This window comes from Mustela nivalis (genome assembly GCF_964662115.1).
Source record: "Mustela nivalis genome assembly, chromosome: 10".
In the NCBI taxonomy this organism is placed as follows: domain Eukaryota; kingdom Metazoa; phylum Chordata; class Mammalia; order Carnivora; family Mustelidae; genus Mustela; species Mustela nivalis.
Window position 1 is genome coordinate 87,433,194 of NC_139029.1, and position 288,358 is coordinate 87,721,551.

Sequence of the window (288,358 nt, forward strand, 5' to 3'; positions counted from 1 at the left end):
AAGGATAATTCTGACAAACATAACATAGGATGAAAAAAATGAAAACCACAGAAGAATACACACTGTTTTATTCAATTAATATACTGTTCAAAAATGTACTAAATTAAACAGGTTATGTTTAGGGATATATCCATTTGTGATGAACTATAAATGGAATTTAGGAAGAGATAAAGAGAACATTAAAGTTATTTCACGTGTTAAAAAAGGGTAATGCAATAAAGAAGGAGGCCACAGAGGGCTCTACATTTATTAGCTACGTATGCTTCTTAAGCTGGGTGGATTGTTCATAAGAGGACATTTTATAGTTCTTATACATAATTTATTTGGTGAGCTCCAAAACAAATTTGACAACATAGAACCCTAGATTTCTAAAGAGAAGACAAGATATTTGTAACAGGAAATTGTAGATCATTTGGGAAAAAAATAGGTGGCATGACCATGGGATGTCATGTGACCATGTTCTTATGTTAGGTTATTGTATACCTCTGAGGTCATAAGGTTGAAAAGTCCCAAAAGCTATGCATCATGAGTTATGAAGGTATGAAGTTATATATCCAAAATTAGACATGAATGTATCCAGGGGACAAAAATAAACTTGATGAACGTGTGTCGATTTTAACATCATCATTGATTTCATCATTTGATTTCCACATTGAATTCCACAGATTTCCACAGTGATTCACTTGTGCTTCTCCCTAAGTTTTTATTCATGGTCACATGAGGGGTTGTTTAAGACCAACGTATGTAAGAGAAAAAGTGCCAAGTTGGATTCACAGAAGGGTCAACTATGTGTGTGGGTCCAAGCTGAAGACACACTTCCGTACTACATACAGCCTCACACCAAGGTTTCTGAAAGGAACATTCTCTATTTGAGCAGCACTTCAAACACTTCATTTAGGCGTAAACTGAAAAAAGAAATAGCCCAAAGTAGATTCTTCTTGGTGCCAAATAGTTTAGCCAACCAGTTAGCTAGTTGGAAGGGAGTTAACTAGTTGGTGCCAACTAGTTAGCCACATAGTTGGAAGGAAGAAAATGGGAAGTTTGGGGATATGAAGATTTGAGGAAGAAGCATGGAAATGCAGATACATAAACATTTTGTATCCAAATTGTAAAAATCTTTATATTACATATTTGTGTCACCAAGAGAAGTTACATTTTCTTTTTTCCTAAAATAACTATTTACTACTGTAAATATCCTTCTAAATACTGTTTCAGCTGTGTCCCATTAATTATATATATATTTTCTTCTCATTCACTTACATATGTTTGTTTTTAATTTCCCTTGATAAATTTCATTTGACACTAGGGATATTTAAAAGTGGGTTGTTTAATTTCCATATATTTGTAAATCTTCCAGCTATCTTTCTCTTATTGATTTCTACATTGATGCCATTATGGTCTGAGAAGATATAAGATTTCTATTCTTTTAGCTCAAAATATTGTCTCTTTTGGAAGAATAGATTTGCATACTTGAAAAGGGTATGTGCTCTGCTTTTGTTGAATGCAGTGTTCTGTAAATGTTTATTAGATCTAGTTGGCTGGTAGTCTACATTTTTATTAATTTGCTATATATTGTCTATGTGTTGTTGAGAGAGGTATGGATTTTTTTTAGCTCTAATTTTGGATATATTTTGGTTTATCAGTTTTTGTCCCATATATTTTGGAGCTTTATTGTTAGTAACATACACATTTAGGATTGTTGTGTCTTCTTAGGATTATTAACCTATTTTTCATTATATAATAAAATGGGACATCACATAATATACTACTGTATTCTTAATACTCTGCTTGTTCAGAAGTCCATTAGTCATATATTACTATAACTACTTCAGTTTTCTTTTGGTTATTGGTTGCTTGGTATAGTTTAATCCATATTTTTATTTAACCTGTGTCTTTATATTTAAAGTGAATTTACCATACACACTGTACTCATGTATTTCTTTTACATTCTGTTTGACTGGTTCTGTCCTTTCATTGGTGAGTTTAGATCATTTATATTTTAAGTGATTATAAATTTATTAAAATCTACTCTCTTTCTAGATATTTTCTATTCCATTTTTATTTTTTCTTTGTTTCTTTTTTCTTCCTCTTCCATCTTCTCTTGTATGAAGGATTCTTTATGATATTTAATCTTCTCTATTGAGTTATTATTTTTATCTTTTTTAGTGATTACAAGGGTTTAAAATATACATCTTTAAGTTACCAAGGTCCAAATTCAAATGATATTGTTTCATTTTACATAGAGAGTAGTAACTTTACAACATTGTATTCCTAATTACTCCCCTCATCCTTCATGCTGTTGTTCTCATTGTGTCTAATGTATATTTCATTTATATATAATATATAATATACATGTATGTGTAATATATACAGGACATACATTGTTATTATGCATGTATGTAATATGTTGCTCTTACATTTGCTTTGAATAGTTTTCCTTTAGAATAGTTAAAATGAGACAATTAACTTAATTTTACCTTCTTTTACATTTAGTTTCAGCACCATTCACCCCCACCCCCTTTTTTTTTTTTGTAAACCCATTTCAGTCTGGTATCATATTCTCTCTACCAGAAGAGTTTTCTTTAACATTAATTACTGTAGTAGGTCAACTGGCATGGATGTTTTATAATTTCTTTATTTCTTTTCTTCATATGTATAATAAATGTCATTGGGCATGTTACTGTAAGTGGATTTTTTTAAAAAGAACTTTTAAGAGGTCATACCTTTGTTTTCTGGCTTGCATGACTTTTGCCAAGGTGTTTAATAAATTTTATCTTCATTTCTCTCTATTATAACCTTTTTTTAAATATTGGTGCCTTTTTTGTTTGTTTGTTTGTTTGTTTTTTGGAATTTCAGTAGAACATACCTCAATGTAAGCCTCTTGTTTGTTTATTCTTTATAGTTATCCTTCTTGGTGTTTTGTTTTGTTTTGTTTTTTGAGCTTCTTGTATCTGTGTTTTCATGTCTTACATTTATCTGGAATTCAGCTGAGCTGGAGACAGAGCTAATTTTCCTAGTGTTAGAGTAACTGATTAAAGCAGCAAGATAAAATGGAAATAACAACTAAGCCTGTAATCACTTACTCTGATAGTATACCCTGTTCTATTTTCCCCAGTAGAATAGTATACCATTGAGGGTCAGGTGGATCAGTGCAGATATAGGTTCTCATTGTTGAGGGAGCTCTGAAATAAAATGAATCCTCCAGTTTTCTGGACCCAGGCAGCAGTGGGAGGAATAGGGGAATGAGCACGAGTGGAAAAATGTACTGAGTACTAAGTCATAGTGGAGGAAAATATTATCAAGTTTCCCTGATAAGACCCCTCAGTAAAGGTCCCTTGGCTAGGAACACATACACATACAAGCATGGTCAGCCAGAGAAGCTCATGAATCCTGACTTCAGCTCCTTGCAGAGACTGTATGCATTGCTTCTGCATCAAATCTGGTGTGGGGAGAGTAGCTTTACCCTGTGACGTCTGCTGGGTAAAGTCTTTGTAAGGTCAGGCCTGAAAAATCACATACATTAGACAGAAGCTAGACTCAACATGAAGTTTTGAAAATTTGCAGCCATTATTTTTTCAAATATTTCTTCTCTCCCTTTATATCTGTCTCCTCCTGCAGTTGCAATTACACATGTTAGAACATTTGATACAGTTCCATAGCTATTTGATGTCCTGGTTTTTCTCACTATACTGACATTATTCTGTTTCAGCTTGGGTAATTCCTACTGAGAAATCATTAATTTCACTGTTTTTTTTCCCCTTGGCTGTGTTGATTATGCTGATGCGCCTGTTGAATGCTTTATTTCCATTATGTGTCTTTAATTTCTACAATTTTCCTTTAGTTCTGGTACAATTTCCATCTCTCTACTAAAATTACCCATGTGATCATGTATGTTATCCTGTTCCATTAGAGCTTTGAATTTATTAATCATGGTTATCTTAAATTCTTTTTTTTTTTAAAGATTTCATTATTTATTTGACAGAGAAAGATAAAGAGAGGGAGAGCACAAGCAAGGAAACAAGGAGAGCAGGAGAGAGAGAAGCAGACTCCCCACTAAGCAGGGAGCCCTATGTGGGCTCGATTCTGCGACCCTGGAATCATGACCTGAGCTGAAGATATATGCCCAACCAACTGAGCCACCCAGGCACCCCTCTTAAATTCTTTATTAGTCAAATCTAGCATCTGTCTTACATCTAAATCTGGTTATCATGATTACTCTTTCTCTTGAAAGTATTTTCATTTTGTTTTGTTTTGTTCCTTTTTCATTTTTTTAAGTGTCTTATGATTTTTGTTGTTGTTGAAAACCAGATATGTTACATAGAGCAGTCAACCCTGAGGTAATGGTTTTATGCCTCAGAATAGTCACAAGTTTCCTTCTGCTAGGCTCTTGGTTCAGGAGATTTTATTAGTCCAGTTTAAGAGTTGGGCTGCATTTGAGATTTGTTCTTCTATAGATTCCCTTAATGCAACATAATCTGATTTACAGAGACCTTGTTTCTAGGGTGTTTGGTGCTTTAACAGAGCAAAATTTGCTTGATTTTGAATTTTAGATTTCCCTGTCTGCTATGACTCTGACACAGCATTTTTATATGTTGTTCTGTACTCTAAGTAGCATGCCGTTGTCATTCGAGTTAACCACCTGACTTGGTGGTGGTGTGGGGGAAAGTGGTTCTTCATTTTAAGATTTTTGTCTCAGGCATGCTCTGTGCCCCTGGCTACTGGGGGTATGGCTTTCTTGGAACTCCTTTTCCTTCCTTGCCTGGAGTTTTGAGCTCAGTGCTTGATTTTACTCCTCCCCAACAGGGAGTTTTATCCCTCCCTTTTCCTTGCTGTCCCTTAGCTGAAATAAATGTTCACTGACTAAAGCCAGAAGCATTGGTCTTTCATGCACATACTGTGCTTTGTGTGCAGCTAGAGAGGGGAAGGATCAGTAGGAGTGACTTGTCCCTACTGTGTGACTTCCATTCCCCTCCTCAGGTCTGCACCATGATCAGCCCAGCTCAGAGCCTTTGTTGATCTTTTTGGTGAACTTCTGGCAAGTTTTATGGAGAATTAACACACAAGGGTACAGACTCTCCCCAATTTCTGCATCCCCTAAGGGTTTTGCACTTTTCAGCAGGTTCTTGCTGGTGCCTGATTACATCTACTTTAGTTGGGTGAGTTTTAGCAGCTTCTCTTCTCCTGTAGGCAGTATCTCTCCTTAGATTTTGGGTCAGTTTACTGATTTCTGAGGAGTCCAAAAAAGTCATGAATTTGAAGTTAGTTCACTCTTTTTCATTGTAAGAGTGATAGTTCCTTCCAGCTTCTTACATTCTGAGGAGGAAACAGAAGTACAGTGACTAATTTTAGCTCAATATTTATTTTGTTCCAATGGGTATATAGTATATTACATACATTACAGAATGAATTTGAATTAAGGTACTGGAACCATTCACTAAGATAATCATAAATGGTCATCACTTACTTTCTTTTGAGAAAGAGCAATTCTTGAAGCATCATTTACACGACCAAAAAATAATTGACAATTAAATAATTAAGAATTTAGAAAAATCACATCAGTGGTTTTCTGTCAACAATTAAAAGGGCTGTATCTGTGTTCTGGGGCTATTATGAAGTAATTTGTGATATGTTATTTGATCCAGTATGTGATCAATGTTAATTACTTAGAAATAGCCATGTAAATTTGATCAATAATATTCTAATTTTGAGATTTCCCTCCCTTTAATGATTATAACTCTGATTGTCATTAGTAAATGGAACCTTGTTATATAAATTGCAGGATAATGATAATTAACTCAAAATGGTTAATCTGTATTGCAAGATAATGATATTTTGCTCAAAAAAGGTTCAAATGCATTAACCCCAGCATTCAAGTAATATTAACCCATGTCAGGTGGAAATAGCAGGTGTCACAGAGAATTTCTTTCTAAAGCTCTGAATAAATCAGAGCATTATTCCATCTTGGAAGCTCTCTTCCTTATTCCTAATTATTTTAGCACATTTTACTTAATTTCAAAGAGCTCCTATAAAAACAATAAGCACATATACTTCAATTCTCTTAATAATAGATATTTTGTATCATACATCTCAATTTATAGCACTACTTTTGTGTTGACTATAAATAATTCTGTAACTGATTTATTCTTTTGCAGAAGTTAAGCCTCTTTAAACTTCAGCCTGAAATATCAAATCATATGACTAGATAGGTGAATAATGCATCATTTCTGAGATCAAGGAACTAATTAATAGGAGAAACGGGGGATAAAATAGGATTCAGTGGATTAATGCCATAATAGAGGCATAGCCAATATAATTTAGATATGCCCAAAAAGGATTATTTAGCTCTGCCCTATAATGGCCAGAGAAGGACAAGATAGAGAGGTAAAAGAGTAAGATCGAATAATACCCACAGTTTTTAAGGAAATGTCAAATGTTAAGAGAGGTCCTTGATTTAGGGGACAGAGACGGATACAAGTGTTTGGGAAAATACAGACCACTGCTTTAAACAAATAGCAATCCAGTCACATGAAGTGTTCAAGGAGGGGTTCTATGTGCAACACAACAAAACAGTGCTAGGAAGTGAGTTATGTTCTTGACATCCAAAATTGGGTTATTCATGGAATTGCTTTGTTATTTTTCACAAATATATTCATCAGGCTAAAAATATATATTGTTATGTAATTATTGAACCATGAGAAGCACTTGATTAATACTGCTGTGGATGCAGAATAATGAATCCAACAAAACTGTGTCCTGATCCCTGGAAACTTGAATCTATTAAGTTACATGGCAAAGGAAAATTAAGTTAGCAGTTGAAGATAAAGTTTTATTAAAATGAATTTAAAATAAGGAGATTCTCTTGGATTATCCATGTGGGACCCATCAATGTAAATGCAGGTGTGTTGGGAGAAAGAGTGAGAAGAGGAGTCAGAATAAAACAAGGAGGTGTAATGATGAAGATAAGTTTAAAGTGATACAATTTTGCTGGCTTTAAAGATGGAGGATGAGGGTCGTGAGACAAGGTACAGGCCAGTCTGTGGATATATTAAAAAAAGGGGCGAGGAAACAGATCCTCCCCTAGAACCTCCAGAAGGAAACACAGCCCCACAGATATCTTGATTTTTATCATGGTGATATCCATCTCAGATCTCTGAACTACAGAACTATAAGATAATAAATTTGCAATATTATAAGCCACTGAGTTTGTGGTTATTAGTTTTATAGAACAAAATGTATACAACTGGTTTTGAAAACCAATAGAATCATTTAACATGTTAGGAATAAACTAACATAATCCCACTTAATAACAGATTCTCCTGAGGGGAGATAATATCGTGGAAATAGTCTCTTAGTGTGGAAGGATCCCATGGGAATGGAAGGCAACAAAAGCAACATAACCGAGAGGGAAATTGGTTGACTAACATGATAAACAGAATTATCTAATGCCCACACCTTTTAATTAATCATGGAATTCTTGGGATGGGAAGTAATAAATACATCTTAACTAGAAGTCCAAAAAACAAGTCATTCTTGTTCTTGTACTTGGATTATTTCTCACCTCAGAACCCAATGAAGTGAATGAAGGTTAGTGCTCTTAAGTAGATGCTCTGCAGTATTTACTATGAATCTTTAATTTAGCTCTCCTCAAAGAGATCTGTGACCAAATATTAGAGTAACTGTGCACTAGGTGGGGGGTGGGGACTACCCAGACTTTGTGAGAATTATTCAACAGCAGCTCTGTGTTAAAACTTCCTTATGAAAATGGTATTTTACATTGACTCACCATTCAGAGTGTCAGTTTTAGAGATTATAGTCAAATCTCTTTGACTATAGTCCCTACATCATATGTCTATTATTTTTCCTATTTCCCAGCATATTGTTGAAATATATATCTTCAGCATTGAAAGAAACTTTACATTTTCCTCTTGAGCAAATGTTGTTATGGTAAGAAATATCAAAGGGAAGTTCCTGGTGTTTGATTACCAAAATAATAAGTGAAAAGAAATGCCATATTCCTCAGGATATTTCATATATTAACCTCACCATGAAAACCTTAAAAAATGTAGGAGTGATCTCACCTTAACCCTCTAGTTGGACACTGTTACAGACAGGTAGGTTCAGTAAGAAAGCAATGGATTACCACACACTGGAAATAAAATTTCTTACCAAAATAAATAAATACATCTCTTAGCACTTTTTGTGTACTTATCATTATGCTGAGTGCTGCTCATCTCCATATATGTAAAAAGAAACACACCTCTGTCACTTGGCGCTAAAGTTTCAGTGGATCCAGTCCAGTGCTCGGAATAGGTACAGTAGATTTATATAATTCCTGGAATTTGTGCTAGCCCCCCTTGGGAGATTTGCTGCAGTGGTGCCTAGGCGTTTTTAAGTATTGCCATGCTCTCTTCAGAAAGTAAAATTTGGAGAAGAAGCTCCAGTTATATTGCTTAAGACCTACAGAGACTGAATGCATGGCCATAAGACACTAGTTGACAGTGAAACCTATGCTGCCCCTCAGCTAACTTATCCCTAGCCATGTATTAAACATGCTCATCGAAATGTTACTGTCTAATAGCAGTGATCTCTGTAAGTGCATGTTTAGCACATGCTGAAGGCCAGTGTAAGTTGTGTTAAGTATGTCATCTACCTTACTGGTATACTTCCTGCTGCTGCACTAACATCCTTCTCTCAAGCTGCAGGTATGGCCTCATGGATATTTCTTTACTCTTAGTTGTGTGAGAAGAATGGACATAAATTCTAGATGCCTCTGAGTCTTTTGCTGTTGCTGGCGAGAATCAGAATGCTTGAGTGTAATAGTGCCAGTAGGGAGAAACGTGGAAAGACAATAAATCCTTCAGTATTCTGCCCTGAACAACTGCATTGAAATCTACCTGTAGGAATAGGTATGCAGAAAATTAGGGGCTGTGGGTTTGGGGAGAGGGAAATAGGTTTTCTGAGTCGATTGCAAAGTAATTTTCTTAGATGAAGGAGTTATAGCAATCTCAGACAAGACAGGAGTATCTGCTCTTATTCTCCAGGCATACTCCATGGGGCTTGTTTTTAATGCTGTATTTTTGAATCTATGTTACAGGTCTTTGGTTCCCCTTCTTCTTTACTCTTCCTAAACTTAGAAATAGAAAATACCAATTTAATGATACTTTAATTCAGTGATTAACATAAAACAGCTTTGGGCTTGGCTGTCAACTACTTCAGGCTTGCAGACATTAGAAATAAAAATTATTTTACCACATGTTTAGAAATCCTTGTCTGTCAGTCCATGCTTTGAACCAAAAAATTGAGATTTGAACTTGTCGCACTATTTTAAAGGACTGTCGGGTCTTAGAAATGGTCACTTCATCCCCTGACAAGATATATAATTGGTCAAAGAAGAAAACTAAACAAAAAATTAACATATTTCACAAAACATAAAATATGAATGCCAGTAAAGTGTGAAAATACTAATTTTCATTAGGAATCAGGAAAATCCAAATTAAAACTATGGCATTATTTCCCTTCTGTAAAGTTCTCCAAATCGAACCAAGGCTGACCTATGTGACTAATATAATATAGCAGAAGAGATCTATGTCTTCTGAGATTAGGTTTTAAAGCATATTGAAGTTTCCACTTTGCTGTCTTGGATTGTTCATTCTGGCCACCATGCCATTCCCAGGACATTCAAAAGGCCCACATGGAACTGAGGCACCAGGCTAGCATCCAGTACCCATTTGCTTGCCATGTGACCAAACTACTTTGGAAATGAATCTTTTCATCTGTGGCAATCTTTCATGAGATTCCAGTTCCAGATGACATTTGATTTTAACCTAATGAGAATCTCTGAGCCAGCTATCCAGCTACTTAATATTTGACCCACAGAAAATGTGAGAGTTGATAAATTATTATTGTGATTTTAATTCATCAAGTTTTAAAGAAATTTATATACAACAACCAATAACCAATAGGTAGAGCAATGACAATTTCCATATATCTGTGTTGAAAATGTCAGTTGGTGCAGATACTTTGGGAAAAAAGCTGCTGAGTATTATCTAATAAAACTGAAAATATGCATACTACATTGTTTAACAAACCCACTTATACCATATACCCTGGTGTCATGTGATAAAAATATTTATAGCAGCCTTTTTCATAACAACAAAACTGGATATAACCTATATGTCTAATAATGATAGACAAATTCATAAGTAAATAAGAGTATAATCATAGAATACTATATGGCAATGAAAATAACAAAATGCAACTGAGATGAAATTTCCAGAGCTAAGCGAGAGTCTAAATAGAAGGATTCAAAATGATTTGGTTTTATATAAATTTCAGGAAAGGGGAAAGTTGACCATAATTTTGAGGGAAGCATATATAAATAGCAGAGATATAAAGGAAAGCAAGAAATTGATTATGAAGGCATAATAATAGATACTTGACTATTTTTCAAGGAATTATTCAAAGAAGAGGGAAGAGTTTTTCATTGAGAAAATGCATGGTAAGAGTGAGGGCTGTGTTTCTGGGGTCCTGACAGTGTTCTAGCTACTAGCTTTATCTACATAGTTACATAGATCTTTGCTTTATAATTATTTATTTAATTTTTATGGCAACACTATTTTTTTTAGCCCCATTTTACAGATTATGAAGTTGAGACACAGAGAACTTAAGTAAATGTTCAAAGTCATACCATTTGTAAGTAACAGTAAGGATTCAGAGCAGTGTGTTTGGGAACTAGACTGACTTTGGTTGGTTGGTTGGTTGTCTTAAGTTTAATTCTTTCATTGGTTAGTTTTTGTTGATTCCTTTGATTTGGTTTATATAGATGACAGCAGAGAAGGATATTCTTGTCTTTGTGTAAGAACTTAACTGTGTCATTTAAACATGTCATTAAACATGTGCCACATGTTTCTGTGGCAAAATGAAGGGTTTGAACTAAATAAGTAATTTCAAAACAAGCCTGGATTGCGGGAAGACTGGTAGAAAGACAAAGAAAGATGTGAATGGATGGGAGTACACAATTTGAAGAACAGCGCCACTTTCATCTCTTTTGTATATGGTTCCTCTGTGTAAAATAATGCATATATAAAGTATGTTAATGCTTTAATATATTGGAAAATTCAGGCTTTCCTTAGATTTCTTCCTAACTCTGACATACAGTGACAGAGATCTCCATTTTGCTGTTGCCCAGAGATCTTTCCTAAATATCCATCCACATTGTTTTTATCACATAATATCTTCAAGCTCCGGTAACTCCTGATACAGTTGGTAATTTAATCCCAATAAAGCACATCTAGACCCTGGCCTGTGTCCCTAAAACTTGAAGGCATGAATTTTTAGAGAATAAGATCTTCATCTTACCAGAGTGATCTTTGTGCTAAGATATGACAAGGCAAGAATATCAGTATATCTCAAGGAAAGTTTCAGAGCTTTTGAAAGCCACAAGAAGTAGTAGCAGATATGAGAATATAAATATAGATGGAGATGTCTTTATTTTAGAGAAACAGACTTTTTTGTTTAGACATAACATTTTAATTCATGGACAGTTCAGGAATAAGTAAAATTATGACTTGTTAGAACAACACACAGCTTAATACTAATCAGCTATGCTGAGTGATTCATGTTTCATATAAATTTAATTATAAAATAAATAAGAAATATTCAGTTTCTACCACTAAGAAACAAAGAACAAGTAAATAAAAGGGATTTAAGTGGAAATCTCTGAGAGCCTGGTGGGGTGGGGTGGGGGGGACAAAACAAACAAACAAAAAACATTTCATGTTACAAATGGAAAAATGATATATGAATAAAATCACTTTGTGATTCAGTTGTAGAGAAATATAGAATCGAGAAGTTCTGAGGATTGATAGAAAAACAACAAAAAATAATATTACAGCTTTCATAAACCTTTCTTATTGCCAAATTTAAACAGTTTTTTCTTCTGCTGAATTGTTCTAATCCAACTAGAGACAAGACTGGGAGGCTCAAGGGAAGGAAAGTAGCAAATGAAAATTTTTATATGAAATAAGGAAATAAAGGACTGATTTAGTTCTTTTGACAACATATCTGTTTTCAGCATAAATGAGAACTATTCATATTTTAGTGGAGGCTATTCATATAGAAAAAAATTGTTAGAATTCATATAGCAGAAAAGTGCCTTTCAATCTCTTTTTATTGTAAATAGACACACTGCTTAGTTTGTATTTGTGTAGCGACCCTGCCATCTTTCTAGCCAGACACACAAATTTGTCAGGAGAACAAAAGTATGCTTCTAGTTGGCTTCAACAAAGTTGTGCAGAAATTTTATCATGATATGCCTTTCTAATTAATATGCTGGACAGAGGATTTTTAGAAGAAGGGAATTATTGACAGTTGCCTGCCCCAAAATTCATACAAATATGGGCATATCTTGTCTTCCATTGATATAATTGGAGATTATTTATGTCTATAAATCTATAAGCTCTAGATAGTAATGATGAATTACATTTGGACTGGAGTATATATCATTTGAAATCAATAGCAGTTTTCTCAATGATAATAGACATTTCCATTAAAGTCATTGACTTGCACTTTTTGAAATATTTCTTCACAGAAGGGGTGACTGATAATATTGCTATTGTGTAAATCTGTGTGAAGTTATTGTGAATTTATAAAACTGGTGAGTCTATAAATCACTGTATGGTAGGGTCACTCTGGATAAATTAAATCTGCAAAATACTAAGAGAAAATAGATCATAATATTAGAATTATAAATGGAATGCAGTAGATTTCTGAGTTTCACAAATAAAAATAACTAGGAGGTTTATACCTTACACTTAATCAGTTGCTTTAAGCATTTTAATGTATGTATAAAAGATATTATTGATTTTTCTATTTTGAATCAAGCAGCTTTTACTTTAATAGAATAAATCTCTGTCTTAGGTAAAAGAAGTACATACATAGATATAAATTCAAGAATTGGCTATAGAATTCACTGATTGATTTAAAATGCTTATTTTACAGATGTTTATTTTATACCTATTTAGTTTGGGCACTTGGCATAAAATGGTAAATAGAGCATTTGAGAATATTAATCATTGCTCATACCACTATCTTTATATTCATTCTTCTGACCTTTAAGAGTATTAGATGTTTTCTTATGGGCCATAGACTGGGGAAATAAAATAGTATATATTGTTATACAATACAATTGTTATACAATCTAGTCATGGTAGATGAATATAAAAAGTGTGTTTTTCAAGGACACCCAGGTAGCTTGGTTGGTTAAGCATCCGACTCTTGATTTTGGCTCAGATCATGGTCTCTGGTCCATGGGATTGAGCCCCACATAGAGCTCTACACTTAGTGAGGAGTCTGCTTGAAGATTCTCTCCCTCCCTTACCCTCTGCACATCTCCCCTGTGCATGCTCTAAAATAAATAAATATATCTTTTTTTAAAATGTGTTTTTAAGGTGTAGAAAATCATCAGCTGACTAATGACGGTCTTAGGAGAGTAAAACATATCTATAGAAATTATTATTATTGAATACTAATATATTATTAATAATATATCATTAACAATATTAATATATTGTTATTATTAAGCTTTGTATCTTTAAAGGCTGTGCTCTTCAGAGCATCAGTGTGATCCTCTCTTTCCACTGGAATCACAAGGGTGGTGTGAAAGAAATTGGAGTTTATTCCAGGAGTTAAGACTTGAGAATTAATTTACCAGAAAAACCCTGAAAACCTATATAAAAGCACTGGTGGAATTTCTTTGTATTTTGTTTGTTAGATTTTTATTTAACAAAACACATCACCTGTTCATTCACTCATCTCTTTATGCAAAAGAATAATTGGTAATTCACTATGTACCTGGTATCTTACTAGGTACTAGGGTAATATCCTATTCCAGGACTCTTCCTGCTTCTACGAAGTTTATGAACCAATGAGAGAAACCAACATTTGACAAATAAATAGAGAGCTGCTGGCTGCTACAGGTTAGGGAAGTGGATGGGGGGAAGCCTTGTCCCATGTAATAATATTTATGGTCACATCTGAAATACACATAAGGTAGTAGCCAGGGAAAGAAGGAAGTTATGAAAGAGGAAAGAGTTCTAAACTGAAAAAGTATCTTGGGCTATTTTCCTAAGGTGGGGTAAAAAATGCCATATGAAGAATGAAAAAGTGACTCAGCTGCCTGGGAGAAGAGAGTGAAAGCAAGAGTGGCTGTTGCTAAGCCTTTGGGAGTAAATAGGGTATAATTATGTGTGGTCTTAGAGAAATATTAAGGATTTTTCTCTTTTCTCTGAATAATAAGCCAACAAAGGCCTTGAAACAATATCTTGACATGTTCTAGCTTGCATTTAATAAGATCATTGGATTGCTTTATTACAAATGGAGGGGCATAGAAATTAATCTAAAAGACATGAATGATTTGCCCCACCTCCATGAACTCTGAACTCATCCTTATTCTTCTCCTAAATTACCCCATAACAGCCACGCTGATCTCCAGAAATTTCTTCTAGCTTTCTTAGCCTCCCACCTCAGAGCCTGTGCACTAGATTTTCTCCTTCCCTAAAATACTTCTTAGAATATCCACATGTCTTAACATGTGCGTACTATATCATTTTGGTTACTATATCAGAGTGGCTTTTTCTTACGTCAAAAATAACACCCCCACACTCCACCAACCTGATATTTACTTATCTTCATTAACCTGCTTTATCTTTCATTGTAGTACTTCTCACCATCATGCATGCTACTTATTTATCTCTTATTCTATGTAGTACTGAGCTTCATCAGTCAGGACCTTCGTCTGCTCTATCTTGTTGCTATTCTCCTAACACTAAGAGATTATGCCTAGTAAATAGATATTCAATAAATTATCAGCGAATGAATGAATAAATACTAAGAGCCTCTTTTAGGCACTGGGAAGCCAGTGATAAACAAGACAGTCATTACCTTCAAAACCTTTATATTTTTTTACATGGAGACATGATGCTCAAATAACTACATAGACATATATTAGGATGTAACCAGATTTTCTCCACCACAGGCCCTTATTTCTGCACTGCTTAAATGATTTATTTCAGTAGTCTAATTCAATCATTTATTTATTCAGACAATGTTTATTTACTGAATTTTTATATTCTTCAAATTCAGAAGACACAAATGTGATGATTCCAACTCTTGTAGTAAATGCTATTGAATGGTAAAAGCATTCATATAAACAATTTTAGTAGTATATAATAAAAGAAACATGTGAAAAAGATTCCATAATAGAACAGAAGAGTAAAATAGTACTCTGTCTGAAGAGTTAGAGGAAAATTCCCAGAAAGTGCTCTTAATAGTAAGAGACAGAGGAGTAAGATTTTACTGGGAGACACAGTGAGAAAGATGTTTCAGTAGGGGAAAGAAAATTGAACAAATGCAAAAATAAAAGTAGGAAGAATTAGGCCTCATAGATTTATAGAAATTTGCTGTTTATTTGTGGGAGTTAAGTCTGAAAAGTTGTTAGGTCTGATAATAAAGGCCCTTATAGTTAAAAAACAAAAACAAAAACAATTTGAAGGTTTGCCTTTTTTCAAGTAAGGCATCACAACAATATCGCCTTTGCTCTGACAACTTGAATACATGTTCATTTTAAGAAGATAGATCTGGCGGCATATTAAATTTGGATTAATAGAGTTAAGAAACAAAGCCTGAAAGATGTTAAGTCCTTCAATAAAAGATTATGAAATTTTATGTCTGATGTTATAACGGTGAACAGAAAGGTGTGAAATAAAATCATTGAAGAAAAATGTAATAATATGGGAATGGGATGGAGATGGAGAAAGTCAAAAAGTATCTAGTTTTCTCCTGGGTGACTCCTCAGTGACTAGGGAAATGGTGATTATCTAGTAGATCTGAAAAATAAGGACTGAAGAACCCATTCAGCTAAAAGATGAGTTTTGGTTTGAATAGATTAATTTTGTTGTATCTGTAGGACTCCTAGGTGGCAAAACTTCAGGAATACAAAACTTGAGGAAAGGTTAAAAAACAATACATGTTTTAAAATCATTGGCATGTTTGTCATGTGCTAATGTGATTCAATGTATGATTTCATCAAAGGAAAATAAGTAATTGAAAAAGAGATGAAACCACTTTGGAACCCTGAGGAACGTCAAAACCTGATGATTGAAAAGAGTGGGTTGATTTTTTACACCTTTATTCATAATTGCCAAAACTTTGAAGCAAAATGTACTGCAGTAAGTGAATGGGTGAACAAACTGTGTTACATCCTACAATAAAATATTACTGAGAGATAGAAATCTGTATCTGAATTAAATCATAAAAGAATTAAGTCATAAAGGAGACATATAGGAAACTATAATGCATATTGTAAGTGAAAGAAGCCATTCTGAAAGGGGTCAATGTTTCATGATTCCAACTATCTGACATTCTGGAAAGGGCAAAACTATGGAAATAGTGAAAGATCAGTGATTTCTAGAAGTTAGTGGGGAGGAATGGAGGAGTAAATGGAACCCAGGGATTTTTAGGGCAATGAAACTCTTCTGCCTGATATGTAACGATAGATGCAGATCATTTTGTGTTTGTCAAAATCTATAAAATATACAACTTAAAAAATGACACTTAATGTAAACTATGGACTTAATAATAATATATCAAATATTGGCTTATTGAGAGTTATAAGAAATGCATCACATTAATCCAAGTTGTTAATAGTAGGAGAAACTTTGTACTTCCCACTCAATATTTTTGTAAATCAAAACTTCTCCATCCAGCTTGTATTCCCACCAACAGTGTAGGAGGGTTCCCCTTTCTCCGCATCCTCGCCAGCATCTGCCATTTCCTGACTTGTGTATTTTAGCCATTCTGACTGGTGTGAGGTGATATCTCATAGGTTCCTCAAAATGTTGAAAATAGAACTGCCCTATGACCCAGCAATTGCACTATTGGGTATTTACCCTAAAGATACAAACATAGTGATCCAAAGGGGCACGTGCACCCGAATGTTTATAGCAGCAATGTCCACAATAGCCAAACTATGGAAAGAACCTAGATGTCCATCAACAGATGAATGGATCAAGAAGATGTGGTATATATACACAATGGAATACTATGCAGCCATCAAAAGAAATGATATCTTGCCATTTGAGACAACATGGATGGAACTAGAGCGTATCATGCTTAGCGAAATAAGTCAAGCGGAGAAAGACAACTATCATATGATCTCCCTGATATGAGGAAGTGGTGATGCAACATGGGGGCTTAAGTGGGAAGGAGAAGAATAAATGAAACAAGATGGGATTGGGAGGGAGACAAACCATAAGTGACTCTTAATCTCACAAAACAAACTGAGGGTTGCTGGGGGGAGAGGTTTGGGAGAAGGGGGTGGGATTATGGACATTGGGGAGGGTATGCGCTTTGGTGAGTGTTGTGAAGTGTGTAAACCTGGTGATTCACAGACCTGTACCCCTGGGGATAAAAATATATGTTTATAAAAAATAAAAAATTAAAAAAAAAACTTCTCTAAAAAACAAAGCCTACTGGGGCACCTGGGTGGCTCAGTGGGTTAAAGCCTCTGCCTTCGGCTCAGGTCATGATCCCAGGGTCCTGGGATCGAGCCCCACATCAGGTTCTTTGCTCAGTGGGAGCCTGCTTCCTCTCTCTCTGCCTGCCTCTCCACCTACTTGTGATTTCTGTCTGTAAAATAAATAAATAAAATCTTTAAAAAAAAGAAAAGAAAAGAAAGCCTACTAATTAAAAAATAAATACATCAAGTGCTGGCAAAGATATAGAACAACTTGGGAGTGTAGATTAAAAAGAACTAGAAAATGAAACATAAAATAGCTACGATCAAATGAATATTGGGAGAAGAAAAAATCACATGGAAAACAAATGCTATGCTATTATCAGATAGGATAAAACTGAAGAAGTGAACTTCATTTTGCTACTAAGAACTCAATAATAATCTTCAGAATAAATTCCATAGGAAGAGAATTAAAACTAGAATTCTGATTAAAAACTAGAATTCTTAGGAACTGAATTAGAACTAGTACCTAAAGATTTAATTTTTGCTGCAGTTTCTTCTTTTAATTCAACTTCCTCATTGGAGTTAGTGCAAACTTTCTAAAGCATATCTTCTACTTATCATCCATCAGTGAATATTTACTGTCTATACAATGAAGCCCAATTTTTAAATGTATTAAGGTGCCTGCCTTAAATATATACTTAAATCTTTCTCCAAGGGCTTGCATAATATGCAAATTGTTTATTTTTAGTAAATGAATAAGAAGAGATATATTTTAATTGAAGTTCTTCCTACATACATAGGTTCAGAACACTATCATCTTTAAAATGTTGGACCAATTCCAATGCCTTGAGAAATAAATGGATAAGAATACATATTGAGATGATCAATGATGGTAATGTGTTTTGCTTGGTCTTGTCAGAGAAAGCAGGGCCTTGATGTGTCATCAGACAATATGTGAAAAGGTTTTAAGATTCCAAATAATTATTTTTGACCCCGGGTATTTGAGTATAATAATTTCTGTAGTGCCTAGGTACAGAAACCTAAGCCTGTCATGAACTGAGGAAATGCCAATGCAAATCAAGTATTTTCTTGTGTGTTCTGAAGCTTAACCTGGTGAAATGTTAGCAAGATCTACAGGCGTTGAGTCTAGGCCAGGGTTTGACATTGTTACATGTTTTAGCTATAGGGGAACTTTTCTGTTTAGAGAGGGCAGCAGTTCTTGATGGAACCCAACTTTCTCCTCTAATTGGGGCTATGGAGGTCAGTCACTGCCCCACATCTCCCAGGACATTATCTACTACTGATTGCACTGTTGCACCATTAGCTGGACACCATCCTCTCCCTTTTGGGTAGCTTCACATATTCATGTTCTGATCCACTTTGTGATGAACTCACGATTTATCTCCCTGTGAAAAATAGAACTGAGATTAATTTCAAGTCTCTGAAAGTGGCTCTAATTCTATAGTCTTATACCACACAGAAAGAGATCTGATGGCTAGAAAGCTTTTCCCTGCTTAAGTCAACCTAAGTGAATAGCCTAATAATTTTAAGAGAATTAGTGAGTATCACATATAACTGAATGAGTATCAGTATTGCTTTTGAATTTAGTTTTTTAAGGAAACTTTTTCCTCATTGATGATTATCTTAGCTGAACTTGAAAACACTTAGAACTGAGGCTGTCAAATAATGCATACAACTTACTATTCATGCCTTATTTTAAATACACCACTTCCCCCCAACAATTTTAAGGAAGCAAACAATGTGCAATTTTGTAAATAATAGTTCGAGTTTTGTTTTAGCTGTTTAGCTCATCTATGTCAAACACCTCTTAATTTTAAAATACACGGCTGCATCCTTAACTTGGATACTATCTCAGCACATCTGGGAGTATATAGTAGGTCTAAGGAAGTTGATATTACCCAGAAAATATCTTGTACCCAATGGCTACAGAAGTGTACAAGTTTTACGTTTTCCAAAATCAGTATTGAACAGTATTCACCTTGTTACTTACAAAATCAAAGGCAGCACATGCACCAGATATAGATATCTCATCTTGAACAAACAGATAATCCTCAGAAATCCTTATATTTGCTAAGTTATCACACTGAATTTTAGAACAACTGAAGATGTTATGATAGACATAGATTTCACAGAAATTAAACCATGAGCAACTGAATTCATTATTGATATTCTTAGTTTCTTCATTTGATTTAATGTCCTTATAAACACATAATTGAACAAAACTGGTTCTGTCTGTTTCCCTGCCTTCACCTCTACACTGGCAGTAATGAGGCCAAAACCAAGTGACTATTAGAAATTCTGTGCACAATATCTTTGTCTGTAGGGTAAGTTTTACAACGCAGGAAAATCAGTCCTATCAACTAAATAATATTTTCCACAATTTGAATCTGTGAAAAATATTAACAGTGTATACTCACTGTCTATCCAACACTATAAGGGGAAATTTTATTTACTTAGCATTGCCACAGTTTTTTGCTTCAGTCTTTCAGTTATTTGCTAGTACAAACCCCTTTTCATAGTTGGTTTTCATTCCAATTTAGTTTGAAGCTAAATATGCCATATTTTTATGTAATGAAACTAACTAAAAATCCTACTTTCTTTTGACAAAGTGTAAATATTTAGAAATTAAAATGACATTGTCCACTTTTTCCTTCTCATACAGTGACAGCACACAATCTTTGCTAGCAATGCCTGCGTGTTTATTTTGTGTCAGGTGCTCTTTTAAGTGAGCTGCGGGTATTAGCTAATGCAGTTCTCACAACCATTATAAGAAGTAAATGGCATCCTCTTCCCTAGTGTTATACATATAGAAGCTGTGGCACAACTTAAAATCATAAAACTCCTAGGAAGAAAACATAGGTGGTAAGCTCCTTGACATAGGTCTTTGGAATAATTTTTTTATATTTTACACCAAAAGCAAAGGTAAAGCAAAACTAAACAACTGGGACTACATCAAACTAAGAAGCTTCTGCACAAAAACAAAAACCATCAACAGAATGAAAAGGCGATTTTTGGGTGGGAGAAAATGTTTGTAAGTCGTGTTTCTGATAAAGGGCTAATATCCAAAATATTAGGAACATAAGGAATTTTCACAACTTGAGAGCAAAAATAATGATAATAAATAATAATCCAATAAAAGTGAGCAGAGGAACTGAATAGACATTTTCCCAAAGAAAACTGTCCAGAAGACGGCCAGTACTTACATGAAAAGATCACAGCATAATTAATCATCAGAAAATATGAGCCAAAACCACAATGAGATATCAGCTCATACTTGTTAGAATGGATCTTTTCAAAAAGACAGGAGATAACAGAAATTGGTGAGGATGTGGAGGAAAGAAAACCCTGTGCACTGTTGGTGGGAATGTAAAGTTGTACAGCCAATTGGAAAGCTATGCAGGTTTCTCAAAAAACTAAAAATAGAATTGCCATACATTTTAGCACTCTCACTTCTGGGTGTATAGCCAAAGGAAATGAAAACAAGATATCCAAGAGATGTATGCTCTTGCAGCATTATTCACAATAGCCAGAATTTGGAAATAATCCATGTGTCCAACAAGAGATGAATGGATAAAAAAATATTGGTATGTATATATGCAATGGAATATTATTCCACCTCAAGAAAGAAAGAAATCCCACTATTTGTAAAAACACAGAGGGACCTTGAAGTCATTATGCCAAGTGGCAAGTGGAATAAGCCAGACAGAAAAAGACTAATACTTCATGGCATTATTTATAAGTGGAACCTAACAACAAAAAATCATAGACACAGGGTAGAAAAATAATTGCCACCAGAAGGGGAAATAGGGAAAGGTTGGTGAAAGGGAGAAAACTTTCAGCTCTAAAATGAAGGAAGTCTGTGTAAAACATGGTGATCACAGTGACTGTACTGTACAACTGAAATTTGCTAAGAGAATAGAACTTAGATGTTCTTGCCAAAAAAAGAAAAAAAGATACATTAATTAAGTAGATGAGGGGAATGCTTTCACAATGGAAACGTTTATCAAACCACCATGATGTATACTTTAAATATCTTAAAATTTTATTTGTCAACTATAGCCCAATAAAGCTGAAATAAAAAAATAAATTCTGGCACCGAAAAATTGGATACTTAAATATGATCTCGGAATTAGTAAGTGACAGAACAAGATACTAAAACAGGTAAAATATAGAGACACAGTTCATTATATTTTTAACTACTTTGTTATCCTAAAATTTAGCTTTATTATAATTAAACCAATTTCATACATTTGGAAGAAATCAGTTGTATGGGTTTAAATATGTATTTTGATAAAGTAGCAAACAGTAACAATAAAGTTTTATTAAATGGCAATGCTGATCCGAGTTGTGTTTTGATGACTAAAAGGAAAGATCCCCTTAGTTAAGTAGTACCATTTGAGTAGTTGCAAACTGGAATTACAAAAATATAGAAAGGCCTATTTGGGTATGTGTGTTTAACTAATACAACAGCCCAGATGGATTCATAGAATGTAATGTGTATTTATAGACTGTGATATAAATACTCCTCTGGCATCCTCAGATGTACTTGGAACTATGGAGTCCTGTGGACTGCTGTATGGAATTCAGATTTTTTTTTTCAGTTTACATAAAAATATTCATCTTTTACTCCAATATTAAATAGAAAGACTCCCAAAGTCTGGAAAATGTAAAAACTTGTAGACCCCCCCCCAAAAAAATCATGTAGTTATTATGTGTAAAGTGCCTAAATATGTTTTCTTAAAAGTTTTTAAAAATAATTGAGGGCAGTCATTTAAACAATTAAAAGGAAGGAGGAAAAGTAAAAGTTTAAAAAAATGATAGTTTTTAAATTACAAATTAGAGATGATTTAAAATTATGGAAGGTGAAAGATGAAAATCAGTAAAATAAAACATTAATGACATAAAAATAAAACTTTGAAAGAAAAAGATCTAAAATTAATTTGAACAGTTTAAAGTATACAAATGTATGTAAATAAGAGTCCATGAAATGAAGAGTCCAAATTAGAAGGAAATAATGAAAAATGAAAAGCATGGATATTGCAAATTAAATCTAAAACAGCACAAATAGTAGATGTATTCAATTGTTACATATAGATAGAACATAAAATTGTTTTAAATTATGTATATAATATATAAACCATAGCAATAACAAAAGTTTGCTGAAATCTAGTTCATGGATGAGAACATAATTGATCTTGATAGATTCTATAACTTAGTGACACCTATAAAACACAAAGGAAGAAAATAGGAAACACCTTCCAATTATATCCAATTGTATCTATATTTCAGCTTGACTTGTAATTAAGAGGTTCAGAATTCTGGATATAGACCACCATGCATGATCATAAATTCAGATATGCTGTATTTGGAATGCAAATTCAACAGATTCGTTCACAACAGATGTGATATTTGTTTTTGAAAGAAACAGATGTAGAAGGGACCATGGATGTGAAAGTTTAAGGATCCTGGGACTTCTCATAGACAGAGTTGAAGTAAGTGCAGGAGTCTCATCAATCCAGTGATTGACTAATGATTAATACATTTTTGAGAATCAGAAGTAAGATTTGAATGGAATGTGGCAAAGTCACACAGGGCTTGGACCTGACCAGTGTGTTCATCTTGTACTATAATGGCATTGGCATCTAGGATGATGGCTTAGAAAACTTTCTTATTGAATTCATAGATGATTATCAAGGCTGTAGAAGACAATTGTTACATTAGGAAAGTGAATCTAATCTTATTTATAAAGACCTTGGCAATATTTTGGTATAAAGAAAAACTTTATAGACAGAATTTAATAGTGATAAATATAAAGTAATAATACCTGATGTTTTTAAAACAGTTGTACAATGAAGACATAAAATGATGTATGTTAGGAATTAATGTAAAAAAAAAATCTGCCCTCAATTGATCATCCAAATGATAGCTAACATACATCTTATTCTTTTTTAAGATTTTTATTTATTTGACAGACAGATAACAAGCAGGCAGAGAGGCAGGCAGAGAGAGAGAGGAGGAGGAAGCAGGCTCCCAGCTGAGCAGAGAGCCCGATGTGAGGCTCGATCCCAGGACCCTGGGATCATGACCTGAGCCGAAGGCAGAGGCCTTAACCACTGAGCCACCCAGGCACACCAGCTAACATATATCTTGTTATAGATGTATGTTAGAGGCACCTGGGTGGCTCAGTCAGTTAAGCTTCTGTCTTAGATTTGAGTCATGATCCCAGGATGCTGGGATCAAGCCCCACATCAACTCCCTGCTGAGCAGGGAGCCTGCTTGTCCCTCTCCTCCCTGCTCATGCTCTCTTGCTATCTCTGTCTCTATCTCAAATAAATAAATAAAATATTTTTAAAAATAAATTTAAAAATAAAAATTATAAAATAAAGTGACTTTAGTATTAAAACTAAAGAGATGTTAGAATTACATTTATTTATTATCTCAAATAATAATTTAGTGATTCATCCGCTATGGCCAATGGTTTGGCTGGATTGTCAGGGACTTGGTAGGTACATGACTAGAAAATTGTTGACAAAGAAATTTGAGAAAGAGGAATGTTAGCAGACCTCTGAAATGGCAAGAAATATAAAGATAATTGTGTCCTGTGTATATGTTCACCAAAGGGTGACTTAAAGAGGATAATTTTAACAATTAAGTCAATAGTGATGCCTTTTATGGAAATCAGTCAGCCTTGTTTCCTAACCATCATCAGTCAGTAAGCTGACAAAGTGTCCATTGTGGAAGGTCATGCATGGGTTTAACTTCTACTCACCAAACTCAGTGTGGATATAACCACTGCTGAGTGCCCGATCTGCCAGGAGCCAAGATCAACACTGAATCCTCCAGATGGCACCATTCTTTAGAGTGATCAGCCAGCTACCTGGTAACAGTTTGAGTATATTGGACTGCTTCTGTCATGAAAGAGGGATAGTTTTGTTCTCACTGAGTTTGACATTTATTTTGTTTACAGATTAGCCTTCCTTGCACATAATGCTTGAATTGGATACTGGGGGTGGGGGGGTTGTTTTGTTTTGTTTTGTTTTGCCTTCAGACTCAAAACATTAGTTGTTCCTATGTCTTCAGCCTGTTGGCCTTTGGACTGTAACTATACCATCAGCTTTTCTGGTTTTTGAGATTGTCCGTTGCAGGTTTTAGGATTTGTCTGCTTTTAAAATCACATAAGCCAGTTCTTTATACTTTTTTTTTCTTTCTCTCTCCCCACACACACACACACACACACATCCTTTAGGTTCAGTTTCTCTAGAGAATCCTGACTAGTATAAGCATCATCTTAGAATTCCACTTCTCTACATTATATGTATTATTTTCCACAATAACTGTCATCCCTGGTTTTGCACAAAAATAACTACACAGTTGGGTGGATTTAGGATTGGAGTTTTCACAACAGGGCATGGGGGCAAGGGAAATGATGGAAGACAGTTGAGTAGAGACGAAACAAGTAGAGATGAGCTAATAAAAGTGATTCCTCACTAGTACAGCTGCATTCAGAGACAGGTAACATTCTCCTTGATTCTTTTTCACCTTGTTATCATCTACTCTCAGCCCTAACATTCTTTTTAATTTCCCTATAAAAGACATGTGCATTTATGATCCGTATGTTTTCACCATCTCTCATGTGCACAGTCTACTGGGACAATGCACTTAGGTCTTACTTAAGAGCTGTCAAATCCAGTGAACAAAGATCAATCCTCTTCCTATTTGTATTCCAGACCACTCAAGAACACCACCTTCTGGGAAACTCAGGCTTTACTTTTGGTGAACCACCTTTCTTAATTCTACTCTTAGTCTGAAATGTAGTTTTTAAAAATATGTGTATTATTTAAATATATGTTACCTGAATGGTATTTTTTTGTTTGTTTCAAGTTTTAAATTCTAGTTAGTTAACATATAGTGTAATGTTGGTTTCGGGAGTAGAATTTAGTGATTCATCCCTTAAATGCAACACTCGCTGCTCATTACAAGTGCCCTCTTTAATACCCATCACCCACTTAGTCCAGCTCCCCTCCAGCAACCCTCAGTTTGTTCTCGATCAGTAAGAGTCTCTTATGGTTTGCCTCCCTCTTTCTCTCTCCCTTTTCCTCCTCTTCCCCTAAGTTTATCTGTTTAAATGGTACTGAATTCATCTTTATGAATTCAGCTGGAGTCTCAGTCTATCTAATTTGGAAAGGAAGTTCCTATTTCTAGAAATAACCTCAGAATAACTCTTATATCGACCAATAAATCTTCACTGGATCTAAGCGCAAGTAATACTATAATTTTGAGACTTCTTACCCATATGATTATAATAAAAAATAATGTGAAATTCTGATTTCCATAGCCAGAACCATCACCTAGACTAAGTGAGGTGTGTCAGACCTCCACTGTTGCCCAATAAATTCTGGGATAGTTTAGCTACTTCTTTTAATAAAGGAAAGAGAACAATACCTATTCTTGGCTACCATAATCTAGTACTTGGATTCCTAATTCTATACTGAGTCCATTTGTAAATCCTGGTATTTTTTTTGCCTGGTGCATACCTTTACCAAAATAACATGGGAAAAGATAAGTTACATGATTGCTTCCATACTGTAATTTAGAATTACCAACCCATTTGGATCCTAAATCCTTTGCCATGTCTAAATATCATTAATAGACTTGTTTTTTTAGATGAAGACATATATTCTGAGAGTTGTATTGACCTTCCCTGAAATCTAACTTCTTTGGTTGCTGTGTGTTCCCCTCCCTGACAAGTGTTTGACATTTCTGTAAATATCTGAATCTATACCATTAGAGAGGATTATGCTAACATCAATAATGATCAGTGTTTATCTATAAGTATTTTCAGATAATGGCATTTCTAACTGTATTCTCTCACAACTCCTGCCCTGCATGAAATCATAAATAATAGAATTAGCAGAAGACATAGAGTTATTAGTTACTTATTTAATATCAATGCAGTTTCCAGGAGAAAAGGACATTTTAAAGGTCAACCAAAGGAGGGGGAAAGAGCCAAAGATTAGTTTACATAAAATAGAAAAATTAGGTTTAGGAAATAATTACACTCAAAGGCAACAAGGAATTGGAGTGAATATCTGGAGACTGCTGAGTAGATAATGGTGTAGATTTTTACTGTGTATTTCACATAAATAGAAATAAAGAGAAAAATGAGAAGGTTTATATCACCGGTATATAAAGATACAAAAATTAAAATAGTGATTTTACAGAAAGACAAAATTTCAGCAATGTAGCAAGATTTGTGTGCATATATTTTTGACTAATTTCCAGTGCCTAGAAGAAAATATACAATGCTCCTGGGGATAAAAACTGAAGTTACATTTTAAGGGACAATTTAGCATATGTGTCAAACAGCTTCCAATGAATTATTCTAAGAAAATGATTGAAAACCTGTCCCCAAATTTACATATATATATATATATATATATATATATGTATGTTTGTGATATATATATATATATGTTTGTGTGTTTGTGTATGTGTATATATAAATATACATATCTATATACATATATTATTACAAGGTATATAGAAACCAAGAAGAATAAAATTTTCTAATATAAAGGGATTGATTACATAAATTGTAATATGGAATAGACTTTGAAGGTGATTTTTAAAATATAGTTAAAATATATAAAATTTGGAAATGAATATTTTAGAGCAAGTTTCTAATCAGTTAAAATGCAATCACAAGTTTGAAGAATGAAAAACATCTTACTTAAAAAAACTGAAAGTTCAAACATCAAAACGTTACAACATAATACATTTGGTGCTGGGAATTCAAGATGCTTGTATGCTTGTGTGTATGTGTGTGTATGTGTAGAAAGAAAGGTGGATAGTAGATAGATAGATAGCGGGTAGGTGTGTTTAGTAATTTTGATAAAAAGTAACTTATATGTAAGGGTGCTTTGCTAAAAAATGCAGGTCAAAATTTTGGCCTACATTTTATAAAACCTGTATAACTGCAAATATAAACAAACAAACGATACAGGAATACATAAAGCTTTTAAAACTTTGAAGAATTCAGAGAAGAGTTTAAAATTATCTTTCTATACTTGCGAATTTGCATAGGTGTGAGAATTATGTACAGACACTCTCACAAACATTTCCCTATGATTATTCAAAGGAAAGGTCATGTAAATCCAATCATTTTATTTCTCACTTTTAGATTTCTTTTTGAGTTATTCTGATTGCATTAATATGCTCATATTAATAACTGGCCAGTATTCTCTGTAGTTCAAGATTTGTTTCTTGAGAATAGTGAAAACTTCCTATTGCAGTAATTTCAGTACCTGCGAATGTCCTGAGGAGAACATGAACTGTAAAATTTTTAAGATTGTCATGAAGGATGGAAAATAAATACCATGCAGAGGTTCTCACCTCAGGTATTCATCATGTGGCTCAAAGCATGAGTCAGTTTGGTTTTGTGCTCCAGTCACCACTGTGGAAAGAGCTCTGCCCGCCAACCCCCGCCACCTACTTCGGTCTCATTTGATGTTCTGGGAACTGATTGAACACAGTAGCATATTACTCAAGCTTCAAGTATAATGCTGTATCTCCCTTTAGAAAATTCAGTGTTCATCTCTTACCCTGTTTTCATGAAGACAGAGAAGAACAAAACTGTTATTTAGTGATTATGCCGTGTTAAAACATGGAACTTAGTGAAATGACCTGAGGAAATTAGTGGGCACTTGTTAAATACTGATCTTTAGAAGCTATGTTGTTTGGGAAAAAGTGCCTTCCTGAAAAGTCACTTAATTTTGTTTCCTCTATGCAAGGTCAGTCTTATGTGTAGGCACAGAAGACTGCTGCCTGTGGTGTGAAATAAGAAAGACCATGAAAAACGATTCTGTTCCCAGTGCCCTTGATTTGTAGACCTTTGGAAAAACTTACACAGCACATATATTTGGGATGAATATTGATTACTAGTAAAATGCAAATATGATGTAAAGAATTATTAGCTCATTTAGCTTTATAAATTATAAGTGCCTAAATTTAAGTAAGCTAAGAACTAACCTAAAGAAATGTAATTCCAAGGAAGTGAGATTATATACATACACACACACACACACACACACAAGTATATATTATATTTATGTAGTACTATATAATATAGTTAATATTTTAATTTTAATAATATATATATTTGAAATTGGGAAAGTGAAACAGAGAACACTTAGGATGAAATATTCCTAATGCTCTACAGTTGCTCTTACTCTTACTTCTTCTCCTCTGACTCATTCTTTCACTTCCTTGTATTCTCATCTTTCTTCTGTCTACACTTTGTAATGCTGTTTCATTCTTTAAGAATTCCCTGCAATCCTCATTTTACCCTTGAATGACTCTTCAAAAAGTTTCCAGAATCCTGGTCATTTTGAGGATACCATTTCTTTTCAAACTAAATGGAAGCCATTTGTTTTTCCTATAACCCATAACTTAAGGTCAGAAAATTAATCTTCTCTCTCTCTCTCTTTTTTTTTTTGGTCTAATACTGGAGTATGTAATGATGATCACCCAAGGATTTTTTTTTTTTTTTTAATTCAGATTCGAGGGTGCTTTTCAGAGAGTTTGATTTGGAGGTCAGGGATTCTGAGTTTTGACAAGTATCTTATTTGATTCTGATGCAAGGGGTTTCCAGGCTCTACTGAGAAAAAGTTGCCTGGAGAAAGAAGCCTGGGAGGCTGCAGTACAATGTATTTTAGATTTCAGTAACTGAAGTAGCTTGGGATATAATGGAGAAAAGATAGTATCCCTTTCGCTTTTGAAGAGTTTATAATTCATAGGAAAAATGGACATTAAAAAATGATAATAAAATGTAATTAAAGTCATGAGGGAAAATATATAAATCTTTGAACACAGAGCAAAATAGTTTTAATAATCAAGGAAGAATGCTTTTAGGAGAGGATATTAATACATTTATTAAAGAATGGAGGCAGTCAATAGGCACTTTCATATTAGAAGAGGAAAGGGAGGAGTGAGCCTTAATGGTAATAATATACACTGTATTTAAAAAGTGTGGGTGGCTCGGTGGGTTAAAGCCTCTGCCTTCGGCTCAGGTCATGATCCCAGGGTCCTGAGATCAAGCCCCACATGGGGCTCTCTGCTCAGCATGGAGCCTGCTTCCTCCTCTCTCTCTGCCTGCCTCTCTGTCTACTTGTGATCTCTGTCTGTCAAATAAATAAATAAAATCTTTAAAAAAAAAAAAAAAAGTGCTGAGGGGTGCCTGGATGGCTCAGTTGGTTCAGCGTCTGCCTTGGACTCAGGTCATGATCCCAGGGTTCTGGAATTGAGCCCCATCTCAGGCTTCCTGCTTGGCAGGGAGCCTGCTTCTCTCTCTACCTCTGCCAGCTGCTCCCCGCTGCTGGTGCTCTCTCTCTCTCACTGTCAAATAATTAAATAAATAAAATGTTAAAAAAATAAAAAGTGCTGAAAATATTTATTGCACCTAATGCATAGTGTGCAAAAGGGAGGGGACAAGAGTTAAGGCTAGAGATGTCAGAAAGACAGATCTTGCCGGACCTTGTTTAACATGCCTAAGGGTTTATAACTTCATTTTAAGAAAAATAGGGAATGAATCAATCCTGAAAAAGGGGAGACCTATTAGATTTGCATTATTGGAAGTCCACTTTAATTGCCTTGTGGGTAACAGTTTGAAAGTGAGTTAGCCTAATGACAAAAAGCGTGCAGCTGTGGCAATTTTCTGAGTAAAACTAATTGTAACCCAGATGAAGATGGTGGGAGATGAATTTCAGAAATATATATGACATTGCATTAAAACTATTTAGTTATTTATTGAATGAAGGGATATGGAAGAGGTAACTAGCTTGCTCTGTGACAGCATTTCCAGGGAAGTGGGATCCATGGGATCCTTTGCTGATTGGGAACTATAAGTGAGGACATAAAAGCTAAAAGTTTAGCAACTATCTTTTAAAAGTTTGACTCTGCACAATTGGAGAGAAGGGAATTCCTGGCCATACTCATTTTTTTTTTCTTCCAAGTTTTTATTTAAATTACAGTTAGTTAACCTACAGTGTAGTATCAGTTTCATGTGTGGGATCTGCTGATTCTTCAGTTACATTCAACACCCAGTGCTCATCACAAAAAGTGCCTGCCTTCACCCATTTAGCCAAACCCCCGCCTACCTCCTCTTAAGCAGCCATGTTTGTTCTCTTTAGTTAAGTTTGTTTTATAATTTGCCTTTCTCTTTTTGCCCCTATGTTTTTGTATCTTAAATTTCACATGAATGAAATCATATGGTATCTTTCTCTGACCGACCTCTTAGCATAATACTGTCTGGCTCCATCCATGTCATTGCAATTGGCAAGATTTTGTTCTTTTTTATGGCTGAGTAATACTCAGTTGTGTCTGTGTGTGTGCGCGTGTACCGCATCTTCTTTATCCATTCATCAGTCATTGGCCATTTGGGCTCTTTGAATTATTTCACTGTTGATAATGCTGCTATAAACATCGGGGTGCATGTATTTCTTCTGATCAGTATTTTTATATCCTTTTGGTAAATACTTAGTAGTGCAATGCTGAATCATAGAGTAGTTCTATTTTTAATTTTTATTTTTGATTTATAATTATTTTAATCCTTTTGGTAAATACTTAGTAGTGCAATTACTGAATCATAGAGTAGTTCTATTTTTAATTTTTTTAGGAGCCACAGTACTGTTTTGCAGAGTGGCTGCACCAGTTTGTATTACCACCAACAGTGCAAGAGGGTTCCCCTTTCTCTGCATCCTTGCCAACATCTGTTGTTTCTTTTGTTGTTAAATTTAGCTATTCGGACATTTAAAGATAAGAATTACTAAATTACTTTAATACTGATTCAACAAAGTGACTAAAATTGGAGAATGAGATGAAGGTGGAATGCACATACAAACATACACACACACACACACACACACGTTTTGCATTCAGGTTCCTTGAAAAAGTGAAGAGATAGGGACTTCAGACTGTGGGCAAAAAAGAGGCTCTAAACAAAGGGATAATTAACTCTTCTATTGGCAGAAGGAGTATAGGAGGAAAGCATGTGATAGATACAAATAAGTTACTTAGAAGTTAAAGGTATTCTGATGGCTTTGATTGTTTTCTGTAAAATAAAAGGTGGGTCCATCTTCTCAGGAGTGGTAATTACAGGTTGTAAGTTTGAAATGGTGGTGAATACTTGAAGTAGTAAATGTGGGCAATGGAAAAGAAAATTGATGAAGTATATATAAATGGATGTCTAAGTGGTTTTAAGTGCTCACTTTTGATTAATAACTTTCAGTGTGAAGCGATGAGAATAGTCGAGTAGCACAGTTTCTCTGGTGACTTTACATTGAGTAGCTCCTAAACTGGCAGCCATTTCCCTATCATAGAGTCTGTAAAGCAAAAGCAGGTCAGTAGAAGAAAATCCTTAATATTCTTCCACATAAACCTTAAACTGGAAAGAAGTAGACTGAGAGAATGAAGAGCCAACATGGAGAAAATTCAATCTAAAATTCTTGAGAATAAACATTCCAGTTTATTATCACTTGCATTACTGGATTTAGCAGAGCAGGGGAAAAGCATGTTAGCTTACAATGGGTTAGTGCTCAAAACAAATTGGGTAATTATCTGAAGGCTGAGGTCACCCTGGCACCAGAACAGAACATACCACCCACTTTGGGAATATACCCTGATATGAATAATAAACAAAAGCTCTGAAAAAAATAACAGAGCCTGGATTTTATGAAAAAGGTTGAATACAACGCCACCAGAAGTTTCTTCTTCCTCCTGACTAGTTAGCCCTAGCTGCTATAAAAGAAATGGGACTCATAAAGCACAGATCTCAAGCTGTAGCCCAGTAGAGGACAGTAACAGCCCTCAGATGTGGCAGAAAGAGAGACAAGAAGATCCTCAACACTTGGTCAAAGCATATAAAGTGCTTGGACCCAAACTTTCAAGTTTTAAATATAAACAAAATGCCAAAAACAAGAATACTGTTAGCAGTAGCACAGAATATCAAATAGGCAAATATATAAAATGAAAAAAGAGAATAAAATGATTAAGAATCTGCTAAGGAATAAAACCTAATTCTAAAAGAAAAACTTATCCAAGAACATTTCATACTTTAAAGAATATAATAAACACAATGATTTAAAAAAAATAAGAGCACAGAATAAGCTAAAAATATAATAAAATGAGATTTTTAGAGCCAGATTAGGGACAAAAAAATCAAAATGTAATTTATAATGAATGTAGAAGAAAAAGATTTTAAAATTACAGAATTTAAAGAAAACTAGTTAACCTTGTTCCAGATGGAGAAAATGTAAGTGAAATAAAAACTATGTTCAGATATATAATCCTGACTTCTGGTAAATATGGCTGTCTAGGCTAATGACTTAGATTATAAAATAAATCTAGGTATATCTGTATATAAGAGAGCTACTAGGAAATTAATGACACTGAGTGCCAGAGGACTGGCACTTTTTACTTGTTATATTTTTATGCTGTTACTTATACACAGTTTTATGTATTTATATTTTTATTTATACTTAAATGTCATTTTAAAGTATGTATAGAAGCATCCAAAAATGCTAAAAATCAGAAATCACCAGGTGACTAGGCATGAAACCAAGAGAGGAGTGCAGCAGCATCAGTTAAGTGTTACTTGCTCCTTTCCAACATTTTCTACCATATTCTAGAGAAGAAGGGGACACAGGATACAGAAGTAGGGAAGAAAGCATGTTACTTTCACTTGGGTTCAGTGGGTATGTTGGGAGGTAGATTAGCTTAAACCATCAATTCCTCATTCTCAAGGAAAATACAGTGTCTCAGAAGAAACTAAGCACAGTCAGGTTAAAATCAAATTTTACAAAATTTTAGCTTTCTGGAAAAATCACCTGCCTTGTTCAGATTTGATGGGCCAACTAAGATAAATGTCAAAAATCCCTTTATCTTGTCGCCTCACTCCAGGAAGGTGTTTTAAAGCCAAAATAGCAAACAGAAAAACTGTATTCTAGAATCAAGTACTATACCCGTAGTTCAACCCTTAATGTGACCATTTCTTACTATCCTGGGAACTCTATCCTATGTGTGTTCCCTAGTGATGGATTTTAACTCCCAGATTTAACTTGATATTTCTCTTTCCTCTGAAAAAAAATTTTTTTAATCTCTCTTCTAGATTCCAATTCTAGTTAATATATTTGAATTTCTTTCCCACCTCTCCCACCTCTCCCACCCTGTGTTGCCATTTGCCTTGACAAATGGCAACACAGCCCTCCAGTCTACTTGTACTAACACATAATTTCTCTGCCTTTCCCGTGTGTAGACCCCAACCTTGACCTACCTAGAAAAACTCCGAATTTGGCTTGTGTCTTAAGTTATATTGAGCACCCAAAACTTCTAACTTAATGATTCAAGGTGGCATACTTGGCCCTGGGCTCACAACTTGTCATTTTGTCAACCCAAATACCCATTTCATTCACAGCAAGTGTGAAAGGGAGAATTTTCTTTTCTCTGTAGAGAAGATACTTCCGTTATCTGCTTAACTTGCAGTAAGTTTTTCTCTACCTTTACTCTATATGCCAGCATCTCCAAGATGTATCTTGAATGTTTAATAGGTATATTCTGGTTTATAAGTATATTTGTTCCCTCTCAACTGTCTTTGGCTATACACACATATATACATACTGAATTAACAAATATATTTCCTCAGATTTTTTCTTAATCTATGCTATTTTTTACAACTGATTTGAAAGGTGGGTTTTATATTAGAAACCTTACTAAGATCTAGCTTTCAGTAGCCCTTCTTGGCTACTGTAAAATCACCAACAACTTAATAGCAGTACTGATTTATTATAATGTTGAGTATCAGTGCTGATTTGATTTAATTTACTTTTTAAAAATGATGCAACATCCATCTACACTAAAATGGATAAATATAGTAAAATATGGAATTCATGATAATTCACTCAATTGAATACAGCAATGAGAATATGAAGTCTTCAGTTATAGGCAATAAATATGGTGACTCTCATAAACAATGTTGAACAAGAGAAAACACATAATTACTATACAACACTTTTTAACAATTTGTTTTTAACACACAAAAAGTCAGATGAAACTAGTCCATTCTTCTAAAAGTTAGTATAATTAGGTTATTCTGAGGATGATGGAGGGTGGGATATTGAAAGAGGGCATGAGCAGGACTTTTGGGTTGCAACTAATGTCTTGATCAGGATGCTGAATCCAAAGGCATATTTAGTTTTCAAAACAATATGTATTTAGCTATGCAGTTATGATTTATGTAATTTTTCTTTGTGTATATTATGTTTAAGTAAAAGCCTTTAAGTGAGAACAATAGATATTCTTACTGAATAAAATAAAATTTCAGTGATTGTCTACTGAGGAGAAAAATCATATACCTTCTTCAAGTCCCAACCTATAAACAAGTTGAATGTGATTAATCAGTTTATCATAGAATTGCATTCCCCCCATTTTGGTCCGTGACACAATAACAGCCAATATAGATTGGATCCATACATCAACTGTCTTTTGTTAAGCTATTATCAGATAAACCAACCTGTGAGCAGTAATCCCTTTCTTAATAAGTTTCATAAGCTATTTATACTCCTTTCCTGACATACAATACAGCCAGAATATTTAAATGTGCAGTTGTATGCAATATTTGCAGAACAGTTGTAAAGTATATATAACAAAATTTAAGTTTAAATAAATTGCACATGTACTGAGAAAATATTAGCTCTAAATGGTTTGTACCTTCTTTATTTACTTTGAAATAATTTTTCTAAAGACTTATTTTTAGAAATAGACAAGAGCATAAAATACATGAGATGGGTTACTTAGTTGGCTTCTTAGCTTTTTTCTTCTTTTTACTGTAAACGTGAAGCATTTTAAAGTATTTTTATTACTTTGAAACTCAGAGCAGTGTCAGTTTTATCTTAATCTTTTGAAGAAATCTATGGCATACCTCTTATAACCCTGTACTTCCTGGCCAAACTTTGGAATGAGAATTGAAATCGAGTTGGTTTTTCTAGCAGTGCTGTTAGTTAGAGCTGTTCAGCATTACTGATGTTTCCTTCATAATTGCTACTTTATCTAGAAATCATCAGAAAAAGATGATTTCAGCTTTGTGTATCCAGGCTAGCTGGGTTGTAATTATGGGACTTTATTTATGATTCCCTAAACTCCACTAAAAAAATATTTGAGGGACGCCTGGGTGGCTCAGTTGGTTAAGCAGCTGCCTTCGGCTCAGGTCATGATCCCAGCGTCCTGGGATCGAGTCCCACATCGGGCTTCTTGCTCCACAGGGAGCCTGCTTCTCCCTCTGACTCTGCCTTCCACTCTGTCTGCCTGTGCTCGCTCTCGCTCGCTCTCTCTCTGACAAATAAATAAATAAAATCTTAAAAAAAAAAAAAAAAAGAAAATATTTGAGATGGTCTCGTTCAGCATTCAAACCTTTGCAACGACTTGGGCAAGCACTTGTGTGAGTTGCTTATATGAAAAAAAGAAAAAGGGAAAAAAAAAGGAAAGGGAAGGAAAAGAAAAAGAAAAAATGTGTATCTTGGAATATATACCTTGTTCATTATCATTTCACTACTTTAAATGACTTTGTTCTGGAGATGCATTTGAATGGTAGAAGTAGCTTAGAAAAACAAAAAACTAAAAAACAAGAAAATAAGCATTAAATGCTGATGCTCTGTTCCCAGTGTTTAATTTTTCATTTAATTTATTAAATATTCTTTTTAAAATACCCCCACATGATTTAATATGACGTCAAGACTAGAAACCACTACTCAAAGACTTGGGCTTGCAAACTACAAATATACCTTATAGTAGCTTATGGAGGACTGTGAGATGAATACCAGAGATACCAAGGATACCAGGATACCAAGATTCAGAAGGTAAATCCTAGAGCAAATGAGTTGAGACTGTTCTACCACTATTTAAAACTAATCAGTTCTGTACTTTTTCTGTCGAGAAATTATGCTTTAAAAAAGCTTGAGTTTTAAAAACATGTTGAAATTGTGCAGTTCAGTTATTGTGCCTGATTCTCTAGAGCTGTGGTTAGATCAGTAGTTGCCATATTTAATTTGAGATCCACATATATATATACATATGCACATAAATATTTAAGTCTTGATAGGAATTGAGTGGTTTAGCAAACAGCTGTTTTGCCATATTTTCTGTGACTGACATGCATATCCACAAAGAAACTGTTCCTCCTCCACCCCAAAATATTTTTACAGAGTCCACATGGACTACTGAAATACATTTCTTTTCATATATTAAATTCATATGGTGAGTTTTGTATAAAATTATTACTGGAAATCAAGGAACAAAGGTCATAGGAATGCAGGCAGAGGATTGAAAAGATCAACAAAGGCACAGTATTTTGGAGCTACTTTGTGATTGCTCTTTCTGCCTTTTTGAGGAAGAAAGAGACATCATGGGTAGTAGATTAGATTTGCTCTGCTGGGGTTTTTGAGGGTTGAATTGAGCTGTGAATATTTTCTACTATACTTTAAAAAACAGAAACTATGTGCAAATTTGGGCAAAGAAACCCTGAGAGGAAAGATAAAGGGAAACAGAAATGGTTAACCTCTTCTAAAGTCAAGTGTTAAAATAAAAGGCCACAAAGATTGCTCATACATAACACAAAACAATTATTCTCAATGCAGGTTGAAAAACAGCTGAGAAGTTATAAGATAAATCATTGCTCTGACTCCATTCAAAGGGATTCTGATGTAATTGACCTCTGGTATAGCCTGGCAATCTGTGGCTTGTTTTGCTTATCTGATTGATTGATTGATTGATTAAAGCTCCTAGACAGTTTTAACTTTCAGAGAGAGCTAAGGACTACTAGAGGATTGTTGGATGCAATGATAGTCCTCCCAGGAAACAATCTGTAATGACCAGCCCCATACAGATATTTAAAGGCAAGAAATCAAGGACTGCTCAAGCAATTGCACACAATGGTGAACCCAAAATGAGAGCATCTCTCTCTCTTGGAAGGAGCTGGCTAGAGGCATAAAGAATGTTCTCTGTCAATAGGGGAGAAAAGTGCTAAAGTTGAATGTTGACATTACATCATCTCTTAGCAGTTGATGATGTGAATCCCTTTGGCACAGGAGATAAGAAGCAGGTTCCATTTTACCATATATATATATTTATTTTCAAACTTTTAGTGGTCCTAGTCTGTGATTGCTAATATTTGACTTTTATTTTTAAATTTTAAATATATATATTTATATTTTAAAAATACATACATACACACACACACATTTACTTCATAAACTTACATGTACTGTTCATATGGTTTAACATATTAACATACTTTCATCATTGTCTTTTGTGTCAGAACTGATGTATTGGCATTTACAATCTGTCATTCACTTGTAGTAGTAGATGCCATTTGTTGACAACTTACTACATGCCAAATCCTGTGCTACATCTGTAAGATACGTTATCTTACTTAATCCTAACAGTATCTGAGTTAGAATTTAGTATTTCTATTTTGCATGGGAGAACCTAAGGCTTAGAAAATTAGGTTTATTGCTTGGGGACTTAAAATCCTGGAATTGAAAACAGTGTCTCTGGTTCCAAAATCTGGGCTGTTAAACTCAAATAATTTTTATTTGGTTTTATTTATTTTATTGTTGTTGCTTTAAATCCTTATTTTTAATAAAATTATTAAATTATGTTCCTTATTTTTATATATTTTTAAGTTACCAATGCTCTTGGTCTCAAAAAATACTGTCTCTTAGTGCTAATATTTAGCTTTTCTTTCAGATTTTAAGTTTATTCTTATACTCATTATATTTTACTATATTTTACATATTTTATTCATTCTATATTGAATATTAGATTCATCATATGTATCAAATTTTTTATAATTCAATTGTGAACTTTCTCTACAGTATACTATTTTACATTTGCCTTTTATTTTTTATTACTCAAGTTTTTATTTTTTCTGATGATAGGCAAAAAGCATGTCTGAAAGGATCTTAGGATGGAAAGCCTATATTATAGTTGGGCATTCTAGATTATATTCTTTATTCTTGGAAGCATTCAATGCCTACAATAAGAAAGTATCAGTGAACAAACAGAAAAGACAATCCTTTTGCAGATGGAAGAACCAATACATGATATATTAGGTTAGAAAGTTGCGTATTTATATATTCTATCGAAACAATAGAGACATTTTTAAGTAGGATAGCAGCATAGACCTATTGCAAAGGGTGCATTTGGGCAAGGATATCTATAAGTGATTTTAAGGACACAGGTGTGCTAGGAGAAGAGAAAGTGAAGAGGGGAGCTGTGAAATAAAATGTAAAAGAGGTCATGGAGAATTAGATCTATAACTTACTTAATAGGCCTGCCTTATAGGCCATTATAAATAATGTTAACTTTCACACTAAATGAATTGTGTGTTTATTGGAAGAAAGTGATATCTAGCTTGGAATTTTAAAATAAGTCAACCTGCTATGCTAATCCAGAGACTGAGGTAAGGGCAAAAGCAGGGAGATAATTTGTAAAACTATAGATCCAAGTGGTTGGAATCTGCTTATATTTAATATGAGACCAAAAGAATTTTCTAATGGATTCAGCAAGTATATGGGAATAAGTTAAGAGTTAAGTATGCCATAAAGTTTTTCACCTATTTTCATCCCCCTGTTCGAACTGCCCTTCATTTTTCCTTTTTACAGAGTATTTCCCATGAAGCAATAGAATTCTTTTTGAGTACCTTGAGTCAATTGTGGTTTAAGTAAATGTGTGTATATATATATCAATATATATATAAAAAATATACTCTACACTATATATACAAATACACTATATACATATATACTATATACATAATATACATAAATATTTATATATACTAAGTAAATAAATATATACTTGCAAATATTTACTTGAATAAATACTTAGTATGTATATTTAGTATATATACTAAATAAATATTTATATGAATATAGACTTTGAAATTTAGTATAACTCAACGTAGTTTATTTCTCTAATTTACTTCACTATACCCTTCACAACTATGTTCAACACACCTCTCCTTATTTCAGTTAATCAGGAGATATATTATTTAATTATTTCATGTTACACTTCTTGCCAGGCCATAGAACTCTTGATTAAATGATTTGATCTCTTAACATCCTACAATGACCAATCATTGTAGTAGAAGAAGTGCATTTTAAAAATAATATAGCTGGAAATATTACAGATATGGTAAAAAAATATAAATGTAGAGACTCAAGAAGGCCAAAATTCAAGCAAAGAGAAATATTAAGAAAAGGTAATGACCCAAGATCTGTGATAAATAGAAATTAAAAGCATCCAAAGACAAAAACACGAAGAAACAAAGATAGAGATGATAACAAATTTTTCAGTGGAAGCTATGCAAGCAAAGAAGAGGAGAACAACCTCTTTAAAGTTTGTTTATACTTTATAGTATTTATACCAATACTTTTATTTATACTAAGACTTAATAGTATTTATACCAATAGTTTAAAGTATTGGGGGAACAAACTATCAAGTAGCATTTTGTACTGAGAAAAATATCTTTCAAAAAGGAGGTAAAACAATGATTTGTTAAAAAGCCATTCAAAAGATGGAGCAATACATCATGATCAAATCCATACCCTAAGATCTTAAAGAAATTCTCTCACGAACATGCAAATGTATTAAATATATATTTTTTCTTACTATTTAAATATCTTCAAAAGATAATCAACTATTTAAACACAGTAATAACAATATATTGTGTGAATTGTATGACAGGACCACAAAGATTGGGTGGGGAGTTATGGAAGTATGCCAGTATAAGTTTATTTAAGTATGAGTTATTAAGCTATAGTGTTAAGATATCCCTTGAAAGTGGATTATAGATAAAGATGTATAGTATAAATCATAAATCAATCACTACTGTAACAACACAAAAAGTTATAGTTGGTAAGCCAGCAAAGGAAATAAAACAATTGCAGTTGACTGTTGAATAACACAAGCTTGAACATATAGGTCCACTTATAAGTGGATTCTTTTAAATAAATACAGTACATTACTGTAAGTTTATTTTCTCTTCCTTAAAATTTTCTTAACATTTAATTTTCTCTGGCTATTCTGAGAATACAGTACATAATGACTATACAAAATATGTGTTAATAAACTATGTTATTGGTAAGGATTCCAATCAACAGTAGGCTATTAGTAATTAAGCTTTTGGGGAATCAAAGGTTATACACAGATTTTCATCTGTGCATAGTGTCAGCCTCCCAACCTGTGCCTTGTTCAAAGGTTAACTACATACAACTTATACGATTAATCCTCTAAAAAAGGAAGGAAGTAAAAGGAAAAAGAAAGAAAGAGTGAGGATAAACAGAAACAGACAGTAAGATGATAGAATTATACCTAATCTTATCAATAATCACATTAAATATAAATTACCTAAATACTCCTATTAAAAGGCAGAGATTGTGCTATTGGATATTCTTATGCCAATTATGAAATAAATAAACTTTGTTCTATGCCTCCAACAATATAAAAATTATTAATTCAAAATGGAGCATGGGAATTAATGAAAATCTAAATTTCTAGACTTTAAAACTTTTGTAGGTACATAGGAGTGACCTTTGTGACCACAGATTGAATTAGTCAAATAAAAAGTTAAAATATTATACTTCATCAAAATTAACATTCTTTTCTTGTGCAGATGCTGTTAAGGGAATGAAACATAAGCCACAGAGTATAAATCAAAACAAAACAAAAACAAACAAGAAAACTAAAGTGCCATTATATATCTAGTAAAAAACTTATATCCAGAGTATAGAAAGAACCCTCAAAACTCAATAATAAAAAAGTAAATGGTGCTGGAAAAATTGGACAGCTATGTGTAGAAGAATGAAACTGAAACATTCTCTTACATCATGCACAAAGATAAACTCGAAATGGATAAAAGACCTCAACATGAGGCAGGAATCTATAAAATCCTAGAAGTAACATGGCAGTAACCTCTTCGACATCAGCCATAGTGACTTCTTTCAATATATATCTCCAAAGGCAAAGGAAACAAAAGTGAAAATGAACTTTCAAAAGCTACCACACAGTAAAGGAAATAGTCAACAAAACAAAGAGGCAACTCAAGGAATGGGAAAAGATATTCACAGTGACACTACAGAAAAAGGGCTGCTCTCCAAGATCTATAAAGAACTCCTCAAACTCAACACATACAAAACAGATAATCACATCAAAAAATCGGCAGAAGACATGAGCAGACATTTCTCCAAAGAAGACATGCAAATGGCTAACAGACACGTGAAAAAATGTTCATCATCATTAGCCATCAGGGTGATTCAAATCAAAACCACATTAAGATACCACCTTACACCAATTAGAATGGCCAAAATAAGAAGACAGGAAACAACAAGTGTTGGAGAGGATGTGGAGAAAGGGGAATCCTCTTACACTGTTGAAGGGAATGCAAGTTGGCACAGCCACTTTGGAAAACAGTGTGGAAATTCCTCAAAAACTTAAAAATAGAGCTACCCTATGACCCTGCAATTGCACTACTGGATATTTACCCCAAAGATACAGATGCAGTGAAAAGAAAGGCCATCTGTACCCCAATGTTCATAGCAGCAATGGCAGCAGTCACCAACTGTGGAAAGAATCAAGAGGCCCTTCAACAGATGAATGGATAAAGATATGGTCCATATATACAGTGGGATATTATGCCTCCTTCAGAAAGGATGAATATCCAACTTTGTATAAACATGGACAGGACTGGAGGAGATTATGCTGAGTGAAATAAGTCAAGCAGAGAGAGTCAATTATCACATGGTTTCACTTACTTGTGGAGCATAAGGAATAACATGGAAGACATTGGGAGATGGAAAGGAGAAGTGAGTTGGGGGACACGGGAGGGGGAGACAAACCATGAGAGACTGTGGACTCTGAGAAACAAACTGAGGGTTTTGGAGGGAGAGAGGTGAGGGGTTGGGTGAGTCTGGAGATGGGTATTATGGAGGGCACATATTCCATGGAGCACTGGGTATACTGCATAAACAATGAATTTTGGAACCCTGAAAAAAAAAGAATTTAAAAAAAGATAATAATCCAACTTAAAAATTGGTAAATTATTTGAAGATATTTCACTAAAGAAGATATGACAAATAAGCACTTATTTATTATGACAAATAATATGACAAATAAGCATTTGAAAAGAGGCTTGGCAACACTAGTTATTAGGGAAATACAAGTTAAAACCACATTGAGATACTGGAATATACTTACTTGAATGACTAAAATTTAAAAGTAACTATAATAGTTGTTGGAGAGGCGAGAGTCAAACACTGCTATTGAGTATGTGAAATGTAAACCTGTTTAAATGGTGGTATCCAGACCAAAAACTACATACTGTATACTTTCATTTATATAAAATTCCAGGAGATGCAAACTGTTTTATAGTGATAGAAAAAGGGATTGTGTCCAGGGCTGGGGTGGTAGGGATGGAGATATGATGGGGTTACACAGGGCATGAGGCAACATGGGGAATGATGTATATGTTCAGGATGTTGGTATCATGGATGCGTACAGATGCCATAACATCAAATGGCACATTTGAAATGTATGCAGTTTATTACATATCAGTTATCCCACAGCACTGCTGACTAGAACAAAAATTAAAAACTATATAAAGTAATTCACATTATTTTACTTACTTATTTAGGTAAAGCCATTCTTCTGCCTCCCTTCTCAATGAGGCAAAATAATTTAAAGAAATATTTTACTTTTCTGATTTTTATTAAGGACATGTTTCCAATTGGATGTTTTTGTGTAATTCCCCATTCTCTGGCTTTGCATGTCATAAAGGTTTATACGACTGTTAATTTTTATTGTGTATTTATCCTTTTTCTTTTTTTAATTTAGGCACTACTAAAGCATGCATATTAATTCAGTCATTCTCAAGAAAGTCATATTTGTTACCATCAGACATTAAATATTAGTTATTTCATGATATCTAGTTGTTTCTGTTAATTCCAAATAAATTGGTATGTCCTAGTGTATCTAAATGTGGTGATATTAGCAAAGGATTAAGATATTAAATATTAAAATCTGGAAGGGTTAAGGTTTCTAAATGTCTTTATGATAAAACTCACAAATTATTAGGCCCTCTTGTCAACTAGTGTTACTCATTTTCATTTTAAAGCCTAGCCTTGTGATTTTTGTAGGGGGTGAGGGTAAGGCTTTAAAATGTAATCATGCAATCTAAAACAGCATATGCCAGCATCTACCTAAGGAACTCATTTACTGAGCTCTGCCATTTGAACAGCAGGGAGCTAAGTTCCCTGAAGTGTCTCTAAGCATTTCAGGCTCAATGAGTCAAGACTAAATAAAACTCAGCTACTGTGAAAACAAACACCTGCCAGATAAACCTACTAATGTGTGGTTAACTATTAGCAATCCTGCTCCATCTCCGGGATACTAGCAGATTGTACCATTTAAATATCAATTGTAGCAAGCTGGAGTAGGATGTAGAACCTCAAAGAATAGGATTTCCCTTGATCATTTCCTGTTATTGTATGAGAAGAGAAGTAAGGGAATCCAATCAGAATACCAATGGAAGGAATGAAGGAAAGTTGCTGAAAGAGGAAATTATATTCTGATAAATCTACAATTCTTCTCAAAAATACACAGGAGAACCAGTACTGTCATTTTACCTCAACACTAGACTACTATTCAAAGTAATAAATTACTTTCACTAAGTATTAATTGAACCATTCGACTTTATTATAGTTCTTTTCCTACACATGAGAATAAAATGCAAAATAGGAATTCATTGAACATTAAAAAAAAAAAAAAGTTTTTGTTCTTTAACCAAGGTCTAGTGCTGTGTGGGGAATGAGAAGGTTCTCCCAGTAGATGATTTTATATCCAAAGAAAAGTGAAGATCTGCTAACTTTTCCTGTCTAGGTGGAATTCAGTGATAGGCAGTATTTATATACACACCACATGTGTATGGATGGGAAATGAGAAGAAAATAAGAGGAGAGAGCGAGCAGAGGGTGTGGCTAGATAGAAGAGGGCATGTTGCAGTCTTCAGTTGTCCCCAAATTCTTTTATGTCCTCAAATTTCATGATGCAGGTTACTAAGATTCTTTGGCCCTGAAGTCACAGAAGTTACATGGCAGTGGGTCTGTCTGTTTGCCAGACTGTCACAGCATGGGACAAAGAAATGAGGCAATCAAAGGAATGACAGCATGACCCTGCCGAACAGAACAGTGTCAGATAGAAAGTGCAGCTGAATCTCCCAGGGGTATCCTCAATATAGAGGGATTTCGGTCAAACATGAGCTATTTCAGATAATCTGTAGGTTTTTAACAAATAATTCGAGGCCTTCCCCAAGAGAAAAGGCAGCAAGATAAGTCAGTGAGGTTAATCATCAGAGGAGCACAGTGCAAATGCACACTGACCCTTTACTTACAATAACCTTGGCTATGGCTTCCTTTGACCCAGGGTAAAGGAGACAGGGGAGCACCTTTAAGAGGTGAGATCATCTCACGTGAAGATGGAATTTGAAATGACTAAGTTATGAACTAGATTTCAAATTTTAATGCCTGAGATTTTTAAGAAACAATACCAAAGATGGGGGGAAGGTACAGAATTCAACTTTTGATGTCAGAATGGGATAGAACAAACTCAAAAATATTGAGGAGTAGAAAACAAACTTACTTTTTTTTTTTCCATTCTAGGGAAAATACAGTTTTCAGAAATTTTACATCCTAAATATCCCCTTTGTTTGCTCACTGTTTGTATTCTCAGAAATAGATGCGTTGGTACAGACTTCTTAAACTTTTCTGTCAAGTCATAAATGCCTATACTTTAATATCAGTTCTCTCCTCTCTACTGTTTACTTGGGGTTTAGAATTTATCTTGTGGGAAATGAAGACCTATAAGTGAAATATTTTTATTTTTTGCCTTCTTTTATGAAAAGCTCATGATTAGCTTTCCATTCTTTTATATAATGAATGCCATTAAGAAATTTACTGAAAATAAAAGTACAGATGGAAAATTATCAGGTATATTTATCTGTATTTCATGTCAAATGCAACTGAATTTGTCCATTTGTAGAAAAAACATTAATTGCATCCACCCCTGATTTGGAGTTCTTTGAAAATTTGAGACACCAGGATAAAGTTTACACCGATATGCAGAATGTTTTTGCCAAGCAAAGTCAAATTCCACATTTATTTAATGATGAGGGAGCAGGAGGCTGGCTGAGGACAAAGAGAAAGCTGGCACCTTGGATCCCCCTTTCCACCTGCTCCCCTAGGTAATGTGTGTGACATTCCTCAGGCACCCTTGACTGCCATAAGTGAGAAACAAATAGTTAACTTGCAGAAATCACAATCCTACAAGACAGGAGTCTCCCTTGGTTTACAAATGTCCTAGAGATCTACAAACAAAGAAGTTACCTTATCAATAGCACAATTTCAAGAGGCAAATAACTCAGTTCCTAAAACCCTAATGTCACCCTCTCCTCCATAAACAAAACTGAAGGAGGCTGAGGTAGAAGGAAATGTAAATATAGTTAATTCTCTTCTGAACCTAAATGTTGATAGCAGGATTGTGACATCCCACCAGGAATCTCCCAATTATCTTGATGTTAATGGCTGGCTAGAAGACAACATTGATCAAGCCACAAGGCACCTTGTAAGACCTCTTTAGCATATGAAAGCTTCGTTGAAACCTCCCTCCCCCTCCCCTTCCCCCAACCACAAGGTACAGAACCTGCCATTTCTCACACCAGGGGCAGCAGCTCTTCCTGCCCACGGGTCCTTTCCCCGTGCCTTTTTTTTTTTTTTTAAGATTTTTATTTATTTATTTTGAGAGAGAGAGAGAGCATGAGAGGGGAGGTCAGAGGGTGAAGCAGACTCCCCATGGAGCTGGGAGCCCTTTGTGGGACTTGATCCAGGACTCTGGGACCATGACCTGAGCCGAAGTCAGTTGCTTAGCCAACTGAGCCACCCAGGTGCGCCCCCCGCCCCCCATGCTTTAATAAACCACTGTTTTGCACCAAAGATGTCTCAAGAATTCTTTCTTGGTCATCGGCTCTGGACCTCAGCCCACCGAACCTCACCTAGGTTCTAGAACTTCATCAGCTATAGTGCACTGAGATTTAAGAAAAAAAAAAAAAAAAACTGTTCATAGAGGTATACAACTGCAAATTATCATACATACTTATGCTGTGTTTTAATTCATTTTAACTTTTAATTTTGAAGTAGTTTCAAATCTATTGAAAAGTTGCAAAATTACTGCAAAGAATTCCCATATGTCCTTTACTCAGCTCCCCCAAAAGTTAACATCTGATTGAACAAGAGTGCAGTGATAAAAACCAGGAAGATAGCAAGGATAAACTATTAAGTAATTCATACATCATATGCAGATTTTTTTCATTTGTCTTCCTACAGTCTTTTCACTATGTCTAAAGGCTCTTAATTGGCTATCTTAGTTTCCTTTATACTGGAACATTTGTCAGTCCTTTTTTCTTTTATGACCTGGGCACTTCTGAATAGCATTGACCAATTACTTGCCTCTGTTTTTATCTGATGTTTCCACGTGATTAAACTACGGTTATACAGTTTGATGCTATTTATTTTAAAGCATTTTATAATGTATTCTTTTCCATGATTTTATAGCTAATCTACCTTTAAGCTGTAGGGCAGGATAAACCCACTCCCTGTACCTTCCTAGGTTCCCTGACTAGGCCCTGTGAATTAAACTGACAAAAGACAGATTAACAAAAGAAAAACAAACACTTGGGGCTCCTGGGTGGCTCCGTGGGTTAAAGCCTCTGAGCTGAAGGCAGAGGCCCAGGGATTGAGCCCCGCATCAGGCTCTCTGCTTAGCAGGGAGCCTGCTTCCCTTCTGATCTCTCTGCCTGCCTGTCTTATTATTTATTTACTTGCTTATTATTATTATTTATTTACTATTTATTTATTATTATTTATTTACTTGCTGATTACTTATTATTTATTACTTGCGATCTCTGTCAAATAATAAATAAAATCTTAAAAAAGAAAAACAAACACAACTTTATTAACACATACGATGTGCTTGGATGTGGCAGAAACTCATATACTCAAAAGGGTTGTTAGAACTCGGGGCTTACAGAACATCTTAACAAAAAGCAATAATTTTGTAGGGAAGTGACAAGACAAAGGAAAAGGATTTTGAGCTGCTAGGGTAGCAAATATATGAGGATAACAGCTTGAATTAGTAAGGTTTGTGTGGACTTTCTGGATGCCATCTAATTTCTGGGATAAGGCTGTCAAACCTTCCTGGTACTGAAGTTGGAGGAAGGGGCTAAACATCCCTAAGGGGAATTAATTTACTTTCTGCTTTCAGCCAGACATGGACGGCCAGAGCAATTATCCTGGAGCTCTTTTCTCAGTTGTCGTAGGCTCAAAATAACCCTATGCCAGAGTGGTATATTTTGGAGTGCATGCTATGAATCCCTTCAAAGCTAACCAAAACAGTAATAATTTATTCTATTTTGCTATTTCCTTTAAACATGATTGAGTAAAAAAAAAAAAAAAAAAAAGAAATACAGCTACCATAAAGAATAATTTTAGAGACATGTTAATGGGGAAAAAAATTGTCCAGTTGAGACAAACAGTTTGTAGAACTCACATTTATATATATTAAAAATAATACTAGTGACTGGAATTTTAAGGGCATTCCATGTATTTGGGTTTTATTTTGTTTGTTTTTAATGTCCGTGCTTTTTTTAAATCAAGTTTTCTAGCCTATGGAAAATAAAAGCTATATTTCTGTTTTCTCTACTTTACCAGTATTTCTGAATTGCATTTTATTTTTTGCTATTGTAGATTTGAAGCAGAACCTCAATGTTATTATAAAACAAAGGAATGTCGAGCTAATCTGATTGTCCATTGATAAATTTTTCTTGATCTTACATGCTAAAACAGAAGATTTGTAAAACCAAACTATTTATTGTAATTGAATTCATGGAGAATTTTAAATGGATTTTTAAACTAATGAAATATATTTCAAGGAAAATAGTTCAGTTTTTCAAAATATATTTTCTTTATTGAGGGACACCTGGGTGGCTCAGTTGGTTAAGCTGCTGCCTTTGGCTCAGGTCGTGATCCCAGAGTTCTGGAATCAAGTCCCACATCGGGCTCCTTGCTTAGCAGGGAGTGTGCTTCTCTCTCTGACTCTGACTGCTTGTGCCCTCTCTCTCTTTCTCTCTCTCTCACAAATAAATAAATAAATAAAATCTTTGGGACACCTGGGTGGTTCAGTGGGTTGAAGCCTCTGCCTTTGGCTCCAGTCATAATCCCAGGGTCCTGGGATCAAGCCCCACATTGGGCTCTCTGCTCCTCAGGGAGCCTGCTTCCTCCTCTTTGCCTGCCTCTCTGCCTGCCTCTCTGCCTACTTGTGATCTCTGTCAAATAAATAAATAAGATATTAATATATATATATATATATATATATTTGCTTTACTTGTTTATTTATTTATTTTTTGTCCAGTGAAAGGGGAGGTACCAGATGTGGGAAAAGAAGAAGCCATAAAGCCCCCATTTTTCCCCTATAAAGTCTTAATTAGAAAAAAGAGGCCACCACACCTCATAGGTAGCGGTGAGCAAACCAGACTGAATTGGGAGCCTGTAACAACCAGAAACACAGAACGCAGCACAATCATTTTCAAGGCAGGCAGAGCAGCAGTGGGACAACTCCGTGTCCTCAGCAAGGCTGTAGCAGCAAATAGGGCAGATATTCTAGAGTCAGCACCTATGGTGGTGGCATTTCCGTCTCTGGGCAGAGGTGGTGTGTGTTCACTGGATCCCGATTATTACTGCCCTTTTTTCTGCACTGTTGTCCATGCCAACTTTTGTAGCTTTCTCTGCATTTCTGCATTGTTATACATATCTTTTAATGCTTAAATAAGTCTGATTTCTAGGGTGTTTAGCCATGAATGCTGGCTTTTTACTTTATGTCTTTTAGTTTCATATGGGTCCTTACCTCAGGAAGACAAAGAAAAAAGAAAAAATCTGGCTCCTCCAGTATTGCTGAGTAATTTCATTCATGGCTTTAGCATCTATTACACTGTTCATTCTTGGAAGTCATTGAGTATTTATTTATTTATTTATTTTTTAAAATATTTTATTTATTTATTTGACAGAGAGAGATCACAGGTAGGTAGAAAGGCAGGCAGAGAGAGAGAGAGAGAGGGAAGCAGGCTCCCCGTGGAGCAGAGAGCCCGATGTGGGACTCGATCCCAGGACCCTGAGATCACGACCTGAGCCGAAGGCAGCAGCTTAACCCACTGAGCCACCCAGGCGCCCGGAAGTCATTGAGTATTTAAAACTGTATTTTATTTTACTTCCACTATGAAAATCATTTATGGATGACCTAGAGCAAATTTTTAGTTTAAAAAAAAAAAAAAGGACTTTATTTTTTCCCCACCAATGACCAGGTAAATTTTTATCACTTATTCCTCTCCTTGTAGTATTTGCAATCTTACATCAAAGAATGTTTCCAGCTGTGCTAAGTGACACTTTATTGTATCTAAATCTGAGTAAGACTTATTCTCTGCCCTTATTTGTTATTCTTACCTGACCTTTTCCATTTTAGTTTGCAGTTGCATTATTACCACCATGCTGACAGCTCCAATTTGTTTCTTTAGCTGTCATTTTCCCAACAACATTCCATTAGTTCTTCAGATTGCCTGGTGTTTCCACCAAATCATCCTAGTATTTTACTGAACAGTCTCTATAAAGGGTGCTTGAATATAAATATTAGAGTTATCAAAACAAAACAATAAATATTTCTAATTTAACAATGGAAATACTAGTATCAGATTTAAGTAATGTCATCACACAAATGTACCTTTACCTACTCAGATATTCCAGCAAATTAAATTTTAGGCTACTGAAAATTTTGAGAGAAGTTTTTTTAAGTAATTTGAAGATATTTGCTAACAAAAACTTTGAGTTTTTATTATCAAAGAAAAGAGTTTGTGTCTTCCATACCATATCAGTAAATCGCACATATTTAAATGTGTTGAACATTTTCTGAACTTTTCATATCTTGAAAGTTGTGTTATTTATAATGCATTTATTTGTCATTATTTTTTTTAAGGTTTTATTTATTTATTTGAGAAAATGAGAGAGAGAAAGCACAAGTAGGGAAGGGACAGAGAGAGAGGAAAAAAAGCCAACTGCCCACTGAGCCTGATGTGGGGCTCCATTCCAGCACCCTGGGATCATGACCTGAGCCAAAGACAGATGCTTAACTGACTTGAGAAAGAGAAAGAGAAAATTTCTTTGTACCGTTCAGTCTTTCAATTATTCTAATATTTATGCCAAAGAATTTGATTTATTTTCAGAAAAAGCCATTCTTTATGGATGTTTCTTGGAGCATTTCACTATCAATTTGCCTTTAAATTTTAACTACAAGTATCATAATAATCAAAGATTTTATATATAGAAAGAGTTTTATAGCATGCTTAGTTTTTTTTTTTTTTAAGATTTTATTTATTAGAGAGAGAATGCGTATGTGTGCATGCATATGGCTGGCAGTGAAGGGGAGGGAGAGGGAAAGAAGCAGACACCTACTGGGCAGGTAGCCTCACATAAGTCTAGATCCCAGACCCTGAGATCATGACCTGAGCTGAAGGCAGACGCTTAACCGACTGAGCCAACCGGGTGCCCCTAGCATGCTTACATTTTTCTCAATATATTTACCTACCACCTAACATACATAGTTATTACTACTTGATTATAGGAATCAGAATCACCATATTTCATGTTATAAGATTAAGAATTACTGATCATATAGCAGGTATAAATTTTACTATAATGTATGTCTTATATGCACATACATAATTATATACCTCATATAATTATTCTTCACATATAATATATATATTACATAATTTATATGCAGATACATAACGTACACACATATGCATGAATAGATAAATACAGATGTTGAGAATTGATAATCTTGTTTGTTCTTAGAGTATAGCATTCAGTTCTTCATCATTATGTGAAATGACCACTATAAATTTCTCAAATATGGCCTTTGTTTTATTTAGAGTATTCTAAATAAAATTAAAAGAGCATTTAGAGCCCTTTTACTCCTACTTTGCACATATTTTTGATCAGGAATGGGTGTTGGATTTTGTTCAATTATTTTTTTAAGTCTTTTAAGTTGATTTTGTGCCAGATCCTTAAGCATTTCATATTTTGAGCCTATTTAAATGGCATTTTTCTTAAATTTCAATTTCCAGATGTTTGTTGCTAGTACATATAGAAATAAAAATAATTTTTTATAAACTAACTTTGTATCCTACAACACTGCTAAACATAATTTTTAGTTGTAGCTTTTTTGTACATTCCATTGGCTTTTCTACATAGACAGTCATATGTGTACATAAATATAGTTTAATGTTTTTCAGATTCTATGTCTGTTGTTCTCATTTCCTTGCCGTATCACATTGGCCAGAATACCACTACAATGACAAATAGAAGTGGTAAGAGCAGGCATCTTTCTTGTAATGTGATCTTAGGAGAAAAGCGTTTTGTCATTCATCACTTTGTATGATCTTAACTCAGAGATGTCCTTTATCTTATAATCAAAGTCCCTTCAGGCTCTACTGTACTAAGATCTTTTATCAGGAATGAATGTTGGATTTAAGTTATCTGTCTTTATATTTAAAATGTAAGTCTTGTAGGTTGCTTTCAGATTTGTATCTGCCTCTATATGTAAAGTGTATATGTTACGGGTTGCATTTTGTGAAGTACTTTTCTATATATTTTGAGAGGATCAAATAATTTTTCTTATTTTCAGTTTGGTGAATTGCATTTATTGGTTTTTTAATATTAAACAACTATCCCATTCATTTGAGAAACCCCAGTTGGTCCTAGTTTTTTTTGTTTTTATTTTTGGTATATACATTGTTGGATTCAAAATGTTAAAAATTGTTTGGAATTTTTACATCAGTCTTATGAAGGTTATTGGTCTGTGTTTACTTCTCTTACAATAGTTTTGTATGCATTGGATAGCTAGGTAATACTATCATTTTAGAGTAACTTGAGAAGCCTCCCTTCCTTTTCACATTTCTGGAAAAGTTTGCATGGATTTCATATTATTTCTTCCTTAAATGCTTGTCAGTGTCAACTAGTGGACAACATCTGTAACTGGAGTTTCCCTTATTTTTAGGGAACAAAAGATTGAGTAAGAATTTCAGTTTGTTTCGTATGATAGATATGAAGCTATCCAGGAGATATATCTATAGATATCTCTATAGAGATATCTATCTATCTATCTATCTATCTATCTATTTTTTTTTTAGTAAGTTTAGGTTGTTTGAGTCCTTCATAAAAATTTTCCATTTCAAAAAAAAAAAAAATTCCATTTCTTCTCAGTAGTAGAATATATTACCTTAAAGTTTTTCACAACATTCTCTTATTATCCTTTTAATGAATGTAAGATCTGTAATGTTTCTTATTCATATACTGGTAATTTATGTTTTGTTTCTTTCTTTTTGTCTATATGGCCAAAAGTTTATCACATTTTATTGATTTTCAATGAGCTTTTGGTTTTATTGAATTTCCCTATTGTATTTTATTTGTTTTATATTTAATTTATTTCTGCTTTTTTCTTATACTTACTTTATATTTGATAAGCTCATCTTCTAGTTTCCTAAAACTAGGAAGGAATCTTCCTTTTTTTTTTTTGAATCTTCCATTTTTAAAACTAAAATGGAAGATATGGCTGTTGACTTGAGTCCTTTGCTAATATTGAGTATTCTTTGCTAGTATTCACCTTTGCTAAGTACTGCTTTAGTTTCATTTTGCAAGATTTGACATGTTGTGTTTCACTTTTATTCAGTCCAAATAATTTTTAATTTCTTTTTTGATTTGTTGTTTGACCCATAGATATATAAAAGCATATTATTTCTTTTTAAATATTTCTAATTTAATTTTATGTGGCTAGAAAACATCCTTTATATCACTTGAATCCTTTAAAACTTACTGACTGTGTTTTATGGTCCAAAATGTGATCTGCTTTGGTAAATATTCTGTGTGTTCTGGAAAACAAAAAGGATATTTTCGAGTAGTGGAGTAGACATTTATTCTATAAATTTCAGTTACTTCAAGTTGATTGATAGTGTCATACATATTTTCAGTGCCATTACTAATTTTCTGTCTGCTTGTTTTGTCAATTACTGAGAGGAGAATTGAAATCTCCAACTATACTGTGGTTTTGTCTACTTCTACTTAGAAACCTGTCTTTGTTTTATGCTTTTTGAAAATCTCTTATTTAGTAAGTAGAGTTTAAGATTATTATGTACTTTGATAAATTGACTCTATTATTAGGAAATAATCTATATCTCTATCAATATTCCTTGCTTTGAAATTATTTTTTTTCAAAATCAATATGACAACACCAGCTTTGTTTTACTCAGATAGGACGACATTTTTTTGAGATTTTATTTATTTATTATGAAAGAGAACACAAGCAGTGGGAGTGGCGGGCAGAGAGAGAAGCAGGCTCCCCACTGAGAAAGGAGCCTGATGTAGGACTCCATCTCAGAACTCTGGAATCATAACCTGAGCCAAAGATAGATGTTTAACTAACAGAGTCACCCAGGCCTTCCTTTTTTAATTTTTATTTTATTTACTTATTTATTTTTTTAGATTTTATTTATTTATTTGAGAGAGAGAGAGAGAGCATGAGAGGGGAGGTCAGAGGGAGAAGCAGACCCCCCATGGAGCTCAAAACCTGATGTGGGACTCCATCCCAGGACTCTGGGATTATGACCTGAGCCGAAGGCAGTCACTTAACCAACTGAGCCACCCAGGAGACCCTCCCTTTTTTATTTTTATAAAACTTTAAATTTATCATTCTTTATACTTAAGATATATTTATTACAAATTACATTAGTAGTGTCTTTTTTATTCAGTTTGCAAGCTCTGCCTTTAAATTTAAACTACTGATATTTATTGCGATTTTTGATATGGCTGATTGTAAATCTATTATAGTGCTCTTTGTTGTTATTTGTCCCATTTATTTTGTGTTCTTATTTTATCTCTTAACAAGCCCTCTTTTCAATTAATTGTGTATTTTTATGATTGCATTTTATCTACTTTGGATACTTGTTTGCTATTATTCTTTGATTATTTTTTAATGATTGCTTTAAGATATATAGCATATATCTTTTAACTTCCTTCAAGTGATATATCACATTAAGCAGTCAGGGACTCTCACAGTACGATACTTTCATTTTTCCCCTCCCAAATTCTGTGCTATTGTTTCCTATAGTTTTCTTTTACAAATATTATAAATCCCACACTACATTATAGTTTTTGTTTGTACAGCCAATGATTTTTAAGATATTTAAATAACAAGAAATTGATATCCTATTCCTTCTCTCTGAAGAAATGTCTTAAGGCTACTTGTACTGTAGATCTTCTAGCAATGAAGTCTTTCAGCTTTTTATATGTCTCAGAAAGTCTTGCTTTACATTACTTTAGAAACATATTCTGTGGTTATAGAATTCTAGGCAGACAGATTTTTCTTTTATTACCTTCAATAACTTTCTTCTTACTTGCATCATCTCTAATGAGAAATCTGTCATCTTCATCCTTGTTTCTCTGTAACATTTTATATCTGAATACTTGGAAGATTTTATTTTTAATCCAACTATATGTGCTTCTGGAAAAGGCAAAATTATGGAGACTATTAAAAATATCAGTCATCGCCAGCAGTTACTGGGGAGGGAGAAATTAAGAAGCTAAGCACAGAGCATTTATAGACCAGTATGGTGGTATAATTTGGAATACATGTCATTATAAATTTGCGTAAACTCCTACAATGTGCAATGCCAGGAGTGAACTCTAATGTAAACTGGGGACTTTTGGTGATGGTACTGTGTCTATGGGGCTCATCTGTTGTAACAAATAACCACTCTGGTGGAAGATGTTGATAACAGAGACTCCGTCTGTATGAGGTCAGATGGTATATGGGAATCTCTGTACTTTCCTCAGTTTTGCAGTGATCCTAAAACTGCTCTAAAAAGAAAAAAAATGAAGTTTTAAAATGCAGGGAAAAAAATCTCAAAAAAAGAAGAAAAGAAGGTCCTGTATAGTTGGAATCATACAGTATGCAGTCTTTTCCGATTGGCTTCTTTCACTTGCTAATATGCATTTGTTTCCTCCGAGTCTTTCATGGCTTGATAACTCAGTTCTTTTTAGCTCTGAATAACTTTTTCCATCGTTGAGAGGTACCAGAGATTATTTATCCATTTACCTAACGAAGGGCATCTTTGTTATTCCCAAGTTTTGGCAATTTTGAATATAGCTGCTATAAATATTCATATACAGGTTTTAATTGGACAGAAAATTTCAACTCCTTTAGGTAAATACTAAGAAGCATTATTACTAGATTATGTGGTAGCAGTATGTTTAGTTTGTTAAGAAGCCTTCAAATTGTCTTCCAAAGTAGCTGGACCATTTTGCATTCTTACCAGTAATGAATTAGAGTTCCTATTGCTTCACTTCCTCATCAGTATTGTCACATTTCGACCATTCTAATAAGAGTGTAGTGGTATTTTACTCTTGTTTTAATTTGCATTTCCCTTGTGACATGTGATGTTGAACATCTTTTCATATGCTTATTTGCCATCTGTATATTTTATTTAGTGAGGTATCTGTTAACGTCTTTCACCCACTTTTAATCAGGTTTTCTTATTGTTGGAAAAGATTTGCTTAATTATTTAAAGGTTAAGTTATTTTAAAATTAAGAAAATCGTATGCTTCAAAATCACCATAAACGGACAAATTGACAATGGATTAATATCCAGAATATACAAAAAGTTCCTATAAATCAAAATTTAGAGAGCAAAAAATAAAATGAGCTAAGCATATTAGCGGTCATTTCACAAATTAGAAAATATGAATGTAAAATATGGTAAAAAAATGTTTAACTTTGGTAGGAACCATGAAAATAAAAATTAGTATAAACTGATTAACATTAAAAGGAGTTATGGTGTTAATTCTATTAAGTTGACAAAAAGTAATACATTCATTAAACCAAATGTTGGTGAAAATATGGATTTCCATAAATTTTGTACATTGTTGATAGAAATACAAATTGGTGCACACACTTGGGTATACAATATGGTTTCATAAATAACAGTGTCACTGTTAGGTTTATGATTAAGAGAAATTCTTGCTCATGTGCTCTACAAAACATATAATGTTCATAAAATTATTTATAACAGCAAAAAATATAAGCATAAAATATAAAATATTTTGGTATTTGAAGTATTCTTTGCAGGGAATTGGTTTGGAATCTTGACAAAAGAATTTTCATGCTGGAGCATGGATCTTAAGTTATGGGTTAAATGCAAAGTTTATGATCTCAGCCAAGTACTTTAAGAGATAACACAGTGGGAGTTGTTTTCATTAGGTCTTCCTAAATTTTTAGTGTCTCACATTAAATATGGATTAGTACATATGTTATTAGTCTGAAACAAACATAATGATATTTTAAATTGACAAGATAATATCTGGATGAACTAAACAATTTTTTAGACATCAGGAAAAAAATAATAAAAATTCAGTCAGTGGAGACACATTTTACATGCCCTCTGTGTAAAATATGCAGTTTACATTATTCTGCTCTTTTCACTATCCCTGATTAGAAATATACAAATAAAGATTTTCAATTTGAAAGCATATATACAATTTGAAAAGAGTATTCAGTGCCTAATAATTATTAAACAGAAATTAGTAATAATAATTGTTTTCATATAGGATTAGCAATGTATTTCATGAAATTAGCTTAAACATATATATTTTCTTTTCTTTTTCCTTAAATTTCCTTTCCTCTTTCATTTTTTCTTTGAACATTTAATTGTCTTACACTATATCAGATACTATGAAAATAGAAGAGTTGTGAGTTGTAAATTAAAATTTTTATTATCCAGTCATTTTATAATTTTGATTATTATTACACTTTTTATATCAAACTAAGAAACAGTGGCATAATTTTTATCTTTGTTTTGTACAGATTCTGTAAAACAGTATAATTAAAATCACATTTATTAAAGCACTCATGAGAGAATGACTCTGTCTTAAAAGGTGGAAGATGAATGAGTTTGGGTTTGGTCTTGCTTCAGCTTCTTTCCCCTTATCCATCTCCTTCAGCCAGTGACAAAGAAAACTTTCAGTAGTAGATTATCAGTGTCAAGTACCCTAGAAGAATTGTGTGCTGAGGGATTTGAAAGTAGTAAAATATATTGGTGTGCCAAGCAAATAATTGACCTAGGAAATATAAACTAGTAGTTGTGATAGAAAGAAAAGTGAGTTATCAAAAAAAAAAAAAAGAAAAAATATTTCTAGTTATTTTGACTGCTTGGTGGGGAGCAGCAACTTTTCTAACATGCACACTATAAGCAAATATTATGGCTGCAAATAACCTCTGAACTTTCTCTTGTATGCTATTTAATGTATCATATTCAAGAGGATAAAAATTGAATATTAGAATATGTTTATTTGCTGTTCTTAAAATAAATATTGACTTGATTTGATTAAACTCTACATTAAAAATATAGGTCTCCAGTAAATTTTAAAAAATTAAATTTCAATCAGTGACTATTAAAAGTAAAATAAAGTTTACATTTCAGTAGCAATAAAAATAACAACAATGCAATACATTTATGTAGTGGAATTTCTCACTTCTCTAAACCATGAATGGCATAAACATTGTGTTGTTTATAACCAAGTTTCTAATTGGTGAATTAGAATCAGCAGTGAATCAGCAGGGTGAGGATCCCTATGTCCTCAATATCCTTCCAAATATATCACAGGTTTTTACTTCAATAGCATAAATAGGGGAGCCGAAATAATTCAGTTTCACCCTACCTTTTAGTAACAAATGAATAAATGTACTTCATAGAATTAATAGTTTCTATAATTAGGAATAATATAAAATTTATTGTAGAAATATAATATTTGAAGACATTTACAAAGCAAGAAAATTATTTTAATAAACATAGTGAAAGTTTTCACATGCAATAGATTTTAAATACATAATTTTATCTTGTATTAAAGTGATTATTAAAAATAAAGCTGTCTTTCTGATAATTTTATCTTTTAAGACTATGTGAACACCTATTTGGTTAGCGCTCTAGTATTTTATATAGCAGTAGGTATTAAGGACTAACTAAGTGCAGATTCTGAGAAATAAATAGATGAGTAGGACATATTTGTTACTGTTAATTTACAATATAACATTTAATAACAAATAGTTAAATTTAAGAGAAAGAATTGAGATACGGTATTTTTTCTGTCTGTGCTGATGAAATAAAAATTCATTTAATCTGTTTGGTTTGTTTGGGGAACTGTTTGTTTTTGGCCTTGAAAGACAATAAAGATAGCATCATGAGATAAATGTAGGAAAGGACAGTGGGTAAACTATAGCCTAACTGCAGTGTCTTTCTTATATAGTGATTGAATAAGGGCCATCTCATCATAGATAGAATGAGAGGTTAAAGAAAAGTTGGGACAAGTTCTTTTTTTTTGTCTTTTTTTCCTTTTTTTTTTTTTTTTTTCTTAGGTGAGTTAACTGAAGATAGATTAAGCAGCTTGGATATCTATAAAAACATGTTTCCAAATATTGAAAACAAGTTAAAGAGCAGAATAACTGAAATGTATTTCTTGTTTAAATACTAATTAAGAAAGAACCCTTATTCTAGCAGAAGTTTACATGTACATCATTTAGTAAACAGAACAAAAGACAATTGTTTTATTTATGCATGCATTTTCTTTTGTTTAGTCCATCCATAATATAGCAAAAGTTTATTGAGGATACCAAGCAATGAAAAAAAATAAATAAAACTCATCAGATAAAATAAATATAACAAAGGCAATTTCTGAATGAATAAAATTAATAATTTCTTCTGCTTCTTTGTGTATTTACACAAGACCTAAAATTTGAGTTTGAATTTATAATTCACATTCTATCCACTTAAAGAATTCTTTAAGCTGATTCAGTTTTCTGTAGTACCAAATATACGCTTCAATACCTCATTTTTATTAGTTAACATGTTCTTAATCTAAAAGTAATATTTCTTGTTTTTGCATAGCAAACTAATAATAAATTCTTTTTTCTTTCCTTCTTTTATTTATTTAAAGATATTTTTCTACATATAGTATAAGAACATGCTAAGGATATAGCTCTCCCTTAGAAGGGGTGGGGGGTGGGAGGTTGGGGTACTAGGTGGTGGGTATTATAAAGGGCACGAATTGCATGGAGCACTGGGTGTGGTGAAAAATAATGAATACTGTTATGCTGAAAATAAAAAATAAATTTAAAAAAAAAAAAAAAAAAAAAAAAAAAGAAGTATACATATACTAAAAGATTAAAAATATTTGGATACAGTAAGTAGCAAAGAGAGAAAAGTGATATAATTTCAAAGATAATGGCTGATAAGAAGGTCAGCAATAGTTACAGCAGTTAGATGTGCCGGGTGGGAAGGTGACAACAGTGAATCAGCATGATGTCTGGCATAACCCTTAAGGCCAGTATTGCCCAGTGGGCCTTTTGGCAATGATGAAAATGTTCAATATATGCACTGTCTAATATGGAAGCCATTAGTCACATGTGTCAATTGAATTAGAAATATGACTATTTGAGAATTAAATTTTAATTATCTTTAATTTAAACTCAAATTGTCACATGTGACTGGTGTCTACTGTATTGAAACTGTAAGGGCCCTATTTAGCCAGAGCGATTCTAACGAGTTAAACAGTGATTTTGTTGTTTATATGGTAAAACTTAAACTGACCCTGCCTCCCCAACTCCAGCCCAGGGGACTTCCTTAAAAGCAAACCAGTCCCAGGTAACAAAGCCCAAATACAAGGGAGGGTCAGGCCAGGTGGAGACATCTAATCAGTGGGGCACGCATACTGTCTCCCTAGCTACCAAGGAGTATGGGCCCCGCCTTTTGGGTGCCAATTCTGACCAAGGTGATAGGCTAGTTCAAATATCTACTATAGGGTAAATTGTAATTCAATTGGTCACTTGTGTGTGACCTAGCATGACTGGGCAGCTTTCTCTGTGTGTTGCAATCTCATTGGCCACCTGTATTATGACCAGGCTCAACCACATGGCCTTTGCCCTTTCAAAGCTAGTCAGCAGGGCGGGGAGGGGTCACCCTCTCTGAAAGAGGCTCCCCGACTGGTTGTTTTGATTCTCAATGCTTGGCATGAAATAAAGCTTTGCTTGATCTTCTTTTGAATCAGTCTCACTCCTTTGATTACGGACCCAACAGAAACAATGCAGCTGTAGTTCACAGAAACAGTAACTCTCCAAATGAGAATTTATATTAAAATATGAACAAGTACTGTGGCTCCTGTCACTAGGAGAATGTCAGTAACAGAATTAAACAATGGTTGAAATATAGAGAGAGTCTTTCAATCATTGTCTACACACAGTCAGTCTACACACAATCATTGTGTGTAGAAGGGTGGGTGCTATTTGTTTCTCATTGATTTGTAAACAAAACAAGCTCTTTCCTGTCAGAAGTATTTTTGATAATACAGCATATAAAATTATAAATGTTATATGTGTTTACATTTGTCTGTATATATAAAATCATATATATGTATGTCATATATATGTATCACTTAATATATCCACATCATTTTTTTAAGAATTATTTATTTCGTTAGAGAGAGAGAGTGAGAGTGGGAGCACAAGCAGGGAGAGCAGCAGGCAGAGGAAGAAGCAAGTTCCCTGCTGAGCAAGAAGCCCGATGCAGGACTTGATCCCAGGACTCCCCGATCATGACCTGAGCTGAAGGCAGACACTTAACTGACTGAGCCACCCAGGTATCCCTCCACATCATTTATTTTTTTGATAAAAATTGTTTAAGATAGAATTTATAAGAATTTTAGAATTTTTGTTTGTAAAAGGCACAAAACTACAGCAGTGATAGAAACAATGGATATGTCTTTATGTGAAATAATGGTGTGTGCATACAACTATCAAAAATTTAAAAAGAGTATTCAAATAACCATACTAGAGGTAGAAATGCATTGTCTTTCTATAACCTCTGTAGAAGTATTACAAAGTTCTTGTCATAAGAATTTACAAAAGTGTATGTTTCTGAAAATATAGGAAAGAAAATATAGAAGTATGTAAAGCAGTTGAAATTTTTAAAAAACTAATGTTATTTTTTCTGGGGTACCTGGGTGGCTCAGTTGGTTAAGCATCTGCCTTTGGCTCAGGTCATGATCCTGGGATCTTGGGATCGAGTCCTGCATCAGGCTCCCTCCTCAGCGGGGAGCCTGCTTCTCCCTCTCCTTCTGCTCCTTCCCCCTTTGTCTCTCTCTCTCTCAAATAAATAAATAAAATCCATAAAAAAAATAAAAGTAACCTTGTTTTTCTATACTTTTTGATGACTATTGTATTTGTTAGCTTTTGAAAGTTATAATTTGTGATTTTTTTCTCATTCTATATAATTTACTTTCAATTTAAATTTGCATTAAGTTAAAAAATACTTTTGTATTTTTCTTAATAAGGATGTCCCAATTTATATATATGCTTTAGTTCCCATGAAACCTGCATCCAGACATCAAAAAAAAAGATACTTTAATTAGGACTGAAGAAACAGTCTGTATCATAGTCTTGGCTGCAAGGAAAGACACCTAGAAAAATCCTCAGGAATGACCCAAATGAAATATAGTTGCTACATGTGCTACAGTGGATTGTGTACATAACCAGAAAGCTTCTACTGTAACTGTCATCTTTAAGAACACCCTGTCATGGCTGTAATCTAGGGATCCAGGAAGCTGCTGCTTCCATCCCTGCCACTGCCTCTCTAGCCCCCTGATGCTTATGCCCTGACCCTGGAACACTGCTGCAGAAAAACCTTGTCCCCAGGATCAGGCTGGATAGAAAGTGTCTGCAACAGCATGAGGATGACCTCTGCCTCCTCTGGTTTCCAAATAACCCAGCCAGAACCTAATTCCCACATAGAATAGTCTGCAAGATAGGCTGGGGAATGGTGTGTATAGCTTTCTAGCTTCCGTGATACAGAACGGTGCAGTAGAAATCCATACAGATGATCAGCCCCATAGTCACCTACTTCTGGAACATAGATCCAACAAAAATGCTTGTGTTTCCATTAAAAAATAATTGCAATCCTTTGACATCATGGTGTCCTCCTACCATAATCCCATTACCCAAGTGTATTTTACAGAAAAGGGCTTTGAAATAATTTTCCAGACTCTCTCATTGTATTTCTACATGTTCCTCACTTAATTTAAAATATTTTTGCAGAAAGCTAATCAACTTTCATGTTACAAATTTAGTGTCAGTCTGTTCTGATGTTACTCAGTCTTCATAACATTTCATATAGTTAAGTATGCCCTTTTCAAAAGTGATCATACATTTTGCTATGATAAACATTTCCTTAGTTTTTCTCCTACTGTACTTTTTTCCATGGTATGCATGTGCACACACACACACACACACACACACACACACACACATTCTGCTTTTTTGGTGCTAAATCGTTTTCATTGAATATATTTTTCTCATTTATTAGGTTTGTTTTCCCTTGAATATTTTCATTTAATTAATGCTCATCATTTCTCTTTCTTTAAGGTTTTATTTATTTATATGAAAGTTGAGAGCATGAGCTGGGGGTGGTGGTGGTGCAGAGGGAGAGGGAGAAGCAGACTCCTTGTTGAGCGGGAGCCCGATGTGGGACTCCATCCCAGGACCCCGAGATCATGACCTGAACCAAAGGCAGATGCTTAAGTGAGCCACACAGACACCCCGAATGTTCATCACTTCTAAGCAGGCTTATTAGTCTGCTTGGGCTGCCTTGACAAAATATCACCGACTTAATAGCTTAAACAAAACAAATGCCTTAAATTCTGGATCAAGAAGTCCAGGATCAAGGTGTCAGAAAATGTGGTTTCTAGTGAGACCAATATTCCTGGATTGCCTCAAGTTTATGTCCTCACATTGCTTTTTGCCGTGCATGCATGGAGAGAGGAGGAAAAAGAGAGATCTGGTCTCCTCCTGTTATAAGGACACAGTCTTGGGGGACCTCATTTAAACCTTATAGTCTTTATTTCCAAATATGCTCACATTGTGGGTTAGGGCTTCAAAAGATGAATTTTGGGGGGATACAGTTCAGTCCATAACTGCTATATTTGTTTAATATCAGTTTTATAGGGAGAGATAATGTGGATTTCCACATGCATTGCTTTAGTTCTTGACAGACGAAAAATGTTGAGTATTTATATTTCTTTTATTTTTTATTTTCTATAGTAAAAGTTCATTAGATGTGAAGATAAAGGCAGGGAATTTTATACCTGTGGAAAACTATGGTTTTGCTGTTTTTGTAGCTAGTAAGTCTTAGCCGGCCCCCTGCCCTAACACTTCTCTACTTTGCAGGAGTGCCTTCAAAGACCAGGGTGACATACAGTGCTTTCCCTTTCGTTGAGATGCTCATACTAAATTTACCTTGAAGTGCACTGGCATTCTGCATCCCCAAATTCATTCGGAATTATCTCCCTCTCTACTACCTTAAAATTTATCCTGTACTCTTTAGCCATCTCAGGATGCTCTGTGTCTTGATAAATGATTCCAATAACCTATGACAAATGAAAAATGATATAGTAACAAGGAAAATGAGGGTGTTAACTACCATCTTAGAGATTTCCTTTTCTGTATCTGTTGTATAATCAGATATAGGTAGGCTACAAACCCTTTTCTCTAACTAGCATAACTATCTTTTATTGGAGATTTCAGTGGCAATAACCTGCTTTACTCTATTTTTTATACATGCTGACTGGAGACTAGGATTGAATGAGTATGTCTTAGACCCTGTGTGTCCATCTCTTAGACATTGAAGTTCTTCCAGAAGTGATCAATAATTGAAAGTTTGCCTTATCTTCACAAATTGTCCTCCAGGTTCCCTTACTTACAGCCTCTGCCTTTGAAATAATTAGTTTGCTTGTGATTTTTCTGGGAGCCTAACAAGTCACTTATGAGTTATTTTCTTCATATACATAAGTGCTGAACTTTTTGATCTTCATTGGAAACTTGTTTTATCGTACTTAAGAAAACCCCAATGCATCAAAGATTCTAACCTATGGATCTATGATATACTGTTTATTTTTATATTTGTCTAAAATCAATTAAAATATTCCTGTATAGGTGCCTGGGTGGCTCAGTGGGTTAAAGCCTCTGCCTTTGGCTCAGGTCATGATCTCAGGGTCCTGGGACTGAGTCCCAAATCGGGCTCTCTGCTCAGCAGGGAGCCTGCTTCTTCCTCTCTCTCTGCCTGCCTGTCTGCCTACTTGTGATCTCTGTCTGTCAAATAAATAAGTAAAATCTTTAAAAAAATAAAAATCTTTCTGTATCTTTTATTCCTTCTGTCATACCAATGTGCATTTCCAAAGGGAGGAGAAATAAATATATGTCCTTGAACTGCCATTTTGAACCAAGATCATAAACATCATGCATAATGACTGCATAGGATATATTTTGGGAGTTGATTTATAATTAAAATTTATACCCAGTCTGCCAAATTTTAGCAAAAAATGATACCTAACTAATTACGAGGTTGAAGGACAAATCAAAGACAACTACAAGGTGCCTTGGTGGCTCAGTTGGTTAAGCCACTGCCTTCAGTTCAGGTCATGATCCTGGAGTCCTGGGATCAAGTCCCACATTGGGCTCCCCGGCTAGGCAGGGAATCTGCTTCTCTTGCTGATCTCTCCCCTTTCATTCTCTCTATCAGATAAATAAATAAAATCTTCTAAAAAAAGAAAAGATAACTACAGCAAAATTGTACCATGAATAATCACAGGGATCAACTGAAGGGGAAGTGTCTGTAACAGGGGAAGACGTCCCTAAATTATACATAAGGTTCATTATTTTTGTGTTCATTATACACTGTGGGCCCTCATTACTGTACTGTTCACAAGTATATATTCAATTTAGCAATCTTAGGTAGAATCTTCTGTTTGTAATGGCTGTCATGGTATGGCATTTTTTACAATGGGTCTGGGAAAGATTTAGCTTGTAATCAAGAGAAAGAGATGTGACATATGCATTAACATCAATGTCCTGAGAATCCTGAGTGGCTTATATTTTTTAGTGCTTTTTTTTGTCCATGTAGGCCATGCAGTAATTAAAGTTGGACTAACATACTTTTACGTATCTCCTGACAATCTCAAGGAGACCTCATACAAGAGGAAATCTATTAAAGAGTTTTCCTCCCCCTTACTACCTTCCAATAGTAATATTTTACCTCAAATGAGAAAGTCTATTATATTTTCTTAACAAAATGGTCTTCACTTCATCAAGGAATATGTTTTTTCACACCAAAATAAGATAATTTTTCTTTCCTCAACCCAGGGAAGAATATAATGTTTACTTTCTTGAAACCACACAAACTATTAAAAGGATTTCTCTATCCATATCAAATACAGAAGCAATGTGGACCTCTGAAAGAAAAGAACATTCAGAGGTATCTTTATGTTTTTGCCAGGTATGCATTAAATTTAAATTTGGGAGATAATAAAACATGTTATTAAAACTACAATGTTTTTTTAAAGGGTAATTATATTTTTCTAGATGAAATGATCCAATTTTTACTTTTTATTAGTGTCACTAAAGAGCTAATACTAGCAACTACAATTAGTGACTAAATTCTATTAATTATAATTTTAGTATCACTTCCTAAAAGTGATCCTACTTTCCACTTAACTATGTTATCTTTGCATGCCTAAATGATTATTTCACAGTTTTTATAAAGGCACTGTGTAATTCCTGTATAGGCTAAATTCTCTTCTAGCATAGCTTCCATTCTTCAAAAACCATTCCCTTTCCATCTTGCAATTCATTTCTCATACTTCCGAAAGGTCAATATTCCTAAAATGAACCTTCTATCATATCATGACCCTTCTCAGAAATGTTGTTATTTCCTATTGCCTGCAGGATAAATTGCCCTCTTAACCTGACATTCAGGGATTTCAAAAATGAAGACTAAATTATCTTTTCAGAGCCCCTAAACTAAAATAAATACTGTACACTTAGGCTAAAATGTTTGAACCATTTTATCTGAACACACTGCCTTTAACATAGTCACAGTGACCTCCACACCCCTCTCCACTCCCTCTCAACCAATGCAAATCTTAGTAGCCAAGCTGTCCTGTCACATGGTGAAGGGTTCTTTGCCTTCTCTGATAGTCTAAAGTAATTAATTTCCATAAATTTTCTACCAAGTGATAGCATTTTAAATAACCTTCAAAATTTCTTATTTTTAAGTTATTTTATGTATATAAATCTCATCCCTCCAACGCTTGTAATAAATACTTTATAGGTCCTCAGGTATTCTAAAATATCTATTTGTCTGCAGTGCCTTCTGAGACATTGCGACTATTTTACTACAGAGAACCAAATTCATACAGCCATGCTATAATGCACAAAAATGAGATACTTATATGATTATACTTTAGTAATCACAGAATGAATGTTTATTCAGTTTATAAGAAATTTTCAACAGAACTCTATCACTTTGTCTGATGATCAGGTTGAAGGTTATCACTGGCTTAGATTCAACCTCTGATTGTCAAAAGACCAGTTTTCTCTTAATACTTTAGGCTGATTATATTTCTTGGTGAAGCTAGATTCTTTCTTTCCAATAACAAATATTGGAATATTTCTTCCAATGAGGAATTAGAATTTTTCATTCCTTCCAGCTCCTATATCTCTGCCTCAAGTATTAGGCAATCAAGAAAGCCAAACTCTGCAATATTTTGTTTTTCTACCTCCTCACCTTGTAAAATGCAAGCCATAGCTCAGGGAAGAAAGAAAGATTTTGGCTATAGCTACAATTCATCCTTAATCAGACACCTGTATTAACCAGGGCCATTTAGCTATCTACCTACCCCCGAAATATCTAGAAGAAAAGCCCTTGCAAATATACGTTATTGATTTTCTTATTGTTAATATTTTTTCATAAATCATTAATTACCTCGATAAGTGGGGCTGCATCATGCAAAGGATATTTGTTTGTTTTTAATGCTTGAACCAGAAGCAGTTCTTACCCTTTCCCTAGAATATACCTAAAAGTTTTAGAGGAAGTTGGAATTTACTCCCAAGCCCTGGAGTTGAATTACTGTAAATAATCTACTCAGCTTCTTTTACCAGCTTCTCTATTTCACAGGTAGATCTTGTGAGATAAAGAGCGTAGAGATAGGCAACTCCTACTGAAACTTAAGTTGTTAGCTGCCCAACTAGACATGGTGAAAACTATCCTCAAGCACCAAGACACAAATAATGTCCATAGACTTGTCATTTTACCAATTTCATCTTTATCTATTTATAATGTCTCATTACTTAGAATCCTGAGCTTGTCCCTTGCATCTTAATAAAATTATTCAGATATTATTGAATATCCACTACACATCACACTTAAGATAGATTTTTTTCAGGACACAGAAGTAAATAACACTGAAGTTAATTCCTTATTCTAAGTATAGGAAAAACTTATACAACATTTATCATAGAATTTTTAATGTTAGCTACCATTACTGTAAATAAAATACTGTGATAAAGAGAAATATGAAAGCCCAGATAAATGGATGAGTAATCTTCTTGTGGTAGAGGAATATTTGCTATCATCATCACCATCCACATCATCATCATTTAATAATAATATAATGATATTAATCATAGGTTATATCAATAAATAATAATTACAGAAAATCAAATTGAGGAATTCTTTTTAGTAGATAGTACTGGGAAATAATGAAAAATAAACTCTAGAAGGAAAAGAAGGAGAAAATGGTATAATATAATAGAAAAAGAAATTAAAAATTCCAAATACAAGAAAATACTTAAATGGCTTAATGTCTGATAATAACAAACAAAACTTAATGTAATCATCCTGACACATAGTGATTAAATTTTAGAGTACTGAGAGTATAAAAAATATACTTTAAAAAGTCTCTATCCAAAGAAAAAGAAAATGAGAAGACTGAGAATTCAATTCATTTCTATTCACTTGACAATAGACTCAGAATTTGAGACAACTAATTTTATTCCAGAATTTGACATTCAATCAAAGCCATCTTTCATTTTTGGAATCATGGAATCATTTTGGAATCACGAATTTTTGGCATAATGGAATGCCCAAACCATTAATTTTATAATGAAAAGATCAGGCTGATAACACTAAACCTATAAATCGATCTTAGTTTTATTAAATGTATGTCTTCAGACATGTTTTTTGTGATGTGATGCAAACGGAAGTACACCAAAGGAAATGAAAGAGAAAGAGAACAGCGGTGACATTATACTAAAAAGAATGTAAATTTTCCAAAGGACAAATGATCTAGTTTTTTCAGCAAATAAATAGAACAAAAAAGGAATGAGGATTATTAGACAATGGAATGAATGAAGCAACAGAAAACTGAAGGGTAATGTTTTAGATCATTTTGTATTTTAATTCTAAAAGTCATGTGTCAAAGGACGCTTCTAAGGCAGGTTGGAAAATTTGAATATTAACTGCATAAAACAAAATATTAAGTAGTCATTGTAATTTTATTAGATGTGAAAATGGCCAGGTGATTATATTTAAATATATTCTTATCAATTAGAATAGATAATGACAGCTGACATAATGTGATATGCAGGATTTACATTACATTACTCTGGGCAATTAAAAAGTATAAATTTGTGTGGAGGTTGCGGTGGGGTCAGCAAGAAATTGGTGAATAAAAAAGATTACTAAGATAATAATTATCCAAATTGGGTAATGAGTACTTGGATGTTCATCACACTATATCTTTCTGTATTTTTTTTCCTCTGTATGTTTTAAAAGTTCCAGTAATACATGTTACATATATCTTTTATAGATCATACATAATAGATATAGATATGTATTTCAAATAAAAGAGCAAAAACAATCTCCAGCAACTATAACTTTTCAAACATTCAGGAAATTGTTGAAATTTTACCACCCATGGAACTCCTCTGAAATAGAATTGAACAAAATTAGGCTTTGTAGTTTAAAAAGTGGAGCAGTGTGACTTGCATTAAATAAAGGGAAAAAAATGCCCTTCACCATTTTAAAATTTCTGTAGGAATGACAATTAGGGTCAGAGAAATACTGAATTAAAATGGAAATGTGATGATCAAAGAAATAAATAGAAGTATAATTCACAACTTTCAAATGAATAGAAGTCTCCCCACTATCTCCACTCACATCTTCTCCACATTACAATTTTTTAGATAAATTTTCATTTGGGACTCCTGGGTGGCTCAGTCAGTTAAGCGTCTGCCTTCTGCTCGGTCATGATGCCCATGGTCCCACATCGGGCTCCTTGCTCAGTGGGGAAGCCTGCTTCTCTCTCTGCCTGCTCTGTCTGTTCTGCCTGCAGTTCTCTGTGCTTCTGCTCTCTCACTGACAAATAAAATCTTTTAATTTTTTTTTCTCGCATGTTAATTTTAATTTTCAAGGTTTAAATAATCTTTACCCTTCTCCCTTTTCCCCTCTCCTGCTCTCTCATTTCTTATCATCACCAGATAGCTACAAAATAGGTATCATAAACCCAATTTATAGAGAAAAACAACAATAGCAATAAACCAGTGACCCTATAATTTGATCCAAATCACGTGGCATTATTATTATTTTTTTTTACAGTGTACTTTCCCTCACTATCTTCCTCTCTCCTTCCTCCTATGATTTTCTTTGTGGAAGTGGTTCTGCAAGGATAATATAAAGACAATTATTTTTCAAGTGAGCAGATCTTCTGCTCTTTTCATTTGACATATTGGTTCAACTTGGCAAATTGTGGCACATAATAAAGGCTGACCCAAGTTTTTTGAAATCATAGGGCGCTTTTCTGTACATAAGCTAATCCAACAGTTTCCTCCTTGCCAGTAGAAATTTTCTGCAGAAATTCTTTAAATGTAATACCCAACTACATTCTAGAATAAAAAATTACATCATACATTTCCTTCATATCTATTCCTTTGTCAAGGTATACACTTAGGAAATAATGAGGCTGAGCATGAGTCTTTTTTTTTTTTAAGATTTAATTTATTTATTTATTTATTTATTTTTAAAATTTTTTAAGATTTTATTTATTTATTTGACAGAGAGAGATCACAAGTAGGCAGAGAGGCAGGTAGAGAGAGAAAGAGGAGGAAGCAGGCTCCTGCTGAGCAGAGAGCCCAATGCGGGACTCAATCCCAGGACCCTGAGATCGTGACCTGAGCCGAAGGCAGCGGCTTAACCCACTGAGCCACCCAGGCGCCCCAAGTTCTGTATCTTTTTTAAAAAAATTAATCATTTCCTTTTCTATTCTTGATTTCTCCTTTAATACTTTAATTAATTTAAATGCCATTTGCTCATCAGATGTATTTTAATATACATAAAGCCCGCCTCTTTTCTTTAATATAGAACAAATTAGAAATATGATAAACCATTTTTTTTAATTTTTAATTTTTTATAAACATATATTTTTATCCCCAGGGGTACAGGTCTGTGAATCACCAGGTTTACACTCTTCACAACACTCACCAAAGCACATACCCTCCCCAATGTCCATAATCCCACCCCCTTCTCCCAACCCCCCTCCCCCCAGCAACCCTCAGTTTGTTCTGTGAGATTAAGAGTCACTTATGGTTTGTCTCCCTCCCAATTCCATCATGTTTCATTGTGATAAACCATTCTTAAGAAGAGGTCTCAGTTTATTTGAAACCTTCTATCGCTAACATTACCCCAAATTTAAAAATTAATATTCATATATCTAAGTTTCATTGCTTTAATTATTATAGCTAATACTTATTAGAAACATGCCAGCCACTTTGCAAAACACTTTACATATATTAATCTAATTTGATCTTCATACTAATCCTGGTGATTATTGTCCTTTTTTTAAAATATGAGGAAATTGAACAGACAAGTTAACTAATTTGCTTGAGGCTACCTAGTCATAAAAGTGGTGGAGGCAAGCTTTGAATTCGGGCAGTCAGAATCAGATTATACTACATTTTAAGGTTTATATTATCTTATTGAAATAAATCAGCAGGGGCATCTGGGTGGCTCAGTCTTTCGGTGCCTGCCTTCTGCTCAGGTCATGATCCCAGGGTCCTGGGATCTAGCCCAGCTTTGCTTCCTGCTCCCTGCTCCACAGGAGGCATGAAGCCTGCTTTTCCCTCCCCCACTTCCCCTACTTGTATTCCCTCTCTTGCTGTCTCTCTCTGTCAAATAAATAAATAAAATCTTTAAAATATAATAGTAAAATAAAATAAATTGGCAGACCACTTTGTTTATATATCATTATTCTCTGCTAGGAAGACTATTCTTAAAGTTAATTCATATATGATTTTTGGAGATATTTTTACCATAATAAAGGAATAGAATCATGAATGTGCATTTAAATATTAAATATTAAATTAAAAGATATTTCTGAGACTAATGCTCTTTGGAATAATTGTGTTATTTTTTAGTTAAAAATTCTAATTATAAAACTGAGATGTCTAATACGATAGTGAATAAGCTAGAAATTTTTAAAAAAGCAATTACTTTGAAAATTTAAATATACAGAATGAACATTATAGAAATTATTTTTGCACCAAGACAAGAAGAAAATTGATTCCATGATGCTCCACAGAATCTAAACAAATTATTTCAGCTTGTTTCAGTTCATATAGCTTAAGGTGAAACCTTGTCTTTTTTTCAAGAGTTCAATTTAGAATTTAGTCATAAAGCACAAGAAAGCATTATTCAGTTGCAGTGCAATTTAATAAGCTTTTGTTCCCCCTGAAGATAATTTTTTTTTTATGTAAAATTTCTAAGATGCTAGCAAACTGAGTATTATATAGTGGAGTCAGGGAGAGTTATAACTTTAGTTAACCTAGAAATAAACTCTTACCCTAGAAATACGTATATGAAACTATCTGTTTAGTACTTGCAAAAATGTGTCAAGAAAGGAAGTAACAGATAATTATGAGATCAAAATCTACATTAATATGTGAAATTTAAACACTAAGTTGGCATTTTAAAATAAACTTAAAATTCCAAAATCAAAAGGTACAAATTTGATAGGTCAAAAGATTGCACTCGCCATTTGTACTAAATAGAAAAACCAAAATTGACCATTATCTAGGAAGATAGTGGGCACATAATATAATACTTGTGTTCCCCTTGCTTATACAATAATCAATGGATGATTAAGTTTGCATAGTTTAAAAATTTAGGAGGGATATTAAGTTTCATAACACTTAAAATCAGAAAATTATGCAAGCTGTATTTTTATCATTTCAATGTCATTTTTCATATTAGAAGTTAATTAAATTTGCTGTTCCAAATCATTAAGTATAATATCAATAATATTCTTGGAAGTTTCTGTCTTTTGGTTTCCAGAAGCATAATTTTGAAAGCCTAGAATATGGGGGGGAAAAAGACAATAATCTTTGTCAAAAGCAGAGAGCATATATATTTGCCACTGGCATCTATATATTTGTACTTCAAAACTTTACCAAAAGAGGGCAAACCAAGTCTATAGACTATTGAAATTAATTTCTACTGAATTATTTTCACCTCACCAAAGAAACAACTCTTTGTTCAGAGGTAATGCATAATATATAATTGCAATGACTGTAGTGAAGAAAATGGATTATAAGTCTTCTCTAACTTTTTATGCTAGATCTACTTGAAATATTTGCAAATAAATATACAAAATTATTTGTCTTCATAATATCAAATATACTGAGTTTGAAAATATTCATAAGGTTTTACATTTTACTAATTTAAAATGTGATTAAGTATCAGTTTGAGCACTAAATTGGGAAAAATCCTGGTTTGGTCTTTCTAAATGCATGGTCATATTGCTGGTTTGCTCCTTGTTTTTGTTTACTGTTTACTATTCCTTAAATATATTAAAATATTTTAAAAGACACATATTGTTTTCACTTTACATTTCCCACAGATAAAGTAAATGGATATGCATAATTTATTTTATTTTAGTATCCCTTTTTGCATTATGGCTGTATGTGGCTGTAATAAATTAACCACAAAATGAATTAATGAATACCAACTTTTTTGTCCAGATACATAAATGAAGTCAAGTTCTTTGACAAATAGATTTTGGGAATGAGAGCCAAGGCAATAACTTTTAAATAGAATAGCAACTAGGAAGTTAGGTTTTGAGAATGGCATCTTTGGAAAAAAACAGCATTTAGTTTATCAAACAAGAAGAATTTCTTAGCTTGATGTATTCCATTAGGAACATATTCTGAATTCAAAAGAGAATATTTTTTAAAATAGTTTTATTTAGATAGAATTCATATACCATCCAATGCACCTATTTAAAGTGTGCAGTTCAATGCTTCTCGGTACATTCACAAACATTACCCACAATTTTAGAATACTTTGGTCACCTCAGAAGGAATCTATTACCCCTTACCTATAATGCCTCTGAAACCTCAACACCTCTAAGCAACACCTTAAAGCAACCACTAATCTACTTTATATCTCTCTAGATTTCCTTCTTCTGGACTCTTATATGAATAAAACTGTATAGTGTCCACTTTGTGATTAGTTTCTTTCACTTAACATACTGTTTTCAAGGTTTATGATTGATATGTCATCGTGTGTCAGTACTTCATTTTTTTTTTTAGGTGAGTAATGTACAGTTGTATGAATAGACCACATTTTGTGAACCCATTATTGAGTTGATGGACATCTGGGTTGTTAACAGATTTTGGCTGTTACAAATAATGCAGTGGTAAATATCGACATAAATTTTTTTTTTTTTGATGTATGCATTTGTTTCTCATTTACTTATTTCAGGAACTGCCATGCTGTTGTTCACATTGGCTGTACCATTTTGCTTTCCCACCAGCAGTATATAAGGTTCTAATATCTCCACATGCTCACTGACAGTTTTGTTATCCCATTTTCTGATTTTAGCCATTTTAGTGTGCATTTAGTGGTGTCTCATGTCTTTGATTTGCATTTCCTTGATGATTAATGACATTGAGCATATTTTCATTTATTTGCCATTTGTGTTTCTCTCTTGGAGAAATCCCTGTTCAGAACCTTTGTTCACATTTTATTTTCTATTTTAATTTTTTTTAAAGATTTTATTTATTTTTTGACAGAGAGACACAGTGAGAGAGGGAACACAAGCAGGGGGAGTGGGAGAGAGGGAAGCAGACTTCCCACTGAGCAGGGAGTTGGATGTAGGGCTCAATCCCAGGACCTTGGGATCATGACCAGACCTGAAGGCAGATGCTTAATGACTGAGCGACCAGGTGCCCTTTGCTCACATTTTAATTGCATTATTTATCTCTCTATTATTGAGTTATAAATGTTCCTTATATATCCTAGTTACAAGCCCTTTGTCAGATATATGATTTGCAAATGTTTTCTTCCATTTTGTGAGTTGGCTTTTCACTTCCTGAAAATTTTCACAAAAATTTTAATTTTTTATGAAATTTAACTTATTTTTGTTGTTTTGATTGTTGCTCATGCTTTTGTTGTTGTCCATTATACTTTTGGTGTCTTATCTAAGAATTCATTTCAAATTTATGGTTGTGAAAATTTATTTCATCTTTTCTTCTAAGAGTTTTAGACTTTTAGTTCTTACATTTTGTTTTATTCATCCCTTTTAAGTTAATTTTCATGTATGGAATAACATAAATTCCCAGCTTCATTTTGCAAGTGACTATCCAGTTGTCCCAACACCATTTGTTAAAAAACAATACAAAACAAAACTATTCTGTCTTCCATTGAAGTGTTCTGGCACTCTTTTTGAAAATTAGATGTATATACGTGTGTGTGTGTGTGTTTCTGGACTCTCATTTCTAGTTATTCATCTATATGTCTATTCTTTTGCCAGTGTTACAGTGATTTCATTTGCAGTAAGTATCGCAGTAAAATTTGCATTAAGTTGCTTTTCAGTAAGGTTTTTTTTTTTAAAGATTATTTATTTATTTGACAGACAGAGATCACAAGTAGGCAGAAAGGCAGGCGGGTCAGGGTGGCGGGGGGTGGGGTGGGATGGCTCCCTGCTGAGCAGAGAGCCCAATGCTGGGATCAATGCCAGACCTTGGGATCATGACCTGAGCCAAAGGCAGAGGCTTTAACCCACTGAGCCACCCAGGTGCCCCAAACACTCAGCCCTCAGTAAGTTTTGAAACTGGCAATTATGAGGTCTTCTACTTGTTCTTTTCTGGAGGATTGTTTTGGCTATTCTGGGTGCCTTGCAATTCCATATAAATTTAGAACCAGCTTGCCAATTTCAACAAAGAAAACAACTTTATAGAATGGTGTTGAATCTGTAAATAGTTTTGGGGGATATTGTTTTCTTAACAATTTTAAGTTTTCCAATTCTTGAACATGGAATATATTTCCATTTATTTAAATATTTTAAAAATTTGTTTCAACAGTGTTTTATGGTTCTCAGGCATAAGTTTTGGACTTATTTGGTTAGATTTACTCATAAGTATTTTACTCTTTTGATGCTATTTTGAATTAATTGTTTTCTTAATCTAATTTTGGATTATTCTTTGTGCATATATAGAAATATAATTGATCCATGTATTGCTCTTATATCTTGCAGTCTTGCTGAAATTATTAGTTCGAATTTTTTTAGAGAACTACAAGGATTTTCTATATAAAGGATTATGTCATCTATGAAGAGAGATAGTTTTACTTCTTTTCCAGCCTGGGTGTCTTTTATTTCTTTTTCTTGCCTAATTACCTAGGCTAGAACTTCTAGTCAATATTAAATAGAAGCAGTAAGGGTGAACATTCTTATCTTTCTCCTGATCTTAGGGGGAAACCATCTAGTCTCTCACCATTCAGTATGATGTTAGCTGTGGGATTTTTTGATAAATACTCTTTATCAGGTTGAAAAACTTCCCTTCTATTCCTGGTTTGTTGAACATATTTTTCTTGAATGGGTACTGGATACAGTCAGATGTTTTTTCCTGAATCACATGGAATAATGATGCGATTCTTGTTTTTTTACCTGTTGATGTAAAGTATTATATTAATATATAAATCCCACTTGGTATAAAAGTTCATTTGGTATAAAATGCTTTTTATAATTGTTAGAATTCATTTATTAGTATTTTGTTGAAAAATTTGAAAGAGTCAGTGTTTTTACTTCTTTTTTTTTTTTTTTTTTTAGTGTTTTTACTTCTTAAAAGAATTCCTGGTCATCTCTTGTGAAGCAGAAGTGTTAATTATCTCTCTCTTTGAGAACATTGAAATAATCCATCTAATCTCCTTACCTACACTTTTCTGCATATGTTTTCTTATTAAAAAATTAAGACCAGATTTCTAGATTATTTCAAATTTTAAAGGAACAAATTTTGTTCATGTTACATAAACTCTCCCAAAATATAGTCGAAGGATAATTTCCCAAATGATTAGTGAAATTGAAGTATTTTAAAGTGCACACCTGTCAAACAAAGTTCCTCTAAAATCAGATCTAGTCTCACTAATGAATAAAAGGCTATCTGAATCCAAATAAGATAATATATTGAATACTGAATCATATTAAAAGTGAGCCAGGAGTGTATAGTCCAGATAGGAATGTGTGGTTGAGTATCATCTTTGGCCTCTAAGGGGAGCTCAGACACCTTTCCAACCTCACCCCATCTGTAAGCGGCAGGAGCAAGAGTGCTATAAAGTGACTAATCAAATACAAGGCCCTATTTTTTTTTTTTTTTTTATGATGGTACTAGAACAAAAACCAAAAACCAAACAAAACACATGGGATACTTTTGAAAAATACAGCTACCCAAGCCCTGCTTGTGTGAATATCAGTTCATTAAGTCTGGCAAAAGGACAAGTTATGTACATTTTTAATAAGGAACCTAGGCAATTTTAATGAAGATTCACTGTGTTCTATAGATATGTTCGTTAGTAAGACGAAGACAGATAAAGATGAAGAAAGATAAAATCCCTAAAAAGTGTCCTTTTCTCTCTTTTTCTCTCTGGCAGTATGGTAGAACTTATTAAAAAACAGGGGAGAATGGTAGGAGTATTACATAGAAGATAAATGGTACCACCTAGATTTATATCGAACAACGTCTGAATGAAGCTTTCACAGACCCGATTTCATAAGAAGAAAGGAAAAAGAAAGAGAGAGAGCGTTACTAAAAATGATTCAAAGGCTCGGACTTGAGAAGTCAAGAGTCTTTAATGGCAGAGGGAACATTATGGTCAGTAGGCTAGAAACCTTCAGAGTTTGGTCCTGGAAAAAAATATTACTGAGGTTAGAAAAGATGATTTCAGAAATTCTGGGAACAATGATATCAGCTTAGAGTCCGATTTTTTTATCTTTCAGTCAAAAGCTGTAAAAGACTGTGTTAGGTCTACATATGGTAGGGGAGAAAAAATACATCAAAGTTTTGAAAATTCAACTTGACCTGCTGGAAAGGAAAGAAGAAAAGCATAGAGAAATAAAAATAAAATATTCAGGGAAATAGGGTCAGGGCCACCTACAGCAGAGAAAGAATTGCGTGAAAGAAATGTTTCAGCTGTCATCTGTGTTCTAAAGGTTGTTCAATGCCAGAATTAAACAAATTAAAAGACAAAGTTTTATGGTGGGTAATACAGAAAATAATTATATAATTTCCAATTACCTCCCAGGATCCAAGACTTAGTGAGTAAGGGAAATAGGATTTTTGTTTTGGGAATCTATTAAGAGTTTCTCCATCAGGAATAGGTAGTAACAGTTCACCTGCTGGATCCTAAGCAACTTTGGAACAAACACGGTGGTATACAGGATATTTGGAGTAGAGAAATACAGAGCAAAGTAGGAGACTGAGAAAGTAGGACATTAACAGGACATGAATCTCCGAGAGTTATCTGTTATAAATTGAGATTAGCATGCTCATGAGAGCATGCTCATTCCATTAGACATCGATGGTCTTTAAGCATAGCTGATTGACATCATAAAGCCCAGATGAAACAAACAAAACACATATAAATACTGATGATTTGTAAGTACACCACTATAAATTTCTAAATTTTATAGAAGAGAAGTTTGACAGAATTGGAGAACTCCATTCAGATTCCCTTACAAGGGAAGATTCACTGTCCAATTTTGAGATGTATGGTACCTGACAAGCCTCCAGCTGTTAGTATCTTGTAATTTGCCTCAGCATTCAAGCCAAGGTCACATTATTCTGAGAGTATCCCTTAGCTAGTGACTAAGCAAGATGGTAATGCTCAGGTTGAGCCATTTCTGCCCAAATTGGGACTCCTCTGATGATATTTGTTCAAGTCCCAACATGTGATGTGATGACTCTTTTAATGTTGAGGTGTCTCTTTTTATTTCACAGATATTACTCCCCACTAAACCTATTGCACTGTTAACTTCATCTCAGCATCAGCTTCCTGGAGAACCCAACCCAGGACAAGAGATAGCAGATGGAACTGGAATAAAGGTTTGTTGTTGTTGTTTTTGTTTTAATTAAAAGTGTTCTGTGTTTTGTTTTGTTTTGTTTGCAAACTTAGCATACCACTCCAGAAAATAAGAAATGCTGTACTAGTTAAATTAGGTAAAATAAGGTTCTTATTTCTAAGGCTGCCACTGGAACTATGGTGGCCTGTCTTAGAGTGATAGCACAGCCACAGCAGAGCCCAAACAAAGACTGGAGTATGGATACCTGGAAAGACTGGTTTCTATATATGACTTTATAATCCAGGAATCATAGAGTCATATAAAGAAACCATATAAAGAAACCAGAGCTACTTTCCTAGTTTTTTGAAAAACAGAAAGCTGGTTAGCAGACAGTGGAGTATGATACAGAAAAATGGCAACTTTCCTTAAGCAGCAGCACAAGGCAACCACAGGAAGTTAGCATTCATCTTATATCCACTTTCCAAATCTGTAGCAACGATTTAATTAGATTAACCTAAATAAAAATATCCAAACTTATCTTGAAAGAGCTGTGTGATTATAATCCTTCTAATTTCTGCTATATTGAGAGAGGGATAACATTAGAAGAGGTAAAGTGAATGAGAATGGAAAGGGATGTTAGTTGACAGTAGACTATATGCAGAAAATCTAACATCCCTTAGTTCCTCCCATCACATGCTGGTTGTAGTTGGTCAATATTTTCATGGAAGCCAAGGATTTCCTGCAAATCTCTAAAATACTCACTAGTTAGTGATACTAACCACTGTTGAACAACACTGATTTCCAGTGTAATCTGCTATAGTTTGTGTATGAGATTTGCTTGAGTTTTCTTAGTATTACATACATGAGGCTGGTGATATACTTTGCATTCTTGGTACTCAGGACAGCAAAACTGGGGCACATGAGAGTTTTGAATTTGGGAGAAATGAAACTCCCAATGTGCTAAAGAAAGTAAATCATATTATGATTCATGTTTCAGCTGGTGAAAATGAAATTGGGACCACAAATAGGAATCTCAGTGGTTCCTGGCTCAAAATGAGCAAAATAAGGATAACCTTGTGGAGAACAAAATTATTGTGATTATTTTAAGAACTCTACATTCTCCTAAGAAAAATGAAAGGAAGAAAGAGTATTCAGTCTTCTAAGATTTCATTGGTGCAATAAAGGGAATTCTTGATTGTCCAAAAAGATTCATATTGTTATGTCAAAGCATAATGTCTTATTTGGTCTTTGAATATTAGCTAAAACTTGAAAGTTTTAGCTGTTATACATTAAAGAAATGAGATATTCTTTCTCTTCCTTCTTCTTATGATAATATTTGCAACAACTGAAGTTGGTTGAGTTGCCAGAATCCCATGGAGAGGAACTGTCACATGAGAAACTGGTGCAGATGGGAAAAGTGAAAGTGAGTAAAGAGACAGCCTACCCCACTCATATTGCCAAGAGTAGTTGCCAGGAGACACACTACATTTTTTTGTGTGTCTTTTTAAAGGTGAATTTACAGTGTTCTAGCAACAAATGTGCAGAAGAAAGAGTTTTCAAGTCAACTGGCTTTGAATTTTTGGCAATTTAATAAAGTCACATTTTTTTTTACAGTAGTAATGTAAAGTATCTTTTTTTCCAAATCCAATGATCACTCCTCTGCAAATGGCTCTTTGGCTAGCTCTCTATTTTCAGAATTATTTGATGTAAATACTCACTTAATGATTTGCTTTTTGACCTCCTAATATGTTTAATATTTAATACTTACATAATTTATTTTAGAAATTTGAATTGACATGTCTTTGAATTTAAATGAAGGGCTATTATGAGGCTGTCCTCTAGCCCGATGCATCTATAGGAAAATAAGTAGAAGCAAACAAACATAAAAAAATTAAATGTCTTGCCAAAGGACATAGAACGTAGTTGTGATGGAATCAAGACTAGAATTTTTAAGTCCATTATTCTCCATTTATATTTGTAAAGTACATTTCAACCATTTGTCCAAATATTAAAACCTAGAATCTTTCTGCTTGTGACACTAGCTTATTAATTCTCGAATATTTTTCCAGTGAGGATAGATTTATCACCTCTTTTTTCAGTATTTGTTTTATTGTGAATTTTATTTTATTTTGCCTTATTTACTTACTTTTATCTTATTTTTAATTTCCAAATGAAGTTAGTTGATGCTCAATGTTGCATTAATTTCAGGTATACAACATAGTGATTCAACAATATATGTGATGCTATACTGACCACAGGTGTAGTTACCATCTGTCACCATATAATACTCTTACAATACTACTGACTATATATCCTCTATGTTGTAACTTTTTTTATGCTGTAACTTTTATCCTCATGACTTACTCCTTCCATAGCTGGATACAGGACTTTTTTGATCAGCATGTATAAAAAGTAATGTTATATATATTTACAAATATTAACATTTTTATAAACATGAAAACAACTTAAAAATAAAATTCTTCTGAAGTTCTAGTTCTTTATATAAAAGGTGATAATATCATTTTTATTCAACTTTTAAAAATCAAAATGTCAATATTTTATCAAAATAGAACTTAATTGAAGTAATATAAACTAACTCTGACTAAGTAAATAGAAAATGGCTTTCCTAAAGGATATTGGATGACACATAGCATCTTGCCAAGAAGACTAAAGCACCAGAATTAGAGGCTACACAGTCACAAAAAATTATCCAAAGTCACATGACAAAATTGGTCCACAAAGACCTGGTTGCTGCTCTAAGATACATTGTTGTCATTGATGTCATTGTTGACATCACTAATGCTTACTAAAAACTCTATTGCTAAAAATGCAACTTCTGAAAACGATGCAACAGTCTTTGCTGCCATAATTGATCAAGTCTGTTACGTGCAGTCATTGAATCTAATTCCCAATACTAGCCCAGATATACTGCAGCTCATAGGAGTCAAGGTGACATACCTGAAACTTCCCTGCAAAAGAACCTAAGAAATTACGAACATTACCTATATTCTGAAATATGAAGAACAACAGGGAAGTTCTGAGTCTTTGAATGTAGGTGTGTCTTTACCATGGAAATGGTAGTTTGAAACAGAGATGGCGGTTTATCTTTTACTAGTGATGGGATGAAGAAGCCATGTGGGTATAGTTGTCTGACAAAGCCTGACTTGTATAGAACATTTTAGAGAGGGAACAAAATGCACAATGCGCTCTTGTGAGAGGCTGCTGAAAACCTGTCACTCAGATCTCATGATAAGTTCAGAAACGGAGTGGAGGCTTCTAAATAACAGAATATCTTGGAGGTAAAAAAACAAAAACCTTACATATTATTGGTATACCTGAGTTACATTGTTAATATAAGAAGCCAGACCCATGTGAAAAACATATTACAGATTCCATAATCTGTTGATCTGCATGATAGTAATAGGAATGACAGAGAGAAATGGAACATTACATAAAGGTGCAATTTTTGTGATCCTTCTTCCATTGTTAGAGAGATGTCCAAAAGAGACAGAAAAGGGAACGCCAAAGAGGTAGCCAGAGTGGGGAAGCCCCCACTACTCCCATCTAGTCATAAAAAAAGAAACCATACAGAAAAGCCCAATGACATTTCTGCCAATGAATAGCTATATCTACCCCTCATGCTAATATAGATTCCTAAGAAAATGGAGCCTACATTTGAATTTGATCTCAAAATTGAACTTTGGGAAGGACAGCAGTGGATAGGAAAGGAGAAATAGATGTGTTATCTTGATAAATCTTAAGCAAAAAATACATATATAAGATGTGCATAAACTAAGGTAATTTAATGAGGATCTCTCAAGAAGAGTACAAATTCCATGCCTTTCCTTTTAGTTACTGCTCAATGCACATTTTAAATAATTATGCTCATAGAGGTATGTTAAAAGTTTTTATAGTTTTAAGATGCCTGAAAAAAGTAACTAATTTACATTTCTTATGTCTAATGAAATTGTAATATTTGTTGAAACAAAGTAAATACCTATTAAAATATGATATTTGCTCAATTTGTAGTCACTACTAAAAAATCTTATCTGATTGTAGAATGGACATTTGTAATGCAATTAAAACTAATTGGCTAAAGAATAATTTTGGAAGCAGATATGAATTTGAATTTGGGTAGAAATTTGAATCAATGATGTCACACTTCTGGAGACAATTAACTATGAAAGAAATCTGAAAATTGAATATAAATAAATGTAAGAAAGTTATCTATGGCAGTAAAAGCGTAGTTTGCAAAAGGGAAAAAATGGAAAAGAAAAGATGTGTTAATGTCATTTTAGACTTTGTACTTGAGCCAGAAATAAAGTAATAAAGCACAATATTAGAAGCTTTTCTTCTCTAATTTTCATAGGTAGTCTTGTATCACCAAGGAGAAGTAAAAACCATGCAGATATCTCTTTACTCAAAAGACTCAAAATAGCTTCAATAATCTAAACAAAATATCTCCTCAATATTCATAATAAAGGTATTCAGTGAGCTTTTAATTCTATTTTAGCAAAATTTATGTAGGATGAAAAAGCAAGGTCACATTATTGTAGAAGAGACAGTGACATCATTCACAAAGGAAAAACAGGAGGTCAAAAGTATACCAAGAAAATGGATTGTAATGGGCTGAGAAAATTCGGGTAAGAAAAGAGTGTTTATATTTAGTCAGAACACTATTGGAGTATAAAATAAACAACACAGATGAGGCCTTTTGTGTTTTCATTTTGTGAAACTTGATAAAAGTGAAGTACTGAGAAAAACAGAAGAATAAGAAATGATCTGAAGCAAATCTTTGAAGGTGAAAATGGATGGTTCTCTATTAATTAATATTAACCAAAGAAAGGACAAACAAATATATTGAAAAAATGAATATGGAGTATAATAGAGTCAGTTCACAGGCAATAATATGAGCTGCCAACAAAAGTATGAAAATATTTATCAACTTAAAATTTATCAAGGTCATGCAAATTAAACCAACATTAAAATGTAACTACTTGAGAGGCAAGATATCTGGTGAAAGAAGTATATCTAATTAGAGCCCTTTGGGAGGGCAATTTGTCAGCATTATCAGAATATAAAAGGCATGTACATACTCTTAAATATAGAAATTCTGGTAATTATCCCCTTTCTTATTGAAGTCATTTAATAATTATGTTTTACCCAGAAAGTTTTATTTCTTTACAATTTATATAGCAAAAGATAAAAATTAAGGGATCTCAGGCCTGGGTGGGTCAGTGGGTTAAAGCCTCTGCCTTCGGCTCAGGTCATGATCCCAGGGTCCTGGAATCGAACCCCACATCGGGCTCTCTGCTTAGCGGGGAGCCTGTTTCCCTTCCTCTCTCTCTGCCTGCCTCTCTGCCTACTTGTGATCTCTGTCTGTCAAATAAATAAATAAAAATATTTACAAAAAAGAAAATAAAGGGATCTCTTCCTGAGTTTAAACCTCACTGGATTTAAAAAAAAAAAAAAACAGTATTTCACTGCTAAAAAAAAAATCACCTTTTATAAAGGGGAGTATATTCTCAGCTATCACCATTTTCAGTTTAATATGGTTTTGTTTTCAGTGTCTGTGGTTACTTGCTCTAGTATCATCTTCATATATTTTTATACAAGAGTGTTCTAAAATAGTTAAATCCAAAAATAAATTCAGTGGCACACAGATGTTTGATGGGCCTACATTTTAAAAATTAAACAAAAGTGAAATTGAACATTGAAATTTAGAATAATGATTAGCAAACAAATAAAAGTTAAATGTCAAAATGTTACATGTAATGGTTAGTTAGAATATAACCCTTAATTAACATCTGACATTATAATAATATTGAAAAAATATTAAATCCTATTTAAAAATTAAGGAGTTGTAAAGTGGCATTCTGGGGATTACATACATAATTTCTTGGCATTGCCTTTGTGTTATGGGAAATTTGAGGAAAAATGAAATGGGAGATTCACATGATTTAACAGAAACGTTTTTTGATCTGCTCTTGTTTTGTGGCTTTCCACCGATTGACAACAACAGTTGTGTTCAGTTAACTAAGTTAAACTAAGGTGAGTTTATTAACTGTATGTCAAAAATGTAAAATTTAGAAAAAATCGTTTTTGAATGTCAAATGGTCTTTTATTTCTCCACCTTGAGATTTATATTTATGTCTCTGTTCTTTCTCTGTATTTCATGTCTACTTGTTCTTTCAACTCCCTTGGAGTGGAACCAGACACTGCAGTCTACAGTGTGAATATGCCTGCTATATTCCTGTTTGATCTTCTTCCCTTTATGTGTCAGCTTCTTTGTGAGCTGCCTACTTGTCAAATCATTTCTATTCTTCAAAACTTTATACATAATTTTTAAATAAGCTGTGCAGATCTCAGGGCACTTGATGAATTTTTCACAAGTTAATCACACTTACATAGCATAAACACTGCGGCTTATGTGTTTAACACTGTAAGGACAAACATATATTTACTCAACTGCAACCAATTAGATGCAAAATACTCAAATTATAGGTTAAGGAAAGCTGTGCTTCCCTTTGAATTAGTAAAATAAGTAGAGTTAAGAAGCTAACTCAACAAAATGCGGCTAGCATGTGTAAGCATCAAAATGGAAGGTGTATTTTAAGAGTGTTTAGCTATAAAAGCAAAAAGCAAATCAATACATATTATTTAGTGGATTATTGCACTAAGATATAAAAATCTTAGTTCTCATGTTATCTGACAGTTACATAGTTGTGATTCTTTTTCACCTAGGAGAAAATGCATGCCTTATTTAAATCTCTTCTTATTAAAAGGAAGCTGTTCTATAGTCAGAGACATTTTATAAAACCTGGAACTAGTCAGGTGGGGAAGAAAAAATAAAAACATGTCTTTTAGTTCCATGCCTCATACTACCAGAGGCATGAAATAATAGTCAGGAAATGCAATACCTATTGTCATGGAGCTTAAATCATTCGCCTCTGTAAGTTCTAATGAAAATATACTAATCTATTGGAAGAAATACGTTTTTAAAAGTGTAGTAAAGAGATTATTGGTAATGTTACATTGAGAAATTATATGGAGGATGACAAGGCCACCCTAGTATTAAAAAAAATCTACAAGGTGGATGAAAAAAATCTATCTTAACCAAACCTAGTAAAGGTCAGGTAGAAGAGAATTTAAGTAAACTGTACACTTTTATAAGCTTTTGTTAAGGTCAACTCAAGTTAATATTTTTTTTTAGTCCTAGAGAAGTAATAGAAAGGGCAGGCATGTTCGGGAAAGTTAAAGAAAAATATTTTTATCATGAACTAGGAAGTATTTTACTTTTATTCTCAGATATATTTACATTGAAAGTCCATGCCTACTTTTCCAGAAATTTTAGGTTATTAAAATTATACCAAACCAACAAGAATAATGAGTAACAGACTTGCAAATTAACTTCTGAGACTATGAGAGATTTGTAACCACAAACGAATACTCATGAGGAAGGGCTGTCAACGTTACTGAAGATCTAACTGAAGTGTGTGAAGATTCTGAGGGAAGACACACGCAACTGCAGTTCTTGGAACCAGTTAGCACAAGGTCATTGTCTAAAGTGATGACACTTCATGAAGAGCAAAGCCATAAGTCAACCATGTCCTGTCTGCAACAATGAGAGTGGCACCTGAGGCTGGTAGCGACAGTTAACTCTGAATTCTGTAAAAGAAAAGATCTGGTTTTTAACATATTACAGCATGCAGAAGGCTTTCCAGGAGGTTGCTATTCAGAGAGGAAGCCTGGAAAGTGGTATTAAATTATGGGCAGACCCCAAACCACTAATGGCTATCATTTAGAAGTAAGTAAATATTAAAACAACTGCTTGTACCCACACACAGAGTCCACAGTCCCTTAAATTCACACACACACCAGAAATATATGGAACTTTATGGACAATTGGTAGAAATTTTCTTTGGCTCCAGAGGTTGCTGTCTCCACTCTTGGAAATAAATAGTTAAGGGTTATTTCTCCTTTTTAATATGTACCCAGTTGTTACATGATCTTATCCAGTCATATACTTTTTAACACCATCTATATTCAGAGGATTCCAATTTGTATTTCTAGACCTTATCTCTCTGGAACTAGATTTTTATATCAAATGTATGGTTCACTCCTGGAAGTCTGAAATGTATCTCACATTTATGTTTGTAAAACCAAGCTCTTTATTCCCCCACTATAAAACTTTGTTCTCAACACCCTTTCTCATAACAGTAAATGACAATTCTTTTTTTCCTGTTAACCTGGAACAAAAACTTCGGAACCATCCTTAACTTCTCTCTTTTCCTCACCTTCATTTCATCATAAAAGCCTGGAAGCACTACCTTAATATAGTATCTAGAATTCAGTTTCTTCTTACTGCTTACAGCATAACCACCTCAGTCCAGGAAACCTTCATAACTAACATGAAATTTTAGTGTTAATGTTTATATATTTCATTTGCTTCTGAAAGTATTTTCCTCCACATATCCTGAAAGGCTTTTGGAAATATAAATATAAATTAAATCATGCCATTCCTTAAAACTCTCTGATGACTTTCCTTTTAATTAATGATAAAATTTGTAGTTTTTACATTGGTTTATAAGTCCCTATATAGTCTTTCTCACTGTTAACTATATGCTTTCATCTTCCAATATACACACATTTGCTAAAAGTAACTTCAGCTAAAGTTGTTTCCGTATTATTCTCAAACTGTTACCTCTGTTCCATTAATGTACTTTTTTCATGTAAGTTTTCTCTTCTGCAATATCTTTCTTATAGATAAGCACAGGGACTTACATTCTTTTGAAAATAAACATGAGTACTCTCCAAATAGCTTAGAAGATTTTTTTTTTCTAAGAACATTTTTTTAAGATTATTTATTTGAGAATGAGAGCACAAGGGAGTTAGGGGGAGGAGAGGATAAGAGAATCTTAAGCAGACTCCATGCCCAGCACAGAGCCCAACACCAGGCTCAATCTTACAATCCTGAGATTGTGACCCTGAGCTGAAACCAAGACTCGAATGCTTAAGTGAATGTGCTACTCGGGTGACCCTTCTAAAAACATTTCTTAAAATATCAATACCCTTCCTCCTCTACTTCTTCAGTGTGCTTTGTTTTCTTTTATAGAACCAACACATCTCACATATGCATATGCTTATGTTTTTAGTGCCTTTTTCCTCCCACTAAAGTATATTTTCTTCTTTTTTTTTTTTTAATTTATTTTTTATTTTCAGCATAACAGTATTCATTATTTTTCACCACACCCAGTGCTCCATGCAATTCGTGCCCTTTATAATACCCACCACCTAGTACCCCAACCTCCCACCCCCCACCCCTTCAAAACCCTCAGATTGTTTTTCAGAGTCCATAGTCTCTCATGGTTCACCTCCCCTTCCAATTTCCCCCAACTCCCTTCTCCTCTCTAACTCCCCATGTCCTCCATGCTATTTGTTATGCTCCACAAATAAGTGAAACCATATGATAATTGACTCTCTCTGCTTGACTTATTTCACTCAGCATAATAATCTCTTCCAGTCCCGTCCATGTTGCTACAAAAGTTGGGTATTGGTCCTTTCTTTTTTTTTTTTTTTTTTATAAACATATATTTTTATCCCCAGGGGTACAGGTCTGTGAATCGCCAGGTTTACACACTTCACAGCACTCACCAAAGCACATACCCTCCGCAATGTCCATAATCCCACCCCCTTCTCCCAAACCCCCTCCCCCCAGCAACCCTCAGTTTGTTTTGTGAGATTAAGAGTCACTTATGGTTTGTCTCCCTCCCAATCCCATCTTGTTTCATTTATTCTTCTCCTACCCACTTAAGCCTCCATGTTGCATCACCACTTCCTCATATCAGGGAGATCATATGATAGTTGTCTTTCTCTGCTTGACTTATTTCGCTAAGCATGATACGCTCTAGTTCCATCCATGTTGTCGCAAATGGCAAGATTTCATTTCTTTTGATGGCTGCATAGTATTCCATTGTGTATATATACCACATCTTCTTGATCCATTCATCTGTGGATGGACATCTAGGTTCTTTCCATAGTTTGGCTATTGTGGACATTGCTGCTATAAACATTCGGGTGCATGTGCCCCTTTGGATCACTACATTTGTATCTTTAGGGTAAATACCCAATAGTGCAATTGCTGGGTCATAGGGCAGTTCTATTTTCAACATTCTGAAGAACCTCCATGCTGTTTTCCAGAGTGGCTGCACCAGCTTGCATTCCCACCAACAGTGTAGGAGGGTTCCCCTTTCTCCACATCCTCGCCAGCATCTGTCATTTCCTGACTTGTTGATTTTAGCCATTCTGACTGGTGTGAGGTGATATCTCATTGTGGTTTTGATTTGTATTTCCCTGATGCCGAGTGATATGGAGCACTTTTTCATGTGTCTGTTGGCCATCTGGATGTCTTCTTTGCAGAAATGTCTGTTCATGTCCTCTGCCCATTTCTTGATTGGATTATTTGTTCTTTGGGTGTTGAGTTTGCTAAGTTCTTTATAGATTCTGGACACTAGTCCTTTATCTGATATGTCGTTTGCAAATATCTTCTCCCATTCTGTCAGTTGTCTTTTGATTTTGTTAACTGTTTCCTTTGCTGTGCAAAAGCTTTTGATCTTGATGAAATCCCAATAGTTCATTTTTTCCCTTGCTTCCCTTGCCTTTTGCGTTGTTCCTAGGAAGATGTTGCTGCGGCAGAGGTCGAAGAGGTTGCTGCCTGTGTTCTCCTCAAGGATTTTGATGGATTCCTTTCGCACATTGAGGTCCTTCATCCATTTTGAGTCTATTTTTGTGTGTGGTGTAAGGAAATGGTCCAATTTCATTTTTCTGCATGTGGCTGTCCAATTTTCCCAGCACCATTTATTGAAGAGGGTGTCTTTTTTCCATTGGACATTCTTTCCTGCTTTGTCGAAGATGAGTTGACCATAGATTTGAGGGTCTATTTCTGGGCTCTCTATTCTGTTCCATTGATCTATGTGTCTGTTTTTGTGCCAGTACCATGCTGTCTTGATGATGACAGCTTTGTAATAGAGCTTGAAGTCCGGAATTGTGATGCCACCAACGTTGGCTTTCTTTTTCAATATCCCTTTGGCTATTCGAGGTCTTTTCTGGTTCCATATAAATTTTAGCATTATTTGTTCCATTTCTTTGAAAAAGATGGATGGTACTTTGATAGGAATTGCATTAAATGTGTAGATTGCTTTAGGTAGCATAGACATTTTCACAATATTTATTCTTCCAATCCAGGAGCATGGAACATTTTTCCATTTCTTTGTGTCTTCCTCAATTTCTTTCATGAGTACTTTATAGTTTTCTGAGTATAGATTCTGTGTCTCTTTGGTTAGGTTTATTCCTAGGTATCTTATGGTTTTGGATGCAATTGTAAATGGGATTGACTCCTTAATTTCTCTTTCTTCTGTCTTGCTGTTGGTGTAGAGAAATGCAACTGATTTCTGTGCATTGATTTTATATCCTGACACTTTACTGAATTCCTGTATAAGTTCTAGCAGTTTTGGAGTGGAGTCTTTTGGGTTTTCCACATAGAGTATCATATCATCTGCGAAGAGTGATAATTTGACTTCTTCTTTGCCGATTTGGATGCCTTTAATTTCCTTTTGTTGTCTGATTGCTGAGGCTAGGACCTCTAGTACTATGTTGAATAGCAGTGGTGATAATGGACATCCCTGCCGTGTTCCTGACCTTAGTGGAAAAGCTTTCAGTTTTTCTCCATTGAGAATGATATTTGCGGTGGGTTTTTCATAGATGGTTTTGATGATATTGAGGTATGTGCCCTCTATCCCTACACTTTGAAGAGTTTTGATCAGGAAGGGATGCTGTACTTTGTCAAATGCTTTTTCAGCATCTATTGAGAGTATCATATGGTTCTTGTTCTTTCTTTTATTGATGTGTTGTATCACATTGACTGATTTGCGGATGTTGAACCAACCTTGCAGCCCTGGAATAAATCCCACTTGGTCGTGGTGAATAATCTTTTTAATGTACTGTTGAATCCTATTGGCTAGTATTTTGTTGAGTATTTTCGCATCTGTGTTCATCAAGGATATCGGTCTATAGCTCTCTTTTTTGGTGGGATCCTTGTCTGGTTTTGGGATCAAGGTGATGCTGGCCTCATAAAATGAGTTTGGAAGTTTTCCTTCCATTTCTATTTTTTGGAACAGTTTCAGGAGAATAGGAATTAGTTCTTCTTTAAATGTTTGGTAGAATTCCCCCGGGAAGCCATCTGGCCCTGGGCTTTTGTTTGTTTGGAGATTTTTAATGACTGTTTCAATCTCCTTACTGGTTATGGGTCTGTTCAGGCTTTCTATTTCTTCCTGGTTCAGTTGTGGTAGTTTATATGTTTCTAGGAATGCATCCATTTCTTCCAGATTGTCAAATTTATTGCCGTAGAGTTGCTCATAGTATGTTCTTATAATAGTTTGTATTTCTTTGGTGTTAGTTGTGATCTCTCCTCTTTCATTCATGATTTTATTTATTTGGGTCCTTTCTCTTTTCTTTTTGATAAGTCGGGCCAGGGGTTTATCAATTTTATTAATTCTTTCAAAGAACCAGCTCCTACTTTCGTTGATTTGTTCTATTGTTTTTTTGGTTTCTATTTCATTGATTTCTGCTCTGATCTTTATGATTTCTCTTCTCCTGCTGGGCTTAGGGTTTCTTTCTTGTTCTTTCTCCAGCTCCTTTAGGTGTAGGGTTAGGTTGTGTACCTGAGACCTTTCTTGTTTCTTGAGAAAGGCTTGTACCGCTATATATTTTCCTCTCAGGACTGCCTTTATTGTGTCCCACAGATTTTGAACTGTTGTATTTTCATTATCATTTGTTTCCATGATTTTTTTCAATTCTTCTTTAATTTCCCGGTTGACCCATTCATTCTTTAGAAGGATACTGTTTAGTCTCCATGTATTTGGGTTCTTTCCAAACTTCCTTTTGTGGTTGAGTTCTAGCTTTAGAGCATTGTGGTCTGAAAATATGCAGGGAATGATCCCAATCTTTTGATACCGGTTGAGTCCTGATTTAGGACCAAGGATGTGATCTATTCTGGAGAATGTTCCATGTGCACTAGAGAAGAATGTGTATTCTGTTGCTTTGGGATGAAATATTCTGAATATATCTGTGATGTCCATCTGGTCCAGTGTGTCGTTTAAGGCCTTTATTTCCTTGCTGATCTTTTGCTTGGATGACCTGTCCATTTCACTGAGGGGAGTGTTAAAGTCCCCTACTATTATTGTATTGTTGTTGATGTGTTTCTTTGATTTTGTTATTAATTGGTTTATATAGTTGGCTGCTCCCACGTTGGGGGCATAGATATTTAAAATTGTTAAATTTTCTTGTTGGACAGACCCTTTGAGTATGATATAGTGTCCTTCCTCATCTCTTATTATAGTCTTTGGCTTAAAATCTAATTGATCTGATATAAGGATTGCCACTCCTGCTTTCTTCTGATGTCCATTAGCATGGTAAATTCTTTTCCACCCCCTCACTTTAAATCTGGAGGTGTCTTCGGGTTTAAAATGAGTTTCTTGGAGGCAACATATAGATGGGTTTTGTTTTTTTATCCATTCTGATACCCTGTGTCTTTTGACAGGGGCATTTAGCCCATTCACATTCAGGGTAACTATTGAGAGATATGAATTTAGTGCCATTGTATTGCCTGTAAGGTGACTGTTATTGTATATGGTCTCTGATCCTTTCTGATCTACCACTTGTAGGCTCTCTCTTTGCTTAGAGGACCCCTTTCAATATTTCCTGTAGAGCTGGTTTGGTATTTGCAAATTCTTTCAGTTGTTGTTTGTCCTGGAAGCTTTTAATCTCTCCTTCTATTTTCAATGATAGCCTAGCTGGATATAGTATTCTGGGCTGCATGTTTTTCTCGTTTAGTGCTCTAAAAATATCATGCCAGCTCTTTCTGGCCTGCCAGGTCTCTGTGGATAAGTCAGCTGCCAATCTAATATTTTTACCATTGTATGTTACAGACTTCTTTTCCCGGGCTGCTTTCAGGATTTTCTCTTTGTCACTGAGACTTGTAAATTTTACTATTAGGTGACGGGGTGTGGGCCTATTCTTATTGATTTTGGGGGGCGTTCTCTGAACCTCCTGAATTTTGATGCTCGTTCCCTTTGCCATATTGGGGAAATTCTCCCCAATAATTCTCTCCAGTATACCTTCTGCTCCCCTCTCTCTTTCTTCTTCTTCTGGAATCCCAATTATTCTAATGTTGTTTTGTCTTATGGTGTCACTTAATTCTCGAATTCTCCCCTCGTGGTCCAGTAGCTGTTTGTCCCTCTTTTGCTCAGCTTCTTTATTCTCTGTCATTTGGTCTTCTATATCACTAATTCTTTCTTCTGCCTCATTTATCCTAGCAGTGAGAGCCTCCATTTTTGATTGCACCTCATTAATAGCTTTTTTGATTTCAACTTGGTTAGATTTTAGTTCTTTTATTTCTCCAGAAAGGGCTTTTATATCTCTCGAGAGGGTTTCTCTAATATCTTCCATGCCTTTTTCGAGCCCGGCTAGAACCTTGAGAATTGTCATTCTGAACTCTAGATCTGACATATTACCGATGTCTGTATTGATTAGGTCCCTAGCCTTTGGTACTGCCTCTTGTTCTTTTTTTTGCGTTGAATTTTTACGTCTTGTCATTTTGGCCAGATAAGAGTAAATGAAGGGGCAAGTAAAATACTAAAAGGGTGGCAACAACCCCAGGAAAATATGCTTTAACTAAATTAGAAGAGATCCAAAATCGTGAGTGGGGAGAAAGGGGATAAAAAGAGGTTCAAAAAGGAAGAAAGAAAAAAAAAAGAAAAGAAAAAAAAATTTTTTTAAAAAAAGAAAACACCTGAGAAAAATGTAAAAAAGAAAAAATATATATATTAGATAAACTAGTAAAAAATCGTTAAAAAAGAAAAAGGTAACAGTTAAAAAAAAAAAAAATTTTACCCGAAGGCGAGAAGAAAAAGAAAAAAAGAAAAAAAAATGAAAAAGAAAAAATTAAATTAACTGCAAGACTAAAAAAAAAATCACAGGAAAAAAGCCATGAGTTCCGTGCTTGGCTTTCTCCTCCTCTGGAATTCTGCTGCTCTCCTTGGTATTGAAACCGCACTCCTTGGTAGGTGAACTTGGTCTCAGCTGGATTTCTTGTTGATCTTCTGGGGGAGGGGCCTGTTGTAGTGATTCTCAAGTGTCTTTGCCCCAGGCGGAATTACACCGCCCTTACCCGGGGCCGGGGTGAGTAATCCGCTCGGGTTTGCTTTCAGGAGCTTTTGTTCCCTGAGCGCTTTCCGTAGAGTTCCGGAGGACGGGAACACAAATGGCGGCCTCCTGGTCTCCGGCCCGGAGGAGCCGAGAGCCCAGGGCCCCACTCCTCAGTGCGCCCTCAGAGAACAGCGCCCAGTTACTCCCGTCTGCCTGACCTCTGGCCGCGCTCCGAGCTCACCGAGCCTGCGATCGGTTCAAGGTAACACCGTGCTGTGAGCTTACTGTCGGCTCTGTTTCTGTAGCCGGCTTTCCCGTTCCAATACCCGCAAGCTCTGCGACACTCAGACACCCCCGATCCTTCTGTGACCCTGCGGGACCTGAGGCCACGCTGACCCCGCGTGGGCTTCGCCCCGGTTTAGCCTCTGGACTGATGTCCCTCAGCGGAACAGACTTTTAAAAGTCCTGATTTTGTGCGCGGTTGCTCCGCCGCTTGCCGGGAGCCGGCCCCTCCCCCCGGGGTCTATCTTCCCGTCGCTTTGGATTCACTTCTCCACCGGTCCTACCTTTCAGAAAGTGGTTGTTTTTCTGTTTCCAGAATTGCTGTTCTTCTTCTCTTCGGTCTGCCGATGGATTTTCAGGTGTTTGCAATCTTTAGATAAGCTATCTAGCTGATCTCCGGCTAGCTGAAGCAGTCTCAGCTTGCTACTTCTCCGCCATCTTGACTCCTCCCTCAGTATATTTTCTTCTTTGTTTTTTCTTATTATGTATCTTTTGTTTTTACAGTAATACATAGTTAAGTGTCCCTCTCGCTCGCTCTCAGCAGAATACTGATCAGTTTCCTGTGAGGAAAACATCTCAGAATGAGGAAGGAATCACCATAAAAGATTAGGGGAAACACAGAATAATTACAGATTACACAGATATTATGTGGCCTCTAAGAATAAAAAATGTGTATACAAAATATTGGGTGTGTGTATATGTAGACAGTATATTTATTGTGTATGTCTCTGTGTATATGTATATGATGTTGGTTTCATGTGTATGTTTGACCAAACTTTAGAAAAATTGTACAGTTTTAATTCATGCAATCAGTTATACCTTAATAAAGCTGTTTTTAAAAATCTAGAGTTGTGGCTGCCTGGTTGGCTCTCTCAGATAAGCATCCACCTCAGCTCAGGTCATGACTGGGATTGAGACTAGCACCGTGGTTCCCTGCTCAATGTGGATCCTACTTTTCCTTCTCCTGCTTCCCCTGTTCTCTCTCTCTGTCTCCTGCTCTTTCTCTTTCTCTGTCAAATAAATAAATAAAATCCTTTAAAAATTTTAAAATTAAAATCTAGAGTTGTAAGTTTAATGCCAAAGGAAGTGTGTTAGAACCACCTACAATTCCAAAAGTAATATCCAATCATGAATATCTGTGCACAAATATATAATCACAATTATAAATCATAAGCTACAAGCCATTAACAGAGCAATGTAAATCAAAAGAATAATTTAATTTGTGTCTCTCACCTAGTGAAAATGTACACCAATGTATATAAAAATACAGAATGACTAAATCACAAAATTCATAAGATATAATTTTAGGTATATCAGACTCTATATTTCAGAAATCAAAAACTAATTCTCAAAATTGACTATATATTAAGCCATAAAGAATACCTTCAGAAATTCTGAAAACTTTAAATTGTATAGAAGACATTCTTTGACCTACTTTTAATTAAATTTGCAAATTATTAATAGAAGTATAAAATAAATAATGCAATATCAGATATTAAAACATTGTTACATAAGTGTTGTCTTCAGGAGAAGATTGAATCTAAATACTGTTTTATTTAAAAGCAGTAAAAACCTATGGGATACAGTTAAGACAAAGTTCAGAGTAAAAGATACACTACTAAACAGTAATACTATAAAACAGACAATACTATAATAAATGCAACCCCCAACTTAAGTTAGTAATTAAACTAGAAAACAAACCTAATTGGGAAAAAGCAGTTAGTGAAACAAAGTAGAATATGGTGGAGCATATAAATCTAAGAGCTGTTACTTTGAAAATAAAGAGAAAATTTTGTCATGCAGCCTTAACTGAATGAGGAGAAATAGACACAAAATAGAAATAACAAGATAAATTACCCACAAGAGAATTAAAATGAAAAGAACCCAGATAATATATAAAATATATATAAATTTATATAGTAAGATGTAGCTAATTATTAGGAAATTATAAATTACAAACATAGAACAATAGAAGAAATAAAATTACCATAAAAAGTAAAGTTGTTGCACAACTATTTTTTTTATCCCTTAAGCCAGTAATGTGCTATTTTCCAACACTCATGAAGGAGAAATCTGTCAAGCTTGTAAAGAACTAATAGTGCAAATGAAATCATATCCCCCTAGGACATAGAAAAAGAAACTAAGGTTCTAAATAATTTTTATGGAACAGTTATAAGGTTGATATAGAAAATATACATTTTTGATAATAATATTGAATAACAATGTTTTCCAGTGTGTTTCCAATTAAGATTCTTGACGTGTTCAATATTGTTAGAGAAATATAAAAATGACCATTTAATGATCTGCCTATTTCCTGAAAAGGAATATTTGTATGCTTTTGTATGCACATGTACATATACACATATATGTATACATATATCTTTGTTTCTGTGTGTGTAAAGTTATATATGTATACACAATCTTTAAAACTTAAAAACAGTAGTAACAAAATTATAAAATTAAAAAACTTAAAATTAAATGCACATTTTTTTAATAAAGTGACAAAAACAATATTGCCTGGCATGAAAGTACCTTGATAATTTTTTGTAGAATGAATGAGTAAATGAAAACCCCAAATAAACACATAAATATTAAGGAATTAGTTTTTGATAAATGCAATATTGCAAATCAGTGGGAAACAGTTGTATTAATAAATACAGTTGAGAAAGTACAGTAGCAATCTGGCATACGTAAAAATAAAAATAGCATTCTAACCCTCCTCAAAAAAAGATCCATATCTCAGGTGTTAAATCAAAGTAAATGACTGGGGCACCTGGGTGGCTCAGTGGAGTAAAACCTCTGCCTTTGGCTCAGGTCATGATTCCAGGGTCCTGGGATTGAGTCCTGCATCAGGCTCTCTGCTCCGCAGGGAGCCTGCTTCCTCCTCTCTCTCTTTCTGCCTCTCTGCCTACTTGTGATCTCTGTCAAATAAATAAATAAAATCTTAAAAACAAACAAAAACAAAGTAAATGACTAATAATTCCAAGATTTAAGCAGAAATAATATAACCACAATAGTATAAGAAAATATTAAGTGATTCTTTCTGGGTGCCTGGGTGGCTCAGTTGTTAAGCGTCTGCCTTTGGCTCAGGTCATGATCTCCGAGTTCTGGAATCAGACGGGCATTGCATTGGGCTCCCTGCTCAGGGGCAAGCCTGCTTCTCCCTCTCCCACTCCACATGCTTGTATTCCCTCTCTCTCTGTGTCTCTGCCCAATAAATAAATAAAAATCTTAAAAAAAAAAGAAATGATTATTTATTTCATAATCACAAATTATTGAAAGACTTTCTTAATATGACTCAAAGCCTCAAGAGTACAAAAAGACCAATGTTTGTGAAAAAATAAATGTTAAATTTTGGAGAGTATCTTGAGAAACATACACATAATAAACTAGAAATATATACAAAAGGATAATTATTGATAAACTAATTACCTTTATATATAAATAGCACCCATGAATCATTAAGAAAAATCTTAAAAACTTGGGGCACCTGGGTGGCTCAGTCATTAAGCTTCTGCCTTTGGCTCAGGTCCTGAGCCGAGTGTCCTGGGATCTAGCCCCAATCAGGCTCACTGTTCTGTAGGAAACCTGCTTCTCCCCCTCCCACTCTCCCTGCCTGCTTTCCTCTCTAGATATCTCATTCTCTTTGTCAAATGAATAAATAAAATATTTTTAAAATCTTAAAAACCAAAAAAAAAAAAATCTTAAAAACCTAATAAAAATGAGTTAAGATATGAAAAAGTTTGATAAGTTAAGTGTAATAGTTATTAATTGCTATTAAACATTAAAGGATGCGTTCAATATGAAAGAAGTGCAAAAATAAAACCATAATTACCTATTTTTGCTAATTATGAAGGTCAAAAAGTTGGATAAATTTTTGTATTGATAAGGATATGTATGTAGGCAAAGGTAAATTGCTATCACCTAGAGAAAAATTTGGCAAGCTTATTAAAATTTAGAGTGTACACTTTGATCCAGTAATTCTACCCCTAGGACTCTATTATATAAGATTTATTCACAAAATTACAAATATGTATGATTATGTATGCATATATGCATATTTACACTTTAATATACATGTCCATATGGATGCAGATGTCTTTTACATTGTACTTACATAAGATATCACTGAACTATAAGTAAGAAACTGGTTATTTTGTTTGTGAGAGGAATTGCATGGCTAGAGGACCAAGAAGTGTTGGTTTTGCTGTACATTGTCCTTGTCTGCTTTTTTTTTTTTAAAGATTTTATTTATTTATTTGACAGAGAGAGATCACAAGTAGGCAGAGAGGCAGGCAGAGAGAGAGAGGAGGCAGCAGGCTCCCTGCTGAGCAGAGAGACCGATGTGGGACTCGATCCCAGGACCCTGAGATCATGACCTGAACCGAAGGCAGCGGCTTAACCCACTGAGCCACCCAGGTGCCCCCTTGTCTGCTTTTTGAATTCTGTACCAAGTTTGATCAGGTAAAGTACTCTATATTATATACATATTTGTATATGTATATATATGTTTTTGTGTGCATATGTGTGTGTATATCCCTGGGTATATTTATTCTATATTTATTCTATTTATTCTATTCCATTATTCTATATTTATTCCATATTTCTATATATTTAACAAAACTGGCACTGTATGCTCATAATGTACCCAAAACTTTCAATGATGGAGCAGGGATAAAATATTTATTTATTTGACAGAGAGAGAGATCACAAGTAAGCAGAGAGGCAGGCAGAGAGAGAGGAGAAGCAGGCTCCCCACTGAGCAGAGACCCTGATGTGGGGCTTGATCCCAAGACCCTGAGACCATGACCTGAGCTGAAGGCAGAGGCTTAACCCTCTGAGCCACCCAGGCGCCCCAATAGGGATAAAATTTTTGAAGACCAAGTATCTTTAAATACTTTTACAATGAATTTGCAAAATTGGTCTAAGTATATAATGTATACTGAAGGTTATCATAGTATTTTTCTAGGAAGTAAAAATGATATTTACCCCCAAATAAGAGGAACTTAGTATATTATTTTCAAGAATATTTCAGTTCTTTCAAGTACGTATTTCAGTTCAACTGTATAAAGCAAAAGGAAACTCATTCTAGGTTTATTGATATGGCTTAACCTATTTCCTCTTTTGTTTAATTTGAGCAGCAACATACATAAAGTAGTATTGGATTTTAACCACAATTTTAGAATAAATATCTTTAAGCCCACACTGATACAAATGATTGAATAGTTAAGTACATGAAGAAGCAATAAATCTACCATCAAAAAGAATTCTAAGTAATTTATGTAGAAATCCTCTGTTAAGGAGGGGAAGCAGAACTCCTAGTTAAGTTTTGGCTGTATAGAGTGACTACTTTTCAAGGAATATAAAATGGAAAAGGGTGAAGAGAGTAACCTAAATAATAAAAATCAAGATGTTATAAATTTCCAGAAGCAGTTGATGATAACTCAACTCTCTCTGGCTCTGGAAACTTTTTTACAATGTGTTTCCATTATATCCTCCTTTTCTCTTTAATTGTGATGTTGTTTCTATTTAAAAATTTGGACAGAAGTCTACCTACTCTATAAAATGGAATAATTTGGCAGGAAAAAACATAGGAAATATTCCTGAGTCTCCCAGAAAACAACACTGATCAAACTTAAACATTCGAGGAAGTAAAATATATATTGTGATTATCCCTGGAAAAACTCAAGAACTATAAGCATAAATATACTGAAAAGGAATTATTTTGACTGACTCATACATAATAATTTAATTATCATATGCAATATTCTGAACAGAAGAGGAAATATGTTAAGCAGAGGAGCCAGCTTTGAGAACATTAAGATCTCTTTTGGGACTTTGGCCATTGAGAAATCTTTTAGTTGGCTCCTGTGCCAACAAGGATTTTCTTATTTATTTGATTTTTTTGTTTATATGAGCATGCCCTTACTTTCTTTTCCTTTTAAAATTTAAATTCAATTAGCCAACATGTAAGTAGTACATCATTAGTTTTTGTTGTAGTGTTCAGTGATTCACTAGTTGATGTCCTTACTTTCCGACACCAAAAGAGCTCCAGGGTCATCTTATTTATTTCCTGGTCCAATCCTAGAATCAACCATTTCTCCAAGGAGGACTGGTTTCTTTCATTGAAGATCACATTAGGAACCAAGCCTGAGTACCAGGTGTACTTACTGATATATAATATCTTTGTTTTTAGACCCTCTCAGCTGCCAGAGCAAGGAATGCATGTGTGTTTACTAACAGTGTGTATACTAACTAAATATTTCTACATGCAACTATCTGTATCTCTAGTAAAGTAAACCTGAGTGCCTACTAATGTCTCCAACTCTAATGCTTTACTATCATTTAAGACTTCTGGACATGTGTGTCAGTAAATTTCCACTCCAACAGTAAGAAGAGCCATTCATTTACATATTAGTTCAATTCCAGAATCTTTTACAACAACATCAGGATTCTTAACCTTTTTGCCCACTGAACATAACTTTAAGTAGAGCACAATACTTAATGTGCAGTTGATTTTGCCTTTAGTCTTACGGATTTCACACATTTCCAAAGTTACTTAGGTTAGCACCTTCCCTCTCCCCTTTCAGTGAGGTTTTTTCATAACTTATAATATATTGTTGACCCTTGAGCTACAATAGTTTGAGTCTCATATGTCCACTTACATGCAGAATTTTTTCAATAAACTAAAATAATGTAAATGTATTTTCTTTTAGCAGTTTTCTTAATACCTCTTTTTTTCTCCTCTAGCTTAACTTTATTGTAAGACTATAGTATAGGTAAAGTGTGAAATATGTGTAATCAATTATGTTATCAGGAAGGTTCTGGTCAATAGTAGACTATTAGTGAAGCTTTGGGGAGTCAAGTTAGATGCAGATTTCTGACTGCCCGGGGGATTGGCACCCCTAACCCTTGCCATCATTGAAGGCCCCCTGTAGTTAGATTGCCGTCACTTTCTACATGACTTCCTGGTACATGCCCACCTCCTAAAATGGCTTGTTAAAATTTGAAGACAATTAGAATCATTTTTTTTCTATAAAATTCTGTGGGTTTTGACAAATGCGTAGTGTTATGTATCCACCATTACATTATCATAAGGAACAGTTTCATGGTCCTAAAAAGTCGCCTGTGTCTCACTGTTCAACCCTCCCATACACAATTGTCATTGACTGGTCATTTTTACTATCTTCATGGCTTTCCCTTTTCTAGAATATTGTACAATTGAAATCATGCAGTGCATAGCCTTTTAAAGTTGCTTCTTTTAGGTAGTATTTCACATTTTTAAAGGTTCATCAATACTTTTGCATTGCTTGATAGATTATTTCTTTTTTACTGCTGAATATTTCTTTGTACAGAGGTATCCCAGTTTGCGCATTCATCTACTACAAATTGCACGCTTCCTTTTTTCCAATTATGAATAAAGTTGTTATAAACATCATGGGCAAGTTTTTGTGTGGAAACAAAATTTCAGATCAGCTGAGTATCTCCTGAGAAAGCAGTTGATGTGTAACATGGGAAAACTATGTTTAGCTTTTTAAGAAACTGCTGAACTGTCTTCCAAAATGTCAGTATCATTTTGTATTCCTTCCAGCGATTAATTTCCATTGTCTGCATCCTCACAATCCTTTGGTCTTCTCAACTTTTGTTTTTGTTGTTGTTGTTGTTTTAAAACAATTCAAATACGTATATGGTGCTATCTTGTTTTAATTTACACTTCCATAATGATTAATGATGTTAAGACTTTTTTAATATGCTTATTTTTCTTCTGTATATCTTATTTGGTAAGGTATCTGTTCAAATATTTTGCTTATTTTTATTTTTTTAAAGATTTTATTTATTGATTTGACAGAGATCACAAGTAGGCAGAGAGGCAGGCAGGGGTTAGGGTTGGGGGTGGGGGAAGCAGGCTCCCTGCTGAGCAGAGTGCAGAATGCAGGGCTAGATCCCAGGACCCTGAGATCATGACCTGAGCTGAAGGGAGAGGCTTAACCCACTGAGCCACACAGGTGCCCCTTTGCTTATTTAAAAAAAAAAAAAAAAGTTTTAATTTTTGAGTTCCAAGAGATATTTGTATGTTTTGGTTTAAAGTCTTTTATAAATACTTTCTCCTTGTTACCTGCTTACCTTCCATTCTCTTAACAGTATCTTTATATAGAGCAGAAGATTTTTCATTTTAGTAACTCCAACTTCTCAATGTTTTCTTTCATGAATTATGCTCTTTGTATTTGTATCTAAAAAGTCATCACCAAACCCAAGGTCATCCAGATTTTCTTCTTTGTTTTCTTCTAGAAGTTTTATAGCTTTGAGTTTTATAGTTAGTTCTGTGATCCGTTTTGAGGTTTCTTTCAGAAAGTTGCGAAGTTTGTGTCTAGATATAAATATAGATATAATTATGTTTTTCTTCTGGAAGTCAAATTGTTCCAGCATTATTTGTTGAAAAGAACATCTTTGAGTGAATTGTCTTTGCTCCTTTGTCAAAGATCAGTTGATGATATTTGTGTGGGTCTATTTCTGGGCTCTCTATTTCATTCTTTCATCTTCTTGTTTATTCTTTTACCAATACCTCACTCTCTTGTTTATTATAGCTTTATAGTAAGTCTTGAAGTCAGATACTACTCCAACTTTGTTCTTCTTCAGTACTGTATTGAATATTATAGGTCTTTTGCCTTTCCATATAAACACTAACATTATTTTGTCAATAGTTTTTCTGTCTAGTAATGCCTTTATATAGTTTTGGTATTAGGAAAATACTGACCTGATAAAAAGAATGATGAGGTGTTCCTATGCTTCTGTTGCTTGATAAAGATTACAGAAAATTGGTATTTCTCCCTTATGCTTCCTTCTTTCATTGCTTCCCGATGCTTTCTTTTTTGGAAAGTTTTTATTCAATCTTGTTAATATAGATGGACCCAATAAGATTATCTATTTCTCCTTATTTGACTTTTATAAGTTTGCGTCTTTCAGATAATTTGTATATTTTATCTAAGTTCAAGTTTGTGGGCATAAAGTTGTTCATAGTATCCCTTTGCCTTAGTTGATTTGGGTTGCTATAGCAAAGTGCCATAGACTAGGTGACTTCAAGACATTTATTTCTCCTGGAAGCTGGGAAGAACAAAATGAAAGTGCTCGCAGATATTGGTGTATGATGAGAACCCTCTTCTGGGTTGTTGACTGCTACCTTCATGCTGTACCTGATAGAGGAAAAGAACAAGCTCTCTTATCTCTTCTTATAAGGGCACTAATCCTATCATGAAGACCCCAACCTCTGATCTTATCTAAGCTTAGCTAGCTCCCAAAGGGCCCATCTTCTAATATCATCATGCTGGGGATTAGAGCTTCAATATATGAATTTTTTGCAGGGGACCCTTACAGTTCATAATCCCCTTTGTTAAGCTTTTAATATCCAGAGGATTATTAATGGGTTTGTGTCTTTTTTTTTCTTTTTTAGATTTTATTTATTTTTTTGACAGAGAGAAATCACAAGTAGGCAGAGAGGCAGGCAGAGAGAGAGAGAGAGGAGGAAGCAGGCTCCCTGCTGAGCAGAGATCCCTATGTGGGACTCGATCCCAGGACCCTGAGATCATGACCTGAGCCAAAGGCAGCGGCTTAACCACTGAGCCACCCAGGCGCCCCGAGGGTTTTTGTGTCTTTTTTTCCTCCTTTTTATTTGGTTAGCCTGGCTAGAGGTTTAATATTTCAATGAATCATCTTCTGTTTGTTTTTTTCTGTTATTTTCCTCATTTCGAGTTAATGGATTTCTGCTATAAATTTTATAATTTTCTTTTGTTTACTTTGAACCTAAATATCTACTGTTTCTCCAGTTTTCTGAGATAGAAGTTTAGATTATTTGAGGGCTTTCTTCTTTTTTTTTTTTTTTTTAAAGATTTTATTTATTTATTTGACAGAGAGAAACCACAAGTAGGCAGAGAGGCAGGCAGAGAGAGAGAGAGAGGAGGAAGCAGGCTCCCTGCTGAGCAGAGAGCCCGATGCGGGACTCGATCCCAGGACCCTGAGATCATGACCTGAGCCGAAGGCAGCGGCTTAACCACTGAGCCACCCAGGCGCCCAAGGCTTTCTTCTTTATTAAAATACTCACTTAGCTCTGTAATTTTCCATCTAATCACTGTTTTCACTGTACACCACAAATTTAGATTTCTCATTTTCATTTTCCTTTATTTCAAAGATTGTTTAAATTCTCCTGAGAACAATTTTTTAGTTAAGCCTTTGTTTATTTGACACTGTTTTGTTTAATGTCCAAACATATGGTGATTTTTCTGGTTTCTCCTATTGATGTTTATTTTAATTCTATTATGCTCTGAAATTATTTTTTATGTTATTTGTATTGCATTTTATGACCCAGAATTGTATTCTATTTTAGTGAATTTTCCATTTGAACTTAAGAAGAATATGTATTATGCTTTTTTTGGGTGAAATGTTCTGTAAATGTCAGTAGGTCAAATAGATTAAAAATCTATTCAGGGGTGCCAGGGTGGCTCAGTTAGTTAAGTATCTAACTCTTGATTTTGGCTCGGGTCATGATCTGAGGGTCTTGGGATAGAATCCCACATTGGGTTCCACACTCAGTGAAGGGTCTGCTTGTAGCTTTCCCTCTGCTTCTCCCCCTGCTTGTGCTCTCTCGGTCTCTCTTTTTATTAAATAAATAAATAAAATCTTAAAAGGAAAAAAAAAAACAAAACACAACTCTGTTCATGTCAGTTACACTGCTGATCTGTATCCCCCTGATGGACCAGTTACCAAAAGAAGGGTGAGTGTTCAGCTACAATAGTGGATTTGTGTACCTCTCCTTCAGCTACAATAGTGGATTTGTGTACCTCTCCTTCCAGTTCTGCCAGTCTTTGCTTCACATATTTTGGCTGTCTGTTGTTTTGTGTAAGGTGCGTGTTAAATATTATTATCCTTTCTAGGAGAATTTACCCCTTTATCACTATGCACTGCCTATTTTTATGACTAGTGATTTTCCCTCATCTGAAGTCTGTTGTCTATTTTCTTACTACTATTAGCATGGCATTTCTTTCTCCATACCTTTACTTTTAATCTCTATCTTCATGTTTAAAATGTGTTTCTTTTGGAGAACATATAGTTGTGTTTATGTTTTTATTAGCTCTGACAATATTTTTTCATTAGTATATTTAGAATTTCACACTTAAAGTGATTGTTAATATAAACATCTATTATGTTGTAATTGTTTTCCTATTCATTGCCCTTACTCTTTTTTGTTTTATTTTCCTCTTTCTGCAATCTTTGTTTTTTTTTTCTTTTCTATTTCTTCTTCTTTTTTTTGAGAGAGGGCAATTGAGAGTACAAATGGGGGAATGAGAGGAAGAGGGAGAATGAGAATCTTTTTTTTTTTTTTTAAGATTTTATTTATTTACTTGTCAAAGAGAGAGAGAGCACAAGCAGGGGGAGTGGCAGGCAGAGGGAGAAGTAGGCTCCCCGCTGAGCAGGGAACCTGATGTGGGACTCAATCTCAGGACCACCTGGGCCAAAAGCAGCCATTTAACCAACCGAGTCACCCAGGCATCCCGAGAATGAGAATCTTAAGCAGACTCCATGCCCAGTTTTGATCCTGACACAGGGTTCGATCTCTCCACCCTGAGTTCATGACCGGAGCCCAGATCAAGAGTCAGATGCTTAACCGACTGAACCACCCAGAAGCCCCTGCGATATCTGTTTGTTGTTTGTTTGTTTTAAAGATTTTATTTCTTTATTTGAGAGAAAGAGAGAGAACTCAAGTCGGGGTGGAGAGAGGGGACAAAGGGAGAGGGAGAAGCAAACTCCCTGTTGAGCTGAGAGCCTGATGCGGGGCTAGATCTCAGGACCCTAAGATAACCTGTCATCTTGACCTCATGACCTGAGCTAAAGGCAGACAGTTAACTGAATGACTTACCCAGGTGCCCCAACAATCTCTGGTTTCAATTGAGCATTTTGTATGATTTTTTTTTTTCTCTTAGCATATCAATCACCCTTCTTTAAAAAAAAAAAATGTTCAGTGATTGTCCCAGAGCTTGCAATATGCATTTATAGTCTAAGGCCACTTTGAAAAAACACCTTACCACTTCATGGGTAGTGCAGATATTTTATGACAGAATATTCCCAGTTCTTTTATCTTGTCCTTTAGAATATTGCCTTCATTTATCTACATGTTATAATCCAATATATTTTACTATTACTATGTCAAAAACAAAGTTACTTTTAGGTCAATAAAACAAAACAAAACTAATGGTTTTATTTTACATTCATTTATTTCTTCTATGACACATTTCCTTTGTGAATTGAGTTTCTGACTTATATTATTTTCCTTCTCCTTGAAGAACTTTTTTTTTTTTTAACATTTCTTGAAAGTTTGATCTGATGGCAGTGAATTCCCTCACTTTTTGTCAGTTTGAAGAAAGTTGTATTATTTTTAAAGGATAAATTCAGGCATATGGAATTCTAGATTGATTGATTTTTCCTTTCAACACTGTATTACTTCTTGTTTGCATGGCTTCTGATAAGAAATCCTTTGTGATTATTATCCTAGTTCCTCAATAAGGAAGGTGTTTTTCTGCCTTCTGATTTCTTCAAAATTTTCTTCTGTCTTTGGTTTTCTGCAGTTTAAATGTGATATGCCTCATTATTTATTATTTGATATTTATGCTGCTTAGTGTTATTTGAGCTATCTTTTTTTGTGGTTTGATGCCTGTCATTAAATTTGGAAAATTTTAGGCCATCGTTAATTCAAACATTCCTTCTGCTGTGGCCTTCTTTTCTTTCAGTTATCATAATTATGCATGTTAGTTACATATTATGAATCTGTCCCACAGTTTTCAGATTTTTTTTTCATTTTTTCTTTTCATTTTTTCTTTTTCTTTTTTATTGACATATCTTCAGACTTACTTATTCTTTCGTTGGCCATATGCAGTCTATTAAAGAGTCCTCAAAAGCATTCTTAAAGTCTGTTACTGTATTTTGATTTGTTGTGACATTTTTTGTCTATTTCTTCAGACTTCCATATCTCTGCCAATATTACCTATCTCATATGTGTTTTGTCTTTTTCTGTTAGAATGTTTAACATAGCTATTATAATCACTTTAAATTTTAAAATATTTCCTGTATGATCATTCTGGTCATCTGTGTCGTATCTGAGTCTGGTTCTGATGCTACTTTGTCATTCCAAGCTGTGTTTTCTCTTGCCATTTAGCATGTCTTGTTATTTTTTTATTGAAATTCAGATATTATGTATTGTAAAACGAGGTATTAAGACAGAAAACATTCACCATGAAGTTTTTTTGCTTGTACAGCTTGTATTTGGACTTCCCTTAATGTTGTAGTTATTGGTGCCAGGGGCTTCAAATTCCTGTAGTGTCTTTGTTTTTGTCTTTTGATTTTGTCTCCCTGTTAACTTTGGGTTTCCTTAAGAACTACTCCTTATATGTAGTCTGTATTTTACAGTAATTTCATCTGTAATCTGTACTTACTACCCTAGCATCTTGTGTGGTGAGGTGAGGGGAGAAGTGTCCTATAATCTTATTATTAAATCTTAATCTTTCAGTGGGCCTGTTTTCCTGGGCTGTGACCCTCACAACTGTCTCTTAGGATTTTTCGTTCTGGAAGTGAGAGAGAGAGGAGTGGAGTTTGGTGAAAACCCTTTCTCCTTTGTGGGATAAGACTCTGACAGTCCATTTCCCTGGTGAATGACTCTTTGTTATTCAGAATGAAACCATTAATTGGGAGGGAGACAAACCCTAAATGACTCTTAATCTCACAAAACAAACTGAGGGTTGCTGGGGGGGGGGTGGTTGGGAGAAGGGGGTGGGATTATGGACATTGGGGAGGGTATGTGCTTTGGTGAGTGCTGTGAAGTGTGTAAACCTGGTGATTCACAGACCTGTACCCCTGGGGATAAAAATATATGTTTATAAAAAATAAAAAATTTAAAAAAAAAAAAAAAAGGGGGCTATTTTTCCCCTCAACGTGCCAGATCGTGATGGGATTTTTCTTGGATTGTGATGAATTAAGAATGGGTGAAGTTCCAGAAAGTAAAGCCCACAGAAGTGTGGAGCCTCCTAAGATTGACTGCCAGGAGTTTCTTAATCTCATGCTAATTCACATTTAACCTTCAAAAATTTGTCAAAATTGCTGTTTACATGTTTCTCTAGATAATGGTTCCACTGTCTTCTGTTCCAAATAATCAAACATCAGCTGTGGTTCTTTGTATTTGCTAGTCTCTACAGATTTTAGGATGTTGCTTTTCTTTGTAAGGTCAGTTCTTTGATGGGTCCAAGGGGAACATTGATTTTCTTATTGTCAACTCTTTTCCTGTTGTAAGGATGGGATTTACAACTTCAAGAGCTCTTTTTTGTTGTTGTTTGTCTTTTTCGCTTTTTAAAAGATTTTATTTATTTATTTGACAGAGAGATCACAAGTAGGCAGAGAGGCAGGCAGAGAGAGAGGAGGAAGCAGGCTCCCTGCTGAGCAGAGAGCCTGATGCCGGGCTCCATCCCAGGACCCTGAGATCATGACCTGAGCTGAAAGCAGAGACTTAACCCACTGAGCCACCTAGACACCCCAACTTCAAGATCTGTTAATGTCAGAGGTAAAACTGGAGGTCAATAATTTTTAATAAATAAAATATATTAAATAATAGCAATCCATTTTAAATGTTTTTCTGTATTCCTTTCACTGTTTTCTATCATTGATTCCTTCCAACAAAATTAAGGCAGGTAGTATTAAATTTCTTTTCTGCCATACTAGGCTTCAAGTTTATTATTACTTGCATAAAATAAAAAATATTTCCATTCAAAAAATTTCCAATGAAAGTATGTTTTAAAATGTTGTCATTTTTATAAACATATGTTTATAAAAAATTTTTTTAAAAATACCAGAAAAAATAATAATATTTATTAACATACCCTTAAGTCTTCTTTCTTTTGTTTAATCACCTGCTGTTTGAGTTGTCAGATGAAGATAACGTTCTTTAACTATCAGCTGCTACTGATGTGACAATCCACATTCTTCCTCCAACATTTTATTTGTATTATTTCTTGTTGTTTTCAGGTTTTTTTTTTTTAAGACATAACCATATTACTCTTACAACCTTGTTCCTGCCTTTCATTTATTCTTAGATCTACAGATCTACAATTAAGTATGTTGATTGCTGCCATGAACCATTTCCTGAAGTTTCCCAGTTACCATTTTATGCGATGTAACTCATCTTTTAATAGATTCCTTGAGAAAAGTTCATTTAAAGTATTTCCTGAGGTATTCCATATGTAAGAATTATTTTACGCCCTTGCTATTTAAGAGACAATTGGATGGATATGACAGATTTAGCTCACAGATTTGCTTTTATTGAGCTTCTTAGAAATGATACTATATTGCATGTTGCTTTTTCAGTGAACGGATTTATGTATTTATTTATTTATATTTATTGGTAAGTGTCTTGTTTTTAATTCCTGGAGAACTGGAGATTTTTTTTTCCATTTTTAAAACCCAAAAGCTTTATCATGATATTTCTTGAGTTGAATGTTCTAGATCAATAATTCCATGATGCATAATGAAGACCAATTCCCACTAGAATTGGGTCTCTTTATTTCCTGGGAAATATTATTGAGTTATTTTTAATATTAATTTTATTCTTATTTGTGTGTGTGTGTGTGCTTTACATGGGCTTCAGTTATGTGTGTGTGTGTGGGTATGAAGGCCTTTTTTTTCCTATAAAGATCATTTGTCCTATAAATTTTATTTCATGCAATTCCTTTATCGCACATACTAAATTTTATTTTAAATGCCTTTCCTTTTGGTAATATGTTAATTAATCTTTATTCCTCAGATTTTGTAACCTTTTTGTCAATAACTTTTCTGAATTTGCTCAACTCATTTGACATACTTTTTAAAATGTGATTCCTCGGTTTGGAATTTATGAGTCAGGATTTTGTTGTTGCTTTTTAAAATGTATATAAATATTGGTTTAATGTTAACTTGAATTAACAGGTATGTTTTTACTGGTTTTCTGCTTGATATGGTTTTGGAAGGACCATTTCAACTATTATTTTGTATGTTCTTTCATATGTTGATTAGATTTACTAGTTCAGAGTACCTCTCCTTTTGAGATAATAAACTGCTGTTTTGTTTTGTTTTTCCAAGCAGTGATTATCATTCTTTTTTTTGGTAGAGAAGTATCTGTAATTTTATGATTTTCTTTTATCTCTGATATACCTTTTTTTTTTTTTCAACATTTAAGTTGTTCCCATATCTTGGCTATTATGAATAGTGTTGCACTGAACATGGTAATGCAGAGATTTCTTCAAGATCTTTATTTCATTTCCTTTGGATATATACCCAGAAGTGAGATTGCTGGGTCATATGATATATCTGTTAATTTTTTGAGGGATTCCTTAGGGCTATAACAATTCCCACCAGTAGTGTACAAGTATTCCCTTTTCTCCACATCTTTGTTAACACTTATTATCTATTGTCTTTTTTTTTCTTTTAAAGTTTTTACTTAAATTCTAGTTAGTTAGCACACAGTGTAATATTAGTCTTAGGTGTACAATATAGTGATTCAACACTTCCATACAGTACCCGGTGCTCATCACAAAAAGCACACTCCTTGATCCCCATCACCTATTTTATCCATCCCTCCACCCACCTCCCTTTTGGTATCCAACAGTTTATTCTCTATAGTTAAGAGTCTATTTCTTAGTTTGTCTCTCTCTCTCTTTTTTCCTATTTGCTCATTTATTCTGTTTCTTGAATTCCACATATGAGTGAAATTATGTGGTAATTATCTTTTTTCTGATTAACTTTATTTTGCTTAGTATAATACTCTCTAGTACATCTGTGTTGTTGCAAATGGCAAGATTTCATTCTTATAGCTGAGTAATATTCATATATATATATATATATATACATATACATATATACACACATTCATATATTTCATATATATATATATATTCCTGTAAACACATACAGACACACACACACACCAGTTCTTCTTTATCCATTCATCAGTTAATGGTTACTTGGGCTATTTCCATGATTTGACTGTTGTAGATAATGCTGCTATAAATATTAGTGAGCATGTATCCCTTTAAATTAGCATTTGAGGATTCTTTGGGTAAATACCTAATAGTGAAATTACTGAACTGTAGGCTAGTTCTATTTTTAACTTTCTGAGGAACCTCCATACAGTTTTCCAGAGTGACTGTGTTAGTTTGCATTCCCAATAGTGAAAAAGGGTTACCCTTTCTCCACATCCTCACCAACACCTATTGTTTCTTGTGTTGTTGATTTTAGCCATTCTAATAGGTGTGAAGTGATACCTCATTAAAGTTTTGATTTGTATTTCCCTGTTAATGAGGGATATTGAGCATCTTTTCATGTGTCTGTTTACTATCTGGGTGTCTTGTTTGGAAAAATGTACGCTCATATCCTCCGCCCATTTTTAAACTGGATTATTCATTTTGGGGGTGTTAAGTTTTATAAGTCCTTTATATATTTTGGATAGTAACCCTTTATCACATATGTCATTTGAAAATATCTTCTCTCATTTTGTAGGTTGCCTTTTAGTTTTGTTAATTGTTTCCTTCACTGTGCAGAAGCTTTTTATCTTGATGAAGTCCCAACAGTTTATTTTGCTTTTGTTTCCCTTTTCTCAGAAGATGTGTCTTGAAAACAGTTGCTATGGATGATGTCAAAGAAGTTACTGCCTGTGTTCTTCTCTAGGATTTTTATACTTTCAAGTCTCACATTTAGGCCTTAAATCCATTCTGAATTAATTTTTATGTATGATATAAGCATGTGGTCCAGTCTCATTATTTTACATGTTGCTGTTCAGTTTTCTAGCACCATTTGTTGAAGAGACTTCCCATTGGATAGTCTTCCCTGCTTTATTGAAGATTAATTGACCATATAGTTCTGAGTTCATTTCTGGGTTTTCTATTCTGTTCTATTGATATATATGTCTATTTTTGTGCATTTACCATACTATTTTGATCACTACTGCTTTGTAATGTAACTTGAAGTCCAAAATTGTGATGCGTCTAGCTTTGCTTTTCTTTTTCAGAGTTACTTTGGCTATTCGGTGTGTTTTGTGGTTCAATGCAGATTTGGAAAAAACACAACTACATAGAGGCTAAACCACAATCTGTTAAACAGTGAATGGGTCAATCAGGACATCAAAGAAAAAAAGTATATAGAAACAAATAAAAATGAAAACACATGGTCCAAAACCTTTGGGACGCAGCAAAAGCAGTCTTATACCTCAAAATGCAAGAAAAATTTCAAATTAACAACCTAACCTTACACCAAAGGAAATGAGAAAAAAACAAAAACAAAAACAAAAACAAGTGAAGCCTAAAGTCAGCAGAAGGAAGGAAATAATAAGAAGAATGGAAATAAATGATATGGATGCTAAAAAAACAATAGATTGAATCAAGGAAACCAGGAGCTGTTTTTTTGAAAAAATTAAATTAATAAAATTGATAAACCTCTAGCCAGAAGACTTGTCAAAAAGAAAACCAAAAGGATCCAAATAAATGACAATGAAAGGGGAAAAATAACAACAACACGTCAGAAAGTAAGAGAATATTATGAAAAACTGTACAACAATTAATTGGACAACATAGAAGAAAAAGATAAATTTCTAGAAACATATAAATGGCCAAAACTGAAACAGGAAGAAATAGGAAACATGAGGAGACTAATAACTGACAAAGAAATTGAATCAGTAATCAAAAAACTCCTCACAAACAGAAGTCCAGGGCCAGAAGTCGTCACAGGTGAATTCTACTGAATATTTAAGAATTAATACCCACTCTTCTCAAACTATTACAACAAATAGAAATGGAAGGAAAACTTCCAAATCCATTCTATGAGGCCACATTACTTTGATACCAAAACCAGATAAAGACTCCACTAAAAAGGAAAACTACAAGTCAATATCCCTGATGAACATGGATTCAAAAATTCTTAATAAACTTCTAGCAAATTGAATTCAACAATACATTAAAAAAAAATCATTCACCATGACCGAGTGGTATTTATTGCTGGGCTACAAGGGTGGTTCAATATTTACCAATCAATTGATGTGATATACCACATTAATAAAAGAAATGATAAGAACCGTATGATCAATTCAATAGATAGAAAAAAAAATCATTTCACAAAGTACAATATCCATTCATGATAAAACCCTCAACAAAGTAGGAATAGAGGGAATATACTTCAACATAATAAAGGCCTTATATGAAAAAACCACAAAAGCCAATATCATCCTCAGTGGGGGAAAAACAGAGCTTTTCCTCTATGGAGAGGGACATCCACTCTCACCACTGTTATTTAACATAGTCCTAGAAGTCCTAGGCACAGCAATCAGACAAAAATCAATCACTTAATCAATCAATAAAAGGCATCCAAATCGGCAAGAAGTTACAATTTCATTATTTAAGATGACATGATATTCTATGTAGAAAACCCAAAGACTCTACCAAAAAACTGATAGAACTGATACACAAATTCAGTAAAGTTGCAGGATACAAAATCAATGCACAGAAATCTGTTGCATTTCTATACACCAATAAAGAAGCAAGAGAAAGAGAAATTAAGGAATTAGTCCCAATTACAATTGCACCAAAAACAGAAAGCTACCTAGGAATAAACCTAAGGAAAGAGGTAAAAGACTGTACTCTAAAAACTATAAAACATTGATAAAGGAAATTGAAGACGATACAAATAAATGGAAAAACATCCCATGCTCATGAATTGTAAGAACAAATGTTAAAATATATATACTACCCAAAACAATCTAAACATTTAATGCAATCCCTATCATAGTACCAACAATATTTTTCCCAGAACCCTTAATTTTTCTCTTGCAAATTCTTGGTTCTTTTCACCACTGGATCTCTAAATTATCCCTACATCTTCTTCCTTAGAATTAGTACCTTCCCAAGATCTATGTCTTGAGCCCAGCCCACCTTTTTAAATTTTCAGTTGTCTATGGTCTGATGTTCCAATTATCCATATTTTCTCATTAAAAGCAGGTCTTTCTTTTTATGAAAGTGACATTGTTTGTGTTCTCTCATTAGGATCCTGACACCCTATCTAAATCTCCAGTCTCTGACTCCCCACATTTCATGGGTTTCACAGGTAGGTCTCTTGGAATTTAATATTCATTTTCTGACTTAGAGTCATTTGGCATTTTTAGTACTCTTTGCTACTATTTTTATACAACAACCTCAATGTTCTGAAATATATTTTATAGAATTTACATATTTTATATAATCAATCTTAGGAACCGTAATATTAAAATTGAGTATCTTGATCTTCAAAAAAATACATGATTATTTACAAAAGTTAGCATTTTAGCAGCTAATACAGGTCTCTTAATGACATGATTTCTTTGACTATTATATAACTGCTTGATATTTAATATATTTTATATAAATATAATATATTTTATATTTATAATTTATATAAATATATAAATTTTATATAAATGATATTTAAATTTATTAAAATATAATGATAATTTGATGGTTACATATTCATTGATGGGTATCGTGTTTATTACTATATAATGATAATATTTAGTTTATTTAATGATTTTTCCACTTAGTTCAGATTTACCTGATATTAACACTAGTGTTCATGATTTCATTTTGCCTTCACTAGAACATTAATACATTTAACACATAATGCAATAACCATGAGTTAAAATTGATAATAACTCATATCATAGAGTGATGGCTATAACAGAAAAGGTTTTGCCATTATGAAGCTTAAGCTCCATGGAAAATTTTGCCTATCCATTTACTTTTAATGTATCTGATTTTTATTTAAAAATTTTCTCCTCTAAATGGTACACAGATGGCTCAACTGGTATGTTTTAACACAATATTGAAGTATTTAGCTTAAATAAGGAAATCTAACCCAGTTAATGGTTTTAAAATATTTTATAGCTAATTCTTTTTTTTTAAATTAACATATGATGTATTATTAACCCCAGGGGTACAGGTGTGTGAATAGCCAGATTTACACACTTCACAGCACTCACCATAGCACATACCCTCCCCAATGTCCATAACCTCACCACCCTCTCCCTACTCACCGTCCTCCCTACTCACCCTCTCCCTACTCACTGGCAACCCTAAGTTTGTTTTGAGAGATTAAGAGTCTCTTATGGTTTGTCTCCCTCCTGATCCCATCGTGTTTCATTTATTCTTTTCCTATCCCCCAAACCCCCCATATTGCATCTCCCCTTCCTCATATAGGGAGATCATATGATAGTTGTCTTTCTCCGATTGACTTATTTCTCTAAGCATAATACCCTCTAGTTCCATCCACATCGTCACAAATGGCAAGATTTCATTTCTTTTGATGGCTGCATAGTATTCCATTGTGTATATATACTACTCTTCTTTATCCATTCATCTGTTGATGGACATCTAGGTACTTTTCATAGTTTGGCTATTGTGGACATTGCTGCTATAAACATTTGGGTGCACATGCCCCTTCAAATCACTACATTTGTATCTTTAGGGTGAATACCCAATAGTGCAATTGCTGGGTCATAGGGTACCTCTATTTTCAACTTTTTGAGGACCTTCCATGCTGTTTTCCAAAGTGGTTGCACCAGCTTGCATTCCCACCAACAGTGTAGGAGGGTTCCCTTTTCTCCACATCCTCTGTCATTTCCTGACTTGTTATTTTTAGCCATTCTGACTGGTGTGAGGTGGTATCTCATTGTGGTTTTGATTTGTATTTCCCTGATGCCGAGTGATATGGAGCACTTTTTCATGTGTCTGTTGGCCGTTTGGATGTCTTTTTTGCAGAAATGTCTGTTCTTGTCCTCTGCCCATTTCTTGATTGGATTCTTTGTTCTTTGGGTGTTGAGTTTGGTAAGTTCTTTATAGATTTTGGATAGTAACCCTTTATCTGATATGTCGTTTGCAAAAATCTTCTCTCGTTCTATCAAGTTGTCTTTAGGTTTTGTTAACTGTTTCCTTTGCTGTGTGAAAGCTTTTGATCTTGATGAAGTCCCAATAGTTCATTTTGGCTCTTGCTTCCCTTGCCTTTGGCAATGTTCCTAGGAAGAAGTTTCTGTGGCTGAGATCGAAGAGGTTGCTCCCTGCGTTCTCCTCAAGGATTTTGATGGATTCCTTTCTCACATTGAGGTCCTTCATCCATTTTGAGTCTATATTCATGTGTGATGTAAGGAAATGGTCCAGTTTCATTTGTTTTGCTTGTGGCTGTCCAATTTTCCCACGCCATTTGTTGAAGAGACTGCCTTTATTTCATTGGACATTCTTTCCTGCTTTGTTGAAGATTAGTTGACCATACAGTTGAGGGTCAATTTCTGGGCTTTCTGTTCTGTTCCATTGATCCATGTGTCTGTTTTTGTGCCAGTACCATACTGTCTTGATGATGACAGCTTTGTAATAGAGCTTGAAATCTAGAATTGTGATGCCAGCAACTCTGGCTTTCTTTTTCAGTATTCCTCTGGCTATTCGAGGACTTTTCTGGTTCCATTATAAATTTTAGGATTATTTGTTCCATTTCTTTGAAAAAAAAAAAAAAAAAGGATGGGATTTTGATAAGGATTGCATTTAATGTGTTGATTGCTTTAGGTAGCATAGACATTTTCACAATATTTGTTCTTCCAATCCATGAGCATGGGACATTTTTCCATTTCTTTGTGTCTTCCTCAATTTCTTTCAAGAGTACTTTATAGTTTTCTAAATACAGATTCTTTGCCTCTTTGGTTAGGTTTATTTCTAGGTATCTAATGGTTTTTGGTGTAATTGTAAATGGGATTGACTCCTTAATTTCTCTTTCTTCTGTCTTGTTGGTGTAAAGAAATTCAACTGATTTCTGTGCATTGATTTTATATCCTGACACTTTACTGAATTCCTGTACAAGTTCTAGCAGATTTGGAGTAGAGTCTTTTGGGTTTTCCAAGTATCATATCATCTGCAAAGAGTTATAGTTTGACTTCTTCTTTGCTGATTTGGATGACTTTAATTTCTTTTAGTTGTCTAATTGCTGAGGCTAGGACTTCTAGTACTATGTTGAATAGCAGTGGTGATAATGGACACCCCTGCTGTGTTCCTGACCTTAGTGGAAAAACTCTCAGTTTTTCTCCATTGAGAATGATATTTATTGTGGGTTTTATATAAATGGCTTTGATGCTTTTGAAGTTTGTATCCTCTATCCCTACACTTTCAAGAGTTTTGATCAGGAAAGGAAGCTTTACTTTGTCAAATGCTTTTTCAACATCTATTGAGAGTATCATATGGTTTTGTTCTTTCTTTTAATAATGTATCACATTGATTGATTTGCGGATGTTGAACCAAACTTGCAGCCCTGGAATAAATCCCACTTTGTCGTAGTGAATAATCCTTTTAATGTACTGTTGGATCTTATTGGCTAGTATTTTGGTGAGAATTTACGCATCTGTGTTCATTAAGGATATTGGTCTGTAATTCTCTTTTTTGACAGGATCCTTGTTCGGTTTTGGGATCAAGGTAATACTGGCCTCATAAAATGAGCTTGGAATTTTTTCTTCCATTTGTATTTGTAGAATTCCCCTGGGAAGCCATCTGGCCATGGGCTCTTGTTTGTTGGGAGATTTTTGATGACTGCTCCAATCTCCTTATTGGTTATGGGTTTATTAAGTTTTTCTGTTTCTTCCTGGTTCAGTTGTGGTAGTTATATGTCTCTAGGAATGCTCCCATTTCTTGCAGATTGTCACATTAGCTGGCATATAGTTGCTCATAATATGTTCTTATAATTGTTTGTTTATCTTTGGTGTTGGTTGTGATCTCTCCTCTTTCATTCATGATTGTATTTATTTGGGTCCTTTCTCTTTTCTTTTTGATAAGTCTGGCCAGGGGTTTATCAATCTTATTAATTCTTTCAAAGAACCAGTTTCTAGGTTCATTGATTTGTTCTATTCTATTTTTGTTTGTTTCTATTCATTGATTTCTGCTCTGATCTTTATTATTTCTCTTCTCCTGCTGGGCTTAGGGTTTTTTTCTTGTTCTTTCTCCAGCTCCTTTAGGTGTAGGGTTAGGTTGTGTATTTGAGACCTTTCTTGTTTTTTGAGAAAGTCTTGTACCATTCTATATTTTCCTCTCAGGACTGCCTTTGCTGTGTCCCATAGATTTTGAACCATTGTGTTTTCTTTATCATTTGTTTCCATGAATTTTTTCAATTCTTCTTTAATTTCCTGATTGACCCATTCATTCTATAGAAGGATGCTCTTTAGTCTCCATGTATTTAGATTCTTTCCAAATTTCCTCTTGTAATTGAGTTTTAGCTTCAGAGCATTGTGGTCTGAAAATATGGAGGGAATGATCCCAATCTTTTGATAATGGTTGAGACCTGATTTATGACCTAGGATGTGATCTATTCTAGAGAATGTTCCATGTGCACTAAAGAAGAATGTGTATTATGTTGCTTTGGGATGGAATGTTCTAAATATATCTGTGATGTCCATCTGGTCCAGTGTGTCATTTATGGCCTTTATTTCCTTGTTGATCTTTTGCTTGGATGATCTGTCCATTTCAGTGAGGGGAGTGTTAAAATCCCCTACTATTATTGTATTATTGTCTATGTGTTTCTTTGATTTTGTTATTAATAGGTTTATATAGTTGGCTGATCCCATGTTAGGGGCATAGATATTTAAAATTGTTAAATATTCTTGTTGGACAGACCCTTTGAGTATGATATAGTGTTCTTCCTCATGTCTTATAGTCTTTGGCTTAAAATCTAATAGATCTGATATAAGGATTGCCACACCAGCTTTCTTTTGATGTCCATTAGCATGATAAATTGTCTTCTGCCCCCTCACTTTAAATATGGAGGTGTCTTTGGGTCTAAAATGAGTTTCTTGTAGAAAGCATATAGATGGGTTTTTTTTTTTATCCATTCTGATACCCTGTGTCTTTTGATTGGGGCATTTAGCCCATTTACATTCGGGGTAACTATTGAGAGATATGAATTTAGTGCCATTGGATTACCTGTAAGGTGACTGTTACTGTATATTGTCTCTGTTCCTTTCTGATCTACTACTTTTAGGCTCTCTCTTTGCTTAGAGAACCCCTTTCAATAATTCCTGTCTAGCTGGTTTGGCGTTTACAAATTCTTTTAGTTTTGTTTGTCCTGGAAGCTTGTTATCTCTCCTTCTATTTTCATGATATCCTAGCTGGATATAGTATTCTTGTCTGCATGTTTTTCTTGTTTAGTGCTCTGAATATATCATGCCAGCTCTTTCTGGCCTGCCAGGTCTCTGTGGATAAGTCTGTTGCCAATCTAATATTTTTACCATTGTATTTTACAGACTTCTTGTCCCGGGCTCCTTTCAGGATTTTCACTTTGTTGCTAAGACTTGTAAATTTTACTATTAGATGACGTGGTGTGGACCTATTCTTATTGATTTTGAGGGGGATTCTGTGTACCTCCTTGGATTCTGATGCTTGTCCCCTTTGCCTTATTAGGGAAATTCTCTACAATAATTCTCTCCAATATACCTTTTGCTCTCCTCCCTCTTTTTTCTTCTTCTGGAATCCCAATTATTCTAATGTTGTTTCTTTTTATGGTATCACTTATCTCTCGATCTCTCCTCTTGTGGTCCAGTAGTTGTTTGTCTCTCTTTTGCTCAGCTTCATTATTCTGTCATTTGGTCTTCAGTATCAATAATTCTCTCTTGTGCCTTATTTATCCTAGCAGTAAGATATTCCATTTTTTTATTGCACCTCATTAATAGCTTTTTTTGTTTCAACTTGGTTAGATTTTAGTTCTTTTATTTCTCCGGAAAGGGCTTTTATCTTCCAGAAAGGGTTTCTCTAGTATCTTTCATGCCTTTTTTGAGTCCAGCTAGCACCTTAAGAATTGTCATTCTGAACTCTAGATATGACATATTACCAATGTTTGTATTAATTAGGTCCCTGGCCTTCAGTACTGCCTCTTGTTCTTTTTGTGTGTGTGTGTGTTGAGTTTCTCCATTTTGTTATTTTATCCAGATAAGAATATATGAAGGAGCAAATAAAATACTAAAAGGTTGGCAAAGACCCCAGGAAAATGTGCTTTATTCAAATCAGAAGAGACCTCAAATCATGGAGGAAAGAAAGGGGGCAAAAAGAAGTTCAGAAAAAAAAAAAAAGAAAAAGAAGTAAAGAAAAGAAAATATATATATATATATATATTAGACTGGTGAATAGAACAGGGTCACCCACTTAATTTTGGGAGTATTTTGGTCTCTTATAAGAAACTACCTCCCAAAATTTTAAAGAATGAAAAACATATATAAGGGTAGACACAATAAAGGGATGGAATATGACTATAAAGATGAAAAAAAAATTTTAATTCCTAAAAAAGGAGTTGATAAGTTGGTTGGGAGAATAAAGAATAAGAAAATGGAGAGAATTTTCTCAGGCTGGAGACTAGAACAAAGCTCTGTTTTAGATTTAGGGTATATTTTGATCTGTTAGAAGAAGTTGTATCGCCAATATTTTTAGAAGAAAAAACCCAATGGGTGTAAAAAATTTTTTTTCAAAAGGTATTGTTAAGATAAACTAATTAAAAACATTAAAATAGGAAAGGGTAAATGTTCAAAAAAGTTTAGCAGAAGAAAAAAATAAAATTAAAAAAATTAATTAACTTTGCAAGACTAAAGAATCATGGGGAGAAAGCCATGAATTCCATGCTTTGCTTTCTCCTCCTCTGGAATTCCACTCTTCTCCTTGGTAAGTGAACTTGGTCATGGCTGGATTTCTTGCTGTTGTTCTTGGGGAGGGGCCAATGCAGTGATTTTCAAGTGTCTTTCCCCGAGGTGGAATTGCACCTCCCTTACCAGGGGCCAGGCTAAGTAATCCACTCAGGTTAGCTTTCAGGAGCTTTTGTTCCCTGAATGCTTTCCCTAGAGTTCTGGAGGATGGGAATGAAAATGGCAGCCTCCCAATCTCCAGCCCGGAGGACCTGAGAGCTCAGGGCCCCACTTCTCAGTGCGCCCTTGGAGAAAAAACCACTCAATAACTCCCGTCTCCCTGACCTCAGGCTGCTCTCTAAGCTCACCCAGCCTGTGGCCAAGTGTCTCTGTTACTGGCACACAGCCCTGCCTGGTGTCTCTGAATACTTCAGATCCTTGCGCTCTTCCAGGGGGGTCTCCCCAGATCTTTTGGGGTCCCCATTCACAGAGCAGTGGCTTGTGTCATGGATCACAATTTAAGGTAACCCCAAGTTGAGAGCTCACTCTTTGGCTCCCTCTCTGTAGCCAGCTCTAATACCTGTGAGCTCTGTGACACTCAGACATCCCTGATCCTCCTGTGACTCTGTGGGACCAGAGACCATGCTGTCCCCGCATGGGCTTCACCCTGGTTTAACTTCTGGAGCAATGTCCCTCAGTGGAGCAGACTTTTAAAGTTCTGATTTTGTGCTCCATTGCTCAGCCACTTGCCAGGAGCTGACCCCTTCCCCCGCGGTATATCTTCCCATCGCTTTGGAGTCACTTCTCTGCTGGTCCTACCTTTCAGAAAGTGGTCGATTTTCTGTTTCTAGAATTGCTGTTCTTCTCTTTGATCTCCTGTTGGTTTTGTAGGTGTTCAGAATAGTTTGATAAGCAACCTACCTGATCTCCTGCTACCGGATGTCATCTCAGCCTGCACTTCTCTGACATCTTGACTCCTCCCTTTAGCTAATTCTTATTTAGGTTTGCAGAGTTTTTTTCCTGGTTTGCCATTTCCTCCTGAATTTTTGTTCTTATTTAAAAAATGTTTTCTTCACTCCAAATGCATTGATTACTAATTTAAGTTGCAAACAACACAGATGGGCCATGGCTAATTTAAGAAGAAAGTAAATTAATTAGAAACTTTACTTGTGATAAAAAGACTTGAAGGAAAACACTATGAGCCAGGATTGCAAACAGGCAGGAACTTAGGATGAGCAGGCATCAAAAAAACTAAGCAAAAGTAATATCATAGGGATATTCTGTTTAGAATGATCCTGTTGGCTCTATCATCAACAGGAATTTGACGCTACTTTTTGAGTCAAAAGTAATTTCTCAACTCACCTCACATCTTTCACCTACTTCCTGAAAGCTTAAAATCTTGGACAAGTGCATGATTTTAGCAAAGTGTACATCATGAATTAGGGATTGGACTATTAGGACAATGGAGACCTAACTGGTACTTTGGGTTTTGTGGTTGAGGGAAGTTCCCGAGTCTTTCCTAGACTCACAGTTGGGAATTTCCACAAAATAGAAGTATTTAGATTGCAATTATACAAAGATTGATAAATGACCATTATACTGAAAAAATGATAGGACTACTAATTTTTTAAAATTTATGTGGCATAGAAAATGCTTAAAATATATGATAGATCAAAATAACAGTATGGGAAAAACTCTTTTTACTACTATAATCAAAATTTTATTTGGAATAATAAAAAGATATTTGGAAACTAGAAAAGGGGCAGGGGAATGCAATATTAATGATAATATATAATTTTAGAACTTGGTTATGTGACTATGAATAATTTGTACTGTCGTCTGACTCATTCATGAGTCAGTTTTTAGTGAATACTACTATAACTATTATAGGTATCAATTTAATACATTTTAAGATTTTACAATTTTAAAGAATTTAATAAATTCTTTATTAAATTTATTAATTTTAATTTTAATTAATTTATTCTTTTTAAAGAATTAATCAATTCTTTAAAAAAACACTGTTGAGTGGTTGGAAGTATAGACTCTGTGATGGGTTTCCAGAATGACACACTCAGAACAAAACTTACCGCAGTCAAGAAGCTAAGGAATTAGAAAGTTACCATCCCAAATGTTATATCTAATAGTATACCTTCCTCTTCACAATCTGAGTTTAGGAAGCTGCTGATTTGCTTCTTGTTATACATGTATTATGTGATCAATAAATGGTTGCTAATTATTGGCAACACTGATTATATTAATTCTGAATATCAAAATAAATGCTAATCTTCTAAGCATTTCACATTACATTATCTTAATAAGTGGATGCCATCCTGGACAGATGAATAGTTGAGATTACTGTTCACTTTATCTGCATATTTAGAGTATTGAATACATGACTGCTTTTGGTCAGTCATTTTAGAGAAATGGTTCTAATGGCTCAATTAAGCAGTATTTAGGCTATTCATTGTTTTGTATTATTATCAGCCTATTGGTGGGTATCATGTTTAATTTTGAGACACTTAAAGATTAAGTCTATAAATAAACATTTCTAGAGGAAAAATACATACTCACTATTTAAAATTTTGCCCTCCACTGATTGAATTATCATATTTCACTCATATGTGGAATTTAAGAAACAAAACAGAGGATCATAGGGGAAGGGAGGGAAAAATAAAATAAAATGAAATCAGGGAGGGAGATAAACCATAAGGCACTCTTAACTATAGGGAACAAACTGAGGGTTGCTGGAGGGGAGGAAGGAGGGGGATGGGATCATTGGGTTGTGGGAATTAAGGAGGGCATGTGAGTTAATGAGCACTGGGTGTTATATACAACTGATGAATCACTCAACTATTTGTGAAACTAGTAATACACTGTATGGTAATTGAATTTAAATGAAAGGAAATGAAATTTAAAAATTTTTTTTTTCAAATTTATTTATTTATTTGACAGACAGAGAGCACAAGTAGAAAAGAGGCAGGCAGAGAGAGAGAGAGAGAGACGAAGAAGCAGGTTCCCTGCTGAGCAGAGAGCCCGATGCAGGGCCCGATCCCAGGACCCTGGGATCATGACCTGAGCCAAAGGCAGAGGCTTCAACCCACTGAGCCATCCAGGTGCCCCAAAATTAAATTAATTGTTGAAAAAGAAAAAAATATTAAAAAAATTTTAAAGTAAAACAAAACATAAATAAATAAATAAAATTTCCCCTCCAACTTGGAAGCATTGGTTCTTCATTACGATCAAAACTTCTATTTCAGACTAGAATATTACAAAACTGGTAAAAGTAATTCCAGCAATGAGATACCAATTAAGTGGTTTGTTAAGGAGTGCACTTTAACTTGGCCATGTTTTTGTCATAATTTTGCAATCAGCCATGATCTAGTAAGGTACCTATTGGCCTAGGACAAATATGACAGCAAAACTCTCATGAGATTACAGAATAGGACAACATTCAAAGTAAGCATTCAGCTGGTGTAACTTCTCATCAAGAATCATCTGATAAGCCAAGAGCCTGAGAAAAGTACAAACCTTCCTCTCCTTGTGGACTCAAATAGGGGGTTGTGAAGCTGACAGTGGAGTGGGAGAAGGGCAAATGAGACAGGAGTATGTGATGCCTTAAGGGAAGAAAGCATTGGAGTTACATGGCCTGGAGTGGTTCTCCCCTCTAAAAGGAAACTTTTCTTCGCAAAACTGCTATCTAATTACATTTTATTTTCATTCCCCAGTGATTTCCAGTGAGTTGTTATGTTGATTATATGACTTAAAGCAGAGCATATAGCTGAGACATTGAAAGTACTGACTCAATGTGAATTTGACATCATCAGTCTTTGTTCATTTTTTTAAACATTTAAACTGTTAGTGAGGCCCTTGAACTACTTACTTTACTATAGGAAAGCTCCCAGGTGGAAATTTTAGAGGGATACCAGTCATTCTAGAGGAAGTTCTGAAGGATATTTTTCTCACTAGAAAGCACCAAAATTTGTATTCACTAGATCATGATAGAACAATATAGAAAACTGGTTTTTGTTTTCTTAAACTAATACCAATTAATACCAATTAAATACCAAAAAAAATAATACCAATTAATGCTATTTCTAAAACTAATACCAATGATAGAGAAAAATGTAATGACAATATGTAACAATAAGAACAAATACTGTTCTTTTTAATGTAAAGAACAGTATTAATGTAATGACAGTCTTAATGTAATGACAATATGTAACAGTCTTAATGTAATGACAATATGTAACAATAAGAACAAATACTGTTCCTTTTACTAAAAACAATTTTTTTGGACTGAAGTTCTCACAAAATATATATACTCTGAATTACTATTTCTAAAATTGGATCTATTGTACCATACTGATAGCTACTATTATGGGATTGAATCTAAAGGTATATGGAGGAAGCAGAAATGGGAATAAGATACTTTCCACCCAGGATATATTTGATAAGCAAAAGGATCAGTGTTGTGGATTACAGAGGCCCGTCAGTAACAGCTGTATATGGAGCTACTATGGAGCTTGCTAAAAATATCATGGGAATTTCTCCTGGAGGACATTTATTTTTAGGAAGATCCCATTAATGGTTCTACTATGCCTTAGTTTAGGGAACTAATGGGAAGCATTATAGAATCTGGGGTCAGATATAAATTTAATTCATGATGATTACATATTAGGTTTACATCTTTCAATCACAGTTTCTACCCCATATAAACTTGCATTGAAGATTCTCCAAGCCAACGCATGCAAATTCCTTCACTGAATGTTCTATAAATGTGATTTCCTTTCTTATTCAAAGTAGAAAATCTACTTGATATTGTTACTTAGTTCATATCACAAAATTTATGCAAAATAATGGTATGATTGCTGATTAATTGCAATAGTTCTATAGTTCTGAATTGTATTAAATAACACATATTTGCTCCCAAAGAATTCATTTTATGACTGGCATTTTGTAAAAAACAAAAACAAAATCCTTGCTTATTTTCCCCCCTGAGGTACACACACTACACACACAGACACACACACAGACACACACACACACACACACACACACACTCACACACAGGTCTTTGTTCCTGATATGGAACTTCAGAAACCCTATATTTCCCAAGTGTTAAGAGGATATTTGTTATCCTAAGGAGGTCACTCCTTGTGGAGCTCCTGGCTTCAGGATAGGAGATGGTCTCTGGAAAAACTAACCACATGACTTGGAGGTTGAACTACCTTCTTAAACCTCTAGGAGAGGGAGATTGAGTTCCTCACTTGGCCAATGATCTAATCAACCATGCCTATGTAATGAAACCATGAGAAAAACTCAGAACCACAAGGCTTAGAGTACTTCCTGGCTGTTAAACATATTTATGTGTTGGGAGGGTGGCTTACCCTGACTCCACAGGAAAGAAGCTCTGCCCTTCTCCCCAACCCCTCAAACTTTAATCTTATTTGTCTCTTCTGAGTTGTATCCTTTGTAATGAAACTATACATATTGTTCTGTTAATCTTTCTAGCTTATTATCAAAAGTCAACAGGGGTCATGGGAACCTCTGAATTTGTAGCTCAGTCAGGAGGAAGTGTGGGTAACCTGAGGATCCCACTTAGGTCTTGTGTCTGAAGTAAGGGAAATCTTGTTGGGGACTGTGGGATCTGTTGCCGTGGGCAGATGGTGTCAGAATTTAAGGACTTGCTTTTAACTCTGAATTGGATGCTAGCTCTGGGTAGTTAGTGATTTCAATTGAACTGAAGTGAATTGAACTGTAAGACATCCAGCTATTGTCAGAAAATTAGTATTGGAACATAACACCCATGTTATGTAACTCCTCAGTATTTTTGTGATCATATGGTAACTTGCTATACTAACTTCATTCAGTTTTATGTTCTTAATTCAGAGCTTTAACTTTGCCTTCTTGCTCACATTCTTTGTCATCACATCAGTGTCCTCTGTTCACTTTTGAATGGCTCCTCTGTATGAGTGCATGATCCTCCATTAGCCCTTGATTCTCAGTTTTGTAATGTTCTCATTGCTACATCTACCTTAGCTACTTAATCCTGTGTAAACTTCTTACTATTTTTTATAATTAAAAATTATACCACAATCTATATCAGATTTTGAATGTCTGGTACCATGACTAAAATCCTATAAATCCTTCACTGTACTTGGTCAAGTGCCTAACATATAACTATCATTTACTCTCATGAAAAGTGCCAATTCAGTGAGACCCTCACCTCTACATTCATTGTTTTTTCACTTCTCTTCATTATTACCTGACAGTTGTGCACTAACATTAAAATACTTTCTTGTAAATATACATAAAACATCCAGCTCCAGTCTCGTTCTAACATACTCTCATAACACACCCCAGCCATGGATAGATAAATTTTTCCAGCAATTTTTCCACTCTGGATCTAAATATTGCTGGAAAAAAATCACACTTGTGGATGTGTCAGTTCATGACAGAAATTTATGATTATAAATTACAAATTCATGATTACTATTTTCTTTTGGTCACTAATAACTGCCCAGTAATATAATTACATATTACTGCCCACCTGTGCCTGCTCTTCTGTCTGATGACTATTCCCCATGTTGTATACTATCCTCTAATGGTCTTTTTCTTTCTTCCCCAAACACAACTAAAAATAGCTGAATAAAATTGCCTCATGATGTACTGAGTTAATAGAGGCCTTACCATTCACAAATGAGCAAACCTGTTTTATATTTGCACCCATCTTCTCCTTTTTGTTACCAAAAAAGAAAAAGTTTTGTCCTTCAAAGGTCAAACACTCCACTTGTATTTTAAATCACATCCCCTTTTACCCATCTTAGGGAAATTTCCCCATTGTTTATTGCCATACTCTCCTGATTGTTCAGTCATTAAAATTTTTAACATCATTGTAATTAGCAGCCAGATTTGAACAGGTAACTTCCATTTTAAAAGCCAACAAACAAAATAGCAAGGAAAACAAAAAAGCAACATTCATCTGAATTTAAATGAACTGTTTGCTGTATTTTCAAAATACTCAGTGCATCAACTTTTTACTTTTCCTTCAAGCTTATCAACTTTTCTACAACACACTGACTCCATATTGCAAGGATAGTAAACTTTTCAAACAACTGCGGGCTTCCCTGCCATTAAGCAAATATGTATTTTAATTTTAAACTTCTTAAGGTTCTTAATGATGTTTAAATTAATTGAAAAAAAATGTATTGTTTTAGAACATTCTATCTCTTGGCTTTTATTGTATTACATTACATCTCACTAACAATTTTTATCTCACCAACGAAATTTTCAGTTTCCTTCTGTTCTACTTATGCTTGGACATTTTCTCTTGTGAGCTCAGTTTTCTCAATTTCAATAGCATATGTTCCTACAGATGTACCTATATGTTAGCAACTGCCGGGTATATATCTCATAGATCTTGCTTTTGAACTTCAGACAAATACCCAATGACTACTTTGGATGATCTTCCCTAGGTACTTGGAAGCATTCACACATCAGAGATTATAATTTGGTTAGGTCACTGAAGCTGTTTATGATCCAGTTTTCCCAAAGTTGGTGACACCTTCCATCCACCAAGATGCTCAAGCCAGAAAACTGAAGGCTATCTTGGATATTTTTCTCTTCCAACTCCTACATCAAATCCATCAATACAATCTGTCATTTCTACCTCCTAAATATATATCTATTCTGTCCATTTCTCAGGATCTCTGCATCATGTCAGCCACTCTCTTTTCTCTCCAAACTGTAGCTGCACTGGGCTTCTTTCATTTCTATGCACTAGTCAAGCTCTATAATAACTCTCTGAGGGTACTTTGGGGACAAGTAAATCAAATTGATTCCATCAAAAGTCTCACAGTTTGAGGTAAAATCAGGTGAATTTATTTCTCCTAGGTGGAGAAATACATGCAGAGAAAAAAATACAAGTTTATTCATAAAAATTATCCTACTAATCTACTGCTCTATCAGAGGAAAAAAAATATCTAGAGGAATGATTGATTTAAATTTTTTTAGAGATATGGTTTTGGAAAAATTTTCAAATATAATGTATATAAATACTGTCTCATAAATGTAGTTCAAAAACTCTAGCATGAGCATCTCTTTATAATAGTCTAGTTTATTGAAAAGATAAACCAACTGAGTTTTTCTATATATATGAGGCAGGCCTTTTTGCCTATTAATTATTACCACACCTCCAAATTTCTTTTTTTTTTTTTAAGATTTTATTTATTTATTTGACAGACAGAGGTCACAAGTAAGCAGAGAGGCAGGCAGAGAGAGAGGAAGGGAAGCAGGCTTCCCACTGAGCAGGGAAGCAGAGAACCTAATGCGGGGCTCAATCCCAGGACCCCAGGATCATGACCCGAGCTGAAGGCAGAGGCTTTAACCCAATGAGCCACTCAGGTACCCCACCCTTCAAATTTCTTAAAAGTATATACATGTATATAACATTTTTTCTTCTATATAACTATTTTTAGTGGTAAGTTCTCAAATGATTTTCTTTAAGTGGTTAATGTTGTTGGGAATCTTAATTTATGATTTTTTCTTGCCTGATAAGAACAAAACAGGAAAATTTCTCTATTAGACTTTAACAAATACACACATATACTTTCACTGTTTATAGATCTTACTCAGAGTGCTGAACATAGAAAATATTCAATCTACAAAAGGTCTAAAATAGCCAAAAAAGTAGGTCACATTCCTCTAGTCTAGTACTCTATTGCAATAAGGACTGCATTTAACTCCACAGGATTCTGTCCTAGGCCCCCTTCTTATGTTATGGATGCACTCTAGTTGTCATCTTTCCACTTCACTACCTTCTACTCTCACTGATAACTCTCTGATGACTCCCTAATAATTCTTGCTGGTAAATCGCAAGTTCATCTCTGAAGTCCATATTTCTCTTCTGACTTCTGGATCTACACATCTAACTTTCTATCAGACATCTCTATTTTAATGCACTAACACCACTTTAACCATTCCTACCTTCACTACCTCTCACGAACAGACCAGTCTTTACTCCTGTGATACAGAGTTCAGTGAATGGCAGCACAGTGTGTTCTGTGTTTTGTTAGATGCTTTATTTATCAATTTGGCATCCTTTCATTACAGGACCAATTGCATGAACTATATGTTCTTTCTTTCTTTTCTCTTTTTTTTGGTGGCCAGAGATAATTTACAGGGTGTATGTGAGACTTGGCCTTAAAAATATATATATATTAAAGTCAGCTAATTAACATATAGTGTATTATTAGTTTCAGAGGTAGAGCTTAGTGATTCATCAGTTGCATATAACATTCAGTGCTCGTTACATGAAGTTCCCTCCTTAATGTCCATATGCCCATTACCCAGTTACCCCAGCCCCTATTCACCTCCCCTCCAGCAACCCTCAGTTTCTTTCCCATAGTTAAGAGTCACTTATGGTTTGTCTTCCTCTTTGAATTCATCTTGTTTTATTTCTCCCTCCCTTCCCCTATGCTTATCTCTTCTGTTTCTTAAATTCCATTATGAGTGAAATCATATGATAATTGACTTTCTCTGATTGACTTATTTCAGTTAGTAAAATAACCTTCAATTCCATTCATGTCATTGCAAATGGTAAGATTTCTTTTTTTTTTGATGGCTGAGTAATATTCCAAATATGTATATCACATCTTCTTTATCCATTCATCTGTTGCTGGACATCTGGGCTCTTTTCATGTCTTTGCTTTTGTGGACATTGCTGCTATAAACATTGGTGTACCTGTGCCTCTTCAGATCACTGTTTATATCCTTTGGATAAATACCTAATAGTGCAATTGCTGGATCCTAGGGTAGTTCTATTTTTAACTTTTTGAGGAACCTCCATACTGTTTTCCAGAGTGGCTATATCAGTTTGCATTCCCACCAACAGTGTAAGAAGGTTCCCCTCTCTTAGATCCTTGCCAAGATCTTTTTTTTTTTTAAGTTGTTAATTTTAGCCATTCTGAGAGGTGTGAGGTGGTATCTTATTATGGTTTTCATTTGTATTTCCCTGATGCCGAGTGATGTTGAAGATTTTTTCACGTGTCTGTTGGAAGCCCAGATTCTTTACTGTATTCTTGAAGCTATAGCATTTGAGTGCCTTACAGACCCTGGATGAGATTGCCTTCCCAGAGCACACTAATTCCTAAAGATAATAACAGTTTATCTATAAACACATTTTTTATATGCAAACCAACAAACCCTGAGTCATCCCAATCATGATCTGATCTAAGCCTCACACACCAAACGAATATTTCCCCTGCCCTAAATTATCCCAGGGATAGGTACCAGGTCATTAGAGACCATTCCTATGGCCCTAAGCCGGCTGGGATTATTCAAACTAGCCAGCCCTACATTGTTCACTCTGCCTAGCCCTGCATTTCTATGGACCCCTTAACAAAGGCTCTAGCCCAGGCTTTCTTTTTCCTTCTGCTCCTGCCCTGAACAAAATCTGCTTCCTTCCCATGTGGCTGTGCATGGTATGGTGAGAACCCTCCTCTCAGGAAATGTAATAAAAATCTTCTTTCAATGGCAATAAATGTCTTCTTGTTGTCAAATAGCCATCTCCATAAATTAAAATCAGGTGGGTACAAATGAGACAGCATCTATCAAATGATCCATTGTAGAAACATCCTTCATACTTGTTCTTGTCTTCTTGGTTACCACTTTCTCCATGCTCACTGCAGCTACCTTATCTCAGGCCACCATCATCTCTTGAAAGAAGTATAATAACAATCACTTGTTGATATTTTTCCATTGTCCCTTTCCAGTCCATCCTTCAGACTGAAGGGAAAGTAATACCATTAGAACCAAAAATACCACAATGTCGTTAATTTTTTCAATAACTCCCCATTTCCCTAAAGATAAAACTCAAACTCATAAACATAGCTAACAAAAACCTCTCATTATCTTGATTTTTTACATCTCCAACCTCACCAATGGGCAGACACCCACATTTACTCTCACAACTATACTAGGAATCAGGCAATGTTCTGGAAGCACTGTGTTCTCTTCACTTTCCAGCCTTTTATGTATGTTTATCCTCTCCCTGAAATAATCTCCCTGTACCACCGAGCCAACTTTTGGTGTTCCTAAGACCTCAGAAGGCTTTTCTGACTCCTAAAAATGTTGGTTGGTTCTATAACTCCTTGTAACTACTTCTGTCCTAGCACTTAGGTTTCTTTATTGAAATAACCTCTTTTCTTTTCTATATTCTTTATTAGGCAGTAAGTGGTTTGTGGTCAAGCATTGTGTCTTAACATTGAACACTAATGAATAACTAACGTAGTGCTTGGCATATATTTGACATTCCAAAATGGTCCAGAGAATTCATTTATTTAATATCCACTTCTTGAATTTGAACAATCTTATACTTAAACACTTTTCTATAGAAATATATTGCTCCCTTTTATAAAAAGTGCTATCATGTATCTAAGACTATATAAGCCCATTTTTGTTTGTTCAAACAAAATGTGGGTGGAGTTGGGTTGGTTGTGATAAATAATGATGATTTTTTCTCCATTGTTTGCTAATAGCCAATATAATCCCAGTACAAATTGCTTTTTCTAAGTATTCTTTTCTGCTTGAGGGACTTGTGAAAGTATTTAGTATCTCAATTCTGATTAAACATAACAAATGTTACATTTGTTTACATATTAACAGTTGCTTCTTAACTGATCTGTCATACTTCTTAATCTTTGATTTCTATTTACTCCTCTAGTTTTCATATTTTTGAGAGAGAAGGCTCAATTTCTGTTTAAATAATTCAAGAAGCTCATTTACATTGTATTTGCAGATAGTTGGCTTTTTAAAGCATGGGTTAACTTTGTCCAAATGATTCACTTTTAAAAAACAAAGAATCAATATGTATTTTAAATGCCATTTTCTCGAATTTAAATTTTAATGAAAATGGAGATTTACTTTCATTTGTAGTGCATGGATTGTTTATCATGAGAATCTATATAAAATTTAGAAATTTTCCAAGCTTATACTACTTGAATTAAGCCTGCATTCATTTCAAAAATATTTTGCCTTTTGGACTCCACCCAAACAGGATAGAGGGGGAAGGTTCTGGTTGCCAGGATAACCAACTATGGGATTAGAGGAGAAGGGGATTAGATTAGAAGGACTAGAGGTTGAATCAGCCAATGGCTAGTGACTTATTCAATCATGACTATGCAGTGAAACCTCAGTGGAAATTCAGAAGACTGGGGTCAGAGAGATCCAAGAAGATGAAGGGAGAGTCATGCTCTTGAAGAGGGAATGGTGATTCTGTACCCTTTCCTCATACCTTGCCCTATGCATCCCTCCATTTGACGATTGATTTGTATCCTTTATCATTTCCTTTGATCTTTTAAATGTAAGTGTTTCCCTGAGTTCTGTGAGCTACTTTAGCAAATTAAAAGAACATAAGGAAGGAGTCTTCGGAATCTATAGTTTGTAGCTGGTTGGTCAGAAGCACAGGAGACAGCCTCGAGCTTATGACTGGTGTCTGAAGGTGGGTGGAGGACAGTTTTGTAGGGCTTAACCCTTGACCTGTGGAATCTGATACTATCTCTGGGTAGTGTCAGGATTGAGTTGAATTCTCAGACACCTTGTGTAGTGCCCAAGAATTGCTTGGGCATCTCCCTCCCACATTGGATCCAGGAACCCCAAAAGAGGTAGTGTCATTAGAAATATTTCGTAAATTCAGTAAGAACAAGAGAAGACACAAGGTAGAAAATACATTCACTTAACTTTCAAAAGATATTTATCAATTCTCTCTCATTTTTTTGGAATATTACAGTGTGAATATGAAAACTAAAGCATTTATTCATTTTAAAATGCATTGTGTTAAGTTTTATTTTTTAAAAAATGCATTTCTGAAACTGGATTTTACTATACTGGTGGCATTTACTAAAGTCCTTTTATGTCAGTCTTCTGTTAGACAATGCATTTTAGAAGCAATATTCAGTAAAGATCACATTATTTTGCATTTTCCAAGATGAAGAATGCTGCTGAATACTTGAGTGCATCTATAAATATCATAGTGTGCCTATTTGTTTCAGAGTTTTCTGTTTACCTATGTGCACTATCGGGACTCAGATGTTGACAAATAGGATCTGAGAACACAGAACTTCACTTAAAGTGCTTTAACTAAGTTTGAAGAGTTAATTAATCTAGAAAGGTTAGGGACCTAGATCTATGGAGGTACATTAGCAGTCCTGGGTATAAAATCAACAAAAACAGTAAATCCTTGGTAATTTTTTAAGTGTATGGGAAAATAGATACAATATTTCTAGAGCATTGCTTTTAATCTGCTCAACTACAGTACTTTTTTTTTTCCTGTATCAAAAAACCCCCAAGTATCATCTAGCGATAGAAATAGTTGAATGACGAATATTTTGGCATAGTAAGGGAATTTAAAGTCTTCAAGCATGTTTTGCATGTTGCCAAAAAAGCTCTGTACTCTAGTACAGACCAGTATATTGTTTTACATTATATCTGAAATATTATGACATTGTAACATTATATGATAATCACTGTGCCCTTCATTTTTAGAAGAAATAATTATACTTCATTAGCAAATTATTTTTATCTGCAACTATGCAGCTTTAGTGTCAATAACTATAACATTTCAAGAAAAAAAAAACTATAACATTTCTATTAATTTTTTTGTTACTGTAATTTTTGAACTCTTAGTTGAAAATGCTTTATTTGGGGGTGCCTGGGTGGCTTAGTCAGTTAAGCATCTGCTTTCAGCTCAGGTCATGATCCCGGGGTCCTGGGATTGAGCCCCACATTGGGCTCCCTGCTCAGCCAGGAGTCTGCTTCTCCCTCTGTCTCCCATGCTGTCTCTCTCTCCCTCAAATAAGTTAAATCTTAAAAAAAAATAAAATGCTTTAATTGAAATATATTATTATATCTTTTAATTTTCCCTTATCCAAACATAATGTTGATGCTTTTTAAAAAATACTTCTTTTTATTTTGCCAAATCTGATATTTTCTTTCAGTTTTATGTTAAAAGAATAATGCCTGAAAATAGTTTCTCATGGTAACAAAAATGACAAATTAGATCAGACTCTGTATGTGTGTGTGTGTGTGTGTATCAACAATCATATTTTTGCTCTTTTATTCAATGACCTAGAGGAGTAGATTATAATGAATTATCTCTAAAGATGCAGACAAGAGCTATTTCATATATTTCTACTTACTAGATTCCCTCATATAAAGATACTCATAGAATATAATGAAGACAGAGTTTTTCTTGGTAAGAGGATAACTCTGTTTTTATGATTTAAGAATGCCTGTACAAAAAAATTTAAAATTAATTTAAATAATCATTTTAAATTTATAGGTTGAATTGTATCCACATCTCCAAATTTGTATTTTGAAATCCATCCCCCAGGACCTTAGAATGTAACCTCATTTGGAAATATGGTCTTTAAGTTAAAATGGTCTCATTAGGGTAGGTTCTAATCTAAGATGACTGGTGGTCACCTGGAAAGGGGAATTTAGAGTCATACAGACACATGGAGAGTTTGCCATGTGAAAAGACACAGGGAGAGACAGCCATCCACAAGCCAAAGAAAGAGATCGAGAACGGATCTTTCCCTCAGGAAGAACCGACCTTGCAGATAGATACCTTGATTTTGGATTTCTAGCCCCTAGAAGTATGAGACAATAGATTTCTGTTGTTTAAGCAATCTAGTTTATGTTACTTTGTTTTGGCAGCTCTGCCAAATGGATACCACCCCTAAAATGCATATATGTTTTAAAAAATGAAAGTGCTGTTACTGCTTTGGGGAAGTAGTAATACACAAAATCATCCTTTCAGGATTTGCAGCCCCAGATGTCAGCGGAAATAAAATTCGTTTGAGAGGAATTTAATGGAACCCTGTTTTATTTTAAAGTCCCATGAAATCAATCACTTCAAAAATATAATCAGGACCATAATTTTCAAAATTTAATTTTCAATCAATCATCATGTTTCTTTAAGAAACCAGGTGCTTGAAGAGTGGAAATTAATGCCTGCTTTCTCTAGATTCTCAAAAGGATTGTTTCAGAAGGCATATGGTGAGTTAGCCTGACCCATGGGTTTCAGCTATTTAGTTTCACAACTTACGGAGAAAGCAGGGCTATTTTAGTAGCAGAAGTTATCAGAAAGCTGCTTTTATAAACTTTTTCTCAGCATTATGCATGCGAGAATGAAGAAATCCACTTTAATCAGATATTAAACACCAGTAAAATGAAGCACATGCTATACAATATTTAATGTTAGAAACAAAATATGCATTAATAATTTGTATTGTTTAGAGTACAGTAAGAGGTTTATTTTTATGGATGTGTCTCCTGTATCAATGCAAAACTCCATTTTTTCTGATCTGATAAAAGCCTATTTCACATTTGGAATGCCTTGAGGAATGCTAGTAGAGATGAAGAAGCGAGAAAAATTTAGTTGACTATTTAATAGTTTGTGATGATTTTTAGTTAAATGTTACATCTGCCCTGATATTTTGGGCTGATGGGTGAAGGGGAAACAGCTGTTTGAGAATGACTGGCTCCCATGTTTCTGTTTCTTATCTGTGGTAACTGACAGATCTATCAATTACTTTCCAAATTAAGGATAAAAAACAGTGACCCTGACTAAACTGATCTTATGTTCAAAGTGTGGAAGTGGGTGAAACTAGTACTTTTGTGTGTGTGTATTTAATGAAACATTATAAGAATCATACTTAAAATCGTCTATATTTGAAATACTAATTCAAAGATATTAAAATTATTTATTGCAATGCTTATAATCTAGTAAACTTAAAATTCTAAACATTCATCCTCTAAATATTAAACTTAAATGATTTAGAACATGGAATAAATCATATCACAGACAAAACACAAAAGAATATAGGTATAAACAAAAACACTTTCGTGTTTATATGAAAATCATATAAACAATGGGGACATTAGTTCTTTGTTTCCCTCTGTAAAAGATATTGTGATTAAAATGCTTTAAACAGGATTGTTTTTGGTTATTCTAAATGTTAAATTTATAGAATTCTGCTTTATATCATATGTAATCAACTCTCTAAAAATATTTATAAGCCTGAGATTATTTTTTCTAATTCTAGGCAATATGTTATCTCTATATCTTATCAAACAGGCCCTTTAAATGATTTTTTAAGATACTTTCTTGAGAAAGACGATTCTGGGAAGATGATAGAGTAGGAAGCACCAGAAAAGTCTGCTCACCTGGAAAACAATCTGGCACAATCTGTTAAATGTCACCATTGGAACTCTGAAGTGATATCTAGATAGATAGATGGATAGATAGATCCATTTTCATTAAAAAGCTATTTTTTCATTAATTTTAGATTGTCCTCAAAATAAATGCATGTACATGATAACAGAGTCAAACTATTCATCAAGATCTAGTTTCTTAATTTTTGTCTCTGTCACAATGTCACCACAAACTTGGTGGGTTAAAACAAAGGACTTTTATCGGCTCATGGTTTCTGTGGCTCAAGAGTCAGGCCACACCTTATCTGGGTCCTCTGCTTAAGAGTCTCACGTGTAGCAGTGAAGGTATTGGTTGGGGTCGGGATTCTGGTCTCATCCAAAGACTGAACTGAGCATGATCCTCTAACAATCTTACTTAAATGATTGTTGGCAGCATTCACTTTGGGTACTTTTCCTGAAGGCTTCCCTGCCTCCTTAGCTGTTGTCAGGGAATGCCCTCAGCTCCTTGCCACATGGCCTATCCAACATGACCACTTTTTTTCTCAAAGCTGACAAGGAAGAGAGTACCTCCTACCAAGACAGGTTTCATCTTAAGAATATTATCATGAAAGTGTCATTCTATCACCTTTGCTATATTAGTTATAAGCAAGTCCTAGTGCTTGCTTACACTCAGGGGAAAATTATTCAAGGCCTGAATGCAAGAAGATGGGACACTCTGGAGTAGGACTGCACGCTCGGTATGAAAACAACCCTCTGGTCCCTGCATCGCTCCATTTTTGATGCCTCAGAGTCCGTCACTTTCCACTTCTTTATTGTCATTGTCTGTTTCTTTTTCTGTTTTTACCTCCGTATATCTAAAGAAAAGTGTGTTTAGATTCTTCTTAAAATAATAGTTTTAGAAATATTTTCATTTCCTCCTATTGAAGAAAAGCATTTATCTGTCCAACATATTTCACTGTATCACCAAATCCATCCCATACTCATATAGTATCCATAGTTTATTGGTTGAAAATAGTTAGCCTTCTTATATCCTTTTATATCAATCATTGTTTACATTATTAAGACTACATAAATGTCATTTGCAAACTAACCTCATAGTATTCAATTCCAGTTATCTAGTTCAATTATCTTTTCTTTCTTCAGCAATTTGTTTTCCCCAAAATTCTTTTCTTATTTTGCATTTACTTAGTCTTTTATGTATTGATCATAAATTCAACTACAAAGACTTGGTCCATCAAATTATCTAAATCTCCTTGCAATATCTTGAAATACAAAAGTTCCTTAGTGTAGTGTGCAATTGCTGAGATGAGCACTAGGTGTGCTCTATGAAGTGTTGAATCACTGTATTGTATCCTGAAACTAATATTACACTGTACGTTAACTAATTGGAATTTCTATAAAAATGTTTAAGAAAGAAAGGAAGAAAGAAAGAAAGAAAGAAAAAAAGAAAGAAAGAAAGAAAGAAAAGAAGGAAAAAGAAATGACAAACTGAGCAGTAGTAGGTAAGGATGAAAATTATTTGAAAATGGTAGCTAGTTTTCTGTAGCTTCTGTAACAAATCACCACAAACTAGGTGGCTCAAAGCAACAGAAATGTATTCTCTCTCTCTCTGTTCTGGAGGCCAGAATTCCAAAATCAAGATGTTGGCAGGACTGTGCTCCCTCCAGAGACTCAGAGGGAAGAATCTGTTCCATGCCTCACTTGGCTTCTGGTGACCAGTGGCAGTCTTTGGCCCCCTCTTAGCTTTTGGCTGCATCGCTTCAGTCCCTGCTTCCATTCGTACGTTGTCTTCTCTGTGTCTGTGTGTTTTCTCCTTTTCTGTCTGTTTGCAATTCTTTCTTTAAAATAAGCTAACATTCATAGATTCCAGGGATTAGTGTGAGAACATATCTTTGGGTAAGGCCACTGTTCAACCTACCATATCTTCTGTTGAAAATAAGGTATTTTTCCTCCAATTTTGTTATTTTTTAAATAAAGAACACAAAATTGGATGCTCTTTTAAAATAATATGCTTATTGTATCTATCATATAAAATTTTATCTAACATTTATAAATTTCAGTTGTAAAAAAGATAAACAAAAATGGATATACCAAACAAAACTGAATTAACTATTTACTAATGCATAACAAAGAGTTTACTAGATCAAACATTTTAGGATAGATGGTATTCATTGTGTGTGCAGTGTAGCAAACCATAATACAATGGACAGAGCTGACACAGTGCTATTCTTATCAAAAATGGTTCACAGAACACATACTACTAAGACTTGACATCATATCTAAAATAAGCAGAAACTTATTCCTCTGAAAATATGAAAAATAAGCTCAAGCACTATGTGATTTGTTGATTAAATAATTTCAGTTCCTGTTATACCACTAGAAAATAATTTGGTTTCACCAGCAACTGTGTAACTTTGCTTTAAAAGAAAAGAGACAAGCCACAGTAAAACAGTAAATGGAAAACTTTAGACTGTTGTAATATAGAGAGGATCATGAGTAAATAACATTATACGGGGATTTCAGACTTTGAATAACCTAAAGGAGGTATTGTTAGCTTTTATTTTAAACTTGGCTCTCAAAAATCTTTCATTTCTTTCCACATTATCAATGTATTCTAACATTATGCAGTATATTGGGTATTTTACATAAGAATATAATGTTTTTTAAAGTTAGACATAAAACTCAACATATATGTGACAAATTTAAAATGTTAATATTTCTTTATGGCAGCTAAGATTTGCTGATTCAAAAAGCAATTACAATTTTAATTAAATTTATTGCCATACTATTCTAGCAGTAAAATCCATTTTCTTATAATACTGACATTTATATTGACGTCTGACTGTCGGTTTAATTACAATTAAGCTGTTAATAGAGCATCAACTCTGCCTTGTCTTTCTAGATCACTTAACTTGTCCAGGTTTGTATAGTTTGTCAATTCAACTGGTTGAACACTGTGTGCCACCAGTAAGTAAGATTGCTGAATGGATAATCTAATTCAGTCATTAAAATGAAACCATCCTGCAGTCAGCATAGATCTTTTCCTTATATAACGACCAAGTCAGCTTTACTTTGATGAACGGTATTGGTTAGGAATTTGTCCTAAAGCTATTAAGAAAAATCTAATAAAATGACAGCTTAAATAGAGTTATTTTGCTTTCAAATAAAAGAAGTTCAGATGTAGGCAGCCTAGAGACTACATAGTGAGTCCCTCAGCTTTCTCTTCTGCAGCACTTTTTTTTTTTTAACTTAACATATAATGTATTATTTGTTTCAGGGGTACAGGTCTGTGATTCATCAGTCTTACACAATTCACAGCACTTGTATACGTGATCTCAGGGTGCTTGCCAGAAGTTTACCTTATGTTCATCATGTTTCAAGCAGCAGAATGCTGCAGGATCAAGCAAAAGGTCCATGAACTTCAGTCTGTTTTCCCATTAAAAAACTTTCACAGAAGCGTTGCATAGTAACTCTGATGTTCTGTTGACTAAAAACATACCTCATGAATGACCCATCTTGCAAGGCTGCCTAGAGACAGAATAATGGCTCCTGCTCCCCAAGAAAATTCCTGTCTCAATCCCACGAACCTGTGAATTTGTTACTTTATCTGACAGAAGATTCTTAGCAGAAGTGATTAAGGTAAAAGATCTTGAGATAAGATTAAACTCAATCCCAATCTAATCATACATTTTTAAAATTGAGAACCCTACCCAGCTGGGTAAGAGACAGAAATGTGACATGAGAAAAACTCAACTTCCAGTTGCTGGCTTAAAGAATGGAGGAAGGTTGTCAAGGCATGTAGGTGATACCTAGAAACTGGACAACTCAAGGAAATAAATTTTGCCCTAGAGCATCCAGAGAGAAATGCAGGGTACCGCCACTTTGAGTTTAACCTTTTAAAACCTAGGCCAAACTTCAACCTAAAAAACTGTAAGATAATGGATATGCACTGTTTTAAGGTGGCAAGTTTGTGATAATTTGTTTCTGCAGAGATAGTAAACAGAGATTTTTTTTTTTAAGTGTGGAGAAACTGTGCTTCCAACAAATAGGATTTCCTTTGATGAAGAAGTAGAGAAGGGGTATTAGATAGGCAGTATTTTAATATTATCAACCACTTATAAATGTTTCTTCCCTCAACTTACCTCCATTGAAAACAAAATAAAGAATAAACTAGTATCTCAACAGTTTAGGATATTATTAATTTAGTAGATTAAAAAAGTTCAACTCTTGATAACTTTAATAATATTCAATATTCTAAGGTTTTAAATATTTATTTCTTACTGCTGTGAAAAAATAAATGTGTTAAAATTACTGGGAGACTGTTGTGATTTCAGATTTTTAGGATTGGTACTTCTTTCCAAGGGACCTTTTATGTCTTTCATAGCTCAAATATTTTCTTTTCCAAGAAGCCTCCTTTGACCACTTTGAATGAGGTAACTACCATGCCCCCTCTCATTTATCTCTTGATAACCTGACTCTCTATTATTGCCATCACAGCATTAGTACTTCTTAACTTCTGAAGTTATCTTGTTCATTGAACTTTTTACTTGCACCTTTGCTAACTGCCCTGTAAGAATGAGTTTTATCTTGTGCACTCCTGTACCTCAGACACCTGGTACATGATGTGCACTAAGATTTCTTTGAATTAATAAGAGCCCAAAGCACTTTAAACTCACATAATGAATGAATTTTAATTACTTAATGTACATGGAAATCATACAGTTGACGTATTAGTCAACAAAAATATATGAAGTGCTGCAATGGAAGTATGAGCTAAAAATATCGTAAGAATCAGGCAACATTTATAATGATGTATTTTGCGTTGCATCTAAAAATTGACAGAAATGAAATGGGCTAAGCCCATTCTAGGCAGAGGGAACATGCACAAAAAGCAAAAAATCCTGAACTGTTCTGAAAGAGCAGTCAAGTTTCCGTATTCATGTGGATCACATGAAGCATTTCTTAAAATGATATGTCTGATGCCTAATCACAGAGGTTAAAAAAAAAAAAAGATCCCACGAGCAACTTATCTAACAAGTAAAAAGTTAAAAAAAAAAAGGATAAGCAATAACTTAAAAGCCAATAATAGGCTTATAAATATATGGAGTTTTTACCTAAAGGAAAGATTTGTTTCAAAAACTATTGCACTGAAAAATATAAAATTGCAGAGTTCTGAAACATTTCTGAGATACAGTCAACAGTATTGATGGCTAATTGAATGGAAGAGACATGCATAATTTGAGGCAAGTGCCAAGTTTCCCAAAGAGAAAAAGCACTGCAGGTGGTTGGAAAGGAAGGGCAAAATTTACTTTTTAAAATAATCTTGGTTATTTGTAGATACCTTAAAATTATTTTTGGCATGTTCCCTCCCATTCCAGGAAACTACATCTTTATGACCTTGTGTAATAACCTCCAATATTAAATTTGGGTTGGTTCACATGAATTGCTTTGGATAATGGGATATTAACAAACTTGATGCAAGTGAAGACTTGAGAAGCACTTTCATACAGGGGCTTGTTCTCTTGGCATGTATTCTGGATTCTCCCTCTTTGAATTCAGCTACCATGCTGTGAAAAACCTAACACAGCCATAGGAAAAAGCTGCATGGAGGAGAATCAAGACTTTGATCCAAGACTGAGCTTCTAGACAATTGTGAACCCTCTTACCAAACAACAACTGAGCCATCTTGGAATCGTATTACCCAGCAGAATCCATGAGCAGATAAGTGAACCTTGCTGTTTCAAGCCTCTAAGTTTTAGAGTGGTTTGTTATGCAGAAGTAGATTGGTGTCTAGAAGTTGGATGGTGCTGAAAACAAAACAAAACCTATGATGTTGGTACTGGGACATAGAAGGAGGGGGGGTGGTATGGATATAAGATATAAAGACATTGGTGAAAGCTGGAAATTCAGTAAAGACTTTTTATTACACACTGGAGAAAATGCAGCTTGTGGTAGATAGTGGTAGAAAGTATAACTGTCATCTGCAGTGATGTGAAAGACAGTAAATGTACATAGCAAACTGGCATATCTGGCTAAGAAGATTAGCAGGAAAAGTTTTGAATGGCTTCCTTTACCAAGTAGATAAAAGCAAGTTTAGAGAGATAAAGAAGAAATTGCTCAGTTTTCAAGCAGAATCTGGAGGAACATTTTTCAAACCAGAACTTTCTGGGCTGGGGGATAAGAATGTTGTTCATTCCCTTCTTCTGCAGCTAATAAAAGATTCTCAAAGGGTCTGAGGATCTCAAAGATCAAACCTAGGATGCTACCAGTAAAAATGAAATCAGTCAAGATCAAGTCCAATATATAGATAAGGTCCTTTGTTAACATCTCAGAAAGATCTAAGGGCATTGTTCTATAGCACCTGACTCACAGCCTGAAGAGGAAGGGGACTTATCTCCAAGAGATTTTTGGGTATAAATTTCTAATAGAGTTAACCCCAAAATGCTTAAAAGGAAATTCCAAATGTTTTCAAAATACAAAATCTTCATAGCATGAATAGAAAAGGCTGGGAACAGTTGAAAAACAAATCAAACTTACATCCCAGTGAGCCCCGGTATGTTACAAAGAGGAGGGAGATTGAGGAAGCCACTCACCCACAAACATGGACTGTTTCTTATGGAAAAAGAAGTATGACTCAGAAGATGAGGTTAGAAATCCAGAGGATAGAACCAAGTACCAAGGAAATCCACTCTCAGGAAGAAAACGTGGTCTTGAGTTTATAACTCACTTGAATTCACAGACCGAAGTAATCTCATTTACTTTGAATTGTTGTAGGAAAAAAGAGAAATACGTATTTATAAAATTATTTGATACCATGTGACTTTGGTCAGGCAGGTTAATCCTTCTATATTATTTTATACATTGGACATGACTATTTTTTATACAAAACAAAATATTTCAGAATGTTAATCTTTTTTGTGGCTAAGGCAACATTATAAGCCATATTACTTTTCACTCATTCTTTAAATTTCATTTTCTTTTAAATAAAAGCAAAACTTTGGCATTGGTTCGAAAAAATTTTTTTCAAGTAATCAAATCTGGTTAGAACATTTTTAATGTCCTCATATAAAAATAGTCATTTACTTAAGGTCTACATGTTCTTTGTATTTAAAAACAAATTTAAAAAAAGACAAAAGATGACAGAACATTTTAATAAGTTTTATTAATTTATCCAGAAGTATTTGAAGAAAAATACAGAAAATAAAATATTACATTATATCTAGTTATTTTCCCTCAAATTTATGTTAGAAGAACAAATCTCTAATATTGTTACCAATTAATATATTCTAAATAGAAAGATATCCAACTATAGATTAAGAAAGCCAAAATATATGTATTTCTTCTAGTGAAATCTTACTAATTTACATGTATTAAGCAGAAGAAGTTCAAAACAATTTGTTCTAGATTTTAATTCAGTAAAGCAGAATTGTGCTACAGGGAGAAAAAGGTATTGATTACTTTGCCAGAAATAACATAAATGTCACATTTGCTATAAAAAAGTAAGTAGCAAGAAGCTAATCAATGTAAACTGGAATCTAAACCAGTAGGAAAAATACCAAGAAATATATGTGTGTGTGCATGCGTGTGTGTGTGTGTGTGTGCATAAAACTTGAATGAATCTGTATCCATCCCCCTAATTTTGGTCTGCTTCTTCAAGCCTTGATCTTTACATTCTCAAAACTTTTTTGGGGGGGCGGTAAGCAAAATCTCAGACACCCAAATTATTATCTTAGAAATGAAAAGAAAGAAATTATTTTGAAAGGTAAAGATGGAACTTTGGTATTATTCTGTCTTTGCATTTCTGCATTAATAATGCAGATTGTGGAAGCAAAAACTTGTTTTGATTAATAAGGGGAAAGATAAGGAAGTTGGAAAAGAAAACATTTGTTAATATCTTGTATTTTTTTTTTCCCATTATACTTTCTTCGTGTTGTATCTGAGCACTGTTGGGGAAACCATGTGTTCTCTTTTCCCTTTGTGAAATTTTCTCTCCTTTTTGTCGTCTTCCCGTTTCCTCCTCTTTCTCTTCTTCCTTCTACTTTCACTTCTCTCTTTTCTCCCCTTCTCCTGACTTTTACACTTACTGCCATATAGCCACCTGGTCAACTAAAACTCTTAGTTTACAACTAGGTCTAGGTGAATCATAATTTATTTTGGGGCATATTACAGTTCTAGACATTGATCTAATGGCAAATTTGCGCAGGGACTTGTAAAGGTACAAACACATAAAGTAATAGTTTTATACAAATCAAAACTTCAATCAACACTTTTTTTGAAAGACTTCTATTAAAGATGAGGGAGTCCTAGACCTTCTAAATCTTTAAAGCATGTACTACATACTTGTATAAATATAGGTAATTTAAAATTGGCTTGAATACAATGTAGTCAGAAGTTGGTAAAATATGATTAAGTTAATAACGGTGTCCTTTAGGCCCATAGTTATTGACTGTAAATACCCATGTCATAAAAGTATATGCATATACATGTGTGTATGTGTACTTTTGCAACAATATTCTCTCTGTATAACTATATTAATATAGACTATGATAAATGTATGCATTTCTATAAAGTACAAAATAGAGCTATAGAATCTACACTTACTATACGAATCAATTTTGTTCCTGAGTTTTGGATAGCAAATAGCAGAAATTGGGGCAGCAGCTGAAAATATATTTATTTTCTATTTATCTAAAAAATTTTATACCAGTTTACTACATATTTGAAGTTAAGGAACAAGAATTCAGATAGAGGGGTGCCTATGTCTTGAATGGGTCATAAATGAAGGGGTTTTTGGCTGATTGATGGGATTAGGCAACTCTGCCCCCTTGTGGTACTGAGTAGACTCATAACAAACCAATAATGCAGATCATAACAAGTTTGGAAATAAGTCGTAGGTGTCCTTGACCTTGCCTAAGGATTAAAATCAAATACCCAGAAAATATCTTGATTTTTTCTTAATGGTTCCCAGGAGTGTTGGGTGGAGAAATATATATCATTTCTGATTAGGATAGAGAACTGCTGAAACAAACAAATTCTCAGTGGCTTTCCACATAATCTCTCACTCAGTGTGGCTCTTTGGCTAAATAGCCTTCCTTAAGGGAGGCAGCGACTCGGGCTTTTCTATCTTGTGCTTGTGCCAGCTTCTAGGTCCCTTGAATTCTCTGGTAGATGCCTAATCCGGTGCCTTTTCCTCTAATTCCTCTAAAGAAAATAGAGTCTTGTGTAGGAGGCTTTTTAAGTCCCAGACTTCTGCATGGTATATTGTATTTCCACCCACATTCCACTGTCAAAACTCTAGACACGTATATAGCCATCTGCAATGGTGAATGAAAATCAAGTTTTGGCCCAAGAGAAAGGGAAATGAGTTTGGTCAACAACTAGCCAGCCTCTTTCTAAAATTAGGTCTCAGATATGTACACATCCTACTCATTTATTCATGACCATAAAAGAAAGTACACTGGAGGTAAAAACAATGTGTCCCTTTAGAGAAAGTTACCATCAGTGATGTAAAAGGCCAGCAGAATAGGCAAGACTAAAAAACACTATGGAGATATTAGAAATAGCAATGATATGCTCTTACCGAACATAGTCCCCTTCCTCAGGTTATGCATCCCTGCCTCCTTCCCCCAAAACTCATTATTCTGAGAAGGAGGCAAATCACCCAACTCCCAAGATCTCTCAGTTACGAATGCCTCAGAAGATCTGGTGAAATGAGTAGAAAGTGCTGGGGAGTCAAATATTGAAGTGCTATATTTTCCGTAAAATGTGGAGAAAAATAAGACGTTCCATCTGAGAAAAGTCAGACTTGCTCTAAAAACAAAAGCAGAAGTGTAAGGGTGAATTGGTCAGTTTCACACCCAATCTGTTGTGTACAAAAATAGTCTATCACTGAGTAAAACCCTCACTCATTAACTGAGAAGCTCAAAACCAAAACCCTTCAAAGTACCACTCCTATTAGACCAATGATTAAACTTTCTGCTTCTGCATCCTGAAGGAATTTACTGGGCATCATGTGGGTTCCTCAAGACCATTAGTATCTTTTCTAGTACTGGGACAGAGGAGAGAAAGAGGGAAAACACCCTTTCTTCTAGCATTACCCATTGTGATTGCTATCCACTCTTTGCTTGGTTTATCTTAAGCCCTCTCTGTGAACAGCATCATATACTTGGGATGTTCTTGCTTCTCGTTGGTGTTTGCTTTTGTTTCTAACCATATGGCCTATTATTTTCCTCCATGTGGCATGCATCTGAATGCTGACTTTCTTGTGAGTGCCATATTTTCCATAATTCTCTATTTTGAGGGATTTGCATCAGGCTTAACTTCTTTTTTCTCCACTTCTCTATGGTTTATGCCACAGTCTCACGCATCTGGAGTCCCGATCTCCAGAAATCTTTTTCTTGAGCTGAAATTGTGGGAAGCAGAGGAAGACAGCTTATATCCCAGTCATCTTTAGCAGTGACTTTCAGGAAACTCCTGCAAAGTTGTCACATTAACCACCCAAATGTAAGTATGCCCTCACTCCTGCTCCCATCCATATGACCTCTTTCAGGTCTGTTATGTTTATTCCATTTCCTTAATGCCTCAGCTCTCTGGTTTCAGAGGATGAACACATGTCAAAGGATTATTTGGAGAGGAGAGATTTGTTTACCTCCCAAACATTATAGAAAATGAGGTAAACTGGGGCGCCTGGGTGGCTCAGTGGGTTAAAGCCTCTGCCTTTGGCTCAGGTCATGATCCCAGGCTCTCTGCTCAGCAGGGAGCCTGCTTCCTCCTCTCTCTCTGCCTGCTTCTCTGCCTACTTGTGATCTCTGTCTGTCAAATAAATAAATAAAATCTTTAAAAAAAAAAAAGAAAAAGAAAATGAGGTAAAGTGTTCATATCAAATTCTTTACCATCATCCTCCTCCTCTTATTCCACTCTATTCCTAAAGAAGATCTCTGCAGAGTCTGTTTATATAAATTGCACATTCATGGGCCAAGTTTCTTTCTATGAGAGTATACTATGATTTATTTTATTTTATTTTATTTTATTTTATTTTATTTTATTTTATTTTATTTATTTGACAGAGAACACAAGTAGCAGAGAGGCAGGCAGAGAGAGAGGGGAAGAGGAAGCAGGCTCCCCGCTAAGCAGAGAGCCCGATGCGGGGCTCGATCCCAGGATCCTGGGATCATGACCTGGGCCGAAGGCAGAGGCCTTAACCCGCTGAGCCACCCAGGCGCCCCGAGAGTATACTATGATTTAATAGGCTTGTGATCAGCCCTATGACCGTAATAGTACAACAGTTGCCGCTCCAAAATAATCATGGAAAATAGGAGGTGAAGTTTCACAAAGGAAGTGCTCCTACCGGAAGAAAGAGAAATACTGTAAAGATAAATAAATACCTGATAGAACTAAGACTCGTAGTTAGTACTTATTTCACATCTTTTCCTGGTTCTGCTGTCAATTCATTTTATGGCCTTAGAAAAATCTTATTCCCTTCTATGATCATTTCTCTCTCCCAAAAATCAAGGTTTGGACTAGATCAGAAATCAAATTCAATTGCCTATAGGTGCCAAGAATATAACAAGATATATGACATTGGCAAGTTGCTGCTCTCTATGTAGCCTCTCTTAATTTGCATATGGAACAAAAGAAAAGAAAAGAAAAATGTTCTCACTAGTTTTCTTGAACTCTGCAGCCCTCCAGGTGCATATTCCGTTTTATAAATTTGGAGGGTTTGACAAAGACAAGTTCTATATCCAGTGAATACTCTTACTCTCTCTCACATACTATAGAATTGAAGGAGCTACCAAGTGGGGACTTCAGTTCCCAGCCTTCCTTGCATCTAGGTGGCATGTAGGTCTTGTTATTACCAAAGTGTCAGGAGAAATGGTGTGCATCACTTCCAGGTCATGGAATCACATAGTTTCAGATTATGAAATGCATATACTAGGCACATCCTTTCTTTTCCCTTCACTAAGTGCTCACAGATATTAAGTCTCAGGGATCTAAAAGTCGTAAGATGAAAAGAGAACAAGTTCCCAAATCCCACCCTTTAGAACACATACACTGAACAGTAACATAAAAGAGAAATCAGGGGCCCTTGGGTGGCTCATGGGTTAAGCCTTGACTCTTGATTTTGGCTCAGGTCATAATCTCAGGGTCGTGAGATGGAGCCCTGTGTTGGGCTCTGTGCGAGAGCGTGGAGCCTGCTTGGGATTCTTTTTCTCCCTCCTCCTCTGATCCACAACCATCCCCCACCCCCCGACCCAGTGCTTGCACACATACTCTCTATAAAAAAAAAAAAAAAAGAGAAAGAGAGTGAAATCAGATTATTTTGGGTTAAGCCACTGAACATTTTGTTTTTGTTTTGTTTTTCCTCATAGAAACTATCCCTGCTCCAATATAAAAATAAAACAGGGGTGCCTGGGTGACTCAATTGGTTAGGCATTTGACTCTTAATCTCTAGCTCAAGTCTTGATCTCAGGGTTGTGAGTTCCATCTATATGATGGGCTCCACACTGGGCATGAGGCTACCTAAAAATAAATAAATAAATAAATAAATATATAAATACAAAATAAAAGTGGAAGAGAGAAATTGTCTTTACCTTAAAAAATATATAGATGTGCAAATTTGGTGGTAAATGACAAGAAGGCGCTTGGTTTATGGTATTTTGGAGACATAAGATAGGTGACTGACTGATAGGGACAATCCCCTTGAGACAACCTTGAACTAAGGTCATGCATGTATTTTTTGTTTTCCTGTAAAACTGAGGTTCCTGTAGTTGTGGTCTTTTTTCTATTTTATTCATTTTAATTTCCTGAGCAACGACAGGAATATTATGCAGAACAGGCTATAAATAAATATTAGTTTGAATAAGCAAATAAAGCAACAAATACATGAAAGAGGCAGCTGCTAACTGCCATAGTACATTACAGTTATTCAATAATGTAGGTTCTCTTTCTTAAAATTTTTATTAGATTTTATTTATTTATTTGATAGAGTGAGAAAGAGATCACAAGTAGCCAGAGAGGCAGGCAGAGAGAGAGGAGGAAGCAGGCTCCCCGCTGAGCAGAGACCCTGATGCGGGGCTCAATCCTAGGACCCTGAGATCATGACCTGAGCTGAAGGCAGAGGCTGAACCCACTGAGCCACCCAGGTGCCCCTGTAGGTGCTCTTTTGTCAGATTTTTCTTTTTTTTTCAAGAGACACTACAAATGTGAGTATTTTATGTTAATTTAAAACATTTGCAAACACTCTATAGGCCAAAGAAGTCATTTCCCTGAGTTAGTTTCAGCCCACCAGCAGCCACTTTGTGACCTCCAAATGGCATTATTAATTCTCAAACCTGGATGAGCTGAGTGCCCTTAAGAATCCCTTTGGGAGCTTTATGCTAAAATTTAAAAAAAAAAAAAAAAAAAAAAAGATGTTGGTTCTCTTCTCACCCTGTTAATTAGAATTTGTAGGAGTGAGGCATGTTAATATATATTTTTATAAAGTTCCTCAAATGATTTTCATATAACCCAAACCAGAATTAATCCATGAAATAGTGCTAGGAATTACTATATTACATAGCTCCAATTTTTTATGTTAAAAGTTATATTTTCTGACAGAAAACCTAATAAAAAAGAAGGCTAAATTATGATGGAATTTAGACTATTTAAGACAAAGAAAGTACTTCTTTATATTATTTCATTAAAAACTTATCTTTTTGCATCTCATGAGAATTTTTAGGATTCCTTTCACATCAAGGGTCAACACATACCTAGCCTTCAGAATGTTACTGTGTATTACAAGAGATATATTGTAAAAATGCTGAGTAAGTTATCTATAATATATTCAAGTCAATATCTAAAAGAAAGAATAAAACCTCATGTAAACTGAAGGATGAACATTAGTCTTTTCCAAAACCTAAAAGTAATAGTTACTAGATTTCATCAACCCACTTTCTTGGCTATGAAACAGTTTTCAACATAACAAAACTAGAGCAACCTAGACAAGCTAGAGCAACCTAGACTACAAAAAAAAAATTTTTTTTTGAATATTAATGTGACAATAGCACCCATTATTAACTGTCAAATACTGATTTGAAATTTTAGTTAGTAGTTTTTACAGAATTTAATCAGACTAAGTTAAAGAAGAACTGATTTACACTTTGTCTCACATTAGGGACCTTCCAGTAATGAATTACATTTTACCAAATTATTACCGTTGTGTTTATTTAAATGGAGCAATTAATAATTTTTGTTAAATATGTTGATTGCATTATAATCAATTTGTGCATATGTTATCACTGTACTGAAGCTGATCCAGTTGTAGATTACTCTAAATGGGAAACATTCTCACATTTTATAATTGGTTATTGAGGTCATTGGTATAGCTGGCTAGTATTCCAAGCACAGGAGATACAAATGACAATTACATTTCCTGCCTTATTTGCGTTTATGACATATCAGATCTTATGGACACTAACCTAAAATTACATAAATAATGATTGAATTACAGTTGTGTTGACTGCAAAAAGATAAAGTCCAGGGGCCTGAGCCCATATATTTTAGGCAAGGATAGTATATAATTTGAGAGGTCAGGGAACATATACACAATCCAATATCAGACTTTAACATTTTATATTTGTGGGGATTTTCAATGTTTTTATAAATTATTTTCTGAGTATAAGCTAGAACATAGACATGAAGGGATATAGAAAGTACATTTAGAGTGCAATGGAGAAACCCAAGAGAAGGCGGTGACTTGCTCAATGACTATAGAAAGATGTTGGCTGATTAAAAAAACAAACAAACCAGGAAATAAAAGTAGAGGCACTTCCTCAGAGAGGTCTTCACTGAATCTTTCTAAATTAAAGTAGGTAACCTCATAATAAAGTTTCAAAAGGCACAGCACCTCCTTTTCACATAAAAATGTGTAAAAACAGGTGCCTGGGTGGCTCAGTTGGTTAAGCAACTGCCTACCGCTCAGGTCACAGTCCTGGAGTCCTGGGATCGAGTCCCGCATCGGGCTCCCAGCTTCATTGGGAGTCTGCTTCTCCCTCTGACCTTCTTGCCAGTCATGTTCTTTCTCACTGTCTCTCAAATAAATAAATAAAATCTTAAAAAAAATTTTTGTAAAAACATTCTTATCTATCATTACTTTTTAATATATTGTCCTTCACTAGAGTGAAGGGAGTCCATGACTCCTGTGTCCGTGTTGTTTCTCTTTGCTAATGATGTCACTATTCATGTCATAGGGTTTGGCAAAGAATATTTTTGGAATAAATCTGTTTGATGTTATTGCGATGATGGTCTGGAAAACAGAGAAAATATAACTTCTAGGTTTCTGACAGAAATAGCTAGAAGTGTAGTGATTTATTTTAGGCAAAGGAAGATTATTAGGTCTTTTTTCAATGTCTTGATGTTGAGGGCTCTGAGATATCAAAATGGGGCTATTGAGACAGTTGGAAGTATGAGGCTGTGATTCAAAATAGAGGTCTGAGGTTTATACATATGGGATCGGTCATCATGCAAACTGTAAGAGGGATGTAGACTATGTTGTTCAAGCAAATAGTGTAAGAAAAAAATTCTGGAACAGAATCTCAAGAAACTTCAAAATGTAGAGCTCTTAGAAATAAAGTTTGCATTGAAAAGAACACCAATAACTGACAGTCTGACAGGTAGGAAGGAAAAAAGAATAGTATGCTGTTTCTGAGACTCTAAAGGAAGAATGTGTTTGGAAGAGGGGGTTGTTAACTGACTTTAGTAACTGTGAGGTTAAGTGAAAAAGGAAATTTCACAAATATTCATTGGATTTATTTATTTGAGGTCATTTGTCAAAATTCTTGACTCCTTTCCTCTCTAACCCCCATATGCACATATTACCTGAATTGTCACCACCCATTCATCACCATATAATCATTTATTAAATCCAGAAATCTGGGTATACTCATTGATCCAAACTTTCTCTACTTCTAAGTCCTTGTCCTTTAACAAATCCTGGCCCTTTTACCTTCAAAATATATTTGTATCTCTCCTTTTTTATTTGACTTAGCCTACCAGCATTCTAGTTAAAACTACCATTGCCTTTTACCTAGATCAATCCACCTGTCCCTGTCCCCACCCTTGTCCCCAGTACCCCTTCCATTCCGTTCATCTTTTTTTTTAAATATATATTTTATTTATTTATCAGAGAGAGAGAGAGATCAAGAGAGCGAGCACAAGCAGGGAGAACAGCAGGAAGAGGCAGAGGCAGGCACCCTGCTAAGCCAGAAGTGGGATGTGGGAGTCTATCCTAGGACCCTGGGATCATGACCTGAACCAAAGGCAGATGCTTAACTGACTGAGCCACCCAGGAGACCCCATTTCATTCATTTTAAAAGATAAAATCACATGGTATCTCTTCCCTTTTGAAAAATTTTTCCCTTTTGAAAAATTTTCAGTGACTTTTCTTTAAAATTCTAGTAAAATCCTATCTTCCTACCATGGATTGTAAAATATTCATGATTTAGACCCTGGTCTAGAACATCGAGATCACCTTTGCAGCCTCTTTTTTTTTTTTAATGTTTTATTTCTTTTCAGTGTAACAGTATTCATTGTTTTTGCACCACACCCAGTGTTCCATGCAATCCGTGCCCTCTCTAATACCCACCACCTGGTTCCCCCAACCTCCCATCCCCCGCCCCTTCAAAACCCTCAGATTGTTTTTCAGAGTCCATAGTCTCTCATGGTTCACCTCCCCTTTCAATTTCCCTTAACTCCCTTCTCTTCTCCATCTCCCCCTTGTCCTCCATGTTATTTGTTATGCTCCACACATAAGTGAAACCTTATGATAATTGACTCTTTCTGCTTGACTTATTTCACTCAGCAAAATCTCTTCCAGTCCCGTCCATGTTGCTACAAAAGTTGGGTATTCGTTCCTTCTGATGGAGGCATAATACTCCATAGTGTATATGGACCACATCTTCCTTATCCATTCGTCCGTTGAAGGGCATCTTGGTTCTTTCCACAGTTTGGCGACCGTGGCCATTGCTGCTATATATTGGGATACAGATGGCCCTTTTTTTCACATCTGTATCTTCGGGGTAACTTTTCAGCCTCTTCTCTTACACTTCTCTTACACTCACCTGCTTACTCACCAGGCAGTTCCTTAGGCCTTTTCTTTTTTTTTTTTTTCCACCCCAAGAACACAACAAATTCTTTTACCTTAAGATTTAATCATGCTGTGCCTTTTCTGGGAATGTTTCTTTTTCAGATAATTGACTTTAGATTCCAGCATATCATTTGTTAAAAACAAAACAAGAGGATAAACAAAGCATTTTCTTTATAGCTTAGGTAGGCAACACCACTCTACAGCAAATTGCTTTTCTCTAAAATTTCATCATTATTTTAAAATGTGTAATACTGCAGTATTTTTTAACTTATTCTATTTCCTTTGGAGTCCTGTTCATGGTTGCATCCCCTAATCAATCAATGTTTGCCAGGGAATAAGCATATAATATGTATTTGGTGAAATGAATTGAATTAGAACAGTGTCATCAAAGTGACGGGAACAACTCTGTGTTGCAGTGGCTGGAGTAGTGACTGAGAGGACCCATAGAAATAGTTGTGATGGAGGAGACTAGAACAGTAGCTATAAAGAGCTGTGTTTTCCACAGAAAGATGTTAATGCTCTTATTGGACATTGTAGAGAGGAGTAAGAATATATAGCAGAAATAGGTAATATTGGATAGTGAAAGATTACTGAAAAGGCAAGAGTTGCTGTGATTCAGATACTCAGAGGAGATTAATCATTGATACAAGGACAAATTCCCTCAAAACAGAAGCATAAAAATCGGGAAGGAGATGGTTGGTATACATTTTTTGTGAACATTTCTATAAATTTTCAGTTAGCTAGTGATTTTACTTCTAATGTTCCTTTTCTTCTTTTTTTTTATTATTAAAAGTCTATAGTAACTTCATCGTTAGAAAATTTCAAGTTGATAATTTTGGTTCAGTAGGTTAATGGAAAATCTTCCTTATATTGTATTGTAGCTAGATGCATATACTCCTGACATTAAATTAGTGCAAAACTGTCCTACTAATTCAAATAAAATATATATTCTTTTCCCTATACATTGGTCTCAAAATGCTGGAATATATTAATAAGACATTAAAGAAAGCCATTGTGTTCTGGCTAAATTTGGAAATGCTATTAATTCTCTACCTATAATTTCTACTGCCTGTCAAAACACTTTAGTCAGTAAGTTTCATAAACTGGTTTTCTGAACTAATAAATGCATTTCTCATTATTTTTCAGGTATTGTATATAATTCCTGTTGGCTTCCAATCACATTTTCTCATGCATATGTAATCTCATGCCTTAAAAATCTCATGAAATCCTTAAGTGAGAGGTTGTCAACTCTTCTAATTGGCAGTAATGCCCTAAATTTTCACTCCTGAATAGGTTATTCAAAATTATAGGGGCAAAATAAATTTTAAAATTTTCCTCTGTTTATTTGGATAATTTGGCATAACATAACTTGATTTTTTCATAGGGAAGTTGGTAGGTTCACTAACAGAAGGAGCTAGCCTCATTATTTAGGCTCATTTATGTCTGCCTTAATATGAGCTGAAAATAGTAGATACACCCAGAAATCAGAAATAGGTTTTTATTGGTAAGTTCTGCATGTTTTTCTTGACTAGAATTGAAGAAAATGTTAAATATGCAGGAAAAACATGGATGTAATAGATAAATTGCAGCCCGTTTACTTGGAAGATTGTGTCTGTTGTGTCCATATGTCTCTTCTTAGTGAAGACACAAAAGAGCAAGTAGCAATATATCAGAAAAAAAAAATCTCACCTGAGTGAGATTAATAAAGTACAGATTAATATAGTACAGACTGAGCCAGTTGTATGGATAGACCTCCTTCACACTTCAAAAAGTCATGACTTTAGACCTCCAAGATCAAATAGGCAGGTCAATTGGTTTGTAGGTCACACCCCTTTTTATTTAAGTCTATTCTGGCACTCCTTCTTCATTTTGGTGTTCACCCATCATTTCTAAAAATGAGTGATGGGCAGGTTTGTAAAACAAACTATGCTGACCACTGTTTTAGCTTATTCTAAGGTAATTCATTATCTGTATCCTTCACCACACTTTCTAAATTTTCTTTACCCAGGGCAAATCCTGCAGCTGGGTCCGGTGCCTTGCTTAGTAATATAACACAGCCCCTAATTATGGAGTGGTCTAAACCCTCGCTCTTTTCCTTACCAGACTGTAACTGTTGCTATTTTCTGTCTGCTTTTTCATCAGGAATGGAAGTACCAAAAGACTTCCATGTAATTTTTAAATCCATTGTTCCTTGATAACATTCTGTAGCAGCAACCCTATCCCCTCAACATGATCAGAATCAGTAACATCTGCCATTATAGTAATTTATTTCAGTGTCTACAGTCTACTGGCATGAGAAGCCCCAAATTACCATTGCCACAGTGGTATTACATTTAATAATCCTTACTCTACCCATTTATGGAAGCATTCTGCTCCTGGGATCTAACACCAATAGTCCAGCATTATAGGAAGGGCAAAATCCACAGGACAGTTACTGGGACTAATGGTGGGAGAGGCGAATTTATTAACTTTCTATTTTCTAGACCCATCCATTCTAGCATTTGGGGATACAGCAATACACGTTGATCTTTGGCTCAATAAGTATACTGTATACTATCCTGGAGGAAAGTATACCAACCCAAGCTGGCACCAGCCCTTCCAAAGGCAAATTTCCATCAGGTTGTCTGCTTCTAGATAATGCAGTATACTGTACTGGATCTCATGGGCATGTGTTTATTGTCATACTTCCTTCTCTGTGGAATATGTTTCTTTGAGACAATGTTGTTCATTATTTCATGTCAATAAATAAAACATGTTATGAAGCCCTAGGATTGTAGTGCTGACAAAGGGACTGCATGCAGGAAAGGCATACTGCCATCTGTAGTAAGTGTATTTCCAGTAAGGATGAATTGTTGATGCCAAAATTGGAAGGGCTCTGATGGACTTGCTCTTGCTACCCAGTGCTGGTAGTCTCCTTGAAGAAGAGAGTACCATGTTGAGGGCTCAATTATGTTCTTTGCTGCTGAGAGGTTGGCCTTCAGCAACAGCAGTCTTAGTGAGGAGTCCCTGCTGTTGAACCAGTTCACAGCTTCTAATCTGCCACTCTATCCACATCATCCCTAGGTACATTGCAAAGGCCATCTCTGTCTTATGGAGGTTTTTAGCAATTTGAATATGGTAGGATTTGAAAATACTTCTCCCTAAAGGCAAAAAATAAACTAGACACTGAAAACTCTTCAACAGTTAGTGAAATAAAAACAGTGAAAATGGGGAATGTATTAGTCAATTTTGTGTGTCAACCTTGGCTGTGGGGTACCCAGACTAAACATAATCTTGGATGTGTTTGTGTAGATGTTTCTGGGCAAGATTAGCATTTGAGTTGATGGACTTAGTAAATAGCCCTCCCCAATGTGGGCATCATCTAATTCCTTGAGGGTCTGACTAGAACAAAAGTTAGAAAAAAGAAGAATTCACCTGTTTTTGAATTACTGCTTTACTGATTGAGCTGGAGACCTCTTACATTTTCATCCATTTGACTGTGATTTACACCATCAGCTAACCTGGTTCTCAGACTTTCAGACTCAGACTGAATTACACCACTAACTTTTCTGGATCTCCAGCTTACAGAAGGGACTTCTTAGCCTCAATAATCACATGAGCCAATTCCTCATAATCATAAATGTCCCTTGTTAACTGTATATCTAAATATAGAAAACAGATCTGGAAGCCAGGGGTCAAAGAGGGATTGATTGACTGCAAGGGCCGCAAGAGAACCTCTGGGGGTGACAAAAATATTTTTATCCTGATTATAGTCATGGTTTCATGAGTGTATGCATTTGTTGAAACTCATCAAATTGTATGCTTTGTTCGCACATAATTATTAACCTATTGGTATAAAGGATGCCTTATAAAAATAAAAGTTATTATTTACTCATTAGTTATAAAATTAAGACACTTTTTGTGGACGTACTGAAAATACACAATGGCATAAGGAAAATAATAAAGAATATCCAGATGCAACCTATATGTTAGTTTTCCTTTATACTTTTCTGCTACTCATGAATGTGTATGTATATTTTTTAATAAATTGAAACTTTTACTAAATACACACTCAATTTAATAATAGACTTTGTGTTCCAGGAAATTTTTGTTTTTGTATGCACTTTTAACAGAAAAGTTGCAAGTTCTGTAAACTTCTCAGAAATGAAAATATTTGAAGGAAAACACATCTAAAAACACACATTGTAAACACAAAGATATTTTCTCAATGGAATTGGGTAATTTAAGCAATGGGATAATTTTTTCTTAGCAAAATGAGAAATGATTTCATTGAAGTTATAGTGAGACAGATAATACATGTGCTAGTATTATAAACTGTGAAACATAAAAATATGTAAACAAAAAGAACTTTTTTGTTAATATATAATGTATTATTTGTTTCAGGGGTACAGGTCTGTGATTTATCAGTCTTACACAATTCACAGCAGTCCCCATAACACATATCCTCCCCAGGGTCCGTCACCCAGCCATCCCATCTCTCTCACACCCCTCCACTCCAGCAACTTTCAGGTTGTTTTTTGAGATTAAGAATCTCTTACGATTTGTCTCCCTCTCTGGTTTCATCTTGTTTCACTTTTCCCTCCCCTCCCCTATGATCCTCTGTGTTGTTTTTCAAAATCCTCATAACAGTGAGATCATTTATAATTGCTTTTCTCTGATTGACTTATTTTGCTTAACATAATACCCTCTATTTCCATCCATGTCATTGCCAATGACAAGATTTCTTTTTCTTTCATGCCAGAATAATATTCCATTGTATACATGTACCATATCTTCATTATCCATTCACCTGTTAATGGAAATTGGGGCTTTTTCTGTAGTTTGGCTATTGTGAACATTGCTGCTATAAACATTGGAGTGCACATGCTCCTTCACATCACTACAATTATTATCTTTGCAATAAATACCTGGTAGTGCAATTGCTGGGTCATAGGGTAGCTCTGTTTTCAAATTTTTGAGGAACCTCCCATACTGTTTTCCAGAGTGGCTGCACCAGCTTGCATTCCCACCAACACTGCAGGAGGGTTCCCCTTTCTCCACATCCTCACCAACGCCTATCGTTTCCTGACTTAATTTTAGCCATTCTGATTGCTGTGAGGCGGTATCTCACTGTTGGTTTTGATTTGTATTTCCCTGACCAAGTGATGTTGAGCACTTTTTCATGTGTCTGTTGGCCATTTGGATGTCTTCTTTGCAGAAATGTCTGTTCATGTCTTCTGCCCATTTCTTGATTGGATTCTTTGTTCTTTGGGTGTTGAGTTTGATAAGTTCTTTATAGATTTTGGATAGTAACCCTTTATCTGATATGCCATTTGCAAATATCTTCTCCTATGGTTGTCTTTTGGTTTTGTTGACTATTTCCTTTGCTGTGAGAAAGCTTTTAGTCTTGATGAAGTCCCTATAATTCATTTTTGCCCTTGCTTCCTTTGCTTTTGGTGATGTTTCTAGGAAGAAGTTGCTACATCTGAGGTCAAAGAGGTTGTTGCCTGTGTTCTTCTTAAGGATTTTGATGAATTCCTGTCTTGCATTTAAGTCTTTCATCCTTTTTGAGTCTATTTTTGTGTGTGGTGTAAGAAAATGGTCCAGTTACATTCTTCTGCATGTGGCTGTCCAATTTCCCTAACACCATTTGTTGAAGAGACTGTTTTGTTTTGTTTTGTTTTCTCCCCACTAGACATTATTTCCTGCTTTGTTGAATATTAGTTGACCATAGAGTTAAGGGTCTATTTCTGGACTCTCTCTTCTGTTCTATTGATCTATGTTTCTGTCAAAAAGATCTTTCTAATGGTAATTTGTCTATACTACCAAAAGCCATAACACAATTCACATTACATCTTTAGTTGTTTTACTACTAGTTATTTATGAGTAAAGTATCAGTAATTCAGGTAAAATCTCAGTTCAAAAGATGTTGATATAGTAGTTTTGAAAACAGCAAAAAAATTACATAACTTAATTGTCCAACAGTGTAAGAATAATTAATATGAAGGAATCGGTCACCGTGTGAAACAGAACTTCAGTGTATGTTAAATCTCAATCAGTGTAGATTTTTATATTTGCTTCTCTATTTAAACACTGTAACACACTAAGTCAAGTATAGACTTGAATTATTTACTGCACAACTCATGTGACTTATGTTGTAGGAAGACCACATTTAAGTAGCTTTTAATTACTCTATGACTACAAATCTCTTTCTTTCCTAGTTGAATATGTGCTGTTTTATTTCTCCTATCCCTGGTAACAAGGCTCTTACTACCCTTCTGACCTCAAGACTAATCTGAACGGGAGTCAATGATTGTATTTATTTACACACAAAAAGTCAATAATTTTAATGTGGGAAGGTACTAGGGTATTGCTGACTAGTGAATACTTCTCTCCTTCGTTTTCACAATTCACTTCTTAAAAAGAACAAGGTCCTGTTTCTAATTTCTTAGTCTGTGGTATTATTTCTTCCCAATATTTATGTAAATTGGTTTTATAGAAATATCATATATATTATGAAAGCATCATAATCATAATCATACATTATGAAGGTAATCATAGTTTCCAAAAACTATTTAAAGGTTTATGAATATCCTTGACATATAATACTAAATTAGAATGGCAACACACAGTTCTGGATCCAGCCTAAAGGAAGGAAATAAAGATCAGTTAAAGACTGAGTTAAGAAGCAGATATCATACTTAGGGATATTTGGGAAAGAAGTATATATTTATAATTGTACTTCTTAATTGATTATAGTATTTCTGAATTGCTTATGTGTTTTTTATTGTTGTTTTTCTCTAGCACACAGCAAAGGTTAGGTAATGTTTGATTTCTTCTGCAAGTTCCATCTTTCAACCCCCACTCCAGGATCTAGATTCTGTTCATGCTTATTGTTAATTTGTTCCTTCCAGACATGTTGCTTTTATCAACAGGTTTATCTCATACTTCACAAGTTTTACTATGGTACAAGAAAACACACCCTTTACATGATTACATCACTCCTAACAAACATTTATGAAGGGTCTACTATGCTCAAAATGCTACAGAGGTAGATTCTGAAAAGTCATGCTGGCATCAGTATGAACTAGAGGCAAGTAAAGATTAGAGGAAAAGAGGTAGGAAGCTGTTTTAATAACTGAAATAGAAGATGATAGAGATCAGACTGAGGCAGGACCAATGAAATTGATAAAGTGGAATAAATTAAAAAGACTAATAATATGTGTGTGTGTGTGTATATATATATATATATATATATATATATATATGCATAAAGTAATCCCTATGTCTAAGTGCATATAACTTATTTAGCACTTATTTTATTCTAAGTATGCATATAATTTATTCAGTATAACTTAATGCTTATACAATATGTGTTACATAATATTATCTATCTCAGTTTAACCTTAAGATGAGAAAACTAAAAACATGGAGATTTTAATTAATTTCTTCAGGATTATACAGTTGAAAAGTTCTGGAGTCAAGATTTGAAGCCAGACCTTTTTGACCAGAGCCCTTTCTCTGAATCATCATTCCATGTTGACTTGCTTAATAGAAGAAATACAAGATAAAGAACAAAATGCACAGTTTACTCACTAATAAGAATGAATGATAAAGAAAATGGACAATTTGTCACAAGCATTTAACTTCTAGAAGAAATTATTCCATTACTGTTAAGTTAAACAGGTATGTAAGGGAAAAGTCTACATATTTAAGGGTCACAAGGCTATAACCGGGATCCAAACCTTTCCAGTGGTTACTTATTCCACCTCCCCAAAAAGTACCTGTGAAAAAAATAGTTAAAGAATTGCTTTAGAAATTAAAGTCCACAAAGGCAGTAAATATCCTTACTGCCTGATGCGTGCATTTGCTTAAATATTCATTCTTTTTCATCAAGATTACAAAAATAGCATACTCCTCTAAACTCTGTGCTTTCCACTGACTCCTAGAGAGATAATCAAAAGTGCAAAAATAATATCATTATTGTTATCTTGCCCATTGACTAGTAATAAGCTAATGGCTAATGAGTAGCATGCAGTTAATCTTTTCTCTAAATTAATTCATGGGTACAAACATGGTACAGATATATTTCAAACGAGTGCTCCTGGCAGTCAGTGTTTTCGTGCATTTTGCATTATAACCTGATGTGCTCACATTAGATCTCCCTAACACCTATCACCAAGAAGGAGGCCAGCAAATACTGTGAATTTCACAGAAATATGAAATTTCCTTATAGTAAAATAACTCTCTAGAGAGATTTTAAAAGAATGTCCAAACGCTTAATATAATTTGAGCACAAACCAGGCTCAAATTATTAATATAATTTGAGCACAACTGTCACCTCTGCTATAAACAATAATATCATAACCTGCTTCCAGGGGCCCTCTGATTCTAAATTCTGCCTCTGGGCTGACCTAGATTTCCTGAGAATACCTGGTGTGTGCTGGTTTGCCTTGCTGTTCCTTCCCAGAGTTTTAGAGTTGTTTGTTCCTAATGCCTGCCTACTTGCTTACATTGAATTTCCCCTCCTAGTTTAGTACCTTCCAGAACACCAGATTGGAGATACATGTGTTATCAGTACTCTGGGCAGAGAGCTATAGTGAACACTATTTTCTTACTGGTAGTAACTGTTTGCCATTTAATTTTAAATCTACCTTCTGGCCTTCTAGAACCTGTCTAAATCTGTCGGCCACAAAGAACACGGTGCATTATCACCTCTTCTCAGCCTTCATCACAGTTAGGTGCTTGAGGCTATTGGATGTCGTACTCTCTCGGCCTGTCTCCTAAAAACCCAGTCTTCCTTTCTTGTTTTCATTTTTTTCTACTTATTTATCTATCAGAGCAGTGTTGTACAGGATGTGGTTTGTGAGAGATCCAAGCCTGGGGCTCCAATTAGAAAGGGTTGAATGAAACTAAAAGCCAGGATAACTGCAGCTTGTCTACCATTAACATCTTAGGCTCCGAGTGTTCAGTGTTGAATAGGTAAGAAGCCTGAAGGGAGGAAAAAAGAATATTTGTTTAATCATCGTCATATGTAAGTTAGGCAAATTTAACTGCTCCTGTGCATGCTTCACAAAGAAATTTGTGTGTAGATCCAGCCCCATTACTACCATACTACAAATAAGGCATATTCTGTTATACTTATCTCTTCTCTTACTAGTTTAATTTTTTTTAATCTTCTGAAATAAAAATTATGGCACTTACTGCATAATGCAACACCTTGAAAACAATGAGAAGCTTTTATAAATATGAACCCAAGTGTGTCTACTTGGATGATTTTCAATTATGATTCTCATACTATACAATAACATACATGTGCTAGGGGAAGAACTTTATTTTATTTTTTTAAAGATTATTTATTTTGGAGAGAGAAAGTGTGTATGTGCATGAGCAGAGGGAGGGGCGGAGGGAGGAAGAGAGGGAAGTAGACTCCCTGCTGAGTGGGGAGCCTCACTCCTAGGACCCCGAGGTCATGACCTGAGCCGAAACCAAGATTCGGATGCTTGACTGAGCCAAGCAGTCACCACTTTGTTTTTAATTATTCTTTGTGTGTCCGACTTTCATTATATTTGTGTAGATAGTGCCTTAATATAAGAAGTATTTGCATAGACACCACCTCCTGTATGTTAAAAGTCAATGAAAAAATGTAAGTAATATGTGTAAGTCAGGGCTCTCCAGAGAAATAGAATTATATTTTCATCTCTCCCTCTCTCTACATATATTTATATATCTATATCTATCTATCTGTCTATCTAATCTATATAAGTATATCCAAATATGAGTGTATATGTACATATGTGTATAGATACCAAAAAAAAAGAGATAGAAACATTGGGAGATTGAGAGAGAGAGAGAGAAATTTCTTATAAGAATTTGACTTATGATGGGATTGGGAGGGAGACAAACCATAAGTGACTCTTAATCTCACAAAACAAACTGAGGGTTGCTGGGGGGAAGGGCGTTGGGAAGGAGGGTGGGGTTATGGACATTGGGGAGGGTATGTGCTTTGGTGAGTGCTGTGAAGTGTGTAAACCTGGTGATTCACATACCTGTACCCCGGGGGATAAAAATATATTATGTTTATAAAAAATTAAAAAATTATAAAATTTTTTAAAAAAAGAAAGAAATTGACTTATGTGAATATGAAGGCTTGATAAATCCCGGATCTACAGGATAGGCCAGCAGCTGTAGACTCAGGGCAGAGTTGGAGTGCAAGGGCCATCTGCTGGCAGAACTCCTCTTTGCAAAGGGGAGGTCAGTCTTTGTTCCCTTAAAGTCTTCAACTGACTAGAAGCAGCCCATGCACATTATAGAGGGTTATCTGCTTTACTCAAAGTAAATGTTAGTCTCACCCAAAAAATGCCTTCACAATAACATCCAGAATAATGTTTGACTAGATATGTGGTCACTGTGGTTCAGTCAAGTTGACACAGAATCAACCATCATGAACACCGTGTACATTTTAGATAATAATAAGAAAAATAATAATAAAGATAGAATACATTCATCAAGATTCTTAATTATATTATTTATTATAAGATATGGTACACCTAGTTTCCGCCTTAACTTCTAGCAGTTTTTTTTTTCCCTTACAGAAACATTTTTTGGTTACTTTATATTCTGTAAAGGTTTCAGTTCAGTTCAACTAAATTAAACACATGCCCACAAGCAATGTAAGGTAAAGTCAGAGCTTATATTTTTCATTATTAGAAGGGAGATGATGTCTCTCTCTCCTCATAATTTTCAACAATTTGCCAAATTGCAAAATGCATTTAAATATTCTTAGATATTGCCAAAATCTTCAACTCATCTAGACCTACTAACTTTAACTGGCTCTTGATAAATTAAACAAGCTGGGGAATACATCCGTTTCCCTTGTGAGGTAGTTTTTAAATACCAATCCCTTCATCATTTTCTTGAGAAACAGTGTACATTTTCTGTAGACTTTTACTATAACTTAATGAATTTATGGAGGAACTAACACTAAATACCAAAATTTAGCATATGTTCTCTTAAGTGAAGCTTTTTATTCTAAATCTCATTTTAATTTTTCTGCTTAAATGGTGAAATTGAGATGATTATTTCTAAAGTCCCTTTCGTCCCCAGTGTTCTATTCTTCATTATCTTAAATACCAAACTAGGTATCATGCCATAGAACACAGTTAAGCCTTAGGTGCATGGTAATAACAGCTGCTGTTTGTTAAGGACATTAATAAATGCTTTATACACACACACACACACACACACACACCAGATATATATATCTGATAATCTATTCAGCAAGTCTATGAAGTAGGTATTATTCCCTCTGCACAAAGACTCTAGGGTAATATAAATTACCAGTGTCCCATGACTAACTTTTTTTTTTTTAAGATTTTATTAATTTGACAGAGAGCGGGATCACAAGTAAGCAGAGAGGCAGGCAGAGAGAGAGAAAGAGGAGGAAGCAGACTCCCTGACGAGCAGAGAGCCCAATGCGGGGCTCGAACCCAGAACCCTGAAATCATGACCTGAGCCGAAGGCAGAGGCTTTAATGCACTGAGCCACCCAGGTGCCCCCCATGACTAACATTTTTCATGGTAACATAGGTATCATAACCAGCCTAAGTTAATTCTGTCTCTGAGGTTGTAAAAACTGCAATAGACTTATTTACCTGACAGTTTTGGGTCCCTTTGTTTATGAAAGCACTATTAGTAGGGTTGCCAGATAAAATAGAAGATGTCTGGTTAAATTTGAACTTCAGATAACAATGATTAATAATAATGTAAGTAATAGACCTTCACTTAAAAATTATTGTCTGATGTTCACATTTTACTGGTCACCTTGTATTTTATTTGCTAAATCTGATAATCATTAATATGAGTTAAAAATTATTTATGATGTGGAATCAGTAAGTATATATTCTTATATACTTAACTAAAATATCTATTTATTTTTCAAGTTTTTAAGTACTATGCAATGATACAGCCACAATTCTACAGTTGATCTTAGCCAAAAGGCCAAGAAGCAATATAATCACAATTCTTTGAATCACTGAATCCCTCTTGTGTTCATAACTCCTTGCATTCCATTTGTTTCTTCCCATATTCTTTGGTCTCATTTCCTTGTCTCATTTACTTCTCTCAGATTTTTCATGGAATGTCTTTAATATTTTAAATATTGCCAATCAAGATGATTGCTCCTTTCTCTCTGGTTGCTGATCTGATCAATTGTGTGAAAACTTATTTTCAGCATTTATCAAATAGATTAATTACTGCTGAATATTTAGATTTATTTTTTTAATAACATTTCATTTTGGCACTTTACCATATATTTGATGTGGTCAGAAAGCTGATCTCTGAAGAACTGAGGAATATTAGGATCACTATTTATAAATGGATTGGTGGTTTTAAAATACATAGCAATTAACTTTTACTTGAAAGTTCAGACTACTCAGAAGTCTTAGGAGGAAATTAAATTATAAAATAAATTATTGTTTTTGTCTCAGTTGTCCCCTAATAATAGAAAACAGTTCTGCAACAAATTGAACATTCATGTGTAATCAGATTTACAAATTTTAGTATTGGTCAAGGCACTTTGGAAGAATGACTGTATTTGTTTGTGTGGGACCCTTGGTTGGTAGAGTATCCTCTATAAGGGATTTCTTACGAATGTGTTTTAGTTTTATCCTGAATTGTATATAACCGGAGTATCTATATTAGTTTTCTTCTATATTCAATCAATCATAACCATGTTCCTAAAGGGACATTAGATTTAGATTTCCTGGGGTGCCTGGGTGGCTTAGTGGATTAAAGCTTCTGCCTTCGGCTCAGGTCATGATCTCAGGGTCCTGGGATGGAGTCCTGTATTGGGCTCTCTGCTCGGCAGTGAGCCTGCTTCCTCCTCTCTCCCTCTCTGCCTACTTGTGATCTCTGTCTGTCAAATAAATAGATAAAATCTTTAAAAAAATAGATTTAGATTTCCTTATGAATAAAAGGGAACAGAAGTGAAAGTATTAGATATTTCCTGGGAGTTTGAAACCAGAATATGTATTTAATATTATTAATGGAAAATACTATTATCATCTTAAGTTAAAAAAAAAATTCTAATCTATCCTAAATAATCCTTCCAGTACCAAAGCACATCTATTGACCTCTCATTACTACTGGTTTCCCTGAATCTGAGACCCATGTAACTCATATAGTCCTAGTAACCTCACTTCCTTAGATAATATTCATAGATTCTCTTTTATACACGCATTCAGATTGCCTAGGAAAACATCAAAATTTATTTCAATAACACCAAGATTTATAGAAAACTCAAGTTTCCTAGGCCATCATTCACCTTCATGCCTCATCACATAGATAGGATTTTACATGGACTTAAACCCTTTCCATCTGAAACTCACAGTTTCCAATCACCAAAATCTCCTCTCTCAGTGATGTCCTGGCTCTGTTCCATTTACCTACTTGCTTGAAGTGATAACAGCCTATCTCTCCTAACGATGGTTGATTCCTCTTCAACCCTCCTCATTAGTAGATTTTTTTTTCCTTTTGTACTCCCCAGGCTAATGTTTCTAGAGACAGATTGTATTTGCCCTTTGGTCCTCAGTGTCACTTCTTTATAATTATTTTACAATCTCTTTAAAATTCTTCTCTTCATCTGAAGTTCATTGTAACAACATCACCTGCATTTTATAGTTCTTTACAAACTACCACCTCATTTCTCATTTCTTCAGTACCTTGGTAACTTAGTGCTACTAAACTGGAGAACAACAACAAAACTTACTGTTCTTTTCAAAAATTTTTTTACATAAATACTATTTTTTTAATTCCTACATCCTACTAGAAGTTGCTTCTGATATCTCTGTCTTTTCAGTTCATTTACTCTAGTACTACAACTCCAAAAAATTTAAATCTACCAACTTACTTAATTTTACCAACTTCTCATTAATCTTTATTCCCCCTATAGCCTCAATTCACTCTTTTTCTTTAAAGATTTTATTTATTTATTTGACAGACAGATCACAAGTAGGCAGAGAGGCAGGCAGAGAGAGAGAGAGAGGCAGGCTCCCTGCTGAGCAGAGAGCCTGATGCGGGGCTCGATCCTAGGACCCTGGGATCATGACCTGAGCTGAAGGCAGAGGCCTTTAGCTCCCTGAGCTACCCAGGCACCCCCTCAATTCACTCATTATCTGATTTACATTGGAGAAGTCATGTCTTTAATAACTCCTTATATGTACTTCAGTCTTTCCGGAGACTCACACTTTCTATTGTACATGAATGAGAAAGCGCTGAGTCTAACTCTCTATTTCATATCTTCATCTAAATAGCTAAATATATGTGTGTAAGTACAAAATTGCAGTGTCTAGTGTCAGTTTAAATTAATGACCACTACCATCAAGTTGGCCCTTGATACTGTTTAGCAAAAATATGCTTCTACAGAACTAGTTCACTCTCTCATCTCCTCAATGACTATTTTACTTGCTGTGTCCTCAGACCTCATGTTCTTCTTATTTCTCACTTTCAAAGAAAGAAAATAAAAACTATCAAGAGAGAATACCCACCAATCCCACCAATAAAACGCAACTATCCTAGACTTTACCTCCCATATTTTTCAAAGGCTAAAGAGCTCGTGGCCAGATGCAGTAATACACCCTTCATTTGTGTACTGGATTCTCTTATTTCTTAACTCTTCAAACACTCCTCTTGCAATTGTCTGTTATTTTTTTAAATTTTATTTTTAAATATTTTTAAAGCTTTTATTTATTTATTTATTTTAGGGGGAGAGAGAGAGAGTGTGAAGGGGAGGGGCAGAGAGAAACCCAACCAGACTCCTCACTGATTGTCGAGACCAATGTGGGGCTTGATCTCACAACCCTGAGATCATACCTGAGCAGAAACTAAGAGGCAGGCAGTCAACCGACTGTACCTCCCAAGCACTCTTGTTCTTTCTTCTTATCATTGATTCTTCCCTCCCTACCCCCATCAGCATACGCCAGAGGTTTTCAAAATTTCTCAGTTCATGCTGCTCTCAGTGCCTCACTATTGTTTTCCAAGCTCCCAAACCGAAACAGACACTTAACCATTTCTTTTACCAAGTATTTTAGTCTACATAAGCTCATCAGTGTTCATATCCTAAAAATCTAGTACCCTATAAAATGACAGCTCCATGTTACCTATGGGTCAGGCCCCAGATCCTGACTTCTTCCTGTGAAATTCTACATCCAGATCTATTGTCCTAACCTGAGCAAAAACCATCGTCTCTAATTTCACAGATCTAAAATCTAACAATTTCTCACCAGTTCCACCATACCACTCAACTTCAAGCCACCAGTACTTTTCTTGTGGATTATTACAAGAACCTCCTGCTTCCATTAATGCGCTCTACAATCTATATGACAAGAGACTCTTTAAAACCTGAATTAGATTATGACATTTTTCTCTTTGAAACAATTTGATGGCTTCTTATTTCACTTAGACTGAAATTAAAAATTGCATGATCCACCCAATACTTCTTTATCCCTTTTTTTTTTTTTAAAGATTTTATTTAGTTCTTTGACAGAGAGAGATTACAAGTAGACAGAGAGGCAGGCAGAGAGAGAGGAGGAAGCAGGCTCCCTGCTGAGCAGAGAGCTCGATGCAGGACTCGATCCCAGGACCCTGAGATCATGACCTGAGCCGAAGGCAGTGGCTTAACCCACTGAGCCACCCAGGCGCCCCACTTCTTTATCCCTTTGATGTCATCTCCAGCCAGTTTCATTTTTTTAGATGTGTTAGCAGCCTTCTTTATGTTCCCCAAACATACAAGCATGGCTCGTTGAAAGCTCTTGCATTGCTCTTCCTTCCTGAACTACCCTTGCCTTAGAAAGTTTTACTCACTTCCTCACTTCCTTCTAGTCTTTACTAAAAATGCCTTTTAGAAAAGACACCATCTAAAATAGTACACTACTTATCAGTTACCATCTTTTTACCCTGGTTTTTCTTTACTTATCCCTACTAACCACCACATAAAATAATCTGTGTTTATTTATATATTGTCTGCTCCCTCCCTTAAGAATGAAAATCTTTTGAAAACATAGGCTTTAAAAAAAAAATATTCATTTGAGAGAGAAAGAAAGAGAACACAAGTGCAAGGAGGGGCAGTGGGAGAGGGAGAGAGATTCCTCAAGCTGACTCCCTGGTGTGTGTGGAGCCCATCACAGTGTTCAGTCCCAAGACCCACAGATCATGACCAGAGTCAGCTGCTTAACCGACTGAGCCTCCCAAACATCCCTGAAAACAGAAGATTTCTTTTTTTTTTTTTTTAAACTACTATATCCTGGTTCATATTGTATTTTCAATAGATATTTTATACATAAATAAATAGGCAAATTAATTTGTTAAAAAACATTCTGAAGCCATATTATGATATAGTAGAATAAGTTGTGGTTGAATAGAAATACTTGGCAACACCAAGTCCATTGTACTTTATAAATACTTTAGAGAAATAGGAATTGACCTTGTTTGACTTATGAAGTATTCTCAGAATGAGTAGTTCTTCGCAGTAAACCAAGACGTCGGTTCAGTTGTATTAGTTCCTGTGAGACAATGAGGATTTATATTGCTAGAGTATAGAATGAAAGGTGAATGGTGACCTGGTAGAAGCAGAAGTGAGGCCAATTCATGAACGGCTTCATAGCCATACTTGTATTTTGCTCTTCAATGTCCATTCTCTAGGAAATCTAATTGTGTATCATGACAAATTGTGCAGGAATCCATTTTATAATGCTCTTTTTCTAATCAGGCTAAATTGAGTGTCCATCACCTATTTACGAAAATAAGTAATGCATTTTTATGTTTTTAGGTGCTGTTACAGGTATTTTCCATTCCGATGCCCATGAACTTTGTGAAATCCTGTTTCCCAATATTTTATGTAGCAAAACCATATAATAAGTTTATCAGTTATTTCAATGAGAGTAATTAAGTTTTCCATTCCCATAATTAACAACACATAGCATTCTGATAATGTGTTTTCATGATCATGGCTAATTGTATCCATCTGCTACTTTTTAATGAATTTTATGGAATGTAGCAGAAATTAATTGACAATAAAACATGTAAATGTATTAGGTGAATTCAATTCAATGCCATTAGTTAATTGATTTTTACTATGCAAATATATTTAAAACACTTTAATGATTACTATTTTACCTACAGGTAAGCTCATTCACCTTAATATTTCAAAGCAATATGACTGAAGAAATATTGAATTAATTGCCAATAACTGTAGCTTAAAAAGGGTGTAATAACAAAACATTAATGGATATTTAAAAAAATAATCTTAGTAGTGTTGAAGAAATGAAAATTAAAATAACAGTATGATATACAGTATTAGTGGAAAAGTATATTAAACAATTTGGAAAGTATAAGATGTAGGGCCACCATATAAAGTGTGCAGGTTGTTTATTTGTTTGAAGATGTGAGACCAAAGAGACAACCTATGCTTTTTGCCAAGCCTCCTGTCCTGGGCAGGGCTGCATCAATCTAGAAGAATTGGTGTGTCTTCTTAATTCATATAAAGTTGCTGTGTAGGCTGGTGAAAGTACCTATCAATATTTAAAAATTTAATGTCATTAGAACTGGCTTTTCTACTTGTATAAATCTATTCAGTAATATTCTAGTTACATGTTGTTTTGTTGAAGAAATACTTCTTTTTTTTTTTTTTTTTTTTTTATAATTTATTTTTTATTTTCAGCATAACAGTATTCATTATTTTTCACCACACCCAGTGCTCCATGCAATTCGTGCCCTTTATAATACCCACCACCTAGTACCCCAACCTCCCACCCCCCACCCCTTCAAAACCCTCAGATTGTTTTTCAGAGTCCATAGTCTCTCATGGTTCACCTCCCCTTCCAATTTCCCCCAACTCCCTTCTCCTCTCTAACTCCCCATGTCCTCCATGCTATTTGTTATGCTCCACAAATAAGTGAAACCATATGATAATTGACTCTCTCTGCTTGACTTATTTCACTCAGCATAATAATCTCTTCCAGTCCCGTCCATGTTGCTACAAAAGTTGGGTATTGGTCCTTTCTTTTTTTTTTTTTTTTTTATAAACATATATTTTTATCCCCAGGGGTACAGGTCTGTGAATCACCAGGTTTACACACTTCACAGCACTCACCAAAGCACATACCCTCCCCAATGTCCATAATCCCACCACCTTCTCCCAAACCCCCTCCCCCCAGCAACCCTCAGTTTGTTTTGTGAGATTAAGTCACTTATGGTTTGTCTCCCTCCCAATCCCATCTTGTTTCATTTATTCTTCTCCTACCCACTTAAGCCTCCATGTTGCATCACCACTTCCTCATATCAGGGAGATCATATGATAGTTGTCTTTCTCTGCTTGACTTATTTCGCTAAGCATGATACGCTCTAGTTCCATCCATGTTGTCGCAAATGGCAAGATTTCATTTCTTTTGATGGCTGCATAGTATTCCATTGTGTATATATACCACATCTTCTTGATCCATTCATCTGTGGATGGACATCTAGGTTCTTTCCATAGTTTGGCTATTGTGGACATTGCTGCTATAAACATTCGGGTGCATGTGCCCCTTTGGATCACTACATTTGTATCTTTAGGGTAAATACCCAATAGTGCAATTGCTGGGTCATAGGGCAGTTCTATTTTCAACATTCTGAGGAACCTCCATGCTGTTTTCCAGAGTGGCTGCACCAGCTTGCATTCCCACCAACAGTGTAGGAGGGTTCCCCTTTCTCCACATCCTCGCCAGCATCTGTCATTTCCTGACTTGTTGATTTTAGCCATTCTGACTGGTGTGAGGTGATATCTCATTGTGGTTTTGATTTGTATTTCCCTGATGCCGAGTGATATGGAGCACTTTTTCATGTGTCTGTTGGCCATCTGGATGTCTTCTTTGCAGAAATGTCTGTTCATGTCCTCTGCCCATTTCTTGATTGGATTATTTGTTCTTTGGGTGTTGAGTTTGCTAAGTTCTTTATAGATTCTGGACACTAGTCCTTTATCTGATATGTCGTTTGCAAATATCTTCTCCCATTCTGTCAGTTGTCTTTTGATTTTGTTAACTGTTTCCTTTGCTGTGCAAAAGCTTTTGATCTTGATGAAATCCCAATAGTTCATTTTTTCCCTTGCTTCCCTTGCCTTTTGCGTTGTTCCTAGGAAGATGTTGCTGCGGCAGAGGTCGAAGAGGTTGCTGCCTGTGTTCTCCTCAAGGATTTTGATGGATTCCTTTCGCACATTGAGGTCCTTCATCCATTTTGAGTCTATTTTTGTGTGTGGTGTAAGGAAATGGTCCAATTTCATTTTTCTACATGTGGCTGTCCAGTTTTCCCAGCACCATTTATTGAAGAGGCTGTCTTTTTTCCATTGGACATTCTTTCCTGCTTTGTCGAAGATGAGTTGACCATAGATTTGAGGGTCTATTTCTGGGCTCTCTATTCTGTTCCATTGATCTATGTGTCTGTTTTTGTGCCAGTACCATGCTGTCTTGATGATGACAGCTTTGTAATAGAGCTTGAAGTCCGGAATTGTGATGCCACCAACGTTGGCTTTCTTTTTCAATATCCCTTTGGCTATTCGAGGTCTTTTCTGGTTCCATATAAATTTTAGCATTATTTGTTCCATTTCTTTGAAAAAGATGGATGGTACTTTGATAGGAATTGCATTAAATGTGTAGATTGCTTTAGGTAGCATAGACATTTTCACAATATTTATTCTTCCAATCCAGGAGCATGGAACATTTTTCCATTTCTTTGTGTCTTCCTCAATTTCTTTCATGAGTACTTTATAGTTTTCTGAGTATAGATTCTGTGTCTCTTTGGTTAGGTTTATTCCTAGGTATCTTATGGTTTTGGATGCAATTGTAAATGGGATTGACTCCTTAATATCTCTTTCTTCTGTCTTGCTGTTGGTGTAGAGAAATGCAACTGATTTCTGTGCATTGATTTTATATCCTGACACTTTACTGAATTCCTGTATAAGTTCTAGCAGTTTTGGAGTGGAGTCTTTTGGGTTTTCCACATATAGTATCATATCATCTGCGAAGAGTGATAATTTGACTTCTTCTTTGCCGATTTGGATGCCTTTAATTTCCTTTTGTTGTCTGATTGCTGAGGCTAGGACCTCTAGTACTATGTTGAATAGCAGTGGTGATAATGGACATCCCTGCCGTGTTCCTGACCTTAGTGGAAAAGCTTTCAGTTTTTCTCCATTGAGAATGATATTTGCGGTGGGTTTTTCATAGATGGCTTTGATGATATTGAGGTATGTGCCCTCTATCCCTACACTTTGAAGAGTTTTGATCAGGAAGGGATGCTGTACTTTGTCAAATGCTTTTTCAGCATCTATTGAAAGTATCATATGGTTCTTGTTCTTTCTTTTATTGATGTGTTGTATCACATTGACTGATTTGCGGATGTTGAACCAACCTTGCAGCCCTGGAATAAATCCCACTTGGTCGTGGTGAATAATCTTTTTAATGTACTGTTGAATCCTATTGGCTAGTATTTTGTTGAGTATTTTCGCATCTGTGTTCATCAAGGATATCGGTCTATAGCTCTCTTTTTTGGTGGGATCCTTGTCTGGTTTTGGGATCAAGGTGATGCTGGCCTCATAAAATGAGTTTCGACGTTTTCCTTCCATTTCTATTTTTTGGAACAGTTTCAGGAGAATAGGAATTAGTTCTTCTTTAAATGTTTGGTAGAATTCCCCCAGGAAGCCATCTGGCCCTGGGCTTTTGTTTGTTTGGAGATTTTTAATGACTGTTTCAATCTCCTTACTGGTTATGGGTCTGTTCAGGCTTTCTATTTCTTCCTGGTTCAGTTGTGGTAGTTTATATGTTTCTAGGAATGCATCCATTTCTTCCAGATTGTCAAATTTATTGCCGTAGAGTTGCTCATAGTATGTTCTTATAATAGTTTGTATTTCTTTGGTGTTAGTTGTGATCTCTCCTCTTTCATTCATGATTTTATTTATTTGGGTCCTTTCTCTTTTCTTTTTGATAAGTCGGGCCAGGGGTTTATCAATTTTATTAATTCTTTCAAAGAACCAGCTCCTACTTTCGTTGATTTTTTCTATTGTTTTTTTGGTTTCTATTTCATTGATTTCTGCTCTGATCTTTATGATTTCTCTTCTCCTGCTGGGCTTAGGGTTTCTTTCTTGTTCTTTCTCCAGCTCCTTTAGGTGTAGGGTTAGGTTGTGTACCTGAGACCTTTCTTGTTTCTTGAGAAAGGCTTGTACCGCTATATATTTTCCTCTCAGGACTGCCTTTATTGTGTCCCACAGATTTTGAACTGTTGTATTTTCATTATCATTTGTTTCCATGATTTTTTTCAATTCTTCTTTAATTTCCCGGTTGACCCATTCATTCTTTAGAAGGATACTGTTTAGTCTCCATGTATTTGGGTTCTTTCCAAACTTCCTTTTGTGGTTGAGTTCTAGCTTTAGAGCATTGTGGTCTGAAAATATGCAGGGAATGATCCCAATCTTTTGATACCGGTTGAGTCCTGATTTAGGACCGAGGATGTGATCTATTCTGGAGAATGTTCCATGTGCACTAGAGAAGAATGTGTATTCTGTTGCTTTGGGATGAAATATTCTGAATATATCTGTGATGTCCATCTGGTCCAGTGTGTCGTTTAAGGCCTTTATTTCCTTGCTGATCTTTTGCTTGGATGACCTGTCCATTTCAGTGAGGGGAGTGTTAAAGTCCCCTACTATTATTGTATTGTTTTGATGTGTTTCTTTGATTTTGTTATTAATTGGTTTATATAGTTGGCTGCTCCCACGTTGGGGGCATAGATATTTAAAATTATTAAATCTTCTTGTTGGACAGACCCTTTGAGTATGATATAGTGTCCTTCCTCATCTCTTATTATAGTCTTTGGCTTAAAATCTAATTGATCTGATATAAGGATTGCCACTCCTGCTTTCTTCTGATGTCCATTAGCATGGTAAATTCTTTTCCACCCCCTCACTTTAAATCTGGAGGTGTCTTCGGGCTTAAAATGAGTTTCTTGGAGGCAACATATAGATGGGTTTTGTTTTTTTATCCATTCTGATACCCTGTGTCTTTTGACAGGGGCATTTAGCCCATTCACATTCAGGGTAACTATTGAGAGATATGAATTTAGTGCCATTGTATTGCCTGTAAGGTGACTGTTATTGTATATGGCCTCTGTTCCTTTCTGATCTACCACTTGTAGGCTCTCTCTTTGCTTAGAGGACCCCTTTCAATATTTCCTGTAGATCTGGTTTGGTATTTGCAAATTCTTTCAGTTGTTGTTTGTCCTGGAAGCTTTTAATCTCTCCTTCTATTTTCAATGATAGCCTAGCTGGATATAGTATTCTGGGCTGCATGTTTTTCTCGTTTAGTGCTCTAAAAATATCATGCCAGCTCTTTCTGGCCTGCCAGGTCTCTGTGGATAAGTCAGCTGCCAATCTAATATTTTTACCATTGTATGTTACAGACTTCTTTTCCCGGGCTGCTTTCAGGATTTTCTCTTTGTCACTGAGACTTGTAAATTTTACTATTAGGTGACGGGGTGTGGGCCTATTCTTATTGATTTTGAGGGGCGTTCTCTGAACCTCCTGAATTTTGATGCTCGTTCCCTTTGCCATATTGGGGAAATTCTCCCCAATAATTCTCTCCAGTATACCTTCTGCTCCCCTCTCTCTTTCTTCTTCTTCTGGAATCCCAATTATTCTAATGTTGTTTCGTCTTATGGTGTCACTTATCTCTCGAATTCTCCCCTCGTGGTCCAGTAGCTGTTTGTCCCTCTTTTGCTCAGCTTCTTTATTCTCTGTCATTTGGTCTTCTATATCACTAATTCTTTCTTCTGCCTCATTTATCCTAGCAGTGAGAGCCTCCATTTTTGATTGCACCTCATTAATAGCTTTTTTGATTTCAACTTGGTTAGATTTTAGTTCTTTTATTTCTCCAGAAAGGGCTTTTATATCTCTCGAGAGGGTTTCTCTAATATCTTCCATGCCTTTTTCGAGCCCGGCTAGAACCTTGAGAATTGTCATTCTGAACTCTAGATCTGACATATTACCGATGTCTGTATTGATTAGGTCCCTAGCCTTTGGTACTGCCTCTTGTTCTTTTTTTTGCGTTGAATTTTTACGTCTTGTCATTTTGGCCAGATAAGAGTAAATGAAGGGGCAAGTAAAATACTAAAAGGGTGGCAACAACCCCAGGAAAATATGCTTTAACTAAATTAGAAGAGATCCAAAATCGTGAGTGGGGAGAAAGGGGATAAAAAGAGGTTCAAAAAGGAAGAAAGAAAAAAAAAGAAAAGAAAAAAAAATTTTTTTAAAAAAAGAAAACACCTGAGAAAAATGTAAAAAAGAAAAAATATATATATTAGATAAACTAGTAAAAAATCGTTAAAAAAGAAAAAGGTAACAGTTAAAAAAAAAAAAATAAAAAAATTTTACCCGAAGGCGAGAAGAAAAAGAAAAAAAGAAAAAAAAATGAAAAAGAAAAAATTAAATTAACTGCAAGACTAAAAAAAAATCACAGGAAAAAAGCCATGAGTTCCGTGCTTGGCTTTCTCCTCCTCTGGAATTCTGCTGCTCTCCTTGGTATTGAAACCGCACTCCTTGGTAGGTGAACTTGGTCTTGGCTGGATTTCTTGTTGATCTTCTGGGGGAGGGGCCTGTTGTAGTGATTCTCAAGTGTCTTTGCCCCAGGCGGAATTACACCGCCCTTACCCGGGGCCGGGGTGAGTAATCCGCTCGGGTTTGCTTTCAGGAGCTTTTGTTCCCTGAGCGCTTTCCGTAGAGTTCCGGAGGACGGGAACACAAATGGCGGCCTCCTGGTCTCCGGCCCGGAGGAACCGAGAGCCCAGGGCCCCACTCCTCAGTGCGCCCTCAGAGAACAGCGCCCAGTTACTCCCGTCTGCCTGACCTCTGGCCGCGCTCCGAGCTCACCGAGCCTGCGATCGGTTCAAGGTAACACCGAGCTGTGAGCTTACTGTCGGCTCTGTTTCTGTAGCCGGCTTTCCCGTTCCAATACCCGCAAGCTCTGCGACACTCAGACACCCCCGATCCTTCTGTGACCCTGCGGGACCTGAGGCCACGCTGACCCCGCGTGGGCTTCGCCCCGGTTTAGCCTCTGGACTGATGTCCCTCAGCGGAACAGACTTTTAAAAGTCCTGATTTTGTGCGCGGTTGCTCCGCCGCTTGCCGGGAGCCGGCCCCTCCCCCCGGGGTCTATCTTCCCGTCGCTTTGGATTCACGTCTCCGTCGGTCCTACCTTTCAGAAAGTGGTTGTTTTTCTGTTTCCAGAATTGCTGTTCTTCTTCTCTTCGGTCTGCCGATGGATTTTCAGGTGTTTGCAATCTTTAGATAAGCTATCTAGCTGATCTCCGGCTAGCTGAAGCAGTCTCAGCTTGCTACTTCTCCGCCATCTTGACTCCTCCCCTCCGAAGAAATACTTCTAATAAAGAATATAAGGGGCAATTGAAGTACCCATCAATAGAGGAATAATTAAATAAGCTATGTTGTACACTGGTTATATGTATTATTATGCTACTTTAAAAATAAGTTAAACCCTAAAGTATTACTAGTAGAAGATATTAATGGTATTACCATTAAATGATAAAGTTATATATACCATATTAAAAACCATAGTTTCATGTACATTTTACTGTAGTCATCTGTACACAGAGGTGCATGTGATGTGTGTATTCAGTTTTAAAGGATCCTTGATTTGAAGTTGTACAATCTGAGGTATTTTTAGAAAAAAAGGAGCACAGGGAAGTAAACTATTCTTAAGTATATTAAAGTTCAAGTAAATTAAACATCTGCTTGTAGACTTTTTCTTATACTTTAAAACATGAAAAGTAGATCTTGGTGAAAGAATATGTAATTTCGGGGCGCCTGGGTGGCTCAGTGGGTTAAGCCTCTGCCTTCGGCTCGGGTCGTGATCTCAGGATCCTGGGATCAAGCCTCGCATCGGGCTCTCTGCTCAGTGGGAGCCTGCTTCCCCCTCTCTCTCTGCCTGCCTCTGCCTACTTGTGATCTCTGTCTGTCAAATAAATAAATAAAATCTTAAAAAAAAAGAATATGTAATTTCTGCTTTATTAGAAGGAAACATAAGAAAATACAAACTTTATTAAGAGTAATTATTTTTGGTCATGGAAACAAACAGATAACAATGTTAATGCTTCTACATTTTGATACACTTACATATTGGTGAGGTTTCCTGCATGGGTCATATATAACTTTTTAAATCATTTTAATGCACAAAATAATGCAGATTACTTAATTGTTTAGGGAAATTGAAATATATTGTAAGCATCTTTCGACAGACCATGGAAATAAAAATAATAATCAGGGTATTCTGAAATACATAATAATTAGGTTTAAATGAGTGCTTATAAGTTAATATTAGTCCTGTATCACTAATTCAGAATTTAGTAAATAATATTTTTTAGGGATATTATGTGCTTAACACTCTTTCAAGCAATGCAATCTAGTAGAGGATAAGATTTATATTCTTCTTTCACTCATGAAAGTTATTTAGAGAAATATTTATGCATAATTATAAATGAAGCAGAATTGTACCTTGAGACTATTTGACTTATTGTAGAAAGGTGCTGTGTTAGGCAATCTTGAAATCTTGAATGGTGTCCCAAGTGCAGCAGATGTTGAAATAAAATGAATAATAAATTTATAACCAGCGTAAAACTTAAAATCTGTGTTGCTGAAAAATTTCTGTAAGATTTGTTTATAAATATGTTACATTAAAGTGGAAATAAATAATGTAGAAATAGTTTACATAGAAAACAATAAAATGGGAATCTTAAAACTAAGGGGTGGGGCGCCTGGGTGGCTCAGCGGGTTAAAGCCTCTGTCTTCGGCTCAGGTCATGATCCCAGGACCCTGGGATCGAGCCTCGCATCGGGCTCTCTGCTCAGTGAAGAGCCTGCTTCTCTCTCTCTCTCTACCTGCCTCTCTGCCTACTTGTGTTTTCTGTCAAATAAATAAATAAAATCTTAAAAAAAACAAAAACTAAGGGGAACAGTATTTAATCAGGAGAAACCACTTACCATTAAATGATTCATTAAATAAGAAAAAGTGAAGAAAAGTTATTAAGTCAGAAAAATACAAAAGTTTGAAAGTTCCCATCCCCAGAAAATCTGGGGAAAAGTAGCAAAGAAAGAAAGAAAAGGAGAGAGAGAGAAAAGTGGGGAGAGAGAGAAAAAAGGAAAGAATAAAAAGAAAAAGAAAAAAAGTGAGAGGAAGAAGGGAAGGAAGGATGGATCCTGGATACAGAAGGTAAATAAGAGCATTTTAAACTAGATTGAAGGATAGAATTCATGAAATAATAGAAGATTTCTAACATGTCATGAAAATTATATTCATTATGGAGTAATAAATAGAACTATTGTAAGAGATAAAAGAGATTTTTTTTAAATAAGAGAAAAACTTGGAAGAAATGCTAAGATATGAAAATTATCAGCAAATAAAATATTAAGTATCACCCAAATTTTTTGTATAATTCTCATTAAATATTAGATTTAAAAAACATAAATAGATACAGAGACCAACCAAACTTGGGGAGAAAGGAAACAATAATTTCAAATAAAGTAATTAATCCAGTCAATAGTCCAAGGCAGAGATATTTAAGGCCACAAGAATATCTTTATAAAGATTAATATGTCATTTGAAATGCAGTATTTGTTTGTAATTAACATTTTTAGAAATTAATATAATTTCACAGTCCTGTACCCCTGGGGATAAAAATATATTATATGTTTATTAAAAAAATAAATAAATTTAATAGAAATTAATATAGTTCTCATAAATGATCTAAAACTATCAAATCAACAGAATATATTTTTAAATTTTTAAATTATTTTTTAATTTTAGTATTGTTTTTTGTTTTGTTGGTTGTTGTTTTTGTTTGTTTGTTTGTTTGTTTTTAGAAAGGGAGAGAAGGGGAGAGAAAGGGGCAGAAGGTGAGAGAGAATCTTAAGGAGGCCTTATGCCTAGTGCAGCACTAGATCTCAGAAACATGAGATCATGACCTGAGCTGAAATTAAGAGGCAGACATCTAATCAACTGAGCCACAGGCACCCTAAGAACATCTTTTTTAAGGGTGACTCATTAAGGAAGTCACTTTAAAATTTTAGTCAATAAAAAATAACTATTCTCACAACTACTACATGACTTTTTTTCTAGAAGTTATCCCTAAATGAAATACATGAAGAAAACTTATAATGTGCATGTTTTCTGCACACACACACACACACACACACACAGAGGAATGTGTGAATGTGTGTGTATATGTGTGTTTGTGAGGCAACAAAACCATAATTTGTAAATGATTTCATACTTATCCTTGAAAAAAAGTTTAATACGAAAACAGTACCTATTTTAAACCAATGATAGCTCCCAAGATGGTCTCTAGTTACTTTGTGTCTGGAGTACATTTTGAAATCTAAAATAGCAGTGAAGGAAACGCACCTAATTTATTTCAGATATCAGACACTCTTCAAGAACTATCATGATATTCCCCTATGGAGTATTTTTCCAATAATAATGATTAAGAAATGACAACTTATTTTTATAGCTCTTTACCATTTAAAACACATAATAACCCCCTCCATTTTCAGGTTTAGAATTGAAACTTAGAGAATAACTTGCTGGATGCATACAAATTAGTAACACCAAAGTCAGTGCCCTCTCCATTAAAGCATGTTTAGAAAATCAATTAGGTCTATTTTGGTTCTTTAGTTTTTAACATGCAATAATTTATTCAATGCTGTGGGAATGCTGTAACAAAGCTTGTGTGTTATAAATTTATTACCTCTCATATCCCGAGCCATCCTTTTGAACTCTTCCTGATCATGGAGGTAGTTATGTAAATCCTTCTCCTTTGCCACCTTCCACTGTGTTAAACATGTTAGTAGAGGGTGCTAGAGAAACGCAGGAGGAAGAATGGACTTTCTCTACCTGGTAGCTGTTTATCTCACTTGCCAGATTTCTACAGTGTGCTTTTCCCAGCAGTTGGCTAGAGTTTGCTCATTTCTCTCCATCTCTAGAGTTCTGTAAAGCACATTTTCTCCAGCATTTGGCTGAAAACAGTGTGTGGTTTTCTCCCCTGTGAGTTTCTTGAAAGGTGCAGCTTTCTCCAGCACCTGACATGAGCACAGTATATTTTCTTGAGCATTCAGCTGTGATCTGTCTTTGCTATCTGGTTCCTTCATAAGCAAGAAGAAGATGCACCCATCAGACAGCAAATCCCTCTGACATTTCCCTTGGCAGCTTTCTAGTGGAATGCTGCAGATAGATAGACTAGCTAGCATCTCTACAGGTGAGTTTACAGTAAGGTTTTTTTTTTTTTTTTTTAATTTGTTTTTTAGAGCAGTTCACAGCAAAACTGAGAGGAGGCACAAAGCTTTTCCATATGCTTCTGCCTCCATACATGTACAGCCTCTGACATTATCAGCAGCCCCCACCAGATTGACACATTTGTTATCACTGATGAACAAACATTGATACATCATAATCACCCAAAGTCCATATTTTACATCAGGGTTCATTCATGCTGTTGTAAATTTTGTGGGTTAAGACAAATGTATAATGGCACATACCTACCATTGGTGTATCATATGGAGTATTTCCACTGCCCTAAAATCTTCTGTGCTCTTTTCATCCCTCTACTCCTCCCCATGACCCCAGGCAACTGTTGATCTTTTTACAGTCTCCATACTGTCTCCATACTTGGAATCGCACAATATATAGCCTTTCCAGATTGGCTTCCTTCAATTAGTTATACACATTTAGTTTTCCTCTGTCTTTTCATGTCTTTGTTGCTCCTTTACTTTTAGGGCTGAATAATACTCCATTTGGGATATGCCAGAGTTTATTTATCCATCCTACTACTGAAAGACACCCTGTTGCTTCCAAGTTTTGGCAATTATGAATAGAGCTGCTATAAATATCCATGTGCAGGTTTTTGCCTGCACATAACTTTCCCACTCCTTTGAGTAAATACCAAGGATCAAAATAGTTAAGAGTTTGTTTAGTTTTATAAAAAAAAAAAATCTCCAAATTATTTTCCAAAGTATCTGTGCCATCTTGCATTTCCACAAGTAATGCATAAGTGCTCTTGTGGTTCCACACCCTCACTGGTATTGGTGTTATCGGTGTTCTGAAATTTGGTCATTCTAGTATGTGTATAGTCATATCTCATTTCAATTTGCATTTCCTTAATGACATTTGATGTTAAGCATCTTTTCATATGCTATTTGCCATCTGTATATCTTCTTTGGTGAGGTGTCTGTTAAGCTTTTTATTTTTTAATTGGATAGTTTGTTGTCTTATTGTTGCATTTTTTGTGTTCTTGGTATATTTTGGTTAACAGTCCTTTAATAGATGTACCTTTTGCAAATGTTTTCTCCTCGTCTGTAACTCTCTTCTCATTCTCTTTACATTGCCTATTACATAGAAGTTTTTAATTTAGCAAAGTCCAACTTACCATTTTTTCTTTCATGGATCATGCCTTTAATGTTGTGTGTAAAAATCATTAGCATACTGAAGATTACCAAAGTTTTCTCATGTTTTATCTTCTGGAAGTTTTCTCATTTTTCATTTTACACATAGGTCTATAATAATTTTTAAGTTAATTTTTGTGAAGTGTGTAAATGTTGGTGTCATATTTTTCGTGTGGATGTCTAGTTGTTCCACCAGCATTTATAGAAAAGACTATCTTTGCTCAAATGTATTACCTTGCTCCTTTATCAAAGATCAATTGACAGTATTGATGTGGTCCTATTTCTGGGTACTATATTCCATTCAGTTCATCTATTTGTCCCCCGCCCCCTCTTCCAACACCATACTGTTTTGATTTCTGTGGCTTTATAGCAAAGGCTGAAGTTGGGTAGTGTGACTCCTCCAACTGTGATCTGCTCTTTGCATATTATTTTGGCTATTCTGGTTCTTTTTCTTCTCCATATAAAGTTTAGACTCAGTTTGTCAACATCCATGAAATAATTTGTTGGGATTTTGAATGGGATTCCATTGGATATGTAGATCAGATCAGGAAGAACTGACATCTTCAAAATATTGTGTCTATGAACATGGAATATTATATATATTTATATAATTCTTTAACTTCATTTGTCAGAGTTTTATAGTTTCCCTCATCTACATTTTGTATACATTTTATAAAATTTATGCCAAATATTCATATTTTAGGTGCTAATATGTGGTGTTGTGTTTTTAATTTCAAATACCAACTCTCTATTACTGGTATATAGTAAAGCAACCCATTTTGTAGCTTGACTTAGTATTCTACAACCTTGCTCTAATTATTAGTTCCATGAGGAATTTTTTCAATTCTTTTGGGTTTTCTACATAGATGGCCTAGATGGCCATGTCATCTCTGAACAAAGAGAGTTTTATCTCTTTAGTCCTAATCTATATACCTCTTCTTTTCTTTTCTTTTCTTTTTTTTTTTTTTCTTATCGTGTTAGCTAGAACTTCCACTGCCATATTGAAAAGAAGTGGTGGCCAGTGTCATTCTTTGACACTGTACCTTATCTTAGTGGGAAAGCTTCAAATTTCTCACCATCAAGTATGATTTCAGGTATAGAATTTTTGTAGATATTATTTACTAATATGAACCTGACAGTATTGAACTTCCAAATTATTCTGAGTCTTCCTTCCCAGTAAAAGTAGCTTGCCCTTCATTGTCTGAGGAGACTAGCCTTTTCTTACTTGAAAACTTGTGGGAACCTTACCTAGGTCAGATGCCTAGGAAGAAAATGAAAGACTCACCCAAACCGCCACCCCCTGTTGTCACTAGACTCCTAATAGAGTCAAATCTCAGCCCTGAGGGAACATGTTTTGACCAAGTAGAATATAATTTACTCAACAAAAAAATTGGAAAAAAGTAGCAGAGGTAGCTGTTGGAGTCATCTCCAGCTGCAAGAGTTAACACAATAAATCTTAAATGTCTAGTAATGGTATCCATATCAATGTATTTGCCTAATCTAGTGTTATAGTCTACTCTTCTTGTTATAACCCCCTTCGGATTTGTTCCCACCTATGTTCCCTAGGTTCCTGACAGAAACCCAAAATGCCACAGTGGCCCACTGAAGTAGAGACTTTTGATTATCAGGTGAGAGATGGGCTCGGTACTCAAGTCCATTTCACAGTACACCCAATTTTTCCACAGACTCATCCTGTGGCTACGTTTCATAGGTTCCTAAATGTATAGTTGGGGTGCTTTATACTTAACAGAATGCCCACACTGGCTTTGTGATCCATGGTGATAGTACCATTATGGTAAGAGGACCTAAATGAAAGCCCTTAGAGCTTGCATTTACTACTGAAATAGTGAATCAGAGATGATGCTTCATCCTTAGAAGAGCTATAGAAAATAATATAACCATTAATGACTCAAAAGAAGCAGGGCAGTGATGCTTAACTCATCCCCATTTAAGTTACCAATCTGGCTTGTACAGAAGTCATTTGGATCTTGGAAAATGACTAGAGACTATTTTAAACTTCATTGGGTGGTGACTCCCATTGCAATGGCTATTCCCGATGTATTATGTTTACTGATGCAAATTAATACATCCCAGAACTTGGTATATAGATATTGCTAATGCTCTTTTCTTTCCATCAATTTGTAAGGACACCCAGAAGAGGTTCATTTTTACCTTGCACATCCAGCAGTGTGTCCTATATGCCTTGTCTCAGGACTATCTTTGTTCTATTCCTTTGTTCTATGATATAACATAGAGAGATCTTGATCATCTTGACATTCAGTGAAATGTACAATGGGTCCACTCCATCGATGGCATTTGTTGATTGGATCAGAGGGTAGAAAGAAGTTTAGATTCCTTAATATGACATGTACAAACTAAAAGGTGGTAGATAAACCACAAAGAAGTCATGAGCTCTTTACATCAGTGAAATTTCTAGGGATTTAATCACCTGAGGCATGTTAACATATGCCTTACAAGTGAGAGACAAGTCCCCACACCTTTCACAGATTATGATAAAGAAAGAAGTACCATGCTTGATAAGCCATTTTGGGGGTTTTTTGGCAACATCTATCATTTGAGTCCTTTGTAAGGCTTCAATTTTAATGTAGGGACAAGAAAAACAGAAGACTGCAACAGTCGAGGCTTCATTGAATGTTGCTCTACCCACTGGGATTCCTAATGATCTAGGCACACATAATGATAGTTAATGGTCATGGCAAGTAGGAATCCTGTATGGGGCCTCTGGCAAGCATAAACGGGAGAATCACAACACCTGTCTTTAGGATAAGTAGCAAATCTCTGCCTTCTTTTGCAGATAACTATTAGACCCTTGCTTTTTTTTTTTTTTTTTGCCTGCTTTTGGGCCTTGGTAGGTAACATAAACATGAAATATAAGCTTGAGCTCTCTTGCAATCTGTTATTAAATATAAATGTTACATAAGAAACCAAACTGAGGCAGATCAGGAAGGAACAAATATGTTGTGTGAACATACAACTCAGACTCTTTTGACACCAATTCCATTACCTCTTCTTAAAATCCCATGCTGCTGTGGGCCCCTGAGGCATTCCTTGTGACCAATTAATTGAGAAAGAAAAGAAAACAAAACATAGCTCATGTCTAGTTTACAATTGCACCAATGTAATATGCTGGTGTGAAGCAAACAGGAACAGTGTCAGCACTCTAACCCTGAATGATTAGTGATGGACATGGTAAGGCAGATCCTCCTACCGGGCAGAACTTTGGGCACTTGTCTACTGCATCTGGAGTGAGAATTGCCTGGAAGTAAAGATCTACACTGCTTCATCTACAAAAGCCCCCAGTTTTGCTGCTTTATTAAGAACTGAAAGGAAGAGTGTTAGAAGACTGAGCCACAAAAAGTCTGAGGAAAAGGCCTGTGGATGGAACTGTCAGAAAAACTACAGACGATGAGGATATTTTTGTCCATGTAAATGCCTACCAAGGGGCATACACTACAAAGTAGGCTATAGGGTATTCAAGTAGGAAAAATAAAGAAAATGGCCATATTGGTAGGGATAGCAGCTAGGCATAGACTCCACAGCTTGGAATTTCATTTACCAATGCTGTCCCGGCTAACATTCCTGGAGAGTATGTCTGTAATCTGTTAAAGACAGACCAGCGCTGAGCCATTCTGGCATTATTACCTAGGCAGAGCAGAGAACCACCTTGTGGCAGGTTACTTACATGGCATCTCTTCAATTAAGGAACAAACATCTGTCCTCACTGAAATAGACACATATTCTGGGTATGGATTTACCTTCCTTGCCTCGCACCACCATCTGTGGACTTCCACCACCATCTGTGGACTCACAAAATGCTTATCCGCAGTTAGGTGATTCTGCACAGTATTGATTCTGATCAATGAATTAATTTCATAAAAAAGGAAATGCACCTACAGGCCCATAAAACTAACTATTTTTGCTACACTGCACATCACCCATAAGTGCCTAGGCTAATTGAAAGGTAGGGGGACTTACTGAAGTCTTATTTAAGTCATCCTTTGGGAGATGATACCCTGAGGGAGGATGTAGTTTGGTCTTAATAGGATGCAGTATATGTTTTGAATCAGATCATCCTATGATTCTATCACTCCAAAGCAAGAATATATGAGACTGAGAGTCAAGGTGTGGCAATGTGAATGGCTTATCTTGCTTTTATACACAATAATGCACTTGGAGAAATTTTGTTTTCTATTCAGGCAACCTTGAGCTCTTCTTGTTTAAAAGCCTTAGACCCTAAGGGGGTAGTATTTTAACCAGGGACACAACAATGGTTTCATTGGGTTGGAAAAGGAGACAGTCACCTGGCTGTTTTAGCTCCACTAAACCAATAAGCAGAAAGGAGCTGCACTTCAGGCTGGAGTCATTGATTACAGTCACCAAGGGAAGATGGTGTTGCTGCTGCCCAATGGAGTCCAGGAGTGCTCTGTTTGGATCCCAGATGATTCTCTGGGACACCTCCTAGTACTTCTGTGACCACAGTAAAACTTCATGAAAAACAAAAAACACGGGGTGCCTGGGTGGCTCAGTGGGTTAGACCTCTGCCGTTGAGTCAGGTCATGATCTCAGGGTCCTGGGATCGAGTCCCACATCCGGCTCTCTGCTCAGTGGGGAGCCTGCTTCCTTCTCTCTCTCTCTCTGCCTGCCTCTCTGCCTACTTGTGATCTCTCTCTCTCTCTGTCAAATAAATAAATAAAATCTTAAAAAAAAAGAAAAAAAAGAAAACAAAAAAAACAGCAAAATGCAAAAAGGACTTCAAGCATAACGGATTGGGTCATCCCACTAGGTGAAGAACACTGACCAGCTAAAGTTCTAGCTGAGGGTAGGGGAAATGTGAAGTGGGCTGAGGAAGAAGAAACTCACAGCATCTATTATGTCTTTGAGACTGTAGGTAGAAAGGAGGGCCAGAGTTTTCTCCCTCTTTCTCCCTCTTTATATGTGTTTCCTGCTCATTGTCTTCCTCAGTCTCCTTCCCATTTTTATTTTAGATACAACTTTAAATTCTTGTTTAGATAGTAGCATTCAATAATACTGTGATAGAATTTGAGGGATTATTAATATATCAATATCCTCGTTGACGTATCGGTGAGGTTGGGACCATGTGTCTCTTCATATTGGGGAGAGAACTTCCTTACTTGCAAAGAAAATAACCATGTCCTGTTAGTGGGGACAATATAGTTGTTTTAGTGTTTTATGGAAGTTCAAATGTATATAGAATGGTATGCATGGAGATGTATCAGTTTCTGCAGCATTTGGTAATCAGCTACACTCAGGGGCCAGCGGATTCCCTTGGTATTTTCTTCTAAGAGTTTTGCGGTGAACTGCCCCAGGTGAGAGACCTCCCTGTGAATGGCCTACCCCAGCCTCCCCTCTGTGGCTTTACAGGGAGTTCTCAGCTGAACAAGTTATTCTGACACCCCAAAGCACAGTTTTTCAGCAAATCCTGGTGAGACACTGGGCAGATTTGCCACCACCCAGTAAACCATGGCTGTGCCCTCTCCAGTAACTTCTGAAATGCAACCCTTGTTAGCAGAGGGGGAGTCCTTCTCTGGAAACTACATCTCAACCCTAGAGGCAGTGGCTATTCCCTATATCTGCTACTCCTGTATTTTTTATAGTTTTCTTTATTACTAATTTCCATTACTCTAGACTTTTATTAATTATTCTTTCTAATAACCTTTCTGTATTCAGATTATTATGTGATTTCTGTCTCCCCACTGAACCCTGGTTCATACCATGTGAATTCTGTTCTCATGAATGAAACTTTATACCTCATTCAAGGTGTTATGTATGTGTATTTGTGACTTTAATTTGTGTTATTTGCTTTTATTAGAGAATTCAATTAAAAAAAACATTTTGAAGCATGAAGTATTTTAAGCACTACATATATTATTATACAACTAAATGCAGAATTATCTAACAAGAAAGCCTGTGAAAGGTAATAAAATGTTAGTATGTGTCTAAAAAGAGAAAGAGCAAATAATGGAATAAAACACATAGAATATATATGCTCAGGTCTTTCTGGTGTCACTGAAGAAAAGTACAGGACAGATATTTTTAAAAGATTTTATTTATTTATTTGACAGAGAGAAATCACAAGTAGATGGAGAGGCAGGCAGAGAGAGAGAGAGGGAAGCAGGCTCCCTGCTGATCAGAGAGCCCGATGCGGGACTCGATCCCAGGACCCTGAGATCATGACTTGAGGTAAAGGCAGCGGCTTAACCCACTGAGCCACCCAGGCGCCCAGTACAGGACATTTTTAAAGGGCAAATGCACAAATGTGTAAGTCATTAATTTAGCAATCCTTTATGTAATCTAATTAAATATTGTAGTTATACTTCTTGTATCAATTCATTTTACTGAGTTTGAGGACCTAAGTAACAGAAGGTAATAGTTATTGCCCAATGTTGCTTCTTCCCTTATTCCATAGTTATAGAATTGCCTGCATTTCAGTATGGGGATTTTCCATTTAGCTATTCTCAAACTCACTGATTCTTTCCTTGATTGTGTCCAGTCTACTGATGAACCTATACAAGGAATTGTTCATTTCTTTTTTTTTTTTAAGATTTTATTTATTTATTTGACAGAGATCACAAGTAGGCAGAGAGACAGGCAGAGAGAGGAGGAAGCAGGCTCCCTGCCAAGCAGAGAGCCCGATGTGGAGCTGGATCCCAGGACCCTGAGCCCAAGGCAGAGGCTTTAACCCACTGAGCCACCCAGGTGCCCCAGAAGTTGTTCATTTCTATTGAAGTTTTTCTTAATTTCTGGCATTTCCTTATGAGTTGTAGAGTTTTCATTTTTCTATTTTGATTACCCATCAGTTCTTGTATACTATCTATTTTTTTTGCATTAGAGCCTTTCATATATTATATATATGAAATATATATATTATATATAATATATATATAAATGTGTATGTATTAATCATAGTTATTTTAAATTTCTGTCTGCAAATTTCAGAAACTATGACCTATCAGAATCTGATACTGATGCTTGCTTTGCCTCATTCTTCAGTGGTTTTTTCTTTGCCTCTTAGCATTCCTTTTAATTGTCTGTTTAGAGCCAGCTCTGATCTATCAGGTAACAGAAACTGAGATAATAGCCTTTAGTGTGAGGTTTTATATCAATCTGGCTAGGAGTTAGCCTGTATTTAATGTTTGTTTTAGCAAACAAACTTTGTGACTGCCAGAGGCTTCAGATTCCTCTGCTGTCCTAGTTTTATCTCTACTTTTGACTTTGGGCTACCATGAGAAGTTCCTCCTCAGATACATTATTTCAGCCATAATCCACCTTTATTACACTGGAGCTCTGGTAAGGTATGGCAGATGGGTAGCATTCTATAATCTTATGGATAAATCTCACTCTTTTAATAGGCCTGTGTTCCTGAGCCCTTTCTTAGTTCTCCTTCCCTTAGATGAGACAGGAAAGTTAGAGAGGAGAGAAATGTCCTCCTCCAGGTGGATAAGGCTCTGGTAATGTCTTCTCTGCACAGTAGGTCTTTGGGATAGATAATCCTGTAACTTTGTTTCTCAGTGGGTTACTCTTTCTACTCCTGTGAAAGCCATAAGAAGATCTTTGTTGGCTCATCACCATGAGAACTAGGTGGGGTTCCTGGAAGCGAAATCCACAAAACGTGGGGCCCTCCTAAGACCATGGCTCTTGGAGACTCTCACTCACAGCTTGGAGACTCTCGCTCACAGACTCTTGCTCAAGACTCTAGCCATTTATCAAATTACTATTTAATTGTTCTAAACAGTTTATGGCTCCTGTGGCCTCTGCTCCAGGTAAGAAGATCTTTATTGTAACTCTGGATTTGCTTGTCTCTTTAGATTTCACAGTATCACTTTGCCCTACAACCTTAACTTTTTGATAAGTTCAAGAGGAGTCATTTTCAATTTGTCCAGATTTTTCTTGCATGAGGACAGGAATATTGCATTATAAGTGCTTTACATGTTAGCACTGGGACCAGAAGTCAAAAATCTGTGTTAATATCCTAGAGTTCTGGTTAGTTTTCTACTTTAGGAGACAAAATCACCCCACTTCTAGACTTTTTTTCTCCACTTAAAAATGTGTGGCCTTTTTCCCCCAAATTACAAGCATTAAAATTGTATTTTCATTTTTAAGAATATGAATATAAAACTACTGATCAAAATATCTGACAGTTTGAATCTTGGTGCAGCAAAGAAGTAGGCAGTGGGACCTCACTAGGTGTCTGAGTAGCTCTTTCTCTGTCTTGCTGATCAGAGATTTAGCAGAATTAAAAATGGCTGAGGATAAGTCTGAGAAGGACCCCAGAAAGGCCAAGGCAAAGCTGGTTTCCTGCTCACAGAGAGCCAGCTTGGTTGGACATATTATATTGGTGGCACCTGAAATCTGGAATGACTGGCTGTTGGCATGAGGGCATGATGGCCACCGTGTACTGTGCAACCATCTTGGAGAACCTCATCATGGAGATACTTGAACTGGCAGGAAATGCATCAGAGGACTAAAAGGTACAGAGCATTAATACTAATCACTTACATCTTGCTATTTGTGGAGAGCAAGAATTGGACTCTGTCATCAAAGGTGTAGTTGTTACCATTCAGCACACCTATAGATCTCTGATGGAGAAAACAAGACAACCAAAGACTGTCTAAATGATATCTGGATTCCTTATTATCTCAGAATTCTAAATACTCTCATAACTGCCCAGTGTTAAGATTCCAGGGGATTGGGGCGCCTGGGTGGCTCAGTGGGTTAGGCCGCTGCCTTCGGCTCAGGTCATGATCTCGGGGTCCTGGGATCGAGTCCCACATCGGGCTCTCTGCTCAGCAGGTAGCCTGCTTCCTCCTCTCTCTCTGCCTGCCTCTCTGCCTACTTGTGATCTCTCTCTGTCAAATAAATAAATAAAATCTTAAAAAAAAAAAATTAAAAAAAAAAAAAAAAAAGATTCCAGGGGATTGTATCTCCATGAAAAACACAAGTTTGCCCTATGGTAATATGCTGTTTGAGCAAGTTGGAACTTTTATTAGCTTAATTATTTTTAATTATTTTTAATAATTATATCTTAATTATTTTTAAATGTTACTATGGCTTCAAAGAAGCCACTGATTCTGAAGTGACTATTTTTTTAAGCTTGTATTTTAATTATGATGTGGAAGTTATGATAAACAAACATTTGGTTTTGTACAGACATTATTTCTACTCTGGTGAATAAGCTCAATAAAGGTCATTATCCATTCGTCACCTCACCCCCCACACAAAATCTCTGTCAGAGGTCTCAGAAGTGATAGAAGAAAATTAAAAAGGAAGTACTTTTAAACTGTAGAATTTTAGAATGAATGTGAAATATATTTTTAGAAAAACATAATAGTCTCAGAAAGATGTACAACTTTTTAATAAATGATTTAAAATTATGTTAAAGGGACTAAACTATTCCCAGAGTAAGTAGAACAGCGTGGGCTCTGCTAAACAATGCATTTGTCGCAATGTCTGAGTAACAGGTCGTGGGGCACAGGCAGTACATCAAATTTAAATAGGACTCATTGTAAATATTGTAACAGTGTCATAGGATATAATGAATACTAAAATAGAAGGTGGTATGGATACTTCTATTTTACAAAAGTAGATCTGTAAATCTTGATCTCAAAAGCTATTCTCTAATTCACTTTCTAACACTTGTTCTTGTGGAATGAATTATTAAAACTTGTTACAATTATTTACCTAGGAATACAAAGAAAAATAGCAACAAACTTTTAGTTTTGATATGTGTTTGCTTTTATTTTTTCCACAATTCATAGATTGATAAGGTAGTAGTTAAATGACAGACATTTGGGGAGTATTTTATATCCTTGAATTGTTTCTATTAGCTATGTGAGATGTTACTTCATTCAAACTAACTATAATCATAGAATGTGATCCTAACGGTCAAAATTAAGAGTACTCATAAAAATGACAGTTAGCGCCTACTGGCTACACAATATTGGAACTGGAATCCAAACCTGTGCTTCCAACAATATGGCAGATGAGATGAACATTCAAAATGAAGAGATGATATAAAAATTGAGTTTAATTAGGCCAAGTATGGAGCATCTGACTATCTCCAAACCAATAGTTAGCAAATTTATTCTCTCATGTGCCAAACAGTAAACCTGTTAGTCTTCATGAGCCCTTTAGTTTTGGGTGCAACTTTTTAATTTAAGATTTTATTTATTTATTTGAAAGAGAGAGAAAGTACAAGCAGGGGAGAGACAGAGGGAGAGGGAGAAATAGGTTCCCTGGGACTCCATGCCTGAGACTCCATCCCAGGACCCTGGGATCATGACCTGAGCCAAAGAAAGACATTTAACTGACTCAACCACCCAGGCTCATGGTCTAAGGCACAAGCGGAGCAAGAGCATGTGTAAACAAATGAGTATGTCTGTGTTTCAAGAAAACTTTACTTATGGATACTAAAATTAGAATTTCAAATAGTTTTCACTTGCCCAAACATACTATCTCCCTTTTGAAGTGTTTTAACCCTTAAAACATAAAAAAACAACACAAAACAAAAAACCTCTTAGCTTCCAGATGGTGCTAATACAATCCAAGAACCATAGGTTGCCAACCCCTGGTCTAGATTTTAAATAATCCGTCCAGTGTTTTATCAATGAATTACTTTATTTTCCATGTCTTCCAGCATATAAAATATTGTAGTACCTATTGGGTTACAAGAAATCCAGAGATACGGGTTGTCTGAACATGTGATCTTCAGTGGGTTTCCTCATTTATTCCATAAGGACATATTCAACTATTCAGAAACGATTTGTGAAGCATTAATAAATGTCAAACACTTTTTTAGTATTAACAGCTATAAACAAAACAAAAAAGTTGTTCCTCACCAAGGAGGTTAAGTTATAGATGTGGGAGATAGACCACAAACATATAATAGGTCACCAGATTATAACTTTGAAGGGTTATAAAGCAAATTAAATTATAAAAATATAATAATACTTGCCACAGAATTAACAAGTAAAGACATATCTCATTTTATTGCACCTTGAAGATACTGTGGGGTTTTTGTTTGTTTGTTTATTTGTTTGTTTTACAAATTGCAAGTTTATGTGGGCACCATATTTCCAATAGCATTTGCCCACTTTGTGTCTCTGTGTCACATTTTGGTCATTTTCACAAAATTTCGAACTTTTTCATTATTATTATATTTGTTACAGTGATCTGTGATCAGTGATCTTTGATGTTACTCTTGTAAGTTGTTTTGGAGCTTTATGAACCATACCCATATAAGACAGAGAACTTAAGTGATAAATATTCTGTGTCCTTTTTTTTTTAAGTTTTTTTTTATTATTATTATTTTTAAGTAATCTCTACAGCCAACATGGGGCTTGAACCCACAACTGCAAGCTCAAGAGTTATGTGCTCCATCAACTTAGCCAGCCAGGCTCCCTGTGTATCTTCTGATTGATCAGTTTTTCTCCTACCCTCCCACCCCCTCTTCTCAGGCCTAACAATTCCCTGAGACACAGCAATTTTGAAATTAGGCCAATTAATAGCCCTATTAATAGAACTACAGTAGTTTAGTAGTTTCTTTCTTTCTTTCTTTCTCTTTTTTTTTTTTTTAGATTTTATTTATTTATTTGACAGAGATCACAAGTGAGCAGAGAGGCAGAGAGAGGGGAAGCAGGCTCCCTGCTGAGCAGAGAGCCTGATTCAGGGCTCGATCCCAGGACCCTGGGATCATGACCTGAGCCGAAGGCAGAGGCTTACCTCACTGAGCCACCCAGGTGCTCCCCTACAGTAGTTACTAAGCGTATAAATGAAAAGTAGAGTCACACGTCTCTCACCTGGAATCAAAAACTAGAAATGATTAAGCCTAGTGCAGAAGACATGCCAAAAGCAAGACAGGCTAAAAGCAAGGCCTTTTACACCAGCTTTATGAGTTGTCCATGCAAGGAAAAGCCCTTGGAGGAAGTTTAAAATGTTACCTCAGGAAACACACAAATCATAAGAAAGCAGGACAGTCTTAATGCTGATATGGAGAAAGTTTTAGTGATCTGGATAGAAGATCAAACCAGCCACTACCTTCCCTTAGGCCAAAGCCTAATCCAGGGCAAGGCCCCAACTCCTGTCAGTTCTGTGAAAATGGAGAGACGTGAGGTGAGGAAGTTACAGAAGAAAAGTTTCAAGCTAGTGAAGCTGATTCATGAGATTTAAGGAAAGATGTTGTTTCCATACCAGAAAAATGCAAGGGGAAGCAGCAAGTGCTTATGGAGAAGCTGCAGCAAGTTACCCAGAAGATCTGGCTCAGATCATTCATGAAGGGGCATACAATAAACAATACATTTTCAGTGTAGACAAAATAGCCTTCTGTTGGGAGAAGACACCATCTAGGACTTCCATACCTAGAGAGGAGAAATTGGTATCAGGTTTTGGTTCTTGTTTTTTTCCTTTTCTTTTTAAAGATTTTATTTATTTATTTGACAGGGAGAGAGAGATCACAAGTAGGCAAAGAAGTGGGGAGGAATCAGGCTTCCTGGCGAGCAGAGAGCTGGATGTGGGGCTCCATCCCAGGAACCTTTGAACATGACTTGAGCTGAAGGTAGAGGCTTAATCACTGAGCCACCCAGGTGCACCAGTACCAGGTTCTAAAGCTACAAATAACAGCTGACTCTCTTTTTAGGGGCTAAAGCAGCTGGTGACTCTATGTTGAAGCCAGTGCTTATTTAATATTTTGAAAATCCTTGGGCTTTTAAGAATTATGCTAAATCTACTCCGCCACCCTCTATAAATGGAACAACAAAGTCTGATAACAGCACATTTGTTTACAACATGGTTTACTGAATATTTTAAGCCCACTGTTGAGACCTACTGCTCAGGGGTTAAAAAAAAAAATACTCCTTTCAAAATATTACTGCTCGTTGACAGTGTACCTGGCCACCCAACAGCTTTGATGGAGATGTGCAATGAGATTAATATTGTTTTCATACCTGCCGACACAACATCCATTCTAATCAAGGAGGCATTTCTACTTTCAAATCTTGTTATTTAAGAAATACATTTTGTAAGGCTGTAGCTACCATAGATGGTGATTCCTCTGATGGATTTGGGCAAAGGAAATTGAAATATTTCTAGAAAATAATCACCATTCCATATGCAATTAAGAACATTGTGATTCATGGGAAGAGCAAAATAACATTAACAGTCATTTGGAAGACATTGATTCCAAAACTCATGGCTGACTTTGAGGGGGTCAAGACGTCACAGGAGGAAGTAACTGCAGGTGTGGCAAGAAATGTGCAGATGTGTGCAGAAATGGCAAGTGAACCAGAGTTAGAGGTGGAGCCTGAAGAAGTGCCTGAATTGCTGAAATCTCACGGTAAAATTTTCACAGATAAAAAGCTGCTTCTTAAGGAGGAAGAAAGTTGGGGGTTTCGGGGTTGTTTTTGAGGTTTTGTTTGTTCCTTTGTTTTCTAGAAAGTGGTTTCTTGAGATGGAAACTACTCCGGATGATATTTTGAAGATTGTTGAAATGACAACAAAGCATTTAGAATGTTACATGATTCAGTGATAAGGCAGTGGGAGGACTCGACAGGATTGACTCCAATTTTGAAAGAAGTTCTACTGTGGGTAGAATGCTATAACAAGATCACATGCTACAGAGAATTGTTTGTGAAAGAAGAGTCAAATCAATGCAGCAAATTTCACTGTGGTCTTTAGTTGAGGAAATTGCCATAGCCACCTGAGCCTTCAGCAACTGCCACCCGAATCAGTCAGCAGCCATCAATATCCAGGCAAGACCCTCCATCTACAAAAACATTACAACCTGCTGAAAGCTCAGATGATGGTTAGCACTTTTTAGCAAGAAAGGATTTTTTAAAGATTTTATTTATTTATTTGAGAGAGAGAGAGAATGAGAGAGAGAGCGTGAGAGGAGAGAGGTTGGCGGGGAAGCAGACTCCCTGCTGAGCAGGGAGCCTGATGTGGGACTTGATCGCGGGACTCAAGGATCATGACCTGAGCCGAAGGCAGTTGCTTAACGAACTGAGCCACCCAAGCAACCCAAGAAAGGATTTTTTAAATCCTTTGTATGTATGCTATTTTTTTAGACATAATGCTATTATATACTTAAGTCTACACAACAGTGTAAACATAACTTTATATGTACTGGAACCCCCCCCCCCCAAATAATTTAATTTGCTTTATTGTGATGGTTGTCTTTTTTTTTTTTTTTTAGGTTTTATTTATTTATTTGACAGAGAGATTACAAGTAGGGCAGAGAGGCAGGCAGAGAGAGAGGAGGAAGCAGGCTCCCTGCTGGGCAGAGAGCCCGATGCGGGACTCGATCCCAGGACCCTGAGATCATGACCCGAGCCAAAGGCAGCGGCTTAACCCACTGAGCCACCCAGGCGCCTCTATTGTGATGGCTGTCTTAGCAGTGGCCTATAAGCACACCTGCAGTAAACTACAGGTTTGCCTACAGTTTTTTAACCAAAAGGATTGTTAAAGAGGCCCTAAGAAGGTGGAAATTTGAGTAAAAAAGAAAAAAAAAATAAAAGGAAAGAAAAGCAGTGAGTATATCATGCGCTATTTGTAGAGAAGCATTTAAAGAGAAACCTGCTGGTTGTTTTTTAAAAACAACCAACAGGGTCCATGTAGCTGGAAAATAACAAATGAGAGCTGAATGGTAGAATACAAGGTGAGTAAATTAGCAGGGGCTGGGCTGCCTGGGTGGTTCAGTGGGTTAGGCCTCTGCCTTCGGCTCAGGTCATGATTTCAGGATCTTGGGATCGAGTCCTGCATCGGGCTCTCTGCTAGGCAGGGAGCCTGCTTCCTCCTCCCTCTCTCTGCTTGCCTCTCTGCCTACTTGTGATCTCTCTTCTCAAATAAATAAAATCTTAAAAAAAAAAAAAACTAGCAGGGGCTGGACTATGTAAAATATTTTGGACTATATTGAAGATTTCATATTTTACTGTCAGTGGCTTATGAAGCCACTGGGCATTTTTGAGCAGAACAGTAATATTATTTCCACTTGAAATGATGGCTCTGGTTATTCTCTGAAGAGGGGTGAGATGCAGGGATATCAGTTAGGAAGTATTACTATAATCTAGGTGAGAGATGAGCATGGTTTGTACTGGGGGATTAGTAGTGGGGATGATGAGCAATGATTGGAATCAAACATTTTCTTTTCTTCTTTTCTTATTTTTCCCAAATTATTTTTTTTAATTCTAAATGAACATATATTTAACTCCTGTGAGTATCCTACACATGATTTTTAACTGTTCTCTCTCACATGTGCTCTCTATGTATCTATAATCTATAATCTTTATGTTCATTTAGTTTACATTCTGACCAGGAAGTTTGATCTTATTTCAAGCCACAGGTCAGACATATCCATATATGGACACAGGCATACATAAAGACTGATCTGTCTGGATATTAAATGGAGGATAATGTGTGAACGAAAATGGAGACAGCTGAAATCACTTAAACTCTGAAAAGTGTATCATTAAGTGCCAGAATTTCTATTTCTTAGTTCATGCCTTATGTGAGATGATTTGAACAGTGCCGTATTTTAATTATCATCAATTTTGAAAACATATAATTCAACATCAGTTCAATCTATTGAAGGCTGTTTAGTTTTTGCCTTAAATGTACATTCCTGACCTTTGCATATTTAAAAAGAATTATACACCAAACCAAGTCTTTGTAAAATTCCCTTTACAAATAGAGATAAGTATGCATTATTTAGAAATAAGGAGAAACTAGAAGAGTTACTATAAACAAACATAAATATATCAAAGAATGAAAAAAAAGTCTTTCATAAGGCAATATAGAAGATGTACAAAAGTTGATAATGGCAATGTCACATCTTTTTGCAACTCATCTTTTGAAAAAAAGAAATTATCCAGCATTCATAAAACCAAACATGTATTCAGATTTAATCACCCTTTACAAGAATACTTGTGTATTTCTAAGAAAGATTTTCCAAAGACATGCAAACTAATATCTGCAAATTAATGTTGCACAAGTTCCTGGTCTCTCTCTCTCTTTATCACAAGATTATAAAAGCTTGGTTTCATAACCAATAAAGGATTATGCAGAGGATGAATTTAATCTGAGAACTATAAGAGTCTTTTTGAGTATGACTTTACCTCTAACGATTTGAAATTTCCTCGAAGAGTTATATTTTATTGGCATATTTTCAAATGCTAGGAGAACTGCAATGTGAGTGTATAGGGACTTTTAGGAAAGAGAGAAGGAGAAAATCTGAAACACGTGCAACAAAGGGAATTGTGAATGGAAAGCAGAGTGTGACCTCTTGCCTTGGCTCTCATGCCCGCAAAGGCTGCACTTTGAATAGCATTCTTCAGGGCCATTGCCAGTGCTCCATTTAAAGTGGAACAGGTTTAAATCATTGGCACATAAACTTTCTTCTATGAGTGAATTTTCTGGTCACCAAGCAGGTGACCTTTAAGACCAGTCCAAGCAGGTTGTTTTCTTCATATGCAGCACACACTGGAAAATGTGAACTGTGAAGAAGGCAAAATTTTGGTTTACTCATGTGAGAAAAGTAGAATTCACAACAGAATCGATTCTTTCTTCTTATTATCTGTTCTCCTTATTGGCCATGTTTCAAATACAGAAGGCTCTCATTTTATTCCTAAAATCACCTTCACTAATATCTATCTTCCTTGACTACGTGAAGTTCTCTGCATTCCCCCTCTTCTCTTCAATAGTTACTGTGCAAATGTTTCCTAGTCCTGTCTGCTTTTTGTCTAATGCTTAGGGTTTTACTGAATGCTTTATTTTCAGAGATCTTCATGGGGAAAAAAAAAAAATCAATTAATTGGTCAAGTAACTATAAGCCAAATTCATGTCTGAAACTTCTTATAACCTACAAGAGTCATCCTACAGTTCAGAGTTTGGAGAGGAAGACTGATATTAATCAAATAGCTCTTCAAGTAAATGTAATGTTACAAGGAATCTAGTGCCATGAATGAGAGATACAAGTATCAATTAGGAGTGTGATATACTCAGGGAGGACAAAGTAGTTTTGTTTTTGGAAATGATGTTTGGATGTGGGTATAGATATGAAGATGTTGATTTCATATAGGTTAACCTAGATTCAGAAGTAATCACAAGTACAGAGTTCTGAAGGTAGGGGGACCTGGAGTGAAAACAAAGATGAAGCTTGAGACATGCGTAAACATAAACTCTTACAGAAATTTTTGAGTCATGTTTGAAGAAATATATTTTTTAACTGAATGTAAATGGAAGTCTTTAAAACACCAAATAACTATATGATCATATGCGTGCTTCAGGAAGATTTCTCTAGCTGCAGGAGAACTGCAATGTGAGTGTATAGGGACTTTTAGGAAAGAGAGAAAGAGAAAATCTGAAACACGTGCAACAAAGGGAATTGTGAATGGAAAGCAGAGTGTGACCTCTTGAAACACTGGAAGCGGATGAGAGCTGATGCTGTTTGACCACTTAGAAAACTGTGGAGTAGCTTCAGAAAAAAGATGATGGTATTGAATTACATTGAGTTACATAGCATTGAAATGTTATTATTTGTGACCTAATTTCTCCTTCTTATACTATTTTAGTATTTGGGTAAATCTTAAATTATTTTAATATTTGAGTAATATTTTTATTCTTTTTATGTGTATATTATGTATCCCAAAGTATATATAATTTAAAGTCGAGAACAAGACATTTTATTTCATGGTTTACAAGTGAAGAGGGACCGGTCTGTATAGCTCCATGTGTCAGGAGATGAATCCATTCTCACAATATCCACATCAATACTAACCCAGTCTGCTTAACATACTATCAGGACAGTTCTCAGTTCTCATCAAGATTATCAAATAAATGGTCAACTCAAGACCGGTGCATATGCTCATCTTCTTCCGGTTCTCACCCCTTTCTGATTCCTCAAATTTTCCCACTGTGCTCTCTGGATCTTACCGACTGTCATTGGTCTGTCATCCCTTATATCCCTAACCTCATCTCTGAATCTTTCCAATGTCTTCTCTTGCTGAAACCTTGATTTCCCTGAGCAAGCTCTACTTCAGCTATATCTGCCCCCTCTCTGTTGATTCTGATACTGAGGTAGATGTCTTCTTAATTGTTCTTCTTTTAATTAATTAGTTAATTAATTAATATTTAATAAATAATTATTCTCTTCCTTTTTTTAAAAGATTTTATTTATTTATTTGAGAGAGAGAGAGGGAGAGCACAGAGGTAGAGTGAGAGGGAGAAGAAGACTCCCTCCAGAACAGGAAGCCAGCTGTGGGACTCCATCTCAGGACCCTGAGATCATGACCCAAGTTGAAGGCAGACACTCAACTGACTAAGCCACCTAGGCACCCCAACTGTTTTTCCCTTTTCCCTAAATTCCATAAGGCTTGAGGGACATAGCTTCAAAGTACCTTCAAGATTAATTATATTATAATCTTTGAGGTATTCAAAACTGTATAAAATAACTTTTTAATAATCTGGCCTCTTAAAAACTCCGTCTCCTCTCTCATTTGGTCTTGTCCTCTATCTTCCCACTCTCTGGTTGTAATTTAGGCTTCTTTCTTTCCACTGAAAGTATTCCCTCCAAAATACAATCTCAAGGATTGTATTGAAAACTTTCTGGTACACTCCCTTTCTTGCTCTTCTTATTTGCAATTTTCATCTTACTTTGTCAGCTTCTCAGGATTCCACACAGCCCCTTCATTTCCTTTACTCCTCTCCTTAACCAGTCTACATGTATTGTTATTATAATTAAGCCATTGCATGCATTCTTGTTCCTCCTACCTCTGTTCAGACCTGAAGAAACATGAGTATAGTTAAATCCAAATTTCTGACTACACCACAATTTCTCCAAACAGCCAAACACAGCTGGAGAAAAATGCACAAGTTTGATAACTGCTCTCACTTTAAATTTATGACCACCAACATCAAATAGACACCCACTGCTATCCATCATTTCTATGATATTTACCGAATACATTCACTCATACAAACTTTTTTCTTTAAACTTTTAATACCTGTTCCCCTCTCTACTTACAATTGATAAAGGTGCTATCAGTTTTCAACAAAAAAATAGAAGTAATCAGAAGAGGTTTTCCTCTAGACCTCTCCACAAATCTATCACTATATTTGCATCTTTAAACATGCACTCTGGTATTTCCTTTCTTAGAAAGGATGACTCTCCTGTGTTCTACTTTTGTGCAAAGCCCATCTCCCTCCTTCCTACTCAAGGGCACCCAAGAGCAGTTTTTGCTTCTCTCAATGTTAATCTTTCTACTGGGTTATTTCTATCAGCATAAAAGCAGTATATAATTCCTCCCTTCTTTTTTTTTAAGGATTTTATTTATCTATTTGACAGACAGAGATCACAAGTAGGCAGAGAGGCAGGCAGAGAGAGAGGAAGGAAGCAGGCTCCCCACTGAGCAGAGAGCCTGATGCGGGTCTCTATCCCAGAACCCTGAAGTCATGACCTGAGTTGAAGGCAGAGGCTTAACCCACTGAGCCACCCAGATGCCCCAATTCCTCCCTTCTTTAAGAAAAGCCTCACTTGTCCCAATATCCTTCTCCAACTAGTACTTTGATTCTCTACAATTCTTTATAATAAATTTCTCCATAATTATTTTCTTAACCAATTACAACCAATTCTACTTTTCTTATTCTGTCTTGATACCAAATAATTTTCTCATCATACTCCCAAACTGTTCTTGCCAATTAGCAGCAATAGCAAATCCACCAGACAAAAATTAATGATTGCCTTCCTGATTATCCCTTCCCAAACTCTCAGCTGCCTAGCATCAAAAATCAACTTAGGTGTTTGATGTGAATCTACTAAGAGAATTGTCTGACCCTCCAATTTTCAACACTTTATTAAATGTTTGCTTACTTCTTTCAGTTGTACATGCAAAACCTTAAAGTCTTTGACTCTTTCTTTCAATTCCTTGTATTTATTTTTACAAAAATAAATTTACTTATTTCTTCCTGTATGCTTATTGAGGTATACAGGGAGCATGATAGTGAAAATATTCTTTTTGGAGATTATAATATTGTAAACTCTACATATAAATTTCTAGGCTTTACAAGGGGATGGGCCACCTAGATCAAGCATACCTAAATATCTGTTTATTTTTTTAAAGAGGTATTTAGCTTTTGATATCTCTATATATCCTAATATCATAAAAGCTTGGTCTATATATCTTATAGCAGTTAAGAGTATAGAATTTTAAGATATATACCTATTGGGATGTCATAAACATACAGAAAAGTGCACAAGTGCATTATCAAAAATTAAAATAGTCATCTAACCATCATCCAAGTCAAGAAAGAGAAAATTGCCTGCACCCTAGAAGCTCTCTCATGCCCCTCCCAATAATAGTTATTTCTCTTCTCCCAACTCTTTTGACTCCCAACATTATAGTTTAGTCTGCTTTGTTTTAAAACCTTATGTAGCACAATCATGCAATAGATATTTCAGTCATCCTTTCCAGCCATTGGCAAAATAATGCAGCATAGCAAATTGCCCCAAGCACACGGTTTAAAACAATAATCATTTAATCTCATATACACATCTGTGTATTGGCTGATGGCCAGCTAATAAAGTCAGGGTTTGGCTATCTGGCTCTTCTTCAAATATATGTCTAGCTGACTTTGGCTTTTTATTACCTGTTGGGCTCACATATGACAATGTGAGTTCATTCTTATTGAAGCTGAAAGAGTAGCAGTTATTATGGGACTCTTACTACTTGGTAATGGCAGAATTTCAAGATGTCATAGCCCACCACATGAGCACATTTCAAGCTTTTCCTTGTGTCACGTTACTGATAGTCCTTTGACTGAATCATGTTACGTGGTCAATGCAAATTTGTATTAACAGGCATGAATATAGGGATGGGTAAATAATCAAGGTCAATAATTCAATATATAAAGTTTGTTCTTTTGATCACAATTACTCCTTCCTCTCCCCACCATTAAAATATATTCCCCCCACCATGAACAACAAAATCTAATCCAATCATGTCTTCAAGCTCTAAGTTCTAGATTCACAAGAGATATGAAATCCAGACATGGATTTTCTTTAACACAGACACCTATAAACTAAAAGAAAGTCATCTTCCTACAAATACAAGTAGCCAGTTAAAGGAGGTGTAATGCCAAACTCGAAAATATCTCTGACTTTAGATATTCACATGATATGTAAACTCCTCCCATGCCAGGAAGGACCTTCTTATGTAAGTAATGGGGTAGTGTGTGACTTCTAAGCTGGTTCATAAAAAATATTATGGACATCTGCCTGCTCCCTCTGGAAACTTCACTCAGCAGGAAGCTAAACGCCATGTCATGAGGGCACTCATGAAGCCCTATAAAGAAGTACATGTGGGGAGGAACTGAGGCCATAGAGCAAGAGAAACATATGAGTGAACCTTTTCAGAAATGAATCTTCCAGCTCTAGTCAAGCTTTCGGATGAATACAGCCTCATGTGAGATCTTGATTATAAACTCATGAGAAAACTTATATTAGAAACAGTACGATGAGCCATTCCTGTATGAGACAGTACATCTTTATTGCTTTCAACTACTAAGTTTTGGGGGTAATTCCTCTTGCACCAGTAAATAGAAGAAACTATGGACTCCTGGAAAGCTGACAAAGTTAGCAGATGAAAATTGCAAATGGGGTGCCTAATGAAAAGAGCAAGAAAGGGAGTGTGCCAGAAAGTTTTCAATACAATCCTTGAGATTATATTTTGGAGGGAATACTTTCAGTGGAAAGAAAGAAGCTAAATTACAACCAGGGAGTGGGAAGATAGAGGACAAGACCAAATGAGGGAGGAGACTGAGTTTTTAAGAGGCCAGATTATTAAAAAGTTATTTTACACAGTTTTAAATATACTTTGAATCTATGTTCCTCAAACCTTATGGATTTTAGGGAAAAGGGAAAAACAGTTGGGGTGCCTAGGTGGCTCAGTCAGTTGCGTGTCTGCCTTCAACTTGGGTCATGATCTCAGGGACCTGAGATAGAGTCCCACAGCTGGCTTCCTGTTCTGGAGGGAGTCTTCTTCTCCCTCTCACTCTACCTCTGTGCTCTCCCTCCCTCTTTCTCTCTTTCTCAAATAAATAAATAAAATCTTAAAAAAAAGAATAATTATTTATTAAATTATTAATTAATTAACTAATTAATTAAAAGAAGAACAATTAAGAAGACATCTACCCCAGTGTCAGAATCAACAGAGAGGGGGCATATATAGCTGAAGTAGAGCTCGCTCAGGGAAATCAAGGTTTCAGCAAGAGAAGACATTAGAAAGATTCAGAGATGAGGTTGAGGATATAGAGGATGACAGACCAATGACAGTTTATAAGACAGAAGGCTTCAGGGAAACAGAAACAAAGCAAGAGTTTGGCTTTGGACAGTGCACCAGGTGTTTGTGGTCCAGCTTTGTTGGGTGCAGTATATTTCAGGTCAGCTGTAGTGAACAGTGGCACAGACTTCCAGTGCCCATCAAACAATGTACCAGAGCATCTCTCTGCTTTTCTTTTCATGCTTTTCCTGGTGTCTGGGTCTGCTTAGCCAGATGGAAGCACAACTCTGAAGGACAAGGGAGGGAAAAACCAAGATTTTGCTTCATACCATGTGTTCAAGGTATAGAACTTAAAAACATTACATTTGATGTGCGTAGTAGATACCTAAGATATAATGGTGATAAAAGGTTGGATATAATGTCTTCAATTCAAAACAAAGTTCTGGGCTACAGACATAAATTGTATAGTTGTCAGAAAGCATATTAAGCCATAAGACTAGATGATCTCTCAAAGTAGTAAATTAGAGTAAGAAGATAAAAGTATGAGAATGAAGTTAGGAGGCACTCTTGCATTACAGATTATTCCATTTTTACTTCTAAATAAAATAGAGGCTCTGATAAACTTATCTATTCTGTATTGTATAATGTTTTTTCATTATAGGACTGCATAAACTGTATGAATATGCATTAGGCAGGATTCTCCTGAGAACTAGAACCAATAGGATTTATGTATTGGTATTACATCCATATAATATATATTACATCATTATTTTTATATTTTATTTCTTTTATAAATATATTTTTATTATTTATTATTTATATATTAATTATATATTATATATACGTGTGTGTGTGTGTGTGTATACATATATCTGTATATATATAAAACTTCCTTCCAGTAATGGGAAGAAGCTCTTAAAATGTATGAACAGAAAACATGGATTAAGTAGGGAAAATAATATATATCTGTTCGAAGGTTTAAGGAGCATAACTTCAAAATACTCTCAAGATTAATTATATTATCATCTTTGAGGTATTCAAAACTGTGTAAAATAACTTTTTAAATAATCTATCCTCTTAAAAACTTGTCAATCTCTCTTGTGTCCCTTTACGTCACTCCTACCCTATACTTTGTATGTATAAACTTCATCATTTTATGATTTGTCCTAGTGTCACTTTTTTGTAATGATAAGCAGATACAGGTCTCTTTTCTCATGTTTATACTTCTTTCTTACAGAAAAGGTAAGGTAGTGTGTGTCCTCTTTATTTTTTTTTTTTAAGATTTTATTTATTTATTTGACAGACAAAGATCACAAGTAGAGAGACAGGCAGTGAGAGAGAGGGGGAAGCAGGCTCCCCACCAAGCAGAGAGCCCAACGTGGGGCTCAATCCCAGGGCCCTGGAAACATAACCCGAGCCAAAGGCAGAGACTTTAACCCACTGAGCCACCCAGGAGCCCCTGTGTGTCCTCTTTAATACATTTTTTCTCACTGAAATCAGCTGAAAATCACTCCAGAATTACTCCAATTTCATATAGGTCTTTCTCATAATTTTCATTACCCTGTATAAAATGTACTTCAATCACTAAAATTCATGGTATGTCATTTTTATTGGATATTCAATTGTCCCTTCAAACTTTCCAATTTAATGTCTGCATCTAACGTGATCTCTTTGTTTCATAAAATAACACCCCAGGGCAAATTCAATTTTCATTTGATATCTTTGTAAATCTTTAGACTGACAAATAGTTACTCTTTTTCTTCACTACATTTAATTGTCATCAAAATCATGCATTTTATTCTTTAAAAGATATTTTTTAGATTTAATTATGTTGTTTATTTATTTGAGAAAAAGAGAAAGTGTGCAAGCATGAGTGGGGGGAGGGGCATTGGTAGAGGGGCATTGGCAGAGGGAGAGAGAATCCACAAGCAGACTCCCCGCTGATCATAAAGCCAGTTTCAGGACTTGATCCCAGGACCCTGAGATCATGATGTGAGCCGAAACCAATCATCCACCGCCTAAGAGATGGAGCCACCTAGGAGCCCCTGAAATATTTTTATTCTTGGAATATTTTCTTCATCATATTGCTACCATCCCAGACCTCATTTCTATCATGTATCGTTTTCCTTGCAAATCTAATTGTCTTCAAGATTACTCTTCATTATAGTCCTATTTACATTTGCATGTCAATCTAAGGTTTCTAGAATATCACTTCCCTAACATCCACTGTGTTCACAGCCTTCAGTAACTCTCCACTATTTATTTCAGTATGTTAAAATACTGCTCCCCAGATGCTAACAGTCTTACTATTTGGGCTCTTTCCTAACAATGACAATCATTGTTCTTAATATCTCATATCTTGATCACACATTATGTGTTTGCTTAGCCTCTCTGCATTTGATTCAACTGTTCCTTTAAACAACAATGTTCTACTCATCTGGTGGTCTATGTCATATTTCATCATTCTCCTGAAACTGCTTTTGACCACATGCCTTTGAAATTCAATTACATTCCTCATAATCCCTAAAGTATCTTATGCATGAAAGTATTATGTTCATCTTTATAGCTTTATAAGGTGGACTATATGAAATGTTACTTGTTTTCATAAACTTCACAAAACAAAGCAGAGTTATTAACATTTATTAAATAGTTCCTGAATATTTAAAAAATCCTTTAAAAATACTTTGAGTTTTAAAAGCTATATTTCATCATAAAATTTTAATTTTATTTATCTATATTCTTTATGCTATTTTATTAATAAAATATTATTGATATTAAGATATTTTGGCTCTTTCCAAACAACTTTTGTATTTAAGATTTTATCTTATGAATTGTACTGAATTAATAATTAATGTTATTTATATGAAATAATTATTTTGGAAGACTGATATGCTTTTTTAATCTTTATTTACCCACAGATATGTTAAATATTAAGAGAGAAATAAATGAAAAATGACCTGGCTATACACTGAGCCATTCTATCTCAGTTCTTAAAATACCTGACAGTCCTGCTCAACCTATTATATTTTAAAGTATTTACTTATTTCATCTTGTTTTTCTCAATATGCTCAGGAACCATGTTTCTCAGGGTCAAATTTTTATTTATTTATTTATCTATTCCCTCAGGGTCACTTTTAAAGTGTTTATGCTAACTATTGAACTAACAGGCACTGAAGTCTTCATCACTGATATAAATTTAATATTCTTGTTGTATAGCTGTCTATACACTCTTCTCCAGTAAACACTAGTGCTTTGTTAAAGTTCTAGCTTCACTTATAATACTGTTATTATTGTGAAAAAAATTAGTTTCAAATTTAAGCAAGAGACAGAGTCTTAAATACTTTTTATTCTATTGTAAGGTGCATTTTTAATACCTTTATTTGTTTACCCCACTAGTATTATTAAAAATTGACTGGAGAGTACCAAGTATATACAGGCTTTGCTATATCCTGAAAAGCTAAGGATGCCTAAAATAAATGACAAATGGTTGATCAAGATGAGAAGTAATGGAGTTCAGTATAGTTCGGGGTCACCACAAAGAATTGTAGAGGATAGGCAAACTTAACCTGAATTTTGAAGGGAGATTAATATTTAAGTAACTAGAGAGGAGGGGGTATGGCATTTCCAGTGAGCCAAATCACAGAGTAGGTCACATAAGGAAGACCAGAAGAGAAAAATTTAGAGTCTGAAAAACAGATTTTATCCATTAATGCCAAGTGCAGGAGTCTGAGTCCCAAAGCAAGCTTTGAAATCTGCTTTCCAGATGCATAATAGTAATTTCAAATAATTAAAGTGTCTGTGTGATTTACAATGAATTTTAGAGCAATAAACCAGTTAGAATCAGTTGAAATAGGTGTAAAATGTAGAATTTTGGAATTAGGGTATATGCTAAATTCTTATTACAGTTACAGTCAGACTCCATCTTTAACTTTTCCATTTACAGTAAAAGCACAATCTTGCTGCATTTGTAAAAGAGTATTAATCAAAACTCCCTTTCCTTTCAGTGTAGTTATTCGTATCAGATGAACAGTAAGACCTTAGTTCTATTACTTTAAAAAGGTCTTGACCACCAGATAAAATCCATTATAGAAAATTCCACTTGTACTGGATACATGTTGCCTCTTCAAGATGGGCAAAGTGCAATAAATCTAAAATTCTAAATGCAGTAATTACAACTTCAGAGAAATTCTCAGACTGGATAAAGTAGCAAAGTAACTTCTTATCATTTCTGGACTTTGAACAAAGGACAAAAAGTTAATTGACTAAAATGATAGAGTTTACCTTCAAAATGAAAGCACATTAACCTATGAAGTCAGTCTGTCGCATTGAAAATAAATGATTTTACCTCTATATTTTTACTGTAGAAATCTCTCCTGGGAAAGAAATATCATTAAACTATAAATTGTGAGATTTAACAAAATTCATTAATAATGGTTAAATAAACTCACTTTCATGGCATCCACCCAAATATAAAAGGTATACAATCATGCATTATTAGTTTAACACTGTTGGGACATCATAAAACCATACACTTTTATATTTTTTATGATCTACTCTAATTAGGGGAACACAGAAATATAAGACAACGTACAGATAAGCAGTAAGGGAACATAGATTGAGAAACTGAGTCAGTAGTGTTTGCAACATATCAAAGTCTGCAGAAATATATAGGTGTCTCAAACAGCACATTTTTAAATAAGGAGTGGTTTAACTTCAAAGTGTATTTCAACCTACCTAAGCATATTGACAAATGAAAGGATTGCCCTATTATAACTCCATGTAAGTTTAACTTAAAGAAAAATTATCTGCATTACTGAGCTTTTACTAATCAGTGTATAGCCCACATTCCAAGACTGTAGTTGACATGAGGTTTGATGTAAATATTACATTTAAATTATCTGTAAGTTATAGTTAAAGAAGTACATTAAAAAAATTGTTTACCAAATACTTTGGATTTCCATCATTTCTGTCACTTCTTAGCCCTTAGTGAGCACTCCAGACTTTGTAAAGAGGTAAACAAATGTAAGTTGTAATTATTATATCTAGCTCCACACAGCTATAAGACAAGTTGAATAAATATAAACAATAGAATTAAAACTTCCCTGCTTTAAGAGTCAAACAGAAATTTGGCTCCCTACAATATTACTGTAGAAACAAATGAGGAAAATACCCATATTGAAAGTGAAACAAACTTTTGAACTGTTAAGTTTTGAATAATTTTTGGATAGGAGAGAAAAAAATATATAAACAAAATAGCAGCCCTCTAACTTTTTTTTTTTTTTTTTTAAGATTTTATTTATTTGAGAGAGAGAGAGATCACAAGTAGGCAGAGAGGCAGGCAGAGAGGGGAAGAAGCAGGCTCCCTGCAGAGCAGAGAGCCCGATGCAGGGCTCGATCCCAGGATCCTGGGATCATGACCTGAGCCAAAGGCAGAGGCTTTAACCCACTGAGCCACCCAGGAACCCTGCCCTCTAACTTTTTATGAATAGCTTACCATCTCCATTAACCTCAGCCAGAGTATGAAAAACTTTAGTGACCAAGTGATACATTTTCTGTATTTTACTGATGAGGCCATTGAGACACTAGGGAATATGTGGGTTTCTAGTCTCTAGTCTGTGTTTACCTATGAAGTTTGGCAGTCACCATCCTATCCTAACAACAATTAAAAACCTGAAAAACTGGGACACCTGGTGGCTCAGTGGGTTAAAGCCTCTGCCTTCAGCTCAAGTCATGATCCCAGGGTCCTGGGATCGAGCCCCACATCGGGCTCTCTGCTCAGCATGGAGCCTGCTTCCTCCTCTCTATCTCTGCCTGCCTCTCTGCCTACTTGTGAGCTCTGTCTGTTAAATAAATAAATAAATCTTTTTAACCTAAAAACCCTGAAAAATCAACAATTCTTCTTAGGTCCTTAAGAGAAGTGAGGTCATAGGGCAAACCTCTGTCCCCCAAATTGGAGTAAATACAGGGAATCAGCTTACAGGAGCAGAGACTCACAAACTGCAGTCTTGATGGGAACCACCGCTGGAGTAGGGAGGCCGAAACTGCCACTGACTAGAAGGAGTCTCCATGTGGACAAGTCTAAGAGCTAAAAACTCCTGCATGACCCAGTGTTATTGACTTTTACCTCCATGAGCTCAACCAGGTTCTCACAATAAGTTTCAGAGAAAAGACTCTGCTTCTGGCAGTCAGAAGGGGAAAGAGCCATTTAGAAATAAGGCCACAGCACTCTGTTCTAACAAGGGCTGCCATCAGGAGAACTAACTAACCCAGCCTCATCTGCTGGGGTTTTATCAGAATCTAACTGACCTAAGGAAAGGAAAATGTCCAACTCTGCCTGGATCCAGCCTTTCACAAGGAGAAAGAAGAATACCCAACTTCAGCCCCACTGGGCATCTGATCCTACCTAAAGGGGTAGGAGAAGGAACCACCCAGAAGCACAGGCTCACTAAAAGAATGACACCTACTCATAGGTCCTCTCCCCATACCTTACTACCATGTTACTAAAGGTCTTTGTACAGCAGATCCTTCTAACAGAACATCACGTCCAACTATAAAGAAAAAAAAATACAAGATATTTTTGCTAAAAGGCAAAAAACACAGTTGGAAGGGTCAAAGCAAGCATCAGGACCAGACTCAGATACGACAGGGATTTTGGACTGATCACACAAGGAATTGAAGAAACGTGATTAATATATATGGGAAGGGGGCTCTTTTGGATAAATAATGTTGTATACAAGACCAGATGAGTAATATCTCCAGCGAGATGGAAATTCTAAGAAGGAACCAAAAAGAAATGCAAGAGAAAATGCAAAAATATAAAATATAAATGAAAAATAAATATATAAAAAATAAAAAATACTGCAACTGAATAAGAGTGTCTTTGATAGGCAAGGAAGAAATCTCTGAGCTTGAGACTATCTCAGTAGAAACCTCCAAAACTGATTGAAAGCAATCAGAAAAAAGGACTGAAAAAAAACAACTAGAAATCTAAGAACTGTGGGGCATCAGAGTAATGGGAATACCAGAGACTATTTGAGCTTAGTCAGTGGTAAAACTGGGACTAGAATTTAGGCCTCATAACTCTAGTTCTGTTTTCTGTCTATACCATGTTCCTGCAACACATAGGTCAGCTTCCCAGTTTCCTAATTTCTTCAAAGTACCAGCTGCTAATAAACCCCTCTTGGACTGTCTCCTTGCAAATGCCTTTGTTCTTAAATTACTAATACACATCTATACACAACCAAAAGAACATCAAACTAATAAAACTGCAGAGTACCAAATAACAATATTAAACAGCAATTAACAGATTACCTAACTCCCTCCCTCGGTGTGTGTGCTTATGTGTATGTATGTAATTTATTTTCTAAAACAGACAAGTAGAAGCCAATCTATGTGTTCTATTAGTTGCATATAAAGGGAAGGCAAAACAAAGACAAAGAGAAGTTTTTAGTTAACATACTCCGGATTTGCTTGCGAATATTTCACTAGAAATTAAAATAATGGCTCATTTCCTTTTGGTAGAGATTAAAAAAAAATAAAATGTCTATTACTTATACTTCCTGAAAAGCAATATTTGCATTACTGCAAAGTAGTTCGGTCATTCCCAGATATGAATTTTGATTGTGTCAACATTATAATGTCAGTGAAAATAAAACAGAACTTGCAAAATTTAAGTTATAGAGTAGCTGTTGGTTCCTATCATAAAAACAGAGTAAAATATTCACATCATTTTTGGCTTTGGAATGAATTAATTACTTGAAACGTAGTTTACCTGAACTTTGGGGAACATATGTTAGAGAAACATCTTATGAGGTTAGGGAAAAGGGATAGTAGTGATTAATGTTTCTTCTTATTTCTAAAGTATTGTTTACACTTGTGCTGGTGAAGGTAGTTTTATTTTCCATAAGAGAGCACTGCCTTGTAAACAACATAGTTTTCTGAAAGGACCATGAATTTTAGAAGTTAGTTTCTAATACATGTACTTCCTTAACTTACATTTCTTCTAATGCCAAACTTGTTTAAGTATTTGTAAAAATAGCCTTACATCACTGTGTCCTCAAGTCTCTTCTGAGCAGAGCCATCTTAGTAGAGAAGCAAAATGTTTTCTTAATTAGAAGGCTTCATGGATCTTGGGTAAAGTGGCAGTCTTGAAGTCAGTGGGTATTTTGACTTCTGCCCATGAGTTTCTTATCCAGTCCATGTGCTGTTAGTTCACAAGGAAAATTTTGAACTCCAAAAAAAAGGGTATTTAATGGGCCTATCCTTGTTACTTGCCCAAAATAATTGCTAACACTCTTACCTGACATCCTTGTATAGGACCCCTGGCATGTAATGTATGATAGCCCTGCCAGAAAGATATCACTAAACCCACTTGTGTATATGGAAATTCAGACCTGAAGATATTAACTAACTTGATTGATTACAAGCCCTGAGAATTTCACTAAGGTCCTTAGGACAGGATCAAGAAAACCACTTCTAAATTGGATCAGAATCTGCTCCTTAAGGTGAATGAAAGGATATATTATGATGTTTTTTCCCCATTGCATTTGATTTACTCTTCTAGGGTAAGGCATTAAAAACTTCCTTTTTAGAATAGTAGGTAGGTAGAGAGAAGCCACTAACCATTGAGTTTACATATATATTTTTAGATCTCCCAAGAGAAATGGGAGATTGATGGCTCTTTTATGGAAAAAGGAAAGAGAATCTTGACAGTTCTGGAGTGATGTGTTGGGTCTGTGGTGCCTGGTGATGTCCCAGAGGTTATCTGGAAGCCTGGAAACAGAAGGAAGTGGGACGATGGGCTGGCTGTTCTTTATTTACTTCATTGACAATTCATATTAAATATTTTGAGGAAAGATTTAGGCAGGAAAAATATTTGAAAACCATAAATTCAGAGAATGAGATGTGAACAGAATGTGAATCATCCAGCAGTCAGAGGACTCAGACAGGAACCAAGAGGGGCAGGGGAACAGTTTGCCAGCTTGAAAATTTTCCTGGACCAAGGCTGCTAGGAAACCCATTATTCTATTGAGAGGAGGGAACTAAATACAACAACAAGGCTTTACCAAAACTGAGAGTGTAAAATGACACTTCTGCCTTTGCTACTCACACTCCTCTTTACGGTGTATTTGTCACCACCCGTGTCCAGAGTTTGGAAGTTCCATTGCTAATTTGCTAGTTAGCACTGTGGTGAAACTCTTTAATGCTATTGCCAAAATAAAACTGCGTGATAATCCCTGATCTAGGGCCACAAAGCTGTTGTACCTTGTATGTATTGTGCAAAGACCCTAACCAAGGGGACAGATAGGGTATGAAATCCAGTTGGCATTCAACTCATCAACCTTATTCCCTAGCTTAGGAATGTGTCCGCATGGAGTTAAGAGGTACCTTGTTCTCACACAAAGATACCACATGGGCTTGTGACAACCCTGCCTTGTGCCATGGTCCCTTCTACACCTACACCCACTTCCACCCCCTGTAATCTGCATCTACCACTCATGGCACCTTTATGTAACATGGTAATGTAACCTGTTCCCTGTAAATTTGGGACATTATTTCTTGCCATACAATAGCATAAGCATAATGATTTGCTATTATATATCCTACATCTTAGAACTGTCCCTGACACATAATACATGGTACCTAATTGTATTTGAATTGTTACTGAATACATGTTCCAATGTGGTAAAATTAATTTACATAATTCTCAATAGAGAACTTTAAAAAATATGTATACTTATATAACTTTTTTAATGTTCACCAAAGTGAGGTATTTGATGCATCATATGAATTAGATGAATCATATAAAATGTATTTAATTCACTCTAAATCCCAGCATCAAATTATGTTGTTTTCTGTCACACATTACTTGTCTTGATTCTTTAAACACTGTGATACTCTCCATTGGCATAGAGAGTAAAATTAAAAGGCAGAGGAATATCACATGATTTAATCATATTATATATCTGACTAAGAGATCCTGGACTGGAGGAGGGAAGAGGGAGTTTCTATTACATGATAGATTCTATGTCCACTTGAAATCATTCTATTTCACTTTTAACATACAACCACTCTTTGAATTAGATATTTCATTTTAAAATGAGGTAACTGAATATCAGAGAAATAAATGACCTGGGAAAGTCACTTATTTTGCGGTGCATGGGTGGTTCAGTTAGTTAAGTGTCTGGCTTTGGCTCAGGTCATGATCTCAGGGTCCTGGGTTAGAGCCCCATGTCTAGCTCTGTGCTCAGCAGGGAGTCTGCTTCTTCCTCTCCCTCTGCCCCTCCCCCAGCTCATGCTCACACACGCTCTCTCTCTCTCTTGCAAATAAATACAATATTTTTTAAAAAATCACTTATCTTGTAAGTTCCAGAATTGGAAAGTCCAGTGTTTATATGAGAGACTAATTTGTCCAGCTGATATTTTACTTACACTGATGATGCTTTCACAATGATGGAGTATTTTGTTTACTTGGGAATTTTAGCTAACTTCTTCTGTACAATGAACAATAAGCGCTTTGAGTAATGATATTTTTTTTTCTCAGTAAGGTGATTTTTTTCCCATTTATCTGAATTTTTTAAAATTTATTTATTGATATATTTGTCAGAGAGAGAGAGGGGGAGCATGCACACAAGCAGGGGAAGCAACAGGCAGGGGAAGAAGCAGGCCCCTCGCTGAGCAGGGAGCAGGACAAGGGACTCCATCCCAGGACCCTGAGATCATGACCTGAGTTGAAGGCAGACGCTTAACTGACTGAGCCACCGAGGCATCCCTAACTGAGTGTTTTGATGTCACTGTATAGTCCAGAGCCAATCTCTAATTTCCCACTGCATCCCAGTACATGAAGTAAAATACCAAGACACATTCAAACATAGGCCAAGGATATTTTCATTATCTGTCTCCACCAACCATTTGTATTCTTCCTTTAGTAAAAATGATTATATTTTCCTACCTTTGTTCATTGTTTAAAAATGTCTCCCTGCTTCAAAGTCTCTTTATCTATTTCTGTTTCTCTCAGATGAATGTTTTCTGTTGTATTTTACTTTGTTTTAGTTCTAATGAGTAATTCTCAGCAATCTTACATAATACAGAATTTCTCAAAAAATTGATTAATATGAAATTATGCTCAGGATATATATATTTTTAAAAATCAAATATATTTCAGCAATCAGTTACATATACAGATTTTATCTGTATTTTGTAGTCTACACAAAGAAATATAATAAAAATGAATAATATAAGATAAATAAAACATTTAGATCTCTCTCCAAAAATATTTATGGAAGATTTTATACATACCACATATACACACATGCTAATATACAGAGTAAATCCCAATAAAGCCAAATTTCCAAACTGTTGTCCTCCTGGGGTATTTGTTTAGAAGTCATTAGAAGTTGAGCCATTTCTCATAAACATCCAAATTTAAAAGACCGAGCACCCTAAGCTATTTGGGTACTGGTATGACTATCCGTTAGATAAGATGTACTCTAGGTTTTCAAGGAGCATGTCATCCCTGTATATATGGGATTGTCCTCGTTTGAATTAGGTCTTCTTTACCCACATGTCCTGGTTGAGGATGATTGAAAAGGAAAGCAGATTAACAATAAAGGCTTCTAAGGAAAGTAGGAGGAACCAACATGATTTAGGCTTGGATTGAGCCAGCAATAGAGAGCATCAAGGAAATAGAATAAAGGCAGACACTTTAGGTGATTTCAAACCCTAAATATTATTAAATTAAAAAAATATAGAATATAAAACCTGCCCTATGCTTCCTTAGGTAATAATATGATTAGTATTGTTTAGATATCTTGTGTATCTAAACTCAATAAATAATTTTACAACATCTACTTTATGCCCAGAATCAGGCTGGGTCCTGAAGATGCCAAAATTGGGAAGATAGTCCTGTCCCAAGGAAGTCGCAAACCAGAGGAGGAGACTATCATATATCATTGCATAAAAATAAATGGACTTACAACTCTTAAATAAAAAGATAAATAAGCCACATAAAAATAGATACAGGACTTAACTTACACCACATAAAAAATTTAAATCAAATTATATTGAATGACATTCAAATTATATTGAGTTATTTTAAACATAAAAGCTAAAATTATAAAAATCTAGAAGAAAACATAGGAGAAAACTTTAATGATTTGGGGTTTGGCAATGTTTATTTGATATGACACCAAAAGCAGAGCCAACAAATAAAAGAATAGATAAAATGACTCATTCAAAATTAAAAACTTTTGTGCATCAAAGAACACTATCAACAGAATAAAAGAAAACCCACAGAATGGGAGAAAATATTTCAAATCACATATCTGACAAGGGATTTGTATCCAGGATATATAAAGAACTCCTAAAACTCAGCAAAACAACAGCAAAACAAACAACCCAGTTAAGAAATGCAGAAAGGATTTGGATAGACATTTCTCCAAAGAAGTTATACCTATGGCCAGGAACACATGGAAAGTCGTTCTTTGTTAGTTATTAGGGATGCAAGTTAAAAATCACAATGAGATACCACTTTACACCTATTAGGATCATTGTAGTAAAAAGGTAGTTAATAAAAAGTGTTGGCGGAGGGAGGAGTCAAGATGGCGGAGAAGTAGCAGGCTGAGACTACTTCAGCTAGCCGAGATCAGCTAGATAGCTTATCTAAAGATTGCAAACACCTGCAAATCCATCGGCAGATCGAAGAGAAGAAGAACAGCAATTCTGGAAACAGAAAAACAACCACTTTCTGAAAGGTAGGACCAGCGGAGACGGGAATCCAAAGCGACGGGAAGATAGACCCCAGGGGGAGGGGCCGGCTCCCGGCAAGCGGCGGAGCAATAGCGCACAAAATCAGGACTTTTAAAAGTCTGTTCCGCTGAGGGACATCGCTCCAGAGGCTAAACCGGGGTGAAGCCCACGCAGGGTCAGCGTGACCTCAGGTCCCGCAGGGACACAGAAGGATTGGGGGTGTCTGAGTGTCGCAGAGCTTGCGGGTATTGGAACGGGAAAGCCGGCTACAGAGACAGAGCCGACAGTAAGCTCACAGCTCGGTGCTACCTTGAACCGGTCGCAGGCTCAGTGAGCTCGGAGTGCAGCCTGAGGTCAGGTAGACGGGAGGAACTGGGCGCTGTTCTCTGAGGGCGCACTGAGGAGTGGGGCCCTGGGCTCTCAGCTCCTCTGGGCTGGAGACCAGAAGGCTGCCATTTGTATTCCCGTCATCTGGAGCTCTACAGAAAGCGCTCAGGGAACAAAAGCTCCTGAAAGCAAACCTGAGCGGATTACTCAGCCCGGCCCCTGGTAAGGGCAGTGCAATTCCGCCTGGGGCAAAGACACTTGAGAATCACTACACCAGGACCCTCCCCCAGAAGATCAACAAGAAATCCAGCCGAGACCAAGTTCACCTACCAAGGAGTGCAGTTTCAATACCAAGGAGAGCAGAGGAAGTCCAGAGGAGGAGAAAGCAAAGCACGGAACTCATGGCTTTTTCCCAGTGATTTTTTTAGTCTTGCAGATAATTTAATTTTTTTCTTTTTAATTTCTTGTTTTTTTTTTTTCTCGCCTTCTGGTAAAATTTTTTTTTAACTTTTACCTTTTTCTTTTTTAACGTTTATTAAATAGTTTATCTAATATATATATTTTTTCTTTTTTATATTTTTTCTTATTTGTTTTCTTTTTTGAAATACTTTTCTTTTTTTTTTCTTTTCTTTTTTTTTTCTTTCTTCCTTTTTGAACCTCTTTTTATCCTGTTTCTCCCCACTCACGATTTGGGATCTCTTCTAATTTGGTTAAAGCATATTTTCCTGAGGTTGTTGCCACCCTTTTAGTATTTTCCTTAGTCCTTAATATACTCTTATCTGGACAAAATGACAAGACGGAAAAATTCAACACAAAAAAAAGAACAAGAGGCAGTACTGAAGGCTAGGGACCTAATTAATACAGACATTGGTAATATGTCAGATCTAGAGTTCAGAATGATAATTCTCAAGGTTCTAGCCGGGCTTGAAAAAGGCATGGAAGATATAAGAGAAACTCTCTTGAGAGATATAAAAGCCCTTTCTGGAGAAATAAAAGAATTAAAATCTAACCAAGTTGAAATCAAAAAAGCTATTAATGAGGTACAATCAAAAATGGAGGCTCTCACTGCTAGGATAAATGAGGCAGAAGAAAGAATTAGTGATATAGAAGACCAAATGATAGAGAATAAAGAAGCTGAGCAAAAGAGGGACAAACAGCTACTGGACCACGAGGGGAGAAGTCGAGAGATAAGTGACACCATAAGACGAAACAATATTAGAATAATTGGGATTTCAGAAGAAGAAAGAGAGAGGGGAACAGAAGGTATACTGGAGAGAATTATTGGGGAGAATTTCCCCAATATGGCAAAGGGAACGAGCATCAAAATTCAGGAGGTTGAGAGAACGCCCCTCAAAATCAATAAGAATAGGCCCACACCCCGTCACCTAATAGTAAAATTTACAAGTCTCAGTGACAAAGAGAAAATCCTGAAAGCAGCCCAGGAAAAGAAGTCTGTAACATACAATGGTAAAAATATTAGATTGGCAGCTGACTTATCCACAGAGACCTGGCAGGCCAGAAAGAGCTGGCATGATATTTTCAGAGCACTAAACGAGAAAAACATGCAGCCAAGAATACTATATCCAGCTAGGCTATCATTGAAAATAGAAGGAGAGATTAAAAGCTTCCAAGACAAACAAAAACTGAAAGAATTTGCAAACACCAAACCAGCTCTACAGGAAATATTGAAAGGGGTCCTCTAAGCAAAGAGAGAGCCTATAAGTGGTAGATCAGAAAGGAGCAGAGACCATATACAGTAACAGTCACCTTACAGGCAATACAATGGCAGTAAATTCATATCTCTCAATAGTTACCCTGAATGTTAATGGGCTAAATACCCCTGTCAAAAGACACAGGGTATCAGAATGGATAAAAAAACAAAACCCATCTATATGTTGCCTCCAAGAAACTCATTTTAAGCCCAAAGACACCTCCAGATTTAAAGTGAGTGGGTGGAAAAGAATTTACCATGCTAATGGACATCAGAAGAAAGCAGGAGTGGCAATCCTTATATCAGATCAATTACATTTTAAGCCAAAGACTATAATAAGAGATGAGGAAGGACACTATATCATACTCAAAGGGTCTGTCCAACAAGAAGATCTAACAATTTTAAATATCTATGCCCCCAACGTGGGAGCAGCCAACTATATAAACCAATTAATAACAAAATCAAAGAAACACATCAACATTAATACAATAATAGTAGGGGACTTTAACACTCCCCTCACTGAAATGGACAAATCATCCAAGCAAAAGATCAGTAAGGAAATAAAGACTTAAACGACACACTGGACCAGATGGACATCACAGATATATTCAGAACATTTCATCCCAAAGCAACAGAATACACATTCTTCTCTAGTGCACATGGAACATTCTCCAGAATAGATCACATCCTCGGTCCTAAATCAGGACTCAACTGGTATCAAAATATTGGGATCATTCCCTGCATATATTCAGACCACAATGCTCTAAAGCTAGAACTCAAGCACAAGAGGAAGTTTGGAAAGAACCCAAATACATATAGACTAAACAGCGTCCTTCTAAAGAATGAATGGGTCAACCGGGAAATTAAACAAGAATTGAAAAAAATCATGGAAACAAATGATAATGAAAATACAACGGTTCAAAATCTGTGGGACACAACAAAGGCAGTCCTGAGAGGAAAATATATAACGGTACAAGCCTTTCTCAAGAAACAAGAAAGGTCTCAGGTAAACAACCTAACCCTACACCTAAAGGAGCTGGAGAAAGAACAAGAAAGAAACCCTAAGCCCAGCAGGAGAAGAGAAATCATAAAGATCAGAGCAGAAATCAATGAGATAGAAACCAAAAAAACAATAGAACAAATCAACGAAACTAGGAGCCGGTTCTTTGAAAGAATTAATAAAATTGATAAACCCCTGGCCCGACTTATCAAAAAGAAAAGAGAAAGGACCCAAATAAATAAAATCATGAATGAAAGACGAGAGATCACAACTGACACCAAAGAAATACAAACTATTATAAGAACATACTATGAGCAACACTACGCCAACAAATTTGATAATCTGGAAGAAATGGATGCATTCCTAGAAACATATAAACTACCACAACTGAACCAGGAAGAAGTAGAAAGCCTGAACGGACCCATAACCAGTAAGGAGATTGAAACAGTCATTAAAAATCCCCAAACAAACAAAAGCCCAGGGCCAGACGGCTTCCCAGGGGAATTCTACCAAACATTTAAAGAAGAACTAATTCCTATTCTCCTGAAACTGTTCCAAAAAATAGAAATTGAAGGAAAACTTCCAAACTCATTTTATGAGGCTAGCATCACCTTGATCCCAAAACCAGACAAGGATCCCATCAAAAAAGAGAGCTATAGACCAATATCCTTGATGAACACAGATGAGAAAATACTCAACAAAATACTAGCCAATAGGATTCAACAGTACATTGAAAGGATTATTCACCACGACCAAGCGGGATTTATTCCAGGGCTGCAAGGTTGGTTCAACATCTGCAAATCAGTCAATGTGATACAACACATCAATAAAAGAAAGAACAAGAGCCATATGATACTCTCAATAGATGCTGAAAAAGCATTTGACAAAGTACAGAATCGCTTCCTGATCAAAACTCTTCAAAGCGTAGGGATAGAGGGCACATACCTCAATATCATCAAAGCCATCTATGAAAAACCCACCGCAAATATCATTCTCAATGGAGAAAAACTGAAAGCTTTTCCACTAAGGTCAGGAACACGGCAGGGATGTCCATTATCACCACTGCTATTCAACATAGTACTAGAGGTCCTAGCCTCAGCAATCAGACAACAAAAGGAAATTAAAGGCATCCAAATCGGCAAAGAAGAAGTCAAATTATCACTCTTCGCAGATGATATGATACTATATGTGGAAACCCCAAAAGACTCCACTCCAAAACTGCCAGAACTTATACAGGAATTCAGTAAAGTGTCAGGATATAAAATCAATGCACAGAAATAAGTTGCATTTCTCTACACCAACAGCAAGACAGAAGAAAGAGAAATTAAAGAGTCAATCCCATTTACAATTGCACCCAAAACCATAAGATACCTAGGAATAAACCTAACCAAAGAGGCACAGAATCTATACTCAGAAAACAATAAAGTACTCATGAAAGAAATTGAGGAAGACACAAAGAAATGGTAAAATGTTCCATGCTCCTGGATTAGAAGAATAAATATTGTGAAAATGTCTATGCTACCTAAAGCAATCTACACATTTAATGCAATTTCTATTAAAGTACCATCCATCTTTTTCAAAGAAATGGAACAAATAATTCCAAAATTAATATGGAAGCAGAAAAGACCTCGAATAGCCAAAGGGATATTGAAAAAGAAAACCAACGTTGGTGGCATCACAATTCCGGACTTCAAACTCTATTACAAAGCTGTCATCATCAAGACAGCTTGGTACTGGCACAAAAACAGACACATAGATCAATGGAACAGAATCGAGAGCCCAGAAATAGACCCTCAACTCTGCAGTCAACTAATCTTCACCAAAGCAGGAAAGGATGTCCAATGGTAAAAAGACAGCCTCTTCAATAAATGGTGCTGGGAAAATTGGACAGCCACATGCAGAAAAATGAAATTGGACCATTTACTTACACCACACACAAAAATAGACTCAAAATGGATGAAGGACCTCAATGTGTGAAAGGAATCCATCAAAATCCTTGAGGAGAACACAGGCAGCAACCTCTTCGACCTCAGCTGCAGGAACATCTTCCTAGGAACAACACCAAAGGCAAGGGAAGCAAGGGCAAAAATGAACTATTGGGATTTCATCAAGATCAAAAGCTTTTGCACAGCAAAGGAAACAGTTAACAAAATCAAAATACAACTGACAGAATGGGAGAAGATATTTGCAAACGACATATCAGATAAAGGACTAGTGTCCAGAATCTATAAAGAACTTAGCAAACTCAACACCCAAAGAACAAATAATCCAATCAAGAAATGGGCAGAGGACATGAACAGACATTTCTGTAAAGAAGACATCCAGATGGCCAACAGACACATGAAAAAGTGCTCCATATCACTCAGCATCAGGGAAATACAAATCAAAACCACAATGAGAGATCACCTCACACCAGTCAGAATGGCTAAAATCAACAAGTCAGGAAATGACAGATGCTGGCGAGGATGCGGAGAAAGGGGAACCCTCCTACACTGTTGGTGGGAATGCAAGCTGGTGCCGCCACTCTGCAAAACAGCATGGAGGTTCCTCAAAATGTTGAAAATAGAACTGCCCTATGACCCAGCAATTGCACTATTGGGTATTTACCCTAAAGATACAAACGTAGTGATCCAAAGGGGCACGTGCACCCGAATGTTTATAGCAGCAATGTCCACAATAGCCAAACTATGGAAAGAACCTAGATGTCCATCAACAGATGAATGGATCAAGAAGATGTGGTACATATACACAATGGAATACTATGCAGCCATGAAAGGAAATGAAATCTTGCCCTTTGCGACAACATGGATGGAACTAGAGCACATCATGCTTAGCGAAATAAGTCAAGCAGAGAAAGACAACTATCATATGATCTCCCTGATATGAGGAAGTGGTGATGCAACATGGGGGCTTAAGTGGGTAGGAGAAGAATCAATGAAACAAGATGGGATTGGGAGGGAGACAAACCATAAGTGACTCTTAATCTCACAAAACAAACTGAGGGTTGCTGGGGGGAGGGGGTTTGGGAGAAGAGGGTGGGATTATGGACATTGGGGAGGGTATGTGCTTTGGTGAGTGCTGTGAAGTGTGTAAACCTGGTGATTCACATACCTGTACCCCTGGGGATAAAAATATATGTTTATAAAAAATAAAAAATTAAAAAAAAGTGTTGACAAGGATATGGAGAAATTAGAAGTTCATGAACTACTGGTAGGTTTGTACAGTAATGCAGCTGCTGTGGAAAACAGTCTGGCAGCTCCTCAAACAGCTAACCATAGAGTTACTATATGACCTAGTATCCCACTCTAAGGTATATAACCAAGAGAAATGAAGATGTATGTCTACTTGTACACAAATATCTAATAGTCAAAAAGTAGAAACAATTCAGGTGGCCATCAGTTAATGAAGGGATGAGCAGAATGTGGGATATCTTTATAATAGAATATTATCCAGTCATAAAAAAGGAATGAAGTCTGGACACATGCTACAACATGAATAAACCTTGAAAACATTATGTTAGATGAATGCATTCAGACCACATATTCTACAACTTCATTTATATGAAATGTCCAGAAGAGACAAATCTATATCCAGAGAGTAGAAGTTAAAGGTTGCCTATGGCTGGAATCAGTGGGGAGATTGAGGAATGATGGCTAACAGATGTGTGGTTTCTCTTTGCAACAATAAACAAAAAATCAGTCAATCAACTAATCGACCAATTATGCCCAGTATATATGTTTAAGAAAATCAAAGATAAATTTAAGAAGGCTAGATAACAAAGTATAGCGATCAGTTACACATAGATATTTTCATATGTTTTATAATATACACAAAGAAAGATAATAGAAAATTTAGATGTTTCCCTAGAAATACATGTAGAAGATTATGTATACCTGTATGCTTTATTTTTGTTTCAGTAAGTTAGAGTTCAATTGTAATTTTGTTTGGAGGGAAGAATTTTCTTCTTCAAAGACAAACAGAATGTTAGTCATCTGAGCAACTTTAAAATATCAATGGTAGCCTAAGAAGGTAGTTTAACTATGAACAAACCCTTTTCATACAGAACTGGTAAAAACGTTTAACTAATAATTCAATTAAATATCAAACCATTCTGATCATTTGTGTCATGTTCTTCAAACTTAAACGTTAAATCACTTCTGCAATTACATATGACCATAAGAAGCAATGTTTAGTCATGAATTTCATTGATTTTTAGCACATTTGTGGAAATGGGGTACTACGTTATACTATTTTTAATGACTATTTGCAAATATAAACATACATATAGATACAACTACAAGTATGTATAGGTCTAGATATGGATACTGATATAGCTGTAGCTATAGATAGATGTACATATCATCAGTGAGCCCATGAATATTTCAGTTAACTGAATCTTTGGTCATGACTTTGTGACCAGAAGATACTTTTTATACATATTTCCCCCATTTTAAACAGTAATAAAAAGGATAAATGAGACATATTTTCTACAAATAAGGAGATGATAATCTATTAGAAGAAAACTATAAGTACGCAAATAGAATAATTCAAAGAAGAATAGTATAACCACAGTAATAAAGGTTTGAAGTACTATAGTGTACCAAAAAGAAATAGATCAGCCTATACTTTCATAAAACTTTTCCATATTTTGAAGTGACCTATCATAGCCTTGGGTTTCCCATCAAGTAAAATAATTTTATCAGATTGTTGAGCAATTTGACATTCATTTCCTTGTATGAAAACTTAGGTTTACTTAAGCTTTTACTTTTTTTTTCTTAAGATTTTGTTTATTTTTTTGAAAGACAGAGGCAGAGAGGCAGAGAGGCAGGCAGAGAGGGGGGGGGAGGCAGGCTCCCTGCTGAGCAGAGGGCCCAATGCAGGGCTCAATCTCAGGACCCTGGGATCATGACCTGAGCCGAAGGCAGAGGCTTTGACCCACTCAGCCACCCAGGACCCCCAGCTTTTACTTTTGATGACAAAATCACTATGGCAACTGTATGGGACTGTCATGAAGACCTTGTCTTTGATGAAACAGAAAAAAAATTCCAAAGGAAGGAAAGCATATAACATATGCATAAAATTTCTAGATATAAAACTAAATAAATAAAATAACATCAAACTAAATAAAACTAAGCAGCATTAAGAAAATAATGGGATTGCCCCTTCCCTCCAAAAGATTTTTCTTTTTAAGAAAACTACATTGTTCAGTTCAGGTGAAGCAGATTGTATATAGTTAGGTGATAACCAATAGAGCTAGAATTGTAGATGGTGGTTGGAATCATGACTGTTAGAATTTATTATGTTTACCATTAATTTGGTAGATAGAAGGGTAAGGAATGCATTTGATCACGAATGGAGCTGTTCTGGCAAATTTGAGAGAAGGATGGTTTGAAACTAATGCCTCCCAGGAATTTAGGATCAAGTTAACCTGTATCCAAATTAACATGAGAAAAATGAGAAGAGAATGGAGAAGAGAAGAAACATTACGAAGAACAAAATATGGACCATATCTTCTTTATCCCTTCATCCATTAAAGGGCATCTTGGTTCTTTCCATAGTTTGGCTATTGTGGCCATTGCTGCTATGAACACTGGGGTACAGATGGCCCTTCTTTTCACTACATCTCTATCTTTGGAGTAAATACCCAGTAGTGCAATTACAGGGTCATAGGGTAGCTCTGTTTTTAATTTCTTAAGGAATCTCCACACTGTTTTCCAAAGTGGCTGCACCAACTTGCATTCCCACCAACGGTGTAAGAGGGTTCCCCTTTCTCCACATCCTCTCCAGCACTTGCTCTTTATTCTTTTGTTAATTGTGGCCATTCTAACTGGTTTAAGGTGGTATCTCAATGTGGTTTTGATTTGAATCTCCCTGATGGCTAATGATGATGAACATTTTTTTCATGTGTCTGTTAGCCATTTGTAGGTCTTCTTTGGAGAAGTGTCTGTTCATGTCTTCTGCCCGTTTTTTGATGTGATTATCTGCTTTGTATGTGTTGAGTTTGAGGAGTTCTTTAGATCTTTGTATCAACATGGACGAGACTGGAGAAGATTATGCTGAGTGAAATAAGTCAAGCAGAGAGAGTCAATTATCATATGGTTTCACTTACTTGTGGAGCAAAAGGAATAACACAGAAGACATTGGGATATACAGGGGGAAGTGAGATGGGGGAAATCGGAGGGGGAGCCAAACTGTGAGAGACTGTGGACTCTGAGAAACAAACTGAGGGTTTTGGAGGGCAGGTAGGTGGGGGGTTGGATGAGCCTGGTGGTGGGTATGAAAGAGGGCAAGTATTGCATGGAACACTGGGTATGGTGCATAAACAATGAATTTTGGAACACTGAAAGTAAAATAAATTTAATTTAATTTTAAAAAAGAAGAACAAAATACTTGAGGTGGGATTTTGTTTGTTCCTGTGTGTGTCTGTGTGTATGTGTGCAGGCATAAGGATAAAGAAAAGGATACACTTTGAAAATTTAAATGTGAATAACTGGATATATGGTGGTGTCACTGCAAGAAGAAAATCACAAGGAGGAGCTTGTCCTTGGGGAGACCCGACACAAAACAAAACCTTATATAGTTGATGAGCTGGGAGAGAGATTAGAAATCCACTAGGATAATTTGTCTGTTTCACACATTAAGAAACCAAGGTTCAGAGAAGTGACTTAACTGAATCAGATGACTAATGGACAATGAAATTTTGAAACATTCTCAGTTGGAGGGGCCAGTAAAGGAGCAGGTGAAGATACCCAATAAGGCAAGAGTACAGCTGATGACAGCAATAAATACACAGCTTACTGTCAGAATAAAATGATCACCTCACTGTAATAATAACTTTGAAAGAAACACACAGAAGAGCAACTTGCTACAAAAGTGCCAGGAATTGCAACAATATTGTATTATAATTTTAGGAAAACTAATTTTCTCCTGACATGTCCAGATTACATATTGTAAGAAAAATTGGGGAAAGAAAACATTCTTAAACCTCAGGAATATTTCCTGCTGTTCTGTTACACCGAGATTAATTGCAAGTCACACAAGTTAAACAGTACAAAATGTTTTACAGAGCACATGGAAGGTTTCACATGCCCTAAAATAAAGGGCTATAAATGTGACATACTACACTCTACTGCAAGAATTTCTGAATATTTCTATTATAAAGTAATTTTCTCCTACTACATCTTCCCTAGGAAAGTGACAAGATAAAAACTGATTTCTTAAGCCATCATTTCAAAGGATGATATAATTATCTCATTTTAAAATTGAAAAAAAAATTAAAGCAGTGATGCTATTAGTAGCTTTCATGTTTTGGAGAAGTTTCCATATATTTGCATACTATGACTAATTAAGAAATTGCTAAAAGGGGCCAGTGGAATTAATTTACCATTAAATGGTAAAATTTGTCTCCATCCACAAATAGTTTTAATCTTCATAGTTATATTTTTAAGAATGCTTATTTGTGTCATTTCTTATGAATACATAAACAATGGTTTTAATAAACAAAATCATTAGATAAATAATTAAACATCACTTAATCTCTACCCATTTGTAACATATTTCATGTAAGTTAGTTCCCAAATATATATTTAAAAATATTTATTTCACCAAAATTTTGACATACTTGGAATCTGCAAAATGATACTCAATTTTAAATAAATGGATTTTCTGGGGTGACTGGGTGGCTCAGTCACTGAAGCACCTGCATTCATCTCGGGTCATGATCCCAGGACCGAGTCTCATATAAGGCTCCCTACTCTGTGGGGAGCCTACTTTCCCTCTGCCTCTGCGTCTCTGTCTCTCATGAATAAATAAATAAAATATTTTTTTAAAAAGTAAATAAATGGATTTTCTGTCACATACTAATAGAAACAAAAAACCCTAAATAATTCATTTTTAAAATTTCAGAAAAATATGCATTTTTCAGTAATGACCTTTTATAAACTACAGTATCTCAAGTAGATGATCCTACATGAAGGTATGCAGATAAATATCTGTTGAGTAGGAAGAACCACTTGGCTATCCAGACATCTTTAAGTACTGATGAATAATCTAAAAGGGAAAAAAAAATGGGAGAGAGAGAGAGAGGAGGAGGAGGAGGAGGAGAAATAAAAGTAGGAGAAAAGAAGTAAGAGAGGAAGGAAGGGAGGAGGAAAGGAATGAAAAAGGAAGAAGAGAAGTCACAAAGTCTGATGATTTTGTCTACTGATAAAGTGACAGAAATGAGGATAAAGGCCAGTCAAAACTCAAACATACTAAATACTTCACCTCTGCCATATTCTGTGCCTTAAATTAGAACCATGACTCTTAAACATACAGGTTTCCTCACTATCCAAAATAGAGTGTTTCTATAAAACCTATGGTAAGCAGAAATGGTGGAAAGCAAAGAAGTAATTACCATTAACTGATATCAAAAATTTTTGAGCATTCTCAAACTTCAGAAATAACCTATCTGACTTTTCTGATACCTTAGAACACATCTTGCTAAAGAATGCACACAACAAATCGAGATAAAGCACAGTTGCTCACAGACACAGTTCAGAGCTCTGGCAGCTTGATTCCAAGACACTGAGTGTTGTTGCCAGGGAAGGAGCTTGGTGGCACCACTCCTGCTGCTTGAGGTGTGTGTTACCACTACAATGGCTTGCTACAAAACAAATGTTGAATGCTATTTTCACTTATCACCTTTTTCCATAAAAACAAAAATATTTGTCAGAAATTTCTTTCAGTTAGCAAAAATAGGTACTAATGTAGGTCTTTCTTAACAGCTCAGTGGCAAACCTGAACTTTTGAAGAGCAGGGGGTCCCTGTAATAGACATTGGAGGAGGGAAAACAGTTTTGGAAAATTAACAAATGCATTGTCTCTGTGGCAGAACCCTCTTCATTCTCCCTATTAATACTTCCTTCCTACCCTGGGGTGCCTTGATGGCTTAGTCCGTTAAGCATCTGACTCTTGGTTTCATCTCAGGTCATGATCTCGAGGTCCTGAGATTGAGTCCTGTGATGGCTCTGCAGTAAGGGAGCCTGCTTGAGTTCCTCTCTTTTCCACTCCCTCTGCCCCTCCCTTGCACACACATGTTCTCTCTTCTTCTTCTTATTTTTTTTTTTAATTTTGTACCCTTTGGATATTGTCTTCTTCTTCCATGTAACTAACTTATGTCTACCTTTCTTGGGCTTTGATCATGTTCACCTATCAAGAAAATCTGTTGTAGGGTCACCTGGGTGGCTCAGTTGGTTAAGCATCTGCCTTCAGCCTCAGATCATGATCCCAAGGTCCTGGAAGCAAGTGCCACAGGGGGCTCCTTGCTCAGTGGGGAGCCTGCTTCTCCCTTTCCCTTTGCTGCTCTCACTGTTTGTTTTTTCTCTCTCTCTGGCAAATAAATAAGTAAAATATTTTTTAAAAATCTGCTGTAAAATTATCTGTCAAGTAGATAATCTCCAGAATATTTACTTTTTCTTAGACAAGAAAATAATTCTTATTTAAATAATAATATATGTGGAATGGCAGATGATGGGATTCACTGAACTCCTTTCCATGTTATTAAGTTGACACCCACCTACTTTGTCTTCTGACAAGGTCATTTAAGTTATCAGAAACTATATTAGATGGGTATATGCTCAAAGAATATGAAAACACTAATTCAAAGGGATATATGCATCTCTGTGTTTATTGAAGCATTATTTATAATAGCCAAATTATGGAAGCAACTCAACTCTCCATCAAAGGGATGAATGGATAAAGAAGCTGTGGCATACACACACACATGCATGCACGCAAACACACATACACACTGGGATATTCTTCAGCCATAAGAAAGAACGAAATCTTTTTCCAACAGCCATTTTCAACAACATGGTTGGATTTAGAGAACCCAATGCTAAGCAAAATAAGCCAGTCAGAAAAAGACAAATACCATAAGGTTTCACTCATGTGGAATTTAAGAAACAAAAACAAAGGAACAAAGGGAAAAAGAGAGAGAGAAAACAAAAGAGAGACTCTTAACTATAGAGAACAGATAGTTACCAAAGGGGAAGGGGGGGATGGGTGAAATAGGTGAAGAGGTTAATCCCACTTATCAGGATGAACACTGAGTAATGTATAGAATTGTTGAATCACTATATTTTACATCTGGTGCTGATATAACACACTACTGGGAGATTTTTAAAACCCCAAAAAACCCAGAAAAAAATAAAAAACTTTCTTAAATACTTGCTCCAAAGTTACATGAAAAGGGGATGTGGATCAGTTGGTTAGGTGTCTGCCTTCGCCTCAGGTCACGATCCCAGGGTCCTGGGCTTGAGCCCCACATCGGGCTCCCTGAAGCAAGGAGCCTGCTTCTCCCTCTGCCTCTGCCTGCCACTCTGCCTGCTTGTACTCCCTCTCTCTCTCTCTGTCAAATAAAAAATAAAATCTTCAAGCTAACATGTAAAGAATAAAGTATGTACATGCATAGAATCATAATATAAAGTAAAAATAATTAATCATCTTGTACTGTGTTCAAAGTTTTTACTTAAAAAAAACATAGATGAGCACCTCAATTCTTCCTTTTAGTTCTTTAGAATTATTTATAGTTCCATAAATTTTAGCTTTATGTTAATTTATTTACTTAAATTGTGAACTTACTTTCCCTAAAATTTCATTGTTAATTGTTGATAGGTCTTCTACTCTTAATAATTTATTTAGCTAGTTAAAACCTAAAATTTTGTTTTTTTTTACTATGACTATCAGAGCCATCAAAGATTCCTATCAAAATATATTGGTCCTGAAGGCAAACCCCCTTAGGAAATATTTTAAATCAAAATTCTTTTGTAAAATATAATATAATTTTAAAATTACAGTAAAATCACAGTATGAAATATTATGATTGTGATGCTGCTATGTATCATATTCAAGTTACCCTATTTGGTTCTTACAAAATGGTTTATATACTCCAAAGTTTCATACTGCACATCTATGTCATATAATACTAAATATTTGTGCTCTCATAGACAAATGGCAGTATTCCTTTCTGCTGTCTGTCTGCCTTACTCTTAAGTTTAAAAGTAATATTAATGGTAGTAGACTCTGTCCCATTTCCCAGGGCTAAGGATAATATTACGTTATAATCCTTATTTTAATAATTTTATACTTTTGGCATCTGAAACACAATATTAACAAAAGAGTACTCAGCAATCAGGGGCGCTTTGGTAGCTCAGTCAATAAGTGTCTCATCCTTGATCTCAGCTCAGGTCTTGATCTCAGGGTTATGAGTTCAAGCCTGGCATTGGGCTCTATACTTGATGTGGAGTCTACTTAAAAACAGTAAAAGTAAAGAAATTAAAAAAAAAAAAAAAAAGAATACCCAGGAATAAAAATACTCATGGTCTAAAGAAAATAAGGATATCTTCTTCAGTCTTTGTATGAGATTAAAGTTTGGTTATATATTGAAACAATTCTGTGAACATATTTTTTATCATATGTCCAGGTTTTATATTTAATCAAATCAAACCTTTTGAAATTGTATGTATTATGTAGATTGGGATACTTCATCTGCATGTAATATCAACATCTCATTAAAATTTAAGATCCTCTCCAATATCACATTCATAAATACTGTGCTGTTGAAAATCTATGGTATAAATATGAGCTGATGGCCTAAAAGTTTTGCTTCTTGCTAATGCTACACCTTCTATAGCCTTGGAAACTGTTAAACTGATCTGCAGAATCCATTTATTTAAAAAAATAATATTTACTTAACAGTATGTGCCATCTCTGAATACAAATGACTTTCTGAAAATACAGTCTCATAGTCCATAGATGAAATTATTTTTTGTTATTTTTATTTATTTATTCATTTACTCAAACATGTACTGAATAATTATAATATACCAAACATTCTTCTATTCTTATGAGATAAAAAAATGATAAAAATGATAAATGTCCCAGTCTTCAAGTTGCTCACTGCCTACAAAGGGAAAGAATATACTATGTATATAATAATGCCAGTGTCATCGTAAGTATATATTATGTCAACATAAGATTACTGTGTAGTAGGGTCCCTGGGTGACTGTCATTAAGTAACTGCCTTTGGCTCAGGTCATGGTCCCAGGGTCCTGGGATCAAACCCCACATCGGGCTCTCTGCTCAGCGGAGCACCTGCTTCTCTCTCTCCCTCTGCTGCTCTGCCTGATTGTGCTCTTACTCTATTAAATAAATAAATAAAATCTTTAAAAAAAAAGATTACAGTGTACTAACTTAAGTGAATTATACATATAAAACTCCTATGTGAAATAGAGATTGATTAACTGTATTTGTGAAAGGTCACAAGCGGTTTCGGAAAAGATAATAAAACCCAGCAGGGTGTTGTGGTATAAATATGAACTATCTAGTCTTAAAGATAGCAGATTTTTTAAGCAGAGAAAGAAGCATTATACTGTTTCCAAAGTATCTCATCCTTTGTGGATGGTAGTTAAGAGGACTCTGAATATACACACTGAAACAAAATCATGAGGCATAGTTTATGTAATGCCAGCTTGAGAGCTGAGGAAATGTTCTGAGCAAACAATTGATGTAGCCAGGTTTCCTTAGAAAGTTCTCTTAAAAACAAAAAAAAAAAAAAGATAAGGGGCGCCTGGGTGGCTCAGTGGGTTAAAGCTTCTGCCTTTAGCTGAGGTCATGATCCCAGGGTCCCGGGATGGAGCCCCGCATCAGGCTTTCTGCTCAGCGGGGAGCCTGCTTCCTCCTCTGTCTCTGCCTGCCTCTCTGCCTACTTGTGATCTCTGTCTGTCAAATAAATAAAATCTTAAAAAAAAAAAAAAGATGAGATGAGAAGAAAGTTCTCTTAATATTTTGATGCAGAGGATGAATTGTAGGGAAGAGATACAATAATATTCTCCTTGTAATAATCCATTCACTTCCATTTATACCAATCCATTTCTAAATTTCTGTTTTCTTCAACGATTAACATGTTAACACATGTGTTGTAATTATTTGTTATTATTTCTATTGATTCCAAGTTCTCAAATTTTTTTTAACATTTTTTTTAAAGATTTTATTTATTTATTGACAGAGATCACAAGGAGGCAGAGAGTCAGGCAGAGAGAGAGGAGGAAGCAGGCTCCCTGCTGAGCAGAGAGCCTGATGCGGGGCTCAATCCCAGGACCCTGGGATCATGACCTGAGCTGAAGGCAGAGGCTTTAACCCACTGAGCCACCCAGGCGCCCCAAGTTCTCAAATTTAAGTTGCAAGGAGACTGGAATCTTTGTACACTTTGTTCATGATGTTTTGAAAGTCCCTAGAGAAGTATAGGCTATTGTTTAATATTTTCTCTATAAATAAAATATATTTACTTATAAATATGTGTAAGTATTTATAAATATTAACATTTATACATGTAAATATAAATATTTCTACTTGTTTATTTTATTTATTTATAAATAAAATGTATTTAATATTTTCTCTATAAATAAAATGTATGAATTTTGCTAGTTTGAAAGATAAGCTATTGATTTCCTTATATCTCATTTGATTGCAGTCCTTGACAAATTCTCTTAATAATCGTAGAATTTTTTATCGATTGCTAGATTTTCTAGGAATGCAAGCATATGATCATCAAAAGAAGAAAAGCTTTTTTTTGATATACCAATACTTTTACAAATTATTTCTTGATTTCACTGATTGGATTCAATAGCATATCTTAAACAGAGATAAACAACAATAACAATAGTCAATATCCTGTAATTTTCTTGGCATTAAAGGAAACAGTATTTAACTTTCAATAATTTTAAATTATGGTGAGGGATAAGCAAGGAGGTCAGTGTGTAGCAGGAGCAGAATAAATTATGAGTATGAATTAGTTATTTTTGAATGCTTCATATTTGGCTTTCATGTACTCTTCTGTATTTTCTATTTATCTCTGTATTAAGTTTGAGTATCTTCTATTTACCTTATATTTATATATACATCCCATTATGTCTCAAATTTTATCTATTCATTCTTTTTTGTTTATTTAAAAGATTTTATTTATTTGAGAGAGAACGAGAGAGATCATGAGTCAGGGGAGAGGCAGAGGGACAAGAAGACTCCCCGCTGAGCACTGAGCCTGATGCTTATGACTTGAGCCAAAATCAGATGCCATAACTAACTGAGCCACCCAGGCACCCCTAATTTTATCTCTTCATTTTACATGGCATTCAAGAATCTGCTCATTTGTTTACTTCCTAGAAACCACCCTGTGCTACAGCTTTTTGCTTGTACCAAAAATTGGTTACTGCTTCCCTTAGAAAAGTGAATGCAATTTAGTGACATAAGTACTTCACTTCTCTGGAATGTTAACTTACCTAGTCTTCCGTACTTCAAAATATTTTTGATACTGCTAACTGATTTTGTTGTTGTTGTTGTTATTTTGCCTATTTCTCTGGCTGATGACATAGTGCTCTATTATGAGCCAGCAAAAAATAGAAGCAAGAAGGCGTGTTAGAAGGCCATTGCAGTATTCCAAAACATTGATCTCAATGCATTCTAAATTTGCAGAAGTTGGAGATATTGGAGAGTCATTGGATTTTGAAGACAGGACCAAGAAGATTTGCTGATAGATTTGATGGGATGAAAGAAAGGAATGGCAGATGATTCTAAAATTTTAGTTCAGTCAAAACCCCAGCAAATAGACAACAATGTCATCTTCTGTCCTTGGGAACGTTGGTAAGGAAGAATGTTCGAGAAAAATGTAAAGAATATTCAGTGTCTATAAGGAAAATCAGGAGAAAATGGAAATCCAAAAGCCAGATGAAGAGTGTTTTAAAATTGAAAGAGTGACCCACTGCATCAAACGCTGCCGAGAATTTGATTAAAATGAAGGCTGACATTTGGTAGCCAGATTAAGCAATGATGAGATCATAGTTGACTCACTAGTGTCTAGAGGTTGACTCTAGAGCTTGACTGGGTTAGCCCCAGAGTCAAGGGAGGAAGCAGAGGCCAATCTAGAGGACTTTGGCTCTAAAGGAGAAAATAGCAATTTAACTATTTAACTAAAAGCAATTGGGTTAAAGAGAGGATGCATTTTGTTAGTTGGAAAATGAAAATACTATGCTTTTTTGCTGTTGGAACTGATCCTGTAGAGAAGTAAATCCTGACGATGTAGGATAATATTATACTTGAAAGAACAAAGTCTGCGAGGCGAGGAAAGTTGCTGCCCTTAAGTAGAAATATGGTCAGTTCATGCACTGTAATGGGAAAAGAGTGCAGCCCAAACAGTACAGTTGCATATAGTTGAGTAATTGCCGGCAAAGGATGAAAAAGTTCCCCTCTCATGTATTTTCCCAATGAAATAAACACCCAACTTACTGATATTTGAAAGGAAACAAAAGTGCTAGAGGTTTTTGAAGAGAGTACAGTCTACAAAATAGTTATCTAAGAGAGCAGAAAGTGAATGGTTTAGTAAAATACAGTAGGATTGCTTTTGGCACTGAGGGGCTATATGAGATGCTCAGTCTTGAAACTGACATGGCTTATGTTTTTCCTAGTCACACTTTAAGGGTGCAGTGAATGACTGTAATAGATTTTAAACCTCCTCTGCATTTTTTGGATAAGAAAGATTCCTTGGTTTTCATGGTATTTAGTATCTACTTCATTCTTTTTAGTCATAGAATCCATAGTTTAAGTTGCACAATTAGCTACTGGGCCAAACACTACAGTTTTTTATCCCTCCCTCAGCTAATTGTGTTTTTATGGCAGAATTTGAGGTAATGAACTATGAAAAAATGACATGTTTAGCTTTTTGTTTATCTCATTAAAAAAAAAAAAAAGGATTCTTGTCCTTGAAGTTCTCCTTGTTCCACTGCCTGCAAATAGCAATTGGTGGTAAATCCTGAAATGCATATATTGTGGAGGGCATAATTGTCCTGCTAGCCTGGGTCACTAGAGGACCCATTTGTACTGCACCATTTAATTCAAGAGAAATAAACATTTATTTGGGGTTTGTCTTAGAACCTTATCCTAATAAAATAATAGAATACTGTTTTGTAAATTATTTGCTAATGTTTAATTAAAATAATTACATCCATAGTCATAAGCAAAATGTAATTATTTTTCATTTTTTAGTATGATCAGTTGTGTACTTCAAGTTATATACTGATTTTCTAATATTGAATGGAAAGCTTTGCATATGTTTCTATTCCAGATCTTTGAAATAATATTTAATTATCTGTTCTTTACCAGATACTTGGAACTCAGTTTAAGAAATATATGCTCCAAATGCTTATTTTAAGACATTAATTTTGTATTTTTTTTATTTTTAGATATGGTTAGCCAATATAAGTGTACTAGTATGTCTTATGTCATATTTGTTTCTATTTTACTAAGATATCAACAATTTCCTTTTAGTTTTCTAATTTGTTTGTCATAATATTTTCTCTCTTTCTTATAGCTTTCCCCCTTCACATTTCTAAAATACATATATTTTTTATCACTTTTTTCTGTAAGCTTGCTGATCTGTTCATTTGAAGAATCACATTTTTTTTAAATTTTTTATTTTTTATAAACATATAATTTTTATCCCCAGGGGTACAGGTCTCTGAATCGCCAGGTTTACACACTTCACAGCACTCACCAAAGCACATATCCTCCCCAATGTCCATAATCCCAACCCCTTCTCCGAAACCCCCTCCCCAGCAACCCTCAGTTTGTTTTGTGAGATTAAGAGTCACTTATGGTTTCTCTCCTTCCCAATCCCATCTTGTTTCATTGATTCTTCTCCTACCCACTTAAGCCCCCATGTTGCATCACCACTTCCTCATATCAGGGAGATCATATGATAGTTGTCTTTCTCTGCTTGACTTATTTCGCTAAGCATGATTCGCTCTAGTTCCATCCATGTTGTCGCAAAGGGCAAGATTTCATTTCTTTTGATGGCTGCATAGTATTCCATAGTGTATATATACCACATCTTCTGGATCATTCATCTGTTGATGGACATCTAGGTTCTTTGCTTTGGGATGAAATATTCTGAATATATCTGTGATGTCCGTCTGGTCCAGTGTGTCGTTTAAGGCCTTTATTTCCTTGCTGATCTTTTGCTTGGATGATCTGTCCATTTCAGTGAGGGGAGTGTTAAAGTCTCCTACTATTATTATATTAATGTTGATGTGTTTCTTTGATTTTGTTATTAATTGGTTTATATAGTTGGCTGCTCCCACGTTGGGGGCATAGATATTTAAAATTGTTAGATCTTCTTGTTGGACAGACCCTTTGAGTATGATATAGTGTCCTTCCTCATCTCTTATTATAGTCTTTGGCTTAAAATGTAATTGATCTGATATAAGGATTGCCACTCCTGCTTTCTTCTGATGTCCATTAGCATGGTAAATTCTTTTCCACCCACTCACTTTAAATCTGGAGGTGTCTTTGGGCTTAAAATGAGTTTCTTGGAGGCAACATATAGATGGGCTTTGTTTTTTTATCCATTCTGATACCCTGTGTCTTTTGACAGGGGCATTTAGCCCATTAACATTCAGGGTAACTATTGAGAGATATGAATTTAGTGCCATTGTATTGCCTGTAAGGTGACTGTTACTGTATATGATCTCTGTTCCTTTCTGATCTACCACTTATAGGCTCTCTCTTTGCTTAGAGGACCCCTTTCAATATTTCCTGTAGAGCTGGTTTGGTGTTTGCAAATTCTTTCAGTTTTTGTTTGTCCTGGAAGCTTTTAATCTCTCCTTCTATTTTCAATGATAGCCTAGCTGGATATAGTATTCTTGGCTGCATGTTTTTCTCGTTTAGTGCTCTGAAAATATCATGCCAGTTCTTTCTGGCCTGCCAGGTCTCTGTGGATAAGTCAGCTGCCAATCTAATATTTTTACCATTGTATGTTACAGACTTCTTTTCCCGGGCTGCTTTCAGGATTTTCTCTTTGTCACTGAGACTTGTAAATTTTACTATTAGGTGACGGGGTGTGGGCCTATTCTTATTGATTTTGAGGGGCGTTCTCTGAACCTCCTGAATTTTGATGCTCGTTCCCTTTGCCATATTGGGGAAATTCTCCCCCAAAATTCTCTCCAGTATACCTTCTGCTCCCCTCTCTCTTTTTTCTTCTTCTGGAATCCCAATTATTCTAATGTTGTTTCATCTTATGGTGTCACTTATCTCTCGAATTCTCCCCTCGTGGTCCAGTAGCTGTTTGTCCCTCTTTTGCTCAGCTTCTTTATTCTCTATCATTTGGTCTTCTATATCACTAATTCTTTCTTCTGCCTCATTTATCCTAGCAGTGAGAGCCTCCAGTTTTGATTGCACCTCATTAATAGCTTTTTTGATTTCAACTTGGTTAGATTTTAATTCTTTTATTTCTCCAGAAAGGGCTTTTATATCTCCCGAGAGGGTTTCTCTAATATCTTCCATGCCTTTTTCGAGCCCGGCTAGAACCTTGAAAATTGTCATTCTGAACTCTAGATCTGACATATTACTAATGTCTGTATTGATTAGGTCCCTAGCCTTCGGTACTGCCTCTTGTTCTTTTTTTTGTGTTGAATTTTTCCGTCTTGTCATTTTGTCCAGAAAAGAGTATATGAAGGAGCAAGTAAAATACTAATAGGGTGGCAACAACCCCTGGAAAATATGCTTTAACAAAATTAGAAGTGATCCCACATCGTGAGGAGGGGGAGAAAGGGGATAAAAAGAGGTTCAAAAAGGAAGAAAGAAAAAAAAAAGAAAAAAGAAAAAAAAAAGTAAAGAAAAGTATTTTAAAAAAAGAAAACAAATAAGAAAAATATAAACAAGAAAAAAATATTAGATAAACTAGTTAATAAATGTTAAAAAGAAAAAGGTAAAAGTTAAAAAAAATTTAACCAGAAGGCAAGAAGAAAAACAAAAAATGAAAAAGAAAAAAATTAAATTAACTACAAGACTAAAAAAAATCACAGGGAATAAAAAATGAGTTCCGTGCTTTGCTTTCTCCTCCTCTGGAATTCTGCTGCTCTCCTTGGTATTGAAACCGCACTCCTTGGTAGGTGAACTTGGTCTTGGCTGGATTTCTTGTTGATCTTATGGGGGAGGGGCCTGGTGTAGTGATTCTCAAGTGTCTTTGCCCCAGGCGGAATTGCACCGCCCTTAGCAGGGGCCAGGGTGAGTAATCCGCTCGGGTTTGCTTTCAGGAGCTTTTGTTCCCTGAGCACTTTCCATAGAGTTCCAGAGGACGGGGAATACAAATGGCGGCCTCCTGGTCTCTGGCTCGGAGGAGCCGAGAGCCCAGGGCCCCACTCCTCAGTGCGCCCTCAGAGAACAGCGCCCAGTTACTCCCTTCTACCTGACCTCCGGCCGTGCTCCGAGCTCACCGAGCCTGCTACCAGTTCAAGGTAACACCGAGCTGTGAGCTCACTGTCATCTCTGTCTCTGTGCCGGCTTTCCTGTTCCAATACCCGCAAGCTCTGCGACACTCAGACACCCCTGATCCTTCTGTGACCCTGCAGGACTTGAGGCCACGCTGACCCCGTGTGGGCTTCGCCCCGGTTTAGCCTCTGTAGCGATGTCCCTCAGCGGAACAGACTTTTAAAAGTCCTGATTTTGTGCGCCGTTGCTCCGCCGCTTGCCGGGAGCCGGCCCCTCTCCCCAGGGTCTATCTTCCTGTTGCTTTGGATTCACCTCTCTGCCGGTCCTACCTTTCAGAAAGTGGTTGTTTTTCTGTTTCCAGAATTGCTGTTCTTCTTCCCTCCGATCTGCGGATGGATTTGCAGGTGTTTGCAATCTTTAGATAAGCTATCTAGCTGATCTCGGCTAGCTGAAGTAGTCTCAGCCTGCTACTTCTCCGCCATCTTGACTCCTCCCCCCGAAGAATCACATTTTTAATTTAGGGTTCTTTGTCTCCCATTTTATTAATATCAGATATTCATGTTTCCTTTAAAAAATGTATTTCACATCTTTTCTAAATCTTAAGCAAATAATTTTAATTTAATGTCATATTTTTCTAAACGTTAAGCAAAATAATTTGCTTAGGAATCTATCATATGATCCCTCAAATACAACCTCTTCTTCATCTCTTCTGTATCTGAGAACCTGTAGGTTTCCTGTTATTAATATTACATATATTAATAATAACTAACAGTTGTCATTAGGTTATTTAGCTCCTCCATAGTCCTCAACTGTCAGTAAACTAACCAATAATTAATGCAACACATCTCTACATATTCATCTCATTTTTTCATATGTCTTGGATTTCTACAAGTTTAGTTTTCTCTGCATCCCAAAATACTTGTTCTAATAGTCAACTGATTAGTTTCTTTTTTTTTTTTTCATGTTTTTTAATTTAAATTCCAGTTACTTGACAAACTGTATAATATTAGTTTCAGGGATAGAATTTAGTGATTCATTTTCTATCATTTGTAAAAGAGAAAACTGTCCTGAACCAAATAGCACTGTTGAGATGCTGTAGAGCCACTGAAACTGTAGCAGCTATTGGCTCTACAGAGGTAGAACAGCTGGATTAGGGGTGGGGGCAAATAAAGCAAGAACGCATGTACAGGTGGCTGTTTGGATTGGCAAGTAGCTCCTATGCCTAACATACTATTACCTGTCACTAGGTGTATGACTTCCTAAAATCACCAAAGTGATTATAACATATTTTGCACAAAAGACCTATAAGGATATGCAGATCTCCTCTGTGAATTATTGCTTTTAGTATTTATATACATGTGTATAATTTTGGGGGAAGAGGGGCAGAGAAAGAGGGTGAGAGAGAATCTTAAGGAGGTTTCATGCCCAGTGCAAAGTTGAACTTGGGGATTGCTCTCACAATCTGAGATCGTGACCTGAATGAGCCAAAATCAAAAGATGGATGCTTAACTAACTGAGCTACCCAGGCACCCCTAAAAATATATTTTAAAACAATTCAGAGACCAGATTTAATCTAGTTCTAAGGCCCTAAAAGCTAATGCTTTTGAGATTGGCAATCTAGATCTATTTTTATAAGTGGATTTAGATAAAACTAGGTAGATCATAATCAAATATTTCTATTACTCAATCAGATAGTCTTTCCATTAAGAAGCAAGAAACAAAATCAATAAAATTATAGTTATATCAATAATACATATAAATTTATGGGTAAGAAGCATGTAAATATTGCCTTCCAGAAAGCAGAAGGCGTAGAACATAGTAACATAAAATTTGTTTTATTTATTTTTAAAATTTTTTAAAAATATTATTATTTTTTTTTTTTTTGAGAGAAAAAGAGAGTGAGCACACAGAACAGGGGAGGTACAGAGGGAGGGAGAAGCAGACTCCCAGATGAGCAGAGAGCCTGATGTAGGGCTCAATCCCAAGACCCCGAAACCATGGTCTGAGCCAAAGGCAGACATTTATCTCACTGAACCACCTAGGCCCTCTGCATTTGAAATAATTGAAAGTATATATGCAAAATGGATTTTAAAAATTTAAATTTAAATTAAATTAAAATGTAAAAATATTACTAAAAATTCTATGTAAATAAAAGGTAATTTTAAAACCCTATTCCTTCCCTAAAGTGAATTACTAAAGTCATTTTTTCCAACTTCAAAGCATATATTCAATTATAAAATATTGTTTTTAAAATCTTCAAGCATATGATAACACTGATAATTGTAAATTCAAGGTCTCCTATCAAAATCTTGAAGGATTTTTTCCTAATTTGCAATATTTCCACATTTTGAATGTTTTCATATTTAATGTATGAAGGGAAGCACATTTATAGACATGTTTATTTAAATTTTTTTTCTTCTGATCTATTATTTTTGTTGGGATATATATAGATGTCTTGATATATGTATTCATTGCCTAGATAAGTGCTTTTTTCTTATAAGGTCTATAAAGTTTTTTTAAGTAAATTAAAAAGAATCTTTTATGATCAGTAGTTTTTCAGGAGTTAATACTACTAATCTACCATTACTAATATTAGGATATAATGTTTCTTTTCTTATTTTGCTCACTAAAGAGTAAATCCCAAATATTTCCTTTGGGATTCTCTTTAGAGGTTCGTCTTCAAGATTACTTAGTAATACCATTTATCTGGGAGATAATATATTCTAATTCTTAATAAGATTTTACAATAAGTTTTTCCTAAAGTGTTAAAAATGAAAATTATAATGCCCTTTGGATGTGATAAGAACCTGAGAATTTCTTTTTGGATTGATGTTGTGGGAATAACACAACCATATTATGCATTTAGGAGATGATGTCTTGAATATTTTTTTATCAGTGTTGTTGTTTAAGAAATTAGGTTTAAATATACAGGTGAGTCTTTAAATTATTATTTTAAACTGGTATATACCACTGATTTTCTAAAACTTAAATAAGTTTAAAGTAATAAAACAGACTATATTAATGTAACATTTTTTCTCCACTTGAATATTCAAATTCCAAATAATATTTTAAAAGAATTAGGGTGGTTAGTGAGGTGTAACTTTTCTGATAAAGCCTACACTAGTGTTATAAAATGCACTAACGGGATTGAAAACATTTATAGATCTTAAGAAACCATAGTACAAGTCTTTTAGATAGGCACAGAAGAAAATGATTTGGGAAAGGTCATGATGGAAATATATTTGAAACAATCTCAAAAAAGTCAATTAATGATAAAAAGCTCAACTATTAATTGGATCTATATATGCATGTAATGAAACTAGTTATTCTAATCAATACAAAAATTGACTTCCATGAGGTATGCCAGAATGTTCTTCTCTTGATTTATGCATAGGTCTATATCATTTCTATAGATTTTTGTTTAACAACTGACTTCTTCCCTCACTTCCTAAAGATCTAGTGTCCCAAGATTGTCTGGAACTAGGTACTAAATTTAATTGTTATAGGCGCTTATGATAATCATCTTCAAAGTGACTCCCAATGATTCTTGCTTCCTGGTATTTGTGCCCTTGTGTGATCCCCTCTCCTTGTATGTGGGCCATTTTTTTTAAGATTTTATTTATTCATTTGACAGGCAGAAATCACAAGTAGGCAGAGAGGCAGGCAGAGAGAGAGAGAGGAGAGGAAGCAGGCTCTTTGCTGAGCAGAGAGCCCGATGCGGGACTCGATCCCAGGACCCTGAGATCATGACCTGAGCCGAAGGCAGCGGCTTAACCCACTGAGCCACCCAGGCACCCCTAGTGACCTGTTTTTAAAAATAAAATATGGCAAATGTGTCACTTGTGATACAACTTGAGATACAAACTATAAAATATTATCATGGAATTCACCATTTCTTACATTTCAGTACTGTTGATAGATTCAGTGTTAGTTATGAATCTCTTCCCTTTTTAAAGTCTCCTTTTCCCCCTCTGGAAACTGGTAGTGTATCTTCTTTGTTCCTGGAATTTAGCAACTTCACCAGAGTTTAACACATGGTATCTCTTTCATATATATTTCAAACTCAAGAGAATTTTCCTCCTCCTCTAAGGACCACTTTCAGCAATTGTTTTCTCTGAGCTTTTTTTGAAAGGATACAGAAATATCTGCCTGCTCCCAACTTCAAGGAGAAGCAGCTGAACAATATACTCTGAACGGCCACTTATTCTAGCTGCTGCCAAAGGCTACAAAGCCATCCACCCTCCCAAAGGGACCTCAGAAAAATCACTCTTTCACTCATGTAATTGAGGTTTCATCACTGTGCTGACATTTACTTTCTCCAAGAAGGAAATTGGAGAATTAAAATTATAAACGAAGTCAAACAATTTTTTCTCACCATATGATTTAAACTAATTCTTTGATCACTTTAACTATTTGATGTAGTGTTATCAAAAGTCCAAATAATTTGAGACACTAGAGTTGAAAGGCAATGATAACATATTATACTGTGCAGAATACTCTATTTAAGAAATACATTCGAAATGTTAATTTTGAGCTCAGAAATATATTCCAATTTCTGCTTTTGGGCTTCATAACATTTGTAAATTATTACATGAGTATGTGTGTGTGTATACACATTTTTCAAGAAGTTCTCATCAGAAGATGTCAAATTCTGACCTTCATTACTCATTTGTTGTTTCTTATACCCCTTCCCTACCCCAAAGTAGTTGATTCTGTACTAAATTGTTTATTACTCACACATTTACAGAATTTTATGATATCCATATACACAACCATATCCAAGAATCTAAGATTAAAACCTGAACAGTTTTTTAAAAAATATGATTGTTCAGAATATATAAATATTTGCATTGTATTCCTGCAGAAGGCCTGTTAGTTTCTCTGCCTGGAAGAGAATTATATTTCCTGTTGCTCTTGAATCTAAGAGTGTGGCAAGATGACTTTTTTCACCGTTTCAGAGCTGGTGTTCTAAGAAACAGTGATCAGTTTGCCATGCTTCTTTTCCCACAAGACCTACAATGTTGCAGATAGGGGCTGCTTTGCTCATGGCAGAGACGGAGTGACAATGACATATAAACAGAGCAAAAGCTGTCCCATAATTAAATGACAACCATTATTTTTTAAAAGCTGATGAGAATTGCGAACAGTTTATTACCATAGCAAAATTTAGTTTATTTTGATCAATGCACCTCTTGAAAAAAAAATTCTCTCAGACTTGTTTAAAATGCCAAATAAAAATTAGCAATTAAATATATTAATTTTTATTAGATTCTCTGCAAAACTAATAAGTAAAGAAAGTATATACAGTAAAGAAAACCATCTACCTTTCTTATGTATACTGCCATTACTTCTGAAATATCCCACCACTGCATTAACTGAATTTTTTTTTTTTTCATGAACTGCATTCTCAGGAAAATCTCACAACATCCACTCAGGACTTTATTTGTGTCTACCTACTTAGTAGACCTGTCATTACTCAGTTTTAATGAGACATAGTCAGCTCCACAGCCCTCCTAACTTTCATGATAAAAGGAAATCCCAAGTCTGAGATTCTGGGCTACTCAATTACAGATTATGAAACCCAGACAATAAATGATAATTGGTTGAGGAATAGACAAAAAAGAAATGAAGAAAAGAAAAGTAAATATTAATCAACCTGGGACCTGCCAAGTAAATTATTTGTCCAACGATTGCTCTAGATCAGAGATCAGCAAAGAGCCAGACGGAAAATAGTTTGGGCTTTAAGGGCCATATCTGCTGTTATAATTTAAAACCAGCTGTAGACAATACAATTGATTGCAAATCTGTGAGAGAGACTGTGTTCCAATAAAAATTTATTTATACAAACAGATCATTGGTCAGGTTTGGTTCCATTGGTTTTACTTTGCTGAATTCTGCTCTAGATAGGCTCCTCTGTAATTGTCTGCAAAACACTGGATACTTAAGGAACATAATTTTAACATTAATTTGTATATCACAAATTTGCATTTCTTGTCCTAGGTAGTTACTATATTTTTTTCTTGAATTTAATGGTAGCATTCTATTTTTTGAGATGCAACCTATTTATATCACTTTCAACACCTATATATTGGTTGATGTGAAGGAAGCTTATATAATGAGATCCTTCTGGTCTGAAGAATTTCTTTAATGATTACTCACAAAAGTGTGAGCACATATCAGTTGTTTTATTTGTTAAAAATTGCATTACTGATTTTCTCATTGGCAATTTGAGTTGGAAAATAAAATTTAAACCAAAGTCAAAAGAGAGCTACCACTGCTAAAGAAAGACTATGCATCTGTATACTTGTTCCTGTCTTAATATTATTAATAAGTATAGAGTTTACAGAAATCCAAATAGTACCTAAATTGTTCCTTATTAAGGAATAGGTTATCAGCTATTACCACTATAGTTTTTATTGCATATAATGTCATTAACTTAATTACAACCATAATCAAATAAAAGTTATATCATAATAAAAGATATATATATATGGCATGAAATAAACATAACATTAAACAAGCATTAATTTTATTTAAGTGATTAGTCTCTTCAGTTGTATATTTTATGCTTATTACTATAAATTATATTGTATATAATTCATTTATATTGAAGGTACAAGTAATCACTGTACTTATTAATAGCAGATGTCTTATTTTAGTTCCTTATTTGTTTTGTCTCCAAATGTTTTATTAACAATTGAAAAAAGCCAATAAAAATTCAGAAATAGCAGTCATTATAAGAAATTTTATGTGAAACTTGGAATTAATATTAAGTTTTTAGGCTAATATACTTTTAAATGCTCAAAGTTACATTTACCTATCATACATTCAGAGTGTTTCATATAATAAACTCTTTTTAAAAAGATTTTATTTGTTTATTTGACAGAGATCACGAGTAGCCAGAGAGGCAGGCAGAGAGAGAGGGAGAAGCAAGGCCCCTGCTGAGCAGAGAGCCCGATGCAGGGCTTGATCCCAGGACCCAGAGATCATGACCTGAACGGAAGGCAGAGGCTTAACCCACTGAGCCACCCAGGCACCCCAGTATATAATAACCTTAATCTTATCTTTTTTGATAACTGTTACAACATTTTCTATAAATGCTTTACTGGTATGTAATATAATCAAACATTACCAAAGAAATCAGAGAATTTACAGTCAATCCTTCAGGTAGGATTCCTGCTTAAAAATAAGTTGTTGTTGTTTCATCAGATAGAGCTGGTGAACTAACTATGCATTTCTATGCCATCCTCTTCAGCTACATTTATATGTTCTTTGCTTTTCTGAAAATATTTAAGAGAAAAATGTGCCTTAAAAAAGTTAAAGCAAACCAATGACAGTTGGATTTTGACTGGGGAAATTTAATTTGACCTTATTTATTCAAGTGTTCTAGAAAATTGATTTAAATCTATTTGGCACACCTAACTTCTTCAAAATAAGTTGCTTGTATTTTTATTTTTGTTTTTGTTTTTGTATACTTACCACCATACATACAAATAATCACTGTAATTCAAGTCGTTGACTGACTACAAAGACCAATAATTATATAAGTTGAAAGGTTAGGATGAAAGTTTGAAATTATATGTCTTATCCTTTAAAAATTTATTTATTTTAGAGAGAGAGCACAAGCAGGAGGGGTAGAGGGAGAAGCAGACTCCACTCTGCACATAGAGCCTGATGAGGGGCTGGATGTGGGGCTTGATCTCACTATCCTGAGATCAGGACCTGAGCCAAAACCAAGAGTCAGATGCTTAACTGGCTGTACCACCCAGGTACCCTGATATATGTTTTATCCCTTAAAAGATTTAGGTCTATGATTCTAAAATCTCAAAGTCATATCACAAGTATTGCCCATATTATTTGTTTTTACATTTTAGTGGTAATTTGTGTTATTATATTTTTTATTAATTTAACAAATATTTGTTGAAAATCTGTCATATGGTAGTTGATAAAGCTACAAAAGCATGATATCACCCTTAACGCGACTTAACTCAATCTGGTGCAGTAAAGGAACTTCAGAGAGCTAAGTTCTATTATTGAGTTCTGTAGAATATCTAGGGGATCACTAAGAAAAGAATAACTAACTTTAAATCAGCACAGGAAAAAAAGTAGAAAATAAATGGCTCTTTGTGAAATTCAACAAAATTCAAAGTTGATTACACACTAAAGAGACCAATAAAGAAAGTAAAAACACAAACTAACCAATATTGGGAATGGGATAGGTAACACCATTACAGTTTCTACATATACCTAAAGCATAATAAGAAAATAATGAACAATGTCTGCCAATTAATAAGATAATTTATATGAAATGGAAAAAAAATTCTTAAAAGACAAAACAACCAAAGCTCATTCAAGAAGAAATAGATAATATGAGTGGTTTTACATCTATAAAATACACTGATCTTAAAAAAAAATTATTTATTTCTTTGGTACAAAGAGAGAGCACATACAAGCAGGAGGAGCAGCAGAGGGAGAGGGAGAAGAAGCAAGTTCTCCACTGAGCGGGAGCCCAGTGCAGGGCTCCATCCCAGGACCCTGGGATCATGACCTGAGCTGAAGACAGATGCTTAACCAACTGAGACACCAAGATGCCCTTAAAAGACACTGAATTTATAGTTAAAAATTAGAATACACAGATAATCTCAACCCCAAAGTTTTTATTGGTGAATTTTGTCAAATATTTAAATAAGAAATAATAACAATTCTACACAAAATCTTCAGGAAATTAAAAAATAAAATAAAAATTTAAAAAATCTTCAGGAAATTAAAGTAACTGATATTTCCTAATATATTTCATGAGGTCAGTATTACACTGATACCAATACTAAAGATATTATTAGTAATTCAAACCTCATGTCAGTATCCTACATGAATATGAATGCAAAATTTGCAGCAAAATATTAGCAAATTGGATCCAACAGTACTTAAAAAAATAACATATCATAACCAGGTGGGTTTAGTACCAAGAATGCAAGGTTAGTTTATAAAATCATAACCAGGTGGGTTTAGTACCAAGAATGCAAGGTTAGTTTATAAACATTTATCGTGTTTATAAATCTGTGACCCATCCAGAGAGAGAAACCCACAGTGATTTGAACAGAATCATAAAAAGAATGATAAACTACAGTAAGAGTTGGATTGATAAGTAATAAATTGGCTGGTAAAAGGCACACGTAACTCAAAGAATTTTCTAACAGATATAGGAGCAGTGACTTCCATAGGGTTGGAATAGGGTGAAGCCTCTTTCTATAGTTCAAAGAGTTCCATATCCATGGAAATAGCAAAATTGTGGCTTGCTGGGTGGCAGAGTAGACACTGCTGGCCTGCAGTCCTGGAAATCCATCTTCTGGAACTTGCCAGAAACCTGCCTAATAAAGTGTTGGGGAAAGCTCTTCATGGGAAGGTTTCTAATAGAAAATTGAGCAAAGAAAAGACAGTGGTTAATTTTCTAATAGAAAATTGAGCAAAGAAAAGACAGTGCTCAATAGAAAATTGAGCAAAGAAAAGACAGTAGCTAATGTAAACCTTCATGGGAAGGTTTCTAATAGAAAATTGAGCAAAGAAAAGACAGTGGCTAATAAATATATACATATACAGGAAAAACAGAAAATAATGCAAAGATACTATAGTTTCCATTTCTATAATTATTCTTGAGGTCCTCATTGACAACTATGTCTTTCTTCTTCATCTACTCCCTTTCTGTATTTCTTCAGTCTTCAGGCAGAATATCTGCTGCCTGGGGTTCTTTATCTAGTGCAGGTACCTCAACCTTCATTGTAAAAAGGTCTGAGGCTTCAATGTCCTGACTTTTTTTGATTTCCATAGTTTTTCATTAACCTTTGCCTTTGGACATGAATGTACTGGAAAGTACCATTGAGAGTCCCGTGGTAGTCTACCTTGTGTTTGTTGTGTAGAACATAGTTTCATACCTCATAATACAGAGGTAGTCTACCTTGTGTTTGTTGTGTAGAACATAGTTTCACTTAGCAGACAGGGTCAAATTGCACGAGCCAGCAAATTAATCCCCCCTTTTCCTATTAGTTTAGTTACTGAAAGAGGCCCAAATGTCCAAGAGATGGTACCATCTTTCAGTTTAGTGGAACCACTGCTTCAAACCTTGGCTAGAATCATACTACCTTGACAATTAAATCTCTAAAGAAATAGAGGTCAATGTTAACAGGTAGGAAAAAAATACTCTGTGAGTTTTAGATATAATGACAGTAGTCACTCCTACTTCACATCTTGTAGAATTCTGAGTAAAATATATGCTGAGTCTTGTAAACAGAATATCATCCTCTTAGGTGGTTGCCTCCCGATCGATAACAAAATGAATCTTCAATATATAATCATACCTTTCAATTAGACTAGCTTCTTCAGTTAATTGAGCATATGGTTAAGTCAGTTAAATACATGAATATGAGCCCACAGCTACACTTCCTTCACTCTGAAGTAAGTTCCTTGGTCATACTCAATACTGTGTAAAATCACATGTCCTAGGTGTCTTAGTCACCTGAAGTCCCATGGTTAGGCTTTCAGTCTCTACCAAGACCACTAGCAAGTCTGAATCTCTTTCTCAAAAGGAGACTGGTTATCTGCTGATGATAGCACAAGTTTGTTTTGTTTTGTTTTGTTTTTCTCAAAATCCTGGAGATCTTCTCTACTATTTTCCTATTATTTGTTTGCTGGAGACCTATATAATATACCAGGGTGCCAGTCTTATTAAATTTATTAAAACAGTCAGTTGAGTGTTTACCTTCAGTTCAGATCATGGTCTCAGGGTCCTGGGATCAAGCTCTTCATTGAGCTCCTTGCTTTTCCCTCTGCTTCTCCCTCTTCTGCTTCTCATTTTGCCTGCTACTCCCCCTGCTTGTGCTCTCTCTTTCTCTGACAAATAAATAAATAAGAGCTTTACAAATCAGTTAAATTATGAAGTGCAAGTGATAGAATGTCTTATACTGAAGCCTGAATGTGATATGGAATCTTCTCTTGTTCCAGTACCTACTTATAATTGGAAACCTTATGGGTAACTCAGTAGATAAGTTAACAAATTAACACAATGTGGTATATGTTGCCACAAAAATCCAAAATGGCCTGCCAAGTATTGTGTCTCTTTTCTCATAGCAGATGGTGAAAGTTGCAGCAACTTGTTCTCTTCGGAAGGAATCTCTTGACATGCTCTAGACTATTGAAATACCAGAAACTCCCTGTGGAGGCAGACTCATTAAATCTGTGAGTGTATATCTTTAATACTTTCCTTTGCATAACATACTTGCTTCTTCCTGCTCGCCAGATCCAACCAGCATGTTATTAACGTAGTAGACCACTTAGATGTTTGTGGAGTGTCAAGGTGATCAACATCTATAGTCTGTATTACGACAAGAAGAAGAATTAGCATAACCCTGCTGAATCAACATTCTAGAACTACAACATTGGCCCTGCAGGTTAAAGCAAACTGCTTCTGGCAGTCCTTGCAAATTGGTACAGGGAGAAAGGGATTAGTCAGGTCAGTTAGCTGCATACCAATGTCGGGCATTGTGGTAAACTAAATAATTGTCCCTCAAGGATGCCCAAGTCTTTAATTTTTTAAAGATTTTATTTATTTATTTGACACACAGAGAGAGATCACAAGTAGGCAGAGAGGCAGGCAGAGAGAGGGGGGGGGAAGCAGGCACCATTGAGCAGAGAGCCCAGTGCAGGGCTCGATCCCAGGACCCTGAGACCATGACCTGAGCCAGAGGCAGAGGCTTAACTGAGCCTAAATCTGAGCCACCCAAGAACCCTCAGGATGCCCAAGTCTTAATCCTGAAGCCTGTTACTTTACAAAAGGGATGTAGTAAATGTGATTAAGTTAAGGATCTTGGGGTGGAAAAATTATCCTAAATTATTCACGTGGGGTCAGTGTAATCACAGGGTCTTTTATAGGAGGGTGAACGAAGGATCAGAATCAGAGGGAGAAGATGTGATGACAGAAGCAGAAGTTCAATTAGGAAAAATAAAGGTGCAATCCAGTTGGCTTTGAGGATAGAGAAAGTGGCCATAAGCCAAGAAATAGAGGTGGCTTTCAGAAGCTGGAAAGGAAAAGGAAAAGATTGTCACCTAGAACCTCTAGAAAGGATGTAGACTTGCAGACACCTTGATTTTAGCTCAATGAGACTGATTTTGGATGTCCGATCCCAGGAACTATAGATGGAACATTTATGTTGTTTTCATTCAATAAGTTTTTGGTAATTCGTTAAAGCAGAACAAGGAAATTAAAACAGCATTTGTGTTGATTGTTCCAGAAAAGCTATCACATCCGCAATGGAATATTAAATGGTAAATCCCATTTAACTGCCCTACCTCCCTAAGTCTTTGCACTCCACTCTCCACATTATGCCACAGCGGCTCTGGCCATTCAGTCCCATTAACTACTCCTTTTTTTCCCCTAAAAATTTTATTAATTTATTTATTTGAATGAGCAGAGAGCACAAGTAGGGAGAGCAGCAGGTTTCCTGCTGAGCAGGGACCCCAATGTGGGGTACTATCCCAGGACCCGGATTTGAACCAAATGCAGACACTTAACCAACTGAGCCACCCAGGTGCCCCTCATTAACTCCTTCTAAGTCTGAGTTTCAGTCAGCCAACCAAGTTAGCTAATAGAGTGACATCTAGCAAACATATTCACTCCAGAATCTCCAGCAAGTTCACTGACTGCACGAATAACAGGTAATAGAACATGTATCATGCCTAGGACTGAGACAGAGCAGTCAAAGCCTTTATGGAGACCCAGAGTTGTGGCTTACTGAAGGACAGAGAAGCCACTGTGTTAAACTTGCCAGGAAGTTGCTCCCTGAGGTTGGCTAATGAAAGCTATTTTTGGGGAAGTGTCTCAAAAGGAGCACTTTGCTTCAAAGTATTTGGAAAAGGTGTCCGGTAAAGCTCTTGGTCTCTATATGCTACCGCCCTCCATATGTAACAGAAGCCAGGCAGTGGAGAATCTGTGAGCATGACAGATGCCTGGTGTTAGAGAAAGTGCAGCGGGCTGTAGGAGAAAGCAAAGGAAGACAACAGTGACAGAAAACTAAACTCTACTCTGCAGCTTCTCTCCACTTTCCTCTCCTGATAAAGCTTCTGTGTCAGATGATAACAGAAAAATATTTAGGGGGTTCAGATTCATTTTGACAGAACAGGCCCAAAGGATGCATTTCTAGCTGAGAGACACTAAATCCATGACTGTCACACAATATTAAAAAATTAAAAATCTATAGAATCATCTTCCATCTATGCAGTTTACTCAACCTCAATTTCTCATATTTTCAGTATAGACTCTTGTGTGTTCAGTGAAAAACTTTTAGAATGATCCATTCCAGATATATTTCAGTTTTATTTAATAAACACGTTCCGTCCACTCTTAGTGTGATATTAAAATAAAATATCGCCAAAGTATTGTCATTCATTCTCTAACCATGCTACTGAATTCACAGCATTTACAAATTCATAATGATATTTCTTACATTTGTTCTGCTATTTCTAGCTGTAAGCTCGATTTCAAATTGGAAAAAAATATGCTTATAAGTGTTACAGAATTGCTCTTGCAGATCTTCTGGCACATTTTTCATAAATAAAAATAAGCATTTTCAGGCAGAATTCCAAAACATAGAGAAATGATTGAATCTGATCATGGGGGAAATCTCCCTTGGCTAGAAAGGAACTAATCACACAGTCAGAGAAAAAAATTTACATATTTCAGATATTTATAAAAAAGCATGGTACATCCTAAAATAATACAGAAGACAGCAGCTATAGAGGACATGATTTATACAGCATATACATTGGCCTACAAAATGTACATAATTTCTAGCAGTACGTTTTTATGTGGGAAACCACTAGAGGTGGAACAATGCAGAGAAGAATTTTTCCTCGTGATGGATTTTTATAATAAATAATCTAATGACTATGACTTGATTACTTTCAATCTAAGCACAAAAATCTTGCTGAGGTATATATTCGTGCCCCAGAATATCATTTATATATTATTCTATTATTGCATACACAATTGTTAAATATGCATAACTAATGAACGGCCTAAAATAAAGGTCTTTAAGAAGACTGGTAGGAAAATGGTAGGCTATTTAAACAGACACTACTTTATTATAGGGTTATGTGTTTAACACTGGATCAATAAATCAGAAAACTTTATTATTTTCAAAACCAGTTACTCCAGATTATTAAATTATTGACCTAAAATTCTATATCTCTTAATAACTTAGGCAAATGTTTTTTTGGCAAATGCAATGATTTCAAATATGCTAAAAGTCTAAATCTGGAAATATCATGCCATAGACTAGATTCATACATGTTGTTCATTACACATTTTCTAAGTATCAGAAATTAGGGTTCGAAAGTTTTTTCTTAAATGTCTTTCAGGTTGGGAAAAAAAAAAAAGTTAAATACGTTATTCCAAGAAAAATATGCATTTCATCTGCAAAAGAAAATAATAGGAAGTGAAATAACAAATGGATAAAATGTTTACATAAAAAAGTTGTTTTTTGTATGGTTAACAGGCCTTTCAATTCTAGAATCTTATTTGTAAATCACTAAAAGAACATGGATAAGGACATCTTTTTCTATTTTAATTTAATTAGCTGTCATTACATATTATTCCTAACTCAGCCTTTTTATGAATACACCTGTCTTCATTTCTATTATTTTCTTTGTATATAGTATGGAGGCCAGATATTTCATACTAATAAGGAACCAAGCAAATACTGTGAATGCTGATGGAATTAGAGATGAAGGGGAACTGTGAGTACAACTGCTTTTATTTACTTTTACAAAAAGACATTGTGAGTCAGAGCACTAGATAGCCCATGGTGTGATGAAAAAAGTCCCGGAGCTGAATGCCTCCTCAAAGGAACTAGTCAAGGCTGAGTCACACCACCACCCAGGCAGACTAAGTTTTACTCCATATTTGCTATTCCATAATTAGAACAATACAAGGAAGACGTGGGCATCTGTGAAACTGCAGAGCTTCCGTTAACTTTTTATTTGAATCTGTTAGTTTCTAATTGTTGCCTCAAAGGTAAAAGGTAATTCAGCATCTACGCCATCTTCATTTAGATGGCCACAATACTATTATAATTCTATCTAGTTTCTCAATATGGAAATGAATTTAATCCCATAAGAAGAAACACCATTAACTTCCCTAATAGTCACTACATAGGACAGATAAGTTTGCAACTATGATGAAACCAATTTAAGTTTCTGCTAAAAAAAAAAAAAATCTTAATTAAATATTATTTTATATCCCCCTCCTTTTTTTTTTAAGGGAACATAAGGCCTTTAATAGAAGAGTTCCTGAAAGTTTTCATTTCTGAAGCAGTTTTGAAATGATATATATATCTATATTTCTTTAAAGATTATTTACTTAAGAGAGGGGGAGAGAGAGAGCACACGCAGGAGGGACAGAGGGAGCAGAAGAGAGAATCTCAAGAAGACTCTGAGCTGAGAGTGAGGCTGGATGCAGGGCTCAGTTTCATGACCTTGACATCACGACCTGAGTAGAAACCAAGGTCAGATGCTTAACTCACTGTGCCACCCAGATGGCCCTGAAGTGATATATTTTAAAAATCTTAGCCAAATATTAAGTCTTAGATAAGACATTTTGAAGTGTTATACATCTTGTGTTAAAATTTGTGTGTAGAATCAAAGTTCACAGTAACTGGGAATATAAATCCTTAAGAAAAGTCTAGAAAGTTAAGTCAAAATATTTACTAGTTTAAATAAAGTTATGCATAATTACTGTTGTATTTTGCCATGTGTATCTCCTCTTGTTTATTTTCTTCTAAATTTAGAGTCAAAATAAGCTATAGACTCTAGAATAGAAAAGTTGAATGAATAAAGCAATGTTGTCTCTAAGAACCTCACATAGCTTTAAGAAGTTATGTGAAGCATTTAGCCAAAGAAAAAGAATGGGCATAATTTAATGCCAGCAAGAAGCCTAGCTCCACCTCAGTTCCAAAGTAAATTTTAGCTACTAAATAAACCTAGTGCTTCAGAAGGCCAAAATATCTGAACTTTCAACTCTCAAAAATAGGGAAGAATTATTAGAGGATAATTAATTAATTAATTAGAGGAAAATTAAATATATCTTTCAAATTGTTTCTAAGGTATCAATACTACAGTCTAGATACTCCTTCACTTATGCTATTTTAAAATTTGCTGTAAGAGAAAAATGTGCTTTATATTTATGCTTAATGAAAATGTTTTTATAAAACTATTTTTGTCTCACTGAATTAAATCTTAATAAAAGTTTGAGAATTACTGTTCAGATCAGTTGGCCACATTACACTATCTTAATAACTACATATGTAATATCATAATTATTATATATTAATATATATAACATATGTATACACACATACAAAATTATAATTTATAAAATTTTATATTCTGTATATTGATTAGGCATGGGATATCCGAGAAGGCAGTATTTCAGCAGAGAACTGAAGGAACATAGTGAGCCTTTTAATAACACGGAAAAGAGAATTCCAGATAGACCAATTAGCAAGGGCCCAGAGGCAGAAGTCAGTTTGGTAGTGTTCAAGGGAAAGGAAGGAGGCCATTGTGACTAAAGCAAAATTCACAAAATGAAAGAAGTTGGAAATCAGGATATAAAGGTAGTTATATTTTAGATGTTTAGGGCCTTATAGGCCATAATAAAGACTTTGGACTTTATTTTAGATGTGGTCAAAGTTTTGATAGGATTTTAAGTATAGAAATGATGGAATGACATATTTGACTTATGCATTTAAAGGATCACAGTGATTAAAAAATTCTATAAATATTTAATACTGAAACCAGGGAGTAAAGTATGAAAACTATGCCGGTGGTGACTGACTAGAGTGTTCGTAGTGGAGAACTTAGTAAGTGGTCAGAGTCAGTATGATTTCTTTTGGGCATTTCATTCAGAAAGTATAAACATGTTTTGCTGATATATGTGATAGAGGTTTAAGAGTCAAAGATGAGACCCAGTTCATTTTTTGTTTTTTGTTTGTTTGTTTGTTGTGTTTTATTGACGTAGGAGGGAGAACTCAAGGAAGAACAGATTTTAGTTTGAGATGTGTTAAGCTTAAAAAAAGTTATATATCTGAGCAAAGATATTAATAAAAGAGACATCATGAAAAGAACTCCTTGACCAAACTTTGATCTGTGCCCACCTCCTTCTTCTTGGGTTTGGATACTACTCCTGGTCCTAAATTCTTTGGGTGTAGAGACATTGGTAGCTTTATGGGTTTAACCTTGATATGCTGCATTTTCCTCTGTGATTTCCCTATTTTTCTGTTTCTACTTTATCAAATCCTCAAATCATCCAAATTTCAGTGAGCAGTATGTGAATTATGATTGGACCCATTAGATACAGTTACTGATACTGAATGTGGCCCCAGGAAGCAGACCCTCTGAATAGAATTTTTGGATTAGCATATATATACATATATATATATGTATATATATATTAGAGGAGCTCAGAGAAATGGAACATATGAACATAGGCTGTCTATGCTATGCACTATAATAATGATCAATAAAATGATCAACACTGGTAACATGGTAGCAAGTTGATGTCAAGTGTAGTGAGAGCAGGTAGCTACAATACTTGGTTTTTATGTTAAGATATTGTTGATGAAGTTTTTAGTGTCACTTGATTTCTTAGGAAGGTACGAAAATGTATATCTAGGCAATAAGGAAATTAAAAGTCATGGATATATAATTGAGAACCTCCATGAAAACTTTTATTTTATTTTAGATTTTATTTATTTCCAGAGAGAGAGAGAGAGAGAGTGGTCACAAGCAGGGGGATTGGCAGGCAGAGGGAGAAGCAGGCTTCCCGCTGAGCAAGAAGCCCATATGGGTCTGGATCCCAGGATGCTGGAATCATGACCTGAGCCAAAGGCAGACACTTAACCGACTAAGCCACCTAAGCATCCCTCCATGAAAATTTAAAGGCGTTCTTTGTTTTCTGTAATAGCTGGGAATGCCAGACTCAATCTGAGAGTAAGAAATAGTGTTGATTGCCAATTAAATGCTCCACACTTTCCACTCCAAATTTCCTATGCTAAAATAAGGACATTGTAGGGAAGGAATAGGACTCTGAAAGACGGGAAAAGGACATTTAGGAGGACATAGATAGGGCCAAGAATATGGAACTGCAAGATTTCCCTAAACCTCTTACCACTGGAGGCAGACGTCCATCCCCTTCTTCACTAAAAGCCTTTCTGTAATTTCATTGGAAAAGTCACTGCAAAAGTTCAAGCTTCCTTTCTGGTGAATCTACCATCACAGTTTCTATTGCCTATAAGCCTTACTGATAGCCATTGTGGCATGGCCTAGCATGGAAGGTAAATGCCATAGTGAAGACAGCCTATGGGCGTCACAAATCTATTTCTCAGCAGAATGAGGTGCGTAAGTGGGAAGTATGCTAAGGATAACAGAGCAAGTTGGACAAAATATTATTATATTGTCAGTTGGCCCTGTTCCTGGCCACGGATGTACTTCATCCAGGATTTTAGATTTAATGGATTGGTCTTGAACACCTGGAATAGAAATAATTAGTCCTCTATGTGAGTTAATTAGTCTACTACGTGAGTTAATTAAGGTCTGGCTGGACTCAATATGACAGCTGATGAGGTAAAAATTTGGAACTTTCCTGGCACACTGTAGAAAAGAGCCCTGAAGCTGAGTCAGTGGGCTCCCCTCTCCCTAATCATCATTCTGCCCCCACCTGCAGGGTATGGAGGAACTATTTACAAAACTATTTTAAAGGTGGAGGAAAACTATAGGGAATATTGCAATATCCTGCTGGTGGTAACAAAAGAAGTATTACCACCTTTAAGACCACAGGGAAATGTGTTTCTTTGAAACAAGAATTAAATAATGAGATGTAAAGCACCAAATGGAGACTTTTTATTTTTTAAGTGAGCCGGCTTACAACAAGCTAGACAAGCTCGTAATGAGATATTTTGATATGAATTATTTGATCGTGGAAATTATAATTGCATTAGAATATATCACCTCTGCATTTACCACTTGGTTTCTAAGAGCATGGTTTCTCTTTCATCCAGACCTCCTCCCCAACCTCAACTTACAGAAGATATTTGGTTTATAAACTTCATTTTTTTATTTGTCCTTTTGAGTTTTATTTCCAAATCTATATCTAAAATCATATATAAAATGGGGATAATAATAGTCCCGATTACATAAGGTGCTTGTAAGGATTAAAAGATGTAACTACAAAACACTTAGAACAATACACTCAATAAATCTTAACTCTTAGCACTAGTAAGATTCTGTCTATTATAAAAGCTGCAGAATCAGCTAGATCAGTCCTGACTTCCACCTGAATATATCATTTCACTTTTTTTTCCACATTTATATTTATATTGCAATTTATGTCTTAAATAAAATCATATTTAGCTTTTTACATCTAAGTCAATTAGCTTGAATTCAATTAATTGGCATTTATGTTATTCATTTGGCATTTTAATTATATTTATTTATATTTATTTATTATTGCTAAAGTGATTTTTATGGCTGATATCTGATAAAATGCTTTTCTTTAGCAGATATCACCATCAATTGAAAGCATCCCTAATGTCTTATTTTTCCACTTCCCTTTCTTCCTCATATAACCCGAAGAGCATTGTGTTAATCTGATTTTTAAAGATCTTTTTATGTGTCGTTACGTGTTAAGGGTTTGTTTGGTATCTCACTGAAAAGTACATTGCAGACCAAACTCTGCTTATGTCAGCAGGATGGGACCATTGCATCCTTAGCCATTGTCAAAAAATACGTGGAGTGGTAATTTAAAATGTAAAGTTGTAACATACATATGTTTAAAACAAATGCAAAGCGAAAAGCTGTGAAATGTCTTGTGTCTCTCGTTCTCTGTATTTATGCAGTTGTTTTATCAGTCTGCTACTGAAGCGTGGGTTCAAGGACTCATCTTCAGCCCATTTGGCATCTGTAAACCACCAAGATTCTGGCAGCTGCCACCTCTGTCTCTTGTCTGTATTATCAGTTTGGTTTCAATAAACTGTCAGTAACAATGAAGACCAAAAAAAAAAAAAGCTGATATCTGCTAAAGAAAAGCAGAGCACAACAGTAGTTTAAAGTGGTAAAAAGCAAATTTTATTCAGAAACTATTATAATAAGAGAAAGAGACCTCCATGCAGAAGTAGGCTTGGTTCCAGATACAGCGTGGACAAATGGGGAGACAGCCAAGCAAGGTGGGGACCAGCGAGTAGAAAATTATTAAGGGGAAATAGCAAGAGTAGGGGAGATTCTGGTTAAAAAACCCAATAGGATTCTTGCTAAAGTCAGGCCAGGGTGATCAGATATCACTGAGGAGATGATAGGAGATGAGAAGTTGAGATGACAGATTCTGGTTAAACTGACTTAGCAGGGTTCATGCTAAATTTGGGTGATACAAGTCCTGTAAGAACAGATGCTGGGGCACCTGGGTGGCTTAGTGGGTTAAAGCCTCTGCCTTTGGCTCAGGTCATGATCTCAGGGTCCTGGGATAGAGCACCACATCAGGCTCTCTGCTCAGCAGGGAGCCTGCTTCCCCCTCTCTCTCTGCCTGCCTCTCTGCCTACTTGTGCTCTCTCTCGCTCTGTTAAATAAATAAATTAATTAAATCTTTAAAAAAAAAAAAAAAGAACAGATGCCAAGGTTAATGCTTAGAGGCCTGACTAAAGTTAGGTCAAGGAAAGTGTCTTTTCAGTCCCTTCTCTTGTTGAATAAAAGAGAGGCATTCTTTTGTTCTTTGAATAATGTAAGTCCATTTCTCATTCAGTCTTCTTCTGTTCATTAAAGGTCAGTTGAACCATCTACTGGTACTTTGCATTAGAAGTGATTTGCTGAATGGTGCAAAGAGTCAAGCATTTAATGAGAAGAGTTTCTATAAAATGAAAGAAAAACAAAGACTAGTAGATGAGCATATAGTATCTGAGTCCATAGGGCAGTCAGTTGGGGAGATTTCTAGATGTTGGGCTGAAAGCATCTTTATATACTGGAGTGAAGACGCAGTGGCAATCCCATGGATTTCCTGGTTTGCAGTGTAAATGTGTTTGATGACGGCACTGGGTGTTACAGTGAACTTTCTGAATGTCCCACACAGCAGCAAGCATAAATGTTGACCCTACATGTTATGTTGTGTTGGTATTTTGGAAGTTATATCAAGGAATCCAGCCGCAGCTCTCAAGATTTAAGGAAAAGGGCAATTTTCATTCCTAGGGATGTGAAGTCCTGATGGTGGGTGAAAATTGGCAGGGCTAATTGCTAACAAAATGCAGAAAGGCAGGATTCAGTCCAGTTTACAGGCAAACAAAAAAGTAGAAAGAAAAATGGAGTTTACCTACTGGTGAAAAATAGCTCAAAGACAGTAAACAAGTTTATAATCAAATAACCCATCAGGATGTTTACAGTTCTCCAGTGAAATATATACTTTTTTTCTCCAGTCACCTCTCTTTTGATTAAAGATAAATAAATTAATTAAATATAAATAAAAAATAAATTAATTAAAAATAAGTGTGGTCTAATTAGATTTGGTGTTATGATTTACATAAACACAGCAAGAATAGTAATTGATCATATAGACCTTTATGAGTTTGCTTTGCTACAACTTTTCATAAGGTATTGCAACTTAGATTTTTTTTTTTAATTTTATTTATTTGTCAGAGAGAGAGTGAGTGAGAGTGAGCACAGGCAGACAGAGTGGAAGGAAGAGTCAGAGGGAGAAGCAGGCTCCCTGCGGAGCAAGGAGCCCGATGTGGGACTCGATCCCAGGATGCTGGGATCATGACCTGAGCCGAAGGCAGCTGCTTAACCAACTGAGCCACCCAGGCGTCCCACAACTTAGATTTTTTCAAAGCTTCTTGAGCCATGGGACACCAAACCAAAGACTTTTCATCAGATGTTTCCTGTATTATTTATAGATTTGGAGGAATTCCTCTCTTCTTGAGGTTCCTAGAGAACCTCCTTAATAGAGAAAAAGGTCCTGGGCCATCCAGAAAGTAAACTTCCTTACTCACCTGTGAGGCTAGGAAACCTATAAGCCAAATACCAGGCAAGTTGTTTCAAGAGTACTTTGTAAGCACTGACTCCATAAAGTCAAATTTAGTTCCTTAAAACTGTCTGGTCATATTTGATTCTAGGCATATTTGATTCTCAAATATGTCATTCCAGTCGGAGCCTGGTGATATATAACTGATGTATCCAATTATGTTTTGTTACGAGGAGAAGAGATTCTTATAGAATCTCAAGTAATTATATTACCATGAAAATAAGAATACACACAACAGTTCCCAAATTCTGGAGGGATCAGGTATGGAAAAAGAGATACATGTTTCATTTTTATTCACAACAGTATATCTAAGGTCATATTGTGAGTTACAGATAGCTTGAGAGAAAAGAGAAGAGAGTTCCTGATACAAAGAATATAGAACATTAAAAAGCTAGTAGGGGGGCACCTGGGTGGCTCAGTGGGTTAAGCCTCTGCCTTCGGCTCAGGTCATGATCTCAGGGTCCTGGGATCGAGCCCTGCATCAGGCTCTCTGCTCAGCAGGGAGCCTGCTTCCCCCCCTCTCTCTGCCTGCCTCTCTGCCTACTTGTGATCTCTGTCTGTCAAATAAATAAATAAAATATTAAAAAAAAAAAAAAAAAAGCTAGTAGGGTACCAGACAAAAATTGTAATTCTTCTTTATTATCCCATTCAGTCCCAAGTAATTTACTTTTGTTCTTGATCTTGAATTAGCTGCTTTAGGAACTTATTACCCTCTCCACTAGAGTTCTGAAAATCTTTATTCAGTCCATCAGTCCATCAATCAGCTATCAGCTCGTAATATTATTTAAGTAAAGTTATCAGACACTTTACCCCCAAATCCTTGTCATAATCCTTTCCATAGGTCTCTGAGACAGTCATTTTTTGTTGAAGATGAAGTATTCTGGCCTATAACCCATAACAAATGCAGTCAGAGAAAAATTAGAGTAAAAGAAAGACTATCTGTGGATGATAAAATAGCGTGGTAAAAGATCTGAGAGTTATTTTGACAAAAAACTCTGGTCATTGCTGTGGCACAAACACTTTAAAATAATAACTGGAATTATGACTGACGACATTATACGAGGCCTATCATGAACAGTGAGGGCAATGACAAACTTCTGTGATGTTCATATGGTTTCCAAAACACTTACATTAATAGTATTTACTATGCAAATATAACCTGGTGTAGGTTAAAACATTTCTTCTTATTGGATAATGTCTTTTTATGTAATTCGACATATCAAATAAAAGAGTTAGTTTAGTATCTTTTTACAACGTGAGAGAACAAATCCTTAGAGATTCTCCTAGAACCTTCTGGGAAATCTCAAGGTCAGTTTGAGAACAAGAAGATTTAATTTAGAGTTTGATTTTGGAAAGTTGTTAGAAATGTCAAAAGGTTTGAATACTTGATTAAATAGGATCACAGATCACTATGAATCAATACTTAGGTTCTCTTAAATATTTGAGGACATGATAAAGATTAACATAGAGTACAGGAGATTATTTGGATAAGACATAAAATCCTAGATTCTAGGCAGTTACTTAAAAGGTAAAGAAAAGCCTTTTATTATCTAGTAAGAGTAGGCCAATAATACAAGAAAATTTTGTTGCTTTAACAGAGGAAAAAGAACTCTAATTTTGCATCACCATGCTATTGAACTCATTTTTTTTTTAAATCTTAGAGTGGATAAATCCATTCACTCTTAGCCAGCTTTGACTATGTAGGTAAGATTACCTTTCTAAGATCTTTTTCCCACAAACCTTCTACCTTTTTGAGGCTCATTACTGTTTTGTTTTGTTTTTCTTCTTTTCCTATATTTTCCTTTTTTTTCTTTTGGAACAAACCATTAGTAGCTTCCCACCACCCCGCCCCCGCCTTTACAAAGAACTCTAGGAAGTAGACAACTGTGCAATGTCTGTCACTTACTAGGATTCTGTAGGAAACTAGTACATTTTATGAATATAGTCATCACAATTTTTATAGGTATAGGCTTCCTCATGCTACAATTTCTTAAGGAGGCAAAGGGAACATATTTATTAACACAACCAAATATATTCAGCTTCTTCTATATCATATAAACATTAAAAAAAAGAAGCATACAAACTTAAACTTATCCTTAGCAGTGAGTGTTTTTTTTTTTTAAAGATTTTATTTATTTATTTGACAGAGAGAGATCACAAGTAGGCAGAGAGGCAGGCAGAGAGAGAGGAAGGGAAGCAGGCTCCCTGCTGAGCAGAGAGCCCAATGTGGGACTCGATCCCAGGACCCTGAGATCATGACCTGAGCCGAAGGCAGCAGCTTAACCCACTGAGCCACCAGGCGCCTCAGCAGTGAGTGTTTTAAGTAGTGCATCTTACTTAGAATATCTAAATATTTGTTGACTGTTTCTTGCTTAATTTAATTTAGCATAGGTCTAATGTTTCAAGTTACCAAAAAGGACTTTGGAAACTTCTCACACACACAGATATTATAATATTTTTAAAAGGTAGTCATCATTTCAAGTTACTTGTTAACTATTTTTACAGAATGTGAACTTCAGGCAAGTATGATTAAAACAAAAAAATGTAATTAGTTACATAAGTTTCTTCAAGGCAATGTTTTATTGTTGCTGATGTCATTATATCTGAAGCATTGCTGCTATTTCAGTCAATATCCTAAAAGGCTCAATAAAAACATATTCAGTGTAAAAACAAACAAACAAAAAAAAACAAAAAAATGTAAAAACATACAAAATGCATGTTTATATTATACTTAATGCTAGCTGATAACTCAGAAGACAACTGTTTTTATTAAACCAACAATACTAAACTAATCTTATTTACAAAGATTTACCCAAGTCATATGAACTTTAAAACCATTTGAATTAGATTCTTTATTTCTGGGAGTTTTAGCAATATTTAATTAATATCAGTGCTCGCTTATCTCTAAGCTAATTTGAACTCACCCCTTTAAAGGATTTTATAACTTAAGTTTGTAATATGTTCCAGAAGTAGAAAAATAGTACATATATATTGCATACCTATATAAACATACATAAATATACATACAGACAGCCACAGAGATGATATTTCTTTTTCCTACAATTTTAGCCATATGTCAGACAAACATAATAGTATCCTCATTTATGTTCTTCTTTATATAAGTATCTGAGTTGTGTTCATAGCAAATTACCTGTTAAGAGATCTATTCAACATGAATGCTAAAGCTTTTTTATCAATATTTATGGAAGAGACTTTCAAAATTTTCATTTTCTCTAATATGTAAACTGGTGTAGTATGTGGATTATGTTTTAGGTGGGAGACTGAAGGGACATCAAACAGCTCCCAGGGTATTTCCAAAGACCATATGAATGAATAAAATATTCAGTATATTTCTAATCAGCCCCATTTATTTATTCATTTTGTTTCAGGATTTCTTTTCCTTTAGTGCCCACAGTTCTTGTCCAAGCTGATTTGAAGATTGAAGAGGTAAACCAGACAAAGAGTGGTGGGCAGTGAAGCAAAGTTTATTGAGTGATAGTACAAAGCTCCTGAAGAGGAAGGAGCCCCAAGAGGGTTGCCTTTGGAGTTTCTAAGTCTGGGGGTTCTTATGAGAATGTCGGCAGGCTGTTTTAATCTGATTAAGACTTCATGCACCTGTCACCAAATCAGGTTTGGTCCAGGCACTCATCTACCTATTAGGTAGTTGTTCACGTGGGAAAGGAGAAGAGCTCCTTCCAGGGTAGTGTAGAATTACAGGATGGGGTCTTTTTCCTTTGAAAGGTACTTTCCGCTTAGGATGGGGCCTAAAATGGTAAAGATGGATTATTCAGAATCTATTGTAATAGGACAAAAGAGACCTTAGTACAGAACTTGGCTCAATTTTGAATGAACATAGACAGGTAGAGATTTACTGATGGAGAGCAGAGTGGGAGTCAGTGGATAGAAAATTACTAAGAGAAAACATCAGGAGTGCAATGAGGGTCCTGTTTAAATAGACCCCACAGGATTCTTGCTAAAGGTAGGGCAGGATTATCAGCTATCACCTGGGGGATCGTGTGGACGAGGAACTTGATTAGACAAGGTATCAAGGTGGCGGATTCTGGCTAAACTGTCTTAGCAGGATTCTTGCTGAAAACAGGGCAATCAGTGCAGATCTGGCAAGGACATGTAACCAGGTCAAGACCTAAAGGCTTTAAAAGGAGCCTGACGAAAATCAGTAATAATATATACATGCATAGGAGGGGTTGGCAAACATCTGTCAATAACCCTCAACATTCACCATGTCCTTATTCCTATTGCCATTACAATGATTTTCCATAGCACCAACCCACTGAAGAAAGGAACATACACATACTTGGAAAATATGGTGACTGATCTGACACAGAATATGCATAAGAGGGAATTATTTAGCTTGAAAAAGAAGAACTAACTTGGGGGACTTGCAGTGCCTGACATCAAAACTCATCATAAAACTGCAGTATTTTAGGACTTACAGTATTGGTACAAGTTTAAATGAATAGAGGAAAAAAATAGGAAAATAAAAACAAAATGTGTATCCATCCCAGAAACAGATCCAGCGATATATGGTCAGCTGATTAATGACAAAACTATCACTGGAATGTAGTGAATGAGAGAAAAGATGGTCTTTTCAATATGTGGCCATGGCCCATTCAGATATCAATATGGGGAAAGAAAGAAAACATCTTGTTCAGTTTCCAATGAGTTATAGGTCTAAATGTAAAATGCAAAACAATCAAGTTTCTAGTAGGATATCATGAACCTAGGATGAGAAAAGATTTTTGAAATAGGTTGCTGATAGCATTCCATATGTTATCCTGGCTGTTAGTTACGGAAGTATAATAATAGCAAAGTAATGTGCAAAGTGTACAATGTGTCCTGTAGGTATTTTATACTTTGAAACAAGTTTACAAAAACAAACAAACAAACAAACCCCAAAAAACAGAAGTGGAACTTCTCAGTGAAGGACTTCTAGTATTGAAATCTCACTTAACTCATTTGTTTATAATTAGAACCCTAGGGCAATAATTATTGCCATAATAATTACATATTTTCAAGAACATGGTACTTGGGAGAGGTAATTATTTTTGTTTTCAAAATGTTGTTACAATAGCCATAAAATTGTAAGTTAAACATTTAGATAATTGGTCTCTCACTCACTCTTATTTCTTCTTCAAAGGCAACTTGGTTGCACCCATCTCTTGTGCCTCCTTCTAAGTGTCCTCTGATATTTCTTTAAAAAAGTTTTTTTTTTTTTACTTATTTATTTGAGACAGAGAGAGAGAGTGTGTGTGCAGGAGCTGGGGTGTTGAGAGCAGAAGGATGCTCCCCACTGAGCAGAGAGCCTGATGTGGGGCTCAATCCCAGGACCCTGGGATCATGACCTGAGTCAAAGGAAGGCAGTCAGAGGCTTAACTGACTGACCTACCCAGCACCCTCCTCTGATATTTTTGAAGTGATAGATACTGCATGCAGATACTGTCAGGGCAAATACAAATTAAAAATAAGATGCTTAGGGCACCTGGGTGGCTCAGTGGGTTGAGCCTCTGCCTTCAGCTCAGGTCATGATTTCCGGATACTGGGCGGTTCTCTGCTCAGCGGGGAGCCTGCTTTCCCCTCTCTGCCTGCCTCTCTGCCTACTGGTGATCACTGTCTGTCAAATTAAAAAAAAATTTTTCAAAAAAAAAAAAAAAAGATGCTTAATTCTCCCTGTTGAAAATAAGGGAAGAGACTTCCATTTTGCTCTTTCCTTGGAGCATTTTACTTTGAAAACTCTGTAATTGTTAAGTGTTTTCATTATCTTTTGGATCTATGTAAATCCCTCTAAAAACTAAACAAGACTTTTATAGCACTGTGACCCAGGAATGTTTTTCTCAAATCCCTCAGAACCCTGTATTTAAAGGTAATGAAGGAAGATGACTGCCCCACCCCTGCATTTCCCTGAGAGGATAGGTTAAATTTATGGGCGCCTCACTCTAAAACTAGTTCCTGTCATAAAGATATGAATTTATTTTTCCTCTGGTTAAAGCCCTATTACCTAACATAGATTGTCATCCAATTACCTGGTGAATTTAGGATGAACTATATGTGACGAGTGATGCTGGCAAGTCCTCTTACTTAAGGACTAGTTGTAATTTATCTTGAAAACAAGTATGTGATGGGATGCATATGCTGATCTATTTAAAGGGTGAGATTTATTTGTCTTTGCAATCTCTAGCAGATTGCCTGTGATGTAGATTTCATTCTCATTTAATGTTTATTCAATGATACAACTGTTTCTTTCTCTTCTACTTTTACTCTCCCATCAAGGATGGGAGAAGATTTAGTTTTTAATTTTTTTACCAAAGAACACATTTCATTCAAATCATCCCTTTGATGATCTCTGTCCTTTATTTTATACCATCAGCCTGTGTGAAATAATTATTGTTTTGGTGGCGGGGTGATGTACAATATACAAATATTATATATTTGTATACAATATACAAATATATTGTATATTTGTCTAATATACATGGTCAAATACTACACCTAAGTTGAAAGTTATAGCAGATTACTTTTCCGAGTGCATCACTTTGAAGGATACAAGCAATGTTATATTCATAACTGTTATTTTCACTATATTCTATGAGATTCAATTTTTTTAAAAAAAGATTTTATTTATTTATTTGACAGAGAGACACAGTGAGAGAGGGAACACAGAAGAAGGAGTGAGAGAGGAAGAAGAAGGTTTCCCCACTGAGCAGGGAGCCCGAGGCAGGGCTCAATCCCAGGACTCTGGGATCATGACCTGAGCTGAAGGAAGATACACAACAACTGAGCCACCCAAGCACCACTGAGATTTCAAATTGTGTTTGATTTTATGAACTGTTGAATTATGAAACACTAAAGTATTGGAATCAAGAACATCATTAACAAGATACTCAGTTAGGAAAAGGCAGTTTGCCAAAGGTAGAAGTAATTATATTACTTTGGGGGAAAAATATGGTTTTCAGGATTATGTTATGAATTATTTTTTCAAATGAACTTTTTTTCTTTTTTTTTAAGATTTTATTTATTTATTTGACAGACAGAGATCACAAGTTTGCAGAGAGGCAGGCAGAGAGAGAGGGGGAAGCAGGCTTCCCACAGAGCAGAAAGCCTGATGCGGGGCTCGATCCCAAGGGCAAAGATCCCCGATCCCGGGGCAAAGATCCCATGATCTAGGATCATGACCTGAGCTGAAGGCAGAGGCTTTAACCCACTGAGCCACCCAGGTGCCCCTCAAATAAACTTTTATTTTAGAATAGTTTGGCTTACTATTAGTTTGGGAAATTTTTGAAGATAATTCAGAAAGTACGTACATACCACATACCCAGTTTCCTCTATTATTGTATGATTATATATTTGTGATCATTAATGTACCAACAGTGATACATCATTTTTAAGTAACTCCATACTTTGTTTAGGAATTCTTAGATTTTATCTAGTCTTTTTTTCTGATCCAGGATATCACATAAGCTTTAACTGTCCTATCTCATTAACCAACTTTTAGCTATGTCAATGAATTCTTTTTGGTTGCTTTTTGTGTTTTTAAAATAAATAAAATTGCAGGATCACTTTCATTTTGTCCTTATAAAACTAAAGGAAAGTCACATCTCATATTGCTGCATCATTGCTATGGACTGAATGTTTTTATTCCCCAAAATTCATCTCTTGGAATCTAATCTGCAATGTGATACTATTTGGAGGTGGGGCCTTTGGCAGATAATTGGCTTTGGATGAGATCATGGGTGTGCTGGGATCCCCATAACGGGTTTGGGATCATAACAGGATTATAATTGAGGGCCCAGAATTTTCTCTGTCTACCTGTGAGGACACAGTAGGAAGCTTACCATCTGTGAACCAGGAAAAAGGCTTTCACCATATATTAAATCTGCTGCCACCTTGATCTTGAACTTCTCAGCCTCCAGCATTGTGAAAAATAAATGTTTCTTGCTTATACCACCTAGTCTATGGTATTTCTGTTCTAACAGTACTAGCTGGCAAAGAGAATTATCCATTCTTTTTCAACATGGTGTGTTAAGTTGTCTTTACTCCAGGAACAAATTGTTAATTTTAAAAAATGGCATCTGCTACATTGTAGCAGCGCAATATATATTAAATAAGCACAAAAATAGCAAAATTGAGATAAAGTTTTACTTTGGTAAAATGTCATTTTAATAAGGTATGACTATTTTGTACCCTTTCATGTGGTAATAATTAAATTCATAGAATTATGATTTTAGATGTACTACATTCCAAGCCAAATTGACTTATAATGAGTATTGCGTCCTTATAAGTACTGTTTCATTGCAACCTTCCAATTACTTCTTACTGGAAATCTGGTCACTAAAGTAGATGTATTTCATTCATTATCTATATTATTACATTATTAATCCTGATAGTTAAAATGCTTGAGAGCTAAGGATAATCCTTAGCTAGGAAAGCATTGAAGTAGATTTTTTTTTATATAATTTTTTATTTTTTATAAACATATATTTTTATCCCCAGGGGTACAGGTCTGTGAATCACCAGGTTTACACACTTCACAGCACTCACCAAAGCACATACCCTCCCCAATGTCCATAATCCCACCCCCTTCTCCCAAACCCCCTCCCCCTAGCAACCCTCAGTTTGTTTTGTGAGATTAAGAGTCACTTATGGTTTGTCTCCCTCCCAATCCCATCTTGTTTCATTTATTCTTCTCGTACCCACTTAAGCACCCATGTTGCATCACCAATTGAAGTAGATTTTTACCTGAAATACTTTTCTAGTAAATGATTTAAAATATTTTAGGATTTGACATGAAGGGTTTATGCTTAGTGAAATATAAATTAGAGTCTCTGTTTGTTTCATAGTGTGTCTATATATATACATATATATATACATACTGAGAATATATATATATATATATATACTGAGAATACAACTTTCTGACTGTTAGAAGTGTTGGCGGCAAAGCTCACCATCACATTCAAGGGGGAGCAGAATGCATGACTCCAGAACGTGCCACTTTGGCATCTGGATTCTTTCAAGCTGAAGAGGAAACCCAGCAGACTCAAGAGGAGCTTTTAATCTTCCCCTTACCTACCTAAAAGCATTTAGATAGAGGGTCTATACCAAAAGAAAGCTACTACCAAAGAAAACTTTTTATATCAGAAAGGATGATTTGCATGGCCTGGCAAACATTTGTTTACCAAACATGTTTTCCTCATTTTCCTGAGATTTGTCTTCCTCTCCTTGGAGACCCCAGGCTCCTATGCCCTTCTCTTTAGCTCAGAATGGTATATAAGCCACAATTACCTACCGCTGGGGAGCCTCTCATGTCTTTGTGGGGCTTCTGTAAAGACAAAACTAAATTTGTTTTTTTCCACTGTTAATCTGTCTTATGTTAATTTAAGTATTAGACCAGTCAAAGAACCTAGAAGGGAAGAAGGGGAAAGTTTTTCTCACCTATGCATATTTGATGTGTGTACTTACATTTCACTTGCAGGTAGCTTGGAACCATGTTACTCATTTTGGCCAAGAGACTGTGAGTGGAATAATGGAAATATGTAGCAATGATGATTCATTAATTTGTCTGCTTTATATGTGGCTCTATTAGTACAGCACAGAAAATAATCACATATTTTCAAAAACTATAATCTGCTGATGCATTTTATGGCTCTATTAGGTAGATAGACATAACAGATTTTGGAAAATAACTGCATATTTTTCAAAACTGTAATCCACCAATGTTAATAGACTAAACTTATGCTGTGGTTTGGTGGTAATGAGTTAACCAAGAGATCCCAGTCACAACAAAATGCAGGCTTGTTTCTTGCCAGTGTAAAGTCAGATGTGGTTGTGCAGTTTTCCTCCTTGAAGCTACTCCATCTTTAAAACATGGACTTAAAGGCTCTCTATAGGAAAATAAGGGTAACTGGTGACTGCCTCAGTCTGTAAGAATGCATTCCTTCTATTCGTAGGTATATTTGATATTTAAGGGCCTTTCCATAGAACACCAATACCAGCAATAAAAGCAAATTATATTAGGAAATCTTGGGTGTGAATATTTACACCGAAGAGAAGGTCAAGTGGGGTCATCTAGACCATTGGCTCAAAAGTTAGACTGAAGGCATTAAATATCATCAATTCTGCTTATTTGTCTGTGGTCTCTTGGACAATACTGTACCTCTCTTAGACTGAGTTTCTTCATCTACAATAATATCTAATTAAGAAATTAATTAATTTTAAGAAATAAGTGATTCAGGACCATGGCACTGTATATGGAAATAACAACCATTTAATAACTATCAGATACAAAATTATAATTTATATAATACTATTAAACAGGAAGCATGTTAACTCGTAACTGGTTCAAAGTCAAGTAAAAAATTTTTTGAAATATTTATTTATTTATTTATTTGAGAGAGAGAGAGAGAGAGAGAGCAAGTGAGCACACAGAGGGTAATGGAGAAGGAGAAGCAGACTTCCCACTGATCAGGGATCCCCATGTGGGGCTCCATTCCAGGACTCTGGGATTATGACCTGAGCCAAAGCAGACACTTAATCGACTGAGTCACCCAGGTGCCCCCTCAAGAAAACATTTTAAAATTAAGCTTATGAACTGTGAAGTGTGAAAAGTTGTCAAAGCTTTAAAAATGGATGGTATTACTTTATATGTCCACTCAGTCATTCAGCAGTTACTTACCAAGATACTACTATGCTGGATGCTCTCATACCACAGGGATTTTGTGGAATAAAATAAACAAGTTCTCTGGTCTCAATAAGTTAAAAACTCTACAGTGGGGGAGACAGCTAGAATTATGGAAACAAACACTGCAATGAGAAATATTCCATCAGTTTAAGGATATTGAAGCGTTTTTATGCACCAGAATGAAATAAAAAATGACTAAAATTGGAGAAGTGTACTTAGATTATGTAAACAAAGGACTTCTCTGCAGATTAGACCTTTTACTGAGATCTTGTGGTGGTGGTGGTGTTTTTAGTGGGATCCACAATTTTAAACTCAAATTATCTCACTTCCCTTAAATTTTGACAAATTAAATAATCCAAATAAGCGGTCATGCAGCAGGTCAAAGTGTATAGATCTGAGGCACATCCCCTCAAAAGCACTCTCAGGCAGTCTGCACACCGCAGAGGCATCAGGGTGTAGAGACTTCTCTTAAAATTTAAGGAGCTGACAGGTCATGATCCCGGGGTCCTGGGAACGGGCTCTACATTGGGCTCTCTGCGCTGCGGGGAGCCTGCTTCCTCCTCTCTCTCTGCCTGCCTCTCTGCCTACTTGTGATCTCTGTCAGATAAATAAAGAAAAAATCTTAAAAAAAAAAAATTAAGGAGCTGAGAAAAGAGATCTTTGCTCTGGTCTTTTCTCCTTCAACAAGGACGGGTGAACAGGCAACTCTGCAGCCAGAGTCCGTGGACAGGCCCAGTGCCGGCCCCTGTCCCCAGAGGGGCGGCTCACATGGGTCTCCTGCGAGAGTAATTTGTTGCAGTCCCTGCCCAGGGTTCTTGCCACCTGGCGCCGGAACAGAACTGGGCAGCAACTCCATGAGGGTAGTGCGCATGCCCGGACCTCCACGAGTCAGGTGGACCGCAAGCTCCCACTGGTGCGCGAGGCTCAGGGGCTCCCAGGAAGGGGAGGGACCTTCACCCAGGCCTGGGGGAAAGCAGATGCAGCTAGGTGGAGCACAGACTGCAGGTACCTTCGAGGCACCGAGGGCGTGGTCCAGGCAGGAGGTTGAGATCACCCGCAGCTCACTGCACAGAGAGTGGTCAGCCGGGTGGGGGGCAAGGGCCGAACTCTGCATAGGGCAGTGGTCCTGGTTCCACTGTTCTATGGGACCAGAAGTCCTCCCGGAGCCCTGGTACCTCTGGGCTGAAGCCGAGGAGGCCTCTGAAGACAGCGGTCTTTAGCTTCTGTTTCCAATAATTGACTTTGGGAAGGTAGTCCTGCTTCTTCCATCCAGCCTGTGGGAGCTTCTGGGGCTTAAGGACCATCAGATGCCCCATCTTGGCTTCTTTCTCCTGGGTCACGGAGGCCTCCTTACCAACATCATTCCTGGGAATGGGAAGGTCTAGCCTTTAAAGTCAGATTGTGGTTGCCAGGGCAAGTCTCCTCGGCGCTGGCGCTCACAGATCAAGCGGATCAAGCTCAAGTCCTTGCGGCAGCATTCCCAAAGGACCTCCGGAGCTGCCGCCACAGCCAGGACAACAGTGTGAGGACGACATTACAGGAAGAGCAAATAGTAAGTACAGAAACCCCAAGGGGAGAATGAGATTGATGTTCACAGGTACGGAAAGAAAGCAGTGTGGCCATACGGATTAAAGGGAATGGTAAAAGAAATGCACAGAGACTTAGGCAGAGACCAGATTATGTATTATCGACCAAAGTAAGGAATTTAGATTTACTTTTAGTTGGTTTGGGAAGCTTTTGGAGAGTTTAAAGCAGGGGAGGCATGTACTCTGAGTGGCTTGCTTCCTGTGTGGAGCATGTGCTGTAGAAGATACTCATTAGTGAAATGCTATCAAGATAGAACCTCAGAAAATTGTTGCAAGTGTCTAATGAGTGGATACATGTAAAACTCTTAGAATAGTACTTAAGCACTACAAAATAATAAGCACTACAAAAGTGTGTTAAGTAAATGAAAATGTTTATTCAAAGTTGTTATCAGAATTACAAATGCAAAGGTGCTTGTGATTGTTTAAACCGAACAAAACTATTTCAAAAAGTATCAATAGGGTAGGTTATCTTTAGGGTAGGGAATGGCTGAGTATATCCTATATGATTATTGAACTCCTTCTTTCTTCAGTCCCAGTTTTCTGATTATCTGTTGTAGAAAAATTTGTAAGCCCACACTTTGACTTTAATAGTTGCTATACTGAGATTTGAATTAAAATAACTGAGTGTAAATTCTGTTAGTGTGGGTATTCTCTCTCTCTCTCTCTTTTTTTAAAAGTGTCTCACAGTACCTACTAAGGTTCCTTATATGTAGATGGCCATCCGAAATGGCTAACATTTAGAAGGAAGACATTGAAATTGAAGTGTGTAGATATCTGAGGACTGTGAGCGATTAGGGGGGAAAAATCACAAGAACAGAGGTAAGTCATTTTTGTAAAAGTAAGACATTTAGCAATTAGTTGTACGGTACTGTATCTGAAGACACTTTTATATTGAAATAAAAAGAGTTTTCTGATCAGGTCAATTTTAAGCACTATTATAAACCAATTAAACAATAAAGTCAACAGACATAGAAAAATTGAGTTAATCACATATTCTGATAAATTTTCTAAAAGCTCTTGAAAATGATATCTTCACAAAGCCCAAGGATGACTTCCAACAATTCAAATGGAAATTTTGCATACATTGTACATCAAGTGGAGATAAAATTCTTTTTATGTTCAACTCTATAAATCCTGTACCGTACATTAATTGTTTTGATGTATGATATAAAGTATGGATTGTTCGTAATGCACAAAGCTTTAACAGATGAAAAGAGAGTAACTGAAGCTTAACACTTCCGCTTGCTTAAACAAAAAGGTGAATACAATGGAGAGAAAGCAGTACGTGTGTTTTACCCACACGTCAAGGAAAACGTGTGTGAAGTTTTATGTAGTGAAAGGCAGCAGTGATGCAAGAAGCAGCCTGGAGCTTTCTTCCAGGGAATTTTTTTTTTTTTCCCAGCTGCTTAATACTTACTGATAGCTTCCTGAGGTACTCACTGTTCTCCATATAGATAGTAATGAGAAGGGTTTTGTTTGTGTTGTTTTGTTTTGATGTTATTGTTTTTTGTTTTTTGAAATCTCCCAACTCTCACAGACTGATGGTTGTTTGAGAATACTTTGCACCTTAAAACTTCTGACTGGTCTTGTGTGTCCTTACTGGCAGCTAGAGTGATCCAGAGACAAAAGTAAGGGCATGATATTCCTCTGTTCAAAATACTCAGATTCCTTCTATCAGATTCAAGATGAAGGCCAAAGGCCTCATATTGGCCTGCAGAGCCCTAAATTATTCATTTCCCGTTTCTTTTCTAACCAAAGCACCATCTTCTCTACCCCCATCCGGCTCTGCTCTTTCCAACAAGATAGGCCCAGAACCCCTTCAGTCACTCCTGCCTGGCCTGCTTTTCCCACAGACAGAGTGTGGTTCACCGATTACTTCCTTCAGGTCTTTAAACAAATGTCACCGCAAAGAAGACTTCCTTTAACCATTCTAATTAACTATTAAAATTAAAGCTGCCCCTTCTCCACTGTCCGGTCATTCTCTCCTGTCTTCCCTGCTTTATATCCCTCCACAGACTCAGCACCGGTAGAGTACATATTTTATTGATTTGAGTATGTATGCATCTCTCTATATGTGTGTATGAGTCTATATTCTCCAGTTACAAACGAAGATTCATGGGAACAAGATTTTTGTTTTGTTGTCTGAGCCATACAACCTCTATAGTAATAGTTCCTGGCACATTTTAAGTGCTCAGTATATATATATGATTAATGAATATTTGATGAATAAACAAGTCCATGATTCTAGAAAGAAGCTCTCTTGACTTATTAGGGGGGATAGTTTTACTTTATCAAATCTAAGCCTTGTGATTCATATTTATAGAGTTTTACCAGAAAATTCTGGGGGTTTTTCCCCCTATAGTTTCTATTTCCTATTTCTTGAATTATCATAAAATATCTGTAATAGTCATATAATGAAAAGAAATCTGAAAATGGAGTAACCCCATAGGTTTATAATATTTATTATTTTATGTTTTTTTTTTTTTAAGTTTTATTTGTTTTAGAAAGAGAGCATGCAGGGGAAGAGGAGGGAGAGGGGAGAGAGAATCTCCTGCAGACATCACACTGAGCGCAGAGTCTGACATGGGGCTCAACCTCATCACCCTGTGTTCACAACCCGAGCTGAAACCAAGAGGCAGACGCTCTGGGCCACCAAGGCACCCTTCTTTATATCTTTATAAAATATTTTACATAGGGGCACCTGGGTGGCTCAATCAGTTAAGCATCCAACTCTTGATGTCAGGGTTGTGAGGTCAAGCCTAAGTTGGGCTCCTTGCTGGGTGTGGAGTCTGCTTAATTACCTTACAAAATAAATAGGGACAAAATAAATAAATGAGATTATGAGAAGGATTCGAGAAGAAAGTAAAATGGGAAAAAATGTCAAGTGTTGGTAGGTGGGGCACTTTTGATAACATGAAGATAGGCATCATCTCTCAGAAGACACTTTAAAAGAGAAAGAGAGAGAATGAGCATCTCAGTTATCTAAAGGAGAATAGTTCAGAAATAGAAACTGACAACTGCAAGTCTAGAAAGCTCCAGACAGTTTCTGGGTGTTGGGACTGGAGGGGCACAGCTTCTATCAGCAAGTGTATGAATTTTTCCCACTCTTCCATTGCATCGTTCTGTGGCCTTAGGACTTTTGACTAATAGAACAATGTAAATTATGAGGATGCACAGAAGGTAAAAATTCACTGTTGTATAGTCGGGTGCAGTCCTGGGCTGGCGGGGTTTAGAGAAGTGCTATAGAACAGCAACTGGGAAATTCGGCATTTCTGCGTTATCACAATTCCTCACAGTTGCCTATCTTCTCTTTCCTAACTCGGCAATAGGTTTCTGTCTGCATAATTGTTAGGAATATATGTTTAAAGACCAATTTATGGTATAATTATTTCAGGCCAAATCCAAACAAACCTCCGCATCCACCCAGTCCTCTAACTTCAGTGCTTAGTCCATTTCCCCCTTCTGCTTCATTTCTGTATTCTGTTATTTCACTTTGCTACTGTTTTGGCATTTGTATGTTCACATGCACACATACACTTATAGAAATGCTATTATATTTTATTTTGCATTTCAACTTTGAACATGTCAAAAGCAAGAATCACATGTTTTTATCTGTGTACGCTTGGTAATATGCAGTATGTTTGCATATTACCTAAAAGCATAATATTTGTTGCTTGAAATAATGCAGCATTAAGCATAATAAAGGCACTGAGATAGGCATGTACAAAGTGACTCTCAGAAACTGAGTTGTTCCCTTCGAATTAAAGGCTAAAACATGTGAACAGCAATAATAATGATCATTGTCCTACTTTGCTTTGCTTTTACGCCAGCTATTGATAAAAGGACCTGTTATCTCCTTTAGTCCCCATACCAACCTTAGGATGTTGGCACTTTCATCATCCCTGTTTTACAGATAAGGACTCTTCGGCACAGAAAGGCTAAACAACTTACTTAACTTCATTCATTTAATAACCGAGAAGTTAAATCCGATGACATCTGATTTCATAACCTGTGTTTCTAAATCTGTGCTACAAATAGGGTGGAACATTTTGCTTAAGTAACAAAATCCCTGTTCCAGTCTACTTAGAAATATCAAAGAGACAGAGTGGTTTCAGGTAGAGCTGGAGTCCGTCAAAAAGGACTGTGGAGCCACCATAGTCTCTCTATGTTGGTGCCAATTTCCTCTGTGCTTTATACTCTCAGGCAGATTCTTTACATTGTATACTTAGCTTCCAGCAGCTTCAGCCTACAGTCTAACCCCTAGCAGCAGCACTTACAAAAGGGAAATGATCTTTTCCAAGGATTACCATACTTCTCCAGAAGCCCTTTTAGCTCTGGATGGTGTGATTAGGGCCAGCTGTCCCTGTCTGTGCTATGGTTTCCTATATAAAAGGCTCAGATGGGTCAGCTTGCAATTACAAGCCCACTGTGAACAGCAGATGTGGTCAGTTACTCCCTCTCCCTGCTAGGTAAACACCTAGATTGAGGGCTGGGGAAAGAGAAACATGTGCTGTAGCCAGACGAAGGGTCATACTGCACTGAGCAAAGAAGAGGTAAGTAAGCATCCATCCAAGTCATGGAAAAAATTAAATGCCCAGTATAGGAGTTGGAATGATAATATTCTAGATGTTAGGAAGCCATTGATCATGGACATAAGGATCTATTCTCAAGGAATTCCCTAGTTTCGTAAAGGAAAGGCAGTGAGTCTATATTTCTTACTGTTGTATCCTGAACTCTAGAATGGTATGTGGCACAGAGTGGCTGCATAATATATTTGCTGACTTGGAGTTAATTTAACAGACTTCAATAATAGGCAGGATAATGATGGAGATTGATGAACACTCCTAGTGAGACATCACACATAACTTTTCAGTCTAATCTTTCACTTTTCTTATCCATTCTCAGAATTTTAAACTAATTTCTTTATTATAACTTTATATATGCTGATAAATAATATACCTGAATCTTCAGCCTTAACTGTTTCTCTGAACCATATATGAAACTTCTTTTTAGACTAGTTATCCCACAAGCGCCTTAAGTTAAGTATATATAAAACTGAACACATTATCAATCATCCAGAGCTTGTCCCTTTTCTTCAGTATGCATTTAATAAATTGTACTATCTTGTATGTCTGGGCTTAGTTACAAAACATGAGATATAAAATCATTTCATATCTTCCTTTTATACACTTGAACAGGGTGAACTTGTAAAAAAGTTCTCTCAACTCTGCTGCCTTATCAATTCTTTGTCTTCCAACCTTATGGATTATAATAACTTAATTAGTACCTTACTTGATGTCTGTTGCCTAGATTATCAAAATAATTATCTTTCTTTCAGCTTTATTGAGATATAATTGACAAATAAAATTATAAGATATTTAAAGTGTACAGAATGATTGTTTGGTATGTGCATACATTGCAAAAGGATTTCCCCCATCTAGTTAACATATCCTCCATTTCATATAGTTACCCTTTTTACCTATTGATGAGAACATTTAAATTCTACTCTCAGTAAATTCCAGTTACACAATGAAGGGTTATAAACTGCAGTAACCATATCATACATAAGGTCTTCAGACCTTATGTATGTTATGGCTGGAAGTTTGTACCCTTTTATTCATCTCTCTCCCTTGTTTTCCTTACCCCACCCCACTGCTCTAGGCAAGTATTTCCTACTCTTTGTTTGTATAAGTCTGACTTCTTTTCTTTATTTTTTTGGAGTCTACATATAAGTGGTGCCATACAGTATTTGTCTCTTTCTGTCTGCCTTATTTCAATTAGCATAATGCTAATTATTATTATTATTTTTTTAAAGATTTTATTTATTTGACAGACAGAGATCACAAGTAGGCAGAAAGGGAGGCAGAGGGAGGCGGAAGCAGGCCTTCTGCAGAGCAGAGAGCCCGATGCAGGGCTCAATCTCAGGACTCTGAGATCATGACCCAAGCCGAAGGCAGAGGCTTTAACCCACTGAGCCACCCAGGCGCCCCCATAATGCTAATTATTTTTGTGGGTTTTTTGTGTGTTTGTTTTTGTGAATCCTCCAGGTTTATCCGTGTTGTCACAAATGACAGGATTTCCCTCTTGTTTAAGGTTGGATTATCTGTCTATCTTCCATGCGCCATATATATGCATATATATGTATGTTTTCTCTGTGCTTTATGCTCAGGCAGCTCCCTTTCTCGTTCTTGATAGAGTGATCTTCTGTAGTAAATGATCCTCATCAGTCAGCCAGCCCTGAGCTCTGGGTTGGCTCTCAAACTTTGTAATTGTCCAAACCACATTCTTTGTTCTTAGTGGCTCACAACTACTATAACAGTAGTTGAGGATATGCTAAGACCATGAGTGTCCCAAAGGGGAAGATCACATCCAGCTCAGTGTAGACTTATTGGAAGTTGGATCATCAGGCAGCATCTGAGAAATTATGTAATTAAGTCCCTTCCGTGGAGAACCTGGGAGATGGTCACTCTTTCTGTTACTTCTGCCCTGGGCCAGGGTATAAAGCTGGGGGTTGAGGGGAGGCAGAGAGCAGAGTGTACCTGTGCCAGTTAGGAGCTGCTTCTTTGTTTGCTACAGTCCTGTGGAATTTGCAAATGGAATCCCCCATTGGCTTCCAGACCACTGATATGGAGACTCATCCCTCAGCAGCAGCTGCAAAAGCTGTGGCACAGAGGTATTACAAGCTTCTTTCAGGGAGATACTGGTATCTTGTAGTGTGGTACAGGGAGGTGGCTAGGGAGGTGTCACTTGGTTTCTTCATTCTCTGAGAGGATCAGAGATAGACCCTAGATTCGTGCTAAACTAGAGGCCTGAGCCTTAAGCAGTAACATGTAAAGTATGCAGATAGGATATACACGGTGGAATATTACTCAGCCATCAAAAAGAAGAAATTTTGCTGTTTGCAATGATGCGGATGCAGCCAGGTAGAGTATATTATGTTAAGTGATATAAGTCAGTCAGAAAGACAAATACCATATGGTTTCACTTATGTGTGGAATTTGAGGAAAAAAACAGATGAACATCAGGGAAGGGGGGAGAAAAGAGGGAAGCAAACCATAAGAGATTCTTTTTTTTTTTTTTTAAGGATTTTATTTATTTATTTGTAAGAGAAATATATAGAGAGAGCACAAGCAGGGGGAGCATCAGGCATAGGGAAAAGCAGACTCCCTGATGCTCATGGAGCCTGATGCAGAACTTGATCCCAGCACCCTGGGATCATGATCAGAGCCAAAGGCAAATACTTAATGGACTGAACCACCCAGGTGTCCCATACCAAAAGAGACTGTTAATTACAAAGAACAAACTGAGGGTTGCTGGAGGGGAAGTGGGCCCAGAATGGGATAAATGTGTGATGGATATTAAGGAGGGCCCTTGTGTTGAGCACTGAGTGTTGTATGTAAGTGATGAATCACAAAATTCTGCTCCTGAAAACAATCTTACATTATACATTAACTAGCTAGAATTTAAATAAAAATGTGGGGGAAAAAGTATGCAAATGATCCTCTTTCAGGGAAAGGCTGGGAGTTGAGCATTACTGTCTGTTCCTTCTTAGTTGAGCCCTGAGGAGATAATCAGTTAAGAACTCCTTAGTTTGTTATGGCCCTTTACGTCTCATGAATGAAAACCCCATTAACTATCAGAGTGAGGTAGTCTGGGAACCTATCTCTTGGGGAGCAGCCATAAAACCTGAGGCCAGGGTTGGAGTTTATAGTGAGATTGTCTCTCCACCTCTTCTATACTTTTGGATATATTTTCTTGTTTGCCAACTGTGGAAAAGTCATTCAGTGAGTTTCTGGATTTCTTTCAGAGGTAATTGCCTGCTGTGTAGCTGTATATTTGATGTGTCCATAAAGAAAGGGAGTTCTGGAGCCTCCTATGTCACCATCTTCACTTATCTCCCTCCAAGAAATCCTCAAAATTATTTTCTTGGTGTTCCTTCTTCAACTAGAATTTCATACTCTCAAATCCTCTTATTTTTTTCTTCTAATTTTCTTTTTCATTCAGGATAGACTTAATGATCTTCCATTTATGTATTTATTTGTTTATTAAGTACATTTATTTGAGAGAGAAAGAGCACAAGCAGACAGAGGGAGAAGTGACTCTCTGCTGAGTGTGGACCCTGATGCGGGGCCCCATCCCAGGACTTCGACATCATGACCGGAGCTGAAGGCAGACACTTAACTGACTGAGCCATCCAGGCGGCCCTTAATGGTCATCCATTTAAATGATATAACATATATCTGAGTCCTTCTCCCTTTAGCTGTTTCCCAGATCCCAGCCTAAGGTAGCTTATCCCACCGGCTTTCTCTTCCCTGAAGAGAAATAATAATTTGTTATTAGATAGGAGAGACAATTGTTGTGGTTCTTTTCCTAATATTTTATATTTAGACATGTAGATCACATGAAGAAGAGATTTAGGGTAAACAGTTTAGGGGGAAATCTGGCAATGTTGAGCAATGGGTAAAATGGTTACTACACTCTTTAGTTAGAGTGGCTGGTTCCCTGTTCTATGGCTCTTTGTGTTGTGGTAATATTATCTAATTCTTGTGGAGAATGGTAAGGTGAAGGTTCACATTCTGAAGAATCAGAGTGAGATAATTTTGTTAACATATGGAAATTGCAGTTGGATACAGTAAGTCAAAGATGGCTCCCAATCTTTTAGACCAAAGTCAGAGTATGTGGTGTCCAGTAAGCAAATGCAGACATAGTAAGGGAAGATAGTCAAAAGCATTACTTAATGAAGGAGGAAGGGACTGTTGAAATGGATTGGGGGAGGACTGTTGCATTAGAGAGAACAATGAAATAAGGTGGCAAATGTCCGAAGGGTTGGGAAAAATGGGTTTTCTTTACTAGAGGGAGCTGAACAAGGCTAGATGAACTGAGTGTGGGAAAATGGGATAAGAGAAATATCATGATTCAGTGGTAGATCAGAGCATGTTTTACCAGGTGGTGAATCTATTTTTGGAAGAGGCCTTTAAGTAAAGTGGTATATTTTGGCTCAGGATGAGATTGGACAAAAGTAGGGATCTGGAGAAAGAATATTAATCAATGTTTTGTTAATAAACCTTTTGTTCTGATTAAACAGTGGGGACCGAGTAGTTAAGCTAATAATTTGTGAAGCAACTAATGGAGATTTGGATGGTCTGTGTCTGGCCTTACCACAGATAAACAATGACGGGCCTCTTTGGGTCTCATCTCAGTCATATGGGGATGGGTGGTCTGAGCAGTAAGCCATTTCCTGGGACACAAAATCTGGGAGAATTTCTTAACACTTCCTATTTTCTAGCATCAAAGGGCTTGAACAAAGTTCAACATTGCCATTGGACAAAGAGAGGGTCCAAATTAGTATAAAAAAGTCCAGCTTGGCACATTTTTAGTAAATTATCTTAATAAATGTGTACTATAGATGGTTGGTGAAATAAAGCTCATTTGGAAAGAGGGCTAAAAATATCTGAAGCTATCAGGGCCGAAAATAATTTGTACATTTTTTTTATTAAATGAGTGAATGGATAAAAGAATAAAAATGAGTAAGATCATCTCTACTGACTCTAGTCTCTAAAGAAAAAAATGTCCATTTGACACTTTTCTTAGACACTGAATAGATATCTCAAAAGGAATTCTCAATTCTAGTCATTTACCCATTGTCTCCCACTAAAAAGAAAAAAAAAAAGGAAAACTGGTTTTCTAGTATTTTCAGATTAGTAAAAGGGACCATTATTCACCAATTTTTCATGCCCAAAGCAAAGCATTATCCGTGCTTCTTTTCTTCTCTAACCTATATTTAATCTAAGAACAAGTATTTTGGGGACTGTCTTCAAATATATCCTGAATTTAATTACTGCTGTTTACTTGTTTTTCTTTTTCTTTCTTTCCTTTTTTTTTTTTTTTTAAACCACCTGGGTTCACACCATCATCTATTACCAGCCCTACCCTAGTAACTAGCTGATTGATTTGTTTCCAAGTTGGTTGCCTTACACTCTATTTTCCAGGCAGCAGCCAGAATGATCTTTTAAGAAGTTTAATCACATCATGCCCTGTTTTAAACCGATTTATAACTTCCCAGTGCTCTCAGAATAAAATTAAACCTCTTATTATGGCCTAAGAAGCTTTACATAATCTTTGCCTATGTAACTGTGGGGCCTGCTTTCTTGCATTGTTGTTCTTGCTCACTGGACATTATCCAGTTTGACCTCCTAACAGTTCTTCCAAACACCAAACTAATTGCAGGTGTAGAGCCATCAGCCTTGCTCTTCTCTCTGTCCAATACATATTTCTCCCGATTTTGCATCCTTTTGTGTGTGGTTTTTTTTTTCCTCTTTTACACAATCATGTGTCAGTGATTATTCCGGCATTCCCAGAATCCCCTTAACCTTTTTATTTTTTTATACATTGTATCACTGTCTCATCTTCTCGTCTATAAAATAGAACACCGGTTAACATTAAAATGGTGACTAAATGCAATAATAACAACAACAAAAAAGCGTTCAGGATCTTTCTTAGCATGTGGTGGTGTTCATCATCATTGCCGTCTTCAACATCACACCTGCAAAGTTATTTTACTGATTTCTATGTAGTGTTGGATAGTGTCTCTCTTAGAATGAAGTCCTATGATGGAGAAAGACTTTGGCTTGTCTACCCTTTATCACCAGACGTATACTGTCAGGCGTGCAGTGAGGAGTCAGTACGTACTCACTGGATAATTCATGTAAGAATTGGCATCTAAACAGTATCTCTTCTCAACACTTCTGGTTTCCCAGAGGTGCAGGTATTCTCATGCCACTCAGGTGATGGTATTTATGTTAAGAGAACACAGGGAAGTGAAGGAGAGAGAAAACCAACCCTGTATCCAAAGGGCAGGATATCAAAGAGCACTGGAAAATCATTTATCACCATTCAGAACATAAAAGTAGCTCCTGTGACCCATAAGCAACTCTAATGACCCAGACAGTAGATACAGTAAGCCAGTAATTTTGTTGTTGCCTTTGAATTGGACATCTATTGCTTTTTGGTCTAGTAACCTGCCACACTCATGACTCTTTCCTCCCTTGTCTGTTGTGATTTCTACTTTCAACACTTTCTTAACCATGTTTCTCCTTTCACTGTGTTGTCTGTTTAGCCCCGTGTTTAAACTCTCCGTTAGAGATTTGATTGCATAATGATCATCTGTGGCAGATGATGACATCTTTGGTTGTCTACTTCATAGCCATCACTTATATTTCTTGCTATCAGAAGCTCTGTTTTGTTTACGTACGAGTGGTCAGTTCTGGTGATGATTCATGATTACTTTACTTCAGTTATGCTTGTCTGACTCCCAGTGAAACAGAATGTGAGTGAGAAATTAGGGGTTTTCTATTAGAGAGTGCCTGAAAAAGGTTTTGTTTTCTAGTAAAAATTGAGAATGTCATGAGAAAACACTTTAGTTCCTGTTTCCTTCCATTTCATACCCCATGCTGTCTTGGAACCACATAATGCCTGAAATTATGACAGCCATCTTAGGACTGTGACATTTGATGCCCAAGATCTAACAATAATATGCTGAGGAAGGTGTCATGCGGCGATGTAGTTAGACCTTCAGTGTTCTTGAGTGGTTGCACTGCTCAAGTAGCTACTTAAGTGAGTGATAAATTTCCTTGCGGTTCAAGCCAGTTATGGTCAATTTTTATTACTTGCAGCTGGACAAATCCTTGATTCACTACCAAATGGATAATAATATTAACGAAGTGATTTCTCTATAGAAGACACTAAAGCATCATGGAATGCCTCTAACTTCTAGGAGAAATACTTTGTCTAGCATGTTGTGTCTATGGCACGGGAGTTACTAGATTGAAAGCATGGCTAATAATGGATAGAGAACTATCTGTGATCTTTATTCTCAGAAGATGGGGTGGGAAGAACAGGGTCTGAGAGCTACTCAATATATTCATTCCCAAGGCATTTTGCATTTTATTTTTAAAAACTGGAGGAATCAGCTTTTTATATAAGACCCTCAGCTGGTCACAAAACAGTGTAGATGTGTTACATACCCCTGACTACATCTTTGACCTATGTTTCCTTGCCTCATGCTCCCTTACCCAACTTTGATATGAGCTTCCAGTGGGAGAAGATGACTCAGAACTTTTGTTGCATAAAAGAGAAGTAGATGTTAAAAAGGTGGTAGGTAATTAAGGAGATACAGATGATTGGATGCAAAATAAAGCTGTGCTCTCACCTCAAAGCCTAGAGTGCAAATATTAAAACATAACACAGAGTAATTAATGGACAGTGTTACATACATTTGTAATTGTGTATTTTTTAAACCAAAATCAATAAAAGCCTAGTCATAAAAAAGGCTAGTCATCTACTCTATACCTAAATATATAAGTAATATGTTAAAGAATTCTAGAATAAGTGCATGTAAAAAAGGCCAATAACTAGTCTATTCTACTTTTGAATGTTTTTAAATTGACTTACTCTTTGGGTTCCCTATTGTACTCAGAGTTAATTAAATGTTACCTCTCTTCTTCA